The sequence below is a fragment of the Strix uralensis genome, chromosome 5, assembly GCF_047716275.1.
Source record: "Strix uralensis isolate ZFMK-TIS-50842 chromosome 5, bStrUra1, whole genome shotgun sequence".
NCBI classification, from domain to species: Eukaryota; Metazoa; Chordata; class Aves; order Strigiformes; family Strigidae; genus Strix; species Strix uralensis.
In genome coordinates this window covers 81,306,812-81,511,347 of record NC_133976.1, presented here as the reverse complement: position 1 = coordinate 81,511,347, position 204,536 = coordinate 81,306,812, and the positions used below count along the sequence as shown (strand labels likewise).

At 41.3% G+C, this 204,536-nt stretch overlaps 1 protein-coding gene across 2 annotated transcripts; it reads left to right on the top strand.

The window, feature by feature from the left end:
• Window positions 1-8,340: 8,340 nt before the first annotated feature.
• TSPAN9 (tetraspanin 9) lies at window positions 8,341-203,898 on the top strand. 2 transcript variants are annotated; one of them, XM_074871948.1, is made up of 8 exons: window positions 8,341-8,461; window positions 93,285-93,364; window positions 194,465-194,656; window positions 196,343-196,417; window positions 197,981-198,082; window positions 198,688-198,819; window positions 198,940-199,023; window positions 199,825-203,898. In XM_074871948.1, exons 2-8 carry the CDS (start codon window positions 93,302-93,304, stop codon window positions 199,894-199,896), a joined length of 720 nt encoding a protein of 239 aa, XP_074728049.1. In that variant the 5' UTR covers window positions 8,341-8,461; window positions 93,285-93,301; the 3' UTR covers window positions 199,897-203,898. The 2 variants fall into 2 exon arrangements, with proteins under 2 accessions (XP_074728049.1, XP_074728048.1); XM_074871947.1 differs by lacking the exon at window positions 8,341-8,461 and having other exon boundaries at window positions 92,573-93,364.
• Window positions 203,899-204,536: the final 638 nt, after the last annotated feature.

Below are 204,536 nucleotides of genomic sequence, written 5' to 3'. Positions count from 1 at the left end.
GCCTTGGAATCATCATGGGTTTATTTTGAAGAGTATTGACAGTAATTGTTCTTTGCTAGCTCATAAGTGTAGAGAAACACGCAGTGTTTTCCTCAGTTACTTAAATCTTTGGTATTCCTCTGGCTCATTGCTGGCTGGAAGTATGGAGTTTCTTTCTGTGAACTGTTTTCCAAAGCCTGTGTGAAACTTACTCAAGCCTATAATGCTGCCTCTAGAATTGTAATACTTAGTTTATGACCTTAGGATTCAATACAATCTTCTCTGACTGTGTTGCAGCTGGGTGAGTTGATGCCTCACAAGGAATTAACATTCAAGAAACAGTAAAGAATGAATATTAAAAATTAACTTATAAATCAAGTGAGTTAGACAAGTTTATTATGGTAAAATTTTGATATGGGACCTGCTAAAAATTTTTGTCTGAAGGATGAGTTCACATTGGTGTGGCTTCAGCAGTTAGTTGAAAAGAAAACTACAAAAAAGACCTTTAACAAAGATGACAGATGACTGTGTTAACTGAGGGGAAGGTGTGGACTGAAAAGGATGAGTATAGACCCATTCTCTTTTAACATCATCAGTAGTCTGGAGGATGGAGAAAGCAGCAGGCTAAATTAATCTACAGATAGCACTGAAGGAGATTTTTGTAAGTGGAGTGCGTATAGAGAACTTGAGCAACTTGAACACCATTGAAGCACTAGGATTGAACTGGGAGAATAAATACTAAGAATGACTTGAAATATAATTTAAAACATCCTTAAAAGAACAAGAGAAAGATGGCAAATGGAAGGTAAATTATCAGAAAGATAATCAGTGCCTGAGTGGTACATAGTCAGAATATGATCCAAAATTGGACAGCATGTTGGAACTGTCAAAGGACAGTTGCACAAATACAAAACATCAGAGAGAAATGTGAGAGTCAGATGAAAGTCTCACGGTGCTACCCACTCAAATGAAATGGAGACATACAATGGAGAATGAAGATTTCAATATCTGTGGAAGAAGTGATGCCAGGCCCTAAAAGGTGTTTCATTTGGCCTAGAATGTGAGAAAGCCTGAGGATTTCCATGTCAACAAAGATTTCAGAGGACGAGAATATAGACTACTTGCAAAGCCCTACTGAATGTGCTTCATATAGAGATACAATTTTAGAATACAGTAGAATAGTTCTGCTTGGAAGGGACCTACAATGATCATCTAGTCCAACTGCCCGACCACTTCAGGGCTGACCAAAAGTTAAAGCATGTTATTAAGGGCATTCTCCAAATGCCTCTTAAACACTGACAGGCTTGGGGCATCGACCACCTCTCTAGGAAGCCTGTTCCAGTGTTTAGCCACTCTCTCAGTAAAGACAGGCTTCCTAATGTCAAGTCTAAACCTCCCCTGATGCAGCTTTGAACCATTCCCACGTGTCCTATCACTGGATCCCAGGGAGAAGAGCTCAGCACCTCCCTCTGCACTTCCCCTCCCCAGGAAGCTGTAGTGAGCAATGAGGTCGCCCCGCAGCCTCCTCCTCTCCAAACTAGACAAGACCAAGGAAAGTCCTTAGCCGCTGCTCACAGGACATGCCTTACAGCCCTTCCACCAGCTTTCTTGCCCTCCTGTGGACACATTCAAGGACCTTCAGATCCTTCTGAAAGTGTGGGGCCCAGAACTGCACCCAGCACTCAAGGGGAGGCCGCACCAACGCTGAGCACAGCGGGGTGATCACCTCTCCTGACCGGCTGGCCATGCTGTGTTGGATGCACCCCAGGATGCAGTTGCCCTCTTGGCTGCCAGGGCACACTGCTGGCTCCTGGTGACCCTGCTGTCAGCCAGCACGCCCAGGTCCCTCTCTGCAGAGCTGCTCTCCAGCCACTCCTCTCCCAATTTATACTTGTGCCCAGCATTACTCCATCCCAGGTGCAGAATGCAGCATTTGTCCTTGTTAAATTTCATGCTGTTAATCATTGCCCAATGCCTCAATCTATCCAGATCCCTCTGCAAGGCCTCTTGTCCCTCCAGAGAGCCAACAGCACCTCCCAGTTTAGTATCATCAGCAAACTTGCTAATGGTGCATTCAACACCTGCATCCAGATCGCTGATAAATATATTGAATGGAACTGGCCCTAGAGTTGAGCCCCGAGGAGCAGCGCTGGTGACCGGTCGCCAGCCAGATGTAGCCCCATTCACTACAACCCTTTGAGCTCTGCCCTTCAGCCACTTCTTCATTCAGCACACTGTGAACCTGCTCATCTCACAGCATCAAAAGCCTTACTAAAATACAGAAAAACTACACCCACTGTCTTCCTTTCACCCACTAGGTGGGTAACTTTATTGTAGGATATCAAATTATTTAGACAGGCCTTGCCCTTTGTGAACCCATATTGACTGTGCCTGATGACTGCATTGTTCTTTAAACGCCTTTTGATAGCCCCCAGTATGATCTTCCCTACATTTTTTCCAGGTTCTGAGGTTAGATTAACAGACCTGTAGTTTCCTGAGTCTTCCCTCACGCCCTCTTGTAGATTGCAGTAATTTTGGCTAGCTTCCAGTCAGTGGGGACCTCCAATTTTTGTGCTCAGGTAAGCACAAGCTGCACCAGGAACTAGCCTTACAACACATAGCCCTGCACTGCTGGAGTCACAGCGGGCCTGGACAATCAATCTGATGAGGAAGAGGGACTAATTGACTTATTTCCTCATTAAGCTATTGCATACCAGTTGATCTGTTGTAACTTGTCCAAGTGCAGGGGTTTTTTTGCGCATAGGAGGTCCCTCACAGGGATGAGTCTTCACCAGACCTTACTGTGGAGCAGCTGACATGACACTGCCTCTGCCACACATACTGCACTTTGCTGCTCATTGCCCGTGTCTAGATCATAACCTGTGTTTTGAAGCATGGGAAGGATGTGGGTAAGTAGGATAGCAAAGATGGTGCCATGAAGTCAGAGCTGGAGAAAGATGGTTTGGTTTTTGTTGTGGGAAAAGGACTCCATTTATTTTTTATATACAATGAAGTATTTCTCCCCCAGTCTTGCAGAACCTGCACTCTCTGAGGCTGCTTTTAAGGACTGTGCAGGCCTTGTACTATTAATCTTCTCTGTCCAGGAGCTAAAAGTGACTAGTAAAGGACAGAAGCACTTTTTGCACCCATTAAGCAAAATCTACACCACCTTTCTGTGCACAGAGTTCCTGCTGTGGCTACTTTCTCCAACACACAGATGCTTTCAGGAACTGACTTCCAAACAGTAACACTGATTCTAACAGCTTTTCATAAGATCTGTATGGCTGGTAACCAGAATCAGTCAAGCTTGGAGAAAGACAAGCCAAGTACTTTTAAACACCTAGAAAATGGAGCATCTGGAAATGCCTGCTGTTCTGTGCTATTCATGGAAAATCCATGCAAAGGCAGTCCTGCTCTTGCCCCTCGGGTGTCATTGCTAGCCACAGCAAGGTGACCAAACCACCCGGGGCCAAATTAACTACTCTGCAAACCAGCCAGCCCCCACAGTAGGCCACAAAGGTGTGAAGGTCAACAACTGCCTCCAGTCCATTACCAATGGACGTACCTGCCTATTTCAGCCCCTATGCAATTTCCTTCCTGATCTTTGAACCGCGTGGAGCAGACAATAAATCAAATAAAACTTCACTAATGAGAAGAAAACTTGATTCTCAGGAAATGTATTTTTGGCCAGCACAGACAACAAATATGTTCTGAAATGGAAGCCTGTACAGAGAAAGGGCAGCGTGTTGTCCCCAGTGATGGAAAGTTGCTTGTGATGTGTATTAGCACTCTTCCGCAAATAGGGGCCTGGTGCCTTTCATGCATCCACTGCAGGTTTATACTGGTACAGCAGACCCCATGGAGTAGTCCCTAAAGGAGATGAGCCCTAGAAATCTACTTAGTCCGTCAGCTGATCATGAATAAAATCACATTAAAACAGTTTTAAGACATTATCAAAGCAATGAATACAAGCCGACAGGCTGAAGAACAGATGAAACCTTAGGACAGTTGATTTAGGGACATTCATGCAGGTCTTTTTTTTTTTGCTTAGTAGCAATGAAAGCCTCTTCTCTGGCACTATTCCTTTCTACTGTTGCTCTTGGAGTTCACAGCTCCTTGGCACCAAGAACCAGGGTCAGCAAGACATATCTACCTACCTTTCAAGCTCAACAGAGAAACCAACAGAAAATTCATGTGTCTGGGAGAGCTCACTTTTACGGAGGCTACCAGATGAAGAAGATTAAATAAAGCTGTGAGTCAAAAGGAGTACTGGAAATTTGGATCTGGACTAAAAAGCTTCTGTCCCCTTGCAGACTGAGATCCATGTAAAAATACTTCAAAGATTAAAAGGACTGTAGATGTCTGTCCTCAAAGCTTCCTTTCTTGGAATTTCACCAGAAGAAACCAGACAGTGCATCAGAACTAAGAGCCAGCTGCAATTTTGCTGAAAATAAAGGAAATCAAACACCAAAAAGCAGCATATGTTAAAAAAGAGCTAGCCTAATTTCAAGAGAACAGGCTAAATTAACTCTAAACAACCAACAATAAATGAGGATATCTGTGTCTTACAAGTGTAATTCCTGTTGAGGCAGAAATACTAGAAATATTAACCTTAGCCTGTACGAATTTGCTGTAAAATCAAAGGACAAAACAGCAAAAGCTGATTCCCCTGATCACTTTACAGCCACAACACTGAGGCATTAGAAGATAAAGTGACAAAACAGGGATCTAAATATCCATGCTTTCTTTATAAAAAAGCAGCTTAAAAGTTTCCATTCAACTGTGGCTCCTTTCTTTTCTAACCCCCACACTTCCGTTTATCAGCCCTCAATTGTGCAGCTACATCTGCTTGTGGAATCATGTCAAACTCGATTACTGAAATGATTCCACTTAAAGATACTCTTCTGGGGTAAGACCATGGGTCTGAGCAACACAGAACTAGGTAAGACAGGAGCCCTCCCTTCATCTTCACTTCAAAGCCAAAAGACACACTTCAGGTAAGACAAGTTCATTTGAATTCATTCATTTATCTGTGATGAGGGGGTGGGTACTTCTTAAGCTGACATTGCAAATAAAGAAAACATGTGGGTAGGCCTAGAGGCAGAGATTGAATTTAAATCTCTTTCTACTTCAATATCTTGACCCAAGGATCATCATTTCCTTGAGTAATATATACATGCTTTAGCCTTTGGTGCAATGGTTTCCGAGTGACCTTTTCTTCCCCATTATCCAGCTCATTTTTCCTTGGTTCTTTGACATCTTGGACCAGATGAAGGAGTTGAACTTGAGTGGTGACAGCAAAGAATAAAAACTGATTCAGACAGGTGAGAATACCCTCAAACTTGCTCTAAAGCAAGAGGCAGAGAGAACACGTACTGAGCCTCCAAGAAGCTGTGAGGGAGTCATGCTGCTTCATCAATCCTGCAAGCAGTCTACATCAAAACCAAGTAGCAAGGCAGCAGACGACTGACACACTTGTAATGCAACAGCAAGAGCAGGGTTACTCTACAAGGGAAGACTAGCCAGAAATTTAGGCTGACGACAGCTCTGTCAGTAACCTCACAGACTGGGGTATAGTCCCATAGCATCATCTAAGCAGGTGGTCAGAGAAAGAGTTGCAAAAGATTCCACGCCATGTAATGAGTTGGGGATGAAGTCAATCCAGGACTAGACACACACACAGATCCACAACATAGCTCAGACAATGACTGGAATGCCCAGATCTGAGCACAGATAAAGCCCCTGGGCTAAGGAGCAGTGGGTGCATGCTAGTCAGGGCACCTGAGGCATATTAGTGCATTCAAGGCCCCAGGAACAGCTTCCCCTCCCATCATGGTGTGTCCCACACCTTGCAAAGGTCTGGTTTTTTGGACAATCCTCCTCTTTGACACTAGATCCAGATCTACTGCACTGGTAGCCATGTTTTGCCTGCATTTGGGTAATTTAACATGTTGATTTAGCAACTAGTCAAGACTCCAGATCTGCGATCCATACCATTTTTAGCCTCTTAAATGAGCCACAAAGTACTGGTGCCCATTCTGAGGAAAATTAGCAGTTCATCATTAAAGAAAAGCACCCTTCTCACCTCCTTCAAATGGGCAATATAGCAATAATGATGGGAGGAACTTGAACACAGCAAAGCTAGAGAGCCTAGATGGATGTTCTCTTTCTGCCAAAAAGAGAAGCACCGACTTTCATTTTCAACCTCCCTAATTTCCCCACAGCACTCAGTACTGTTGCCATGTTGTTATTTAATCTGAAAGTGGTAGCTGGGACCCAAAGCAATCTGTCTGTTACAGTAGAGGGTGTATACCCAGTGACACTGGAAAGCTGTGTGTCCACTTCTAGATGCCTCAAACACAGTTACTCAAAGCTGTTTCAAAGGCTGTATGTAGCCTTTAGGTTTGCTGGTCAGATGCTGTAGACTCAAGTATATGGCTGATGAGGTGCAACTCTTTCTGTTCCTCACCGTATGGACAACAAGAGAGTGCCCCATGCTAGATTTGGTCACATGCAGAAGACAGCTCTTGAAGCTGAAGCAAAAGTCTAATGAGATTACTCTCCTAAGCTTATCAGTATATTGAAAAGAGATCTGCAGCCTAGCGCAGTCTCCTTGGTAGAAGGTGCATCTGCAGTACCAGCCACTTCAGTCCCCAGCTTCAGAGTGATCCTCAAGTTCTTCTGTAAGTGATTGTCAAGTTCATACGAAGTTCCCGTATATTTTTTACCTTCTTTCTAAGGTAGACTCCAAATGATGACTTGGTTTCATCTATTCATCTTTCACTTTGACTTGAACTACAGAAATCCCATATACCTGGGTATAAAGCTGCTTGTGCGTATGGCAACAGGTAAAGAACACATCATGCTATCTCTGTTAAAACAAACAAACACCAATAACACCACCACCAAAACAGTCAAACTTGTCCTCATTGTCTACTGGCTTCCTGCACTGCTCATCTTTGAGGAAGTGGTTCTTTATCTTCAAAGTTTGAGCCTGAGTTATTTAAAGATTGACAACAATTCTGGAATGAAGATCCTTCAGTCCTCAGGTACAATGGGAGTTACCGCATTAGAGCTACAGCATCCAGGAGATGGACCTTTTTCAGAGCCTAGAACCAAAGAACTAAATGAAATTCTCTCCACAGATCTCTATCTCCTGCTGCATTGCAAGTCAGGTTTCTTTCATTGCTTGCTTTAAGGTAAAGACATAGCAACATTTGTGTACTTTTGCACATAAATAAATGAAGAACACAAAGCTGCTGCACATGCTTCTGGCGGAGAGAGGAACAAACATGTGGTAGGTGCCAGCTGTGTTGTTGGCAGCACTACCACCAGGATGCTTAGAGTCTGTTGAACTGAGCGGTTTATAAAAATCCACACAAGACAGAATGGAAGGTATGAGAGAAAATATTGGGTGTGAACATGCCCTTGAGCTGGTAAATGTGACAACAGCAGCACCAGGGAAGGAAATGAGAATACACAGGGGACCTGGGAATGTGAAACAGATCTTCCTTCTGCAGAAATATCTACAGATGAGCCTTGAGTTGCTCTTCAGAGGGTTCCCCCCAGGAGGTCCATGTTCATAACTGCACTGGGCTGTGTCTGTAGGGATCTCTGTCCCGATTCTACCTCACTTCCCCCTCACACACCACTTGTCTTAGTGGTCCACGCCAGAACCTTCCTCAGCGGTGTTAAAACTCGAGAGACACCTCTGCTGCAGGCAGCGTTTGAAGTTGGTCCCAGTAACTTTTTGTTGCACTTCCACCGACACCCAGGGGAAGGCAGGTGGGAACTTTCTGTCGGATCTGAGAGGACCTCCCTCATGTCCTTCTCTCACCACAGATAACACCCTGTGCAGACCCCCGTCTCCTGCTACCAGAGCTCAGACGAGCTCACCCTCTGCGCTAGAAGCCACAGGGACCCCCTGGCAGTCGCCGGCTCGGGACCACCGAGCCGCTTAGCCACGGGTTTGCCATTTGCAGCAGCGGCCCGGGCGCCCGCGGGCGGGATTCGCCTCAGCCCGCCGGCTCACAGCTCCGCGCTGCCCCTGCCTACGCCAACCCTGAGGGGACGTTCAACCCCGGGCCCCTCAGGGCAGCGCGGGCAGGCGGTAGCTGCCCCCAGCCCCGGCGCAGCCCAACGCTGGCAGGGTGCAGGCGGGGGATGCCCCTGGCACCCACCCAAGAGGCTTCTGAGGGGCTCCCGTGGGATGGCGGCGGCCTCTCGCTCCCGAGCTCAGCCGGGCCGGCGCCGGGCGGCCCGAGGCGCGCTGGAGGCCCGGGCCGGCGCCGCTCCCTCCCCTCCTCCGCGGGGCTGGAGCCTCCCCTGGGCAGCGCCCCCAGCTCCTCCCCGCTCGGTAGCGCCGGTCCGAGCCCCTCCTCCCGTTTCCGCTGGCAGGAGCTGTAGCCGTGTCCTGCCGTTGCCTCCGCTGCTCGCCCGCCACTCGGCCCCATCCGGCCCGGCCCGGCCCAGGGACGCGCGGGTGAGACCCGGCGGCGGGGAGGGGCGGCCGCTTCCAGGCCCCGGGAGATGGCAGGAGCGGGGCGGCGGGGAAGGGGGGGGGGCGGGGGGCGCCGGTCGCAGGGGCCGGGGGGTGGGCGCCGGCCTGGCGGTTGGAGGCGCTGGGGAGCGGCGGGGTCCCGGCGGGTGTGGTGGGGTGCGGGAGGGGGTAAGGCGTGTGTGGTGAAAACGGCAACCTTCCCCCCCCTCAGTGTCTGAATAATTTTCGCGGAAACGGGAAAGTTATTTCGGAGGGACGAGGCGAGCCCACCGGTACGCGGTCCCGCTCTCCGCCGAGGAGCAGATGGCTTCGGCGGGGGATTTCTCCCCGCCACCGGGGAAAATACGCCGGTTGCAGCGCTAATAGTGCGGGGGGGGGCTTCCTTTCTTTTCCCCTTGCGCACCCCTCGAGGCTGCCGCGGGGTGTGAGGCGCGGAGCCGAGCCTTGGGTGGGTGGGTGGGTAGGAGCGCGGAGAAGCCCCCGCGGGGGGCAGGAGGGGGGCTGCGGGCCGGGGGGCGACGGCGGAGCTGGGCTGACAGCTCTCCTCGGCAGCCGCCCGCGGAGGGGGTGCCGACAGTTCTTGCCTTCCCACTTCTTATGTAAAACTTGACTCCAGCTTTGCCTTTTCCTGTTCAAGCTTTTGGAAACTTTTCTTGCTGAATCTTGGATATCCGCCTGTCACCGTGCTCCTGAGGGGAGGTGGGAGCTCTGGGAGCGCTGCCTCTCTCGAAAAGGCTCCAGAGGTTTCTCATGGGCAGAGGAGGACCTGTGGTATGGGGATGCTGTGTTGGGGCAAAACTAGACTACAAGGATGAATAAAGCTGCATTTCTTTACTTAGTCCTTTTATCAGCTCTTTTGTTCTATGCTTTTACTCTGTATAGTTTTGTGGTTTGAACCACAGGGCTAGGAATGGGGCACCTGATTTTCCTACCTGACCGCACTGAACTTATTTTAAGACTTTGGGGTAAGTCACCCGAGATTTGACTGGGAAAAAGTTGGATATTGTCCAGAACAGCCGTGAGAGTCAAATCATGCAGTTTGTTTGTGCTGTTACTCCTAGATGGGCCTAAACTTTACCTGTGGATGCCAAAACTTAACATATTACTGTAGCAGAGTTCTTAGTAACAGGTGCTGCAGGTAGTTTTCATGGTTTATTTGTTAAATTGATAGATAGATGAAATTCTTTATAGCCAGGGCATATAATGGCAAAGGATAACAGCCACTGAAGAAATGGATTTGTATGAGTTATATTGGTATAGAATACAGGGCCAAAGTTAGCACTCAATAATTTTAAAAATTTCAAAAGATAATTATCAATGTGATATGTGTGTGATTGATAACACCAAGGAAGAAAATCAGTCCTCATAGTTCTATGCCCTTTGCTTCCATTCTGCATTTTTTCTGACCTCCAAGAATGAAAAGTGATGGAGCTAATGTAGCTCCAATGCCTCCAGGTCTTTCCCTTTCATATTTTTTTAGACCTGTGATGTTCAAATTGCAAATTCTACAGACAAGGTCTTTTCTATAATGAGGCTGTAGAACTTATGGCAAATTTGGTTTTGGGCATCTGCACTTTCTTTAAAACTAATTACCACGAGTAAAGCTGCATGAGAAGACCATGGGGTCAGAATATAACTAATGCAGCATCATTTGCATTATTCAGACAGAGCTCTGAGCTTAGAATGATCCTGTTCATCTCTCTGGAGGAGGGTAGAGGGTTAACTGGGAATGTCAGTGTTATCTTAGTTATTGTGGTTATTTTAACAGAGATAGCCATCAGAGATGCATATCCCACAGTCTTTGCTTTCCTTGCTATTTTAAGTTATTTTCTTCCAGAGCATGCCAAACCTCAGCCTGTCCATGAGGGCATTTCCAACACAATCTATTTTTAGTGTTTAACCCCTCCCTCCCCAAATACACAAAAAAATTGCAATAAAAGAGTGAAGTATGGGAACAGCACAAAATAAAATAGCAAACCAATATTGAGGCTGCAGCACTGGTCGGAGGAGTTACTTGCAGATTTGTGGCGTGTGAAACTAGCAAGTTTGCACTAGAGAATCCAAGACTTTGTCTCATGATTACTCTGAGAGCTGGTATGGAGTTGGTTGGGCCCTGATCAGAAGAGACTGTTTGTTTTAGAAGCAGTACGATAACATTCCTGTTGCACTTGGGTTTTACAATTGAAAACCCATCTCAGGTTTTCACTCTTGTCATGTTTCAGAATTGTGCTGTTTGCAAGTGACTGATGCCCTGTTGGTTTTCTACATTGCAAGAATGTCGCTGCGTTTATTGATGCATATAAAAAGATGAGAATGCTTTAAAGAAGCTGGGCATGAGCCAGCAGTGTGCCCTGGAAGCAGAGGTGGTGGACAATACACAGGACTGTATTAGTAAGACTGCAGTCAGTATACCACGGGAAGCAATTATCTGTCTGTACTTAGCATTTGTTGGACAGAGTCTAGAATACTGCATCCACTTTTCTGACCTCAGAGACAAGAAAGGTGTGGATAAGCTGGAGTTAGTCCAGTGGAGGGCCACTAGGTCCATTGGGGGCCAGAGCACGTGCCATGGAACAGCTGGTCCTTGGTATGGGATGGGGAGCTGGGAGCCAAGTGTGGTAACCCAGCTGGCAAGGCGGGTGCCCCACCAGCCAGGGCCACGTCCCATGGTGCTGAGTTAGGCAGCCAGTGCTGAGCAAGAGTCTAGATCGTCAGGCAGGTTTGTGGTGATAAGGCAGGTCCGAGATCAAATTGAGACGTGAATCAGTGGGTTAGGATCAGGCCCAGTGGTGGTAATTAGGGTCAGACACGGTCCAGTTAGCACTGAGCACACCCATAGTGATGCAGTAGGTCTGAGGTCAAGTGAGGAAGTCTGACCATGGGTCAGGGTCTGGATCAACAGGGTCCCTAGCCAGACACAGGCATGACTGGAGACAGGCACACCTACAGCACAGCTTGGGCAGGGACTGAAGGCCAAAGACAGGGCTTAAATGGAGCCCCTGAGGCTGTGGGCAGGGTGTGGGTGTGGAGGTGAGGCTGATCAGGGCCTTCAAAGGCCTTTCAGTGCGCTTGGGGCCCTGGTACAGTATGAGGATCATATGCTGAGGGAACCAGGCTTGTTTTCTGCCTGGAGAAGAGACAGCTTTGATGGGACCTATAGTAACTTTCCAGTACTTAAGAGGAGGTTATCAAGAAAATGGAACTAGGCTCTTTGCATTACATAGTGGTTGCATGAGGGACAACAAATATAAGTTGAAACAAGAGGTTCAAGCCACGTGTAATGAAAATTTTTTCTGCTATGAGGACAGTCAAGTGTTGGAACAGGTTGCCCAGAGGGGTTGTGCAATGTCTGTCCTCACAGGTTTTGAAGACCAAAGTGGATAAAAGCCTGTTGTAACCTCATAGCTGACCCTGTCTAGAGTAGAGCAGGAGGGGAACCTCCCTGGGCCTACTTCAACACAAATTACCTGATCCTAAGATCAAGGAGCAGTTTGGTCTGAGAAGGAAGGAGACGTGTAAAACTGTGGTAATACTTGTAAGTAGCACAGATGAAGAAATGGAGAAAGATTTTAGGATGCTGATGTGTTGCTAAGATACTTAGTAGAAGAATTTTAAAAAATGAAATTAAAAATTTTCCTCACCATGCTAAGGGTTTATGCTGGAAAGGTGTGTGTGTGGGCAGTGGGGCTGAAGATACTTTCTATTTGAAAACTTGCTTTCCATTAGTGATTCTTAATGTACAAAGTGCCTTTTTAGCATAACCACTTAAAGATGCTTTCTGGAATAGGTCAAGCCGTGTTCTTTCAAAATTCATGTAGGAAGTGTGATGACAATAAAACATGGTGCTGAGCTTGGGGAAAGACAGTGCATGATGAGGGAGGAGTTCTTATCTGAGGGTTACTTTCTTTGACCCTGTAGAAAATAGAATAAACATGTCAGGATCAGCAGAGCATTTTCCCCTTTGTGGCATGGACCTTAGGTTTGAGTCAATTCTGGTAGGGCCAGCTTAGCAATACCCAGAGAATGTGAGTGGATCAGAAATAAGTCTTTGTCTTTTCCTCTCTACATGGCAGTGAAATTGTGGTAAAGTAGGGATGTTCTGAGGAACTGCCTTCACTCAGTACAATGCATGCTAGAATTGCATTTTGTGAAGTGCTCATTGGGATACAAACTTTCGTATGTTTTGCACATGTGTAGCAAGATGCTCTACTGGAGGCAGAAGAGCTATCACTAGTGCACTCTGTCCTTCATCTCTCCCGGTCTCCTAAAGCTGACTTCCAGAGACTGTTTCTGCTGCTCCTGGTAGCCACTCTCAGATAAAACTTGCATTGCTGAATGTCAGTGCTACATTTCCTGGGGGGAAAAAAAAAATATCAAATCAGTCTTGTGGGTTACTTTCTCTGGTTCAGTGACATACTTTTTGTGGTGTGTTTGTAATGAAGCAGGACGTTCTCCAGTGAAAGATGTTGGATACTTTCCTCATTGCACAGGTGTTTCTGGGAAAGTTGTGCGTTTCTCTGAGTTGTCTATTGCCACAGTTAGACGGCACTGTGCTTAAACTGTCTTTCAACCCCTAACTCACCTTTCCTTCTCAGCCTGCTTTTGAAAGCACGTCCTCTTCAGGCTCTATTAAACTGTTTCTTCTGATATGCCAGGCACTTGCATTCACTGCTGTCAAAAATAAACCTTGAGAGCTAGGGTTTGTAGAATAAGGCACAATCATTGGGCAGAGCCCAGCTGCTTTTGCTATGTTTGCAAGCATAGTATAACAGGAGGCATCTGACCTCCATGCTTCACACAGAAGAAAGAACAGATAGGAAGCATGGAATCCCCAGTAGGTAATGAACTTACATTTTGATGGCAGTGAGATGTATTATGCTGTTAAACGGCGTGTTGAGGAGGGGTGAAAAACTCCTGTTGTTGAAAAGCTTTTAAAATCGAGTATAAAACAAATAGGCATGTTCTGGGGATAGCTCCTGGGAGATGAGGCAGACTAAATCATAAACATATGCTCCAGTAATTCTTTAAGTGGACAAAGATATTAATTAAGCTTAGCATTTCTTTGCAGTGATGTGAATATGATACTGTGATATTATTGTGATAACACTGAAATAGTAACATCAGTTTAAAAGATTTGAAGTTTGCATTAATAGGAAAATTTTTCTTGAGTTCTTTTGAAAGCATGCTTTTCCTTTTTCTGCCAGAGTTCTCCTTTCTAATGCAAACTCTGTCATGCTGTTCCAACGCCTGATATTTCTGAAGGTGGAAGTGAGTAATAGCTAGGTTGTTTATTTCCATGATCCCTGGTACAAATGCAAAAGAGGAAGCAAACTGCATTAACTAGTGAAAAGCCAATTATATTTCTGAGGCTGAGTCACTGCATGTCTCTAGAATCAGCTGAACTGTGTTAACTGAGCTTTAGTTTCTACGCTGATATTGTTGCCTAAAGCTGCCTTTGCTGTGGATGGTCTTCACTGATTTACAATTACAAAGGACTGGTTTGTGTATACTCATAAGGATATGATGGAATATATCAACCTCATGCAGCCATAGGACCACAAGAGCTGTGTTATCCTTATGTGGCATGTCTGGGGAGGAGGCAAGGCTAGACTGAAGAAGGAGCTCAGGGAAGAGTAAGTGAAAATGCAGGAATCTTGAGGAGGCAGTAGGCTAAGGGCAAGGAAGTCTGCGACCCTCCCCTGGGAGGAAGGACTGAAAAGGAAGGATGAGGTGGTACACTGAACAGAGAGTTGAAGTGTCACACCCAGCAAGTTTGAAGGAGACTTAGCTTAGAATCTTGTGACTGTTCTAGGGAACAGGGATCGACTCAAACCCTAGAAAGCAGAGGGCTCTGTGAGCTCTCCTATATTTGGTGTCCTTCAGGTTCACTCCTAAAGTCATTCAACCTGAAGGACTGAGGGAGGCAGGGCTTGAAGTTGAAGGAATCCTGGGTTTAGGACACTGGTGGGAAGGACTCATAGGAAAGAAAATGTGACAAAGCTAGACGAGTAGTAATTTCTGATTGGTAGCTTTATCTGTATTCAGGGGTTGCACTGTTCTCTATAACCTCTAGGTAATCATTACTAATTTCCAAATGAATATGGCTATAGAGGGGCAAAGCCTGAGGGCCAGCTTTGCATACTCCAGTGTTACTAACCCAAGTTCCTAGTCTTTTGCAATTTGGTAGTGAATGCTGCCTCCTCAAGTGCCTTCTGGCAGCATGTTGACAAACACTTTTTATGGTGATTGCAGCCATACTCAAAACTCATGTTGAGCACAGGCAAGAGACTTTCTACTTAGATTTGCTCATTTCTAAATGATAAATAATTCAAGAATACTTTTGAAAGTGTATTTTCCTTTCTCTGTGTCTATTGCTGTTTTTTACCCATAGCTCTGCATACAGTTCAGTATGGTTCTGCCCAGGATCTTCAACTAGCTTTAGAAGAGTTCTTTGATTTCTCAAATATGTACTTATCCCAAAATCAGCTTTGCATTGCGTTTTATGTTAAGACTGTAACAGTACATGAATGAAGGTTGTTACTTTGCTTCACATGAAGAAAGTGCAGCTGAAGTTGTGAAGGATCGAAAGCAATGTTCTAAGAATGTCTAGAATGTTGTTCCCACTGGAGGACAGTGTGCAGAGTATTGTTTATATGTGTTTGTATACATCTGGACAAAATACCATCAGGGGAATGGGATAATGGCTCTGGCAATAGGAGAGACCTGTACTAACAAGCAGACGGGAGCATGTCTCCTTGTAAAATAAAAAACCTAAATGGCTAGCTTAAAAGCCTGTAAAGGAAAACTTCCAAATATAAATAAAGTGTTTCTTTTTCGTACAGCAGAGCATTTGGATCTCGCCAGTGCTGCTATGCTGTCTCACAAAGTTTTGCCAGGTAACAGTGGTTCTGAGTGTTAAAAAGGCTCTTGCTGATCTGTTTCCCAGCAATGGAGAAAGTGGCAGGACAGGCAAGACTTTTGCATTTCATAGCACCTGGGACACTATTGGTAGCAGAAGAGGCAGCTGTGGGGAGGGTATAAATTGTGTAGACACCTATTACTGAGCTATTTGGTGCCATAAAAGATGAAGAGCAAGGGGGAGGAACTGCAACTCTGGAAAAATTGCCAGCTTATTCCCCTCACAACCACTCGGGACAGAAGATGGGCTGGATCCTACACTGTGAAGCTTCTGTTTCAGGTAAGTAACAGGGAAGACCCAGGGCAGTATTTCAGGTGAATGTGGTTGTAGATTAGGATAAGAAAGCCATGGTAAAAGTAATTGCTGGGACCAGTGATCCGTAGAGGGATATGAAAGAGAGGGAGAGACTTCATTGTGAACAGGAGCTTTTTGGAAGTGTTCTCTGTTTCAAATATAGAAGGCAAAGTGAAAATGACTGTGAAGTAGAGAAGGGATCTTCTAGGGAGAACCTAGAGGAGGAATTGAGAACAGACAGAGTCTTAAGTTCCCACACCGGTGTAGATTCATCTGCATTGCTTTCAGTTTTCCAAGTTCCATGTTATCCCACCGTTCCCTGGTGGGTGGTCACCACAAAATATCTCCCAAGAGTTATACAAGAAACTCTCTCCTTTTTAAAAATTAGAATTAAAAGTAATTTCTCAAGAAATCTTTTTTAAAGCAGTCAGTTTTCCCTGAAAAACGCACCTTCATTAGGTTCTTTCTTATTTTTCCTTTTATGTTTTCCCTTTCTTACTCTAGCAGTTGAAGTTTCCTACTCTCCAGGGACCCCCAAGCAGTCTCTATTACGTCTTGCTTTCTTTTATGAAAGCAAAAAGTTCTGCTTGTGTCTCATCATAGATTGGCCTCCCCAGCTATGTAGTCTCCATCTTCAACTTTCCCTTCTCATTCTCTTTTCCATCAATTCCTCTTTGAAGAGCTGAGGAAGTTCATTCTGTGGTAAGAGAACCACACATTTTGTTTTGCTGTCTGTAGTCCATTTCTGCCTTGCTGTTTTTACATTAAACCACAACAAAGGAAACAAAACCAGTTCAAGTAATTTAGATATGCAACTGTTTTTTTCTGAACAGCTTTTTAAAGAGCTTTAAAGAGAAACGTTGCTTCATGCAGGAATCCCCACCTTTCTTCCTGCTTTAGCAAATGGTATTTCATGCCTCTGTTTTTCAAACTTGAAAGTCACATCTCAAAATCTTCTTAAGGCACTTGTCTTTTCTGAAGATGCTAAGGCATCCCTCTCCTTTACTCTTAAGAGGCACTGAGAGGTTATCTTCTTTCCTCCATGTTGTTCTTAAGTCAGTAGAAGAAGATCGGTTTCTTCTTGCTGTTCCTTCAGGCTGTTTCTGCTTGGATCACTAGACAGCCCTGTTACTGTTTCAAAGATCTGAAAGTGGTTAGAGATGTAGATTTTAGTTTTATTAATAAAATTCACTCATCCCATGCTTCAGGTACAAAATATCTTTGCAGCAAACTCGAAACTGTCAGTGACAGCCAGAGTAGGTATTTACCTGGTGCTGATGGCATTTGTCCAAGGCATCCATTTACAAAAGCAAACAGATTTTGTTTGCCCTTGGGACATGATTTAAGGAACTGAAAGCCAAGTATGTTTTATTTTAGAAGAACAAGTGTAGTGATGTACCTAACAGTTATCAGGAGATAAGTGCCTACCAATCACAGAGCTTTCTAGAAGATAAAAGATTTTGCCTTTTAGGTTTTGCTAGCCCTCATGTTACAGGACTTCTGGTCTCCTGACCTCCTCTGCTGTCAACAGTGGATTGAACAGATTGTCTGGCTGTTGAGTACAGTTCCTCACTCATGTAGACAACATGGTGAAAGATGCAAGTTTCTGAAGGATTCACAGAATGTGTGTTCCTTGCATCATCATTTGTTGCAACAACCTTGTACCTACCTGAGCCCAGTGGTGTATCTTGGGGGGAATGAACTGAGCTTCTCAGTGGCATCTGCCTGTGAATTTTCATCTCACCAGTTCTGGTCTGTCAGCAGATTCTTGTTTCTTTGAGTTTGTTATCAACATTTGATGTGGTCAACAGCAAGACCTCTTCAACAGTTTTCTTGCAAGTATTTGATTTTCCTTTCTTAATTTTACTGTATAGACCTGGCTTACATCAAGCCAAATAGCATACTTCTAATGTGGCTAGGACGACTACGTGGCACTAGATTACATGACTCAAAGGACTCTGCTCAGACCATTTCTGCCTTTGCTGAAGATCATGCTGTGTTCATAACAGGCCTGTATCAGTGGTGAATTAAGTTCATCTTTAAATGTAGTTGACAGCATACCATGTGTGGCGTCAGTTTGACTAACTAGCCAACATCTATGCAGTGGAACTTTGGGAAACTTGTATTACTTAATTCTTTATATTTTTATTTTTTGCTAAGCCACATTTGACTTCAGTATGATTACTTCAGTTGTTGAAATTGTTGTCTCTTGTGCCTCTAGGGAGCTAATTCGGTTGGTTGGTTGCCTGCATATGCTTGACATAGAGCCTGACATCAGCAATGAGCTTAGTGTTCATATAGTATTTGTTCACTTTATGGAAGATGTAGAGAACTGATGTGCGTGATATGTTGAGGTGTCCACGTGCTCCAGCAGGAATAGTAAATAGACTGTGTGAACTGACATCAACAGGAGCTTCTCTTGGCAACAAAAGCAATGATTAATTTGAGGTAAATTAATTCTTAAAACTGGATGTGAAAAGATTGAAGGTGAAGGCAACTAATAGTTTACTATTCTGAAAGGGGCAGTAGTTAATTTTGAAAACACCATTCTTGAAATCAGGTTTTCGTATCCAGCTTTAACAAATGCCTTATACTGGAAATCTGAAAACATTTAGAACTGTTGACTACTGTTCTGTCTCTGCTCCACGTGGTTGGAGGAAGTCCTGGTCTCACTCTTGTCAGTTTGCTACTTTTGTAGCCCCCTTCTAACCTTGGGGTAGTGCTGTTACAGCCCTGAAAGTACCAGTATGAATTGGAGAAAGTGGGGTGCTTTATGTTGTTTGGTTTTATGTGATTTTCATTCCAGCAGTGGTTTGTTGTACTAGAAGCAAAGATGGGATCATTCGGAAGGTGGGACTAGTGCAGCTGAGTTCAGCAGGAAAGGTCTTGCTTAATTTTTGTTCTTGCTGCTGTAAACAGGTTGTCAGGTGTCTTGGTGATGGTAGGGGACCTAAATGCAAAGGGGAAGGAGCATTGGATTTTTCTGACTAGTATTTCTGATTTGACACACAAGTTTTGCTTTTTCCCTTAATCTCTGTTTTCCCTTTAGTTTCTGTGAATCTGTTTTGATATTTTGCCTATTGCCATTATTAAAATTTGAATCCATATGATGCTGTAGAGACCAGTGTTTGCACTTAGTCTTTTTGTCAGTGCTGCTTGTATTGACATTAAGGGGAGACAAGTTGGGCCAGCACTGAGCCCTTATGAAATCTTCTTGTGATCTGTTATTTTCTTGCCACAAATGCTGAGATAGTCCAGAGTAATGTGGTTGTTGGTGGGGTTGTCTCCAAGTGCTGCTGTAGGTACCCAAGGAAGTGTAACAGAGGAGAACAGTAGTTCTCTTCATTATATTCAAATATTCTTCCTCCTCTGTTTTCTTACTTGTCTGTGACATTTGAAGGGAGAGGAAGCAGGGAAGAACCAAACAGGATTCCTATTGATTATACTTCCATTAGTCCATATAAGTTTTGTCCTTTTATGCAAGTGTAATTTTATAAACAGGCTTGGAATAATAGACATCTTGGAGGGAGCCACTGTTATACTTGTGTTTGGTGTCCTAGTGCAGCTTAGGGCCTATTACTTTGGGTTTTTTTTTACATTCCCTACATTCTTCAGGGACTTAGCCTTGGCTAGGAAGTGAGTGGAAGATGTGGCACTGCCTACCTTTCATTGTGTTTCTGAGGTAGTAGAGGAAGCAGCCTCTGGTCCTTCAGGGGCAGGAAAGGTGGGAGCCACCTTTCTGCCTAATGTCCCGTGTTCTGCTAAAGGGTGCAAGGAGTGCAGGTTGGTACGTCCTGGCAATGGGAGCAGCAGAGAGATAATAGTCCACTCTTGCACTTGGCTTGCCAAGGACTGTTGCATACTTCTGTGCTGCTTGTGTAAAACTTGTAAAGTCAACTGCAGGCAAAGAACACCTACTGTTGTACATTTTGGGATGAGTGACGAGAGGTTATGGTCTGTGAAGGAAAAAAATCTCCTTCCAATTGGAAAAGGCAAAGAACATTTTAGGTGAGGCTAAGAAAAAGAAATGCTGAAGCTTTGCTTTACTCTTGTGTAACTCATCATTACAGGTGATGTGCCACACAATGACTCAGTCTTGGGGATATGGCAAAGATGCATTGACCTTGGGATACTGTTTATATAAGGAAGAACTGAGGAATATACCGAGAGGGATTTTTCAGTGTCAAGGCAGTAGTTCTGTTGTCTAACTGCTGTGGAAAATTTCAACTGTAGGGCCTGTATGTTACCGAGAGAAAAAATTAGTAGTAAGATGTATTAATAAGAGGTGCACAACTAGCTTAAAATCGGTACATTTGCTATTGGACGTGGATAGCTTCTGGATATTTCTGTTGCAAGACAAAGAATGAAGAGATAGTTGGGGGGTGTTAGGCATTGATAAGGTAACATCTGTATTTGTAGTAGATGAGACAAAATTGTTACAGTATGTAACATAAAGAACCTATGAAATTCCATGCTGTAGGATTTAAGACAGTTATAAAAAGCCTTGGCCGAGGCATAGAACGTCTCTTGTGAAAGGCTGCTGTGTGTTTACATCTTGCAATGATTTTTTTGATTACTTTTTGCATATGTGCCATGCTCTGAATCATACCAAATGGTGCTCTGTTGATCCTGTGTTCTAGGAGAGCTGGGCTCTGCTCTTGGGTGATGGAGTACACTAGGGAAAAAATAGTTGGGTAATCTTGAAATGGTTGTTGTTTGTTCCACGAGTTTTCTTTCTGTTCATCCTTATGCCACTTGAAATAATCGCTGGATTGTGAGCTGTTTCATCTTTAAAATTTGATACTGCAGGAATTAATGTAACATTATCGGTAATGTTTAAACTGCCTTATGTTATGAAAGTGAGAATTCCCACAGCAGCCTTAACTCTGCCCCCAGAAGAGAAAGCACATCAAGTGAGTGTCTTAAATTACACCATTATGTAGCACTGGGCACTAGGATGTAGTGTTTGGCAAATATTTACATTTCAAATCTGGTCCAAGTCCATGGCAGTGTTGAAATATCATATGTTAATTATGCTAGTTGATCATATTACACTGGTAAATGGGCATAGGCTTGATTCCCAGATTGCTGATTTGTGAATCACATCATCAGGGAGGGAGTACAAAAGAATCCACATCCCTCAGAGAGAGAAGATAAATAGGGTATTTCAAAAATTTTTCTTGCATGCGTGGTAATATGGTGTTTTCTCCTCTTTCCAGTATGTTACTCAAATGTTTCACAGCAGATTGAGAAATTAGTATCCTGTCTCTAATGGAGGTCTAGAAATTACCTCACTTTCTTTACCTTGCTGATCAGTGTTAGCTATGGGATTTCAGATAGCCTTTACTGTAATTCAAGGATTTTATTTTCAAAGGTGTCCATTTCTGCTAAGAAGATAGAACTTTGTCCTGCTGAGCAGAATGGGAAACGTGCTTTTTACTTTCTGTGAAGCATACTCATGCATATTAAAAAGCTTGCCAGACTTGAATTTCTAGTATCTGAACAATAAATTTGTTGTTAACATAAAATGATTGAATGCCTTGCTAGTGTGTGGTTTTAAAGTTAGGTGAAATACTCCTACTCATCACTCAAAATTAAATGCAGTGCATTGCAAAAGCTATTGTAGGAAACTTCTCAGTAGAGAAGTCAGACCTAAATTGATTAGCGGAGACGGTCTTCCAGTTGTATCTTAAAACCACCACTTACTGTGATTTTTTTTTTTTTTAATGTTCATAAAGCACTGTGAGCCCTAATTGTTTTCACTGTTGTGTAATGGTATCAAAAAGGGTGCGTGAGATGTTTTGTGATGGTATGTTTTTGTCAGGCAGCCATTTTAAGTAAGATGGACATTTTAACATCAGGGTGTGTTGAATAATGGGTTTTAAATGTTTGAGGTGCTATGGTATGGGGGCAAGTTGGCACTATGCCTTACCCACATGGTGGACTGTGGGATCTTCTAGGGTGACCCTGATACTTCATTGGAGAAGGTCTCCTTTTCATTTGTCTAGTTTGTTTTGGACTGTGAGCAGGTTTATTGCTCCCGAATTCTTTGTACTGTGCCCAGCAGAGTGAGGCACAGAGAGAAAGGCGTGGGAAGTCCTGTACAAATATAGGCTGCAAAGTTTAATCCAGAATAAGATCAGACAAGTAAGGTGAGAAAGAGAAGTATGAGAAGAGATTTAGTTCATTTATTTGGCTGTCTTACAGAAATAACTTGATGACCCAGTTGTGTCAAAGGCGCATATTTATAAAATGTGTGTAATGTGCTGGGGTGTTCCACAGTCAGACCAACAGCTTGTTTGTGTCTGATTTGAGTGACTTCTTGGCATCAAGCTCTGTTCTTTGTGATACGAAGAGCTTGTCCAATTAAATGGATAATGTTAGATCAGGTCTTGAGGAGCATTATTAGAAGTCCTGCTAAGGTAGCATGAGGAAGAGTTAAGTTCCTCTGGGCAGCAGCTTTGGGGTTGGCCTTTGTCCAGGTCAGGGTAGTTTCGTTTACAGGGGTCTTTGTTTTAAACTGGATTCTGAGGCCTCGAGGCAGAATTGTAAATGATCCTGTTGTGTAAGTTACTAAGTAATATGATCTAGCTAAGCTTTAATGTGCCATAAATGTAAATCTCCATGTGTGAGAGCACCCCACTGGCAAAAGATAAATTAGTTTTGGGGAAAGGAAGATGATTTGTCCCAGAAATACTGTTAAGAGTTAATCGCTGGCTCTTCTCCGGTTGCTTGAACCTGAAATATTTGCCCTTATCATGAATTAACTTGAGGTTCTCTTTGGTGCTACCACTGTCACCATGAAAACGTGTTTTCTTATTACTTCTGCTCCCTTGGAATATCAGATTTGTGGCCCTCTCCCACAGGTAGATTTTTATTTATTTTTTTTGATACAGACACAAATTTTCACTCGAGTCTTTAGTGACATGTGTAACCAAATCTCCTTATGAATGATAAGGTGAGGGCTGTCTCTTACTCATTTGTCATGTGAGAGAAGACATGGAGGAATATGATCACTGATGGAGCACCATATTCTGCTCTTCCTTAGCTTGTTGTCCCTATTGCTTGTCACCAAGATCCCGCAGAGCTGTGGTCCCCACCTACCTTCCATACAGTAGTTCTTGAGCATGGGTCCCTCTGAAAGCAACTGGGGGGTGCTTCTCTCTGGTCTGAGCTGGTCCATGGTTCCTGTTTTGTTGCATGCAGTGTACTGTGTGCATCTCTGTGATGAAATGGAAAGGCGTCATTTTGAATAGTGATGTTCATATGCTTACTTACTGGACAGCTGTGAACTAAATTCAATTTCTTAAAGCAGTAGTTTTTGTTCTTTCTATTATCAGACAGAATGCATCTTCTACTGGAGGGTCTCTGTACAGTAAATTCAAACCCACTTTGAACTCTGATTTTTCAGCTGCCGTATTTAAATTTTTGACCCAGCTGTTCATGTCTGCTCTGTACATCATGCTCATGCTGCTCTGCTTCAGGGAGGCTGTGTATGGTTAGGTGTATTTGTCTTAAGGAACCAAGAAAATTAACTTATTGGAGTACCAAAACTTTCATTATCAGTGGATTCTTTCTTTTTATTCTGTTGCATAAAACTGTTGCCCTTATAAACCCTGAACAATTTTCTTCGGTGTAGGAGAGAAGTTAGGTCACGTATCTGTAGCTCCATGAGGATGTAGGTGGGAATTTCTGGAACTGCACTACTTTCCTTGCTGGTAGCCTTGATCTCCTCCCCATCACTTTCAAAGGGATACCTCTGTCACTTCAGCAGAAGCATTTGTAGTATCACAGAGGTTAGAGGTGGTGCTGAGGGGAAGACGTGAAGTTTTCCAGCCCTCTCTAGTGCCAGTATCAAATTGCTTCCTATTAATGTGTTTCCTGGCACTTTGGTTCAGTTACTGCAGATTTTTAGGCAGCTGAATGCCCCTCAGGCAGCTGGGTTTCCCCCAAGCAGAAGCACAAGTCTTTTCTTGATACACTCTGTACTTTTTTGTCTAGCATATCATTATGGACTGTAGAAGCCATTGCCAAGGTTTTTGCCAAGCCCATTGCTTGAGCTTTTGAAAAGAAGTTGGGGATATGTGTAGGTAACAAGAATAGACATTAATCCTAGTTCTTTCCCTTCTATCAAGCTAATTAATCACTCTTCCCCTTTGTGTTCTTATCATTGATTGCAGTACTGGGAGGCTGTTAGCTTGTTCTCAACCCTGTGCTGTTCTCAACTAAACTATGCTACTCGGCTGTTTCGTCTTTCCCATCCTGCCAGTTCCTTCACTGCCTGCCTCTGTATTGCCCCCAGGCTGACATGGAGATTAATTAACCTAGTATGGTAGGTACATTTTCCTGGTTTAACGTCCTCACTCCAGGAATGTTTACAAAGGAAAATGGGGCAATTAGGAAACAAATGATCAGTTAGCTAGGATATGGTGTGCAACATCTGAGGACAGATAACACAGGGCAGTATTATTAATGGGAAAAGTATGGCATAAATGCACTATTGCTATATAGACCTCAGGATGTGAGGTGGAAAGCCTATTGTATTTCCTCTAATTTGCCCACAGTAGTGGGTTTCAGGGGCTCATGGAGAGATTCCCCAAAGTAACTCATCAGGAAACTTCTTTTTCTAAGTGGGCTGCATCAAGCAAATCCCAGACCCTTACCTGATTCAATTACTTGATTGAATTGTGAGTTGATAAAACCTATTTGGATTTTGATAAGGTATTCAGTAACAAAGCCAGGCAATAAAGTCAGATGGAAACTGAAAGACATACCAACTGACAAAAGCCTGTCACATGGACCAGAAAGGAAGTTAAGCAGCATTTTGAGCTGGCCTATTTGATGCTATGCAAGATGGATAAAAATTTGAACCCAAGGTTGCTAGCATTCGGTTTGCCTTTGTGTGCTTATTTTTATCTTCTATTCCAAGGATGAGCGTTAAGTCAGGCTTGACTGTACAGTGCTAGGAGTGGTAAGAATCACGGGAGATGCTGTGGCCATGGAGAGTGAACCACGCGTGGCTAAGAACAGAAACGGAATTCAGTGCCTGTGAGTCTGAGCAGGACAGATGACACAGATTTGTGGGGAGCAGCTGCAAAAGCATAAACTCATCCTTACAGAAAAGTTAGTCTGAATTTGGGTAGAAAGTAAGCTTAAAGAACAGTTAGACTTTGCAGGGGCTCTGTCTCAGATACGAGTGTTTACACACGGAGTGTTGACACTGTAGTTATTTTGGATTGTTCTCAGTCTAAACAAGCTGAAGGGTGATGGACTTGTCACATAACATTGCTGAAAATAATAAGTATGTTAATACTGGGCAAAACTCAAATAATGTATATCTTTTTGTCATATTAATTTCTGTAATATTTTTAAAGTGTTTGTGCAATTTAAGGTGAAAACAAACTAGTTTCAGATGTCATTTTTTAAAAATGGTTTTGATTTTTGAAGTGGTTTGCTTTTTTATAAGCATACTTTTAAAAAGATAATGTCTAACAATTAGTTGATATTGTCTCCAGGGATTTAGTTTTAGCCTAAATAGTGTTTATGTATCTAATCTGTGTTTAAGTATTATATGGTTCTCTGACTGCATTTCCTACTTTTTTCTTATGTGCCTTGTACGTATCAAAAAGAATATAGAGACAGTCGGGAAGAAGTTAGTGAAGGCTGCATATTGTGAGGTGTAGGTTTTGTTCACTATTTTGATGTTAATTTTTTAATGGTTGCTATACAATTTAAACTTAAAGCCTTATGAACAGCTTTGCTTAAAATATGCATTATTAAATCTGTTTTTTTTCTTGAGGCTTGTGATTCTAGGTTCTGTTCACCTGTTAGAAAGTAAAGATGTGCTAAGAGCTGCTTTCTGTATGGGAGACCTCACACAGAAAAGCTGTCAAGTGTGATCTTTGTCCACCCACACCTATGATACTTGGTGCTGTTTGGGTCATTCCAGAGACATGCAAGATGGGAAGAGGACTCCAGGAGTGAACTGAACATTGATATTTTGCAGTTTTAAATAAGAAAATTAGTACACTAGCAAAACTGGTATCCTTCCTTGTAATTTATTATTATAACCTTGTTACTTAATTTAAAAAAAGGAGAATTTGTGGAAAGCTGGTGAGTATGGCTGTATAAGAGTACTATTTTTTACCTTTGTTATTTACTGACATTTTTATATGTCTGGCTTTCAAACCTAATGGCTGAAATAAAAATCTTGGGGGCGACATTGACCTTTGTTAAGATTTTTTAGAAGTCATAAGTGTTTGGTCCTTTAGCCTTCAGTTGTCTTGGTTTTGTTTCTTTTTTTTTGCCGGGGGGGGGGGGTGGTGGTGGTGGTGGTGGGGGTGGTGTTTGGTTGGTTTGGTTTTTGTTTGGTTTTGCTTTAAAGCTGCCCATAGTGTATCTTTTATTCATTGGTATGGTGCAGTATGCAATGAAGACTTAAGCTGGCAAAGAGCTGGTGCCAAGGAATGTACTTTTTTAATGTTTCCTGCTTTTGTATTTTCATGCGAGTGCTTCCTTTGATAGCAGCACAGAACAATACATAAACTAGACTCTACGTTGGGGTGGTTTTTTTTTAACAATTGTTACTTGTTCAGGAACAATGGTTTACAGTTGGCTAGTACCAGTCATCTACAACTGGTGGATGAGGGTGCAGTTGAGGGAATCCAGCCAAGCTCAGATAAATTCCTGTTTGTTAAAGCATCCAGAGCTACCCAATTTGAAATACATTAAATGAGGCCGATGAACCTGAGATGAGTGAGAAGATATTAGCAGTATGTGGAAAGAAACAAAGTTGTATGGGTGTGGAAATTTTCTCTTTTAGGGGAGGGTGTGTAAAGAGAGAGAAAAAGACTAATCTTCAACATTTTTATGGGTTAAAATACTGAAACTGTTTAGTGACTTTGTCCACTTTTTGTTCTATGCACTCTGTTCACAGAAAGTTGTAGATATATTTGTGTACCCATGTTTCAAAATAATATCTGTTAATTCACCTTATGCACTTTTATTTGCATTATCTTAATTCCATGCAGAACAAACATATGAAGTACTTAAAACAGAAAATATATTGTATTATTACACATACCATCCTATCTTTTAATTTGGTAGTCTTCCAGGATTCTTAAAAGAAAGCTTTTGATTGCTTTCTGTCACGGACAAGAAGGGGAGGTTCACTGAAGCTCAAATATGGGAAAAACAATGACAGAAAATTGTGTACTTCTTTTCATAGAGCGTATCATCATTATAGATTGTAGAAGTCGTCATCAAGGTTGATGATGGGGCTGTGAGTTTAGTGCATTTTAAAACAGTTTGGGGGTACAGTTAGGTAATGAATACCTACATGTAATACTCAAGAAATCCTACTTGGAGAGGGATATTAAATGTTTGGTTTCATCTCTTAAGTCTGTTCTCCACCTATTAAACTCAATTAGGGATTTTCAAGTGGGAACAATTTCTCTCTTTACTGACTGCTATGAGATTCTTGTCTCTTCCTGTGAGAGTATAGCACTCGGCATTTCAAGACTGCACATGATCTAGTATTTTCTTAAGTGAAGCACTGGCAGGCTGTGCGTCGTGGTGTGTCTGCTCTGATCTGACCACAGTGCCCACAAACTTCCTGTTAAGGGACCAGTGAACTTCTGGTACTGTAAGAACACGGCACATGAGTGCATCACCATGTGACGGGAAGGTTGTTGCATGTGGTTGGATGCATGTTTATTATTCAGCAAAAATGGAGGCATTTTCCTCCTGTTTCAGTAGCTTCTGTCGTGCAATGGGAGTGGCAGGAAAAAGAGAGAAAGGAAACAGGCTGCAGGCCCCTGGGGAATTACTCTGCCCACAGCTGTGGGACAGTCAACAAAGATGATGGGAAATGGCCTTTGGGTTAGATGAGTTGTTTTGTAAAAGTGGATGAATGCCAGACTAGATGCTGTACTAACTCAGAGATTCCCAAAGGATGGTACATGTGCTGGTTGTGGTATCTGAACATAACCATGCAGCTATATATCATGCTGAGAATGTGCATGAAGCAGCAGCACTGCCATGAAAGTACGTAGCTGAACAAACTGATTTTGAAACTTCTGTACCTGATGAACTCTGGTCTCCTTACTTTAGAGACTTTGACATCCCTATGAAATATTTGTAAACATCATTCTCTGTTTTAAAACTTTATTTATCTTTTGTCCTCCTAAATATTTAACTGTGCTTCAGAGATCCAGCGTGCTTACTGTGGTGTAATGCCTACTGCTGACACTGGTGTGAACAGCACTGAATTTTTTGACAGATTTCACAAAACTGCTGAACAAAAGTAGCTGTGTAATGTGGGTGACTGTTTCTGTATGTGTAACTGAGAGTCATGGGAGCAATTTGAAGCCAAGTATTACATCAGACTGTGCATTCCAGGCAGTGATTTGGTTTGGCCATGCTGGGTTATTGCTACTTGCAGAGTTTATGTCAGCGAGTCTACTCATGATTGACATGAAGTTTTAATCTAGATTAATGACATTAAATGTGGGTCCCATCATTGACTGTTGTAGTCAGATACTTGACACTATTCTACAACTGGCAACCTTCATGCTAATGATGGCTCTTATGGAGGAGATCTGGTAAGGATAAGGCACTACAGAGGTGATAACACAGGCCAAGGGCGACCATCTGTGTCATGGAGACTTTCCAAAGACTGATTAAAAGCTTGTGTCTGTATGACCTTATGCATCTTGGTACCCCTATCGGTATGTTTGCACTGAAGGGAGCATACGGAGGGAGTGGGGACAGTGATTTAAATTTTCTTGAAACAGATGCTGCTAACTAAGCACATAAGCTGTGGGTGAGCAGCCTAAACATTCCTCAATGCTCCAAACATATGCCAGCACTCCTTATGAATGCAGAACAGGAAACCCTGGTATAGGCATATGCCAGATGTTAGTGCCATTTCAAATACCATTTTAAAAGCATTTATAAAAGCAGTTTCTTCAGGGTGGTGAGCACCCAAAAATAAATAAATATGGATGTTTGTGATGTTACTGTCAGAAAGAGCGTTGAATCTGTGATACACCTGACTCCCTTGTGGTTAGGGTTATAAGGTGACATCACTTGCAGAATCATTGGAGGTTGGAAGGGACCTCCAGGGATCATCTAGCCCAGCTCCTACTCAAAGCAAGATCAATTCTGACTTCAGAGTAGGTTGCTCAGACTTTGTCCAGGTGAGTCTTGAAAATCTAGATGGTTGTAGATTCCACAACCTCTCGGACACCTGTTCCAGTACCTCAGAGTAGTGATTTTTTTATATCCTGTGGCAACTTCAATTTATTGTCTCTTGTTCTCCTGCTCTTTGTTCTCAGTAACCTCTTAGGCATTGAAAGTCCGCTACTATGTTCCCCCAAAACCTTCACAAGCTAAACAAGGCCAGTTTCCTCAGCCTTTCCTCACAGGTCCAGTGCTCCAGCTCCCTGTGGCGGGACTTGCTCAAATTTATCAACATCTTTCTTGTACTGGAGGCCCAAAACCAGATTTAGTACAGTGTTGAGTAAAGGAGAATAATTACTTCCATTATCTACTGTGTATGTTCCTGTGGATACAGTCCAGTAAGCTTTTAGCCTTCATTGCTATCACAGGGTAATTCTGACTCCTGTTTAGTCTAGTGTCCACTAGGACCCACAAATCCTTTTCAGCAGAAGTCCTTTCCTGATGGCCTGTTCCTCTGGCCTGTCTAGGTCCTTCAAAATGGTAGCCCTGCCCTGGAGCATATTGACTTCATTCCCTAGTTTGCTGTCATCTGCAAACTTTATGAGAGAGTACTGTGTCACCTTCTCCAGGTCACCGATAAAGATGTTAAACAGGACAAGCCTCAAGATAGACCCATGTGGTAGTACTCTACTTGTTGCTGGCCTCCAGCGTAAAGTATGCCTTCAACCACTTCAGCCCAACCTTCAGGCCAGCTTTTTACCTATGTAGTTGTGCACCCATCCAGACTGTAATGTAATAACTTGCATAACAAGAGCACTGTGAGAGACTGTTAAAAGACTTGCTGAGGTAAATGACATCCAGTACTCTCCCATTGTCCAGAAATCCAGTTGTTTCATCATATAAAGCAATCAAGTTGGTCAGGCATGATTTATCACTGGTAAATCTGTGTTGACTGTTCCCGCTCACCAGCAGCATCTCATAAGCCCAGAAATGTGTCCCAAAAATACCTGCTTTATGCACCAGTACACACTGGGCTGAGCATCTGGAAAGCAGCTCTGCAGAGAAGGACCTTGAGGTCCTGGTGGACAACAAGCTGACCATGAGCCAGCAATGCACCCTCGCGGCAAAGGCGACAAACAGCTTTCAGGACTACATTAGGAAGAACATTTCCACCAGGTTGAGGAAGGTGGTCCTTCCTCTCTGCTCAGCACTGGTAAGCCACATCTAGAGTACTGTGTCCAGTTGTGGGCTCCTCAGCAAAAGAAAGGAGTGGACATATTGGAGCTAGTCCAGCAAAAGTCCACAAAAGTTATTAAGGGACTGGAGCATCTTTCATATGAGGAGAGGCTGTGAGAGCTGAGACCGTTCAGCCTGAAGAAGAGGTTCAGGTGGGAAAAATCTTACCAATGTGTATAATACCTGATGTGGGGGGAAATGAAGAAGAGGGAGCCAGACTCTTCTCAGTACTGCCCACTGACAGGACAAGAGGCAATGGACACAAATTAAAACATGAAATTCCATCTGAACATAATAAATTTTTTTTTTTTTCCATTGTGAACGTGGTCAAACACTGGAACAGGTTCCCCAGGGAGGTTGCGGAGTCTCCATCTTCAGAGATACTCAAAACCCAACTGGTCACAACCCTGGACAACCTGCTGTGTCTGACCCTGTGTGAGCAGGGGGCTGGACTCGATGATCTCAGGAGCCCCCTTCCAACCTCTATGATTCTGTGATTTGGCAGGTACCAAAGTGAGGTTGACCAGCCTGTAGTTGCCTGGATTGTACTTTTTCCCTTTTTGAGGACAGGTTAAACGTTTCCCTTTCTCCAGCTTTGGGAGACCTACCGTGATCTCTGCAAGCTTTCAAACATGATATTGAGCAGTCTCACTATTATATTGACTGATTCTTTCAGCATCCTGTCTTGTCTCAGGGACCTCTATGGGTTAAGATTTTTTAAGAGATCCCTGACTCGATTCTCTTCTGCTACTGATAGTCCTTATACTCCCTGAACCCTCTCTATAGATGTAGGGGCCTGAGACCTTCCTTGTGAAGACTGAGGCAAGGAAGACATTAAGAACTTCAGCCTTATCTGTTTCTGCTGAAACTATATCATCTGCCCCTCCTCAGCAGGCCTATGTTTTCCTCATTTACTCTTTTGCTGCTAATGAAGCTTTTCTTGTTGCCCTTGATATCACTTGCCAGTTTCAAATTTAGGTAAGCTTTGGCTTTCCTAGCAGCACTTTACATGCCAGGTAGAGTTTCTGTATTCCTTCTCTGTAACCTGCCCTCGTTTCTATCTTCTGTGAATGTCCTGTTTGCATCGGAGCTCAGTCCTACGTTCCTCATTTAGCCAAGTCAGTCTCCTACATGTATACTTATTTTCCTGAGTAGTAGAACAGACTGTTTTTTGCTTCCAGTAGCTTGCTATCAAAGACCTGCCAGACTTTCCTTCCTTCGTTTAAGAGCTAGAAGGTCACTTGCTCGAAACCAGTCTACAGACTTTCCTGAGATTGCAGGTCCGGACTAGATGTAATACAGGTTTTAATGATGTGACAGGCCTACTGGTAGACTATAGTAAATACAATCCCTATCTTGCAAAGACAGTACTACACATGTAATATCAGACACTGCGTTCAGAACATCCCCAGTTATTGCTGACTGAAGTAGTACACCTATAGTATCACATGGAAATATTACCTAAGTCCTGAAAGAGGAGTAGCTGTGTTATTACAGTGTTACAACTGAGCTAATCACCCTTATTTCTCGGCAGGATTAATTAGATCAGGAACAGCACTGTCCTGATGTGATTACACTGTCACTGGTTCTGCAGCGAATTTGGTTAGTACTAGCTCAAAGTAAAAGCTCTGTATTGCATGCAGCAAACCCACCCATAAATAATGGATCTGCTGATTTCCATTGAACTATGTGCATTATGTCCAGTTTTAGGCTGAGCCCTGTCTCCTTCAGTAGCAACCCTGGCTGAATTTGATGTAGCAATCCAAACGTGGTGGTGATTTTTATTCTTAATCATTACATCCTTGATCTGTGTTTTCCTATTTTAGCCCATTATATAGCTTATCTGTTAGAACATTTCTCTTCTGTCAGTACCTAATATTCTTAGGAGTCTTACTTTTTGGCCTATTAACTTTATTCTTTATTTTTTTATTTGTGCTCAGGATTTAATTTAATGTGCTGGTAAAGGACTTTATGCCCTTCAGAGAAAGTTTCCCTCTGAGCTTTCCTTTTTCTGCATGCTAGTTCAATTCAAGTTAAAATTCATATGTGGGGCCTCAGGAGGAAAAGAAGAATTTTCCAGCTATGTTTATATATAAACAGCTTATTTTAAATAATGTGAATTATAAAAGCCAGTAGTTCTTTACTTTTAATGTTTGCTTATCTTACAGCTTGGGCTATGGAAATAGGTGATTGATTGTTCGCTCTTTTAAAATTCTAATAATTTCCTTCTCTAGCATCAAGCAGAACTTTTCCTTGGGCACTGTTTTCAGTTTTCATAGAAACATAGAGCTGAAGATGGGTAAAAAACTCCCATAATTTTACATAGCCAGCTGCTATGGGGCAAAATCACACCTTAAAAATAAGCTTTGAAGACCTTCATTTTAAAGACAAAATTGGACCACTGCTCCGTTAAAAATCTACTTTTTAAATTTTAGCTTTACAGTGGTTATGAAGACACCATAATAATTAATTTCTTAAGTATCTTTCCAGTCGTCCTCTTGGCTAGCCTTTGCATTAATTTTAACACTAGAGGGCGGTAGAAACACTTCAGTTGTTTCAGAAAACCAACTTAAGGAGAACAGGTTTCATTTTTTGTTACCAGAAGAAAGGAGTTTTGCTAGCCACCTATTATACAGTGTTTATTTTTAGCCATTAATTTGCTTTATTTCTTTCAATTCTTTTAAAAACTAAATATCTAGTTTTTAATTTTCTAGCTTTCTTTGTGCTTTTATAGCTCTATCATGCAGTTAGACTGGTCAGCAATCAAGGAGGGAGAATAGTTTCACATTTTAGTAGCTATGAATACATACTGCTTGTACTTCCTGTATGATTAGATGAGTGTTTTGAACCACCTTGTTTCAGAAACAAGGAGAGAGATGCCAGAGATGGGAATGTCTTTTCTGTTAATCTTTTCTGTTAATTTTTCTCAAGAAAATAAGTTTATTTTATAGCATTTCCAATTCATTTTGTAGTTTTTGTTAGTATGTAATATTAAATTCCAAAACCCTTGAGTAGTTCTTTTGTTATTCTATGCTTTGCTTTAAAGTCATCCTTTTTCCCTAGCAGAGCTTCAAAATGGCAACTCCTGTCCTTCCAGATGTTATTCTACCCTCTCAGCAATCAGAAAACATAATCCAATATGTTAGAAAGGAAAGGTGAAACAAGGTAAAATTGATTATTTTCAGAGATCACATGAAAACAGGTGTTCTTCTTGGTTTAAACCTAAAATTGGAACTATTACATTTTTTATTAAGAGCTCCTTGTTCATTCATGCAGTCTCCTGATGGTCTTACCTGACTTCCTCTTTGTCGGGATGCATCGCTCCTGAGCTTGGAGGAGGAGATCCTTGATCAACAGCTTTCTTGGGCCCCTCTTCCCTCCAGGGCCTTATCCCATGCTACTCCTTCAAGCAGATCCCTAAAGAGGCCAAAGTCTGTTCTCCTGAAGTCCAGGATAGCGAGCTTGCTGTGTGCCCTCCTCGCCGCCTTAAGGATCATGAACTCCACCATTTCATGGTCACTGCAGCCAAGGCTGCCCTTGACCTCCACACTCCCCACCAGCCCCTCCTGGTTGGTGAGAACAAGGTCCAGCATAGCACCTCTCCTCCTTGGCTCCTCTATCACTTGGACAAGGGAGTTATCATCAGTGCATTCCAGGAACCTCCTGGATTGCTTATGCCCTGCTGTGTTGTCCCTCCAACAGATGTCAGGGTGGTTGAAGCCCCCCATGAGGACCAGGGCTTGTGAACATGAGGCTGCTCCTATTTGTCTATAGAGGGCCTCATCTGCTCGGTCTGCCTGGTTGGGTGGCCTGTAGCAGATCCCCACTATATCTTGTGTCCCTGCCCTCCCTTTAATCCTGACCCATACTCTGTTGGCTCCTCACCCATCCCCAGGCAGAGTTCCATGGACTCCAGCTGGTCGTTGACACAGAGGGCAACCGCCCCTCCTTGTCTCCCCTGCCTGTCCTTCCTAAAGAGCCTGTACCCTTCCATTCCAACATTCCAGTCATAGGAACCATCCCACCACGTCTCTGTGATGCCAAGAAGATTGTAGCCCTGCAGGCATGCACCCATCTCCAGCTCCTCTTGTTTATTCTCCATGCTATGCACATTTGCATAGAGGCATTTAAGTTGGGCTCCCGGTGAACCTGACTCTCTGGATGGAATTCCTTTGTGCTGCTCTTCAGGTGCTCTCCTGCTGACCTGTAACCCCTCTCCAGGCTCTGGGCATCTATTGTTGGCACTAATATCAAGCTGGTAGCAGTGGGATGGATTGAGGTTCCCCTCCCCTGGCAACTTTAGTTTAAAGCCCTCTTCACCAGCTTGACAAGCCTATGACCAAAGATGTTCTTCCCCTTCTCTGACAGATGGACCCGGTCAGCCCCCAGTAGGCCTCAAATCGAGTCCCCTGGTCTAAGTAGCAAAACCCCTGGCTGTGGCATCAGTCCTGTAACCATTTGTTGATTTGCCAGATTTGACTGGTCCTTTCAAACCCCTTCCCTTGGCCCAGGAGGACTGATGAGAAAACTACTTGTGCTCCAGAGTTCCTTACCACCACTCCCAGGGCTCTGCAGTCCTTCTGGATACTCCTCAGGCTGCTCCTGGCTGTATCATTGGTGCCCACATGAAACAACAGCAGCAGATAATAGTCAGTAGACTGTATGAAGCTTGGCAGTCTCTCAGAGACATCCCTGATACGAGCCCCCCGGTAAGAGCACATCTCTCTAGAGAGTGTGTCAGGTCAGCAGATGGTGCCTCTGCACCTCTCAGAAGAGAGTCACCCACCACTGTCACCCGTTGCCTTTTCTTAGCTGCGCTGGTTGTTACACAGGGAGCAGACTGGGCTGCCTTACTCAGCTCCAGCATCTCTCCTGATGGGATGGGTCTTTCCTCTTCAGTCTGCAGAGTGGTGAAGCAGTTCTGCAAGGGCACCTCAGCCTTCGGGGGAAGTCTCTTCCTCCTTCAGGTCCTTGCCATTGCAGCTTCCATTCTTCTGCATTATTGGGCCCCGTCCCTCCTGTGTGTGCCAGTGGGAGTGTGTCCATGGGCTGTGTGTCCACTGCAGACTGTGCTTGGAACCAGGTATCCAACTCCTCCTCAGCCTCCCTGATGCTATGCAGCCTTCTCACCGCCTCCTGCAGCTCAGCCGCCTGCTGCAGGAGTCCCCCACCTGGGCACACCTTTTGCAGGCAGGTCTGCTGCCTGTCCCTGCCCCAGGAGGAAGGGCTGGGCACATCCTGCAGCCTGAGGTCTGCACGGCTGCCCTTGCCCTTAGCAGCTCTGTCTGGATGGAGGCATCGGCCACCGCTGGGGTAGATGGGCCAGACCCCTGAGCCAGAGCTGCAGCCTTTGCTCTCAGACGAGTGCCCACCATCCTGCCCTGGGGGTCAGGCAGGATGAGTGCCCTTGGCCTGTCGCAGATGGCCACAGAACAGTGCCCTGTTGCTGGGTTAGGTGAACTTCAAGCCTCTCTGCTCAGCCAGTGGAACGTTCCTCCTTCGAAGAGCTGCCCTCCCTGTGCGCCCTTCCGCGCCAACTGCCGCACACACTGCTGCGTAAATTATAGATCTATTCTGCCTTGTGAGTTGTTGCTTATGTATCTTTTGGGGTTTTATTTCCTCTCTTCCTTTTTTGGATCCATTACGCTTACTGCAAGTGTTGAACAATACTTTTCAGAAGCTGAGTGATTAAATGTTTATTTGCACTTGAACTTTGAATGGTGTTTGGAACAGTAACAAAACAGTATCGGTGAGCCTTTAAGAAAGGAACTCTTTGTCTCTTATGATTAGTGTAAGAGATTAATCTGATTTTTCCTTGACTTGGTGTCAGATTATTTGTTCCCCTCTCTACAAATTACATGATCTGAAAAGTAGCACGCGCCTCTCTTCAGGACATGTTGCGCCTTAGCAATTTTGTAGTACAGTAAGGACATAGTGTTTTCTTTTTCAAGCAAAGCTTCTGGAATTGTGTAGTTATAAGAAAATCTTGTCTATTTTTATAGACAATATAAATACATATAAAGCTTTTCTTTAGCTTTCAGAGGTGGAGAGAAGAATTAAAATACCTAAGCTATAGACACAGGCAATAAGACTACAAAAAAGTATAATTTATTATTTTAGAGAAAAAATATTTTAAAAATACTGGCTTCAGACACTGGACTGCGTTGTTTGGCTTGTGATGCTGACACTGATGCGGAACTATGGACTGCAGTTTTTCCAGGTTTGAGGAAAGGTCTGAGCTGGATCAGAATGGAATGGCTTTATCTCTTTTTGTTGTGATGTACTGAAACTGCTTCAGGTTTTGTGCCTTTGCTTGGTTTCTCCTGTCATTTCCTTTTTGTGTTGCAAAGAATATCTATTATCTCTGGCACTTCCTTGCCAGTTTCGGACATAACATAAGCATTCTCACCAGCCTATGCTGATTGATAGGATAGATTTTGAAAATGGTTGATGCTTGCTTAATTTTTTCATGTGGGGTTCTGCAAAGTGAAGGGCTGCTTGACTTCTGGAGGGTGCCATAGTACTACTTTAGTAAGAGCTGGATTTCTATAGAAGTGATTCTAAAAAAAAAATGCAGTAGTAGAACACTTTTCTGTCTCTTACTGGTTCTGGATCACAAGAAGGAACCAATTAAAATGAGCAAAACTGTAGCATTTTTATTTTGTTCCTTGCTGCCAGCCTTTCAAATTGAGAGATTATAGTAGACTTTATTTATAAACAATAGAAGAGAAGTTGCCGATGGCCAGATTTTCTTCCTGTGAGGCTTAGTTGTTGGGTTATGATGCAATCTTGTTGTAGATGTGCAGACTTAAACCAGCTGTAAATTATTTTGTTGATTTACAGTCAAGGCTAAGCTTCTGCTCCCTCTCTCTGAACTGCATTGACTTCATAGGAGAAAAAGGAGGGATAAACCTTCATTGGCTATTTTTATCATTATATTTAATAGGTGAAACTGCAGCTCTATGTAGGGAATAGACCTGGTGGAAAGACACTGCTATTCTGATGACATTTAAGAGCCGATTGCATTGGAGCTTGACTGCTTAATAAGCCATCTTTCTTTGGATATGGCTCTTGTAAGAGAAATCAGTTTGTAGAAGGCACTTTCTATATTTTAATATTAAGGTTTCATATTTAAAGGTCCTAGTAGATAAATAAGCTTTGCTTTGATATTTTCCCCTTGCTCCTTTCCTATTTAAAATATGAGTGATTGGAAGACTAGCCTCCTTTAGTAGCTTGCTTAATTTTTTGCCTGGTTATGCAATGTCCTAGCAGCAGTTACTTTGTGCTCTTGGGAGAAAAGTTCTTACAGAAGTTTAGATTTTGATAGTCCATTACAGCTTCCTCTAGTGTGTGAGAATTAAAGGAAACAGTCCTTTTCCAAAAATATAAAGCTTTGATGTTTTTGATGGAAAATTGTGCTACCGCTCATTACCATTTACCTCTCCTACGCCATCAGCTTTTATTTTGATCTTGTTTGAGCTTTACTTACCAGCACACTACAGTGCCGTGTGACATAAAGCAGGCTAGACTAGGGCAGACAGAAGGAGTGAAACAAATCAAGCTGGTGAAAAAGTCCTGTGGTAGGCCATGAGTCTTGTTCTCTTCCACCTTGAATCTCTTCTCTGTGCAGTGTGAGGAAGATGTCAGATATATTCCTGTACTCCACGGCAGTCTGCCTGGGTGGGATGGGGACAGTGGAGCAATAGCCATTTTTCCTCTGTTGTACAGTGTGGTGTGGTTGTGTATGAGGAATTCATAGGAGTGAAATACGTAAACTTTCCTCTGTAATCCCACTAGCTCTGGAAGATCAGGAGTTGAGAAACACTCTCCCAGTGGAAGAGTTTTGCAGCAGCAACTAGGTACTGCTTGTTTGCCCCTGTGCTTCTTTCAGGATGAAATGAATCGGACTAGCTCTGACAGCACCACTGAATTGGTTTGGCTGGTGATCCAAATAGCTTAAATTCTTCTTGTAAGTTAGTTAAGTCTGTGAGGAACTAATGTAATGGTCTCTTCCTCCCTAAGGGTGTCAAGCTCCTGAGAACAAACGTTGAAGCATTAGTAATAACAAAAGCCTCCTCTGTCTTGCTCATTTCTCTTAGTTTTCTGATGAAGAAGCATCTGGTACAGCCTTTAGCTGTCCTTTTACAGGCAGTAAATCCTGATAACATTGCCAAGTGGCATAATATTACGTTTCATTTTTATAGAGGATTTTTTTGGGAAAAGGGAGCAATGCACAATAGGTTTATTTGTTGCATGATAAGGTCATTCTCTAAGAATGAGGCAAAACTACAAGCATTATATTTTCAGTCAACTTTGACTTGTGATTAGTTACAGCTTCCTACAACCAACCCTGTCACAGCAATTTTTATTCTGGGTCATATACAATGATTGTAAACCACATTAAAACAAGACCCAAAAAATCTAAAAGAAATGTGTTTGCAAGAAGATTTCTTTTTGACATGAGTCATACGGTACATGAGCTTCTCACAGATGAACTCTGTTATGGTTGCTTAGTGTATTTCCTGTATGTAACAATGCGGGAAATCATTAGTAATAATGCTGGTATCTAAACCACTCAGATATTACCTGATTCTCAGTGACATAGGGCCCTGTGGATCAGCACATCTGCACTATGTGACTCTGTTCCTAAAGTAATCCTATAGCTTACTTCCTTCTGTATGAAGCTAAATCTGCTTGTAATGTATCTGTTCAGTTGCTTAAAATCTGACCTGCATGTCTTCTCAGTTGTAGGAAATACCTTAGACTTTAAGAAATATCTGGGATTTTTTTTTAACTGCAGGTTATAAAAATGAAGGGAAATGCTGGGAAATGTTTTAAATAAGAAGAAAATAATTCAGTTTTTTTGGTAATGAAAATTGTTTTCAGTGGTTTCTAAACAGACGGTATTAGAAGCTTTGAGTATAGAAGCATTTGAAGATATTTCAAGAGGTAGGTTATTGCATTTTGATCATATACTTAATTTACATGTTTTTAGAGGAACACAACAGGATAGGCAGTGGCACCTCTCTGTTTTAACTGGATATGTAAACTATATTTTATGTTGAAAGCAGCCATCATGTTCTTACATGTAAACCAAGAGACACACAGACAGTTATGTGATTGTAGGAATTGCATAGTGTGATTTATGTGCTAATGATTCCTTTAGTGATTTAATTAATTTCTGTTGATTGTACTGGTTCAGAATGGATTTGAACATCCTTAACTGGAAGTAACTAAAGCAAAATTGGCAAGTCTTTCCAAAACACTTTTCCAAAAATCTGAACTAGAAATGATGATTGTCAGAGAGGAGGTACTAAGTGAAATCCTGTGCTCTCAGTTGCTTCAGTGGTCAGGTGAGATGGTCAGGATATCTGCGCGGGTAAAGTGTTTTTGTTAAAAACTTTTGTTTGGGGTTTTTCGTTCGTTTTTTTTTAACAGCAAGGTTGTGTTTATTGAGAGTCTGTAAAAGCATATTTTGTGGTATAGGTCCTTTATTGACAAATGAAATGGAGATAAAAGGATTATTTATAAGTCAGTCAGGCCTAATCTCCAATCCATCCTTTTGCTAGAGTTTGGGAAAGGCTGGGAGGCATAAGAAATCATGTCCTTGTGTGTCCAAATGAATTTAAACTGTGTTCAGCTCTCATTGGACATGAACAACAAAGAACCTGTCCTTGAGAACCCCCTTCTGTAGTTTCTTTTTGTTTATCTCCAGGGCCAAGTTCTTACATCAGCAGTTGTCAGCAGGGCTCAGTCTCTTGGACTGAGCAATTCTCAAGCTCTCAAGCAATTTGGCTGTAATGATTAAAACCATAACCCTAAATTTTTAAACTTACAAGGACAGATCCTTGAAATGTGAGCCCAATATGCTCAGGTGGCATCATGCCACCTAATAAATGAGCCTCAGCATTCCTTGCCAGCTGCAGGACCTGGATGGCATCACACCATGTAGGTCACAGCAGTCTAATTTTGAGGTGACAAGTTCATGCATCACTGTGGCAAGATGTGATTTGGGCCAGCAATGACAAACAATGCAGTACGATGAGATGCAAGTGAAAAATAGTTCTGTTTATTATAGCCTCTAGTTGGCACCTGTTCCTGGCAAATTCTTACTTTGGATTTGCTTAAATACCCACTATATGTTCTAATAGCATTCTTACAGGACTGCTTGATCTGAAAATTACTCTGGAGCTAACAGCTTATAAGGAGTTCTAGCTAATGGAGTTGTAAGGACGTAAAAAGGGGGATAGTACAGCTTGGTGCTATATTAATTATAACTGGCCAGGGACTTAGGATTTCAGAAGTTTTGGAAGAAATTTAACAGACAAAAGTTAAAAAAGCAACATAGAATAGAACAGAATAGACTAGACTAGAATAGGAATAGTTCAGTTGGAAGGGACCTACAATGATCATCTAGTCCAACTGCCCGACCACTTCAGGGCTGACCAAAAGTTAGAGCATGTTATTAAGGGCATTCTCCAAATGCCTCTTAAACACTGACAGGCTTGGGGCATCGACCACCTCTCTAGGAAGCCTGTTCCAGTGTTTAGCCACTCTCTCAGTAAAGACAGGCTTCCTAATGTCAAGTCTAAACCTCCCCTGATGCAGCTTTGAACCATTCCCACGTGTCCTATCACTGGATCCCAGGGAGAAGAGCTCAGCACCTCCCTCTGCACTTCCCCTCCCCAGAAAGCTGTAGTGAGCAATGAGGTCGCCCCGCAGCCTCCTCCTCTCCAAACTAGACAAGACCAAGGAAAGTCCTTAGCCGCTGCTCACAGGACATGCCTTACAGCCCTTCCACCAGCTTTCTTGCCCTCCTGTGGACACATTCAAGGACCTTCAGATCCTTCTGAAAGTGTGGGGCCCAGAACTGCACCCAGCACTCAAGGGGAGGCCGCACCAACGCTGAGCACAGCGGGGTGATCACCTCTCCTGACCGGCTGGCCATGCTGTGTTGGATGCACCCGAGGATGCAGTTGCCCTCTTGGCTACCAGGGCACACTGCTGGCTCCTGGTGACCCTGCTGTCAGCCAGCACGCCCAGGTCCCTCTCTGCAGAGCTGCTCTCCAGATACTTGTCTCCCAATCTGTACTTGTGCCCAGGTGCAGAATGCAGCATTTGTCCTTGTTAAATTTCATGCTGTTAATCATTGCCCAATGCCTCAATCTATCCAGATCCCTCTGCAAGGCCTCTTGTCCCTCCAGAGAGCCAACAGCACCTCCCAGTTTAGTATCATCAGCAAACTTGCTAATGGTGCATTCAACACCTGCATCCAGATCGCTGATAAATATATTGAATGGAACTGGCCCTAGAGTTGAGCCCCGAGGAGCAGCGCTGGTGACCAGTCGCCAGCCAGATGTAGCCCCATTCACTACAACCCTTTGAGCTCTGCCCTTCAGCCACTTCTTCATTCAGCACACTGTGAACCTCACAGTTGGACAGCTTGTCCAGAAGAACGCTGGGGGACATATGAAAAGCCTACTAAAATACAGAAAAAACTTAATGTACAAAAGATTAGATTAACACCTTGCAGTGTTCCTGTAGAAACTATTGAAACTGAACTGTGCTCAGATCTAGGCAGAGTCTCTCACAAGCTGTACGTACCTTTTTTTTCTTTCTGTCTTTGCAGACAGATTGTAGGTTCTCTGAGCCTCTCAGGAAAGTGGCCATTGAAGAGGAAGAGGAAAATAATAAGAGAGAGAAAAAAAGGAAAGAGAACAAAAACCAAAATGTGAGTTAACTTTTACAGCTAGAACAGATGCTGTTTTGTTTGGGTTTCCCCCCTGCCTTTTCTGTAGAACTGACCACCTGCTTTAGAATTAAAATGTGGAACATGTAAGAGTGATGAGCATTTCAGCAAATCTATGTAATCTGTTATTAGTCTATATGTCTGAGGCTATCAAAAAGAAACCAAAACTGATTTATTTCCACAATTTAAAAATTTCTGATTTATGTATTTATTTTAACCAAGAATTAGGCTGAATGAATGATTGACTCAGAAATCAGTAAATACTTAAAACTTCAGACTGTTTTCAACATCATGGATAACTCAGCCATAACTAGGAAAACTCACAGTATTTACAACATTTTAAGTCCAGTGCAGGCTTTTTCTTCTCTTGTTTAAATTATTTAGTCCCATTAATTTGACCCTGAAACAGTCCATAATTGGTGTCTTTCTGTAAACATCCATATGTCAGAAGTATTCAAGTTGACTTAAGCAACATTCTCATGGGCAGTTTGCCAGGAATTTAAAGGCTTCACCTAAATTGCATATTGCTGTGAATAATCTCACTCTCAGCTGTTCTTATTTTTCTTTTAGTTCTTGCTTAGTCCTCCATCTGGCTTTTTACTGGGACAAGACGAGTAGCAGTAAGTGGTGATATCTGTAATTTATATAGGTTGCAGCTTCATAGCATGTTTGGAGGGAAGGTACAGATCAGAGATACTGAAGCTAATAGAAGAAATTTCCACCAAGTTCTGACATTTTCAAAATAGTCCCTGCAGAGAGAGTATTGGCTGTCAAAACATAATAGAGCATCTGTAGCTTCAGCTATAATTCATTAACAGTCCGATTTCAGCTCATTAAGAAATCTAGTGCAGCTTCTAGCCACAGTAATTCTAATGATCTGGGATATTCAGTCTTATCAGCCTGTCCACTGACCGCAGTATGAAGCTGCATGTATTTGAGATACAGGTTGGAAGTGTTGGTCAGGAAATAGTTTTTATTTGGACAATAGTTTAGACACACTTTATATTACTTTTCAATGTAATCTTCTAGAGAATCGATTTTCTCATGTAAAACATGTCTTTGCTTTGAAGATGGAAAGGTTTTTTAATACTCTGTGCTACTTACTTTTTACAGTATAAATCAGCCCTCCCTGATGTGATGAACAGCTTAAAATTAGAGATACTTTTTGTTTCCATGGTGAGTTCAATGGGGATTACTTTCTGTTAGTGTTTGAGGTCACAGAGAGGGCTTTGAAACAATGATTTCTGGAAACCAAAACACTTGACAAAAACGTATCTGAACCTATGCCATTGTAGAACTGCATTAGCTGAGCCTTTAGAAGAAACTGTGAGATTTCAATGCAGTTATGAAGACTGACAATACAGAAATTCCTCAAATCCCAAATAGTTACTCTCTATTGATGGATAGATTTATTGAAAACAAAACTTCCATCTTAACAAAAAGGCATGTTCTTGGCAGCATGATGATTTGGACTTTTGATGAGGAAGAAACTAGTTATCTAACTTTTAAGTGGGATTTTTTAAATTTTTGGGTGCCTGGTTATCAAGAGTAAAGAGCATGTAGAGGAATAGCTGATTTAGTGTAGACACTTTTTCCTCTCCTTTCCAGTGATCTGTACATGATTCACTTGAGGCGGGTATAAACTGAACCCAAAGCTTACCTTGCGTTGTCTGTGTTCTTTCCTCTCCCATGCCTGCAGGGCATCTCTTTCTTTAATTGTGTAAGCAGCAGAACTGTGGCACCCTGATTTGCACAGATTTAAGCCCTCTATCACCCCAGCGTTAGAAGGAGAAAGTCCAGAAGTCTTGTGCTTCAAGTCAGGTAGCTAGCTCACTTAGGAAGCTCCTATCCAGCTAGGCAAGCCCTAAGAGTTTGAGAACAATTATAGATAGAAGGTAAACTTCAAGTGTAAAGCACAATAGCTTTGTGGAAGTCTCAACTTTCTGTTTATTGTGGATGGACAGCTAGGGAAAGCAGATTAGGGAAAATTCGGTTGTGTTCCTTATAGAGATTTAAGATGGATGTGTTCCCTATTTTAAAGCCCTGCATTTAGTGACCGCTGCTAATGTGCTCTTCAAGACCAGCAGTAACATAGACATCTGCATGAGAAATGTTAAACCTGCAGCTATTATGCTTTGTAAGCTCCCCAAATGATAAGAAGACGCCCACCTTTACTACTTATACTTGATCAGTGTCTTGACATTTCCTGGGTGAGTCCATTAATTAATTCTCATTCTTTTGTTTCCTATCTGTTGGTCTATCAGGACCTTTCTAATTACATCATAATGCAGTATGCAAGAAAGGGGTTTTTTGTCTATAGTTAGAGCTGTAGTAGCTTGTCTAAGTAAGATAGGAAGGCTGTGAAAGCTTGCAGGCTTTTCCACTTTAGGTATAACAAAATAGCGAGGGAAGTGCGAAGCAGATAAAAGCATCCCTGAGTTACAGAATACAAGCTCACTTGCATTAGAGAGCAGATACAAGCACCGGGACCAGTTTGTGGGAAGAAGAGGCCTCAGGACAAGCTAATTAAATCAGCCTTTTATAAAACTGATTAAATTGTTTTACTTTATATGGTAAGTATATTGAAACTTTCCTTGAAATTTGTTTCAACAAATCAAAGGCAGATCTTCATAATGGCTACAAAATCACCAGCAATATTTAATCAGGCGTTTTGCACAGTCCTTCTAAAAATATTTAGAAAGTTTACTTCCTGTAGCACATTTAGGTAATGGGTATCTTCAGTACGTTTCTGTAAAAACTCATGATGTGTCTGTGAGTTGTGTTTCTAATGAACTGCATAGAAATTCCCCTGTAATGGGAATGCTTGCCCCACCTTATTTGTATTGTTTCAAACCTCCTAGATACTTGTTGAGAATAAGTCTTAGCTTGGGAGGCAAGTTTTTCTTGCTTGATAGTGCTTTTTCCATTGTGAAGAACATCTATCAAGTTGATCAGAATTTAGGATGGATTTAGAGTTCTGTCTATCAGAACATGGTTGTCATCCAATTTATGTGATTTAATTTCACTTTCAAGTTGCTCTTAATTTTTTTTTAATCATGCACATCCATTAGAGCGTACCCTTCTGGTAGGTAATGGCAAAATAATATCTTCCGTAATAGATGATCCAGATGGGCATCTTTATTGTAGCTGTTTCTGGTATTGTGTGGAAAGATGCACAGACCTTCAAAAGACTAGACTGACAAGGGAAGGTTAGAAATTAGCAGGAGTGTTGGGTTTGGTTAAAATGGTGTGTACTGCCTTCTTTCTTTCAATATTCTGTGTAGCTGGAAAGAAGGAGAACAGGACCATAAAAGATTTGCAAAGGAGGAGACACAGATGGTTTTCTGTTAAGTAAGTTGTGGGGTTTTTTTAAGCTATGCGACTTTCTAAAGCTCAATTATTTATCAAGTTTTGAATTTGGATAATTTGCTGCAATGATTAACAAGAAACCTTTGCAGAATACGGTAGTGTGGTAGTTGCTACCTTACTTCTGCCTATACATTATTAATGACAATTACCTTTAGTAATATAAAACAAATAGTAACTAAAGTTACACCATGAAGAAAAAGGTGGATTTGAAGCTGGACCAGCAAGCTGCAGCTGATAGTTACAAGCTCCATCAGGTATATGGGGAAAGCAGAATGTCTGGGGATGTGTTTAACTCTTTTAACAGTGGTGTGGAAAAGCCTCACTTTTTCTGGAAAGGTGCGTTTTTTGCTCACTGCATCTGCTGATTGCCAGTTGTGCCCAGTGCTGGGATTTTTTGCCAATGGTTTTATTTAGAGTGATTCTGCATTGACTGAGCTCCAGCTTTCTTAGTAACAAAGTGAAAATCATTAAATAAGCTTCTTCTCTATACTGTCATGACTGGGTCGGGGAAAAGAGATGGCTGAGTGTTAGCAAGATTTTCTGTGGATGGCCCAGATCATGTTACAGATGTAACATATCACTCAGAGTACTTTTCTTCAAATTTTCTTCGCAATTGGATTGCAGTCTTGTCATTCTTCATCATTTGCTTTCTTGAATGTTTAAAGTTCATATTTTTAAAGTTCACAGGGTAACTAAAGTAACTCTAAACCAGATAAGTAACACTCAAGGTTGTGTGGATGGTGAAAGAAGCTGGATGTGCTAATTACTCAACTGTATAAGGCAACCTGAGAGAAAATTCAAAATCAGAACTTTTCAGAAGATACGAGATTGGAAAGAAAGAGATCTCTTTGTGGTAGAACTTGATGTTTCTACTGATAAACAGGAAAAACAGGAGGTTTGTGCAGAGTAGAAAATATGTAATTTGGTGGAATGTCTGTAAATTACTCTGTGAAACTGTGCCAGCCAATTGAATTAAGTTTCAGGAATTGGTGTGGGAGAAGTGGGAGCTTTCAAATGCTGTTAACAGCAGCCATTCAGTATCGTGTAAAACAAATTGGAATGCTAAGAGTTAGGGAAAAAAAAAAAGCATAATGCTATAAATGCACTGCAGATATGTAGTAATAGCCATACAGGAGCTCAGTATTGCAGCTTATGTATTATACTGTAAGTCTTTTTCTTTGTAGCTGTATATTGGTAAGCATCCTTTCGGAGCCGCAAGGATGCAGCAGTTTAAATTGGTTCTTGAAGCGGAAAGATACATAGAAGCAAGTTGAATTTTGCTGATGTGATGACACAGTGTAACTATCCAGTCTATGTCAATTTGAGGGTGGGATTGAGGCAGACAGCACGGCTGTACTGGCAAAACTGAGGTGTAGACAAATGACCCCAAGCTTCATTGGCCTATTGGTGGCAGTACTTGCTAAAGAAGTGCTTTGGTGGTCAGTGTAGTGCTCTGCCCTTTCAGTCAATAGTGCTCATTAGAGCTGTAGACTTGCTTTCAGCTTCCTGCATTTCCCTGTTTCTCTGAGCACTGTTAAAGGGTATTGTGGGCAAAGTCTGTGGCTTGAAGACTGTTGGTATGTGGGAGGCTGGATCTGCTCTGTGAAATACAGCTCTAAGTGGAGATCCTTGAGGTAATAATAGAAACTATAGCTGTTCAGACTGTGTGACGTGATGTAGCTTGGTGCAGTCATAGTTGCTTTGATGTGTGTCAGCTACAGTCCAGCATCTCAATCCTGTGTTAAAATGCACACAAACAGTGTGAGACTTCCCTCATTTAAAAAAACATAAATTAAAATGTTGACACCAAGGGTTCTGAGATATGCTTCATAACTGGATTTTCTATTGAACTGAAACCAGAACTGAACTCAGGCTCAGTGGAGATGAAATAACTTAAGGGGTAGCTGCAGAATGGAGCTGCAGAAGTAGAGAAATTCTGTACTGAAAATAGCTCCAGCAATCAACTGGGAATACTGTTGAGCTTTTGATTTAAACTGTAGTGTTTCTCTTCCTTATGTAAATCCTGCCCTCTGGCCAAAGGGCTAATTTCCATAATCGCTGTGTGGCTGATTCTCCAACATGCAGTGTACATGTACGTTGCTGTTTTCATTGGCTCAAAACTTCCAAATGTTTGTCAGCAGGAAAGATGCTGCCTCAGCTTCTTGCTCACTACAGCTGGAACAGGAACTGTCAAAACATTCTGGAAAGAAAAAAAAGGCAATGCAAATGTGGTGGTCAAACAGCTGAGAGGGAAAATGCTTAAACCTTTCAATTTTTCCCCCAATTTCTCCTGTTTTTTCCTCACTCTTCCCTGTAGACTAACTGAGCTTTAATTCGTAGACAGCAGAAGGACAGAAGCTTTGCTTATGTGTAGATCTGAAGATCCCAAAGTGGTTATAAACAAGGGTGTTTATTACCATTTCCCTTCTGGTTGTGGGATCCCAAAGCATTGGTAGCATTAGGTGACCTGATGTAGCTACCTGTGAAGTCCCTGTTGCAACTGAGAAGCTGAAAATCTCCTGCAGCCAATGTGCTGTGGTTTCTTGCTTGAACTGTTAAACCACATGCCTTCATTTGAAGGTATAACTTTTAATTAAAAACTTATTCACTATTTACCCAGCTAGTGCTTGTCTTCCTGGTTTTTTTATAGTCTTGTTTTTAATAATAAAATATGAGCAAGACCTAGGCTATTGCAGCTCTTACCAAGGATTTTGCAAACACGTAAGTGCTAAGCTGTGCCTCCTTGATGAGGCAGCAAGGAATTACTTTTTAGGGGTATTTCTTTTTAGTGAACATGCTGCACTGTGTTTGTTTGTCTGCTGTCAAGTGTCATCACGTATTCCATGTAACTCAGAGTCACTAGAATCAGAGGAATGCAGTGCAGGCTGGGATGTGTTTTATCTGTTGGCTACATCTCTGTAGGACTACAGCCTAATGCTCCATCTCCGTTTGAGGTAGGAGGGCAGTGGGACCCAGATGAAGTGTTGCAGCAGTCCTCATACTTAATCCAGTTCCCAGAAATGACAAAAGGCAATATGCCATCTGATACGTTTTATGCACAGTGGTCCCAACCACCAAGGGCCTGGCTGATTGCCAGTGAGGACCTGAGTAGGGCAGAGTTTCAGAATGTGCTTGTGGTGGTCATGAATGTCAAGTTTCTGATGCCTCTCTGAAATGAGATGTAGTAACAGCTGTGCATTCCTTATCCTGCTGCAGAACAGGAGTGGGATTCATGTTCTGATTCATATTCGTTTGCTAGAGTGAGCTTCTGGTTGCCTTCCAGATGGTGGTCAACTGACTCTCACTTGGGTGTCTTGAAAGCACCTGTTAAATCAGAAAACTCCAGGCATTGGGAGTAAAGGAAGAGGGAGAAGAATGGTCAGCAGTCTTCAAAGTGCATTTTAATAGGAGCCTGGGCTGATGAGGGGTGTGTTGGCTGTATAGGGCAGCCATGATCCAGTGCAAAAGGATATAATCGGGGGAGTGGAAGAATTTTGTTCCTGGTTCTTTAAACCACTTGGTGATGTTGGTACAGTATTATCAGCCCCTGCTTCAGTATTCCCATCTGCTAGATGGGATACTGCTTGTGCGATGCGCTGAACTTGACAAAATGAAATTCACTCTCATGTAGCCAGTTACTAGGGATTGTATTTTTCTATTATCACTTTGTGTAGCCAGTATACAAAAAAAGGGTGTCCACATGAAACAAGGGAGTAAAAGGTAGTAACTTCAACATTTTTTGCTTTTGTTTCGTGTAATGCATCATCGCGACTACTTGTTTAACAGCGTTTGAACAAGCTTTTGTCTCTACAAAAAAAGATGCTGACTTTCTTGCGAGAATTACTCTGCTTTATTTCCCCCACCTCTAAAACTTGTAATAACCTGCTGATTCGGAAAGGACTCCATCTCCCTTTGCCTTGTGTTCTTTCACTGCTCTATCATCTTCCTTCCTCCGGTCCTCAGCCCAGTTTACTTACTGTCAGTGCAACAGCTGCTGCCTCTGCACTGCTGAAATCTGTGTCTCTTCGTTTCAGTGAATTCCCTTCTCATATCCAGGCTTAGCTGAAACGTACCCTGTGCCTGTGCCTCTTGCTTTTGTCTCCTCTTATCTAATGACATAAAGCATTTTGGTATACAGTTTGCATTAATAAGATGAAAACAAAAATTGCCCCACAAAAAAACAAACAAGCACTGAACAAAACTGTATTGTGTGAGACAGTGGCTCATTTGGAGTCTTATTTTGACAACCTTAGAATGGAAAAAAAATCCCACTGTGCATCTTCATGTCTCACTGAACTCTTTCTTCAGTGAGTTAAGATCAGCTCCCTTTGCTGCCAGCTCATTGTTTGATCAGGAGCATGCAAGTGTCCAAGATGCAGAGCAACACAAAGGGATGTTGTGTCTGTTCATGTAGCATAAGTATATATATAGGACAGGACAGCTTAGTCTGAAAATGTAATTAAATATAATAAAAAAAAAAAAAGGAGTAGCAGTGAAGAACATGCATGCATTACTCTAATCCTCATCCTTCCAGAACAAAGAACAAATGTGGCTGCTGCTACTCCAGTTGCAGCCCATTTTTCTTAGTCTGTAAGCATGCATGAGAATAATAAATTCATTAGAAAGTAAATGTAAAATCACAATATAATTGCCAATAATGTGTTTAAGGATGGCCTCCTGTAAGCTTGCTTTCTTTGCTCTTTCTTTGTCCACTCTAAAGCTCATATAAGAAGTATAATGTGAAAATAAGAGAGGAAAAAACCAAACCAGTCTCTTTTTGCTTGTGAAGAATGCCTTTAAAGGTGTTAGTTTCTTTAAATATTTTGTTTACTTAGGTTATTTGTCCCTATACACTAGAAATTCAGAGGCACCAGCAGTATGGTGGAAGCAAGATTAGTACAAATTGAGGGGAACAGAAATGGGAAGTAAGAGGGTAGGGGCATATTAGGACTTTGTCCCTGCTCTCTGCCACTTGTCCTTTTTTATTTTAAAGTTATTTTACATTTGTTTTATTTGCCATTAAAGTTCACTCTTTCAAGCTTATTCTTCACAGCCCTGGAGACCAGAAGCAGAATCTCCACTCCCTTCCCACCCCCCTACCTTTGCTAGTGTAAACTAGAATTTAAAAAAATACCTGCAATTTCAGAACATAAAGTACAACTGTAAAATTGCCAACAGGCAGTAACACTGGGCACACGTACTGGTGCATCTAAGGGACTGTGGTCATTCGCTGATGCTACCTAGTATTGCACGCTTGATCTTATGGAAGTAGCCATGGACTTGATTCTTCCATCTTCCACCCATTCCTACCCTCCCACCAGTAGATGATGGTTTCCTCTGTTCCTGCTTAAATATGTTGTCAAATTGGCATGCTAGAAATGCATTGTAATTTGTAGGTAACATGAGCATTTGAATTGTCTCCCTGTCAAGGTAAGAGCTGTTTTCTGGTTTTTGTTTTCACAAGGCAGAAAAAGAGAAACTTGCCATTTGCCTGTGATTTCTTGATGACCCCGTCAGAACTGCAGGAAGTGTGTGAACCCATAATGGTCACCATTTGCTGTGCAGTGCATGTATTTGGACTCCTTTCTGTTGCTTTCTGTATGGAAATCTAGGAAGCCTGGTCATTACTAGGGTACTGACAGATCTGGTAACCTGACAGAGATGCAGCTGCTGCAGCTCTGTGTCTCCAGCTGCAACCACTAGCGAGGCTGGACGTGTATTCCCAGTAGGGACACACACAAGCAGACATGTATGACACACACAGATATGCACAGCTGGTCACACAGATCAACACAGAAACAGTTAGCACTTGCACAAATGCAAACAGCACCAATGACCTCATCCCGTTCCCCTCCTTCTGGCTGAGCAGGATGGGTTTGTTAGTGGTAGATGTATATTATATATATAAACACAGTGTCGGTCCATCCAGTACCTGGGTTTAGGTACTGTCTACTTAGTAGCTGGCACATGGATCCCAGTCTCCCCAGTTGCTGGCACCTGAATATATGAGTTGCCAAGGCTGCAGCCCCACTCCTCTTTTTGGTATAGACCCCCTTGCTCACAGACACACACAGACAGCCCCCCACTCCTGTGCCCCTGCACTGTCGATCCCCCAGTAGTTAGCCTTGGACGAAGTCCATCTAGTAGCAGGTCTTCCAGTTGACCTCCAGACCTGAATCTCTCCAAAAGTTAGCCAGGACCACCCTCCTCTCAAGAAGCCAATTCCACCAGTTGTCTCACTCCCAGAGACAGACGCACACCCATCTGCCAAGCCACTTAGCTTAACTACTTGCTTAACCAGCAAGTAGTTGCTGGCTAGCATGGCTTAATAGTTATTAGCAATTACACACTGCAGTTGCTGGCACCACAGATACACTGGGCTCTAAAACCTGTAGTCCCACTCCAAGCAGTAAATCTATTTACATATGACTGCCCCCTTTTATCCTCTTGTCCCTCTATTTTCCATGCTTGTTGTCCTCTAAATCACCTTGATCCCTCCCTTCCCCTGCCTTTGTTTCCTACCATAAACATCCTGTAATAATTCTTGTGCAATCCCAAAATGGTCTTCCTCTGCATCCCATAATGTGTCCCATACTCCTGGGCAGTAACCCCCATTAGTCTGTAAGGTGACCCCGAGAGCCTCTCCAGTTGACTTACCTGGTGGGTGTCACACCTGGGCAATGGGGCTGATGGCTCTCCTGGGACAACCCTGGCCAGGGGCTGGGGCTGTTTTCACAACTGAGTTTTTTGGAGTTCCCATGCCTTTGTGCTCATATGTGTGTGTATGTGTACATAAAAGCCTTTGAGGACATGATGATTCTCCTGTGATGACCCTGGGAGTAGCTGCACAAGGTGTTACTGGAGTTCCCCACCTGCCATTGCCACTTTGTGTGTGTGTTTGGTTATCACATAACCAAACTGTCACCATCCACAGGAAGGTAAATAAGTAGGCACCAGCCTTTGACTACCAGTCATTCCCATACAAAGCAGAAGGAAATTATTTTTTTTTCCTCTTTATCTTTTTGTACGACTCTTAATTCAAGAATTCTTAACTATTGGGTAGCTGCAAAACCTCTTTGTGTAGTACATGACAGTGATTGATGCTTGGCTTTCTGGTCATCTTTGCATTTATTTTTCTGTAGTGCTCATCATCAGTGTGTTTATGTGCTTATATAAAGAAGATTCATGATGTGATGAATGATGACCTGACAGGGTTTATGAGAACAATTCTAGGTAATTTATTTATGTGCTACTACCTTTTTTGCTGTAACTGGTAAAATATAAGAGGGATGAAAAGGGTGTGGGAACTCCAGATACATCTTGTCTTAGTCTATTTTGATCCAGCTGTTAGTTTGGCCCCACTCCTCCAGTATCCCCCCTCCCTATTCCCTTTCTCTTTTTTTTTTTTTTCTCTACCCTCTGACCTGCTGCAGCTGTTAGAATTTCATCATTGTCTCCAAACACCACGTTTCCCATTAGCGCCACAGCCCCTTCTGTGCTAAAGGGAATGTAATTTGTGTGCTTTGCATGTGTATTATTGTTAGGTGATCTGCAGCCAAAGCAGTACTTACACCTTTGACTGCTGGAAGGCTGAATTCCTTGGTAAGAGGCACACATAAGATGCAGAAATATCGAAGGGTGGGATTTGCAGACTTGCTGGCAGAAAGTGGTTAAGCCTTTTTGTTCCCGTGCTCTGCTTTTCAAATGCCTTTGCACTGTAGTTAGCCTTATCAATATTTGATTTAACACTGGATGCCAGCGTATCTTTTGACAGTTTTAGTGCCATGTCACTCATTGACTCTCACAGTTGTATCATATATTAAATGGTTTATCCTAAAAAACGATTTGCAGGTATGAAACCGCTGCCCATTTCAATATTCTTTATCTATCTATTTACCTACCTATCTGCTGGGGTTTTCTTAAGCTGATTTTTAGGTTTGTATAAATGTGTGTGTTTTGAATCAACTGCTTTTATGTTCTTTCTGCCCACTGTCTTAGTTTCTGCCTCATTTCCATTTTGCACTTACCTTGGCTTCCCAACAAAACTCTGGCAATGCTCTTGCTCTTTCCTTACAGTCTGCTGCACTTACAGAGTCTGTACTGGACTCCTTCTGCAAGCCTGGCAGTGCATCTTAATTTGGACCCAATGGTCAGCTTGAAGTTTTAACTTATTTATACCTTGGTTCTGTCTTGCTGTCATGTTCTTTGTATCTACACAATTCTTACTGAACCATTTGTGGGTAGAAGAGACCTTGAGAAGCTGTTAGGTTTTTCATATCTGCATTAGGAATTGCAGGTCTCATAAAATGGCCTAAAATAAATGTTAATTATTGTGTTCCTTTGCTACATTTTTGATCCACATGACTAGTTCCCTCTGGTTCTTTTTAACACAGGTCTTACTTCCTCAGACATGGGGTTTAGATTTTTTTAAAGTGTGTAATACCTGGGTGGAGAAAATATCTGGAACATAAATTGGAAGTCCTAGGACAATGCCTGTAGATTTAACTTACTAGATCACTGGGGAGGAGAACCTCATTCTGGAGGACAGAACAGGCCTTTCATTCCTAATTGGTAGGAGGCACATTGGTACATACCAGCATGTGTAGCCTATGTGTGTGTATCTGTGTGCCAAAAGAAACTATGTGATGTATAAAATGAAGTCAGGGGACATCTATGATCACTGATGCAGAGCTTCTGCACTGTTTGCACACCTGAGCATTGAAAGCATCCGTTTTCAGTGTTACATGCCATTGTATCTTGCCTCATTTCTATACCAGATGCATATTGTGAATTCTGTTGTGCAAATACGACCTTACTTTGTGCAATCTAAGACAGTTTAAAGCAAAATACTTCTGACTGGATTTGTCTCTATTCTTCCCTCTCAAAAAGTGGCAAGGGTATTTGCACAACACTTGGACAATTCCAGATATTTTTCTCTCTTCTGACATGTTTGTTTCATTAAATCCTTTGCATAGAGATAGAGGATGCAGCTCCTTTTGCAGTGTTAGTTCTCTGTATAATGCATGGCCTAAGGATGCTTCCCTGAGGGCAGGAGTTGCAAAGCTGAAGGTTTGCCAGAGCTCAGTGTTGGACACTGGTATTGATCTAGGGTTCATCGCAGAATCAGTGGGGTTGGAAAAGACCTCTGGAGATCCTTTAGTCCGATTCCCTTGCTTAAGGCAGAGTCAGCTAGAGCAGGTTGCCGAGGTCTGTGTCCAGTCAGGTTTTTAATATCTCCAAGGATGGACCTTGCACAAGCTTTCCGGGCAGTCTGTGCTAGTGTTTGATCACACTTAGAATAAAAAAAGTTTTTTCTTACATTTAATCAGAATCTCTCAGCATCTCCTCATATGGAAGATGTTCCAGTCCTTTAATCATCTTTGTGGCCCTTCACTGGAGTTGCTTCAGTATATCCATGTCTTTTTTGTGCTGGGGAGCCCAGCACATGGCACAGTACTCCAGGTGTGGCCTCACCAGTGCTGAGCAGAGGAAAATGGCCACCTTCCTTGTTCTGCTGCTGATGTTGCTCTTAATATAGCCCTGGATGCTGTTTGCTTTGTTTGCCTCAAGGGCACTGGTCATGTTCAACCCATTGTCCACCAAGATGCCCAGGCGTGTTTCTGCAAAACTGCTTTCCAGTTGGTCCGCCCCCAGCATATACCGGTGATGGGGTTATTCCTCTTCAGGTATAAGACTTCACATTCCCCTTTGTCAATTTTCATGCGGTTCCTGTCAGCCCATTTCTCCAGCCTGTCAAGGTCCCTGTGAATGCTGGCACAACCATCTGGTGTATCAGCCACTCTTGATTTTGTATCACCTGCAAACTTGTCAAGGGGAGAAAGTGGTAGCGGCAAATACAGCTTCAGAAAATTCTCATTTACTTTGGTAGCTCAGAGGGAGCTCAGAGTGAAAGCAGGATCTTGCCAGGTGACCTAGGGGAAAGAGTGTTTGTTGGATGCAGTATGGCTCCATTGTGTAAAGCTTAAGAGAGGGTTCTCCCACTTCAGGGCTCTTGGAGTTCCCCCGTGTTGAGGACTGTATGTGTTCTTTCTGTATTTTAACTATTCAGGAAGGAGGTCCTACACTACAGAGAGTTTCCTGATACAAAGGCTGAAATGAACACTTCAGATAACTATTTTGATGCTTACCTTTGATCCTGTAAGTCAGAGAGACCCTAGATGGAAATCCTTGTGAGACTCTAGGAAGCCCTCAGTAACGCTCAGCACATTTTGAGTTAAGGGAAATGTGATTTCTTTGTAAATAAATACGGCTTTGTGACTATCTTGGATGGACCTTTCTGTTTCTTACTTTTACTAGTCAGGAGGAACCTGCTTTCTTCAGCAGTCTGCGACTTGTTGGCCACATAATTTTGTTATGCTCCGTTCAGGACAGAATGCTCAGCCCTCCTCCAGTGTTGAACGCTGTCGGTTGAAAATTGCATCTGCGATGGCTAATGTTCACAGTAAGCAATCCTGAAAGTGCATTTTTACCTTGTGTTTCCTGACGTAGAGGTTGTGAGGAGATCGCTTTAAACAATGCGTTTAAACTCTGCGAGCGCTGGTCTGAAAACAGGTGTTGAAAACTGATTGCCAACTTGCTTTGGGGATGTGGGTTTAACTGGTTCATTCTGTTAACAATCTTTTTTATGGACTTATCAAGTCTCATCAAGTCCTGTCTGCTTTCTCCTGCCAAATAAATATTCCCTAATAATCCCCAAATCTGTTCCTTCATTTTCATTACTTATTTGCTTGTGTAATGAATATTTATTTTCTTTTTTCGCCAAGAAGCCTAAACTGACTTACACATGAGCTGCTCCTTGGCTGAACCACATAGCAGCTTCTGTATAGTGTGGCATATTTGTCAGTGTTCTTTGAAGAACACTGGTACTCTGGAAAATCAGCACTATGTAGTGATGTTCCTGAGGGCTGTGGAGGTGTCTCGGGAGAATAATATGAAATAGGCCTTGCATGTCTCTGCTGTGCTAAAGCAACAGGGAAGCAGTTAATTCTGGGCTTCCTGAGTTGTACTGAACTTCTCATTTCTAAAGCTGACAGTGGAATCACAGAATCACAGAATTAACTAGGTTGGAAAGGACCTTGAAGATCATCTAGTCCAACCATTAACCTAACACTGCCAGTTCCCATCTACACCATATCTCTCAGCGCTATGTCGACCCTACTCTTAAACCCCTCCAGGGATGGGGACTCCACCACATCCCTGGGCAATCCATTCCAATGACTAACAACCCCTTCTGGAAAGAAATACTTCCTGACATCTAGTCTAAACCATCCCTGGCGCAACTTGAGGCCATTCCCTCTTGTCCTATCGCTTGTTACTTGGTTAAAGAGACTCATCCCCAGCTCTCTGCAACCTCCTTTCAGGGAGTTGTAGAGGGCGATGAGGTCTCCCCTCAGCCTCCTCTTCTCCAGACTAAACAACCCCAGTTCCCTCAGCCGCTCCTCCTACGACATGTGCTCCAGACCCTGCACCAGCTTCGTTGCCCTTCTCTGGACACGCTCGAGTCATTCAATGTCCTTTTTGTAGTGAGGGGCCCAAAACTGAACACAGGAATCGAGGTGCGGCCTTACCAGTGCCGAGTGCAGGTGTAAGATCACTTCCCTGTCCAATTCTTGGCTATTTGCAGGATATGAACTGAATTTCTCGTAGAACTCCACTGCATGTGCCTTCCTACTTGACAGTAAAACATTAGTAACTAGTAACCAGTTAATTTAAACTATTGCCTGAACATTCTGAATAATTATTTCATAAACAATCTGAATAAACATTTTGAATAATCATCCTTTAAAATTCAGTTGTTCTAATTTATTTTCCATGAGTGTATCTTTAGAATAGAATAGACTATTTCAGTGGGAAATTTATTTCAGTTTAACTTCTGCTCTGTCAACATCCTAATGGAGGAATTGCACACATGGTCTGCAGCACCATTCCCAAGGAAAGAAAAGGAAGGAAATGCAGATTTTGTCCATGTCACTCACTTATGAATAGCTCCCTGCAGAATAATAAAGAGCTTCAGTGTCATTGGCTTTTTTTTTTTAGCTAAATAGTCATAGACTTCACATACACAGTATAAGATCCTTCTAGCTGGGTACCTTTTTAGGAGAGCTGCTGGATCAAATTTCTAAAGTAGGATTTTTCTGATTACAAGCTGAAGTTTGAATTTCCAGCCCCACTGAATCCCCCTCCAAACCTGCTGACTATACCAGGCAGACCGATATTCTAGTGGATTTGTTAATGTTCAAGCTACATTCTTACCATTCTTTTCTCACAGGAAAATATCTGTAAATAACTCTGTCTAAAGTTTCTTACTCTACTGGGTTTCCTGTCACCCTTAGGAACTTTAGTGCCTTCTTTATTTTGAGTGTTAGTATACCTCTAAGAATAACTAACTGAGGGTATGATGATGGATCAGTGCCATTTGGGTAGAGGAGCATATGTTGAAATATGCCTTTCCTACCTTGTTTTAAAGGTACATTGTGTCGCTTTATCCTTGCATGTGTTAAGTGAATTTTTTATTTCTAGGTTTTAATGTTAAAATAGTGTTAAAATGACGTTAAAATTGCAGTACTAGTTTTCATCCACAAAAGTTGGTGTCAAAAATTCTCTTACATTTAGTGTATCAAGAACAAAGTGTCCAGTTTAGCTAGAAAAAAATGCAAAACTGTTAATGAGTATGTGAGCTAGTTGTAATCTTAAGACTGAATTTAAAATTTTCTTCCCCTTCAAGACAATTGGACAAATCTATTTAGTCTCATTTCTACCTTTTTGTCTCATTCCCAAAGTTCTCCTTATAGTTGCTTTAGATTCAAAATAGATGAGATAATGAACTCTGTCAATAGAGCTATGTTTAGGCCAGCATTTTCAAACTTTTGCACTTAAAAAATACAGACTCAAATATGTTTCCATTTTTTTGTATTAAAAGATTTTTTAACAAGATTGTGGGTAGTTGACAGCTTTACAAAATGACCTTAAATATGAATTTCAGAACTTTAAGCAAACAAATTTCAAAAGTTAGCCAGTATTCTTAGGTTGGACCGCTACCAATCCTCATTATTCTTGGAATGTGAGGTTTCTATGTTTATTCAGTTACTGGCTAATTTCTCTCAAAACCCCGAATCATCTATTTGTTATCCAGTTTCAAAAACTTGATAGAACATCTGAGAAGTTCTAGGTAGTTCACATTCATCATGGATGTTACCTTGAATCTCTGATGTCTTTTTGTGTCTTTACAATCCTCTTAAGTATTGCTGTACGAGTCAACAAGCTAGTCAGGACCTTCTACAGCATGATGCTGGGGCAAGAACAAAATGGGTTCTGGCTTGGTTTGAAAGAGTGCTGTTGATGTGCCAGCTTTTAGCTGTGGTGTAGCAGCATACTGGCTTGTCTTGGGATTGAAGTTGGAGCATGAGTGTAGAAAGTTGTGCGTTATCTGTACTCTGAGCATATGAGGTTTCTTCTCTTTCTCCATAGTTGAGTGCCTGAGTTGGATGAAAGCCTTATTGCATGCCTCAGCTGTTGAGAGTGGAACTTCCTTCATTGGAAGGGTGGGATACCTGTAGCTGATGGAAGTCCTGAGCTTGGAAAGTCATGGTCTTCTTACAAACACCACCTTGGGAATTTCAGGATTTTTGAGTTTTCTGGTCTCAGGATTCAACCCTCAAGGTTAGACACCTATATGTAGAGAGGAATGTGTTGTATACTTTTGGGAAGTGAGACTACAACAAGTAGGCAAGTATATGCAAGAAATATGACACAATAATAAGAACTACAAGTGCTAGCTGTTTTAAGGTAGGATCTTTTTGCTCTGGTTGGCTGGCAGTTTGTACTTAATTGGATCTTGTTTTTTTATTGTGATAATTTATATTGAATTTAATTGCATAGACTGGCTGATAGGAATACTATAAATGTAACAAATCTTCTGCTGGGTAGTCTATAATACAAGGCACTTTCAAGAGCTGGCAGGTTTTGTACAGGCTGAATTACCATGAAAAATATCTAGGAGCATATGATTTATGCCAAAGGTGCTGTAAGATTGCATAAATTTAAGGCTTTTATTCTGAACTACCGTGTTCATACACTAAAATAATTATAGGGTGCTGACGATGCAGCATCATTTAAGAAAATGAATGACTGCATTTTACTTAAGTCTATTGTTTAAGATAAAACTATGCTACTGCATTTAAAAAAAGAAAAGAAAAACTGCGCATGAGAAGATGAAATGCTGTCAAGTCATAGATCATAACACTGGAATTGGGAGTTGCTCTCTGTGGAGAAATTTTATTGTTTTTACCTCCTTTTTTAAAGCGTCCTTACATGATGGAACAGTTCATACAAATGTTGACATTTGGTGAGATCTCTGTTGCTGTTAACTTTTCATATTGACTCTCTAAGCGTATGGGCAGTAGTCTGATCTGAACTGCCTCACTGCTAAACCTGCTATAATTATTTATAATCATTGTCAATGATGGGGCAGGGGGAATCATTATTTCTGGTATAGTGATGCTCAGAAGTACAAAATTACTATGTCTTCTGTACACGCATCGTGCCATAGTGGTATACCTGGTGGTTAGCGCTTGGGTGTGAGTACCTACACCTTGAAGTTGAACCCAACAGTGTCCATTTGACTGCGTTCTTTCTGGAAACCAGCTTCCTGTATGGGTGTCTATGGGACCTCTGTGGGGGCATGTTTGTGCTGTTGGAATCCCGACTATCTTCTGGTTGACTGTAGGAGAGCTTGTCTATCCACTTAGGCATGGAGTTTGTGAGGCCTGCAGGGGAAAGAAGAACTTGGGGATCCATTGACAGGCTATTGACACAGAAGCAGTCAGTTCTGTTGTCCTCACCCTTGCAAACAGGTTGGGTTTACCAGCAAAGTACTTGGCTTTATCTGACAGTCCAGGTGAAAAATATTAGTAAACTATGAAAAAGACTTAAGGAAAAAAAAAAACCCCAAACTTACCAAAAAAATACTGCACCAAGTTACATCTGCTGTGAAGAACAGCCTGAAGAGGTAACCTTGAACCAAAGAGCTTGGACAGTCAGTTGACAGGGCAAAGAAATGATGTTGAGAGGTGGCCCATTTCAAGCCATGTGTCAAGCCTGTGTCAAATTGAGAAGTAGCACCCATCACTCAGGAGTCCTTCCCTGTGCAATGCTGTGTGTCATTAAGTCATAATCCACATTGGTTACCTCTTAGTAGCCTACAAGTGTGGCACTTGTATAGGCTGGGTTTGGTGTTGTCCCGGGTGGAAGTAATGGAGCTGGAGGGGGAACTGGAGGGAAGGATGGATGCTTGCTTGGTGCTACAGACATTTTGTTCTACTATTCCTTGAAACCCTGCACAACACCCTTACATAAGGACCCTGAGTGCAAAAACGGTGTTAGCAAGAGAAGCCTACAATACGTCACAAGTAGTTGTCCTTTCAGCTGTTTCTCACTCACCATCAACATTGAAAGAGAAATGGAAAAAAGTGCAATGGGGGAGGAGTAATAGATAAATAGCTGCTGCTATTTACTAGCAGCTCGTTCCAGGTCAGCATGACACTGGCAAACCAAGTCCCAGTCATTCAAGAAATTTTCGATAAGAGCTCAGACATTTAATATTTGAGGTGATCTTTCTAGTTTATGTTGTGATAGGTGAATCTTAACAAATTCTATATTATTTTTTTGCTTCACACCAGACCTCCAGTTTTATTTCTTGTATTTCTAAGTCTGAGCATTCTAAGCTTAAAGGCTTTTGCGGAACTCTGCTGGGTTCTTCTAAGATAAATTTTATTCCAACTTTGTAAAAACAGGTGAAAGAACTGTAAAAAGCTTGACAATTGCAATAAAGTGACCTATAGTAGGGTGACCTATAAAGAAGGAAAAATAAACTGCTTCAGGTTTTTTTCTCTTATCTGTGCTGTTTAAAGAAAGCTTGGAAGATTATTTGCATGTTTTCCTCAGTCATAACAATAGAAATTCAGATCTGGCTAAACATCAAAAGACATTTTCAATACTTTGAGAGTAGTGGCATCACATCTTTCAAATTACTTTGGAAATCAATTATTACTTAAAGATCCCTATCTTTTTTAAAAAATGTAATTCCAACACTTTCTGAATTCTGTGAGAAATTTAAGGATGGAAGAACCACAGGTCAACAGCAGAATTGTCCATTTTCAGAAAACAGTGAAAAACAAACTTTATCATTCTGCTGTATTAAAGATGTCCAAGAGTCCAAAACACGTTAAGCAAAGTCTTTTTTTTTTTTTGTAGTGCATTTTTAAATTGCCAGTTTTATGATAAACTAAGTAAAATGGAAATGGTCTGGTTTAATCTTCTTTTGCATTATTAATTGAGTTGTTATCCTCCAGGGAAGAACAAATTTGGTGTTAACTTTGGTGTTAGTTTTGGCTGGGAAAGGGGGAAATAGGAAAAAGGGTTTTACTACTTATATAATGAATGGTCCATTGATTGAGAATTTTAATTTCCATGCAGTTTGCATTATGTTAAAACCTCGAAAATTATTATCTGCTGGTGTAATATTTGTTAGGATTATGTAAAACCAGATGTAGCTTGAAATCTGGAAATGAGTTAAAACTATAAGAATTTGTTATATGGTTACATAAGGCTACATTAATTGTGCTGGAGGCTTACAGGAAAATGTTTTTAAAAACATGCATTGCATCTAAAATTAGTATTAGGGCAAAGTATAGTATGTTGAATTGTATTTGTTAGTCACTGCGTTAAAGTAGAAACATGGAACTTATCCCTGTGTATCAAGGGGATTTTTTAGACAGGAAGAAACCAAGTGCTTTTTTTTTTTTTTTTTTTTAGCTTGCAACTTCGTGTGAGGTGGTGATGAAACAGAACTATTTGATTAGGCTGAATGAGAACAGTAGCATCTCAGAAAATATTGCTGGTGTCAAAGGTGACATCCCCCAGTTCTATTCTACACTTTATTTAACAACAAACCTGGAATACTTGAATATGTTTATCTAATTAGAAGTATTTTAATAGCTTGACAATTTTTAAATCTTAGAAGTTGTCATAACTTGGAATTTTTGGTAATTTCATTTTATATGAAAATATGACATACTTGCACGTATATCTGATTTACTCACTGAGAGACAATGCGGTTATTGGTCATAGCCAGCAGGGGTTCACAAGGGGAAAGACCTGCTTAATCACTTAATTTCCTTTTATGACAAGGTCACCCACTGAGTTGAGCAAGGGAAGCCAGTTGACCAAGGGAAGACAGTATTTTTTTAATTTAGCAAAGCTTTTGATACTGTCTCTCACAGTGTCCTGGTTAAACTGTGCAGCACACACCTAGACAAGTCCATAATGCATTGGGTGAGCAATGGGCTGATGGGTTGGGCTCAAAGGGTTATAGTGAAAGGGGTTACATCAGGCTGGTGGCCAGTCACCAATGGGGTTCCTCAGGGCTCAATTTTAGGGCCAGTGCTCTTTAATGTTTTTATAAATTATATGGATGCAGGAATTGAATGTACATTAAGTAAGTTTGCCGATGATACTAAACTAGGAGTTGTGGACTCCCTCGAGGGTAGAGAGGCCTTACAGAGAGATCTGGATAGATGTGACAGCTGGGCAATCACCAATGGTATGAAATTTAACAAGAGCAAGTGCCAGATTCTCCACCTGGGTTGGTGTAATCCTGGTGCTGATCTCTCTCTGGTGACCAGCGACAGGACATGAGAAAATGGAATGAAGCTCCATCAGGGAAAGTTCAGCTTGGACACTAGGAAAAGGTTCTTCAGTGAGAGGGTGATTGTCACTGGAACAGTGTCCCCAGGGAAGTGGTTACACCACAAAGCCTATCAGAGTTAAAGGAGTGTCTGGATGATTCTTTTAGTCATATTGTTCAGTTTTAGGTAGTCCTGAGAGGAGCAGGGAGTTGGGCTTGATGATCCGTATGGGTCCCTTCCAACTTGATTCATTCTTTTACCTACTGTGTTTACTGTGTGGAAAATGATATGGCTCTCATTTAAAATGCAGCAACCACCTTCCATGTTGTTCACAGTATCTTAAAGAATTTTTCTTTCAGTTACTCTTCACGCCTTAGATTTTTCAGGTTTTATTTTTAAATAAAATGATGTAGCTTTTTGCATTTGAAAGATGAACAAAGATCTAGGATACTGTTAATTCGTGCAAGGTCTGGTGTAAAAGTGCTGAAATATATTTTTTAGCTGCTGTGTGAGACTGTTGGAGAGGCTAATTTCCCATCAGGGTTTCAATTTCAGAATGAAAAAGACACATGTAGCAAGCAGTCTCTGCATGGCCATGTTGCAGCAGAATCCCATAAACTGAAGTATCCGTCTGTAATTCAAAACTTCAGGAGGGATCCAGCTGCAGCAACCAAGGTCCCACTTTTGGCATTCGCGCAGCAGCTGCCTGGGCATTGTGCCATTCATCAGAGGCAATACACATTCCATCTCAATCCTGCTGTGATTCCCTTCCTCCCTCCTGTTTCAAATGCTTTCGTAGAGCTGAGCAGTGTGAACTTTCATCAGAGGAGGTGAAAGTGGTGTTGCTCATTCTGAACATGCCAGGATTTTTTTCCCAAGTTCAAGTCCCGCTGAAGGTTTGTTCCTGTTTTTCTCCTCATGGTTGCTCTCTTGCAGCCCTGAAGTTGGCTTGCACTTTGGTGTAATTACAAAAGAACCCTAAGAGCCTTTTCCAGGCGAAGAAAATTAATGTCCTTTTATTCTGAGCTGTACTGTATTACCGGTAATCCAGTTATATTCGGTCCTTTGTAAATGAAGACAATAAAAGGCAAGCAGCCTTGATCAATCTCAGTTACAGTTGCCATGATATCCTATCCTTGCATTCAGTGTGGAGTTTTTTCAGCAACAGTTGGTACAGTTTCTGAATGTGGAACTTAATTTTCATTGCTACATGTTATAAATGATGGTTGGGGAGATTTTTATCACCTCATTTTGTGAGAAGCTGTAGCTAAAAACATAAATATCATCTGTCTTCTGGAAAAATTAAAATAAAAACAAAATCTTCTTCATCATGAAAGAAACCTTAGGGACCTCTGCACAAGAGCAGCTGTGAGAGGGAGTACCTGACGGGTGTTCTCTCCATCAGGGAATATCTCTCTCTCTCTCCCTCTCTAATGAAAGCCTGGCTGATGCGAGGAGGCTGATGAGCATTTAGATGAGGTCCTAAGGGGTAAGGCAACTTTCCATTTTAATATATATTGTGGTAAGGTGTTGTGTTTAAAGCTTGCTTCAACTGTTTCCCATGTAATCTTGGTGTCCATGTACTGAATAAGGAACTGCTGTGGTAAAATGGATGTGGAAGTAATGCTGATTATGAGTAATCATAAATCTTGATGGTTGAAAGAGCCTCTCTGGGTCACCCCTGCCCAAGATGAGATTCTGCTCACAGAAACTTGAAGATAGTTCTCTGAATTGCTCTTAAACCTGTCAAGTTATAGAGCATTGCAGCTTGCCTTTTCTTGCTAGCCATATTCCTTTTGACCTTCCTCTTAAACCCATCCTTCCACTGTGTTTAAGGGAAAAAATTCCAGGAGGACTGATGACCTATATGTAATGATCTAGAATAGTCTCTTCATATCCATATCACTGGTTTGCATACAGCCCAGGTGGCAAGGTCTGAAACCTGTTGCCAACTGATAGCTTCCTGGTGGGCTGTGAGAAATGAGCCACCATCCAGGCCTTAGTGAGCAGAGGTTTCTGGCAGAGAAATGCAGGTTTGCTGCTCAGTCCCCGTTTGCAGTGTCAGCAGAGGTGATGAGGCAGAGAGAGACCCAGGAGACTGAGTTCCTTTGGACTTACGTGGCCAAAAAATAACGGCATGTGTTACAGAACAGACTGTAAGGGAGGGCTAGGCTACAAATAGACTTTGTACAAACACAACAATATTGTTTTCACATGTGTTAAAAGCAAATACAGTAAAACTAGTAATAGGAATAAACTATACTGGTTTTACATGCTAAGGAGGAAACTGGAAGTACATTACTAGGGCCGCAGAAGTTAAGCACTGACAAGAAGTAAAAAGTAAAGGGAGCTCGTGGTGGCTGTTCTAACACTGGGGAAACGACAGCCTTGGCACAGATTGACTGAAGAAGGTACAGAGCCTCCAGCCCTGGAGGCTTTTAGGAACATGTATTGTGCAAGCTACTCAGTACAAGGCCTGGACAGGGAGTAAATATTTCTGCAATTTTTGTGAGGTCTGGCAGACATGAAATATTTCCCACAGAGCTGTGAGAGGTAGTGTTTTTCTTCCTCTACTGGTCTCATGGGGAGCAGTTACAGGACATCTCTACTGTTTTCCAGCTGTGAGTGTGGCATGCAGCATCTGGCAGAGCTGGAACTGGGACACAGCTTCCTGCTGAGGAGATGTCTGTATCTGTTGATACTGCTTTTGGAGAGAAGGGTATACTAAATGAATTGTTGAACGCTACTTGACTGTGAGCCTGTTTCTCTGAAAATTAAGGGAACAAGGGGATTAAAATACATGACTTCTGTTCAGTTGCCTTATGTGGATTCAGCGTGATGCCATTTTTCAGTTCCCTGAGATGCCATCTTGTTGCCTTCAAGGGCAGTGTGCTGCCCCATACAGCCAAGGAGCACCTGCTTTGCTTTTTACTCATCATTCAGTTGTAAGTAGTGTGTGCTGTTTAAACTCCACTCTGAAGACAGCCTGCAATGACCTTCTTGTGGTGATATTAGAGTGCTTCATAAAATTTTACGTCTTACTTTTTCAGAGCACTCGTTTAAGAGAAGGTGGAGGGTTGCCTTTTCTCCATTGTAATGCATGGGAGTTGGACACAATGACCTTTGGAAAGTTTTTCTTTTCAGGCTGCCCAGTTTTAGACCCTGTAATTTTTCAGGACACTTGGTATTAAATAACAGCCGGTGTTCACAGTACAGGTCCCACTGTAATTGTAAGTGCTTGGCCATTTTGCCTGCAGAGCAACCTTGGTCTCAAGTAACACAGCTAAGAAACAAGGAACGTCATTAGTAGGAACATGACTATGTGAGGAATTTTGCTATGCATTGCAAAAAGACTGTGGTAAATGCAAGGATCATGTTGGATTTCAAGGACAGGAGTTCACTGTCTTGACTGTCAGAGCATTGTTCCTGTTTGTGCAGTCCTGGTCTTCTCTGTTGCAGGACGTGTATCCTCACGTGTTACATGATTAGGTTGGACACAATACTGCTTTCTCCCTAGAGCAAGCTGGTTGTGCTCATGAAGTGTGAAAGCCGCTTTATTTTCATAGAGAAAATAAACCTGTGCTCACATGAACAGACCCACAGTGGGCTGATAATGATGGCTCCCAGTGTTTAGTGGGTGAATTTGCAATCGTAATCTCCTCTTAATGTAGATCTCAGCATAGTGTTTCCCAGGTTTTAAAAAAGCAAACATTAAACCCCCTCAACTCCTCCATTATGTGTTGTACTGCTATCATGGATTGTAAGACAGACAGTTCTGGATTCACAGCACTCATCTCTGCCCCTTTTGCTGATGGTGTCTATTCCATCAGTGTTTGTTGAGCGGTTGTCCTCTGTTGGTCACTTTGCCTTTGGGCTTTGCAGCTATTAGCTGTGCAGTGGGATATTTAAAAAGGCAGCTGGGTCTTGCCCTGCACTCTGGTAAGGAGCGAGTTCTTTCTTGGAGGAAGTTCCCCTTCCCTCAAAGATAAGTTTGGCTCTACTATCAAGTTTCAGTGGTGACTTGTGTATCTGGTTTTATTTTAGTCACCTTCTTCTCCTCTGGCCTTTTCATGTCTCTCTGCTCTACAGATTTTTCATATTTGTGTTCTTGTTGTTACTGATCTGTGACAGTGGTATTTCTGAGGGCTTTCAGCCTAAGCAACTTGGTTTTCCACACCATTCTAGTGAGCTTTAGAACTCCTTCTGTACAGTATTTGACAAACCACCATCTTACGTGGAAAGTAGACATGCAGGAACATGTCCCTGGTATTTAACCCCCTCTGAAGACAAGACACATTTAATAAATATATTTATAAATAAATATATTGCTGTTTTCATCACTGCAAATATGGCCTGCTCTTGAGATTGATTCTGGTAATTCTGAAATGGTTGGCTTTTTTTCAGTTGTCATGTTTTCTCATTAAATCTGACTGTAAATACTTCTTTTTTTTCTTGAAGAACATTTTGCTGAAAATGTCATTGTGCATGAGGATAAAGTAATGTAGTTTTGAATGTCCCTTTCTCGTTCATGAGGTGGATTCATTTAACTCCCTAATAATGTTACATGTTTTCTCTATTTTCTTTTAGAATCTAAGACCAACCTGTTGAGTGCTTCGGCTGTCTCAGAGCATGATACTTACTTGCTCCTTCCATAAAGGAAGCAACTTATAATTGTGAATTATTTCCTTAAATACTTACCATTTTTCATGGTGGTGTTCACCTGGACTTGTGTTCTACCACACACATGAGCAAGAGTATATGGAGAAAATGAAAATTATTCATTAACGATCTAACTAACACCCTGTTATGATCAGAGTTGAGCTCTATAGGCTTCAAATGTGAAAGATCATTTCAGCTGATGAGAACCATGGGTCCTGAACTGTCTGTGGGCAGCATGATTCCCATTTTCTGTATGTAAATAGGAAGCTGCAATTCTGTTGTCAGTAGGGCGGTATATCAGTATTCCTGAAATGTATGCATAGCCTAAATGTTCATAACTCATTCAAGATGTGACCTTCAAAGGAGTTATGCAATACTTGAGTTCAGCACTGAGTGTGCAAGGTTTGTTTTGCTTCATTTCAGTTTTGAGGAAGGGCTACACGTAGGAATAGATTTTGTAAAATTTCTCACGTGGTCACCTCAAATTCCGTAATTCTTGTCAATGTCTATTCAGACACTAAGTCCTCCATGTGAAAGAGGTGTAGAGTGCTGAGTGTCTTTGGATACTGAAAGGAAGGCTGTTGAGCTCTGAGCTCTCTTAAGAATCTGAGGCTAAAACAGGAGCTTTAATGCTAATGGACCTTCCATCTTGAAGAATTAAGGAAATTCTCCACTATAGCTGCTTTTTTTTGAGTTTTTCTGTGACTTTTTTTGGGTATTTTATATGCTGAGTCTTTCAGTCTAAAGCTGTGAGGTACCTTCCAGCCTCTCTTATAAAACTTCAGGATCTGCCTTACTGTTTCCTTTCCTCTTTTAGACTTAAGTGCTTGTTCATTCCCCACCCCCCGATTTCCCACTGGTATTTCAGGATGCAGTGCTACTGGTGCTTTGATATGCTTGGGCTTACACTTTCTATTTGAGCTGAGCTCCCTGTCATGGGATAGTTAGAGGCTGCATTCCTGTGCTGGAAATAGATGCTTTCTGCATAACCTGCTTCCTTATACCCTTTAGCATCTAAAGCCTCTGGTAAAGCACTGTCTCCACTACCATAGATGGAGCAGAGTGGGAATCATCAAAAGCTGAGGAAAGTGACAGGGAGAATGTAAAAGCTTGCTAGCTTTCTAAGGGGTGGAAGTTCAAAGCATCTGTTGGTTGTTAGATACCTTCACTGTACTATTATTTTTATTTAAGCTAAAGGAGAGAACCTGTCTTATTAGATACGGACATAGGAAGAAGGCCAAATACCTTATGAGGCATAGAATGACTTGATACACAGGCGTTTGTAGTCTCTTCATTCTCCTCTGTGCCCTGAATTGGAAGTTATTCAGCATGTGCTGCTTTTGATTTTGCCAAAAGATGTCTTCTCAAGAACCAAGCAGCAAAACTGAAACATCGCTCAGAATATATTTTGATGGTCATCAGCTGGCTGTTTAACTGTTGTTTTCTTCCTCATCAGAAAAAAAAAGGAACTTAAGGGGTTAATTTAAAAAAAAAGTTACTCTTCATTTCAGGATCCTATAACATTAGGCAAGGACTGTCTTGTAAACACAAATTTCTGTGGTTCCGAATTAATTTCTACCTGTGGTTCTGTCAACTGTGGGTTTTGCCTGTGGTTCAGAACGACTGCAGCTGACTTTGGGAACGTCACTTTTCTCATATGGGTATCTGCTTCCCATCTTTAAAATAGCACTTCCTTTGCCTCTTGGGATTCCAGCTCTGCTGCAGAGACAGCTTCAAGTGATAGGGTCCAGTTGTTGAAGGAGGCACTTCTTGAATCATGACAAGCCTAAATACAGCTTCCCGCTCCTGACAGGGGTTTCCTGCGTGAACTTTGGCAGTTTACTTGGCATCTCTTTGCTATCCATGAAATGGGGTAATAGGCATGTCCTGCTGCACAAGAATATTCAGAGGGTACATCTTCAAGAATGGACACATTTAGGCTGTGGTTGCACAGCTTTTGAAGCTGACTTTAAATTGGGACTGCTGTGATCCAGCCCAGCCCTCCTTTTCCCCTGAGCGTGCTTTCCTCTGTGTGCTGGTACCTTGTGGAGCTGCCCTGGCCAGACTGATGCTGCTTTTTTCATAGGGGTAGATAGTTTGTGGTCAGCTCAGCTTCTTGAAATGTCTCACTGAATAAATACAAATGCCAGCACCCGGGAAGGGTGGGATGCTGCAGGGGAAGTGAGGAGACCAGAGGAACTCAGGAGTTTGGATTTGCAATGACTTTAAGTTGCCAAAACCCTGCAATGTAGAAAGAGACTGCAGTGTTAGTGACAAAATAACGATGTTGAATAAACAGCTATGTACAGACCAGTACAAAGACACCTTGTTCTCCACAGACTTGGTGTGTGGGTCCTCCTTGCTTAAAAGCTGGTACAGAATAGTTATCTTAAAGTACAATTCTTAGAGTTTTCTCCAGTCCACACCAAATATGTTGAGAAATTTTCATCCCCCACCCACAGTCTATATTCCATTCAGTCCCAGTGTTTGTTGTTCTTGAATGTACCTCCCTGTGCTGAGTCTCCTCCTATTACTCTGCTGTGCAGTTCATAGCCTTTGCCTCTGAACTCCAAAGCAGTTCATCTTCCTTTGCTTTAGTCCTTTTCTCTTGCAGAATAAACCCAACTCTTTCATGTTGTTCTTAATATGTAGGAGGTTACTTTCCCTTTCTCCTTCTTTTCCAAGGTGCTACAAGTGCAACCCCCCCCAAGCCCCAAAACCAAAAAATCTAAAGGCGGGGAGGAATTAAAAATAACATGTTTGATTTGACTTGGTCTCCAGCATGCAGGGCATGAGACTTTGGAGGAAGTCCTTCTAAAGGCATAGGGAAGTGTGTTGATAATGCAGCATTTCAGTGAAGAGTAAGTAGTTCTGAAAGGAACAAATCACTAGGCAAAGTAACTCTGGGGGTGTATATTTATTTCATTAGGGTCCCTTCTGGCATCAGACATCAAAATACTTTAATTCATATCTACTGTCGTGCATATATACTGTAATATATGTATATATATACACACACCATAACTTCAGTGTAGGGGGGATATGAATTTTTAAGAGTAAGTTCTAAATTTTAAAGTCAGTGTTTAACAAAGGACTTGGATTGTTTTTATAAACTTGCAGCATGTTCATGATAATCTGTACTCCCTGCCTCTGCTTCCCTTGATTGATTCTGTGGGAGGAATAAGTGCAATGGTTAAGTACAACACCCTCATGATCTCATTCATACCGAATTTCAGAGGATTCTATTAGGTAGTGTGATAAAAGGCTCATAAACACGAAGGAGCAGAAGGTGAGGGAACCCCACTAACCTAAAGTAGTGCAAAGGGAACACCCTAGTCTGGTTCCTCCCTAGGCTATCACAGGAGAGGGATCAGCCTATGGTCTGGGTGTGAAAATCATCAAGGTAAGCCAAAATGAGAGTCTGGTCAGCATGTTTGCAATCATCATTGGCATTAAATTTAACAAGGACAAATGCTGCATTCTGCACCTGGGATGGAGTAATGCTGGGCACAAGTATAAATTGGGAGAGGAGTGGCTGGAGAGCAGCTCTGCAGAGAGGGACCTGGGCGTGCTGGCTGACAGCAGGGTCACCAGGAGCCAGCAGTGTGCCCTGGCAGCCAAGAGGGCAACTGCATCCTGGGGTGCATCCAACACAGCATGGCCAGCCGGTCAGGAGAGGTGATCACCCCGCTGTGCTCAGCGTTGGTGCGGCCTCCCCTTGAGTGCTGGGTGCAGTTCTGGGCCCCACACTTTCAGAAGGATCTGAAGGTCCTTGAATGTGTCCACAGGAGGGCAAGAAAGCTGGTGGAAGGGCTGTAAGGCATGTCCTGTGAGCAGCAGCTAAGGACTTTCCTTGGTCTTGTCTAGTTTGGAGAGGAGGAGGCTGCGGGGCGACCTCATTGCTCACTACAGCTTCCTGGGGAGGGGAAGTGCAGAGGGAGGTGCTGAGCTCTTCTCCCTGGGATCCAGTGATAGGACACGTGGGAATGGTTCAAAGCTGCATCAGGGGAGGTTTAGACTTGACATTAGGAAGCCTGTCTTTACTGAGAGAGTGGCTAAACACTGGAACAGGCTTCCTAGAGAGGTGGTCGATGCCCCAAGCCTGTCAGTGTTTAAGAGGCATTTGGAGAATGCCCTTAATAACATGCTTTAACTTTTGGTCAGCCCTGAAGTGGTCAGGCAGTTGGACTAGATGATCATTGTAGGTCCCTTTCAACTGAACTATTTCTATTATTTCTATTTCTATTTCTATTCTATTCTATTCTGTTTTGTCTGGCCATGCCCTGTGTCTAACCACTGCAGTTTGTCTTATCTTCTTACTGAATTCTATTTCTAGCTGTTTCCATGGGTGAGGTGCTCACTTTTCTCTCTGGATGCATGAAGTCTAAGCGCCAACAAGTAGAGAAGGGGCCAGGGATCACAGGGTCCAATGCATCCATGGTGCCAGCATCTAGAGAGACTGCAGCATGTGCTTATTGTGTGGGAGTGTGTGTCAGTTTCTGTAAGTGCTAGTGAACATAAAGTAGCTGGGGAGCGAGAGAAAAGGTTTGGGTATTGGTAAGGTGGTAAGGCTGTAAGTCTGGACTGGATGCTGGAGAGACCAGAGGGTTTACAGCAGCTGCTGGAGGAACTGGGAGGTCCCAAGAGAGCTACTGTAGAGACTGGGGGGAATCAGCTACTCAGGAAGCCATAGGTCTGAACCAGTTACTGAAGAGACATGTGTGTGTTCGTGTGTGTGTGCATGTGCATGCATAAAATAACTGGGAGACCAGAAGATCCAGGAGGTTCAGCCCTGCAGAGAAGGGGTTCCATGGCAGGGGATTGGAACTAGATGAAATTTAAGGTCCCCTCCAAGCCAAACTTGTTCTATGATTCTATGATCTAAGGGTCAGCTACTGGGCAGGCTGAGTAAGGCCAGCTAAGGGAGGGATCCATAATATCTGCATATGTGTGTCTGTATGTGATGAAGATACCTGAGTGCAAACCACTGGAGAGGTGTTGCAGACCTCAGGGGTGATATATCCATGAGTCAGCAACAGTGGAGACCAGGGATCAGATCCTAGATAGACTAAGCATCTAAAGCCAGCAACTGGAGGGATCCGTATTGTGTTTGTGTGTAAATAGTGCAGTTTTTACTCTAAATCAGCTTTCTTCTTGATGCCAGTGAGGGGCACAGGATCAGAGCATTCCTACTGTCTGTATCTATGTGACTGGCCATGTATATATATATTCTACGTAAGCGTGTGTGTGCATTGGGAATACATGCTTGGCCTTGCTACTGGCTGGATGTGGGGACATGAACCTGCAACACCCTTGCCTCCATGGGGCTATCAGGTTTGGCAGCTCTTAGCAGGCTCTAGTCACCCTTTCTAACTGGATAGCTGGAAACCGGACATTTAAATGGGGATGGGAATGGGGGTGTGAATGGGGTTTTTTTGTGTTGGACATTTGAGAACAAAGTAATTCACAGAGAATTTGGTATGTGTTACATGAATGAGTTGTAACACAGTATTCTTAGAGGTTTGCTTGTGTTAGCAACGGGGCTAGGCTTGCACTCCTGTGTCTTAGACTCTGTACCTCCTTCTGGCACTTCCACTTGGCCTTTCTCCATATCTCACATCTTGCTGTTGAATAACAACATTGGTCTGTCCTCACTAAACTTTTCCAGGACACAAGATGCCTGAACTCTAGGACACCCTGAATAAAATGGTTTGGCTAATCTAATTATGAAGGCAGGCTGCACAGAAGTGCGCAGCTGGTTCTGCTGAAAGTGCAGAATGCTGTTACAAATTCTGATAAGTGGTAAAAGTGTATTTATTTAAAAAAAACTTCTAGTGGATTTTGTGCCTTCCACTTACATGTGCGACTCATCTGGTAACCCTGAACTGTGAAGCTGATTGTAAAACAATGGATGAAGCACCATGTAAAGTCTGGCTCAGAAATGTTTCTTACACACGTTTTTACAAAACAAAAACTCTGTATGTCAGCAAATATAGAAATGCACTTCTTGTATTCTGCAACCATGCTAAAAATGTTTTTGAAGCATTTGCAGGTGTCACTTAGCGCCCGAGCCCTTTTCCAAGAACTCTGAAAATACTAGAAGTGAAGAAAATCAAAATGACATTAGGTTATACTTTTTTTTTGTGAGAATAGTTACAGGGCTGGATACCACAGTTTACTTCTTGGTCTCAAAGAGCTCCCCTCTTAGCTGTCAGACCCTGTATTTCTGTTTCTCCTGGAGCTAGAACCCAGCATTCTGCCTGACTCCACAAACAACTGCCCCAAACAGCTGGCCTCTTGCAAGGGAGGGAACTTCTTTAACTTGTGATTTGTGTAGCATATAGGCCTTTGTCTCATAATAGCCCTCAGATGTTTGCAGAAACATTTTTTTTAGGCCATTCTATTTTCATAGGCCTTTGTCTCATAATAGCCCTCAGATGTTTGCAGAAACATTTTTTTAGGCCATTCTATTTTCTTACTGTTTGGTCAGGTTTTTTAGATTCTCTGTTAAGGCGCTATATGAATGCAATAAATATCCTGAGTAAAATTAGTCCGTGTTACTCCTGAACTATAACAGAACTATTCTGTGTTCATCAGGCCATCGCTATTAATGCAGAACGGAAAGCGGTGGCTGATGTGTACATCCTAGCACAGATTCATGAACTGAAATTCAAAACCAAAGAAGATGTACAATGCATATGTCCCTTTACGAGCTCCATTTATTTATTGTTTTCTATTGCCACTGGAGCCATTGGTCTGTGCCATGTGCCAGAAGAGCATTAACTTTGCTTTTTCTTGGTATGTGACAGAGTTTACCTGAGAAAAAACAGACCACCTTCACTCATTTCTCTTCTCCACCTTCCATGTTCTCTGCAATACGTCCAGTACTGAGAAATCTCTTTCCCAATCTAATATAAAGAGCAGCACAGAAAGTGTTCAGAAACTCAGCCAAGGTAGAGCTTTATCTTGCTGGACTTTAAACATACATATGAGAAAGTCTTCTTTTTTGCATGTCTTTATCCCTTTCTGGATGACTAAAAGGGAAACCTTCTGAACTGCTACAGCTGCTTGCTCCTGTCTGCCCTGCACTTTCCTCCCTTTTGTGCTGCTTTCCTCAGGCATAACAACAGTGTTTGTACCCAACACCTTTGCTTTTTCTTCTGTTGTATGTATTTGCATTTCTAGGAAATTCTAGGTCTGAATTCCCATCTATCTTCTCTTATCTGGCCTGTTTGTTGCAGCTCCTTTTTGTCACTGCTTGGCATCTGTTTCCACCTTTGAGACTTGCACATCAGCTTTTCCTCACTGCATGCTGATGCTCCTGTCTGCAGCGTAACCTGTCTTCTGTTTCTGTAACACTAGGGTACAAATAGGAGACTTTGGTCAAGTGTCTGCTCCTCCATGTGTTAGGCACTTCAGTAAACTGCTTTTCACTCTGCTCAGTTGTTGTTTGATTGACTGAGGAAAACTGGTTAAAAGCATACAGAGACTTATATAGATCAAGTGCAAATTTTATAATTTGGTTTGTTAAACACCAGCTTTGCTGAATGTATCAGTTCAAAGATTGAATTGTCAGTGTGATTAGAAGTCCTTTGCGTAGGGTGCAAGGGCTGTCAATATTAAAATTTACCATTATGAGAAAACCTGGAAAAGTGAGATTGAGAAACTACAATCAGATGCTTTATAATAGCAATGGGGAGATGATTATTTCTGTTTCCTGATACTCAGTACTCATGAGGCCACATCCGGAATGTTGTGCCCAGTGCTGGGCCTCCCAGGAGATGCTGACAAGCAAATCCAGTGAAGGGCCCCAAGGAGATTTTTAAGGGTCTGGAGCACATGCTGTTTACAAGGCCTAGGTGGCTGGATTCATTTAGCCTAAAGAACAGGCTGATTTACATAGTCTTACTTACCTAGAGGGGGTGAAAGAAGACATAGTCATGTTCTTCTCAGAGATGCACAAGAAGGATGAGAGGCAGTGGTCACAGTTTCTGCCTGAGTAAGTCCCAAATGGAGGTAAGGAAAAAGCTCTTCCCTGGGAGTGCTGCTGTGGGAAGAGGTTACTTTAAGAAGCTGTGGAATCACCAACCTTGGAAGTATTCCAAATTCAGCTGGACAAGGTCTTAAGTAATACGATATAGCTTTGAAGTTAGTCCTGCTTTGACCATGGGGTTGGACTAGGTGATCTCAAGAGGTCTCTTCCAACTTGAATTATTCTGTGAGTCCAAACAGTATTAGTGAGTACTTTCTTGTAGCAGAAGGCTGACTGTTAAAATTTCTTCTAATGGTAAAGAGTGATTAAGGGAGTGTGTGAAAAAACGGTTGATTTTTTTTCTCTTCCTTACCCCTGAGTTTAAATAGTTTATATTTAGCAAGCCTTTCTGCAATGCAGTCACGCACTATTGTGTGATTATTGTTTTTGGAGATGGTAGCTAAAATGACGTGTCAGTGTGAATGAAGAGTGGCAACTATAGTGTTGACCTTCAAAAGAAAGGCAAGGTTTTCTTAGCAATTACTGTCCTGAAAGTGTAACCACTGGTAAAATAATGGTCCTGATATTAAAAGAGGATGCAAAACAAAGAGTCTGAAGGGTGACAGAAATGTAAGCAATAGCATGAGTTCATAAAAAAGAAATCTTGCTAGACAGTGTAATTGCTTTTTTTGATAGAATTGCAAAATTAATGATTTTAGGGAATGGAGAGAGAAGTAGGTATATGTTTACTTTCTAACATGAAGATTAATTGAAATTGGTTTGGGTATGAAGAGTGTCAGGTGGATTGAAAGTTAGGTGGAAGATAGTAAACAAAAGCTGATTATCAACAGCAGTGCAGTGGTTATATAGGTTGAGAGACTGGTGTTGTGTAACATTTCTGTTAATGATATGACAGAAGGAGAGAGAAAATACTCTTAATGAGCTTTGAAAATAAACTGGGAATCATGAGCCTCAGAAGAAAAATAAAGGGGCAGTGGGTTTAGATACATAAAGAGAAGATAAAATAAGATTAAACTTGAAGAACTGGTAAATCAGGAACATGTATGCTATCTGGAGCATATATCCTAAACAGAAGTGGGGAGAGAGGTGCTCAGAAGAGACACACCAATTTGTGGTGCTGAAAATGGCAGCTAGGGCCCTAGAACCCCTTTTGAGCAGGGGACTTGGTCTTGCCCCTGCCACTGGACAGGGGCTCCTTAAACCCCTTGCCCATGCCATTGCGCTTGAACAGCAGAATACACTGTTAGCAGAAATGGCTTGGAAGAAACTTTGTCCTATCTCCGTAAGTCAGTACACCCTCTAAAAGCATTTTAGAGGTACTGGGATGACCTGCTGGTAAAATTTGTTGTCTGGAAGTCAACATGTCTTGATAGAATGATTGGTTTGAAAATTACTGATGGGAAATGATTGCACCCAGAACTGTTCAGATAATGAACTAAATGAACTTTTCCACCCCAGTTATGGGAATACGGGGCTTAATGTCACAGCTTATGATGGAAGGTGTGTGAGGAAAAGCACGTGCAGCTGAAAGTGGTTTTGGGGGTAGGTCTTCTGAACTCCACTTCTTAAGTAGTCTTCTCGGCATGTGTCTTTTGTATGATGCATTCTGCGTACCATTTTCAGAAGGCACTGTGCAACCTATTTAACCCTGCAACTCCACCACACTAACAAGGGGTCACTTTTTTCAATATGAATTGTGTGCACCTGCTAAAAGCAGGTCTGTAAATGTCAAAGCTTAATTGATTATTTTTTGTATTGCAGCCTTGTCTTCAAAAGTGCAGTGAGGGACTAAATTTAAGAGCTGTGAAACACAAAGCAGAAAATGATCCTTGGCTCAGAATTTATAACTGTTGTGGTACTCCTCAAATTCTTTATGACTGTTCACAACCTCCCTTGGCCCTCTAGCATGCAGAGTGGTTTGGTTCTACCATGCTAGGTGCAAGTTGAGAGCTGATATTGAGCTACATGAATTATTCTCATTTACGTGAAAGGATGTAGTATGTACATTTGATCTCATTGTGTTAAAGATCATGGTTTGGAGGAAAAAAAAAAAGTGATAATGAATGAACCTCATCTTCCTAACCTGAAAAGAATTTTTAACCTCAATTTGGCTGAATTATTTATTTAGAAGTAGTTAAGGATTGGGACAATCCATAGCCAGGTTTTGGTTTGGTTTTGTTTTTTTTCACATCTCTGCCTACTGAGAGGGGCGTTAGCACAGCTAAGATTTAGGTAAGGGTGGTTTTTTCACTTGGAGGAGGAATTTTGGGGCTAATGCTCTGGTTAAATTAGGGGTCACAGGGGATTTTGGGGAGTTTCAATCAGAGCATAAGCCCATGGAGAGATGCTTACATGGGCAAAATGTTGAACGAGGACTGGATCTTACACGTCTGTGCTAGACTCTTGAAGACTTGTTAGCTGGTCGAAATAGAAAAATAAGCATACATGGCTGGATATTACTATGACTTTATTTTTGTATATCACCTTAATAGCTTCTACTATCACTAGTACTTTCTGTCTTCAGTTTCATCTTAGCATTTATCTTGTGTTCTGGATAACTCAGTGCTGTTGGGGTGGAGTGTATTGCTTTGTTTTCTTAGGTGGTTTTGTGTGTATTGTAGAAAATAACAGTTGTGGTAAAAAAAAAATTACTCTGAATGTTGTTGGGAGTGGTCTATTTGAGCATTGCCTGAGAACTGCAAGAGCTGTGTGTGGAATGACAAAAATATTTGAGTATTTTGGGAGTTTTTTTCAATCGTTACATGAGGGCAGTCTTTAAAGTGAGCTTCTGCCTCATCTCCTCCTAGCCGTGCTGCTTTGGTTACTGCATTCGTGTTGACTGCTGCTCAGCTGACGACTTCAGTCAAACTCCCTCTAATGTCTTTAGTGAAACACTGTGTCATCTTCAGAGGTCTGACTCTCATATGAGGCATGTAATTTCTTTTAGCTCCTGCTTGCTGTTGTGATTCTAGGGACAACCTGGTCATAAGAATCAGGTTCAGTTGTTTGCAAAAAGGAAAAAGTATTTACTTAATCCTGATAGACATAGAAATAAAAATGATGTTCATTAATACATGAAGGTTCTGCTGTCCAGTCAAATCATGGCTCCTTTATGGTGAGAGTCCATAGATTTCCCTGCAGAATGCCCTGCACTGAAAGAGAGAGCCTGGGCCATTTTGCACATGCCTAAGGTTCATGAATACAGATGTCAAACTACCATGAGCTGACTTCTGAATATTCACTTTCTGCTGTTGTGTACTTGAGGCTACTCTGCATAGGTGAAGGTGTGACCACCCAGCTCCAGTTCTGTCTTTTACCACTTAAAATTATGCCAAAAGCAGAACGAATGAGTTCTGGTTTTCTTTTGGACTTTTATGGTTGACCTTGTTATAGACTTCTCCCTTCCTTCCCCACCTTCCACCTTCCCCAGACTCCAAGATCTCCCCTGTGTCCCTCTGATGGGGCTGTGCAGGGTAGGAGCATGGTGCACAGAGTGCGAGCCCGGAGTTGTGTGCATGCCCATTCCTCATGCAGGCTCCACGTCAGCCTTGCAGACTGTTCCATCTTGCTGCTATTGGTACCCCAAACACATGCTGCTGTGTGTTGGGTTGAGTTTCCAAGACTTGTATGGCACCGTGCCTACTTCCTTCCCTCAGGTTTGACTGAAGCTGATGGACAGCCTGGTTGCATAAATCTTATTTCTTTAGAAATCCAGAGCGAAAATAAGTTATGTCGTTTGTGGAAGGAAGAGTGGCTAGAACCTGTTGCTGTTGCCATGTAGCAACTTTATTTATAGCAAAGAGGTATACTTTTTTGGGTTTTGTTTAGGAGGTGTGGAGGCAAAGAGAATACCAGGATAAACTAGAATTGGAGGTGCATTCCCAGACGATTTTCTGAAATGTGTCTGTGGAGCAGTACTGTGACAAGATCAGGGCCCAGGTACAGCCAGAGATGGGCAGTAACTATTTAGACTCTGGAGAAAAGGGAAGAAAAATGCTCTAGAGAAATGTACAGCAGTTCAGGCCTCTCTGTTGGAAAAAAGAAAACCAAAATGCCACTGAATTTTTTATCGCTGGCTGTATTTCTTTTAGAGCTTAAAAAGGAAATTCAGCTAATTTTCTGCATGTGCATCCACTTCTTTGACTCTTGTAACAGCTTTAAGTGTGCATGTATCTGTACTGACATGCTGAAACGAGACTATTAAAACCCTGAGGAAGACTCGATCCTCTTAGGAACAGAAGAATTGCTTATTATTTTTTAAATCTATAGGAACTATACCATGGGTTTTTATTTTGGACTGTAACAAGTTGTTTTTCCTCTGAGTTACAGCAGGCAATGCTAGTGACAGAGTAGAGTAGAGTAGAATAGAAAATGGTCACTTGCTGTGGAAAGAAACTCTGTTGTCAACCTGCATGGCTACCCGGATTAGCCTTGAAAAGATAAATCATGTCAGGTTATGAAAATCCATTTGATTCTGTAAGAATGAAAGGAATGTACAGCACTTTGAAGGTATGAGCATAGGATTCTTTAACTTGATCATCAAATTAATTGTGTTTTATAGTCACATGAGTACTGGAAGTTGGGAAGTTAAAAGGATTAGAATTCAGCAATTACCTCAAAATAGCTCTTTAGCGTTATTAGCACCCAAGGAACAAACCCATGTTTGTTTTCTTCATATTTTATGTTCCTTGTGATATAGCACAGTAAAGACACAGCAAAACACTGCAGAGGGGGTGTTTCCATATGCTAATGCTTGCCATTAGAAGAGCTCATGACAAAGAGGTTAGAGGCAATGTGACTAATAATCCTTCAAAACCCCAAGGAAAATAACACACCATGTATGTCTGCTGCAGAATGAAACATCTCGGTGGGCTCAGCCCAATGACAAGATTGTCCATAACTGTTAAAGGCTCTTAACATTAATGTGATTATCTGGGGATGTGGCTAGATGTAGCACCATTTTGCTTGGTAAATTGCCTTTTTCCTTTGAAAGACTAGTCCTTTATTCAGTATTTTGATGAAAAGCTTTAGTAATCAGACCAATATACATTATTCATATACCCAATCTGATATCTCTTTTAGCCCTTAAAGGAACAACAGCTGCTAAAGTCAGACTCCTGTCCAAAAGGTTTTATTCAATCGTATTACAGTAGCATCTGAGATGCCCTGAACTAAGGTGTCTGAGTGAGCAAAAGGACTTTTCTCTCTTCTTCTCCCACCCCTTTCCTTATTCTCCCTCCCCTCTTCTCCACTGATTGTTTTTGTGCAAAGTTTCATGGACTGTCCTTTCTTCCTCACTTGGGCTATAAGAAGAGAACAATACAGTGGGAAAGCTGTAGGGAGACACTTGCAACACAAGATGTATCTGAAACAACTTTCTAGACTAACATTATTTTATGCTGATAATGCCCAGTTAAGGAGATGCATGCATCTAAAACTGTATCAGTTTGGCAGATTAAAGTCCTTAAATGGCTTGCCACTGTCATGACATAGTGGCAACACCAAAAGAAACTCCAGCATCTCTATGCTCAAGGATCAAGGTTTCTTCTCCCATATAAATAATTCAGAATCTTTCAGAAATTTACTTCTGAGGAGATTAAAACAGCCCTTCATCTGTGCAGCCGATACATCTCTAGGGGTAGATGGATCGCCTTTAAATAATTACTAATCCTTGTTTTTGCAAATAGATTACAGTCCTTTCCTTGGGGAAGGTCCTGCATTCTCACAAATACAACCCTGTAGGGGATTCACACTCCAGCAGGGAAAAAAAATGCAGAACATGGTGATGGGAAAGACCGGAATTTGTTGTGTCATTTCTTCTATTAAACATGTTTTTCAAGAAGACAGTAGTTAACATATTAGAAAGGATAGCTACCAAATTAATTCACATGGATCAGACAGGCTTTATGATATGTAGATACTCGATAGGATGAGGATGTTCCTTATTTGTCAAATGTAGCTACTGATAAGAAACACATTTTTTTTCCCTCCTCAGCAGAGTGGTAGCAATTTCAATTTGCCAGTTTTTCAGTGCCTGCAGTTGTACTTCTATTGTAAGCAAGTCACTACTACTCTGCCCTTACAGAGCTCTGCACCATGGAGTTCAGTGTCGCTGTTTTGCACTCTGGGGAGGTGTTATGCTGTGATAGGGAATCACACAGCCCATCTTTGGGGTCAGTGACTGACTCAAGTTTTGGATATTAGGACAAAATACTAGAATCACAGCAAAGTCTAGGTTGGAAGGAGATGCTGGAGAGCATGTGGTCCAACCTTCTGTTGAAGGTGGGGCCCCAGTTTAGGTTATCCAGGCCCTTGTCAGGCTGAGTCTTGAATACTTCCAGTGAGGAAAATTTTACCATCTCTCTAAGCAATCTATTCCAGTGCTTAGTTGTTTTTCCACTGAAGGTTTTTTTCCGCTTATATCCAGACCAAATTTTCCCCTGAGCAGCTTATTTCTGTTGCCCTTGTGGATGAAGTACCACCATCTTCTGTAACTGCCTTTTAGTTATTGGAAGACATGGTTTAGCCTGCTGGAAAGTGAGAGTCTTTAGGTGTTAGGCAGCACATCTGTCCTGACCTTAGTGTCTGCCTAAAGCCCATTTTGTGAACTGAAAGTTTTATTTCAAAATAACATGTAGCATCTCTTGAGGGTATCTTTATTTGGAATTCTGTCCCTAAGCATGTCTCTTTTCTATAATAGAAGTCAATGCTTTAAGATTTCACAGTGTTGAAGTATCTGGCTTTTCATTTCGAAGGGTCCCTGGTTGCTTTAAGAATGTAGTTTACAGATTGTGCGTAAGAGCTGCTGGTGACCAGCTTGTGAAATCTGAGATGGAATCTGGTTGACAGAACTTTGCAGCAATAATGTAGCAGTGTACCATGTCAGGCCTTAAGTGATCTGGTTTTGGTTTTTTTTTTTCACTGCTTGAGAATGCAGGAGACTGTGTAGAAATCTCTTTTGGATTCTTTGGGTTTTAAGTATTTGTTCTTTATATTAAAATAAAAATAACCAGATCTCAAATACGAAGGATGTTTAAAATGTATGAAGATAGTTTTATGATAGACATTTTGAAGGCTCTGGTTCCTGGGCACAATTCATTAGGGAACAATTCATAGGGAAGAATTCATTACTCCTCCCTCCCACCTCCCCGCCTACAGCTTGGTATTGATGTAGTCTTTTAGACTCAGTTAGAGATCATCGATATTTGAGAGAGACTATATAAACATAGCAGATGTATTAGGTAGGGGCAATATGGAGACATCTGCATAAATGGAGCTAAAAGTGCTGCAGAATAGTGATAGGCATTCTTTGGGAGGCACTGAACTGGAATAAGGTTTCTTGGAAATGATCAAGACACTTTCTTAGTCTGTTTTGCAGCCTAATAGATAAACCTGGCATCGAATCACAGGACAGGTGCAAAGCATCATTCTGTTTGGAAAAATATTCTGTGTAGTAAGAGAAACCGTACTTTCCAATTCATCAGCTCTGTTCCCTTTGTATGTTCAAAGATCCGTAACTCCTGATTATTGATTAAGCTTTTATCGCTTTTTGTTTCCTTTAAACTTACAGAGTTCCAGTGGTACAGCTGTCAGAGTGAGAAGAGGTTTTTTTCTTCTTTATTTTCAGTCTCAGGCCAAATTACTTACTATAGTTACAATTTCTTAACCTTTGTTTTCAGTGTACAGGGCAGAAGGCATTCTAGTTGATTTAAAAGAAGAAAACACAGGGAACTGAGCTGACTTGATTTAGCAATCCTTGGAATACAAGAAACAGGGGATTGCAGAGTGCCACTTCTGCAGTCAGGATTTGGCTGGAATCATGTTTAAAGCTGTGTGTTTGAGTTTAGTATTCTTCAAAATGAGACAAACATACAGAATCTTTTCATGACTGTAGAAGGGAGTAACCCCATAACTGATAAATACTTAGTATGACAGTTTCTGGATGCTAAGTACTGCACAAGAGAGTCCTGTAATAAACCCAACAGCACAGAGCAGGTGGGGGAGGAGAAGACTGAGATGTGGTCAATTTAGGAAAGCTGGGTTTCAGATACAGGATAGGATGATGAGTTCAGAAAACTCTTTGGAAAAGTGTCTGGGTGGCCTGAGAGAATCTTGTGTTTCTTCTGGCCAGATGCTTGGCAGGAAAAGGACTAATGCAACATAAGAAATGAGCATATGAGAAAAATAACACAGAGGAGAACCCATAGGCTGGATAAAATCCAGGGAGCAAAGTATCTTTCATGTTAGGGGCATTGATGTCCAAACCTGTATAGATCTGTTTTATAGACACTGAGATTATAGGGTTTACACAACAACAAAAGCAAACAAAACATTAGCACATGGATTATATTACTGCAGATATACTCTTATTTTGTTCTTCTGAAGGAAAGAATTCTGGAAAGCCTTTTCAGTGAACGAGGTTAGGTTTGAAATTAGTCTAAAGTTGCACATTTAGGCGAGAAGAGAGAAGGATCATATACATATCGTTGCTATGGGCATCAAATTTGACTCCTACAAGGCATATTTAGACCCAAACTAGCACTGTCTACCCTTATGTGGTATTACATTTTAGAAGCCTTTAGTTTAGTTCATTTTGTTTAAAAACCAGTCTGGATACACACCGTTTACTAAGCATTTGTGGCTGTATATTTGATAGATTCCTCTGAACCAGTCTGCAGAGCATAGCATGAAGCATTGTGTTGGTTGGTTCTGAAACAAAATGCCACTGTCCCAATTAATTTGTAAATGGAAAATATCTGCCTGTGATGAATTCACAAAGTGCTGCTTCTAAAGGCCAATTGATATTTCATATTGTAACTACTGCATACTTGTTACACGCTTAAGTAGATCAGAGCAGATTGAATGACAAAAGTAGTTTTCCCCTCCAAAAACCACTTTTTTGTTCTTTCAGATGCCACTATGAGGAATTTTTGCAAGGTTCTTGGTTTCTGGCTGCTGATCAAGGGTATTTGGTTTTCTCATCTCTGAGAGGCACTGATGGTACAAATAAACTTTTTCAAAACTCAAGTGAATGTGGGCTTGGCTTTTGGGAAGGAGTCAAACATGCTTGCATCCATTCTTTACACCCCATATTAGGCTCTGAATGCCTGGTATTGCAGCTAGCACACAGCATTCTCACCAAGTGTAAATGAGTCCTCCTTAATGCGGATAAGGTCATAAAACTATGGTTTTCCATTATTTTGCCTCTACAAAAGCTTATTAATTAATATGCTGTAAAAAGTTAAGTAGCTCCTACTCTAAATCAAGTAATTGAACTGCTGCATGGTTTTTTGTGGCTTGACAGACAGGATCACATCAAAGCTTACTCTGATTTTTTTTGTCTTTCCTTTCCTCCTTTGTCATTTTAAATCTCTCACACCCTTGTAATAAGAGCTGACACCGATCACAAAGCTCATGAGCAGCAGCACCGTTACATAAACCTGCTGGATTATAGTAAGAGGTTTACCTTGGTTTCATTTTTACACACTTTCTTGTGTCTCATGCAGAATAGATGAGAACCATTTAGACTCATTCTTGTGAGATGAGTAAGGTGGCTAAAGTATCTGCCTCCTATTGGGATTTAAATCTGACTTTGTTGTTGTTGGCAAAGCAAAAAGCATTAATTGCATGACTGTTACATTACAGGCGCATCCTATTTTTAATGTTGAAGTTGACCATATCCTACAGTGTCACCACACAACATGCAAGAAGCTTTATTGTGAGGTAGATAAGCTTTATTGCAAGGGCAGATGCAGATGCTTAGATTGGATTGTTTTTATAAATATAAAGAGCTTCAAGACAGGAAGGAGTCTGTGGCCTTTGCTCTTGCTAAAAGTTGTGCAAGTTTGTTGGAAGCCATAGAACAGAGGCCAGCCCAAACCAGCAGGATGAAATGTGGCTGTTATGCAGTGGTTTGATCAGAACTTGAAAAGTGCTGCTATACGCTTCAGGTATGTGCGAGTTTTGAATTATTCAAAAACTGTTACTCATGAATTCAGGAGCATCTCCCTTGAAACACAAAAGGAGGTATGTGTGGGGAATTGTTAGGCAATGTAGCTTGTTACCACAGTTGGTAGACCTCAGGGAGGTGTAGGAGTAGTAGGCTGGGGACTGAATGGCTGTAGAGGCTAGATCCCACCCTTATTTCCAAGACATTTATGCCTGGGTCATGTTGGGGGCTCAGCAGAGGGGAACCTTGTACTGTGGCTTGAACCTGGCCTACTCTGCTGACAGCTATCACCTGTGAGGGTACTGGCTCAGGGCAGGTACTTAATTCATTTGGCAGTTTGACTCCTTTGTGAAAACTGTGTCTCGTTGACCTGAAGGTGGAACCTGGGATCAGGTTTTGCTTGGAAATGCTGCTGGTAAACAGCCTTTTGATAACTCGCACATCTCTGGGGTGATGGCTCTCCAGTAAGGCAATCAGTCTGGCACTTTCAGCGATGTCTTAAATTGGAGGCTGGGACTGGTGACGAGTTAGTGGGGAAGGGAGCCTAAAATAATGATGTAAGTTTGCTGCCTGTTGTAGACATCTGGATCTCTGCCAGCCCTGATGCAGTGGTTTTAAATGTCCCCATTTATGGAATCACACCTGTTTATGCTTAAGTGCCAAAACATGAATATTTTAGCAATGAAGGAATTCACTCAATTGTGAAAGGAATGTGCCTAGAAATGTTCCTTCATGGCGTAACTGAGCATGTTTCAGAGATGTGTGCTACCTTTTAAAAATGCATGCTCGCAACATTCTCTTGGTTCTTTCCTCACATGGAGCCATTTGTATGAGGGGTTTTTTAAAATTTGTTTGATTTTAAGTTTGAGAGTTCTGCTAGTGCATAGACACGAGCTGTCAGTTAATTCAGAACAGCAGACTGCTGGTGAAAGACAGCCTCTTTAGAATAGAGGTTACGGAACATCCACCTGATTTTGTTCAAGGGACCTGTACACACTGGACATGGTTAGAAGAGTTCTTGTATTAATGAAGTCCTCCTACGCCGTCCAAGAGGAAGAAGGGATGCCATCTCTCATGATAGGCAAAAGGCTTCTGCTATTTGCTGGCTTTCTTCAATCTGTAGTCAATATGGAAGATGTAAAAACTAAACTGTCATTTAAAGTGGGAGTAGAGGAGAAGCATTCAGATCATGTACCTTACCTCTGCAAAAAATAGGTGGTAAATAAGAAGAACCCTTCTCACTTCCTCGCCCCTGCTTTCTTTTTTTGGTCTTCCAGTTTTTAAAGCATGGTTTTGGAGGTCTGATTTGTGATGTTTCATCCCATGGGGATATTGGGGATATGATGTTGCTGCCTTCCCGACCATGGTTGATCTTGTTTTCTCAGTGTGTACAGTAAAAAGCACTTCCCTGCATATGTTTTTTTGCATACTGGGAGGGGACAGCAGTTGGACTGCACATTTATTGGCATCACTGATGGCCAAGGCTTGGTTCGGCTTATGTTAGCTTCTTTACAAGGAGTCCTGACTTGAAGATGAGCTTATTGATGATTTTACAAGTAATCAGTATTCAACTAATGCTGTTGTAATGAGAAAACCCCCTTTCCTCCTACAGGTAAGACACAAATTTAAACAAGGGTTTTCCTGTTAGGCTATGAAATGTTGAACTTTTCAGAGACCAAATTTTGAATCTGAAATAGAAAAGCAGGATAGGAGCTGAGTGGGGAAGTGGACACTTCGAAAGGGAGAGCCTCCCTGCAGGAAGACCTGGATAGGCTGGAAGAGTGGGCTAACAAGAACCTCATGAAGTTCAGCAAGGATGAGTGTAAGGTCTTACACCTGGGAAAACATAATCCAGGAGTGCAGATTGGGACCTATCTGGCTGGAGAGCAGCTCTGTGGAAAGGGTTCTGGGGTCCTGGTGGACAAATTCAGTACGAGCTTGGAAGGCCTCAGGATGTGGGATACACCCCTCAGAGCATCCAGGTTTTTGGTTATAAATCCTGCAGCCTTGGGAGCCCTGGGAAGTTCAGGTGTTTTGACTTGCTGGAGTCTGTAAGCTTTTTGTTGTGGAACCAGGAGCACTGAAGTCCTGAGAACTCCATGGTTTTGTCTCTCGTGTGATACTAATTTCAGTTTGGTTTCTTGGACATTCTTTTCCCTTTTATTCCAAAATCAATTGTGTGGGGCTTCTTAATCTGAGCTTTCATCTATACTACTGTATGCCAGAGTTATAAGCTATTCTTTCCAACTCTTGTTCCATATCTCCTTCTGATGGCCTTCCAGGATATTCAGAGCAGCGACAGGAAAGATGCAGTCACTCAGTTTATACTCAGCAATCTCGGTTCTTTGTCTACCTAGTGCAGCCCGAGGAAGGCTTGTATAATTGAGTTCTTGGTCAATAAACTCATTCTTTTCTTTTGAATTATAAGAACTATATCCCTCAAACACTTGATAGTGTATGCATTTGTTTGTCTCTTTGCAGGGCTGAGTTATTGTGCTGAAGTCATGTGGCAGGGTTACTAAAACTCATGATTTCTAAAAATAATTAATTTGGGAATGGTGCAATGGTTAGTGTACTAGCTGAGGCCATGTGAGGCACAGGTTCAGTTTGCTTCTCTGCCAGCAATTTCCTATTCATCCTCAGCAAATGTCTTGGTCCTCGAGTTCCCCATATTTAACATGGTGACAGTAGTACTAGCCTACATAATAGAAATAGCAAGGTAAAATATATAATAAGTTGTAAAATGGCTCGTATATTGTGATGACTGGAGTTTTTATTTTCCCTTGTTAAAAACTCCTAGAGTTTCACATTTCATATTCAGGAATCATGGGGGACCATAACAAAAGCTTAAGATATTTTTGCTCAGCTTTCAGTGTTTGTTCCTGTTCTTGCCTGTTGTAGTCCCTCTCCCTCTCACTGGATCAGCAAGATCATTTATGGGGAATGTCTTGTAAAATGGATTTGGAACTTTTACAAGGGGGAAAAATAAGCATAATTTTTATATATTGCTGAAATACCTTTTATATCTGTATTATGTCTTTATAAATACATGGTTATAAATATGTGTATAAACTTGGTCAGCTTTTGCTCTGTTTTGCAGCAGGCGAAGAGGGCAGAAACAGAGGGGTTCAGGAGCACTGTAGCTGGGTGTAATTAGCACAGAAGTTCTGGTGAGATAAAACTAAGGACTGAGAAAAAATATTAAATGTTTTGTGACTTCCAATAAAAACTGAAGTCGTTGGGATCTGTATTTTGAGGACTCTGGTGGACTGGTACCAGGAGGGAACCGAGTAAATCAGTTTCAGTAGGAGAACCAGCCTATGTTGTTTGGGCCTTATTACTAATACCCTTCCTTTCCATTCGTCTGCTGCACCCATTGTGACATCCATTTTCACAGAATCACAGAATCATCTTGGTTGGAAAGGACCTTGAAGATCATCTAGTCCAACCATTAACCTAGCACTGACAGATCCCAACTACACCAGATCCCTCAGCGCTATGTCGACTCTACTCTTAAACCCCTCCAGGGATGGGGACTCCACCACCTCCCCGGGCAGCCCATTCCAACACCTAACAACCCCTTCTGGAAAGAAATACTTCCTAATATCCAGTCTAAACCTTCCCTGGAGCAACTTGAGGCCATTCCCTCTTGTCTTATCACTCATTACTTGGTTGAAGAGACTCATCCCCACTCTCTGCACCCTCCTTTCAGGTAGTTGTAGACGGCAATGAGTTGTATCTTTTATCATATTGCAGAATTTTTCACAGAATCGTCTCGGTTGGAAAAGACCTTGAAGGTCATCCAGTCCAACCATTTTCATAGCTGGTATCTGAAAATGGCCTAAATTCTTACCCCTAAAAGTTGGCTGAGCCATTTAGATGCAATGAACTGATGTTCTTTGCCTTGCCCCAGGCATTTGTATGTGGGACTGAAATGATTTTCTTGATGTGGAGACATCTCTCAGCAACAAAATTCTGTGATTCAGTAATCAAAGATTAATGAAGTACAGAGTGAGCTTTTGAATGTTTTTCATGCCCTAATTACTTAAAAGAGGTGAGATCTGTAGTGAAGCAAAATGTGTTTGTTGCCGTGCTGAGGTACACTGGCTGGTGGGACCACTGTAAGGTGCTGTGAAATGGCCTTGCAGCAGCAACTACCACTGAAGTCTCAGTCAGAGGCAAAGTTTAAGTGCAAGGGCTAGTCAAAACACAGCTGGATGAAACGGGTTACAGCTTTTTCACTGCTTATTTTTGTTTAGCAAATAAGCAGTTCTGTGTGATTTATTAACTGAGCTACATAAATACTGAGTTAGAGTTCCAGCAGGAGGAAGTGGCATCTAATCTGTAAAGCTGCCCCATGGCCACAAATTCAAGTGACATAAGGTTACCGAAGCTTGTAAAGTCTCCCTGGTGGCAACAGCACAACTGTAGGAGGGTCATATGTTTCCTTTGTACCCAGTGGGAGGGGAGGCTGGTCTGGAACTGTGCTTGCCCTAGTGCTTGTTGCTCAGGCTTGGAGTTTGAAGCTGTCTATTGGCTATACGTGTGTCTTTGTTCATTCTGAAGTATAAGCTGTGATGTAGACCCGTCACGGAGAACTCTTAATGGAAGGTGTATTACAGGTAGTGGTAAAGAAAACTAATCTTTTGTAGTATTTGAAGGCAAAAATTGGGAACTGGAAAATTTCAGTAAGGTCTAATAATGCAAACTTGGAAAAAAAAAGCTTGGTGGGACAGTTGTGTTTGTTGGGTTTTTTAACCACCAGTAGAAATGTTTCCACTATTTACAAACTCTGACAGGATTTGTGGAGATTTTTTGTTTATTACAAAATATTCTTTCAGTTTTTTAACCATCAGGAGAGTGGTTTAATTATTATTGTCATGTAACTTCATATGGGAAGCTAAGGCAAATATTTATATTGCATTAGTTTTCACAGTTGCACAGCTTTTTTTTTTATTTTCCTGAAGCTAGTCTACGTCTGTAAATTTTATGACAAATCAATAGGCGCAAGAGGGAAAAAAGCTTTAAAACACTTGTGCATGCTCATAATTTTTTGTCTGAGAGCTCAATTTTGTGTGACAAGTAAAACCCACTGAACGTATCTAGCTGCAGCATAGCACTGCAATGGCACAACTTTACACCGCCAGTAAGTGAATTTCAAACAGAAGAGTTTTTTCAGACTTCTAAAACCGTATTTAAACATTTTCCTTCAGTTTGAATGCAACTTACCCTTGCTGGCTTCGGTGTCTGAGGCAGGTATCTGGCCGTGGCCTACAGGTCTCTTCCATGTTTTTTTCTGAGAAAGTCGGTTCTTGATGATTGCTCACGTTGAAGTTTGTATGTGCACCATAGATGTGTATAAAAATGCCCCACTCTACTTTGGTCACTGGTAATTTATCTTTTTTTACTTGGGTGTTTGTGTGTATCCTTTTCTGCTATCATACGCACTGCTAAGTGGTCATCTTGCAGTTGCCTTTCTGATGGACACATTTGATGCAGGTAGTTCTGAAATGACTTTTGAAAAGCAAAGTAAATAAACACTTAATACAGGCTTGGACCTGCCTGTTGTTAAAATGTTATTCTAGAGCAGAAGAGGTGAGAGAAAGGTATTACACATGCAAACACCGGGTATTTCATGGCACAAAGTACTTTATAGTGGAGGGATCTTTTCTCAGAAAAAGCCTGTCAAGAAAGGTACAGCACTGCTTTAGGGTGTTGATTCTGATGTTACATAAAAATTGCAGAATTTTAAGGGGCTTTTGGGCACAGATACCTAAGGTTGAATAAATGTTGTATTATCTTTTCTCAAAGACACCTGATAAAATAACTAACAGTGCATTATAATGTGCATGTGAAAGTGTCAGTTGAAAATTGTGCATAATTTTTGCTTTTCCTGGTAGCTGTATTTCTTTCATAGTGGCCTCCTAATATGGTTTCTTTACAAAAAGTAAAGAATAACCTGCATTTTAAATTTGCTGTATCACTTTGCACCATCAGTGTGCTACTTTTACACTTATGACAAAATGACGGATGTGGAAGCACCAGGCGTGACCTGAAGTGTTTCTCTTCCTCCCCTCCAGGCACTTTACACACATATGCACAGACACATGTGCATGGTCATGCCCTCTCTGTTTCAGAGTCCTAGCAGGCATGCTGTGCTACTATCTGGAAAAGAAACGTGGCGTTTGGGTCAGCGTTTCTAGTTAACAGTCCACCTGCGATGTAAGATGACTTACTGCCATACACAAGAGCAATCTCTGACATACTAGTTAAATAGACTGTAAATAGCTGCAGGTTCAGATATCCCTGCATTTCAAGAGTTTTTAAGAATTGATTGATGACCCTGTAAGAGACAGCAGCTCTGCTTTTCTGGTTATAGTTAATTATATCACAGGTGATGGCATCACATTATGTGCATGTATAACTGAGACATGTGCCTATTCAGTGTATGCTGGGTGATAGTCTATTCCAGTGTCTATTCCTTGTCCCGTGGCATTTGGTTAAGCCAGAAAAAAAATGTAAGTCACTGTTAATTTAATGATCAGGGAGAGGTTAGCACCTGTCTATCTAATCCATACTTTTCCAGTATTTTATTGCATTAAAGGAGTATCACTGTCTCACGGTTCTAGCTCATAAACAGCTAAACAGTACTTGACATTTAAAGAGATTTTCTGTTGTGCACTTGTATAGTCAAGAGTAATTCTAATCCTATTAAAGATATTATGTCATGGAGGCGTGCCCTGTGGGAGAAGGCTTCTGCTAACTGGCTCAATGGAAAGCAGAGGGGAGGGGCGAGCAGGAGGGTGGATTTATTACTGATAGTTAGGTCAGGGATTTCTGTGGGAAATGCCCAGTGGTTGCAGTTGCTGATGATTTCACGGCAACAGCAGTGAAACACAGAGTGTGCTCTGATAGCTGGTTACTGAATGAGATACTGCAAATGGGTGGAAAGAAAAAAGACAGCATGTGAGAGAGAGTCAGAGAGACACAGAGAGGGAAGCTGAGAGCAAGCAAAGTGCTCCGGCTTGAGGAGAGTCACCCAGGTGTACTGCAGAAGCTTTTTGGAAATGGATGCAAGGACCATCTGCTGCCTATAGATTAGAGGGTTATAGACTAGGAGTGGAGAGAAAGATCTTATGGCTCTTTTGAATAAAAATCGAAGTTCTGCATAAGTGATTCATCAAGATAAATAATGAGTATGCTCTTGCATGGGATATTAATGTAGAAATCCATGCTACAGATAGACAGAGTACAGCCTACATTGCTATGAAAAATAAAGCCAGCAACAATGCAGTGAATAAATTCTGCAGTGAATAAATTCTGCAGTGATTATCTGATTTATGTACGGAGAAAAAGAGAAGCAAAACACAGACAGCTCTTATCGCACTGTGACATTTTCAAGGCACTGCGTTTAATGCTGAGAGATGCTATACATTAAATCTGACAACTGTGAAAAGAGAGATCATGGAGAAGTCAAGTAGTGAGGATTCTTCAATTCACCGGAGTCCATCTTTGGATAGCAAAGACTCAGATTTTGCTAAACCTTCTACCTCAGGGAGGCAATTTGGTCGAGGTTTTACTGCTGGAGCTTTCTATGGTACAACTGGATCACGCACACAGAGCCACACTGGGGTCGGAACCGGGACCGGCGTTGGGACTGGGACTGGAGTAAAAAGTGACAAATACAGTGCACCCAAAGGCAGCAAATACGTGGTCTTTTACCTGGATCTATCCTTTGTTTTCCTTTTAGAATTTAAGAAGTGCAACATGGCAAGAGGCTGCCTGTGTTGTTTGAAATACATGATGTTCCTTTTCAATTTAATATTTTGGGTGAGTACTGCCTTTTCAGTTGCCTTCATTTGTTAGTGTATCCTGTACTGCTACATTATATGTATAGTGCATCTTTGAAGCAGTACAGTAAGTTCCCCCCTCCCCTCCCTCTCTCTCATACCTGCTTGGAATATTTTCGGTGTTAAACTTGTGTCTGTTGGGAAAATGTACATGCTTTCTCTATCTTTATTACTACCTGCTTACTGTAGTTTCGGCAGTAATTCCTCAAACTTGATGTTTTAATATGTGTTTTGAACTGTGTTATCTAAGAAAGGACAGAATTGTTGCCCTTTAAGGAAGAGCAGAATTATCGTAGCATTAAAATCCTGCAGTGGCAGGATTTTTGCATTCTGTTGTAATACTTCATGTTGCATTAAGCTGCAGGTTTATTTAAATTTGAAGTACGTTCTCATTGTCACCATAAATCTAATTTGGTTTTTGTAAACTTCATTTGACAAACTGCTTTTTCATTTCTGTCCCACTTCTCCAATTAAAAACAATAAATCACATATGTTCTAACCTCTTAAGGTATCAGCATAAATGTGAAATGACTGGAATGGTGAATTAATCTGGATTCGGTTTCAGCTGCAGTTGTCCACATTGGTGTGTGAAGTTGGAGACTTGCACTTGCTTCTGAGGGATCAAAATTGATTTTCCTCCATCAGCCAAGAGGCATGAGGAGTTGTAACGATGCCTCAGCAAGCAAGTTAAAAGCATAATGGCTACTTTGAGCAAAGTATTTTCATGTACAAGGGAGGGAGGAAAAGTTAAGTAATCTGGCAGCAAGGCATCCTTGAGTGAGCAGCATTGTTTGAGGCAATCACAGAGTAATTGAAATGTTGAATGTGCATGAATATAGCCCAATATGAAATGGTTTGCTTGGTTTGAAATCAAAGGTCGCTGCTTTCCTGATGGTTGCAAAGCTTGGACACAAGAACAAAATCATTCATGGTTCTGATCCAGAAATATATAGTATGCTTCATAAATAAGTAAAAGCACCATCCCTGGATTTATTTTGGAAAAAGGGGCACTAACAGTCTATTTCAGATAGCTACCTCTGGTGTAAAGGTATCATTGTTCAAATCAGGAGTCTTACTAGCAGCTTCTCTGTCTTGACCCACTTCCTAAAATAACCTTTAAGAGCAAGAGTTAATGGGAGATTTGGTACGGTGTTGAATCACTCATGCAACAGTGAGCTTTTATCAGTAATAGACTGAAATGATACGATCACTGAACTTGTGAGTGTCTTAAATAGAAGGGTAGAACTGGTCACTGAAGAACATCTGATCAAAGTTCACTGTGATTTTTAATTTTTTTTTTCTTTTCTGTACACAAACCCTACCAGAAAGTTGCCTTAACTATTTCTGGAATAAATCACTTTGAATGCACCAGATTTATATCAAACCGGCTATTTGACCAAATGCTGCGTTACTTTGACAGCCTGGAAGTATTTTTTTCATATGCTATATGTTGTGATTAGCTTTGGAACAGCTTTTTTCTGATATCATTAGTCATGTCCTCTGTGATCAGTCATTAGGTATCTCTTACCCCTCACCTCCTTAGTTGCAACATCTTTCTTTACTTTTATCTCCTTCCCAAGCAACAATCTTCTTAACTCTGCATCAGAGTCAGAGTCCATTTTTCCATTCCTTGAACTCACAAAAATATTTCAGACCTCATCTTCATGCTCATTTCTGTCTGCTCAGCTCTCACTGGACTTATATACACACATTGCTTCTGAGGTTAAAACTAGCCTACCATCTGGAACAGTCCTCTAGTGCTCTGTGCTGCTTCAACTCTTATTCTTACCTCTTAATCCCCTTTACACCCTCCCCACCATGACTTTTGTTGTGAGGCTTATACCACTTTTCTTTCTGTTATTAAAATTTGTCATCACATCTCTGTCTAATATTCTAAAAGTGCTTTTTGTATGAACCAGGCTGTACAGAATGAAAATGATACTCTGGAATGGTGAATCTCAGAGATTATAGAAAAATGCTAAATGCAAGATGTCAGGTACTTTTCAAAGTAGTTTACAACAGAAATTTGATCCACCAGCCTGGTTTAAGTTGTTCAGAAGTCCGCCTTTCTTCACTTCAGCTGGCTTATACTCAATTTTGCATGCTAGTCTTGATGTTCTTATGCATCGTTTCAGAGGACTGGAGTCTTGCTAGTTTGTTATTTTTTTAACCAGGCTATTTTATTGTCTTGAGCCATTCAAATGAATAACATTATCATCTCTTCTAACTCATGGAATTGCAAGCTAGAATGAATCATAGAATCAGAGTGGGTTTGGTTGGAAGGGACCTTAAAGATCATCCAGTTCCAACCCCCTGCCATGGGCAGGGACACCTTCCACCAGACCAGGTTGCTCAAAGCCCCGTCCAACCTGGCCTTGAACACTGCCAGGGAGGGGGCACCCACAGCTTCTCTGGGCAACCTGTGCCAGTGCCTCAACCACCCTCACAGTAAAGAATTTCTTCCTTCTATCTAATCTAAATCAACCCTCTTTCAGTTTAAAACTGTTACCCCTTGTCCTATCCCTACACTCCCTGATAAAGAGTCCCTCCCCACCTTTCCAGTAGCCCCCTTTCAGCACTGGAAGGCCGCTCTAAGGTCTCCCCGGAGCCTTCTCTTCTCCAGGCTGAGCAACCCCAACTCTCTCAGCCTGTCCTCACAGGGGAGGTGCTCCAGCCCCTGATCATCTTCGTGGCTTCCTCTGGACCCGCTCGAGCAGGTCCATGTCCTTCTTCTGTTGGGGCCCCCAGAGCTGGACACAGCACTGCAGGTGGGGTCTCATAAGAGTGGAGTAGAGTGGGAGAATCCCCTCCCTTGGACTGCTGGCCACACTGCTCTTGATGCAGCCCAGGATACAGTTGGTGTTCTGGGCTGTGAGCGCACATTGCTGGCTCATAGTCAGTTTTTCATCCACCATGAAGCACTACAGGCAGGTGTTCTGTAGTTTACCACCTCTGGCTTCATACCTGGAATCTACATTAGTTCTACTATGGCTGTCTGACAGGTTTTGGATGTTTGGCTCTGTATGTGTTCCTTGCTGACACTGTACACTTGCAGTATCCTCTCACTCCTACCCTGAACTCCCCACACAACTCTACCAAGTGTCCTCTGTTCCTTCCCTCTCCTGAAGCACTCCCTGCTATTTCAGTCCTATCTTTCTTCTTAACCCATTTTCCCCATTCCCAGGTTTGCCTGTTCTCATTGCTTCCTTCTGAATTTCTGGTAAGAAACCCAAATCCAAAAACGTGAAGTTGTGGCCTGCTCTTGACCAGTGACAATCATCTGTTGTAATGCCAGGTGATTTGTTTTCAAAAAGAGAAGATGCATTTTTAAGCATAAAATTTCCTGAACTTGTAATTCAAAGCAGAACAAGACTCCTGGTCTTCAGAGGTGAGGAGACCACTTCCACATTGTTATCTTTTGACAAAGGCAAGAGGTGTTTTGTTTTGTTTTTCATACAAGAACCAATTTAGGCAACTGGAAACAGAGGTGGAAAAACTGTATTTTAGGGAGTCTTTAAACAGGTGCCAGCCTAGCAGCTGTACAGCTGCAATAGGCAGTCCAGCTGACCAGCTTGCTGACCGCAAAGCCACATTGTTCTGAGCCTGCGGTAGCAGAAAGCCCATCTCATGGGAGGTGTTGTTCTGCCATAGCAAAATAGTGTTTCTGAGATGCTTCCTCTGAAAATGAGGACTGGTGGTATCCTTTGGCATCCCAGAATGCTGGGCACTGTTGTCTTGAATGATTCTCAGTGTTGGCCCAAAGAAGGATGCTCTTCTACAGGAAAAGAGGAATCTTTCTCCCTTATTTGCTTCTTGACACAGAGAAGAAGACTGGGACCTAATCTGTCCCTCATGGGGCAGGGAGCTGTACTACTCCCTCAGCTGGGCAGCCAGCTCATATATCTTTGAAGACCAATTATATATGTATACTATATATTATACACATCATTTTTATATAGAATATATTTAAGATAATATATATATACACATGTATAGGTTTGAAGGTGATGGAGAAGTTCAGTGGTTAGTGGATTCTCTCTGTTTTTACACAGTAAACATACTGTCGCTCTGATAACTGTGGTAAAGAGGTGGTGCATTGTTTCTGCCCAGCAAGAATTCAGTGCTTGTGAATTAGATTCATGACAACAAAGTATAGTTTTTGAAAATTAGTATCATGTATATTAGTTAATGTGGAAGGATCACACATGAGTGCAGCAAAGCAAACTGATCTAAATGGGGCCCAGCAGTAAGTTGAAACAGAAGGTGTTTCTCCACCATATCGCTAAGAGATTCAGGTATTTCTCTGTGGCCCTCTGATTCATAGCAGTTGTTCTTGGCCATCTGGCATTGCTTTCTTTTAGAGATTAGGAAAGTCTGAGCTGAGGGTTAAGGAAGCTTATAGTATTTAATTGTGTGGCTAGGATGATGATTTACACTGAATTCATCCTAAGTGCATAATATGTTTTGCAAAGGAACTGGGTAACTACAAATGTTAGTTGATTTAGTTTGTCTTCGAGAATATTTATGTGCAAACATATGGAGATTTTAAAGTAGCCAATATAGCTCTGTAGAAGAAATAAGATATTGATTTTTGCTTCCACAGAGAGCAGCTTAATTCTCAAGAAAGGTAATCACCAAATATAAACATTAGGGTGCATGTCTTTCTAGGGTACATTTTATTTCATTGTTTTATTAGAGAGAAGGATTACAATAATTATTTTTGCAAAATGTATCAGAAAATCTTACTGGCTGTAAAATGGAAATTCTATAAAACATAAATTTTAAAAAGAAATTTCACTAATGAAATGAGAATTTCATAGGGTCCTAAAAGGGAAATTTTGAAACGACAGGAATGTGTTATCAAAACTTCACTAGAGAACTTTGTAAGTAGACAGTGGTCATGGTTAAATTTTGGGTTGTTCTTTCATGTGACTAAGGTTAATGAGTTCACATAATACACACCTTGTTAGATTTTAGCATTGCTTAATTTTAATATAAAATGCATTTTATTAGGGGGAATATAAAGCAAGATTATTATATCTCTGATCTTCTGTGTTAAAGGAAGCGCTAAGGAAAAGCTAAGTATAGCTAAGAAGATCCTTAATGTGGTTTATTTTTAAAATTGTTAATATTTAAACTACTACAAAAAATATGATAGGAATAATACTGATATATTATTAATGGTATAATTATAAGCAGAAGCTACAATTTATCTTAATTAAATGGAGTCAAATTTACAAATTCAGATATTTAATATTCAGTTTCAAAGTAAATTTTGTAATAGGTTGTGAGCATTTTCCTTTCACTAAAATGTAAGTCTAGAAGAGAAGAAGATGATGGGCTGGAAACTTGCTGGTCCAGAAGTAGCAGCAAAACGTCAAACACAGCAAATCTTTCACTGATACTCTGTTATTAAAATAATGGATAAAGACTTTCGCTCCTGAAGAGCATTTTTCTGCATTATTTATTTGTCTAATTTAATCTTATAGTGGGAGTAATTAATATTTTTTCCTGTAGATTAAAAACAATGTTGTGTGTTTATCAGTGAGCACAAAGCAGTAGTACAGCAGCCATGCAGGTCACTTTTACTAAAGTCTCAGATCAGACTAAAAGAAAGGGAGCAGGTCTGTTCTCTGGGTCTGGCTGCTGTCAGAGCTATTGGTACTGTAAAGAAGCTAAGAATTTTAGACTTGTTTATATAAGGTAATCTATACTTATTTATACCAAACTGCAACATACACTGTAGTGCACTGTTCAGTTTGAAGTACAAAGCTTTAATGCTTAACTGAACCTGTTGATCAGACAGTTAAATCTGGTGAAGAGACTTTGTCCCTATACATCACTGAAAGTTAATCTCTGAGGTTTAAGAGGGGTGGAGAGTTTGACCCTGAAATGAAATCGAAATTGCTGACTACAGACAGCTTAGAACAGGAAACACATTCAAATTATCTCATTTTTGTTGTCCTCCCCCTGGCTGCATTATCTGATATTCCCCATTTTCTGACACAGGGAATAATGACAGGGAGAGACAGTGTGTGACCCTGGGATACTTGTCTCTTGGTATAATAGCAATATTTATTTCTGTCGTATTTTGACTCTTAATGACATAAGTCAGCAGTGTGGTGACAATTGTGGTACTATGCTGTGAAAGTAAGACTACTCAAACCCAAACAAACCTCTGCAAAACAAAAAAAAACCTAAACAAACAAGCAAGACAGTGAAATCTGGAAAAAGTTAATGTTTTCAGTCACATTAGCAGGAAAAATTCAGTTTTTAGTAGGGATTTGATATTCTGTGAAAAGATTCCAACTTTTAGTTTTATTTTAGCCTCCAAATGGTATAGTGCTGCTGGCATGCCTACGCAAACATGCACCTCGGTGGGGGAAAACAATTAGATAAACATTTTAGCATGTCAACGTTTTGGCTGGGAGGAGAAGGAAAAGTAATATTTCGTTCAAATGGTGTGGTGTCCTAATGAATATGATGTAAATAGAGTAAATTTAAAAACCTGTATGACGACATTACAGAAAAATGTTCAAACATTATTTGAGGCCTGAGAATAGCTTTAATTTAAAGTAGCAAGGTTTGCTTCAGAGCTGAGTTAGACTGCTTAATCCAAGTGGCAAGGGCCCCATAACTGGTTTTAGGGTCTAAGCTGTTTCAACTTGCTAGGAAAGACATCCGATACGGCATTTTTCACAGTGTTCCTTCCACTAACTGCTCTTTGCTAACACCATTTCTATTCAGGTGGTTTTATTTTTTTGGTGTGGGGTTTGGCTCGTTTAAATTATTTTTGTTTTCCTTCGCTGTGGAAGTGATTTTACTCTAGCTGTAGGTAGGTGTGAGAGCCATTTGTGTCTTTTATTTTGGATAAATGATGAGTTGATTCATGACTCAAAAAGCAGATTTATTGTATACATCTGCTATAATGTAGCCTGCTGGACATAGTTTAATCATTTTTATATGAGAAGATTTATAGTCATTGAAAGTGAGAAGCGGAATAAAAATTTCAAATTGGAAAACAAATTACTCCCCTCCAGCCCTCCCTGTCCCCCTGTGCTCCCAGAGTTAAATCTTTCTTTAAATATATGACTCAGGTTCTATTCCTCATATCCTCCGGCTTCATGACCTTAAGCAAATTTCTTCAGCCTTCTGTGTCTCAATTCTGCTAACTTTTAAAAGCAATGATGATAGCAACTTTTATAAAGCGATGGTTATAATCATGGGGTACAATTATTGTTAACTTTGAATAAGCTTAATAACTGTAATGTTTCTTACTTACCTCTGGACTCCTAGACCCATGCAGAACATTTCAGTAAGCTGCTTGATTTGGGCTTGATTGGCATGCTCTCCTTTTGTCTGTTCCTGCTACCTTCCAGGTAAGTCAGTCTGCAAGAGGCTGATCCAAAGGGGTATAATCTTCCTCATGCGAGTAGAGGATGAGCTTGTAACTCCATTATCTGGCTGTTGGAGGAGGCATCTAATTTGCTTATGTAAATGCTGCTGACATAGAACAAGACCTGAGTAGAAAAGGTGGGAGGATGCAGTCCAATTTGTGGAAAGTAAAGTTCAGTTAATTGGGGTTTTGCCATACATAAAGTTATGGGCAGCCAAGTTGCCACAGATAGTATGGTATACTGTACTTAGTAGATCCTCTGTGTTCATCCCATATAATTTGTAAAGTTACTCAACCTTTCAGCAACTCATGGCAACTGTGAATCAAAGGAGGAATTCTGCTGGGTGTCTTGGGCTTTGTTTTAAATATCTTGCAGAAATAAATAAACCACACCTTCCAAACAAAGTAAAGGAACCTAATATGGCTGAAGGTGTGTTATTAAACAGTGAATGTTTGCTGAACTTCTTGGGGACTTGTCACATAAAACTTAATCATTTTAATATCACTTTACAGAAATGACTGCAGGCACTGAACTCAAAGCAATTTCGCAACTTTCTGAAACAAATCAGCTTTAAATCAACTCAGATCTCCATTCAGCTCAGCCCCTTGCTGCTTAGGAGTAACTTAAGTTGCTGAATGTATTCAGCAGAGATAAATGAACTTCCAAGTGTTTGGAAATTTGACTGGGATGATCGTTCTTCTTTCGTCCTGCTTTTCTTGAGCTGGGCCAAAGTTCACATGGCTGTTCGAACCTTTTTCATTTAACTACTCCATCCGGTGGAGCAGGGATTGTGAATATTCTTGGGACCTGCTGCCAGTTTGAATTTAAAAAGTCATCTGCAGCTCCTCTTCAATAACGTCTCTCAAAACTTGGCACCATGGCCAATAGCTTTATCACTGCTCAGGTAATGCAGGTAGGGCTAGTTTTTCCACAGGGTTATAATACATCCAGACAGTGTTTGTCATCGTTCTTAATCAAGGCATAGCCAAGTTCCTACAATCTGACTAACCAATCTGAACCCATCTTTCAGTGTTTAGTGTCACAGTTAACATGCTGGCTCTCTTGTCTCTCACCCAGAGCCTCTGTGCTGTCTGGGAACACAGCTGCTGGCTATCCCCTGCATCCCTTGGAAGAGGATGCGAGCTGAAGCACAGAATGACTAGCTTGCCATTTCTCTTACTTCTTTTTTTGCTTCCATGTATTTGCTATGTTTTTGTTGTTAAATGCATTAAATGCAAATTAGCGTTTCAGAGTCAAGAGAATTAATAATGTTTGCAAATATTGCTTCTGTTTTATTGGAGAGGAATTCTGTACCTGTGGATTCTTGTTGAATCTACTTGGTCCTCACTAGAAGCTGCATTTGGTACTCCTGTCTTTTTGCCTGTCTTCTGACTCTCCTGAATGAAAACTCCTTGTCCTGTTTCTAATCAAGGCACCAGGGATACGTAGTTTTGAAAATACATTAGACTAATGTCTGTATGTCTTTCTTCCCATATAACACTGGCAAGTCATGAAGTATCAGAGATTAAATTTGATCCTTTTTATTTCTTTTGTGGCTCTCCCCATATTTCTGTTTTATGTGCATTCTGGTACAATCTCTGCTGCCGTAGGTACAAATTGTAGGTCTGCAGTAGGAAATGATCACGTTACTGTGGATTCTTAAAAGTGGGTGACACATCTTGAGAGTTGCTGCAAGGAATTCAAACAAGCAGAAACTGACATGCTAATCATGTGTTGCAGAATTATTAATTTCTAACACTGTAAGGAGTTGTGACTGATAAGTATTTATTTTTACTAAAATAAGTGAGTTTTAATGGTTTTTAATTTTTTTATGGTGAAGAAGAGTGAAGCAAGACAATCATGAGCTATGGATGAAGATAAGATTATGAACAGATGACTATAAGCTGTGGGGGTTCATCAGCTTAAAGAATTACTAGTCATTAGCAGAGATGCATTAGTTGCTTGTGTGCACGTTTCTACCATGCTGTACATGTGATGCAAAGCATATTAACTTAAACCAAGCAGTTTACTCTGCAAATAATGTGTGTAGTGGTTAACAGTGGAAGCAGTTAACTTGGAGTAATTCTGTCATATATAATCATCTCTGTACACTGCAGTGTCCAACCACTGAGTCTGGAATGATGCAAAAGTGAAACAGAGGGAAAAGAATTGGCACCGTACTATTCAATCAAATTTTCTTGCTTAATTTGCTATCTTAGAGAACTGAAAGTTCCTAGAAGGTCTACTTCTGAATCAGAGGTTTGTTCTTTTAAGCTTCTTGATTGATGTATTAAGCACGCTTTTCTTTAAATGATCCTGCTAAACACTTACATTTTGTTAGTAGCTGTGACACTGCTGAGTAGCGTGGGTTCTTCACAAGACTCATTTCTTCCTCTGTATTGTCTTGGAGAGTTTCCAACCAGTTATGATCTTAAGCAGGTAAGAGAGCTGTCTCTCAATGGATTGTAATTCCGAAATATAAACACCTCATTTTGTCTCATTTCATAGTAGTTTTAAACTAAATTGGTGGTTCAGAATCTTATTGTCCTATACTTGCGTGCCCTCCCCGCCCCCTTTTCTGTTTCATCTAGCTATTGTTGTGTCCCAAAGTGTGCCTTTTCTTCTGCAGTGTCCTTGTCCTCTGGAAACAAAGACACAGTTAAATTATTAAAAAATAAACTTTATGTTCTCAATTGCTCTTTCCTTAGAGTTTTGATTGCCCTGTCATCTCCATTTGCACTGCTTTAAGGAATCAACATTACATCTGTTGCCATAATCCCAGAGTGTCTTAGGACCACTTAATATATTTATCCTCTTGACACCTTGTAAGTATGGGCTGTGCTTTTATCCTCCTGATACAGATGGAAAGGTGAGCCGCCGAAACAAAGAGAATGTCTGCAGTGGAGCACAAGGTAGAGGGCTGAGAGCTATCGGAGACCAGAACTAGCAAGTCCTCATGCAGTGCAGTTCAGCACAGGTAGACTTGTGTTGAGTTCTGCATGGCATTGCCCGTGAGCTCAGAAATGCTGCTGATCACCTCTCTCGAGCTTGGGTATCTTTGTAGTGATCTTCCCTGCACTTTCATTTCCAGATTAGTTTGGGCAGAGACAGCTTAAATCTGTCTATATCCATGGTGGAGATGTGTCCTACTAAGAGACTTGTACAAAGTTAAACTGAAATTGAATCTGGATCTCTGAAGTCCTTGGGAAGTATCTTAAGCAACAGGTCATCTGTTGCACACCATGTCTTATGAGAGACTTGATGCAGGCAAGCCACCTCTGAACTCCACACACTTGTGTAGCATGGTCCACAGGCACAACTCCTTTCAGGTTTAGGACCTGTAGACCATCCTTTTATTTGGCTGTGCACTCCAGAAGTCTAGTGTGTCACTGACTTCCAGAAGTACCTAGAAGAGTGGAAGTTTTCTATGACACATAAATCCTAAACCTCTCCACCACCTGTAAAATGTCACTAAGAAAACTGAACTCTTCTTGAGATCCCATAGATGATGGTCAAGGTGAAGACTTTGCTACAGGATGTCCCTCTTCATGGTGTCCATTGTAATATTTTTATTTTGACTTCAAACCAGCTAATAAAATAATTCCATAAATGATGAAGAAATAAACCAACATTGTATTTAACACTTAGAGACGGTAGAGATAAGAAGACGAAAAATTTTCCTGTTGCATGTCTGGCAGTCACAATTCCTCCTACTTTCCATAGCCCCTAAGGCCATATGTTTGTCTTCTCCTGTCAGAGCAATGTTTGCTCTAATAGCTTTTCCAGCATGTGGAATGTAAAAAGAACTCTCTGGTGGGATCTTTTTTCCATTGTCAACATCTGGGAAGATGTTGGGTTTATGGCTTTCGGTGCAACATTGGTTTTGGGTCTTACAGGACATACTTTAAAATGCAGATAACTAGTGTTATCTTTGATCCTGGTTTGTTATTTTTGTGTTTATTTAGGCTTTTTTTAGGTGTTATTTAATATGCCTGTAGAAATGACCTGTGGAGGTAGCTATGATGTATGACCTTGATGTGATAGAGCTATCTGTTACTTTGCCAGGTTGGAATCCCATTTTGGGGGAATTTTAACTCTTTCTTTCTGCCTTTAGGTAGAAATGGAAGCTAGCACTATTGTTGGATTTTCTCCTTGTTTTGTTTCTTAGCCTGTTCTTCCATTTACAACTTAATTGGAAAAAATCATTCTTGTGATTTATGATTTATTAGATGTTAGTGGTAAGGTTTCTATCGTTCTGCTGTAAGCATTTAAATTGATGATCCAAATAAACTGTTGTGTGGTTCAAGTTAAGATGGTTAAGACTACTGTGTTTGACTTCTAGTGGTTTGATTTATCTCCCATTTGTGAGGCTCAAATGTAAAACTGAATATATTAGGTCAGACCAAAAGTTTGTATGTCCTGTCTTTGAAAGTAGATGGTAAAGAATGCTTAATACACACTAAAGGAATTGAACACATTCATGGAACTCCTTTGAGTCATTTATCCTATGGCCTTCCTAAATTCTCTGGCAGTAAATTCACTTGTTTAATTACGTATTCTGTGAAAGGGCACTTCCTTTTAAGCCTGCTGCTTGATAATTTCAATAGATGCTGAGAGATATTCTGAAAAACAGTGAACTGTCCTCCTTTCTGCTTGTCATTATTGTTTTTAATTATTGTATTTTATTTTTATTTTGTTTTACTGGGATGGGAGGAAAAATCAGAGGAATTCTAGTTTAAAATGAGGTTACTGCAAAATTAGTATTTAGCAGTGCTTAGCATAGCATATGTTTAGATTATAGAATCATAGAAAAATTCTAGATTGGTAAGAACCTCTAGAGAACATCTGGTCCAACCTTCTGTTGAAGGCAAGGCCTTAGATTATGTTACCTAAGGCCCTGTCAAGCTCAGCCTTGAGTATTTATAGCAAGAGAGATTCCACCATTTCTCTTGGTAACCTATTACAATATTTAATTGCAATTCATACAATTTGTTCTCAGTTTTTCTTATAGCCACACCAAAATTCTCCCTGAAACATCCTGTGTCCATTGTTTGTCTTGGTGGCAGTCTGCTGGATGGTCTTCAATTTCTTGAGCTGGAACAACCAAACCTGGACACAGGAGTCCAATTGTGGTCTAACAGGTGCTGCGTAGAGTGGAATAATCACATTCCTTGATCTGCTGGATATATTCTTGCCGATGCAGCCTGAGGCTGGGTTTAGATGCTTATTCTACTATTTATTTTGTCCTGGTGTACTGGGGTGTAGCTTTTAACATTGAGTATAGAGCGGCAGCACCACGCACAGCACTCCATATAGTGTTCAGTGAGATGAAGAAGCTTTATTGTGAGGACAGAAATATTTTCTTCCTCACTTTTGAGAATTTCCACTCATATTACATTGCTGCAATTAAACACTTTCATCCTTTTACTGTTTTTTCCTCCAAGAGTGGATCTGGCTGCCTTCCCTTGTAGCCTCTTGTGAAGTACACTTGAGCTAAAACTCTTCTGCTTTGAGCCATTCAGCAGTTTTTGTAGTCCACCCTGCAGCTGTGTCACTATAAGTCATACTTAGTTTTAAACTCCATCCAGCTTGAATGTACAGTTGGCACAAGTGCTGACAAGAACAAAAACATTGATCTTTTCACTCCCCCATCCAAGCAGCCGCAGCGTATGATTGTGTTCTCGAATACAGTGTATTGATTTTATGCATTGCTATATGTGTTACACTGCTTCACAGTATTTATCGGAACTGCTGACTGCTTTTTTCTTCCACAGTACTTTTATTTCTGGTCTGATTAGGGCTTCTGCAGTCCAGCGAGTGCTTGTTTTCTCTGTTATGTTTAGTCTCATTAACAGCTTGTGTATCTCAGAATCATGAGATTTTAGGAGTTCATGATTTTTACTAGGGCTGGGGATGGGGTTGGTTAATGGTTGTAGGGTTTTGTTTTGTTGTTTTTGTAAATAAAAAGCTAATTTTTTTTGGTGTACTCTCATGCGTAGCATTTTTTTAATGATATTTTAGACTTACATTGAGGGAGGTTGAGGAACCACTAAACCTTGAAAATAATGTGTCTGTATGAAAAATAGTCTGTAGAAATAGAGGTTGTATCTTTTTAAATCTTTTATTGAAGTGCAGACTGTGTGACAACTCTGCATGTTTCCAAACAGTGTATCTGTTCTGACACGTGTCCTAGTTTTAGTCCTTTTTAAAGTTCCTGAACGTGTTTTCTTCAGAGGTCTGTCTTAGAGCCCAACAGTATTTCTTTCAGGATGCTTCATCTTACTCGTCCTTACAGAAATAGGTGGGATCAAGCATGTTTCCACAACACACACAGTTCTGGAACGTCCAAGAATGCAGGTTTCTCACTTAAAAACTTCTGCAGCTGTGTGTGAGCAGTAATAAATGGTTGACACAAGCCTCTGGGGACAACTTTAAATGGGTGAACTGTTCCCTCTTTCAGCAGACTCGGGGATTTTTTTTCCCACTGCTTGGATGCTATGTTATGAGCCTGACCCAATCCTTAGTGACAGCTTGTTGGGCTGATTAATGTAGACTCCGGAGAATAGCTCTTTGCTGTCTGATTGATTCATTTTGCCAATAGAATTCACATTCCTGTAGTGTGAATAAGAAACAAGTGATTTAATGAGTGCCCCCCAACCTATTCCACATGTAATAGCCTGATTGGAGCCATGCATGCTTTTGGAAAGCTTAAATACTTGCTGTATGTTACATGCTGAAGATCCACTGAATTATATACTTCTCCCATAAATCCAAATTAGAAAGTTAAGGATGAATTTTCTTCTGCCCCATACAATTAGACACATTATCAGAAATTTCACTGGTATTTAAATTGTTACTAACTTCTAATTTTTCTGGTTCTTAACCACTGATTTTTTTTTTTTTTTTGCCTCTCTGTGCTTCCCACCCTGGAATGTGTTTCTCATGAAACTATTATTTCTTTGCAACATTCCCTATTTTTTATCACAAAAGGTGGGAAGAGATTTGTTTTTCCTTGAGGCTGTCCTTATCTCCTGTATCCTTGATTCCCTGATGTTGGTATTTTTTGGTGATGTTCCACCTTGTTTTGTGGTTCTGTGTATAACTCTTCCATAGGTATTAGCTGTGCCGGTTCCTGCTCTTGGGAGACTCTCAGGAGTGCGACAGAACAGATAGCATTATGGCACAGCAGGAAGATAGGGGAGTGAAGCCAGAGCAACAGAAAGGAGAAAGAATTTCTTGTTTGGATCTGGATGGTTTCTGTTTCCTTATTATTAAAGAACTCTTACAACCGCAATCAGGAGATCCTGATCCTGGATCTACAAAGAGTCCTCCAACAAACGTATTCAAGAAGAATGGGCATAAAATTAATATAAAAGGAGGAAAACAACACTATTGTAATTCTATATCGTCTCTTCCTTGTGGGAACATATACATAGAAGTAGTTCTGTCTTTTAAAGCTTTACTGTGTGCATCATAAAGAAACATGAGAGAAAATGGGGAGGATAAAAGCTTCTTTCATTTTTACCCCTAGTCTCTTCCTCCGCCTTTCTTTTGTCAGAATCCAGAGCACACAATTTGTGGCTGCCCCAAGTTTAACTGTACACCTACCTCTGTTCTCCACATCCAGTCTTGCTGGTACTAATGTTGTAACTGCCCTTTTGTGATTCAAAATTTGAGTAACTGAGTGGGGGAAGCAAAGATCCTGATGAGGTTATGATCAGGTTTCTGAGGAATAACAGCTGCTGGCTTATTTGCTTTCTTTCCCAGCCTCCATCGTAGAAAGCTGAGAGGGTTCATTTGCACTTGTGTGAGGCACTGCTTTTATAAATCTGATAGCAGTGTGCCTGCATGCACACAGTTCTCTGACGTGACTTCAGATTTTTGAGTGGATCATCAGTAGATTATTTTCTGTTTTCTGTTGAAAGAATCTCAACACCTTCTAAAAAACCTTCTTCCTGTCCTCACCTTATTGGTAAAAGGTTCTAGAAGATGTAATTACAATACTGCTTTAATGACAGTCTCTGGCATAATTTTTTGCTTCATTGCAGCTTGGGGGAGAGAGGGAAGCTTCTTCCTTCATTGTTTCTGCCCTGTAGTGTCTCCTACTTCTGTCTGTTCTTCCAGGACTGCAACCTGATGTGACATTCATTTCAGCAGTGGCTCTTTTTGCTGCAGTATCTGTGCAGATTTATGTCTGGTCATTGATGCAATGTATTTTCTGGGTAGTCAGCTCAAGGTTATCTGTGTTATAAGATGTGTTGTGGGCAGGTTTAGCAAAGAAAACATTCAAACCCAATACCATGAAGAGGAAAAACAGGCTTATTGAATTATATCTGTTTAGGATTATATAGACTGTATAGACTTAAGATCTGTCTTAGGGTTGGAATGAGCACAGCAATGCTGGAAAAAAAGGCAGTGTGTGGAATCAGGAACATATGCTTGAAAGCAAAAACCTTGGGGTACAGAGCTTGCCACAGAGACATGACAGTGTCATCACTGTGCTGGATGGACCCCGAATTATTTTTCCTCTGAAGGATTAGATAGTATTTGTGGTGCTTGTTTTGCTTAAGTTAGGTGTCCTATTATTTTAATCAAAAAATGGTTAAGAAACACAGATAGAGAGCATGACATTAGACATGATCGAGTTCGAGATTGTTTTAATGATAAGGCACAGCTCAGCTTTTTGAGACTGAGCAGAGGCAGCTTTTTGCCTAGCACTCCAGAAAGAAGGAGCAAGAAGAGGATGCAAATATTTTTGGTTCTCCAGGGTGAAACAGTGAGCATTGGAGAAAGACTGAGTACTTTCGGTCATGAATATGCCTAACTTAAATTGGTTTTGAGTACTTGACAATAGTTGAGCCCATTAAAATATGCCTTTTAATAGAATGTATTGTTTTTTGGTAAAGTTGTTATTTTATAACACTTATGCAAGTACTTAAGGAATCAAGCCTTGTACTCTAGTCTTATCTCAGATCCATTTTTTAGAAAATTATGCCTGCGCCATCAATTGCAAAAAAACCCAACAAAATGGGCAGCCAAAAAAAGGCCAAACCAACAACTTCAAGGGAAGTCCTGAACCTGAACATACATAATCAAAAGTAGGATTTTTGAAAGCTTTCATCACTGACTGGGCTCTGCTGCTGCTGAAGTCAACTCTCTGAAAGAAGAATGGGTTGATGGCCAGTTTTCAAACTCTTGAAGGCCTGGTACCCTATTCAGTGACTGGCCAGATCCTAGCAGCTGAGGATTTGTTGAACTTGCTCTCAACAGTGTGTGACAGAGTTCTTTGTGTCTTGAAAACTCCGTTGTCTTTCCAGCTCCATGGACAGGAATCATCTGGCCTTAATTATCTGTCTGTGCTAATAGATGTCTGCTATGGACATCTATGCTGTGGGTGCTGTATCCGAGAGATTCCCCAAAAGCTCCCTTCATAGGTGACAGAGAGGCTATGGTTAAACTTGTTCTAATGTAGATGTTTCGGATCAGACAGGTAAACATGATTACAAGAGCTTCTGCATTGTTACTTTGTATATGGCTAAAACAAAGTGAGATGGATCTTAGCATGAATATTCAGTTTAGCATCACTGTGTCAGAGTGATTAATGATGCGGTTGTTTCCATTTGCAGGCTCCCAGGGCACGTGGACTTGTTCTGGCTTTTTTGGACTGTTTTTTGGTGGTGCTTTTATTTTCTTTTCTGTGAGTAGAATTGTCTGTCATTTAGTGGGAGCCTTAATTTAAAATGTACTTGGCATTAAGCAAAAACTCTCACCTTGGTTTAATTGCTGTTCAGTCACATGACTCCAAGGGATCTCTGGAGTCATGTGACTAATTAAGAAGCGACTTTAAAAAGTTGTTTTCAGAGCCTAGTCATTCAAATACAGCAATAGGGATAGGAAATACATTTCAGCTGACAAATGGCATGAGCTTTTATTTAACAGTACTTATTCAAAGGTACTGAATTGGAAGACCTGCTTAAATGAATCCATTCTTCTATCTTCAGAATAGTGTGGTTTTGTAAAAGAGATGCCTGCTGATTCTGGACTGATACGCCCATGTGATCCCATGGCAAAAGCATGAAGAGCTCCATTTATTCATGACTTCATGGGGACTTTCCACAGTGAGTGCAAGCCAACAGCACAGGACACTGCCATAGCTACCTCTGAACTGTAGCCATGAGGCAATTTCTTTACAGAGGTTTCCTTTAATAGATTTGCTCACAAAAAGATGCCTGGTGATGATGCCTTCCAAATAGGTTTGGGATACACTGGCAGAGGGAAGCATGAGGGTGTCATATTGTGCCTATCTGTGCTGTAGATGAAAGACCTTGTAATTTTTTCATTTCCTAAGCAAAAACTGGGGATCAAAAGTGAGACGAGCCCAAGGACCTGGGAGATACCGGGTTTGCTTCGTGATTACGTGCAAGTGGCTTTCTACTGCTGCCTTTCATGATGTGGAAAATTGCTGAGATTCCTTTTGTCAGGCAACAGCTCTGGTGCAACCTGATAAAAGTGGAGTTTGTTATCTTTTGGGTCAGCTTGACTACTCTTCCCTAACCACTGTCTAGGCAACAGACTGATATCTGGGGTGAAACAAAGGTTTCACAGCTGGTATTGCTCCTCCTAGGGCTGGGAGGTAAGGCAGCAACATTCTCACAACCTAACCACACTATGCAACAACACCAGTATGCAAGGCCGACTGAAGGTAACCTAAGTCTAACCACCATACTGAAAAACACACCCCTGGGAGAAGACCTCATATGTTAATATTGGACCACCTTCATGTAATGAGTTAGACCAATAGGAACACAGTTTGACTTAAGTCACACTTTGCCAATAATACAAAAAGCGACCTGTTAGTTCCACACGTGTGGAGGGAGATCAATTCAGATGGATTGGACTGACAAGTCTTCTCCATCTCCTTCAGAATATCAACCCCACTTTGGTAAGAAATTGTGCCTTCGCTATTCTGTGGACAATGCCCTGGTGAATTATTAATATAGTATAATATTTAGCGCTAATGCAGTAAGAGTATTTATCAATGGCAATTCCGAATCTATTATATCCGTCACCTTAACAAATCACCTATCTTTTCATCTTTGCAAACCTGTCTCCGTGAAGATCCTTGGGAGGGCTCTGACAGGCAGACTCTGAGAAGTGGCTACGCACATAACCCTTTGAACACAAACCATTGACCAAGTCTGGGACTAAGACTGGATCCACCACACCTAGAGTCATCTCTGAGAAGGAGTTTAGAAAGCAAGGGGGTCCTTTCTGATCCGCGTGGCTCAGTGGGAGGCCTCACTCAGCCATGCTTCAGAGTTATACTCTCATCGTGACACATGACAATAAGTCAAATAAATAAATAAATAAAGTCAAGACTCAGGAGAAGCCTAATACTTTTCCTGTGCTAACCCTCCTGAAAGAAAAACTAACAAAAAATCCAAGATGAAGATAGGGACAAGGAGTTTTAAGACACCTTTCTTCTTCAAATTTCAAAGCTTTTTGTTAAGGTAGGCACCTGAGACACAGAGGGTTTGACTGTCTTAACCAGGGTCATGCAGGAAGACATGGCAGACCTGAGAGTAGCACTGTGTACTTCCCTTCTAGTCAGGTCCCCTGTCTGCTAAAGATCATCTCTTTGCTTTTTTTCCCCTTGTATTTTTTGCTGTAGTTTTAATGACCTCTTGAGTAGCAAGCAGATTTTATTAGCTATGTTGCTTGTGGTCTGAGGGCTGTATAAAAGTGTCACTTAGTGCAGTCATTTGTATCTTATAGGTCTCCAGCTCTTCCAACCCTATGAGACTTGAATTAAACTTCTCAGCAGTGGAATGCCACAGGATACATACCTCATACTTAGGAGAGCTCTGGAGAAGGGGGTTTCTATAAGTAATTTGTGAGTGTGAGGTAACAGCAACTTCTTATAGGTCTCTTTGCTTTGTTGCTGCATGGGGCTGATCTGGATATGTGGTCAGATAGGGCTAATCCATGAGTGTCATCTGCATCCAAAGCATTCAAGCCATAATGGCTGAAATGCTATATGTTGGCCACCTGTAATATTTGTAGTCATGTCTATTGACTTTGGTGACTGAGGTAACTTGGAGAGCTTTCCACTTCTTGTCCTTTTAGTGCTTATCCAGCCCAGGAGCAGATCTGCATGTTTCACAGAAATAGTGGTTTTGTTGAGTCCGTGAGACCCTGCACAGTAGAACTGCACCAACTTCTCGAATAACAGAAGTTGCCTGCGAAAGCATTGCTATTAGTGAAAGTGTGACAGAAGAAAATAGCTCAGCTTGTCTCTAAAACCCTAGGGTGATATTTCAGGGTTCAGAGTCAGCAGAAAAAAACCCACACAAAACTGTGTTTGATAACTGCAAACCAAACACGACTGATGCAAAAAAATTGATAATGCAATGCAACACTGGGCATCCCTACTGCTTTTTGACATTGCCCTTTGGAAGAGAGCTATGCTCAATCCAAAACACTGGGGAATATGAGTGGTTTAAAGTTTTGATACTCAAGACAGGAAATCTATTTGCTTGAAAGGAAAAATAGAGCTCCCTGTAAGAGGGCTTGTGTCTCATCACAGCCACATAAAATAATCTTGTCTTGATAATTATAATTTTCTGTCTAGGAGTCAGACCTGGCAGTAGAAAATAGGTGCTCTTTACTGACTTGCTTATGGGTCACAAATACTCACTTTCAGAATGATCTGAGACAGGTTGTTGCAGTCAGGTTTTTGCTAGGCTCATGGGGTTTTAAGTAAGTGAAAAATTGATAGGTGAGCTGCAAATAGAAGCCTAAAACTATCTTAAGCCCTGGTACATAGTATGTACCTGCCAGCCAAGAAATTTGTCCTGGGAGGAAACTTTAACTTCTATTATTCTATCTGTCTGTGTGAGTTTTCTGCTCCTTTTGGGACCCTGCAGGTAACCTGTAGTGGAGCACAGTGGGGCTCTGTCTATGTTGCCATGTGCAGAACGTACCATCTCAGGATACCACTCAGCAACTGAGGTTCTGCTTGATGAAATTCTGAATGAAAAAACTGAGGTTCTGCTTGATGAGATTCTGCTTGATGAGATTCTGAATAAAAAGTGCTCCCAGCAGCTCAGAGTTTGTGATCTGAAATGGGAAATACTTCTCTGTATATATATACACATGGTGAGCTGGAATATAAAGTTAGAGAGGGATTTATGAGAGCTGAGAATTGAACCCGTGTCTCCAGAGGTTTGATTAAAGGTCTTGACTGAAATACTGTTCTTCCTTCCCTTAGGACTTCTAGATGATAATGATCTTTCTAGGGTGTTAGAGATTTCTGAAGTCAGTAATTCTGCAGACACTTCCAGTAGTCCACAATGTCTCCATTCTGAAGTGACGCTGAATGCAGAATGGTCTGTAGACTCTGTGGAAGGTAAATGACTCTTGAAAAAAGGTGATTTATCTCTGTGTTGTCCCTCTGGCTTTTCCAACTGGAGAGGAGGAAAGAAATTTCAGGAGGGGGGAAGCAGTAAATCTACACCTTTATAAAGCCAGAGTCCTCCTAATGTCTCTCTAGTTTGTGATTGTTGTGTTCCAAAAGTAATTGTAGAGCAGTTGACTGTAAATGTGGTGAGAGCTCTTGAAATGAGAAAAGTAATTGAAAGGTGAAGGGAATATGAATCACACTCTGTGAATCCTTCCGGAAGAAGGATAAATTTCACATGCTGATCCCTAGGGTCTGTCTTGACCCCAAAGCTAGGATTCCCAACCTTGGTGAATGGTCTCTCTGACTGTCTCCTGGGGATCTGCAATCCAGCCCCTCCACACAACCCCAGGAATTGCCTGTATTTTTTGTTTTCCTGGCTGCTGTTTACCATGAAATGAAGCACATACTCATCAGAAAAAGCGAGCCAGAGCTGTGTATGGGAGTGTATGCCATTGATGTTATTGGAAAGAAGTCTTGAGAAGTCATGAATAGTACTTCTCAAAGAAAGTGCACTGAGTTTTCTGCAATGAAATTTGAAGATAATCTAACATGAGGCTGTCATGCACACATGTGGCCATCTAAAGGGATGAAGGTTGCAGAAGTGAAGAGTGAATGCTGAGCAAGCATTCTGTCTAGAAAGCAATCCAAAAAAGGTAGATAGCCATCATTTAATAAAGTATTTATTAGCATTATTGTTATGTTTTTATGAAATAATCAAATTCTTTTCAAGATGGCTGCAAATAGCTATATGGCTGTGTGTGTGTGTGAGGATTCTGTGTATAGTGGTGTAATAGTTACAAGATGTTGCTCTAAGAGAAGTTAGCCCTTTTTTACTTGCATTCATAGTGTCAGGTAAAATTTACCTTAATCTGTAGCACTTCCTTACTGAAGTAATGTCATTCCTCTGAGAATGCTGATGCTTCATGCCCAGCATCATGCTGCATAGAAGCTCTTCTCCACTTTACTACCTGTGGTTAATGAGCACATACAGTTAGCCTGTTTCCTGGGAAGTCCATGACCATTCTCTGGCTTAACCTCCTCCACATTTTCAAGCCATGCGTAAGGGTAAGTCATGCTAAGCTGATATGCATCCTGGTTGATTTGTCTATTTTTTGTTTTTCAATGCAGTTTTCTGTTGAAATTGTTTCTTGGTGGCCAAGATTTTTTTAATTAGTTATGTAAACCCTGTTTGATCAGATTAATAATATGGTAGGAATCTGTAATATTCTTATTTGCCAAATGACTTTGCTATACTCACTTGCTAACTCTAACTGGAACTGTTGTACGAAGACCTCTCTTGACCCTATTTAAGGCCAGTACCTGTTGTTGCTGAAGAAAATTAAACAAAACTTCTATGCATCTAAGCAATTAAGCACTGTTGTACCATGGGGGGAAAACAACTTTCCTTCATGACCCCCAATCTCAGTACTTACTGAAGAGAGAGATTTGATTACCCATATCTTAGGATGCAGAGCTGCACATTAATATATTTTACACTCTTTTTCTGTGTTTGTGCACATCATCCTAATTGATCTCAAGGAAAAGAAAGGCTTTTTCATTTCCAGTTTTCATATTCTGTTCAGTCCTCTTACTGCCAAAAGTAATATTAAATACTCTAGAGAGAAGGTCATTTATCAGGAAGAGGGGTTTTGGGACTGGTGAAGAATTAGGTTATCTTTACATTATGAAACCACAGTGTCAGAATTAGGTCACAGTTTCCCTTAATGTCTCTGTGTAACTGGCTGAGAAATCTATGGAAAAACTGAGATAGCAAAGAGTGTGTTCTTGGTGAACCAGGGAAAAACACTTAGTTTTCTGGGTTGATACTGGTCCAGTGCACTGCTAAGGGATGCATTGATGCTGTAAGTCACTCAAGGGGATCAGTAAAGGTACTTTTCTTAAATCTATGTAAAAATTATGCCTCACATAGTGTTTGGGGGCCATCTAGCAGATGGTGGGTTTATTTCCTTTGGATGAGAGGCAAAACAGCCTTCCTGGCCCTCCTGGCCACTTTTCAGAAGTGCTGGAGTGCTAATCCTGGCATCCTAGCCAAGACCAGCTCGGGTAATTATGCACTGCCTTCTTAAATTCCACATCGTGTCCAAGCGGGCAGACTATTCTTCAATTCATGTCCCAAACGTGGTATCATAGTTAGGTATTTTCCCTGCTGTACCTTGTGCTGATTATGTGGATCTTACACAGTGCTACTGCTATTGCTTTTACCATCGTTATTGTTGTCCTCTTATATTGTGTTGAGGTTTGTAGGAAGAGATGATATCTTTATTTGACCAAATAACAATGGTGGAGAAAAAAAACATAATGTAAGTGTCAGAACAATGTCTAGAGATTAGTAGCGACCTAGGCCTTGTTGCACAAGGTGGTGTGTAAATGCAGTTATAGGCAGGGTCTGTTTTGGGAGCTTGCACACTCAGAAAATGAGGCAGGTAAAGGGATAAAAGTATGCAAGTAGAGTGAACGATGGGGTGACAGGTAGAACTTTTGCTGGTGAAACAGGAGTGGAATTCATTCTGGAGGTGGTGAGTTAATTCACAACACGAAGGGAGAAGAAATGTAGAAGAGATGGGACTTCATGAGCCTCTAGGCCAAAGAAGATAGGGAAACTGGGTAGAGCAGAGCTGAGATTAGCAGGTTGTGAAAGCTGGTGTTCAAGCAAGTGGCTGATTGGCACAATGGAAGAAATTTTCCAGGCGTAACTCTTATGTGGTCATCAGAACCCTTTTTGCCTACTGTGGAACAAGCTGGACTCATTCTCCTTGCTTGGCCTCTGGGTCTAGGTTCCTGGTATCCAGTTCTGCATGACTTGGGGTGAGCGTGGAATACCGTTGCGTGTCTATGGACACAAAAGGGGGAACAGTACTTTGTTCCACAGCTTACACTTAAGCTGCTTTGGGGAATACAGATAGATCCACTTTGGTGTTTTAATTAATTTTCCACCAAACGCTGCATGAGCACATGGGGTGAAATGGTGCTGGGATGGAGCATCTCATGTAACTGGAGGTTGCTATGGTCAGTGCAGCTACTCTGCCACTAATGAAAATGGTACAGAGCTTTTTAAGCAGCTCAGGTGGGCCGGCTTTCTTAAGCAAGGAGAAAAAGGCTTTAGTTTCAGATTAGTGTTGCTACTTTGAGAGGAATATCCTTTGATTGGAAAAGTCCTGAGAAGAAAACCCTGGACTGTTCTCCAAACCACCTGCTTGCAAAATGGCTCTCTTCCATCTACTGTGGAGATCTCACAATTTATGATATTGGGGAACACTTGCTATAAACACATCCACTGTTTATGTTAGTGTCCTAAAGCATAGTTACTTTTTATGATGCTAGTTTATGTAAAAATTAGCCTTGAAAAAGTGGATTTTTCATTCAGTCATTCCCTGCAGAACTTTCTGATAGCTTGTCTTTCAGCAACCAAATATAAAAAGCAAAGTGGTTTGGCAAGTCATTTTGTGCAAACCACAGCAACTGGCCTGCACGTGGCCCGACAGTGAGGTAGGCGTAAGATGTGTCCCCCACTGGCTTCTCACGGCCCCCATACCTACATGTGACATTTGAAATAGCCTAGCCTGAGGAACAGAATAATTCTTTACTTGTTGCAGTACTTGTGCTGAATTAGGAGAGCTCAGCACATTTTTCTTAGTGCTCTTTTTATTGTTGAAAACCAAACAAAATGCAGAGGTCTACATTTATTTTTCAACTGCTGAGTGGAAGTAAGTTTTACGTTTTTATTAACTATGTTCTCCTTACGGAGAGAAGCTATCCTAGCAGATGATGGGTTTATTTCCTTTGGATGAGAGGCAAACCAGCATAGTTTCACTGCTTCAGCTGCTCAGACTCTGGTTTTGGTTTTTTATGATTCTTGTCCTCAGTTCTGATTCCTTAGTTACCCCATTACTGAACAGCTGAACATGACCACCCAAGAGAACAACTTTCCACTCGTGTGTGTTGTGCAAATGTAAAGTTTCAAACTTTTAGAAGGATATATTATGTTGCGATGCTTCTAGTATCTTGGCTCTCTGTGAGCAGAGATGCAGAGAATGGAAGAAGAGGAGGAGAGATGGGTTCTTATAAACGAGGAGGTTTGGTTGATTGCTGTTTGAGCCTGCTCATAGTGTGGTTCTTAAAAAAAGGTCTTAAACATGAAGTTTAGAGGGACCTGACTGTTAATTTTTACTGTAAACAAAGGGAGTAAAGAGTAAAAGGGGAAATGTGCATTTAGAAAGCAAGTAGGCAGGCCGTTGTAATAACAGCAATTGGCACAAAATTGGAATTGAAAGAGGCTTCTCTTATAGTAACTTACAACGAGAAGACTTGTAAGAGTAAGTCCTTCCATTGACTGATTATGCTTAGCTCCTTGTATCTTCAGTGGGAGTTGAGTGATGACTCAGCACTTTGCTGTCTTATGTTCAAATCAATCCATTTATCGAGAGAGCTGAAAGGGGTGTTCAGAGTGAGGGAGTTAATACAAAAAAGCGAATTAAGAGCTCTAGAGGACAGTAAAATTGTTCCTTCTTGTAATGGTGAGGAGCGAGTTTTAGCTGTGAAGACAGCAAAGCAATATACTCCAAAGCAGATTTTATCGAGTAACTGCAGCACTCTCTTGAAATACTTCCTAATTCTTATTACCAGTTCTGTGATTTGAAATTGCAGTGCTGGTTTCACGTGGAGGTTTGGGGGGCAACAGTTCTGCCTCCTCGTGCATGAGAACAGTGCCTATCATGGGTGCTACTGCACACAAATGAACAGTAATGCCAGTAAAGTAGAACTTGTTTTCTCTCCACACCACAAAATTTCTTACAGAAAGCTGGTTTTGATTTTTAAACAAGCCATCACCTGTGCTGTGTTACTTTTGAAATCTGTTTCACAAAAAGAGCAAATGCTTAGTCAGCACCTTCCACGCTGACTGAGAGAATACTGGACAATAGAGATGAGTAGAATAGAGAATAGCAGAGATGTATAGAACAGATAATGTATAGAGATAGACGTGTAGAGAATATGTATAGAGAACAGACATACATAGAATATACCAGAGAATACCAGATGTAGTGCTCATCTGCCATACATGTTAGCAGCATCTTGAAATAAAAATCTCTGAAGAGAGATTAAATGTTAAATACATTTCTGAATATTTTCATGGGGTTTTATGTTCAGCTCTATCACAAGGTGCTTTAACTGCTGTCTCTGATTGTATGCACCTTTGAATACACCTGAATTAACAGGGAGATAAAATTTGTTGCAAGCCACAGTTGCTCGCTGTATACTTTACTAAATAAGATGCGTCTGTTACTGCTCTCTCTGGAAGACTCTATCTTTCTATTATTAGGAAATAACTCAGTTGCCCAGTATCTAAAGGTATACTTCAGGATAGCTACTTTGTAGCTCTGAAATACTTCAAGATCAGCCACTGCCTGGGATTTAATCATGGAGCCAGAAGCACGCTGCTGGCTAATCCAGCCCCCAGCTGCAGAACGGAGAAAACGAGCATATTTGGGGGGCTACTGAATCTCACATCTGGAAGTTATGGGATACATCTACATGCAAAGCCAAGCACCTTGTGTGTTAGAGTAGTGGGCTCTGGAAAGCTGCTGTTGTTCTGTTGTTTTCTGCTCTCCCACCTGTGAGCTGGTTCCCAGCCTCAATCTGTTACCACTCCTCCCCTGCCCCCCCCCCCCTCATTCCATCCTGTGTGTCTCTAGTGCTCCCATGAAGTCAGAAGCTGTATTTTTGGTGCTTCTGTGAAACTTGGTCACTAGCTACTCTGTAGCAAGGGGTGTTTCAAAACTGGTAGTGAAGCAAAGAAGGAATGAACTTTTCCCCAAGTATTGCAGGAATGGATTCTTATGGAATTTGCTCTCATTCATACTCACTTATGTCTGCTGTGATATATGCCCAGAGAAGGGTTTTTTTAATCATATGGGTTTGTAAGAACCATTATGTAACCCCTCCTGTATCTGATGTATGCACAGAGAGGAGTCTACACCATGTATGTGCCAGAATTTGGATGTGTGATGGTCCTTCAGCCAACATTTCACAGGGCTAAAGTAACGTTTCCTGGTATTTAAACAATTTTAGAGGAAGATGAGCTTTCAGACAATTTCAGACAGAGTTGAAATAAGAACTGACTTGGATCAGCCTTTCATCTGTCTCAGGTGCTGTGTGCTAGAATTTGTAGAACATTTGCGTAAGATGATGTTGCCAGGGGAAGGGGCTGAGCTATTTTTTCTACCTCCTTGAAATGGCAATTCCCTTCTGTTCTTCTGTGTTGAAGCCTTCAGTATCGGTGAGAAGTTAACTGTCTGCTAGCCTTAGTGTAAGCAGGTTTTTGGCTGCAGAACAGAAGAGTTTGGCTTCTCTCAAGCAAGCCTCCTACACCTGTACATCTCACCTTGACAGTGTTCCAGAGAGAACTGGCTGAGGTCATCTCTGTGTTTGTTCATCCCCTGATATTGCTGATTAGATGCTAGAAAAGCTGCCAGCTGCTGTGGGCAACATGGGTACTGGGATGGGCCAGCAGGTCCTTTCCTGTCAGCTGGTAATTTTTTCAGTCTGTTTCAAACTGTTGACCTAGATAAGGTGAAAGACGGAATATCCCTTGACCAGCCTGTCATCCCTGGAGCCATCTGGCTCTTTCGCATCCCTGCACATTTGCATTTATAGTTCAAATGCTGAAAGACTGGATGATGCCTTGGTTTCATGGTTGTACGCACTAAACGGATAAAGCAAAATAGATTTATTAAGTGACTTTCTTAAGAACCTCATTTAAACTTACATGAAACCTTTCTCCCCCAGTTATGACTGAATTGCTGGTATCCTGTTAATACATTTGTCTTTTAAAGGAAGATTAGGAGCGATCTATGATCAAGGTAGTGAAATTGTAGGAACTCAGGTATTCTGAAGTATTGTACAGCACATTGACAGTGTTTGTGACTATTTTTGTTTGTAATGCCTCAGTTGCCAGTGAGTTTGCAACTTCCCAGCAAGCATTTTAGAAGTAGACTAGCCAAAGTTTACGACCCAGAGCTAGTAATTTAGGTAGATTTAAAAAAATGAGGCTAGCATTGCAAAAAGGCTTGCAACAATTCTTAATAGTGCTTGCTAACTCTGTGTATGTGTGTGTTTATAGAACAAAAAAACCAGGGGAGAATTTCTCTGATGTTATGTAAGCTTCCCAACTAACACCTGCTTTGGCTTTCCTATAAGTCTCTCTGCCAGGTTTATTACTTCAGTAGGGTTTGGTAGAACCCAGTAAGTCCCCCATCGTAGAGGGCACTACAAATGATAGCAAAGGAGACAGCCCTTGCCCCTTAAAGACTGTAGTTAAGAAATTTGATTGAGGGCAATGGTTGATGCCCAGCCAAAAAGTGAAATTAAGGGCAAATAGCAAGTTCACTGGTGTATTAGGTTCTTAGTGCTTTAAGTTGTGGTTAGTGACAGTCAATCTAACTGGGGGCAGTTGGCTGCTATTTTTGTGAGAGCTTTTAAAGGAAGACCAGGCATCTATCTTTACAATTTTAAGTGTTGAATTGATCCCATACAGTGTGTTTGGCAAAGAAGGAAGCAAATAGTGTTTGGAAGATAAAGGTGTCAGTGAATGCTGAGGTGAACCATACATGTTCCAAACATGATAAAGGAATTTTTACAGCCAAAGTAGAAAGGTGATGGGTTTTGTAGGGATGTGTTGCCAGTAAAAGTGTGGAATGATGTGAAGGTACCTTATGTAATAAATATGCCACTGCATGGCTGCTCAGCTGCAGTGGCATTGCTTCTCACAGAAGCAATTCTTCACAAAAAAATCGACTCTATCATCCAGTACTGAGTGGTAGAAGCAACTCTCTTGCTTTTGTGTTGAGAGTTGTTTCATTTGCCTGTGTTGACACATCAATTACTTCCACGTTTAGAGTTAGGATCTAATTAATTGGAAAATTAAGTGCCTTACAGTCATTGCCTGGTTATAGTGCAGCAACGGCAGCTTCTTACTCTGGTACTAAAATGACAGTCAGAAGAAATGTGTGCCTGCCTGCCTGCCTGCCTTTTGTGGAATCTTGGCTCCTGCATTTCTGGAGGACAGTTTTCTCTGTCTGCCAGGATCATTGAAGATATTCCCTCCCTCTCTAGTATACCTGATACACTTCAAGACTCCCCTTTTGGGCATCAGAAAGCAGCTCTATGTCTTCTCCTCTCAGAGCAGGGGTTTGGCTGAGCAGATGCAGCTGCCTCCAGCCATGCCCGTGCTGTCCAGAGCACCTCTGCAAACCTTCCAGTGCCTCTGGAGCATCCAGGCAGATCCAGTGTGGTGCTGGAGCTCTGTTCAGCTGTGTATCTCACAGGCAAGGGAATCGTTGACACCTCTGTTACAGCTAAGGGAAAAATCAGGATGCCTAGCGCATCTCTTAGAATGATGGTGTCATTTTGGAAGCTGTCAGGGTTAAAAATAAGTCTTTCATTTCTGTGCTGGACGCATTTGCTCAGGTATGGATGACAAGGTGTCAGAACCTAATTTTAATGGGAATCTTTTTTGACTTTGTTGCCTGTTTTTCAGATGTATGCTATTGTAAGCACCACAAGTTTAACCATAACATCTCTCTAGTCTTCTGAGCCAAAAACTACCAAATATAATGTATTCCTCTAGTTTCACTGGTCTGACAGTGCACTGGAGGCTTGATCTATGCTGTTATAAAGTGCTTTGTTATATTATACAGAGAGATTAATCTAATCAAATCTTAAGTAACTATCAGTTGGTCCTTCAACATCCTGCTCTTCTGTCATGCTTTCATGGCACAGTGGTTGGAGATTTTAATACCATTTCCACTGTAAAGCGGTATGTGAAATGCTTGTAATGTCAAGTAAATGGCTTTCCTGTGTCTGCACTTCTTAACCTTGCAGAAGGAGGAACCTGCAAGTCATCTTCAGTTCTGTGTATATTGACTAACAGTGAGGGAGACAGCAATAAAGCTACCAGTCTTTTAGCAATTCTCTTCCTATGCCGTGTGAATGACATAAAGCACAATATAATGGGTGCTAAAAGTCCACAGTTTTAATATATGGAATTCTAAAGACAGTTCTCCATACTTGTTCTCTATTAATTTGCTCATGTTTGGCTCAAATAGTGACTTTAACAGTTTGATTTATAGTGCTGCTGTTTTGCTCACAAATTGGAGACGTTACTGTGCTAAGTCTGCGTTTAAAATCAATGCGGAGTAATTGCAGTGTGCTCATAGTTTAAAGACATTAACAAGAGAAATGTGCTATAGCAGCAATACTTGGCACAAACACAAGCAGTTACAGCTAAATTCTATGTCCATTTCCAAGCTAATTTGAACAAATTTTCACAGTATAGGTTCTTAAAGTTGGTTACTATGGAAAGAGCGATGAAAAACATCGGGTTGAGCTATCTTGATTAACCATCTTGCAAAAACATTCTGTTTAGAACAGGTATGCTGCTTATCTGTCCTCCAGATTCAGTTTTCCAGATGCCTGTCTCCAAGTATCTGCTGCCTCATTTGCTTTAAAGTATAAAATCTTTGGTCATGTTGAGACTTCTTACGATGTTACGTTTTGTAGTCTGTGGTAACCTTACAGTTTGGCCCTGTCTTCCTTCTATTTGCCATTTTTTGCAGCTCTATTATGGACAAATATGATCAGTTGTATTTGGTATGCCTACATTAACATATTCCCAAGCTCCTCTGAGAGTTGGCATATTGGTCACTAACAAAGCAAGTTGCTCAGTCTAATGGAGAGTGTCTGCTCTTCCTGTAATGAACAAAGTAAGTACGTGCAAGTGTTTGATTTCTGTGACTGTCATGTGTACTTGAAGTATTTTCCATTAAAGTTGTTTTTTTTTTTTTCAGTTGCCTAGTTTGCATATTGGCAAAAGTTTAGGGTACAAGCAAAGAGGACGTGCTGTTGCATCTCACTTTCTCTGAAGATGCTTGTGGATCTCTGTGGGTAGAGAAGAGCAATAAACAATGGTAACTGCAAATCCACAGAGGTAGTGGAAAGCCTCTGGAGTAGGTGCTGAGTGATGGGAGATTGCTTCTTAATTGTACTGTTGCATTTTACCTGGCAAGGCTTCGAGTTGACTGAGTGCCTCCGAGTATTTATACTCTTGATAGGAAAGAAGCAACGGAGTGGTGCAAGTGGAATTTCACTTGCAATCTCCTGCCAGGTATCAATTAAAGGTATAAGAAATGTGCGCAAGAGTTGTCATGAAAGCACTGAATTAGTGGCTTAGACAAAAGGATGTATGTTCTTCAGCTGATGTCATAGTATGGCCTGACATTCTCTGATGTGTGACAGACAAATAGTGACAGCTGTCACAAAGCATTTAATTTTAGGTTTGGCCTGATTCCAAAATCAATTTGCCCAGCTATGTATCTACACACCTCCACTTTGCTGAAATGTTAAAAATTGAAGTTACTTTATTGCTCTATAAATTAATTGCTCGGTTTGGCTGTACAGAAGTGTGTACATGTATGTGTATCATTACTTTAATATTAGCTTGAAGTTATGCTGCATAGCAACTCAAATTATTTTGTTATAAAGATAAAGGAATTTTCTCTGTAAATGAATAGGAAGTTAAGAATATGAGCATCAAATGTATAAACTTAGAGCTAAGTCAAGATGTCAGCATTTTACTACTTTTTTTCACTGCTAGAATTTCTTTCTCTCTTTGGTCTTATTCAGTTGGAGGAAAAATTCTCGTAGTGTTGATTGATGACAGAATCTGTGTAAGTGTCATTAATGTTGTGTGTTAATACTTGAGGAAAAAATAAAAGGGTTCTGTCTTGGTCTGAGAAAAAATTTCCATTATTGCTATTGTGCCATTCATGTAATTGCTAGTTTTCTTGCAGCACTGTTTCTTGGTTCTGATGTCCTCTCTAGGGGTGAAAAGCTGCTTGGAGGTTCAGGTGACAATATCTTCATATGCACATTAATAACAACATTTTACTATCACGTTACACTTCTATAGAGCCTTTCATCATGGGACTTTGACATGCTTACTGCAAGAATATTTGTCATTTGGAATGAGTGTCTTTTCCTCTGTCTGAGAATTATAAGCTCTTCACAAATAAGAAAGATGGGAAGCATAATTCAAATGATGTGGACAGGGTCACACAGCAGGTTGCTGGCCATTGAACATCAACACCAGACCTGGGTGCAAATGTTAACACTTAGTGGTAGCCTTAAGAACTAAAGCCAGAAACTGAGAATGGAAGTACTGACTTGAAGCTAACTTGCTCTAAGTCCTCTATTATCTGCTAAGGTTATCATACATTTAATATATTTCATACTTGAGAAGACTGAAGGGCTTTAATAAAGAAACACAATGAGCCTGTCATTGTGGAAGGGAACAATGAAGGATATAAGCAAGTTCATGCGAGTATGGAATGCGTGCAGGCAGCCAACTTTGTGAAAGAAGGAGCTGTAACACTATGTATCTACATCAAAAGTATGGCATCATTCTGTTTTGCAGCCTTTTAAGGTTTGCTGGAGAGTGTTAGTAAAATGGTAGCAGTGATCCACTAGTGCATCAAAAGGATGTGTGGAGTACCGTAAGAAATTAAATGATGATGCACATTCTTTAATTAAAGGATGCACCTAGGGGAAAGAAAGCACTTTTATCTTTTATGTGAGTTCATATATGAGAGGAGACAAAAAAGGGATGCAAAGACAGGGTCTCTCTCTGGTGCCATCACTCTTATGCCCAAATATAGTAAATTCATGAACATTTAAAAAACCTGAAATGTCTACTGCTCATGAATGTTTCTCCACAACTGATGATGGGAAGAAAGGAATGCTCAGTTCTCCTGAGGTATGCAGTAAGTGATTCATCTGTTGTAGGGACAGAGACTGAAGGTGACATTGAATTGAAAAATACTGGTGAAAACTCTCATCCTAACTGTGTAGAAAAGTGTCAGAGAAAGATAAAAGAAGATCCTTTACGGCTGGTGTCTGTTCTAGGTGCTTAACAAAGGGGAAGATGAGGGTGAAGAGTTGCTAGGGGAAGTAGGTGGTTTGAATTAATGATTTGGGGACCCTTGGGGTGCTTAAAAAATCCAGAAATCTTTTGTGAGAAAATATGTACTGAAGCAAATGCACTCAATAAATTTCTAAAATTTTAATGAAAAACAATTTCCTGTCTCACCAGATGGTGGAATCTGACAGTCTTATATCACACCATGGTGGGCTGAGCTGATCGTGCAATCTATGCTGGAGTTGGGCATGGTGAAGACTAGACTGGGTGATCCTAAAGGAAGACTGTTTGCTGCAGGACTTGATGTTGGGAATCAGCAGATGGTGCTCTGTGTTCCCATTCAGAAATAGTTAAATATGCTGTACTGCAATAAGACACAAGCTTCTGATGAGAAATTTGCTGGGATGATGTGTTGGTTTTGCTTACAGCTGCCATGTTTTCAAGCTAAAGTTTTATTGTCATCTCTGTGAGATGAAATCCTTTTTGGACCTGTGTAGTTTTCATTCAGGGGGTTTATGTATGTTCCTGGCCTTTAAGCCTTCTCTGGCACAGGAGGGACCCAGAGAATAATCTCAGCACTACCATTTGTTACATGTGCTGTCTCGACAATAGATGTTTGAATTTTGATGCTGATTTATGATGTATTAGGAAGAGTTGGCTGGTCGGCTTGATGGCTGGTTACATTACTGTCAAGAGTGTGAAAGGATCACATATTGACTGTACTGTGATGTAGCTCCCGCATAAGCTGATTTCTGTTTGATGTGAAATGGGTATCCTGATGGTTTTCTGCCGTTATGAATTAGCATTTTTTACAAGATGGTCTGGCTGATGCGCAAAGGGCGAGACATTCAGATACTGGTTGAATCTGTGTCTTCCTTGGGGTAGCCTGAGCCACAGCATGCCCAACCCATGCTGCTTCAAACTCATTAAGTGCGACTGTGATCATGAATAAGCTACTTTAAGAGAAGCAGTGTGCCTGAGAAGTACTGCTTGCAGCTAGCTTTTGTGTATGATGCTGAAAGCTCACAGATTTTTAAATTGCATGCTGATTTCTCCATCCTCCAAGTTATATTAGGCTTTTGTTTGGTGCTGTTTCTGCAGTCTTTCCGATGACAGAATTGGTATGGACAGGGTGAGCCCACTTCAGGCACTTTCTCAGGCTTGCTGATAGGGTAAGAGCTCAGGACAGAAAAAATCCATCAGGCTAGTTCAGTCAGGCAACAGGTGATACATACATGGTGCAGAACCGCTTGTTGAACAGCCATCCAGGGACCTGCCCTCCACCTGTGTAAGTCATAAAACACTCTGGTAGGTTGGAACAAACTAAATGTCTTTTGTACAAAAGATGAAAAAGATAAAAAAGCTATCACAAGCTGCAGGAAAGTATGACACTTCTAGGTCTGTACAGTAGTATGGACATTGTTAGTCAGAGATGACTGTGTGATCCTTGTGAGTGGACAGCATTACAGAAGTAAGCAGATTACCCCCATGGATCCTAGAATTCCTGCTTCAGGGAAACTTCTTTCCGAGCCTGAATCTGTGCTTCTTTTTATTTTGTTTCATAGTTGAGTTGCACCATTAAGCTTCCTGGTAGTTTCTCAGTGCGAGGAGCCCTACAAAACCATGAAGTGTGTTTTATATTCCCAAAGAAACAGAATGCCCATCAAAATCAAGCTATAAATACTCTCCTTTACCAGTGTCATTCCTAGTGTTATCAGTCTGTTTGTGGTGGGGGATTTCTAAGATGAACATCGTAGTTTTTCCTAGTGGTCTAGGATAAAAATCGAGACAGATTAGCATTATGGTACTGTGAAGGTCCATAAGCAAGCAATGCTTTTCAGGGAAACATATTTCTTTTATTATACAATTGATACACCCCCCACCCCACCCCACCCCCCCTCCAAAGGGATGATTTCAGGCATACAACTTCATTGTTAGATTTGAGTCCCTCTCATCCCTACATTTCTTCAAATCGCCACCATAGATTTTACTAGGAAGCAGCCAGGTTTGACATACATCTATTTTGGATTTAAAATTAATGAAAATCAGTCATTCAGGACAAGGACTCTAAAAAAACTCCTGAATGGTACACTGATGTTGTCTTTGTTTCTAAATGCTATAAAGCAATATGAGCTGCTGCAGAATTATTTCTGCATGATGAAAATAGCCACTGTTACTCAGCTCTGACACAACTACCACTAGCAGCAGTAGTGATCGGTGGGACAATTATAAGCAATTTGTTAAGAATATTAGGGATAAATGCATATTAAAGGATTTGTGGTGGCGTGATACAGAAAATCTTAGTGTTCTTAACATTCTAAGTTATCTCAGTCAGAGGTAATAATTTTGTCTCAAACTGGAGAAGCAAAAGGTCATATTACTGCTTCTTTTGACTTTCTGTTCAGCCAAGACAGCATGGGAGGAAGGACAGCATGGGAGGAGTCATAGCCAACCTTCGATTTTGGGACTCTTCTGGTCTGATTATGGTTGTTTCATAGACTTTCAATGTGACCTTCAGCAGTGCACTCCATTCCTATGTATATCTGTTATTCACCTCTCAGCTGGAGATAATTGTGCTTATTTTGGAAGGGTATTTCCTGGAGAAATGCATTACTGCCTGTGAAATGCCTTAGTAATACAGTGAGGGAGCCATCTAAGTATCTAGACTGATAAATACATGCAAATTATACTACCTACAGATGAGGTTACCTGGGTGCTCACAACAAATGTCTCGTAACATCTTTTTAAAGTCTCAATGTGCACAGGTGCTGATGGTAAGTGAGCTATAAGGTACAGAGTGTGTTGTGTGCATTTCTACTATTAGTCTAAGGACTGAGTATTTTACTTTCTGTGATGTTAGGGATTTATGCCATAGGATGTGAAACTAAAGGGTTTGGACAACAGTCACAGTTTTCATATAAGGATTATTACTGTAGACTCAAATAGTATATTTACCCCTGTGGGCAGGGGGAGGAAGCAAAAGGAGGTGAGACTTTCTCTGTCTCTTGGACAATACAGAGTTGCATAACGGAGAATTCAATTCACTTGATTTCCGACTGCTTTGAATATGTATAGGGTCAAAATGGACCACACTTGTCCGAGGTTAATAGACCACTCCTAACATTATTTAAAAATGAGCAAAATCGAGCCTGTCCAAAAATTGTCCTGAAACTCTCTGAAAGTAAGTGAAGCTTTTGCATAACTTCAGTGCTTCATAAAGCAGAACTGGTCAACTGAATTCTGTTCCTGTAGTTGTAGAAGTCTGTTAGAAGACCCAGTGCTTATTTTCACTGCTTATTTTATTGCCAACTTCTTAGAAATAACAGAGGAACAAATAATGCTGAAAGGAAATTCAAAAGAATCTTGTCTAATGGTAAAGCTGTGACATACCTCATCCTGCAAGTGATATTTCTAAGAAAACATATGTCTTTGGTGAATTATTTGACCACCAACTAAGTGGCTTATTTATCCTGCAAAGGTGCTGAGATTCCACTGATTGTAAAAGACGTACTGAGTGTTTAACACTGAACTTATTTTCGATGTCCTGTGCCAAGCAAAAAAAAAATCAGAAAGCTCTAAAGTTACTTTAGTAACTTTATAAAATTATTTTAGTCTGTTTAGCTTCAATGGTTTGAAACAGCTTTCTGTTTATTCTGAGGTTTAGTACCCAAGTGAATATACGATGCACACAAACTACAGTGCTTTGATGGAGAAAGCCCTCTGACTTAGAAGCAAAAGATGCAGTAATAAATAGTCCTGTGGACTGGTTCAAAATGTCATACCTCCTATATTTGTCATCTCAAATTTTATTCTTGTGATATCTTGCTTACTGCCTGGGAAGGGAAAGTCTTGTGTCATGTTTAGATGTGTTTGGTTTCCTTTGGAAGTAATGGTACCACAACTCTGCACAAAATCTACTTTTTACTGGCAGCTTTCCAGGTATTCCTGCTTTTGACAGCTTCTTTTGAGCTGTATATGAAATGAGATGGACTTCTTGATGAGTCTCAGGAAGAGGAGTCTCCAGTTGTTTCACATTCCAGTGTGTAATAATAATGTACAAACTTTTCCTTGTTTAACACTCATATGAAATTCTGTTTCTGTTCTGTATGAAGTCTGCAGATTAATATTAAAAGCTCAGAGGAATTGCACCAGGTTTTAAAATTAGAGACCTTGATAACATTGAAGATTGTTGTAAGTACAACATCTAAACATTTGAGGCATTTTTGGAGGAGAAGAATTACCATTGTGAAGAAAGGTTGTGTTCCATATATAATGAAAGCTCACTGCAAAGAGCTGTTAGTTACATAGCTGAGACTTCTAAATGCAACCTTAATTATGCAAGCTCTTATCAGTTATATATAGAAGACCGTCTATGGATAGAGCAATCTAGTATGTCTTGTGACAGCTATGACAGTATTAAATTGCATACTCTGGTGGCATTCTGCCAGCCAAATGGGACTGTAAAATTAAAAGAATAGGATTATTTAAAAATGCTAAGTATGTATTAAACCCATTGCTACTTCATCTCTCTAGATATGGAGCTGGATAAGTTGGTATTAAAGGTTATAGAAAGCAGGCTTTACATCCCAGATCAGCAGTAGCGATATTGCTCTTAGGCTGTAAATTATGACATTCTCTTGATAAGTTGTACATGCTTGTTAATGACATTGTTGCAGTGACAACCCGCTCAGTGACCCTAAACAGTTGAGGATACCTGTTCAATAGGAAATTTTGTAAAGAATCCTGTTTAGAGAAAACGCTTTTCATTAGCTGACTATATATTCTCAGTATCTAATGTAGTTTGTTCCCCTCTGTGTGACCTATATCCATGAAAATACATTTATTGATTTGCTATTCCATCTGCTTCCATCATCTGATATCCCAGTCCTTTCCTTGGGATGTCATAATTTCTAGAAGCAGTGATGTTTGGGAAGTCTTGAATAGTGTCCCAAATGTAGAGATAAAAAATAGTAACAACTTATTTGGTAAGTATGCAACGTCTGCCATGGAATGAGTTGCCTCTCGTTCCCCAAATAAACTGCAATTTCAACATGATCTTCACAGTTGATGTGCAGTCTCTCTCTCTAGTACTGAATTTTATTTCAGGTTTGAATTGTGTTGGAAGAAGTCAAGAATAATTTGGGTAAGGCTTGGAAATATCTTTACTGAGTTCTTGATTCTGCTGCAGACCTTTGCGGTAACATTATGGGAGACATTTTAGTCTCATTTTTTCTTGCTTCCTTTTCTGCGTAATGGAGAAGACCTTATTTTCCTTTGTTTTCTTTGTCTTGACTGTCCATTTGTAGAGTGTCTACCATACAGCCCATGGGCTGGATCTCACCTAGAGAACTACTCTGTCTGGCCTTCCAGCTTCCCATCTCTCATGCTATGCAGAGAAACACAGCAGAATGCAAAGTGTACCGGTCAATAATGATTGCTTTTCCTTTCAAAGATGTAATCCCCATTTTGTGATCCTGTGTTGGTTCAAAAGAGAGAAAGGAAAGTAAGGAGGAAGAGTTTATCGATAATTCTGATAGAGTTAACATGTCTAGAAACAAGTCACTGATGCTTTTGACAGGTATGGGAAGAAGGGGAGGCTGATTCGCAGTGGAAAAGTAGTCATCTTTTTGAGGGGAATGTGCATCTTTCTGTGTAAATAATGGCATGCTGTTGATCCAGAGTTTTTTTACTGTTAAATTATCAACTGAAACATTGCCTCAGCAAAACATCTGAACTGAGAATAAGAAATAACAAATAGTAAACACACTTAAAAGTGGCAGGTTGTGCAGGAACATTAAAAAAACCCAAACAACCCTGAAAGCGAGATAAGAATTTTGTGTAAATGTAGTCTGTGAATGCAGGTGTTCTGAATGGAACATGGCTTCATTTATTCTTGCTGTACTTCAGGCAGCTGGGGGGGAATGACTGAGACCAGTGAATCAACAAAAGGATTCCTGCTTTTTAATTATAATTTTTATTATTAAAAAAAAAAAAAGTGAAAGAAGTCTAAATAGGAAGCTCATCAGGAACTTTTTGGTTTACTCTGTTAGAAATATGCCATCAGGCTTCTTTGTTTTTCTTGGGTACTTCCATCTGTCACCAGTGAGTGGGGACTTCCCTCTCCTGCCCATACCAATTCTAGCTGCCTTTCAGTGGAAGTCAGGTGCCTTGCTCATTTTTGTGCTTTTGACGATAAATTTGACGATTAAATTTTACTGGCCAGGACAGAGAACTGAGAAATGAATCGCAAGACCTCTGTTTCAGGGGCTGCTGTTGACTTGCTGTGACATTTTAGCTGGACTGTATACTCTGTTCTAATTTCCTTTTCTTTGTGGGAGGGTGCAGTGGTACCCATGTCATGGAGGTACTGAGAATTGTTTAAACACACTGTTGCTGCAGGACTGTCAAAGTTGCAATACTAAAATGATTTCTGTTTGAATTCCTGGTGCTGGAATTTGAAATTAAAAGCCTTAACAATGTTAAATGGTTAATAGTTGAGAAGATGAAGCAAGGAAACTATATCCAGAGTCATTGCTGCCTTCTCCCCAAGCTGGGACCATCCCTATGTTTTTTTTTGTTATCGTCGTATCTGTTAGTCATTTAGTTTTACAACGTGTGACCTTATTGAAAAGGAAATATTTTTTGTGATGGGGAAGAGGAAGGATCTTTGGCAAAAGCAAGTGAAGTTTACAGGTGTATTTATTCCTGGAGTTTAGAAATACTGACTTTGTTTTGATTTTTGGTTAAATTAGGCACCATCTGAAATGGATTATTGGTGTCAATCTGTTTCTTTTCAGAGTCTGTTTAGTCTCCAACATTTTGCTGGTTTCTGTTTGTCAGACCTGTAAATGCCATGTCTGAATAATCGAATTTCTTAGCTCAGACCCACAAAATGAAGTAATTTAAATTACTTTCTTCTGCAGCAATATTCTTCCTAAAATACAGTGATTGTAATGACATACAACTATTCCTTGGGTAGTTTGCTAATGCTTTTTAGAGTGCCATAATAAGGGGTGCTAACTTTTACTTAGTATGTGCATTTCAAGACCTACTTAATTGTTACTTGTGCACATAAAATCAGGTTCAGTATTTCTGTTCATCAGATCTGATTGTGATTAGTATTTTTGTGCGTCACATACACCGAGTTATAGATACATCTTTACCTAAATGTAGTCCTTTTATCTGTGTATCAATCTTCTCTGAGTTTCTGGCTTTTCCTTAGATATATAGAATGTGGATTCTGTTTTTTTTTTTTTTTTTAATTAATCTCAATCACAAGAAAACTTTCATTGATTGCATAATCAATGTAAAATTACCTCTTGTAAAATGATGAGCATACCCATATTGATTAAAGGCAAGCTAATGGGCTGACAATAAATGGCTTAAATGGTGGTGCTTCTGGCTTGGGTAAGAACAGTGTGGCATAATTTATGCTCAGACGTGTTATTCAGCATGCAGGATATCTTGCGTGTTGTATCTGAAGTGATCTATTTGGAATGGCAATTTTGTTTGACATCTCTCATATCATACCTTACTTCTAGCTTACATATTTAGTTTATAGCCTGGCTTTACTGTTCTGAAGCATTATCTGGGAAAAGGAGGTTTTATTCCTATGCCTGATAAACTGATAAAATGTGAAGTTAAACTCCATGTTATGAAACACAAAGTAACGCTAAAGGCATATGATGCTTGGGCCTGAGCTCAATCGCTTTGAAGGTATGAGTCCTGTAAGTGCTCTTCTGTATTTGGAGACTTCCCATGTTTCAGGGTGCTTCAGAGTGCACCTCAGGTGCACTCAGGGAACATGGAGCTGCCTGGACCTGAGGCATAGTAGCCTGGGAGCAGGGACAGCAGACCTATCAGTAGCCCTTTGGAGGTGCAGTGCATCTTCCATTACACCTCTTTCAAATGTATTATTGTTTCTGCTTATCAGGGGTGACTTCAGAATGAGAAACGGGGCACAACTGGTAGGAACAAATGGAAAAAGAAACAGGCTTAGGATTCTAGTCAGTGCATCAACTACAGTTCTACTTGCCCTGATTTGTGAACAGATGGTTTCTGTCATGTGAGACATACCTGTACAAGGAATAGGGATAAGGCAGCTGTTAATGTTGGTGCAAAATTCAGTGATCCTAAAGTAACAGTAATGGTAGAAATGCTACTCCTATCTATGGTATACGCCATTCCTATCTATGAAATTCTGCAAAGGTGTGATTGCTGTGGGTAGAGTGCCTCCATTAGCAGCTGCCTCTGCCTTGCATGTTCTCCTGGATGCATGAAAGCACAGATCTTCCCTTTCTGTTTCTCACCAGGCAGTCACATCATAGCTAGTTCCACCCATGATGCTATGGGTTAAAATGATCTTCAAGTGTGTGGATACTGGGCAAGAGTATTATACATTTAATTTAATATGCTATTCCTTTGTTTGCAAAGGACAGTTACTTCATTGATATGGAATGGAATGGAATGAAATGGAATGGAATGGAATGGAATGGAATGGAATGGAATGGAATGGAATGGAATGGAATGGAATAGTTCCAGTTGGAAGGGACCTACAATGATCATCTAATCCAACTGTCTGACCACTTCAGGGCTGACCAAAAGTCTCTTAAACAGAGGCCTCTTAAACACTGACAGGCTTGGGGCATCAAAAACCTCTCTAGGAAGCCTGTTCCAGTGTTTGACTGCCCTCTCAGTAAAGACAGGCTTCCTAATGTCAAGTCTAAACCTCCCCTGATGCAGCTTTGAACCATTCCCACGTGTCCTATCACTGGATCCCAGGGAGAAGAGCTCAGCACCTCCCTCTGCACTTCCCCTCCCCAGGAAGCTGTAGAGAGCAATGAGGTCGCCCTGCAGCCTCCTCCTCTCCAAACTAGACAAGACCAAGGAAAGTCCTTAGCCGCTGCTCACAGGACATGCCTTACAGCCCTTCTGCCAGCTTTCTTGCCCTCCTGTGGACACATTCAAGGACCTTCAGATCCTTCTGAAAGTGTGGGGCCCAGAACTGCACCCAGCACTCAAGGGGAGGCCACACCAACGCTGAGCACAGTGGGGTGATCACCTCTCCTGACCGGCTGGTCATGCATCCTTTTTGGACAAAGGATTCTGGGGTCTAGCAATTATGAAAGCAGTCTGTATTGCAAGGGAGACAAATAAAGTAAACTGCTGTCTCTCTTTAATACAGGAAGTAGGCATTCACTTAACAGTTGGCATTGCAGTAATGTTGTCCAAAGTTAACAGGGTGTATGGCTCTGGCATTCTGGAAATCCACCTATCTGTAGACAGTGAGGATTTTTTATAAAGTACACTCATAAGTATGTAAGAAAACACATGAGTTCTGAGAGTGGGGCTTATTCCTGCATTTGTCTGAGGAGTCTTTATTTGCAGATGTGGTCCCACTGAAACCAAATGCTTTATTATCATAAGTAAGGATGTACAGGGTAAGATTCCTTCCTTTGGGATCAGACATGCCAGACACAATTTTTCTTTGATAAGGTGAATCTTCTTCTGAAATTTATTAATGAACGTCCTTCAAAGGTAAAGGAGTTTGGAGTCTTCTTGTTAAATGCGTGTTTTCTAACTACTCTGTTTTTGGTATTTCGGGTATTTTTGCATAGTAAGGGGTTTACTCATATTCAACTAGATATGATTGGCCATTGCCAGAAGCAATTGAATGTGATGGCTGAATAATGATCTGATAACTTATAACAAATAACTGATAACAAATCCTGCTTATAATGGTAACAGAGGAATGTGAGAGATGCATGCACACTTGCTCCAGTGCACAAAAGCCAGGTACATTGCATTTTCAGTGGTTATTTATGTATTTATTTAGATTCAGTGCTTAGGAAACAAGGAAGAAAAGATGAGTGTCAGAGAAGGTACGTGCTGAATTTCGCTTCAGCTCTCTTCTTACCTTGTGATTGCACTATTTAACTAACATAGGATGCAGTCATATGAGATGTATGACAAATTGATTTTTTAATAACATGGTGAGCGTGCTTGTGTAATGAATTATTATCTTTAATGACTAAAGGAATATCAGTACTCAAATTGAACCCATGTTAGAACTCATTTTATTTTGAAATCTAATTTGTTAGATGTTAGGACAGGAGCCAAATACATTAAAATAATATAATTAATTATAGCAAATATACCTCTTAAAATGAGATGAAATCTTGTAGAGGTCTATAACTCGCTGAGTGTGATGGACCAAGATACAGTTTATTTTGACTGATCTTCCTCACAGATACATAACTGAATGCACTAGTGCTGTATGTTCATTACAAGTGCGTTTCTGTCTTCTCTATAAATACTATTTTATGGTATATTTTTGAGATGGTAGACTGAAGCTCTTCAGGAGGTAAATGTTGAGTTAGTTCAGTTCTGGTTTGTTCTGCTTTATGTTTTCCTCCACATTCTTTTTGATTCTCAGATATGAAAGTAGCAGCGGTAGTATGGTTGTCTGTAGTTTTTATTGCTTGCCTTTAAAGTGGATTCCATCCAGCTGGTTGTAGTTCACACAGGCAGCTGTTGCAGTTGTGCTGAAAGGTATAAAACCATTATAATCTGTGACAGCTATGAATATTGCAAAAATCTTTTTAATCGTGTTTATGAACTGTAAATGTGTTCTTTGTAGGTTGGAATTCCAAACCTGAGAAAATAATTAGCTATAAAAAGTACAGGTTCCATATGAACCTCTTATTCCTTTTTAATAGCTCTCATTGGATTGTCATCTTGGGCTTATTTCCAGCTTCGTTTTTTTGCAGCTTTTGGTGCCATAGAATGGTGATTGAAAAGACTGAGGGGAGAGAAGCATATCAAATGTATTTATATAGCATCATAAAAGAAATCTTTTTAGTTTTTGTATTTGTGGCAGATATTTTATAAGCAAGCCATGCAGTAGGTTTCTCAGTGGTTTTGCCCCTTTCCTCCTACCAGTGTAGGAGTTCTCATTTAACATCATCTGTGTGTAAAAGACTGATCATAAAGATAAGGTTTCATACTATGTCTTTGTGGATGTGGAGTTTTTTTGCTAGTTAATGTATCACTTCCAATGAGTTTTCAATATAACAAAACAACCTAAAAAGTTCTGCCTCTACAAAAGTGGCTTCTACTGTGTATTTACATATCAAAAATACAGAGTAATTCAGTACATTTTGGCAAGAGAACCTTACATTAAATAGAACTGAGGAAATTAGATAGGACTTTCCATTCTACAAATTTGTGTTATTACAATTCCATAATAAGCTTGTCATAAACCAAAGAATTTATGTGGGAATTCACTAGTGTAGCTGTATTTGATTTCCAGTGAATCTGAAGCAGCTCAAGTGGGTACTCCAAATGGCACAGCTGCACTGGGGATGTTACTCCTTTTTTCTTTTCAGTAGCATTGTTATCTGCCTATTGCAGAAGTGGGTACCATAAAAATAATCATCATTATATGATACAAGTGAAGGTTGCTTTCTGTATTAATAGTTATTTTTTTATAACAAAATGAAATTAAAGATGGGGTAGAAACAAATCTATCTTGTGTGTCTAAAAGAAGTCTTATATTTTAGTTACCCACTTTATGATACCTTTAAAATAATATTATTTATAAATTTGTGGAGTGGAATTAAACATTTTTAATTCTTCCTCTAGTAATTACAGGAAGTATCACGCTGCTTCTCCTTACAGGGGTTATTTCTTGACTTCATTGTTGCAGTATGTTTCAACTTCAGTATCTCAAAATGTTTCCATGAAAAGTAACCTGAAAAATTATCTAGTTCCTTCCAGAATAAGCATAGGATTCTGATTAGAAGAAAGACAATGGATGGGGGGGGAACAGTATAGCTCAGGTCTGATTTGGCTGCTTTTCAAAATTTCCATTACTGCTTTGCCCTACAGAGAATGTAAAACATATGAGAAAATATCCCTCTGTGGTATGTCACACTTCAGAATTAAATAGTTTTCATGGTTCAGTATGTGTGTAGAACTCCGCTTCATCTCTGGCAGTCCAAGGTGGTTTAATTTCAGCCTTGCTAAACGGTGACAATATTTATGTTCTGGTTATTCTACCAGTGCAGCTGTTGTGACACGTTTGCCTAACTCCACTGCATAAATGCAGCTAAAGAGCACTCACCGTAACTATGGCAAGAGCACGAATGTATTCAGTAGCTCTCAGAAGAACCCCAGGTCTGTGATGAGGGACACGAGGCAGGGATGATGTTGCCACAGCCTGCCTTTCTGTCCAGGGTAGAGTTGTTAACTCCCTAATGGCAATTCCCTTCGCTCTTCTTGTCCTGGCACTTGGGATCTCCTGTGCCCAGTCTGAGAATTGTTGGCAGCTCATGCTTCTGTGGAATAGCTTAGTAAAAGACAGGCAGTTCCATTCTCTCCTGTACAAACCAGTCACATAATGCGAGTTGAGGGGACAGAGGAGTGAGGCAACATGCTTGTAGTGTAGTATTCAGGAAGGGAAATGGAAAAAGTTGACTGCCACAGAGCAGTAAAAACCAGAATAATGAGGTAGGAGGACTGCAGGGGAGAAACAGAAGACTTGGGTGGTTTAAATGAAAAGAGGGGGGAAGATATGAGGAAGAAGAGAAGGGGGTTGAGAAGAGGCTGAGAACATGGAAGAAGGGAAGTGGTCAACATCTTCCTTTTCCCATCATTTTCTTGAGGTTGCTTCTCCAGGAAATAATTCAGGTATCAGACCTTTAGCTTGCATTTAGCTGACATGCCTTTAGGTTACATTTTCTAAGTGGAAACATCAAACACTTTTTTTTTTTTTTCCCCTCATAAAGCTTAATAAGAAAGCAAACACCACCATGCACTATAGCTGCATCCAGCATCCTCACTGCTGGATTCATTGGTTTGATGGTTTAAATACACTGTCTGTTTTCATTTCAGCCTCTGGTTGTCTTTTAATTTGAAAAGCTGGGAAGGGAGGAGTGATTGCTGGGTGGTGACTGAGGTTAGCTTCACAACTCTGGTGTCTCACAGCTCTGCACCAAGCCCCCAGACTCCTTCGCCATTTTGTCAGCTGGTTCTCCCTTTCAGGTGCTGAGCTCTGGAACTTCTAAAAGCCATGTTTTTTCAGTGATCTGTTTCCCTGTACCCATATCTGTGTGCTGTCATCTGTAGTTAACTGTTTTGTTCACAACTCGGGATGCTTACTGCCATGAAGTGGCCAGACTTGGTTGTTCTTTTCTTGTGTCAAGCCCATTGCAGCCTGAGAGAAGAGATTTGTCTATTCCCAGTCTTTCCTCTAGCTGCTCTCTGCCTCCTTCTTTCTTCAATTTTTCACTCTCTGCAGATGCTGCTTCCTTTTAGAGTCCTATCAGCCAGTGTTCACTGGTAGGATTTGATACAAATTATGTGATATTTCGGTATAATTACTGAACACTGTTATTTATACTTTGCTGTGCCAAAGCTGTTGATATAGAGGAAGACAGCATTTCTGCCTTAGTCCAAGTCAGATGCAGAGATAGAAAGACGGTATATCTAACATTCACTTCTTTTTCAAAGTGGCACATATAAATTTATTGCTTATCACATTGTTAGTTCCACCTTCTTATTCAGAATGAATGGAAAAAACACCAGGTAGAAAATCAAATGTAGAACTCCCTATTTTTTTAAGAAAGTAAGGTTATTTCATAAAAGAAAGGGCTTTGTGCACAGAAAGTATGTGTTCATATGTCTAGTGTGGTTTTAAGTATAGAATTATGAATACAAGTGTGTGTATAAATTCTGGTTTATGCACAACCTGTATTCTGTATTGCAGGCAAACTCTGAACATGTGAACACTTCAGGAGGGGAGAGCAGTTATTGTCTCGCTCTACATTTTCTTCTTGGCTAGAGTCTGCTGTAATTCCAATTCCCTGCAGGAATGATTCTCCATTTCTTGCTGATAACCCACGTGTGTAATCTAATGGTTGGACATGTACCTAAACATCTGAGAGAGTATTAATAATTCACAGGACTTTAACTGGGAAAGTTCTCTTTATTAAAGCATGTCCCTTTTACTCACTTCATGGGAGAAAAAGGGTCTGCACAGGGCTTGTGTGCTATCTTAGTGTCATTGCTGCCCGTTGTGAATAATTCGTATGTAATGTAAACCCTATAGTTAAGCACTTCTAAAGTATCTACGCTGAAAGGCAGCTGTTTGGTGGCATGAAAAAAAATTAATTGGACTGAATTTTTACCAAGTGGATTATGATGTTGTGGTCTATACAGCTGTCAAAAAGGTTTAACTGCAGTCATTGGTATATATACCTACACTGCTTGGGGGTGAACAAACAATCAGAGCCCTTGCAAAACATGGAGTGTGGGCTCTGGTTGCTGGGCAGTGTTACAACCCTGGAAAGACAGGAAACTTCAGGTGAAGGAGTGCTTCAGCGGAGTGTTTTCCACTGTGACTGTTAAATGGGGCAGCTGTGCAGGTGGCCTTGTTCCAACAGCGAAGACAGAGGAGAAGCTGAAATGTCAGAGTCAGCTGGTAGCTTTTCACATGTGACAGCACAGCCACAAATCCAGTAGAACATCAGCACTAACCTCAAGACCATCAGAAATGGGCTTTGGGAAGTGAAAGACAATCCTGTGACAAAATTGAAAGGAATGGCTTGTACAGGCTGTTCATAGAAGGGTTGAAAGATGCTTTTTTCTCTCACCTGCCCTCCCTTTTTTGAATTATCAGTGCCTAACCATGCTGGGATAAGGTTGAGACACCCATGGGGTAAGGAGATAGGAGACAGTCTGGTACAGAATCCTCTGCCACTGTGTCTTTCTCCCTCTTCCTCCTCCCACTTAGCATGGAGGTATGATATATATGTATAGTGGACTATACCACTAATACCACTATCATTCTAAGAAAAAGCAGATGACTCAAAATGTGCCCAGCATTCAAGCTCAATTAACTGATGATCCTCAATTCTTCCCCCCATTTTGCAGAATGACAGAATTCCTTCACCCTCAGGTCACCAAGGTCATGAGGGCTCTGCAGTTTTCCAGTACTCATTGTCTACCAATTCTTTGATAGAAATTGCCATTATTTCCGTTTTCTTCACCTCCATAAGTCAAAATACATCTGAATTTTAACCTCTCTGCAGCAGCCTGATCAAACTGGATTCCTAATTCTGTTTCTATTGACTAATGGGTAAATGAGATTTTCTTTTCTCTTTTTTAGTAAGCCTTCCACGTTCTGAGTAAACCTCTCAGCTGTGCATATATCATCTCTCCTTTCTAAATCTGTTGTGTTATTGTAACCCCACATTCACTGGCATTACTCATCAGAAAGCATAGAGTTAGCTTAATTTAAAGAAAGAGAGACTTGCTTAAGGAAAAAGAAATAAAAAATACAGATTTCTTAATGCAGGGGTTTTGCCACATTTCATTAAGAAAGGCAAAACATGAAGACTAGAAAGTGAGCAATGCATAAATAGTTATGAAAGGTCAGGGGAGAAGCAATATAAAGAAACTCGTACAATAAATAAGCGTTTAGTTGCACTGCTGAATTGATTTTCACATCTAGGAATTTTTCAAGTAAAATATTGGCTGAGATTTCCAGTCATGGGTGCCTAGTGAGGCACGTCAGCTCCAGGATTTGGGAAGCCAAGCTGCCAGCCTGCAGCCCCAGCATATGTTAGCTAGTGAGCAGTCCATCAGAACAAGAAGCGCTCTACCTTTTGGTGGCTAAAGAGGCAATGAAAAACAATTTGCCATGCATTTGCCTCAAGCTTTAAAAAAAAACAGTCCAGCCTGATACATTGATTTATGTTTAAATAAATAAATAAATGAACTCTCTGTACATAGGTCATCAGCTGAGATTGCTGTGCCACACTGCCATTTTCCATTTTGGGAAGATTATCATCTTGGCATTCAAATTCAGTATTCAATTTACTGCACAGTCTGACCAACGAGATCTGTCCACGTGGAACAGATGCCAAGCCAGTTAACCCCTCTTCTGTTTTTGTGCATTAGAAAGGAATAATCACTGTGAATCACTTCCCATTTGTCTTTATTGTAGTTCGGTTTAATTCATTTCTGTCCTCTCCTTCAATCTGTCAGTTTTATTACTAGATTGAATGTTAAGCCAAAGCTCCTTGGCAGAATCCCAATTTTAAAGCTTTTATCAGATGGGTGTAATTTTTTAAATAAATTATGAGAAAATCCCAAAACTCTTTTTTTGAAAAAAAAAAAAAAAAAAAAAAATCTGCTCCGAGATTGAGGAAGTGTACAGTGCTCTAACCAGAGAGCTTTGTCTTATTCTTTCTGCAGCATAATTTTTCTGACTTTTTTTCCTCTCTGGCTTGTGCCAGTTTAGAATTGAGAAAGAAATTTGGTTTAATATTTTTAAAAGTTTGTAGCTCAGACAGATAGAATTTTTAATCAGTAGCATACGGTATGTTAGCACAGAGTAGTATTTTTGAGTATGGCATTTTGAAATATGTATTGCTAGAGGATTATTTCTCACTTTGCTCAGCTTACCCTCTCCCTAGTTTCCATGAACATAATTTATGCATATCTAATTTTAATTATTAATGAAGCTGAGCCCAGCCTTTCCTTACTGGAGTAAAGGACCAAGAAAGACAGAGAGAATGCTTGTTCAGCATACGCTTCCCTGGCACGGGACAGGTTTCATTTTGCTGGCATTTCACCCCTGAGTGCAGTGCAGGGAGGGGAGAGAGAGAGAGAGAGGGAGACTCAGCTTCCAGGGTTCATTGCTGTGGTTTATGTCACCCACTGAATATAGAACAGAATTCTGCCAAGCGACGCAGTAATTCCTATGTGAAAATAGATGCTGTGCTCTGCTCTCAAGCTAGCAGCTGCCTGCTTTGATATATGGGCTTCAGCGGGCAGGCAGTCACATGACCTTGATACAAAATGGTCCAATTCCTTGTGAAAGTTCTCTGTATTTTCAGTGAGTGTCAGCAAATGAAGCCAAGCAGCTTTACTTCATGAAAAAAGCAGGAAACAATCTGTGATCATTTTGGTATAGATTAACCTAATAATTGCCTTTCTGGTTTGTTTTTTAAGCTGCTGGCCTTTAAAAACTGATAGTTCTCACTTGTCTGTGCTCAAAACAAATGTATTGTCTTTGAGTGTTTTGGGGTGGTGAATTGCAGAGGTTATTGGCATTGCAGTTGTAACTGCTCATGGTTGACCGAGAATGTGTCATAGTGAGATGATGTGTTGTTGCTCTTTGTGCTGTGTTGTTTAGTGCTCAAGCTTTATCTGTACTGGAACAGGATGGATGAAAGACTCTCACTTCCTAGACGAAGGGAGGATCCTGCTTCTTTTCAAAGATAATTTTGGCATTGAAGGAGAAAGCTTGCTCCGTTCTTCGCTTCAAAGAGATGTGACAAGTATGAAAAGCCTGAGAAAACTGCTACTGTTTGTCTTAGAAATGAATTGAATAATGGAATTACATGAGTTAAATAACACTGTAACAGAATGCAAAATAATAAAACTTGACAGAGAAGGGAATTGATAGTTTCTCTTCATCTTGTTCCACAGCATGTGGCAAATCAATATGCAAAACACTTGAAATCCCACAAGTTCCCAAACGCTGCTCTCGGGGTACATGCTCTGCCCATGGAACTCACTGCTATAAGATGGTATCAGCACCAAAGGACTCAAAGACAATTTGGGCTTCTCTATGATAAGACTACCCACTGGTCAAATATCAGAGCAAAAGAATCTCTCATTTGCTTTGTGACTCAATCTGATCTTTGTCTCTAGGAAGTCAGTTGACATTCTTAAATTAACTTTCATGGGTGTGTTTTGCTTATTGGGTTTCCTTTGGATGTGTCTGGTTTTCCTACATTGTCAAAGACAAGCTACTGGAGTGGGCACTTAACATTTGATCTAGTACAGCAGTTCTTCTGTAGTCGAATCCTAGAAAATATGCTACTGGACTTGGAATAAGAAATATGATTGACAATTTACCCCCTGCTATCATGTTGCCATATGGCATCACTTCATGTCCTGGTAGCTTCTGATCCTACTTGGAGTTGCCCAACCTCTATGGGCTAGTTTCAGAGTACTTCAGTCATTGATCATGCGTAGGTCCTGTGCTGTTGATATTAATAGGAAAAAGGCTCTTATTTTCTTAGGCACCAGCAATTGCTTTTAGGGGCAATCTAGACTAAACCTGTTTCTATTAACCTTACAAGTAGTGGTAGTGCAGCTTCAGTGGCACAGAATTATCTAACACAGGAAGAATGCTGTGACCGTCTAAGGTACTGTCATGCCACAACATCGCTGTTCTTTAACCAGGGAGAAACGAAGGTGACATTTGGAGCAGAATTCTCGTATCAGCTATGAAGCAATGCTTTCACAGTATCGTGCACTTGCCTCATGATGTCCTCTTGCATTTATAAAATGGTCCAGTGTGCATATTTGAAAATAACACTAATTAAGAGGGATCTTAATAGAACATGAGGGAATAAATGTAATTTGAATACCTTTATGAGAAAGCATGGCCCAGAGGTTTTACTACTAAAGTGCAGTGGAAAAAAATACTGAATAAAGTGTAGTCTTTTTGAAGATCTCTCTTGTTCTTCTCCCTGTTGAAATGCAGAGAGTATAAGATCAATGATCATTTTTGTTCTTGGTCTTCATTTTTTTGGCATTTTTCACGTGCTACCTTTTCTTTATCAAATAGGAAGAAAAAAAGTATTCATTTCTATGTTTATCCATCGTCTCTAGCTTTGTTAGGTTCTTATGTAGTCACTTTGCTCTGACCTGAACGCCACTAGCTACACAGGACCCTAAGAAAGTTGCAAATAATAGTTACAGTCTTCAAAAATATCTTTCTTCATAACTGCAGGAGTGGATAGTCAACAGAACTTGGGCTCCCAAGTCTCACTGTAAATAAATTGGAGCCTTTGTCTCTCTTATGGGACTCTCCTGAGGGACTTAAGCACGTCAGGGAGCCCTAAGAATGGGTTGCTCCATGAGGTTAGGTGAGCTGAGCTAGGAACTTTAATCTTAGTGGCAGGACTAGCGCAAACTAAACATTTGAGAAACAGAACTAACAACATACTAGCAAGATATCAAGTGAGTTGTAGATGCAGATACTGAAACCATTATGAAAACACTTGGGATTGTAAGGATTGTAACTTCACAGAAGAGCCAGCAGTTAATAATTTCATAAAAGCAAGAATGACATTAAGGTGACTAGGAAAAAAAAAACCTCGCATTCTTGCTCTGGAGCCTTCAGTTTTGTAGGCTCTTAAAAGCTAGTGGGCATCACTTCCATTGCATAACTTACCTTTAATCAGTAAGTGTATATCTAGAATATAGCAAAAGCAGTTTTAGCTGCAAGAATTCTGGGAGACTGGCAAAGTTACATTTTTTTTTTTGCTCTTCCGTTCTTTATTGTACAGGCAGAAAGTGAAAAATCAGGATTATTTTTCCTTCTTAAAAAGAAGTGTCTTGACATTAACTTTTGACAGACTAAGACTGATGACTGTGATGGTGCTTGCTGTTGTTGATTGTCTTTGAAGATGATGGAATCTTCTGACTTTCTCCTTGGCTGAGGAGAAAATGTGGAGCTATTAGAACAGGGAACATTTCCTCAGCCCGTTTACAATGAATTAGTTAAGCAGATGTTAACAAAAGGAAATAATGGTTAGACCCTGAAATGTTCTTAGCTCTATGGCTAGGAGTTTCATTGACCTTTGTAATAGCAATCTCCTGTCATCCATGTGAATCTACCGAAATAGAAAGTGTAATCTCACTTCTTAATTATGTGCACACGTATTTCTTGTGCATGCACAGAACAAACACAGGGATAGATTCATTTTTTTGGTTGTTTTTGACAAAGCATAGGGCTTGTTCATTATGTATGCATATGCCTGTGTGGACAGAGGGGTGAAAGAGGAGACAGAAAAAGGACACGGGCTGGTTGGTTTTTCCTGAACTGTGTTTGGACTGTCCTGTTGCAATAATGTTTCTGTTCTAACCCACAGACATTTCTGCACTTTTACAGAGAAGATTGCAGGTGTACACTTCAGTCATCTGTCATTGCAAGAAGTCTGAAAAAAATACTTTGTTTATTATTGTACAGGAATAGCTGGTGGATGAAATAAGGAAGCTTAAGAGTAAGGCTAAATATCAGCTTCACTGAGATGCAGTACTTGGCCAGGTTTAGAACTGAGAAAGTAGATTACATTATTGAATCTGGTCCACATGTTATTTAGTCTAAGCCTACACTGAAGAATCTCCCTTAGTGTATCTGTGTACATTTTCTGGAAGGTATATGTAACACTAAACTTAATTGAAAATTGCGTAGATCTAGTCCTGAATCTTCATTTTTAATTTTCAAAAATTCTCTAGAACCATCTTCCATTTTCTAGGAGATATACCAAGTTTTACTTAGGGGATCTGTGTTCTGGTGTGTGAGGGTAGTGACTTGCTGACTGTTTTTTTGGTTTGCAGTCTCCTAAGGGGTCAGGATTCATTTGTATTTGTATGTTGATTGTTATATAGCATGCATGAATTTATGGGGGCCTTCTACTCCAGAGAAGTCATCCATGAGTCTGCAGGGATTCTGGAGATAACTGCTGTTATAGAGTGCAAGACGTATACTGGATTAAAGGAGTGCAACATCTGCATATAGTGTGCTAAAGGCTTTTCATCCAGTAATGCAAAATGAAGACCAGTGATAAGCTAACAGGGCAGTTTGTTAGTCCTCCTCTAGTATTTTGAGACTTAAAAGTATCCACATACTACTTAGTTGTGGGTTTTTTTCCTTTAATATGATCTGATTATATGATGGAAAGTGTCCATCATCAATATGTGTCTTGGCTAGATGCTTTCTCCAGAGCGTTTTTATAAAGACAGCCATCTGGCTGAACGTATGGTAGTAAAGGGCGATGTATCACTATGTAATGAGGCAAGATTCAAGAAAAAAAAATATTATGATGAAGGAATACCACCATAATATTTTCTTTTACATTTGAGACACAGGAAGAAGGGAACTGCTCATATGACTGAGATATAAAGCATTGTACAGCAGGTCACAGTTTCAAATCCAGTCCAGGTTGTTAGCAACAGATCTGTTGCCATTTAATTTTTATCTGCCTCTATGTATAAAGGACTTGCTGAGGAGTCAGCCCAATTCTCATTGAAAACCAGGATATTGACAACTTGACTTTCATTGTATGCAACAGCAGAGCAGGTTTGGACATGATGGCTGTGTGGATGACAGATCACCTAGAAGAACTTTGCTAGTATAAGAAGGGGATGGATTGATGCTGTAAAGAGCACGTTTTACTTTTAGTGCTGTAACGTAAGGTAAACCTACACAGGGACTACTGGATTTCAGATGGTTAGGGTTTGCTGTCCTGATTAAATCTCTTCCTGGTGATTACTATCATCATACTTTGGTTTTCATTGGTGTAGAACCCTTGAGTCCTAGTTAGGTTCTTATTGTACAAATACAGAATCAGGAAATGAACAGGACTGGTTTTTGTAATGGTTTTCATCAGCAGATCAAAAAGCACTTTTCAAAAGAGCTAAATACCCTTAGGCCTATTTTATTAAAAGAGAAACCAAGTCACAGGCAATGAAATCACACCTTGCAGGCCCTCCAGCAAATCACCGTCATGTTGAGGATAGAACCTAGGTCTTGAGAGTAACACTGTTCTCTTGTTCATGAATCCACTAACGCATCAGGCCTGATTTACCAAGGAGCAGATCACCCTCAGTTTCTTTTGATTTCAGTCAAAGTTCTGAATGCCCAGTATTTAAAAAAAATAAGCCCATCTTAGCAAGAATGCCCACAGCATGTATTTTGATATGGAAGGCTGTGTTCCCTTTATGAGGCTATTGGGTTTTTTCTGTAAACAGTTGAATATTGAAAGTGTTCACACCAGATATGGATGGAATTTATATGCATATGCTGTAATTCCTATTGTAAACAGTAGAAAGGCATTGTAAGAAGTGGTGTAGATTCTAGGCCCCTAGTCCAGAAATGAGGTGATCTAGTTCTCATCAAATCCATACTGTGAAATTGAATATTATAATAGATATGGTATTAGCATTATGTATGAGTTGTGATTTATGGGTGTTGATAGCATGAAAATCTCAGGTGGTGTACTCCCTCTGTTTTCTTGTTGTATATATAAGTCATTCATTGAGAGAAAGTTAGTGTAATTTGTCTGGAAGCTTACTAAATGAACAAGAGGCTGTTGTTCTTTCTAGTTTCCCTTCAATGACTGGTTCCTCATGTGGATATTGGGTTGTTACTAAAAATTCATTTGGGACTAGAAACAATTTGGGAAGTTTTTGTGAATAGCTGTGTAGAACATCTTCATTCTCCTAGCTAGCTGACAGAAAAAAGAGAATTTGCTTTTAAGGTCTTTCTGGAGCTGCTTTGCACAACTTTGCCCACATGAAAGAGCCATAGGTTTGGGTCACTTGGAAATTCAGCCCACCTAAGGCACGGCCAAAGACAGTCTACCTCTCTCTTGGCTGCTTGTAATAGTCCACAGGGAAGATCTAAAATTAGGTAACTGCAAATAAGGTCTTCTCAAATCTTGTACCGATCTTAGCACCTCTAGGCAGGGACTAGCATTTAGGGCCAGAAAATCCAAACTATTGATGTGAGTATCTATTTTAATTTGATTCCCTGAATATTCTAAACAGCCACATTGGGAATGGAAGAGTATCAGCTGCCCTGAGAGGGAGAAGTTACACAACTATGCTTTTTATGGGGGGCGGGGGGACTTGACGGGCTGGGGTAAAGAAATAAACTAAGACATATGCATAGCAGTTAGAGACTGTGTTGAAATTATCCTTTTTGCTCTTTGTTCTTGGATTAGTCTCAAACAGTTGTGTAACTAAGGCCAGTTAATTTTTCTGGCTGAATTCTGCTATTGTGAACACTCTTGACCCCAGTGGAGCGTATGAAAGGTACATCAGAGGACTTGAGGATAGAACACTGTGTATTATCTCTCTTTGAAAAAATGGGGTGGGTGACTAAAAGCTATTGATTCTTGGGGATGTCTTTGTTTCTGTAATATGGAAACAGTCTCTTTTTATTCTACTTAATAGGCTAATACGCAGTTGTTCATGCCTTCATACCTAGAAATCAGCAGATGACTGGTTGGTATGGGAAAGGCTCTGCTAACTCAGACTAAAGTCAGACTGCTCCTTCATAAAGTGGTATATGAAAATTTCCAGTTTCTTTTCATTTTAATCAGCTGGTTTTGAATATTTATTTATGAGGTGTTAGCATGCCGAGATGAGAAAGTTGTTTTGTGCATGGTTCCCCAGTTTGCTGCCACATGCAAGAATGAGTCTCTTACCAGGAAGATATATCTGTGTTCTACTTGAATTTGATTGTTTTGTTGTTCTTAATCTGCACATGTCAGTAACTTCCAATGTCTTAAATGTTCTCACATAGATCTGAGCAATAACACTTCAGTAGCAGCCTTGATATATTTTCTTTCCTAGCAAGAAAGCAAGGATGTGGAATTGACTCTTTCACTGGGGACACTTAGGTCCATTCCCACTAGAACTTTACAGGTGATCACCTAAGTGAAGTCTTCCTGAGTTACTTTCTTTGCCAGCACTAAGCCTGGCAAAACAACCACAGGAAAGGAAGTGTGCTGCACCTGCAAAGCCAGCTAACATACATACGCACCATCAAAATACTATTAGAGCTGTCACTGGGGAGCCCTAAGAAGTGAGCCATCTTTCATTATCCTTGTGTACAGCAGAATAGTTTTCTGCATTACTTACTTTTAACTCTACTGCAAGGCCTAAAGGAACAAATTTAGATCAGGTATGTGGTTTTGTGCTTTCAGTTACACTTTCTAAGTGGAACAGTTGGTTCCCTCCACTGTCAGTTGCATAGCATAAAGTTCATACTTTCTACATTCTTGCTTCAAAGCTAGAAGCTGTAGGAATATGTGGTCGTTTTCTATGGTATTTAACCAGGGTACAGCCACCTGACAATGTATTTAACACATCTGAACTAATATTTGGCAGTGCTTCATACTTCTAAAGTGCTTGAAATTCTCTGAAGGCCACTAAGCACCCATCTTGCATCAAACCTATGTTATGTAGGTCAGCAATTCCATACTCTTTTGGCTGTGTCTCTGTATTTGAAATGTCTGGTTTTACCTGCTTTTGCTTTTGCCCAGCTGTTACTTGTTGCACTAAAAAGGTAATGTGTAACTTTTCCCTCTTGGTAGGTGTCAGGAATGAGCTGGATAGAGAGTAGACCGAGATCTTAGAACACGTTATTTCATTTCCAACTTTTTCTTGCCAAAAAATTCTCTAAGGGGCAAGGTCCTTCATCTCACTAGTCTCTAAAATGTGAAGAAAATGGTAACTACATTTTTGAAGCTGGGTGCATAAGAGTGATTTTCTATATCTTTTTTTTTATGGCTCCCCAAAACTATTTTCCCAAAAGTGGTGAGCAGCAGTTAATCTATTTCTTGAAAAACAGCAGTTCAGCTAATGTGGTGAGAACTGGAATTCACAGCTAGCTGTGTGTTCAGAAATGGGGCAGTGGGATTGCTTGGATCCTGCTGTCAGTGGTAAGCAAGGGTCCTTGCCCCTTTTATCATCTCCTTCTACTCTGATTTCTTTGAGTTTTCTGTTACGTATCTTTGCATTATGAAAAATATAGTATGAAGAGGATGAGGAAGGCTGGCCTCCTTCCCTCCTTTCTGTGCCTCTGTTGAAGTCAGCAGAAGCTATGCTATTGATTTCACTGCAGTCAGAATTTTATCCTTTCAATTTAAGAAAACAGTTTATGCTCAGACTCTTTTACCACTTAATTTTCCCATTATAGTCAGCTAAATGGTACTTGTAGTTTGTTGCTGTTCAGGAGACAACGGGTCAGTTTCTTCTTCTTTATGGGGAAATTATGATAGATATGAATGAAATATTTTGAAGTCTTTGTCATCTGCATAGCTTATTTTCAAGGCCTAGACATTTCAGATACATGACAGTTTTTCACACACATGCATCTATGGCAATGACAATGAGATCAAAAAGACTGGTTCAGAAATAAGTTTAGAATAGTGGATTTGAATGTAGTACCTTCCTAAACTGAACTTCTTCCAGCTTCCCCCTGCACAAAACATATCTGATCTCTGGGTTAGGTGAGCCAAGCCTTAACTTAATCTGAAAGTTTAACCTAAAAACTGTTTGGAAACTGATATACAATCTATTTATTAAGGACAGTAGTCTTTTCCTAACAAAAGTATTCCTTAAGGCTTTTTGCCATTCTCAAAATCAATGGACTGACTGCATTAATGTTAAGTGGGAGCCACTGCCACCTTTATCAAAGAACACTTTAAGCTTCTGAGGTCCACAAAGATGTTCAAGGGACTGGGAAGCCTGCCATATGAGGAAAGGCTGAGACAATTGAGTTTGTTCAGCCTTGAGAACAGAAGGCTTAGGGGAGACCTTATCACCATGTTCCAGTATTTAAAGGGTGGCTACAATGAAGATGGAGACTCCCTTTTTACAAGGTGTCACATGGAGAAGACAAGGGCTAGTAGGTACGGGTTACTCCTGGGGAGATTCCAATTGGACACAAGAGGAAAATTTTTCACAACAAGAACAATCAGCCATTGGAATAATCTCCTCAGGGAAGCGGTGGATTCCCCAACATTGGACACTTTTAAGATTCAGCTGGACAGGCTGCAGGGCCATCTTGTCTAGACCAGGCTTTTGCCAAGAAAGGTTGGACCAGATGATCCTTGAGGTCCCTTCCAACCTGGTGTTCTTCAAACATTTCACCTTCTTACAACGACTGTTAGAAAATGAACTAAGAAACTATCCTGCCCTAGAAACTTCTCTGGAATTTATGGAGGAAGTAGCCTTTGACAATATTTGCTGCAGCAGAGGAATTACCACGTACTGCTTGTCACCAAGGAAGGATTAATTTAGCCAGAAATTAATCCTGAACTGCCTCCTTATAAATGCACTTGGACAGATCTAATTCTTGTCAGACACAAAGCAAGTGATGCATAAACAAAGAATCCCAGCAAATTTCATTTATGCTTGCTAGCCCTGCTTCATTTCTGTCCTCCATGTTCCTTCAGTGTTTTATGTACTGTCAGGTGTTCAATGTGAATTCTTTGTGGCAATTTGTAGTTTGTAACTTTTTTGCAGAGGTTACAGAAAAAATGGCAGAGCTGTCTCTGGTGGGTCAGTTTAAACTTGGCTGTACATCGGCTGGCAAGTGGTTTAGTATGCACAAAAAAATCTGCATTGGCTGAGAATGAATGGAGAAATCTTTAAAATGGCTTTGGAAAACAGCATAGAAAATGTTGGGTTCTGAGTGTCAAGGCAGAAAAAACATTATTACTGCACAGAAATGTGGCTCTGTATTTCACAAGTTGTCCTTGTTAAGAATTTTCCGACAGCGGGCTGGCTACGCTGGTCAATAAAGCAGAACCAAAAGACCCCTGAGTTGGTGTGGGTCTGAGCCACTAAGTCCTCTTACAGCACAGCCCTCCTGGCTCAGGTCTAGAGTCAGTCCAGCTTTTCAGCTGCCTCTCCTGAACCTAGGACTCAGGTGCCCCATGCGCCCAGTTGCAGAGCTAGCTTGCCGACACTGTGCTGTCATTGGACAACCAGTGTACTGAAAAGTGTCCTGAATTTTCTTCTTGCATGGGGTGAGGGGAAGGGATTGAGGAATAAACCGAAGGTGACCGTACCTCACTGAATGGTCTGCCACATATGTGCCTATTCACGTTGGTACTTTGGTTTTGTACAACTTTGGGGCAACAGATTAAATGTTTGAGGAAGTTAACATGCTTCCAGAGTGATAACGAAGATGCTTCGCTGGTTCAAAGATCTAGTTTTACAGGTCAGCGAAGGCAATCATCTAGCTCAGATTGGGAACTGACTAGTCGGAGGTCGTATGACATGTCAGGAGACAAATTACAAGTTGAGTCTAAGAATGCCATGTGCCTGACGTAATTGCTATATAGCCTCTACCATGACATTTGGGTTGCATTTCTTTGCAGGAATTACGTTGTTCTTTTTGTGTTGCTTCAAAGTGGTCAGAGCAAGAATGACAATGTGCGTAAGAAAGACCTCAGGATTGGGTTGAATACGAGTCAACAGTGTGTCCTGGCAGCCAAAAGGGTCGACCGTGTCCGGGGGTGCATCAAGCACAGCACAGCTAGCCAGTCTAGGGAGGTGATTGTCCCACTCTACACTGCACTGATGTGGCCCCACCTTGAGTGCAGTTTTAGGTGCCTTAATATAAGAAGGACATTGGACTATTAGAGTGTGTCCAGAGGCGGGTGACCAAGATGGTGAAAAGCTTCAAGGGCAAGACTTAGGAGGAGCAGCTGAGGACACTTGGTTTGTTCAGTTTGGAGAAGAGAAGGCTGAGGGGCGACCTCATTGCCGTCTACAGCTTCCTCAAGGCAGGCAGCAGAGGGGGAGGTGCTGATCTCCTCTCTCTGGTGACCAGTGATAGGACACAAGGAAATGGAATGAAGCTCCATCAGGGGAAGTTCAGCTGGGACATTAGGAAAAGGTTCTTCAGTGGTCGGTCACCAGAACAGGGTCCCCAGGGAAGTGGTCATGGGACCAAGCCTGTCAGAGTTCAAGGAGCATCTGCATGATGCTCTGAGTCAAATGGTTTAGTTTTATGTAGTCCTGCGAGGAGTAGGGAGTTGGGCTTGATGATCCTTCCAACTGGAGATACTCTATGATTCTAAGAGGATGCAAAGAGGGCTAAAAACTCTGCTCAAGAGAGCATGAGACTTTCTAGGACTGTGCAGCAATGGACTGTGTACAATAGGGCACTGCCTGGAGCAACTACCCTGACATGCTGGAGTCTTCAGAACAGACAGAGCCCCTGCAAGCAGATACAATCCAGGCCTTGGACAACAGCGTGTCTGGGTGCCACGTGGTTTTGCATGTCAGGGTTGCAGTAATGGTTGAGTCACTACGTCACCACAAAAGGAGCTGTGAGGGATGTGCACAGACTGCCATAGGGGCAGACAAACAAGAGATTGACAGGATCTTTGCAGAGCTCCTACAGAGGCAAGAGATGGAAGAGAGGAGGGACAACTCTGAGCCTGCCCTGGAATGACCAGTGGATGAATACTGCCATACAGGCTGAAGGGCTGCATCACAGCCAGGTGAATATGAACCACACCTGAAGCAGCGCCGAGAGGAAGCGGTGTGTGACACGGGTTGGAGACTTCTTTCTACAGGGTAAGAGGCACTCATCTGCTGACCTGACTTGCTACCTCACCTGATCAGTTGCTTGCAGGGAGGTTGGACGGGGGTGTTGCAGAGAGCACTGAGGCACGTCTGGACTTTGGCCTCTTACCCCTGGCCTGCTCATCCACGTGTGCACCAATGATACTGTCAAGGGAGACCTTAATAAACCAAGTGTGGGTACAGGGCACGGGAGCCCAGGTGCTGTTCTCCTTGGTCCTGCCAGTGGAGAGGAAAGGCTTGTGTAGGAGGGCACCCAACCTACGGGTTAACACCTGACTGCACAGCCAGTGTTGCAGACAGAGCTTCGGCTTTTATGACCACAGGCCCCCTCTTTGAGGAACGGGGCGTGCTGGGGAGACACAGGACGCCACACTGGGGCGGGGCAAGAGGATGCTTTCCAACAGGCTTTCCTAGGAGGGCTTGAACGGAGGTTTGTCAGGGGATGGTGACCAAAGCCCGAAGAGAAGGGGAGGCACAGGGAGCAGGAAGGAAGTGCCTGGTGAAACGGGTGTGCACATTTTTGTTGGAGATCTTCAAGGAGGCAAACCAGGAGCTGGAGGGGTCGGCCACAGCACAGGTAATGCCCTCAGTGGCCAGGGCACACTCCCACAGCACTCGTGCTGCGTAGGGAGGGCAGAGCAGGTCTGCTGGCAACAGGGTCCACTGACTTTCCCGGGCAAATCAAGGTAATGAATCGGATCATGGTCCATCCAGAGAATCCAGTCAGGAGAAGACGGAGATGGGGTCAGCGTGTCAGGGCCCGGAGTGCATCCCTCCTCCAGGGGTTTAGGTGGCTAAGTTGGAGGTTGGGTGGCTGAGTCCAAGTACAGCTCCTTTGTTGATAAGAGCTGTTGGGAAGAAAGCTAGAAGCAAGGGGCTGTCCCTCTTTTCCCTTGGGAACTGTTTTTAAGCAGAGGCCTTGCTGCTGCCCCCTGCCCATGTTACACTGCAGGTGTGTGGCAGCTCTGTCTATGGCTGATCTTGTACCTGCACAACCTGGACCTTGACCCAGACCCACTGGATCAGCTTCCTGGCCGACCTTGGATCTGCCTCGTCACATGGACTTGCTGGGGGATCTCTGGGCTGTCTGTGACCGTCTTTGGCCCTCGTCCTGACCTGGACTTGCTGTTCTGCATCCTGACTCCTTCTTGGTGAGGCGACTGCTTGCACCTGCCTTGTTACTGCATTCTGCTCCCGACTAACCTTCCATGGTGGAGCAGCTAATCCTCACTGCTCTCTGACAAAGGTAGGACTGCTGACAAGGCTGCAGTGTAGGTCCAAGTTTCACCCAGCCATGAGAGAGAGATGTAGCAAGATTACAGCCCTGGACTCGAAAGCAGGGTTTGGCTTGTTGAGGGAATCAGGTAGGCAGTATTCCATGGGAGTCGCCTTGGATGGCAAAGGGGCCCAGGAGAGCTGATCAGACTTCAAGTAAAACCTCCTCAAAGCATAAAAAGTGTCCATTCTGATGTATGGAAAGTGTGTTGAAACCAGTGAGGAATGTTGAAAGCAACGCAAGAGTTCTGTGAATACAGTGGCAGCAGAAGGGAGCCTAAGAAAAAGTGGACCCTCTGAGAAATGGGGCAGGGGACCTGGTGGCAAAGGACACACACGGTGCTTTCCTTGCCTTGGCATTTACTTGTGTAAGGTCTTCTCTTAGGCCTTAGGTCCCTGAGCTTAGTGGCAAAATCTGTCAATGATGTGGAGCATTACCCACAGTAGAGCAAGACTGTGTTGGGGACCAAAAGGCAAGCTGGATATACTTTCCTGTGGGTCCACCTGAAATGTTGCCAGAGGTGCTGAGGGAGCTGACCAAAGTCACTGCAAAGCTGCTGTCATCTTTGAGAGCTCCTAGTGAGCAGGGGAGGCTCCTGATGATTTGAAGAGGTGTATAGCACATACTCCCCAGCAATCTCCCCCAAAAGGCAAGAAAGAGCCTCCTGAGAACTACAGGTTCATCAGCCTAATCTCTGCCCCTGGGAAGATCACAGACCATATCCTTGCTAAAACTACTTCCATTTGCACGAGGACAAGAAACTGGGAAAAGACAGCATAGATTTACCAAGGGCAAATTAGGCCCAACCAACCTGATAGCTTTCTACAGTGAGACAACTATTCACTTGAATGAGTGGAGAGCAGTGAGTGTTGTTCACCTGGCTGAATCATCTCACACCACCAGTCAAGAGACATCGTTATTCCATTTTATTTGGTACTGCGCCAAATAAAGTAGTCCAGTACTGTCCCTAGTTTGGGGTTTCCCAGTCAAAGAAAGACATGGGCATACTGGATCTATCAGGATCCTTTGGGAGACTGGGATGCATGACATACAAGAAGAATTTGAGAGAACTGGATTAGTTAGAAGAAGAGGGTTTAAGAAGGTGGAGGAGATGGTCTCATTGCTGTCTTCAGCTACTTCATGTGAAGATGTAGAAGAAATGGAGCCAATCTCTTCTTGGAGGTGTGCAGTGATAGGACAAGAGGCAATAGATGCAAAGTGAACCAAGGGAAATTATGAGTAGTTGTTAGGAAAAGAATTTTTGCTTTGAGGGAAGTTAAACTTTCAAATGGGTACTTAAGAGATGTTTAAACTCTCCATCCTTGGATGTATTTGTAACTTGACAAGGCTGTGAGTTACTTGGTTTATGCTGGCTTTATTTTGAGCAGAAGATGTATCCAAATGCCACCAAAATTTATTTCTGAGGTAAACTTTGGATCCAGAGTAGTGTGAGTACTATTCCTACGTGCAGTAGTTTCCAATGCTGAGTGCAGCCTTGTCTGCAGGATGAGTAAGTTAAAAACTGGGGGTCCTTGGTCAGACATGTCTGACTTTATCAGTCAGGAATATTCAAGAAGAGAAACCCTCAAAAGAAAAAAGATTTCAGAAAGAACATTTTAAGTTTTTTATTTGTAGTTTTGTTCAAAACCAGCAGGCTGTGCTAACAGATTTTTTTCCCAGGAAGGAACACACAGTCTTGTCATTTTGATTTTTTTAGATGAACAAGGAAAAGAACCGCAGCCCGGAGCATGCTGGTTTTATTTGTGACTCCTAAAGTTTCATTTGAATAATGAAAAGAGGCTGCTAAAGCGGTTGTTAACATGCTGTCTTCAGGTGCATTCAAGGCCTTGTTTAGTAACATTTCTTTCCTTGAGATTTGAAAGCAGACACTTCTATATTACACGCTAATGATTAATACCAAGTTTATGTTAATGCTTCCCCCTCTGCAAGGGCTGTGTAGGTCTGGTACAGCCTTCCTATTTTAGGGCTCTTTTGTGATGTAAAAAAATGCTACAGCATTGGCAGGATTAAATATTTTCTGCTTCTTCTTTTCCCCCGTACAGCTGGAATCAGAATTCTTTTAGGTTTGGTTTCCAAAATATTTCCAGAGAAAAACACAACTGGGGACTGCTTTAGCCAAGACTAAATAGCTTCTTCTTTGCAGCTGGGGGGGAGGTTTATCAGCAACATAGTGTTTTCATTCATTCATTCATTCCAGTCATTTTGGGATTACTCTGTTCCACCTAAACTGAAACTGTGGGTTAGTAATTCCAGAAGTGAAGCCATGTATTTGCAAGACCCAGGCATTAAGAATGCTGTTTAGAACTATTCTGCTGCTTTTCTTCAGTGTTTTTCAAAGCCATTTACAACAGCAGGTGAATGTAATTTCCAAATAGCAAATTAAAAACATAACGATAACACATCAAAACCATTGTCAGGAACTAGTCTAGTTCTTCTCAGCCAGATACAGAGAGGAATCTTGATGGTAAGGTTTGTCATCATGATAAGAAAGTCCACAACTTCTGTGGCTGGGGCAATGTAACTTTCCTAGGCAAATCCTTTGAACATGGGAAGTGAAGATCGTGCTGAACTATACGGTGGAGTTAAGGGACATAATTAGCCATCAGTGCAGTGGCTTAATTCAGCATAAGGTCTATCAGTTCAGGCTCTTAAAGAGTGTTGTCCAGTTCACAGAGGCTTCTTCCCAGAAATGAACCATTTAACAGCTTCCATATGATCCATTATTCATGCCTTTGACATATCTGTAAGGAAATTTCATTTTCAGAAGTCAGTGTCTATTGGACAAACTCCGTAAAGCAAGTCTTCCTCTAACACTCCTGCCCACTCCCTTGGCCTGGATTTTCATTTTGGGGTATTGCAGAATTTCCAATTTTCAATCTTTTATATAAAAAACAACCCCAAGAAGTCTCTGAAGTCACTGTGCTTTCTTTTCACCCTTATTCTGGTCCTTTCTCCTATGTGGATGGTCTTATTATTGAGAGATGCCCGCAAACTTTATCTGTGTGTGGTGGCTCTGGAGCCTTGAACACAACATATGATGGTCAATTCTTGCTGCTTTGGTCAATGCCAATGTTTTGGCAAAGAACTGGCACCTCCTGAGTCCTGCCATTGTATCTGTGCTTCTTACTGTTCCCTCTTCTCCTCTGGAAATAGAAGGTAGACCCTTCTCTGTGGTGTGTAAGAAGTTTCTCTTTGTGAAGAGACAAGAACAATAACAAGCGGCTTATCAGTGGCAGAAATCTGTGTTTGCTGTGCTCTCCTATTGTGCAAGATGCTGCTCTGATTTTCTGTTTAATATTGGTTCCTAATACAGCTTTAATTTTTACCATTATGATGATAGAGCTAAAGCTACTGTATAGTGCTGGAAATGACCCATGAAACACATAATAGAGAGCTTGTGAACTCAAATACACGATCATATACTTGAATATAATTATAAACAAATAAATAAATCCATTGATAAAGCAGGATACATTTTCAGAGCAAGAGGAAGATGAGTGACCCCACAGTGGCAGTCAGTACTTTGCTGGATATTCAAAATAGGTTCCATCTGTAGCTTTGGAAAGTGAGAACAATACTGCATATCTTCCATGTTTAAGTATAGAACGATGGCAGCAACACTTAATACCTGTAGATTATAATTCATCTAAATATGGTTGTTTATGGTCTATTCAAAAGCAAATTGAACTGATGCAGTGCCTTTTTGATGACCACAGAGGCCTGTGAAGATTGCGTCAATCCAATTCTATTAATTGAATTAATTTCTAGTAAGCTGCTGTCAAAATTAGTCAAGTCTATGGAGTCCTGGAACTGCTCACAAAGTTTGACATGTAATTGAATGTCACACTAGGTCTGTTGGAGGACAGCAAAAATCCCACCCTGGTTATATGTTACCCAAAGGATCTCAAAGCAAATGGCTCACCTGTTTTTTGACTGCCTAGGAGGGAATTAGCATGGAAGAGAAGGGAGACCATCAGATTCAAGCCAAAGTATGAAGGACAGCCCCCAGGAATTTCTGTGTGAAACGAATAGTGTCAAACACCAGGAACTGGGTTCCAGAAGTCAGCAGAACTGCTGAGAGCTTGGGTGAGTGAAACAGGGAAGTCAGAGAGATAGATTAACATGACTGCTGTGTGTGAGTGGCCATTGGGATTTGGGACAGGGAATATTTGAGTATTTTGTTGGAATTTAGTATTGCAGACACTTATACATCTATCTAATATTTCTTATGTTAGCATGATGTGAGAAGGATCACCACGTGCGCACAATATTGAGGCTAAAGGCAGTGAGGATTAGGGACATGGTGGCTTCTGTCAGCTTTTCTATTTCCTGAAACACAAATGCTGGCTCTTCATTGAGTTAAGTTTACACACTGCAAATCTGAGCTCAGTTAATATATGCCTGTAGGCATACATGAACTTTTGAGATGCTTCTGATGATTCCAATTTTTAAAAAATCCGTGAACGGAAAGTGTCCAAAATGAAGACATTTCAGCTGGCAGGAGAATTTTATGCAAATCAGTCAGTAGGCATGAATGACAGTCTTGCATTGTTGGTGGTCTTGGCGAGCCAGGAATAATGTTGAGAATGGCTGTTGTCCCAGGTCTGATGAGACGGGTGGAACATACCACCTTCTGGTTACCGCACTGTCTTTGGCCCATATATAGCAGGTCTTGCAGTCAGATGGTAGTTTGGCTGGATCAAACTGATGTTTTTAGTGGGCATGGGACAGGACAGCTACATTACTTACCGTATGATCAGTTTAGCAGGCATGCATGAACTGCTTAATGAAAGAATATTGCAAAGGCTCAGTTACGGTGCTTGTTTGGCAAGGAAGATATAATTAATAATGTCATTGCATAAAAGTCAGCTGTTCAGTAGTCATGCTAGCTGCCAAATGTTACACGATGCAGATTCAGAAATATTTCATCCATCTGCCAATGCTTTCAAATCATTCTGGCAAGGTTTGTATTTCTATTTTAAACTGTGTAAAGGGAAATTGCTGTCATTCTCTCAGTGCTAAGGATGGTGCAAGCCTTACCCTACCTACTTTTAGAGAAATAGACAAGGGAAGAAGAGTATTAGAGGTCATCACAGAGGTTTAATTTAGTGTCTAAAATGTACTGGACATATGCCAGAGTGATTCTGATAGTCTTTTTTTGGGGGAAGGGAGTGCTGCATGTCAGGATCCAGTAATGTGTGCCTCCAGGAAACATTCCACAAAAATTTGTGAAGTAAAATTATCACTTCGCATTGATAAAACATAGGAATTTTCATTTTACACCTTCCATTAATGCTGTGAAACAAATGAGTGTCATTTTCAATTATGTACTGCTACTTTGCTGAGTTAGGTATTGAAGATTTATTAATGCAAATTTGATTTTTTTTTTTTTATTCTGAAAAAAAGCACAAGGCCTTTCATCTCTGTGCTCCTCTTTTCCTCTCACACATGCTGAGCCAGTGCAATCTACAGGGTTCTTTTGGTTAATAATGGCATAATGGAACCGTCAGTTGGAGTTTTACATTTTCCTCCCCTTCTGTGCCTGACCATACCTGTAATCATGGCTTTATACCTCTTCCTATGGCCAGGACCAATTACTTAATATCAGATATATAAAATAAGCAAGTGAGATACCTTAACTAGTAAAATGATATGTATAATAATGATACAAATGCAAGAATTCAACAGAAGCATAAAATTATTTATTCCGTTATTTTTGTTCTCGCTATGAAGTACAAGCTTTTTAGTCCCTTACGAAATCTCACCCAAGTAGTCCCTACTACTAGGTTTAGAGGCTGTGTGGTCAAAATGAGTCATGTTTTTGCATGTAAAATACAGTATTTCATGCTCTGGTTTGTTTGCATAGGGGGAGTAACTCTCTCTGCTTAATGTAGGATCTGGAATAGATATATTAAAAAACAAAATGAAAAAAAATGAAATAGCAAGAATGTTTGTGGTATGGAGAAGAAGGAAGGACTTTCACTTGACTGGAGAATGAGCTGAATGCTAATTTATGGAAATGCTACAGTGCTTCCAGAGCATTTGGTTTGCCTACATTTTGAAGGGACAGACAGTAACTTGTGAGGTAGGGCTGCAAAATCATCACAGTTATATCTGGGACAAAAACATGCGCAAACTGAAACAGTGCTGTTCTAACAATGAGAGAGGAGCCTGATAGGCTAAGGTGTCTAGAGAACCAGCACGGACTAATGTCTTCACTCTTACTCTCAGGTTGCTGCTTTTTATGGAAATATTTTTCCTTGTGCGCTATAGCTGCGCGAATTTGCATGTGATATTCATTTCATGCTGCTATTTTGACCATGGTATGAAGAGATATTGTTCCATTCCTACTGTAGTGTGAATCCTTATAGCATCTGATCTGTTATCGTTGTGCCCTTCCAACACAGCTACTACTGTAGACGGGATTTTCTAAAATAAAGAAGAAAGTGAAAATAATTTTTGTTCTTTGAAACGGAGAAGAACTTGAAAGAATAAGGACAACATAAAGAATTACTAGAATCCTCTCCAGTTTTTGCTAGTTGCTAACAGTCTGCGTTCTAAGCGTGAGGAAACAAAAAAAGAAACCATTTAATTCCTTTTTAAAAACTAAACCTGATTGAAATCTTGACAGCCCATTCTATGACTATAATCTCTGAAAATGCAAGGAGTGGATACTTGCTGTCAATCTCTGCAAAGAGCTAATCAAAAAAACTGGTAGAAGTCTTAGCAGCTGAAAGCAAAGCTGACTGAAAGCCTAAAGCAGTTTTTGACAGCAGAAGCTTTCATTTCAGATTATTAATTTAGTTCTTCTCAACATCTAGTTCATTCAGTACTGGAAAAACTGGTAGCTGAAAAAGCAGACAAACTTGCTTTCAATTTTTGAACACATAAAGAGAATGAGGTGTTAGCGTGTAAGACCTACAGTTTCTATGTCTTTAAAGAGTCTGGTCATCAGAAATGTTAATTAACTACAGGTAATACTTCCACTATTTCCATTTAAAATTAAAACTGTGGTTTGGCAGTTGTCCTGGTTTCTTATCTGTAAAGCACACTAGACATAGTACTGTGTAACTAATAACATATCTTTTTGAAATGTTGTCTTGTGGCTTTTGATTGAATTTCAATTTCTACCAAAATTCAGTTACCATGAATAAAAAACCCCAACATACAGGAAATAAAGACATATCATTGACTGTTTTCTAACATAGTAACAACAACAAAAGATGACTGAGTGTATAAACACAGATTCTCTCCTGGCCTGACAAAAAGATGCATGAGACATCTACAGAGGGAAGTTGAGTGAGGGATACAAAAGCAATGCAGAGTTTAAATCCATGACTTATTTGAAGTTTCTTGCTTTTGATTTAAAATATGATTGAAGTTGATGGTTTAAATAGCTGTGGCTTAAATCAGTCTGCATTGACCCTGACCCACTAGAAAAGCATTTTTGAAAGCAGAAGTCACTTCAAAGGGTTCCTAGTAGAAATAGCAGAGTGTTCCTTTTCCACATCTGGGGAGAGTGGTGGGATCTCTCCAGCTGTTATTGCTGCAAGCCATGTGCCATTCATAGTCTTATATTCAGAGTAAGCAAAGCTAGATTTTGTGTCTAGAGTGCAGATATGTGAGTCTTTTTAACATATATTGTTTTATTCTCTTGTTTTTTATTTGATACTCAGTTTACGGACTCATTCAAACTGTTGAGTGTTCTGGTCTGCATTCACCTGTCTCCTAAAGCAGATGGACAGACAAGAGTGGTTCCTCTTGCAGGTGGCTGAACTACCTTTTAAACACAAGCTAGGTATGAAGCCATGCAAGAATACCAGCTGCTAATCTGTGGGAGGTGATGATGTTAGTTGCTGTTGCAGAGTTTACTTGCCTTCCCTCAGATCAGGCCTGCTGCAAATGCAAACAGTAAAATAACGGGTGGTTTGAGCTGAACTCTCTGACTCTACACAGGAGTAGAGGACTATTCGCAACCCAGCACCAACTTCATTTTTTTATTGCCTTCCATTTTACAGCTGAGAGATATGTTCAGTTGTATTCTAATTTATATAGAGAAGCATGAGTTAAGAGTTCATGAGGGCAGGGCACAGGACTCAAGCCCCAGTCAGACATTGCATTGTGAATGGCAAAGCAATCACTGTATTTTTGTAATGTGCACGAGGTCAGAGGGTAATTGGAGAAACATGTCAGCACATATAAAGTCAAATTGGGAATTAGGTAAGTCTTTCTTGACTTTAAGGTCTTGCTGGATGGATTTCACACTTGGCAACAATAACTGGAGGCCACTGTAGCTTCTATTTGGTGTATGTGGCAAAAGAGATGGAAGCACATAGGAAGGTAGGTGAGCAAGGGCTGTGTTTTTGGGTGTTCCAACTGAAGCAAAAGCTATTTTAACTTGTGGAACGGGAAGAATTTTTGGAAAGCTTGCTGGATAGAGACTGGAAAGGTCAAAATCCCATGGCTGCCTCTCTGCTGGAAGATTATTTTAGTCAATGTGTTCATTTAATCCATGTTTGTATTTAAATCTATAGCACAGCTTGCAGTTTAGGTTTAGCTATATTTTCCAGTCAGATATCTTGTGTGAGGTAAGTCAGAACTGAGATGTCATGTAAGATAATGTCCCCAGAATGATTTTATCATGACAGGCAGTCTAATTCAAGCAGATTACACTGCACAGATTTACAGTCAGCAACTGGAGCTTTATTATGAATTCTACAGTAAAAGAAACTCAAGATTCATATGCAATAACAGAATATCCTGACTATATAAGAAGGTAATCAATCCCAGCCTGTGGGTTGAATGACACATTCCTCTCATATAGGTAGAACTTCTTTTCTTCGTTTGTTTAAACACTGCCATTCTTACAGATTCGGAAATTTTGCTTATGTGTTGCTTAAGCTTTCAGATGTGGCTCCTGGCAGCTCTTCTTTCTGTCTTCTGCCTTCTTATGCTTGACAGATTATGAACTCTTCATGGGCTGCATATGCCATTAGAGTGATTGTATGTGAATAACAGACCTGTCTCTGTGTGCCCTTCAGGAAGAACAAGTTGCGTAGGGCCCATTTGGCGGCCCTTACTGTTTAGCTCAAAATATAACAGCTTGTGCTTTTAGCTACAGAGAGCCCCAGTTTAGTTTCAGGTGAGTTCCTCCTGCTTCAACTAAAATATAATCATGATGTGGAGACAGTTTTCAAGGGCTGATAGGAACCTCATGAAGTTCAATACGGGGAAGTGCCAAGTCCTGCACCTGGGGAGGAACAGCCTCATGCACCAGTACATGCTGGGGGCCACCCAGCTGGCAGAAAAGGACCTGGCAATCTCGGTGAACACCTGGTTGAACAGGACCCAGTAATGTGCCCTTGGTGCAAAGAGGGCCAATGGTATCCTTGGCTGCATTAGACAGACTATTGGCAGCAGGTGGAGGAAAGTGATCCTTTGCCTTTATTCAGCACTGGGGAGGCCACACCTGGAGTTCTGGGCTTCCCAGTACAAGAGAGATGTGGAATACTGAAGAGAGTCCCAACAAAGGGCCACTAAGATGATGAAGCATCTCTTATATGAGGAAAGGCTGAGAAAGCCAGGACTGTTCAGCTTAAAGAAGGCTCAGGAATATAGTCAATGTACATAAATAACTGAAGGGAGGGTGCAGAGAAGACCGAGTCAGGCTCTTTTCAGCGGTGCCCTGTAACAGGACCAGAGGCAATGGGCAAAAAACTGAATATCAGGAAACACTTTTTTACTGTGAGCATGGCCAAGCACTGGAACAAGTTGCCCAGAGAGGTTGTGAAGTCTCCATCCATGGAGATATTCAAAAGCTGCCTGGATAGGGTTCTGGGCAACTGAGCAGTGGGGTTGGGCCAGATCACCTCCAGAGGTCCCTTCCAGCTTCAACTGGTGTGTGATTCTGTGATTCATCTTTGTGCCTTGTTGAGTATGTTGTCTGTGCATAATCATAGATAATTCTCAGGTCTATATGTAGTAAGTGAGCAGTCTCAGCACGACCCATGGCCCCATCAGATGGGCTGTAATGCATAGAGGCTGATGACTTGGCAAACCCACGTGGGAAAGGACATTCCAGGTGTATCAGGCTTGGAAGGAAGACTAGGAAGGAAGCCCAGAGCCAAAACTGTGAGAAGTTGAAGATCAATAAACCTCTGATTCTGGAAATTGCCATTTCCGGACAGCTGAATTTGTGCTATGCAAGTTGATCACTAAAAGCATAGAAGGATATCAAGGATATAGAAGACATATTCAAAAACTGATGTTGACAACTCCACCGTCTGTTGTCATGTAGAGCTGTATAAACAAATGCATTTCCACATAGTGGGTGTTATGAGTTGTCACCTTCCAGAGAATCCACTAGTCCTGTTACATGCACACTGAGGTATCCTGTGGCAGCCAATAAAGACAAGTAAGTATACTTCCTTCACAGCAGTAAACTTTGCTATTTTTTGTAAAAGACTAGCTATTTTTGGAGACTGTACAGCTGTGCATTCCCACTGGCTTCATAAGGGAGAAACATAATTCTGGGCAAAAATATTCGTCAGAGGAAAAGTGTTGGTGGTGGGTCCAGGCTTAGAATGAGTTTAGCCTGAAGTGGTTTGGGGTTTTCTCAAGAAAAATGAAGAACTTCATCTTGATGAAAAGTGTTCTCTCCTTTGTGTTTTAAACTCACAAAGATATCCAAACATGGATTTAGGAGCCTATAGTTATGTTTTACTTTATTTTAGAGACTCAGGCATGCACATTGCTTGCATGTATCTGTCCTTGTGTAAAGCCAGTGAAACCATCATTGGTATCAAGGAACAACCTTGCTGGAATGGCTCTTGATACCTAGGGGTAAACATTAATTTAAGCCATGGAAACAATGGGCCAAAATACAGAAACACAAAATGGCACTGAGAAGAGAAGCATCAAGAAAATTCAGGGAGTGAAAGACTGCCACTCGAAATTGATCTCAGTGAGGAGTGATGCCCAGTGTCCCTCTTGAAGGTAACTAGCAAAACTGAAAACAGGCTTACCTCTTGAGGGATTCTATGCTCAAAGTTTGTAGACACTACAAAAGTGCCATACAAGTAGAAAACAATCACAAAAAATGTACACAAAAAGTGTAAAGTGTGGGGTGATAAGATGGAGTGGGTTTTCTTATTTCATACTCTGTCTGTGTGTTCTATTTTTGTTGCTAAGCTTTTTCCTGTTTTTTTTCTGGTGCTTTAATTGTTTGGTTTTCCTCATAAGGATATTGTCATTAGGGAAAGAAAATACCTCTGTAGGGTAGAGAAGTGTTATTATCTAATCTTTCAGATGAGGAATCTTGTACTCGAGAAATAACTGAAAGCTTGCGACTCCCTTAAGTCACAGTACTTAAGTACAATAATGGCTTTGCTCTCATTAATAGCTAATTTGTATATAGTAGTCAGATTGATGGGAAAAATTAAAAGATGGATGAGAGAGTCCAAATGCAATTCATGCCAATTTGTTTTACACAGAGTCTCATCCCATCAGAACTGTACTATACTGTTTTATATCTATCTGTCTACCTGCATGAGTTCTGTTACTTGTGGAGGTGGAATAGATTAGCTTCAGTGCTCTAGATCAGCATGCATTCTGAAGTGGGGTATGTTCCAATTTTATTTCCACCTGATACATGTATTGCAATATAGCTTTGCAGTTTTATGGCACAGCTTTAACTTAAAGACAACAAAACTTGTATATGTGAATCATCTCTGTCTCTGCTTGTGGGCTATGTAGGATGCTGTTACTTTCTGCATATCCAAAATGAACACTACTTCTAGGTGGCATAAGTCCTTTTCTAAAGGTGTGCATGTTTCTCTATACAGGCGGCCCAGGATGATGAGACTTTTAACTAGAGTGCCTTAGGAAATAAATAAACTTATAGGACAGAGAAATTCTGTTTTGCCAACAGTAGGGATTTGAATTGAGGTCTCCTGTATAAATTGCTGAAGCTTTCCATGAAGCAGAGTGAGACTTCTGTAAGAGGTTGGTTCATTTCTTTGGTTTTGGTTCTTGAGTCAGCTGCCTCTTGAAGGCAATACTGCCCTAAATTTAGAAGTTTAGTTTCAGGGTAGTGAGGCTTTTCGCTGAGGAATAACTTGAAAATATGTGTATTTCTCTTCATCATGGATATCATTTTTGTAACCAAGTAGTTCCATTTGAGTCTCATTATTAGAGTATGAAAATATGAAGTCACATTTGCCGTTAGCAGGTGTGAGTCTGGTCAGTTCCATAGCTACAGAACATATTCATAGCTTGACAGCTAAGGCAGTTGATCGGTGAAAATTGAAGTAATGTAAAGTTGCAGTCATGCTTGTAAACAGTGGCTACTGGGTAGTCTTGTGTTACGTTCTTATCAGTTAATTTTTTTTCATAACAGAGTTGGATATGAGATACCAAGAAGGGCAATGAATCCTTTATTTGGAATAAATATATTTAAAATAGGGGTTCATAACTCATTGTCTATGACCATAATTCATTGGTTTTCTTCATTGGTGATTAACTATTTCTGACACCGGGATAAGTGCATCGGGTAGCTTGTTCTTAGTAACAGGCAAGCCAAAGAGATTACTGGAGAGTGTGGTCTGGACTTACTAAAAGAGCAGCTTCCTCTGTACCTAAGGTGTTTGGTTTCTTGATAAATTACTTACAGGTGACCTGCAGAAATGGGAGGAAAAAATTGCTCAAGGGGCAGTTAACCTGTGAGTGAAGAATTAGAGGTAGGGAAATGGAACGTATTTTTAGGCTGCACTTGAGTGATTTAATTCCTTCCATCCGTTAAGTTTTTGAGTCAAGCGTATGTCCATAAACCAAACAAATAACACCTGAGATAAGAAAAAATCAAAACTAGTGTTTACTTTTCAAGATGACCTTTGAGGCTAACTTTCACTGTATATCATCACTAGCTCAAAGTGGTTGTCTATTTTGAATATCTGCATAGTGCAATGGATGAAATTCTGTCTTGTGTTTTTTCAGTAGAACTTCATTTGCATTTTAATGAATTCTGCAGGGACAGAAATAAAGCTGAAGATGTGACTGGGTAGTGGACACAGACCCTGCTTCCATTAGAGGAAGCCTGCAGAATGAACTCCAGCTTTATTAGATGCCAGAGAATCCACACAAGTTGTTCTAGGTGCTCTCTAAGAGGTCAAGCATTAGCAGACATTGGTTCACAATGGCTCAGAAAGCTGAGAATCCAGAGTCACAAATCTATAGGAAACCACGTTTCACTATATCTTCTGTGGCAGAGTGATTTGCTTTTTTTAGGCCGCAGTCAAGTGAGTTGTTGAGGATGTATTTCCCTCCTGTAAGCTAAAATAAATAAATCAATCTTAAGAACTGCTGGGGTTTCTGGAATGTGGAAAGAAAAAGGAAATATTACATTGATTCAGTGTTGACATGGAACACTTGAGCCCTTAAGAGTAATCTCACTGCATCGTACCCAGATGAATCCCGTGGGCACAGATTTTTGTTCCTTACAGAGTCTGAATACTGCTTGTCTTTTGCTGTGTGCATATAATGTAGGTAAATAGTGATTTTCTCAAATAGTGATGCTGCTGCTAGTATCAGTGTATTGTTACCAGTAGTTGAGCCTTTTAAGCAGTAAAATATGCCCATGAGACAGGGCTTGCATTTTACCTTTTGTTTCTTATATTTGGTACATTTTGGCTTTCACATGTGTGAAAGTGGCAAAGCAGAAATAAGAAATTGGGAGATGTCCCACGTGATGTTGTGGCCAAAAGCTTTTTTTATCTTATTCTGGAACATTTTAGAGTGAAGCGTGCTTTTTGTTATCTTCATTGATTGTTGAAAGGGCATTTTTAACTGCAGTCACATTATGAAACTGTTTTTAGGTAAAAGCACAGAGTAAACCAAAATAGTTTTGACTGCAAAGCCATAGTCAAGTGAGTGTGAGTTGTTGAGGATATATTTCCCTCAGCATAGTTACCACTAGTTAATTTATTTGTTTTTCTTTCTGGTAACAAGAAAGCATTCAGAACACTTTGTAACTCTTGTCAACGAAAGAGTTATGGGAAATTGTTTTATGCTACTGCCACTCATTCGGCAATCACATTCTCTGTTGGTTGTTGAATTTTGAGTTGCAAAATAAAACACACTCCTCTCTCAGTCTGTCTGGTGTAAAAGCTCTGTAACTGTTCTGATCTGTGCAGAAGTGGATACAAAGAAATCTGTCAAAGAATGTCCAGTGGGATGGAACTGTCTTCTGTTAGTCCCTGTACTTCCCAGCTGTGACCACTGCAGTCGTGTCAGCATGTTCAAATATAATGCTGTCAAAACAGCAGCTTTTGCCTTTTTTGAGCTTGTGTAGTGGACAGAGAGGCTCACTGCAAGGGAATGAAGGATGAGCCAACACCAGTCTCACTTAGTCTTCCTTACTTCTGGTAATATTTTCTGTGAAGCTAATTCAGCCCCAAAAATGAGAATATATGGGAAGTCTGTGGAGAACTTGCAGAGACCCAATGATTCTTTGTGTTACAGTGAGAATCAAGATGTGTAACTTTACCTTACACATTGTATAGCAGGTTATTTTTATTTAAGATATTTTTGAGAATGTAAATTTCTGTTAGAGTCTAGTGTTTTCCTAGTTTTGAGAAGACTAAAGGGGAAGTGGGCTCCAATGGGAAGCTCTTTTCTCTCCTTCCCACTAGATTCAGTTAGATTGTTAAAGGCACAGAAAACACAGAATGCCTGCCACCTGAAATATTTCATCCATTCGTCATGTTAGCCGACTGAACATGTAGTAGGGAAAGGACAATCTAAACCACAGACAAGCCAGCCACTCCTTGCACTTTTCCCTAGGTATCAGAGACATCAGGTGTCATTGTCATACATACTGCTTGCAGAGTCCCTTCATGTTAGTATTTGAAGTTATTTTATCAGTTGTGAATCCATAAGGCCTTGGATTGTTATTTGCTGACCCAATTCCTCCTCAGTTTGGCTTGTGGAAAAAAGAAATACATGACTTTACCTTCCACTTCTCATATGGCCTTGTTTGTCCTCCTGTTCTAGTAGCTTTCTCTCACCTTTTTTAGGGCTGCCCCTTTTAGGTTTACCTCCTTCTGTTCTTCTGAAATCACTGCATCATAAACTGTGCTGTCTGTTTTATTAGCAGTGCCTGTCTGAAGATGAAATATATACACATCTTGACTACTCACTTGTTAGTTACAGTAATTGCAACAGATGTTAATCACTGCTGAGATTTAGAGTTGGTTGCTAGACTCTTTTCTCCCAGTCTCTGTTTTTCCAGCATTTCAGATACCAAGATAACATCACAGCTCTTACCTGGCAATGGTGACTTCTAGCCTAGCTTTTCTGATATGGAGATTGTTTCATCAGGGTATATGAAAAAAATAGCCTAATGGTGATGAAGCACCTCATGGCTTTCTCATCCTTTTTGTGATAACTCTGGTTTTTACTTCAGTTCTGCCTATTTTAATGTGGTGGAATTGGAATCTGAAGAAGTCCCATGACACAGTTCTCTTTTATGACCTAATTCCTAAATGTTTTAAGGTTCGTGTTTGCTAATCCTACCTTCCATATGAAGGCTCTGTGAATGAAAGCTCCAGGAATACTAAGGAGTATCTTTAAATATAGAGGCAGATATAATGGGAAGCTGGATTTGCTCTGATGGTGGCTGGACCATGGAAGTTAATCAACACTGAGCAGGATCAGGCCTGACCTTAGTACTCCCTTAACTAAAACATATTGCATCTGTCTCTCTGCAGGTTCCTTCTTCTTGTAGGGGACTTGGTGACAACATATTGTTAAAGCATTCTAGATAAGAATTGGAGCATTTCCTTTTTTTCTTGCTTCCACAACAAGTAGTCCTCAGTCTCCTTTCAGACAAGTCAGTGAAAGCTTTTAAAATGTTTTTTCTTGGAAGAAATGCAGGACTCAAAGAGTTTGTAGCATACATCTGTATTTGTTAAGTGGTTTAATGCCACTGTCCTGTGTTTGTGCTGGGACAGCAAAAGGATTTGTCCACCTGTAACTGGCTGAATTTTCTTAGTGAATTTTCATGTTTCTTCCTGAGACAGTGTGATTGCTCGTTTCTCATTTCCCTAACACAGACCTCTGGACAGAAGGGAAAAGTGAGATTCAGTTAACTGACGAGTCACATGTCTACTCTCTGATGCTTATAACTCTCCTCACTGGAGCACATGGCTGCTGTACTACCCTTTTTATTTATCTGACCCCTTTATAATGTCAGTCCTTGTTACCAGTCTCTCTGAAGAGAATCAGGTTCAACCTCGTACTATTTCCAGCAAGCTGCAGGTGGAAGGTTTCACTTGCCTCAGCTTTTTTAAGTCTTTGAAGGAAACGAGATACAGATGATCCAGGCAATGGGTGGATAACATATAACATCTTTTTAATTGAAGGCCCCTTGCTAGAGTATTTAAGAATATGTAGGAGGTCATCCCAGTCCACTGGGAGATGTTATTTGACAGGTAGTAGCTTCAAAATAGAACATACTAATGGGAAAAGGCAGGATAGCTTTGAATACTACCAAAGAAAAATTAAATCTGCACTGAGTTAGTCAGTTGTAATACAATTTTTTACTCTGATAGATCTAATATAGTTACTGATTTTTTTTCCTAATGAATGCTTAGCAAAGCCATTCATCCTTTTATTATCATCACTATTTTTTATCACAAAATTGTACTTCAATACCAAGAAGAGCAGATAGTGCTGATGGCAAACAGCTTGTTTTCCTGCCTTCATTCCTGTTGTCTGCTGTATTTTAGTATTGGCATGCTAGTTCTTCTGAAAGCTTAAACAGTACAAGGTCATTGGGAACTGGAAGCCATGCTACTATCTGACATAAAATATGTAAAACTGGAAGTCAGTTTTACTCCTTAGTCAGTTATCAGTGGTTCCAGAAGATGTCATGAAATAGGGGAGTGAATCCCCTAGAGTTTTGTGCTGGTTTAACAGACAAATTAACCAACAGGAAAATGCTCATTGTGGTCCAACTTATTCAGCACAAGACTTATTTCACAAATATACAGTGATTGGTTTACAAATAACTCCTGGAGGTAGTTTCTTCACACTGATTCCTTGCATCTTGTCTCAGAAGTGCCTCCGAAAGCTGGAAGAGAAGGATACAAATGGATTTGCAGAACGTAATTTAAGCTCCCGTTAGCATCTTTTGAGCCGATGGAGAACACTAAGTGTTTGAGATGCTGTGTTCTTGGTTGTGCCCTGTAATACATCTTCAAGAGAGTATCTTAAGTCATGGTAACTTCTTTGGGGCTGGAAAAGTCCTCAGTCTTTTCAGACAAATTTGGATGAGGGTTGCTGACTGTTGTCCCCTCCCACCAAGTCCTTGAAACATCTGATTTTTTTTTTGTTTTGTTACTACTGCTTCTATTTGGTATTAAGAGATGGAGCAGAATTAAGCAGTGGTGATTAAAATAAATAAAAAAAAAAGGATAAAGAAGCTTCGGGAGAATTGGCTCAGGAAAAAAGAGGGCGATTAATAACATGTGACCAACAGAGGTGCCTAGATTTCATTAAGTTACACCAGTGAATGCTAAGCATTGTAAATGTATGTTTGATGGTGGACTGACCAGAATCTGTGCTCCTTGTGGGGCAGAAAGTGAATGAATACCCTATGAATAAATAGGTAGAAATACACATCTCAGAAGAAAGTACCACAGATACATGCCCCTGAATTTGTGCACATACATAACATATGAATTTAGCATATAGTTTTAAACAGCCATACAGTTCTGGTTTCAAAAGGCTTTAATGCAGATGCTCTAAAATTAGAGCATTGGAGGAACTCAACAGATCATGACTCCATTTGTTTTTCTCTCTACCATCAATGGAATAAAATAGGATTGCCTGTCTTGTCTGATCCATCTTTCTTGGGGCTTTCATATACTGGAATTTGGACTGTGATTTAGACTTGCTGCTTGCTCTTGCAGATATAGTGTTACTCTGAAAACTGTCTTGGTAAAATTGTCTCTTCCTGCTGATATGTACAAAAGTAGTTTAAAAGTCTCCTTCCAGCTTGCAAAGCCTTGAGTGCTGATTTTTAATCTGTGAATCAAATGTTTTTGGAAAGAGGTTTTAATTATGAGACAAATTAAAATATTTTTATTAGCCAGGTCATGGTTGCTGACATGTACAAATCTTGTCCCGTGTTATGCTTGCACAGGGATTAGGGATTACAGTAAAATATTCTTCTAATTATTCCAAGAACTGGAAGAAAAAAATACATTTCTCTTTCTTCTCTACAGATCTAATGGGATTAAGCAGCCACATGTATTTGCTTTTGCTATCAAACTCAGATCTGAATGTTTCTGTGGAATCGTAGTCATAGAATCATTTCGGTTGGAAAAGACCTTTAAAATCATTGAGTCCAACCATTAACCTAGAACTGCCAAGTCCACCATGAACCCATCTCCCTAAGTGCCACATCTACACGTCTTTTAAATACCTCCAGGGATGACAGCTCAACCACTTGCACTGTTCCAGTGCTTGACAACCCTTTCGGTGAAGAAATTTTTCCTAATACCCAATCTAAACCTCCCCTGGGGCAACTTGAGGCCGTTTCCTCTTGTCCTGTCACTTGTTACTTGGGAGAACAGACCAAAACCCACCTCGCTACAACCTCCTGTCAGGTAGTTATACAGAGCAATAAGGTCTCCCCTCGGCCTCCTTTTCAAACAACCCTAGTTCCCTCAATTGCTCCTCATAAGACATGTGCTCTAGACCCTTCACCAGCTTTGTTGCCCTTCTTTGAACACACTGTAGCATCTCAAAGTCTTTCTTATAGTGAGGGGCCCAAAACTGAGCACAGTATTTGAGGTGTGGCCTCACCAGTGCTGAGTACAGGGGGACAATCACTTCCCTGGTCCAGCTGGCCACGCTATTTCTGATACAAGCTAGGATGCTATCAGCCTTCTTGGCCACCTGGGCACACTGCTGGCTCATATTCAGCCCTCTGTTGACTAACACCCACAGGTCCTTTCCCACCAGGCAGCTTTCCAGCTACTCTTCCCCAAGATTGTAGCATTGCATGGGGTTGTTGTGACCCAGGTGCATGACCCAGCACTGAGCCTTGTTGAACCTCATACAATTGGCCTCACCCCATCGCTCCAGCCTGTCCAGAACCCTCTGTAGAGCCCTTCTACCCTCAAGCAGATCAACACTCCTGCCCAACTTGGTGTCATCTGCAAACTTACTGAGGGTGCACTCAATCCCATCATCCAGATCATTGATAGATACTAAACAGAACTGGCCCCAGTACTGAACCCTGGGGAACACCACTCGTGACCGGCCACCAACTGGATTTAACTCCATTCACCACAACTATTCAGGCCCGGCCATAAAGACAGCTTTATACTCAGCGAAGAGTACACCTGTCCAAGCCATGAGCAGTACCAGTTTCTCCAGGAGAATGCTGTGGGAAGCGGTGTCAAAGGCTTTACTAAAGTGCAGGTGCAGGTGAATGGAGCAGGTGAATTCAGGAGATCTTTCTGTCCAGCTGGTTTTCAGATTGGATTCTCATTTCAACTGAAATTAACTTTATGGAAATAATTAGGAAAATAAAATAAAAGCATTTTAAAATCATGGCAGATTTCCATTTTTGCATTTGATATTATATAGGGAAAAGCCCTAAACTTACATCTTCTGACAAGTAGCTTCAAAAAGTGGTTCATTATAAGACAGCATTGCAATTTGCTGCCTGTTTTCAGTTTGAAGTCTGTGTAGATAGGTTCATTTGCAAGAATTAAAGAGAGACTGTATTTAATCCCCAAACTTTGCATTTCAGAAAGCTATCTTTACAGTTATGTGTGTTTAGGAAATAGGGCTTAATGCTCAGAGCTGCTTTGTTAGGTTGATGGATTTTCATTCATTATGATGAATTGCTTGGAGAATTGTTCTGCTCCTATCCTCTTCTCACTAATGAGAAAATGTTTTAATGTGAAGATTATGTATAATGCTTAGTTACTATATTTTAAACGAACAGCAGAACTGCACATTCTAATGTATGCATAAGGTTAGTGTTTCTGTAGGAACCACAAGTCCTTTATGGGCTTTATTAATTGATTTATATAGCCTTTGTGAATGATACAGCCTTTATGTTAAATACCCATCCGATCAGGTCTCCTCTGTGGAGAGACTGCATAATTCTTTCTTCTGTATTAGTTATTCTCTGGATTTGATATGTTATCTGTGATATTTTGAACTCTATTTGGTCTTTGTGTGTTTTTCCATCCAGCAGATGAATGACTAGGGTCCTGCCAGTCCTTGTGATTTCAGGGGTCTTTGTAGTTGATCTATAATTTTTAATCTTTTTTTTTTTTCTTACACATCTAATACTGTTTCCAAGTTCTGCCCCCATTCTCCTCCCTGCCCTCTGAGTTTAACTATCACTTAACTATGTTGTACACATTTTAATCTTTCTTTGTACATCATCTCTGAATCCCCTTCAAATGTTCAGTCTTCTTTCTTACCTACAGCACTTTGGTCATTATGCGTTATATACAAAAAGATGACAACGCTGAAACTGGCACAACTAAATTTGACCTTCACAACTACAGGCAGGAAGAGTTTTGGTGTGCTTCCCTTTGTTGCCTTTGTGCATGCCACTCAAAACAGCTGTGAAGTTTTTGGGGGAAGAATTACTGCAGTCCAAAGTAATGTCTCATTTGTTTTGACGTTTTACCTTTTATATCAACTTTTCCCAAATCATCCTGTAGAAAGTCTGTGTTTGGGAATATCATTCCGCAGGTGTATGTTTCCCTTAAGTTTATCTTTTGTTTCCAGTCTCTCCAAGTGGCTTTCTATTGCTACTTTTTTCCACACTTATGTTTTCACTGCTGACAATTTATCATCTAGGAATTTCATGAACAAGATGTTTGCCACCTAATAATTAACGAAAATCATTAGCAAATCAGGGCTGTGCTTGTGCTGGACACAAGTTGTGAATAATGGAGGGGGCTTATTCTTTACCTGTTCAGGCAGACACTGGGTACTGGGGAAAAAATGAGTGTGTGTGTGCATAGTAGTGATACAGCTGGAATATAGTTACTGATTGAGATCTGAGAGTGTATCTCCTTAATAGAATCACACAATGAGTGTGGTAGGAATTGACCTGTTGAGATCATCTAGTCCATTCCCCACCACCATCCCAGCTCAAGCAGGATCAGCTAGAACAGGTTACTCTGGACAGTGTCTAGTCAGGTTTTGAATATCTCCACAGATGGAGACTCCACAGCCTCTCTGGGAACACTGCTCCAGTGTTTGACCACTCTCTTGTCCTGTCACTGGGCACTGCTGAGCAGAGTCTGGCTCCCTCTTTTTCAGTGCCCTTCATCAGGTATTTATGGAGATCAGTAGGATCCTTCTCTTCTTGAGGATAAAGAGTCCCAGCTCTCTCAGCCTCTTCTCCTATGAAAGATGCTCCATTCCTTTATTCATATTCGCCCATGCCTGCCTTGTACTCGGGAGCCCAGAACTGGACACAGCACTCCAGTTGTGGCCTCACCAGTGCAGTGTAGGGGGAAAGGATCACATCTCTAAAGCCTGCCAGAAACACTCTTCCTAATGCAGCCCTGGATGCTATTAGCCTTCTTTGCTATGAGGTTGTATTTCTGGCTTGTGATCAGCTTGTTGTCCACCAGGACTCCAGACCCTCCACTGCAGAGCTGCTTTCCAGCCTGTCAGCCCCCTGCATGTCCTGGTGCATAAGGTTATTCCTCCCCAGGTACAAGACTTTGCATTCCAATTTGTTGAACTTCATGAGATTCTTCTCTGCCCAATTCTCAGAGTCCAGGTCTCTATGAATGGTGGCTCTGCCATCTGGTGTATTAGACATTCCTAGTTTATCTGCAGCCTTGCTGACCATACACTCTGTCCCATCGTCCAGGTCATTAATGAAGAGGTTAAGCAGCATTGGCCCCAGTATCAGCCCTTGGGGTGCACCACTAATGACTAGTCTCCAGCTGGACCTTGTGTCACTGATCACAAACCTCTGGGCCCAGCTGTTCAGCCTGTTTTCAGTCTACCTCAGTGTCCACTTACCTAACTTTTGCGCTGTAACTATCCTTTTATCAAATTTGTGGAAGACTTACCTGAAAGTCTTAGTGATAACCATTTATTTCCCCCTAATGAAGTAAACATGGCTGTGATCGATGATTTGATAAACTCTGCTTGTGAGAGCAAAAAAACTGAGAAAGCTTTTACTAAGCATGTGCATCGCAGGAATGTTAGCATCCTGTACACTGTCCAGAATGTTTTTTGCCAGGGTAAAAAGAGCCACACCATCACTCTCAAAGGAAAATATATGGTATTATTTAAGAATCCATGAGTTATGCTCAAGGTTGTGTCCCTAGCCAAGCAGATGTATCCTGGCAAGGCCCTGTTCTTTTTAGAGGTGTTTGAAGATGCTACAAAGGCACACATAGGCACCATATAGGTTCTTTGTTGTTGATTTAAATGCTTCTGCCCCAGAGGCTTTTAGGCTAGGAAGTGGTCTTTTCCCACTAAAGTTGCTTGTCATTTACATAGTGGCAGCAGGGTGGGGAGGGGGCAGAGACAAAGACTGGTGTTTGTCAATAAATAGAGAAGAGTCAGACTGTCACCATGTGTTGCTATTGGTGCAGGCTTGGGAACATGATGTTCCAGTGTCTGAAGAGTAATCTGTCCCTCCTGGAACTGTTGATCCGTCTCCTCCTCCCCCGGCAGAGAGAAGCAATACTCTGTGCAGCTTCTGACGGCGATTTCTGAAACTGTCCTGAATACCTTGGAAGGGGAACATTCCATTAACAACCCACTAAATATGTGTGCTGAAAAAGACCTGCAAATTCATTAAAAGCCTGAGCAATAAAAGTTTGTTCTTCAAAAGAAAGAATCTACTTGCAAAGCAAACCGGTGGCTTTATTGATCCTCTTCTAAGTTTTGTTCTTCTGCTCATAAGGGGCTTTTGGTTAAAGCAGTGATGGAATATATGGGAAAAATATATCTGATGCCTTCAAATCAACTGGAGCAGCTAAGGGTGCCACCATTGACCCAGGAAGACATTGAAGACTGATAAAGTCCACTCTTTGGATGCTGAAATGAGGGACATTTTCCAGAAACAAGGCTTGGCAGCCTACAGGAAAGCTTAGGTGTGTACAGCAGCTCTTCTCAGGTACCTGGCACATGTGAAGCAGAGCAATCAGGAGAGGGGGAAGATAGCTCTTGGTTTTCTGGAAGAAGACAGAAGTGGAAAAACCTCTGGAGACTCCTGAGGACCCCAACCCTGTTGTTCAGGAACTACTGGATAATGTGCATCCACTGGATCAGAAGAATGTGCATGTGTTCCTAGATAAACTAGGGCAACACAGGCATATTTCTTCTTGGGACAACCAGGGAAGTTTTGTATACAAAGGAGATGTCATCGAGTGGCTGAGCTTGCTTGAATTAGTTTGATGTGTCCTTCAGACTTGTGTGCCTTCTAGCTTGAGAACACCTGAAATGTTTTTATGAATCCATGGCTGTGGTGAAATATCCCATTTTCAGTCATGGGTCATACAGCAAAACAGGATCTTTTGGAACAATTAAAAGTGACTGAGCAGAACCAAGAATCAAGATGCACACCACCTAAGAGAAAGATACCTAAAGCCTGGTGATTCACCCAGTTAAGTTTATTGTTGAAAACAAAATATTCATAAAATCTTTAACCTTTGCTATCTGTAGTGGCCATTTAAAAAACGTGTTGGGGTGAGGTTCAAGAACACACACAGCCTTGTGGTTGGGTTGTAAGTTTTATTTACAGAATATATTTATGAAAATCATTACAAGAATTGCAGGTCTATATCTTCTGAAAAATATCTGGAGTAGCTCTGGTCATGGGGAAAGTTTCATATTCATGTTTTACAAAGCACATCCCCATCTCATCATTTTGCTAGAATGATTGTTAGAATACAGTTTTAAAAGCTGTTCAAAAGGTAATCCTTTGTTATGGTGATGTAAGAAGACAACACAGTGGCATCTGCAGTCCGTGGAGAGGGGATGCTGCAGTTGCTTCCTCTGGAAAGCAGTATCTGTAGTCCTGTGTTTTGAAAAGGACATGATTATTTCAGGAAAGAGAGCACTGTTTGGAGGATAGCCATACAAGTCAAAAAACTCTGCATGGTTTTGGTCTACCAGGATAATTCCTAGCCAGTGCTCTCCAGGCTGGTTATGTAGATGCATATTTACAAGCATGCTCACTGGTCTTAGAGAAACATGGGCCCTAGGGAGCCAGTAATGAGGGTAAATGCCTACAAATATAGGGATCTGCTGGAAAAAAAATCCAAGAGAGCTGCTCAGTGTCCATCCTTGAATGTAGCTGGAGAGCACGTGTTTCTGCTGGTTTATTTCTATCATGTTGTCAAATATACTGCACACAATCATATTGATGGTGGTGATCAAGGCCCCTGCAAAGTGTATTTCTGCTGTCAGGTTTCCCGTTTTAATCAGGGAATAGTGATCAGCACATTTTTGGTATGGAGGCAGGTCAAAGACAAACAGGGTATAGCCACGGGTGAACTCTTTCCTGTTAACCAGTAGGGAATGGTCTTTCCAAAGAAGGGCAACGAAGCTGGTGCAGGGTCTGGATCACAGGTCTTATGAGGAGTGGCTGAGGGAACTGGGGTTGTTTAGTCTGGAAAAGAGGAGACTGAGGGGAGACCTCATCGCCCTCTACAAGGACCTGAAAGGAGCTTGCAGAGAACTGGGGATGAGTCTCTTTAACCAAGTAACAAGCGATAGGACAAGAGGGAATGGCCTCAGGTTGCACCAGGGAAGGTTTAGACTGGATATTAGGAAGCATTTCTTTACAGAAGGGGTTGTTAGTCTTTGGAATGGGCTGCCCACGGAGGTGGTGGAGTCCCCATCCCTGGAGGGGTTTGTCGGGTTGACATAGCGCTGAGGGATATGGTGTAGTTGAGAACTGTCAATGTTAGGTTAATGGTTGGACTAGATGATCTTCAAGGTCTTTTCCAACCTAGATGATTCTGTGATTCATATGGCTGCCGATCATCAGAATGAGCTGTGTGTATTCTCTCACACAGCAGCCATTCTCAAAATCAGGCTGCAGCGGTTTCACTGGCATTTGTTCAGCATCCACATCCAGGGACACAAAATTTGTATCATAAAGTTTAAAGTTGAAAGGGTTCTTAGCATAATTGCTGCTAAAAGCTTTATTATCTATGAAGCCAATAACAAGCTTGGGAAGCTGTCTCAGAAACAAACTTTCCTTATTGCTGACATGATTGCTGGCCAGTGTGCTGAACACTTTCCTGCCCATCTGGTCCACTGACCATTTAGTGTTGGCCATTAAGTAATGCCCCAGTGTCACAAAACAGAATAAAAGAACTTATCGACACCAATTTGATGTAGATAAGCAGACACTCCTTTATTAACGGCCGAGTGCGCAGGGGAGTCATCTCACCAACAATGCACACCTAACTCGTGTAACATGCTGATTATATCGGATACAGTAATACATATTAATCAAGTTCTCATACATAAACATGCTAATTCCTGTAACTCATTTTCATATTCCCACCTCTTTCCAGTCATGCGCACTTGAGTCCTGAATTGAGTCGGGGGGCTGCTTTTGCGACCACCACAGACTACTGACCTAAAAGAAAGACCCTCCAACGCCCTTGACTGAAGAACTTTGGCTCACATTGTGATTTTAAGATGCTTCGAGGCCCTTTCACAATACAGCTTTTAAAACACTCGGTCTACAGGGCAATAAATCATCCTCACCAAACAGTCTAACAATGGTACCTCGTCTAGCAGTGTAACTGGTTGTATGGTTACTTTAAACAACATCTCTATGACTACTTAAAACATTACACCACTATCTTTTATAAAAAACAATATTTCTGTGAGATTCCATTTAACTGATTAGTCCTAATCGTTCCTTATCAAAATTACCAAAACTCATCAACTCAAATTGAGTTGATGACTCAATTCACTATTAACAAATCACTAACAATCAGTAACACCAGCATGCACTAAACATGCTCCGATCACCACCCGCACCTTCTTCACAAATAGTGAGGCACATGTAATAACCACAGAATCACAGAATTGTCTAGGTTGGAAGGGACCTTGAAGATCATCCAGTCCAACTGTTAACCTAGCACTGACAGATCCCAACTACACCAGATCCCTCAGCGCTATGTTGACCCTACTCTTAAACACCTCCAGGGATGGGGACTCCACCACCTCCCTGGGCAGCCCATTCCAACACCTGACTACCTGTTCTGTAAAGAAATGCTTCCTAATATCTAGTCTAAACCTTCCCTGGTGCAACTTGAGGCCATGACCTCTTGTCCTATTGCTTATTACTTGGTTAAAGAGACTCATCCCCAGCTCTCTGCAACCTCCTTTCAGGGAGTTGTAGAGGGCGATGAGGTCTCCCCTCAGCCTCCTCTTCTCCAGACTAAACAACCCCAGTTAATTAACCAGATTGCAGGATCCTGCTGCCAGGGACCTCATCAAACAAAAGCTGTCCTTGCTGCATGTCGGCTTAATTTTTACATCCACACCATTCATCAGAAGTTTGTCTTGAAAGAGCAGATCACTGTGGAGGGGTCCCAGTAGTTCATACTCTGGGCCATGAGAGCTGATTATTGCCTGAACCACTGATTATTGATGTCATCCAGCCTGACTGCTTGCTGCTGCCTGGCTGTGTCTTTGCAGAACAGCCCTGTGGAGAAGTGCTTGGACAACAAGACAGCTGTAATTGAGAAGCAACTCAATGAAAGCACAGGAGGGGTAGCAGTTGTTGCTCTGGTTTATTAGTTAATCCCCCATTGGCTGAAATAGAGGCCAGTGGGTTATTCATGAGAACCACAGCCTCACCAGCTCGGAGGTTGGGCCTATCAGCTTTTACAATCTTGCAGCAGAAATACAGTAGGGTGTTGTTCAGTTCTAGGTAATCTTCTCCATTCCCACCTATGAAAAAGTCCAGAAGTGCAGAATCCACAATAGTGGAAAGTGGAGGCACCTCAATAAAGAAATTTTTCTCAGTGCTGGTCTGTGTTTGGGACACTTCAGACAAATCCAGCTTGGATTTGGCTCATTCTTCTGAGCAGCCATGAATGAAAGCCATCCCTTTTAAAATAGATTTCCTTTTCTAGCAGTAGATCAGGACCTCTTTCTCTGGGTTTTCTATTTCTTTTGTACCATTTGGCCTGGCTTGTTCTTGGTCATCTTCTCCTGGTCAGATTGTTGTCTAGCACCCCTTCCTTTTTCTTTTAAAGGTCTAGGGTGGACCTTACCTCTGGGGGCATGACATGACTTTGTTTCTTGTAAGGCTTTTTCTTTTAATATAAGCAAGTCTTGAGCCCTCCTGATCTGAAGAAGTTTCCAACTTGCCCATGACAAAGTTGGAAACATGTCCAAACACGTTTTTTGCAATATCTTCAGTAGCACTTTTAATGTGTGGTTTAATGATTTCCAAACTCCCTTTTCAAAAGCCCTTCTAAACAGGCTATGGAATATACTTCCAACACCTGCACCGTACACCACAGGAACACCTTGAAAACCAGGAAGATCATTGGCTGCCTGAGCTCTGTAATAATTCGTGTACAAGATGGGTCCCTATAGTTTTTTACAACTGACATTTTGGCATGGTTTCTTAAAATATCAGAGGCTTCTGGGGCTGAAAACACAGGTTCACAATCACCTTCCAAAGCAAAGTGAGACATGCTTGTACTGGTCAGTCTTTATTTCAGTGCTGATTGTGTAGATGTGCTGGCAGTTTACAGGCATGTAGTATGGCTTATCATAATCACCGTTTCAATGATCTTATTACTGTCAGTTGGAACATAGTGCAGTAAAGGAACTGCAAAGTCCCTGACAAGCTGGTGCTCTACAAGATACATGTAGAGGTAGAGTGAGTTAAACTCTCCCATGATGTCAGCCATAAAAGGAAATTTTTTAGCAGCAACACCTGGAGAAGCCCCTAAAATATGTGCCAGTGGTAGAAGTCCAAGGTTTTTCAGCCATTTTGAGCTTTGTTTTTCTTATGACAGGGTCACAGACCAGGCTTACTGTTGGAGAGTCAACAGCTGAAGCTTTGTTGTGGGGGTTAATGAGATGGCTCATGCATTCCATCAGCATAGAGAAGGACATATAATAGCCTTTCTGCAAATTATGCTGCCATGCTTTACCCTGCAGTGCTATTTCAAAGACAGCATCTTCGCTGATGTTATTCCAGCTGTGTGGTTACTGTATTTCCACCAGCCCCAGCTCCCACTTCCCAGAGAGCTCTGGGGGCCGCCCCAGCTGTACGGTAAAGATCAAGCTGGTGTTTCATGGGAAGATGCTGGGTCCGCTCAAAGGATTGGTCTCTTTGCATGTCTTTGTACTGGAGGCCCCTTGGTGGCCTCCTAGGAGGGGTTTGTAATCCTTGGACATGTTTGAACTTGTCGATGCCTGTCATCCTTTTAGCGCACCTCCACCTTCTCCCCCCCACCTCAGACACGTCAGGGCTCGTTCTGCAGTCTGCTAAAGTGGGGAATCCCAACCCAGCCTTTTACTTTTGTCTATATTTAAACTTTAATTATTCATTCCATTAGTTCTTTTTAAAGAATGTTTTATCCATTTTGCACATGGTTTTATGGCTATCTATATTTAAATTATATAACATATTTTTTACATAAATATATATATGCATATACACATATATAGAAGTATTCTGCATAAAATTATTCATACATATTTGCACACTTTAGATTTTTAAATATATGTGGTATATATAGTGTATATACATATTACTTTTATATATAATATATTTAGAATATATATGTATGTATATATGTTGTATACAAACATATATATTTTTGTATCTGAGCACTTCCTGGTGCAGAGGAAGACGGCACACAATCACAGGACTTGCCTGAGAACACATGTGTATGATGGTGTCAAGAAATGGCCATCAGCCGATCACAGAGCAGTGACATTTAGCAAAATGGCAGCTCCTTGCCATAAAATGGTGGTGCCCTGTCAAAATGGTGGTCAAACCAAAATAATGTTGCCTCTGTGTGTATGGGGAAAGGCTGTCCAGGTCTGATGGACTTCTGGGTAAACCTGTAGGAGTGGCCAGTCCTGCCAGGCAATCACAACAGACCAGGTGACCAAAAGAGGGGAGTAACATCTGGGGAAAATGGCCCCGAGGCTGCTGGTAGGGGGGTAGGACTTCTGATGGGAGCTGGGGGAGCTTGTCACTAGAGCTCCTGTATCATTGAAACCTGGACTACTCAGATCCCTGAAGAGATTAAAGTCTGCTCTCCTGAAGTCCAGGATTGTGGTCCTGCTTTTTGCGCTGCTCCCTCCTCGCATCATCCTGAATTCTACTATCTCATGGGCACTACAGTCAAGGCTGCCCCTGATTTTCACATCCCCCAACCAGTTCTTCCTTGTTTGAAAGCAACAGGTCCAGCAGAGAACCTCATCTTTTTGATTCCTCAATTGCTTGTGTCAGGAAATTGTTACCAGTGCATTCCAGAAATCCCATAGATTGCTTGTGCTCTGCTGTGTTCTTCCAGCAGACATTGTGGTAGTTGAAATCCTTCATGAGGACCAGGGCCTGTGAGCATGAGGCTTCTTCCAGTTGTATGAAGAAGCCCTCATCCACTTCTTCCTCATCAGGAGGTCCATAGCAGATGCCTCCTACAACATCACCTGTATTATTCTGCCTGCTAATAAGACTCGTAACTCTTGACTGACTCCTCACCCATCCCAAGGCAGAGCTCTGTGCATTTCCACTGCTCTCTCACATAAGGTGCAACATCCCCTTCTTGTCTTCCCAGCCTGATCTTCCTAGAGAGCCTGTACCCATCCATCACAACACTTCAGTTATGTGAGTTATCCCACTATCTCTGTAATCACAGTGATGTCATATCCCTGTAACTACCCTCAGATGTACAATTCCTCCTGTTTGTTCCCTGTGTTGCATGCACTGGTGTGCAGGTATTGGAGAGAGACACCCGAGTGTGCCGATACCCCAGAATGCACATGAGAGCTTTCCCCGTAAGGCTTCCAAAGGTAATAGATTCGTTGTGTTCATTAGAAATGGCATGGTTGTGAGACTTTTCACGAATGAAGAAGCACATCGTAGCTGAGGAAATTACAAAATCATAGAATTGTTGCCTGGCAGGAATCTCTGCAAGTCATACTGAAGTGGTATTGCTAGTGCCAAGTCAGGTCAGCCATGATTGTATCTAGCAAGGCATTGGAAACCTCTAAGACTGGAGATTTTGACACCTTCTTGGTAACGTCTTCCAGTGCCGTACTAATTTCTCAGTGAAAGTTTCTCCTAATGTGCTACCCAAGCTGTTCTTCAACTAAATAAAGAGGAAATCAAGCTGTCCTTGACAAACCAAGCAAACCCAGCTCTTACAACTTCATTTTGCAAAGCATGTCCTTTACTGAAGACTCCAATGTGACCAGTTAAGAGCATCCAAGACAAAGCTTAAGGCTTCTTGCTGCAAATTTTCACATTCCAAAAACACAGACTGGTAAATATTTCAGAATTTAATGCTGCTCAGAGTAGCTCTCCCTTTGCTAGCTCCACAAAAGATCACAGTCTCTGATACCTCATTTCGGTTTTTCAGGACCATCCCAGAAGTAGTGCTGGGGGATGACTCTGGGAAGAGGATAACTGCTTTCTCTGGCAGATGAATTAAGGAGGTTCAGCATTTGCACAGATTCCAGTTCTGTACCTTCTGTTACACACAGGCTGTCATTACAGCTGTTACAGCACTAGACTCAAAGGAGACATTGAAATAATTCCTTTGTCTTTCATCATGTCCAGTTCATAGGAATGTCGTAGAGAAGTTTAAATCTTTGCCAATATTGTTATATCAGTAGCACTAAGTATGCATTATTAAGTATTTTTGCCCACTTCCATACTCCATTCTTATTTTCTAGTCTATGGCTGAAGAACTTCTTAGATTTTGGTGTCCCTTCTATATTTTGGATCATATTTAGAAGATGATCTTTCTTTGCAAGAGACTTTCTCTGACATTTTGAGCTGTTAAACCCCAGTTTTGATTAATCCTGTGGATTATCAAGACAGAGCAGGAAAATTTATCTGGGCTTACCTGAAAATCTCTTTTAAGCACCAGCCCTTTCCAGGGATGGATGACCCACCCAAATCCAGAGATGGCAAGTAGCATCCAGAAATTTAATTGGCAGAAAGTATATCTCTGTTTTGAAGTGGTAAAAAACATGTAGTTCCCATCCCAGCTCCTTCCAGATCTGTAACTCAGGGAAGAATACTGCAAAAGCAAAAGGTGAGCACCTCTGTCTGATGGTAAATGAATGGAATGGCTCTACTGCTGAGCTTTGCATCACCTTTAAGTCGCCCCTGGCTTTGATTAATATTGTGCTCTCAAGAGAGATAGTTTGAAAAATCCTGTTATTTGTGGTGATAATCCTTCGGGACAATCAAGTTAGTATCTTCCAAAACTTAGGTTAATGTGCATTGAAACAAGAACCGTGTGTGTTGAGACAGGAAGACAGGGTGGTGTGTTTTTGAACAGGATCTCTTACTGTTTTGAATCTCCACTCCGGACTGCTTCCAAATGAAGCACCAGATCCAAAATGCACAGAAGATGTGAACTCTTCCTGCTGATGGGAAGAGTCTTTGAATCAGGTTTCCAGCTGCTAAAGAAGATGATGGTCATCTTTATGTCTTGTAGAAGTTTTCTTTAAAAATTCCTCATGGGGGGAAAGAACAGCCTTTCAAACTGTTTTCCAAGATGTACTGCTTCTTGAATCCATAGGAAACCTGTGAGCTCGTTAAGATACTATAAATGAAGGAGAAGGAAAAATGAAAGAAAAAAAAAAAAGGACAGAGTGAACAGACTGTGCAGTTTCATCATCTCTTCTGCACACTGACTGGTCTGAGAGTCAGCTGGAGAAACAGTGGAAAATTTCTCCCTCTTGAAAAGAAGAGCTAAGTTAGGTAACCTTTCTCTTGTAGGACTTACCAAACAGAGGGAAAATATTACCGGCAGCTTTTCCAGAGTGTTGCTGACCCCCACAGAAGGGAGGGTTTTAAGAACCAGCTGGGCACTGAAGAACCTTTCTGTGCTAGGTTTGGTGGTGCATTCTGCTTGTCCACATGGCTTCTTTATGCTTGTGGCTTTTTGTGCAGGTTATCTCCCTGTTGATTTATTGTTTAAATATAGGCCTGTCAAAGCCTAATTCAGAGTGTCTTCTTGTCACTGCAGTTGTCCTGAAATCACATCCCAGCATTGACACTTATTTTCGCAGTCACGCTGTTAGTAATTCCTCATAACAAACCTCCTGTGTGTTTGGCTATTTTTATGGGGGCCATATTTAAGCTATTCCATATATTTTTCATTGTATCATCTTTGCTTCAAGCAAGATCACCTGTTTTAACACAGCACAGAGGAAGGTGGGGAGCTTTCTGTTCTCTGTAACTGGCCCACAGGTGACCCAGGGGATGTTATTCAAAGTGGAGGTACAAACTGAGACACTTGCTGCTTCTTTTTATCCCTAGTGTTTGTCTCTCAGCATTTGGTTTCTATATGCCTCTGTTCTCTTCCAAGTCTGTTAAGAGCCCCCCTGGTGTTTAACAAGCAGTAGAAAGTCTGATGTCAAGAATACATCTTCCCTCCACTCTTTCTCTCTCACACACCTAGTTGTGCAGCTTTTCCATCACACATTGTGTGCATGGGGTGGAATGATTGCAAAAGTCAACAAGAGTATGGCCTCATCCTTTTTCCGCTCGGTAGTGCCTTCCTTATCAGATTCCTGTTTCCTAATGCTGTTCAATGACTTACTTCAAGGGCAATCTATCGATATTATTCTATTAATAAACCTTACCAGAATGGCATATCCTACCCCTTCTTTACCCCAACTTGTTTGCTGCTTGGTAGTTTTGCTTTATTCTGCATGCATTATGTTACTCTGAGAAACACGATACCTTATTCTGAGAAGCATGAAATGTCATTATTTGTGTATATGCTAGCAAGCTACAAATGCTGTTATCAATAAATAAAATTATCCAGCCCTTACTGAAAATTGTGGCCACAATACTCGATCCTTGTAATCACCGATGGCATAATTTATTAATTTACTTCTCAGTTATGTGAAGCAAAATATACTACATAATACTTGCTAATATTTCCCTTGTTCCTATTATTGGAAAAGATTAAAGAGGCAGGCTATTTGTTTTTCATACTGACCTCTAGAGCTGTGAGTATTTAATTTACATCCTGTCTAATAATTCCTCCCAGGCTAGCTAATCCTGTGTACAATCTCCTTCTGTACAATATGTCAGTCTTGGCATACCTCTGACCATCTGTGTTGTGCTTCCCTAGATCTGTAAACACTTACTGTATCTTCTTTAGGATAAGGCAACAAAACCTGGATATGATGCTCTATTGTAAAAGTTTGTATTGTTGTGTTAGTTCACACAATGCTCAAAAATCCAGAATAAAATATATTTTATTTTTTTAATTTTATATTTATTTAGCCCCTTTCCCACTCTGATGAAAGTACTCATCAGGGAAAGACTTGGTTTTGGGTTTCTCTCTCTCTGGGTTTACCTGGAGTTCTAATTTCTCTTGCAGCATATGAGACTGTTTTTAATGTTTCCTAGAATGCTGTACGCTTTCTGAGCACAATGATGATGACAGATAGATGATGAAGTACTGAAGAGAATTCAGACTTCAATAGTGAAATAGCAAAGAGAGGGAGAAACTGTGAGGAAAGTTGGTGTTCCTTCTGTTTGCTTTCAGGCTCAAAATACGTGTGCCGTAGCTTGACTAAATTACCCTATGAGTAAGAGTGTGTGCATCCATGTACGTGACTGACTTTATGATAGTCTTTTGCAGTTACCTTCATGGCATAAACACCAACAGAAGGAGAGATATGGTGGTTGCCTGGAGGATGATAATTTCTAATCATGAGAGGGAAATGAGCCAACATTTTTTGAGAGGGAAAATCCAGTGAAATTTATTATGATGTTCAACTATTTCCCTGGGGAAGGAATGTCAGTGCCGTCACTCTCACACTATTAAATACCAAGCAGCATATATTATTTAATTATATGGTGAAAAAGGAATTAGTAAGATGACCCAATATATTTTTGCTGCTTTCACCCTCCAGGATTCCATTGTACTAAACAGAAGGAAGTGGATCCTGTGAGAATAAATAGCTGTAAGAGCATTTTTATGGTGTTCACATTGTATGAAAAATGGATTGGTAGAAAACAAAGTGTCACGAAAGCTATTTTACTGCTAGAATTCTAGCTAGCTTTAGTTGGTATGGTTGTATGCAATTAAATCCCAAGTCAGTGGAATTATTTGGGATTTTTTTAAGAAGCATGAGTAAGAAAAGTATTTGTCCTGGGACCCAAGGTTTAAAGAATAAATTTTAGCATCAACAGTACTGCTACTCAGTAGAATGACAGAGATAAAAACAAAGAAGAAAGCACAAAAATTGAGGAGCTCTGGAAAGGAGAAAAATAAAATCTGACTTCAACTGTTAGTGCTATTTGGTATGGAATGCCACCTTGTGGGCATTTTTAGCATGTCATGTCTTTTATCAAATCTCTTCCAAGTCTTCCTGAATATTTACTCTCTCCAGTCACTGTAGATAATCCTGTTTGCATAGATCAGCTTTGGTCTTTAATAGCCCCTCCATCACCTGATTTTTTAATGTAATCTGAATTTTCAGTGTAATTTAGGGATGGAGAAAACTTACTTAGGAGGTAAAAAGTCTGCAAAAGGGAGAACTTTCCTTAGCTTTTCCAATGGGCCTGGGAATCAGCCATGGTGAGAGCGTGATCAGTGCAGATACTGTGGTATAATTGTAGTACTGCACTAATGTGTGTTGTCAGCAAGCACTGAAGGGAACGGTGATCACATTGTGCACTTTTGCATGTTAACCCAATCACTACAGCAGTTGGAAAGGAGTCATTCCATGGTTGCCTTCATTACGGGACATTAGAATTGCAGGAAGAAAGAGCAAATGTGAACATGTCTGCTGCCTCAGCTGACATACCACTTCATCTCGCATCCTACATGACTCTTCTCCCACGGTGTTCCTATGTCAGGCATTCAAGTTGTATCTCCATAGTGGTCTGCCTGGTGACAGCACAGATACAAGACCTTTGTTGCAAACGTTTCACATCAAGTGTCAAATGCTTCTTCTCTGCTAGAGGCACTGTGGAAAAGTGAAGGTGCAGTAAGTGACCAATCTTCTGCCAAAAAGTGAAGTGTTTTGCTTCTGAATTTCCCAAAACACTGGGGTGGTTACCACAAGCAAGTGAAGAAATGATCTCTCCTGTATGGAAGTGTATATAGAGGGTCTCCTGAACTGAGACCCTGTCAGAGGGACAGAGGCCATCTGTCCATCTTTCTGCTCTCTAACTTTGATTCTCCTCCTGCTCTTGGTCCTTTCGTGTCTTCATGTCCACTCCATGGAGCAGCAGTGGGCCTGTCACTTACCTGATTTCCTACACTTGAAGGTAGCTCTCCCTTCCCTTGTCTAAGCAAATAGCTGCTTCTAACTTTGTCTAAATAAACATAAACCTGAGCCTTCTGGAGTAATTTCCTAGCCACCTTTCTCTTCTAGACCCAATCTCTATTAAGGATTGTGCTGGGGTTTTTTAAATGGTAAAGAGATGCTGGTAAGGGCTTCTTTCTTCTACCTCTTTTGCTACTATCCTCATAAATGGAGTTGGGTACTGAGGTGCAACTCTTCATGGGCTGATCTTTCTCTTGATCTGTGTGCTCCTTGTCCTTTACTTGCCCTTCCTCTGTAAGCCTTTTGCCTTGACCTTGTTCTTACCACCACCTTGTTTATCTGCAATGATCTGCCTTTGGCCTGATGATTCCAGAATTCACTGCCCTCTTTCAAAACACTTGAGCTAGGGCTGTGATTTCTGAGCCTAATAGAGTATGAAAGTCCAAGGAACGTGTTTGTGAATAACCTTTAAAGTCTGAATTCAGGTTCTGAACGAAAGTTACACTGAACAATTTCAGTCTTCGGTAGGAACTTCTTTGGCAACATTTACAGTCTCATCCATGGAGTGTCATGAAGTCATTGATTGAAGTGCCATCAGCTATTGGCAGTGTACATCACTGGCAGCTTAGAAATGCCATTTAAAACCTTAAATGAATGTTGTGTGGTGAGAGCTGCTTCTAACCTCCTGAACCATCAAGCTCTCAAGCCCGAGCAACTGCTGGCAGTTCTCATCTAACGGCTGAAGCAGCTGAGCCGTTGAGTGGATTCCTGAGAGGGCTTGAGGCTCCAAAACTGCAGCATTTCAAGGACAGAGTAGATGAAATTTAAAGCAGGAGCAATAGGGTGACTGTAGACAGTTTAAACCCGTGGTGATGTGCACTGGGTCCCGCAGCAGGATATGATCAGGACACTTCTGTTTTGCATCCCCCACAGTTCTTTACTACTCCAAGTTCATATTGACCTTGCTGACATACCATGAAAGACAGTGAGAAATCACTTCAAGGCTATAATTGGAGAGGATGGATTTGAGGGAAGAGATAAAAGTCCTGTAGCCCTTTCCTGCCACAGGCATATGTGTATGTTTTGTATCCAGTCCTTTCATAGGGATAGTAGCTGTTTGACTTTTTCCTGCTACACACGCTGGTGTTGCATCTGCATCCAGCTCAGTTATAGGAAATAGATGTTGTGTCATTTATCCACACCCAGTGATGGAAAGCTCCCCACCTCACTCTGTGGAATTATTGTGTGTTGAGTTTTGGAAGGAGAGGTGCTTCCCAGCCTGTGTGTTTCCTCTGTGTTACCCAGTGCATGTGCTTGTGAGCTTTAGACAGTTGTGGGGTTTTTTTTTCCAGATTGCTAAGCTAAGGCTTGGGTGCAAGGGGACCTGGAAATAACCACCAATGCAGTATAGTTAATCTCCATCTCTTATTCTCTTTTTCTGCCTACCCTACCCTTTATTTTTATGCTTCTCATGATGTTAGCTTATGTGGACTTGGTACACTGGGAGATGCTTTACCCTCTCTCCCATGGGAATGCCTGTGAGCATCTTGCATAAGGTCTACTCCTGGTCACAATTTTTCACCAAACCAGTGAATGTCCCCAGATGCAAAGCAGCTTCAAAAGCTTCAAGCAAACTAAGACAGGGGCTCAGAGGGGACAGAAGGGTCACAAGGGAAGTAAAAGAAAATAACCGTGTATAACATCATGAAAACATAAGCTTGACTCATAGGTAATGTGACATGAATGCAAGAAGATACTATTCTGGTTTTTCTTTCATGTCCACTGAAGCAGCAAAATCAAAAGGAGCCAGTTGTAACCTGAACTGTCTGCCCTGCTGATAAAATCACCTCAGACAGAAGTGGGGATATTTGCCCAAACAGGTCTGTAGCTCTTCCTCATGCCAGATTAGTGCTTATCACAAGGCAGGATTGAACTCTATTTTAGTGGAGGTACTGTTCTCTGACCTTGAGTTTCTGGTTTGAGTAAAAGTTGTAAGTTTATGCAAGCACAACGGACTGGGTGTGGCAAACCTGCTAGATGGCAAGAACTTTTGTTCCTCTTGTTCCTCACTGCTGACAGGTGAGCACCAGCAGCTTTGGGATATCACTGTGAGTAATGATTAAGTGCCGTTTTGTTTTTCCTGTGCAGTGGTCCAGGTAATCCTCTGAGTTGGGGGGGTGTACTCTGATCCCCCTCCCAGTGAAGGTGATGTGAATTTCACCTCTGAGCTTGGCAAAGGCTAAATTTGGCAGGAAACTGTAATAGTACTGTTTAGTAGCTCATAGGTTTAATGAAAGTGCAACTAACTCCTACTTCTGATTTCACTGCACAGTGATCACAGATCAGGTACGAAGTCGTATAGCAGTCATTTTGAGCAAGTACTAAAAGATGGACAGCTCTTAGGCCTCCTGTATAGTGCAACACTAGGCCATTGTTCTGAAGACCTGCCCTGTGACTTAGGGTGGGAAACCTTATTTCCTTAACTAGACATGGTATTGTTAAGAGTGAGAAGCAAAGTGAAGTTAATTTTATGTTTTATTATCAGCTTTCCATTTCTTCCAGGTTCTCTCACTGACAGAGAGTAGCAGAATTTGAGCTTCCTGTAGATAATAAACCTAGAAATCTGATTTTTGTGACATTGAACACTGGCAAACAACAGTAAAGCCACGAGAACTCATACTAAAACCAAACCTGGCTACTGGGACTGGGCATTTTATGACAAATATTTATTGAAATGATACTCTTGATTGTAATTATCTCCAGGACTTCCTTGCCTGCCCTAGGATGAGGATATACAGGGCTCTGAGACATTGTAGGTGTCTGCAGAAATAAGTGCAATGGAACATTCTTTCAATTAATGTTTTTTATCTTCCTACAGTAAAATTGCATTGGGTTGTGCTGTTGAGAGATCAATGGGTAGCCCTGGTTTCATGTGCTGAGTCTTTAAAAAGAGAATTCTGTCATCCAGTGGCTTTTGAATAGCTTTATAAGTATAGGTGACATGACCAAGTCTAGGTAAGAACATTTCATTTTACTTTGTTTCAGTACCGAGCCAGTGAGAGCATTACTGCAGAACAGTTACCTGAGAATTTGCTTGAAAAATTCTTTCCTTTCAGAGTCAGGGGGAAGGAGCCAGTGCCATTTGTTTTAATGGTGAAACCTCTCTTTTGTTTATCTCTTTGCAGTTATGTGGCTGTGGGCTGCTGGGCGTGGGCATCTGGCTGTCAGTGTCACAAGGAAACTTCGCCACGTTTTCTCCTAGCTTTCCATCGCTTTCAGCTGCCAACCTAGTCATTGCCATTGGTACAGTCATCATGGTGACCGGCTTTCTGGGCTGCCTAGGTGCTATCAAGGAAAACAAGTGCCTCCTGTTGAGTGTAAGACATACTTCTTTTCACTAAGACCAGTGACTGTTGCTTTGTTATTATTTTATTTAAATGACTGGTGCAAAATAGTCTTGTGGGTCACTGTAACATTGCCTTTGGCTTTCAATCTTCTGTCTGCTTGCAGTATGGCATCCCATATCTTTGGTCACAGTTATAACATTGGTGTATTGGCAAACGTTGCTGTGTGCCCTAATGTATTAGATAGCAAAGTAAATTACTATCGGTTACCTCTGAATGGTTAAACTTGAACTGTAGAGTCAATCTGGATAGCCCTTCTGGAAATGTCTGTTAGAAGGATTGACTGAAAAATCTTAAGCACAGCTGCTTTTGGATGCCACTCAAAGCCTCTCATGACTATTTTCTACTTTGCCCTTATCTAAGGCCTTTGTCATAAGTTGGTGGAAACCATCTGACCCAAAGTTTAGAAGTCAATGTCTCTGCCAGGCCTTACCAATAAAATAAAAAATAATCTGATCCTTGGCAATGTTTGTCTAGCACTGAAGTACAGAGGTTGGGAACCCCCCTCAGAAAACACGGTTGGGGTCACTCCTCTTGCATAAACCCAGGAGGCTTCATCATGCCTTTCCCCACCTCAAGGAGAGAGGTATTGTGGCAGAAGGTGAGAGGAGGGCTCTCAAAGCAGACCCCTTCCAATTCGGTCACAGCTTATGAATCACAGATGCTGTGACATTAAGGAGCATGTGAGTTTTCCTTGTGTAAAAGTCTCCCTTACATGGTGTTGGGGAACAGCCAGGCAGCATTCCCTAGACCACCTCAGAGAATTAAACTGGAGGACAAATGTGCACCTGTTTTTTGGCATCTGTTGCTCGGTTTTGTATGTTGTACAGCTAGGAAAGCAAACAGAATAGTAACGAGGTCTACGTCATTCATCCACACAAAATGCAACACCAGCTGAATTTTTTGGGTTTTTTTTTTTTTTTTAAGAGTGTTTATTTTCTTACAAGGTTCTGCAAAAGCCTTTTTATACTATCATGACTGCCATGAATTTCCAATTAGAGAGCTTGCTGCACTGCATATTCCATCTCCCCCAGTGTCTGTGTGGGGGATGCCCTGCCTGTGTGGCAGTCCACTAGTACATAAGAGCAACTAGTGGGCATGAAAAGTAGTGAGACTACTGGAGCTCACACTTTGGATGCCCCTGCAGAGAGAGATTTCAGCTACAGAGAGTTGGGAATATAAGTGATAACTAATGTAATGACTGTTCCATCTGACAGGCAGTCAGATGTGGTTAAAGCCCACCAGCTAGGGAATCACTCCCCAGGCACCTCACATTGATCTTTGTGGTAATGGGTTTAGCATCTGTTCTGTAGTCCGTATGAAGGAAGGAGACTACCAGGGCTGCGTGCTGTGACAGAAGCAAAAAAAGCAAGACAAAAACATTGATGAAACCTGCAAAGTGGTAGTAGGGCAAAACCTAAGATTTAGAGAATGCTAGACAGTGAGCTCCCTCACTGGTGGTGAGACCTGCAGGAGTTTTAGTGGCAATATAGTATCAATAAGCCTGAATTTAATAGTTTGAAACCAAACTTCCGTGGTTTTGGGAGTAGAGGAAAGGTTTAAAGGACAAAGCCTATAGTCTTCAGAGTTCTTAGCAGCCCTAGTTTTGCTTTCTAGTTGGTAAGTGTGTATACACTGTCTGTTTTTTCTTTGTTCTAGTTTTTCATCGTTTTGCTGGTAATTCTCCTGGCAGAGCTGATATTACTGATTTTGTTCTTTGTTTATATGGACAAGGTAAGCAAATATGCCATATAGATTAATTATCTGTACTAGCATGTAAACCAGGTTCAGTTTGCTTTTGTTTGGTGGAGGTATGTGGGTTCTCCTTGTTCTTCACTTTGGTGAACCTTGAGATCTTGGCTGTTTTCTGTAAGTTGCTTCTGCAGGGGGAGGAGGAAGTGATGAGGAGGGCAAACAGGAGAGAAGAACCTGCTGAGCTTTACAGTTTCGTCCCTGAAATAAAACCATGGTCCAGGGTCTCCCTTTTAGTCTTCTCCTAAAAGCTAAGATAGCCTTCAACATAGCTGTTTGATGTCCCTGCAAGAAGCTGATCATCTTGTTGACCTGGGTTGTGGAAGGTCCTACTTAAGACCTGGTTAGCTTCTTAGGGCCAACCCTTGAACAGGACTGGAGGAGAGAGGCCTGGGATATTCACAGGTTATTCCAGATGCCACCAGCTGTCTCACTTGACTGAGCAGTCCCGGAGTTTGATAAGGGTGCAGAGTGGATCAAGAGGCAGCTTCTCATATAGCCCATCTGTAGGAATCTCCTGTCTAGTAGGGACTAAGTGAAGTAGGCGCAACTGCCTGGCCGGTCAGATAGGTAAGACTGGAAAAATCCTTGGGGAGCTGGAGAACTCTGCTAAACACAGGACAGAGCCTTACAGTATGAGCATGTCCAGACTGATTCTAAAACTGAGCTCCTACCAGATTTGTATCTCTTCCCAGGTTGTCATTATGATGCCTGCCACTTTCGAGGAGCTGGGGTGAACTTCTGATTTTGAATGGGATGTCAAAGAGGGATGAAACAGATCTTATAATATAGATGACCTTTATGCCAGGACCCATAGGTTAATCCTTTCTCTGCTGCCAGCTCACTGCTGTCAGAGCCAAAGTACATTCCTACCTGCATCCAGGACTCCAGGCTCGGACTGAAATTAATACAAGAAATGGGACGTCTCACATCTCCCGTTAAGCATTCCATCTTTCTCCTCTAAAGAAAGAAGAGCACATTTGAAAATCATAAATCCTACAAGCCTGTCCCCACAAGGAGATCAATAATAATGTCCTTTTCCAATTGATTTTGTATTGGCCATTCATTATAGCCTGCCTGAACCTGTGCAAGGGATAACTGTGTTAAGGTTGGGAGGCTCGGACTCTGGTTTTATGGTATTAGCAAATTAAAGTAGGCCACAGGTTACAGGTGGGAGAGGCTGCTGTGGGGTATTGCCAACAGCTATCTCTGGCAAAGTTAAAGTAAGTTCAGCAGATTTCTGCTGATCGCTCTTCAGTTAGTTTGGATCAGATGATGACTGTGTGATGGAATCTTAGTAGAGGGAAAGCTGTTTGCTCTCCTGTCTCATGTGAATTAATCCAGTGTTTTCCAATCTGAGGGAGAGACTAGGCCTTGGCAGGTGCCGAAAGAGAGTCTTGAAGCTATGATGGAGCTTTCCTACCCATGTTAATTCTGTGGTGAGAGAAGACAAGAGAGGTGCATTCTATATGCAAAATCTGTACCATCTGATCCTTTCCTCTAAACAGCAGAGCACTGATTTTCTGTATTTTTTACATGATGCAGGTCAGTGAGAGTGCAAAGAAGGATTTGAAGGAAGGTATGAAGCTATACAACTCAGAAAATAATGTTGGACTGAAAAATGCATGGAATATCATTCAAGCAGAGGTAACATATTTTCCCAATAGAAGAAAAATAACAATTTGTCCATAAAAGCTGCTGTGGTCTGTTAACTGTGGCATCCATGCCAAGTCTAAAAGATGGCTAATGCAGGCTTTACTTTCTGATTTTGCACTCTTGAACATCCAGGGAGTACTGTGAAACCCAGGATCAAAGTGTACTCTGTATAAGGTGAAAGATGCTTACCTCTCTCTGAGATTCTCTATGCCTATCACAGGCCCAGAGATGATCTGAAACAGAGGAGAAGCAGCAAAACCTGCATGGGTAGAACTGCAGCTTTGGCAGCTAGGCTTTTGCCGTTCAGCAGTTGTGGGCAGATTACCTTATGTTTTGGTGTTTGGGCTCATGTCTCTGTGACAAAAAGACTATCATACCTTGGACATGGGACTGTTTATTTTCTTTTTTTTTTAAATATTGTTAAGTATTTGCTTTTAGTGATCACTGAGCACAAAGCACTTTTAAAAATACAAAAGTGTTGTGGCAGCCCTTTTGAAAATATACAGTGGTTTAGTGGAAGTAAAAGTTTATGGTGGTGCATGATTCACAAATTGTGCTAGTTAAGTTAATTTATTAATCCTTTACTTTTGCCATAGATGAAATGCTGTGGTGTGAATGACTTTACGGATTGGTACCCAGTGCTGGGAGAGAACACTGTCCCAGACCGGTGTTGTACGGAAAACTCCCAAGACTGTGGACGGAATTCCACTGAATTAGTGTGGAAAACGGTGAGTCTCACTTTGCCCAGGTCAAGGCTTAGGGAGGGGTGGGAAGGAAGAAGATAGAGGGAATGTACGTGAAAGAAAATGTGACCTTGGGATTTCAGTTTTCATCTTTCATCATTTCAGGGATGTTATGAGAGAGTTATGACCTGGTTTGATGAGAACAAGCATGTCCTTGGTTCGATTGGGATATGCATCCTCATAATGCAGGTAATACTGGTATGATGTTTGTCAACATGGCTTTGATTTGCTGTCAGCATTCTTGATTCTGCTGTGTGAAAAGTGGTGCTAAACTGCTTTGAGTTTGATCACGATTTCAAAAATGTCAGATTTGTTTTAAGAGTTCATTTAAGGCCATCTAGTCAGAAAGAAAGCAGGTCAGTAGTCAGTCCCACACAGAAGACACGCTGCTGTGGGGTTTTGCTTACCTGCGTTTTGACTTCAGAGCACCACTTCGGAGTTCCCATGTTTAGCCATTTGTTACACTGTCCCTTAAGGAACTGTTTTTTTTAATTTTGAAACTAAGTTTTAGAAATTGCTAAACTGAGTCAAATCATGGCCACTGAACCGAGTAGGTTAACGTGTTTTGAAAAAGAAATGCAGAAATATCATAATCTGTTAAGGTTTTGAGGTTCCTGTATCACTGCTGTACTTTTGGGGGAGAATACCTGAATCTGATGTTTTCAGTCACAGTTATGTGGCTAAACAAGCACAAGCTGTTGTATAAAAAGGAAGAGTGACTCATATGTACTGATTCTGAAAAATTGTTGCACGTATGACAAAGAGCCCTGAGAGCTTTTTGCTTCCATCTGTGCTCTGACTGATACATCTCCGGACATCACTGTGTGCCTGAACAACATACATCCAAGTTTACTGATCAGTATTGAAGCTTGAGAAATATGGCTAGTGTAGAATGACTTTTAAAACTACAGCTGGACCATAAACAAAGGTCAGCAATGCAGTTTGGGCAGCCTTCCTGTACTGAAGCCCTTATTGTTTGTTTTTCTTCAGATTCTTGGCATGGCCTTCTCCATGACACTCTTCCAGCAGATTCACAGGACTGGCAAAAAATATGATGCCTAAAACCTCTGAAACATTGTCACATCAACCCTTCTGTCTCATCATAAAAATGAACAAAAGGAATGACCGCAAAGAGTATCAAGCCTAGCCCTGCTGAGGGAATCCGTCCCATTGACCGATCTACTTTGTTGTTACTTGTCCAGTTATTACCACAACTTGACTCATTTTTTTTGTCTGTTTCACATTTGCCATTTATTTGCCAAAGAGGGGGGAAACCCCCCAAACAATGGATTTTCTAAACGAAATCATAGATCTGCTCTAAGAATGTTTCTTAAGAAACTGTTTTGCTCTACTAATCCATGCTATATGTGCAAAAATTATGTGTGTTCACCTTCAAGGGAGAATTCCTCAAGGTCTTCCATTAGGTTTTCAACCCTCATGTCCAATTTACTGGAAGACACGGAAAAGCCACTCTGAGAGTCCTAGGAATTGGAGCTGCTTTGCTTTGCAGCTTCTTTTACCTTATGGTGTATACTTTTTTATTATGATAATGATGATGATGATGATTATTATGATGGATATAACTTAGAATTTAGTTGCCTGACTTTATAACTTCTTACTGTTTTTGGTTTTACACATTTATTGTACATTAATTAGGGAACCACTGTGCGATCTCCAGAGGACATGTTTTTCAAAGTTGACGGTGCGGACAAATAAAGACAAAATTTTTCTCAAGTCCATGGGGAGGCATTGTCTACCTTTATCAGGGCCTTGGTGCCCTTACTGTAACAAAGGTGGCTCCTTTCAAATCAGAGGCTCTTTCCTCAGATGGAACGCAGTGCCTTCCCATCAGACCAGATGCTGAGCTTCCTGCTCCTGTGAGGCAAAGTTCCAATGCCTTTACTCACCCAAATCTGCCTGCTTTGATGTCATGCTACTTTGAAAGCTAAAAGTACTGACTAAGCAAGTTACTGCTCCCTGGCACAAAGGAGAGAGATTGCAGTCTGACCTACTGGCCACTTGGCAGCAGACTTCACAGACACTGTTGCCTATTTCAAAAAAATTGCCCAAGGCATGGCATGCTGCTGGATGTGAGGGAAGGGGGTGGCAATTTGATGGCAACATTGTCACGCCATGCCCTTCATTGAGGGGTTTCCTAGGCAGAGGGCAGCTGTCTCCCTGAACTGGAAAAGGTGGTTTGATTAAAGGTGAACAGATGATGCAGGAAAGGGGCAATTTCCAAAACAGCACTCAGAGACAATATGTATTGTCACACCTTCAGTACAGAATGGGTTCTTGCTGACAGATTGCCAAGTCCATCCAATAGGGTAGTTTGGAGTTCACTGCAATGCATATTTTTACCAACATTCCTGTTAGAATACTTGAACATATATTTCTCTAGGTTGAATGGTGCTTCATTGCAAGCAGCCCCCCATTTACCCTTTGTTCCAGGTTTTTGCTGTTTTGTGAAGGAAGAAGAAAAGGCTCAGACATTGGAGGATGTTCTGATATAACTCCAGTCAGGGCTTGACTTAGCTCTGAAAGAAACACTGGTTTTTGTATTAGCAGCAGTTAGAAGTGACATTCAGAGATTACTTCATCCAATGTGACTCTCAAAGGGGTACTGACATCTATGTGAGATGAGGTTTACTATGACATTATTGGGCTGAGTTTCAGAAACTGTTAAGGATGGAGATTTTGTGCCTTTCAGAGCCATGCCATGTCAAACTACTCCTCTGGTAACCAAGCTTCTCTTAATGTCCGGTCTGAATATTTATACTTTAAACTCTTAAAAGATACAATTTTCATTGTATCATTCAGCCTGTCTTTTCCTTGTGGGCTGAAATAACTGTTGAGCCACTTCATATCTGGGAGTTTTTAGTCCCCTGTTTATCTTCCTAGTAGGTCCTGCATGCATCTGTACATCTGGCAGCAGTAGTGTTTTGTGTGGCCTATGTGTCAGTTTTTGAGTTCCTATGAAATCAGTGTGACAGGAAGGAGTGTGAATGTGTGGGAGATAGATAGAGATGAATTTGGGTGTTGCAGTGAAGAAGGAGGTTACTATTCTTAGAGCATGGCCCTTGCCCATATGAGCACAATGCCCAAAGTTTCACAGGGCTCGTTTCCCACTGAAGCAGACAATGCCATATGGGTTCAGCTATTTCACTTAGATTGCCTTTGAAAGAGTCAGGGAAGAAGCAGAGGGAAAGCACAGAAACTGAATCCAGTTTTACTTCCATTTCTAATGAAAATTGGGACCAGGAGCATCTGAGCCCCACTGGAGATGGATGTTCCATGTTGAAGAACGGGCTCTGATGCCCAGTGTACTTGCTGCTACATGTAAGACTGTATCCAAAGTTGCTAAGATGCGTTCCCATTTTTTGCAAGAAAAGACAGGACGATTTTCATCTGATGGCTCCACTGCATTCTCCCTTTGGGCATTGGTGCTTAGCTTTCTCTAGCTTTCTCTGGTGTTCAAGAAGAGCAGGGTGCAGGGCTGAGCAGGACCATCATCTCTGTCCTTTTGGGTCGCACAGTGGTACCTGTCGCATCTTAAATTTTAATCTGCAGTCAGTTTTTGTACAAAAAATGGTAAAATATATTAGTGAAAGTAATAAGGAAATAAAAAATGTTTATGAGTAACTCAGAGATGAAATGTGTAGTTGCAAACTCAGCTACTTTGCCTTCCATCCAAACTTATTTTTCTAGAATGCTTCATTCCATTTCACGATCTAGCAGCATAGATCCTGAAATCTTTTTTTAATGACTACTTCTGGCATTTTAAGCACAGTATTAAGAGAGATAGTTACACAAGCTTCATATATTCATCTCTATGAAGCCACCTACAGGAAGGGAGTCAAAAGCAGGGCTGATTTGTGTCTCTAGCTGACTCTCTGATGTGGGAGGTGATGACAGACATCCTGAAAGGAGCAGAAAAGTAATACCGTTTTCCAGGAAACAAAAAACAGCCCTGGAAGGTGTGAGGCTGCATCAGTCAGTTTGTCAGAGAAGGCACTAACTGTCCTGTAAACTGGTCAAAGAGAGCTTTGGCTCATGTATGTATGCACTTTTTTTGCTTATGCTGGTGGGTGGCTGTCTGTGTGTTTTCCCCAAATGTCACTCTGATTATTTAACTATAAGTTTTTAGCATGTTTTTAAATAAAATTGATACTGAGTAAAAGTATCTTTAATATACACAAATATTGATTTGTATAAATGCATACCTCTCTGTATCTCTAATTCATGAAAGCCCAGTTCAAATGTGTGAAAGTGCTGTTTCTTTGAGTGTTCCTTCAGACTGTAGCACACCTGCTGTCTCACTGTGCTCATGCCTGGAAGCTGCAGCAGGACTTAAGCACAGACATAACAGGAGAACTGCTGGAAGAACCTCTCCTTAAAAGCTGTTGAAGTGATAGCAGTGAATTCTGTTCCCTCCTGGTGGTACCAAGGCTGTTAGTTATAGGAAGCCCAAGTGGAGGGTGCTCAGAAGAAGTGCCCACAGCCTAAGCAGCATGTGAGATGATAAAAACAATGGCATAAATGTCTCCAAGATGACAGAAGATGTCTTGTTTATGTCATGCATTGAGTTCCTGGACTGAGGTCATGTTAGGCCAACTCTCCTATCCTGTGTCCAGCCCCATTTGTACGCATGAAATACAAACTCACACACAGGAAGGGTGCAAGCAGAGGGCAGCCGAACTGATCCTCCAAGTGTTTTTTCTCAGGCGATGCATTGGTCAGGCATAGAAAAGGCAGGAGGAAAAGGGTGTTTTCCCAGCAGATAGTTCTTGGGAGGAGCATGCAATAGGGCACACTTAATTCTGATGTAACTTCTTTCCATAGAGTTGAACAGCTTCATCCTGTAGCTGGCATGGGGAAACCTGGAGATGTTTGCCTATGGGCTAGCCATCTGTTGTGCAGTAGATGGTAGACACTAAGAAACAACATGCCATTCCCACCAGGTGATGTTTGCACCAGTGTTTCTTCTATGCAATACCTACTTTCGCCTTTATATAAAAGATTTTTACTAGGATGATATAAAAATAAAGGATTTTTTAAAAGGTGCCTCTTTGAACTCATTTCTCTCCTAACTCAGACTACCACCAAAACCAAAAGGGGACCAAAAAAATTCCAAAAGGTGACTCACAGAGATTTATTCCAACTCCACTGCAGTTGAAGCCCAGAGATCTTGAAGCTGTTGCATCTCTGAAAAGATCCACCCCCCCACCCCTGTCCTCTCTCATCCTCCTTCAAAACAATACTCTAATAAAACAAATAGGTGTGAAAGATCCCCAAAGAACAGCAAATTGGTTTTGAGAGCCTGGTAATACAGGAAAGAGTTTGCAAGTGTCCCAGAGGATATAGAATAGTCGAAGAGAAGACAAAGTAGTAGAGAGCTTGAAAGACATCCAGAGGACACTGAGAAGTCTCAGAGAAACTGTGAAAATTGATTAAACACTGACATAGAGAAAGATCACAGAATAGCCCTCCAAATGCCAGGAAAGTAGAAGATGGTCTGAAAGATCCCCGGACAAAACAGTGGAGCCAGGCAGAAGACAACAAAGCAACAGAGTCTGAAAGTGATTCAGAGAACATAAAGTAGCCTCAAGGAAGGGAAGAAAGCCTGTAAGTGTCCAAAGAAACAAAATGTAGCAGTGTCAAAGAGGCAAAGAAAGAAATAGACAAGTCAAAGGACACACACA

Coding starts and splice junctions, on each gene's coding strand:
- TSPAN9 (XM_074871947.1), top strand. CDS start 92,999: ATGGAGAAGTCAAGTAGTGAGGATTCTTCAATTCACCGGAGTCCATCT. Junction 194,657..196,342: donor ACAAGTGCCTCCTGTTGAGT/GTAAGACATACT, acceptor TCTTTGTTCTAG/TTTTTCATCGTTTTGCTGGT. Junction 196,418..197,980: donor TCTTTGTTTATATGGACAAG/GTAAGCAAATAT, acceptor TACATGATGCAG/GTCAGTGAGAGTGCAAAGAA.